The 214,627-nt window shown below is 51.9% G+C and overlaps 5 protein-coding genes across 12 annotated transcripts; 3 read left to right on the top strand and 2 right to left on the bottom strand.

Moving 5' to 3' along the window:
- The first annotated feature begins 2,062 nt into the window (after positions 1-2,062).
- Positions 2,063-100,489, top strand: RYR1 (ryanodine receptor 1). Of its 2 annotated transcripts, XM_087826694.1 has the most exons (106): positions 2,063-2,147; positions 7,057-7,176; positions 8,131-8,235; positions 9,300-9,374; positions 9,458-9,536; positions 9,880-9,992; positions 10,305-10,398; positions 11,514-11,607; positions 11,762-11,836; positions 12,310-12,466; positions 12,601-12,765; positions 14,413-14,534; positions 15,129-15,324; positions 16,676-16,811; positions 16,893-16,988; positions 17,073-17,191; positions 17,913-18,046; positions 18,508-18,749; positions 19,285-19,477; positions 20,401-20,617; positions 22,165-22,269; positions 22,478-22,581; positions 22,981-23,064; positions 23,873-24,180; positions 24,983-25,185; positions 26,119-26,293; positions 26,464-26,672; positions 27,596-27,990; positions 28,950-29,082; positions 29,901-30,061; positions 30,496-30,661; positions 31,399-31,485; positions 31,641-31,867; positions 33,050-33,662; positions 35,117-35,377; positions 35,689-35,889; positions 36,238-36,349; positions 37,408-37,554; positions 38,940-39,213; positions 39,811-39,925; positions 40,012-40,144; positions 40,357-40,451; positions 41,739-41,874; positions 42,078-42,264; positions 42,349-42,457; positions 42,816-42,936; positions 43,025-43,194; positions 44,436-44,656; positions 44,885-44,975; positions 45,877-46,017; positions 46,399-46,562; positions 46,680-46,758; positions 46,983-47,072; positions 47,527-47,667; positions 47,932-48,006; positions 48,108-48,183; positions 48,530-48,653; positions 48,923-49,038; positions 50,243-50,310; positions 50,413-50,534; positions 50,993-51,042; positions 51,412-51,472; positions 51,564-51,802; positions 53,728-53,809; positions 54,350-54,480; positions 54,719-55,051; positions 55,917-56,157; positions 57,656-57,743; positions 57,848-57,940; positions 59,445-59,615; positions 60,590-60,649; positions 60,926-61,063; positions 61,592-61,704; positions 61,858-61,954; positions 62,214-62,320; positions 63,799-63,850; positions 63,982-64,047; positions 65,219-65,318; positions 65,621-65,700; positions 65,784-65,860; positions 66,425-66,498; positions 67,137-67,154; positions 68,203-68,283; positions 71,631-71,719; positions 71,812-71,940; positions 72,028-72,134; positions 74,114-74,168; positions 74,291-74,372; positions 74,904-75,091; positions 86,353-86,694; positions 88,962-89,768; positions 90,445-90,515; positions 91,093-91,243; positions 92,211-92,297; positions 93,213-93,464; positions 94,308-94,438; positions 95,485-95,527; positions 96,671-96,801; positions 96,904-96,964; positions 97,085-97,231; positions 97,406-97,540; positions 99,194-99,350; positions 99,716-99,780; positions 99,870-99,970; positions 100,153-100,204; positions 100,359-100,489. In XM_087826694.1, the coding sequence occupies exons 1-106, from the start codon at positions 2,100-2,102 to the stop codon at positions 100,452-100,454; spliced, it is 15,150 nt and encodes a 5,049-aa protein (XP_087682820.1). In that variant the 5' UTR covers positions 2,063-2,099; the 3' UTR covers positions 100,455-100,489. The 2 variants fall into 2 exon arrangements, with proteins under 2 accessions (XP_087682820.1, XP_087682819.1); XM_087826693.1 differs by lacking the exon at positions 74,114-74,168 and having other exon boundaries at positions 72,028-72,132.
- A 290-nt stretch (positions 100,490-100,779) lies between these two features.
- On the bottom strand, positions 100,780-115,598 carry MAP4K1 (mitogen-activated protein kinase kinase kinase kinase 1). Its single transcript, XM_087826663.1, has 31 exons — positions 115,437-115,598; positions 115,210-115,267; positions 115,000-115,090; positions 113,716-113,780; positions 112,244-112,299; positions 112,108-112,155; positions 111,885-111,927; positions 111,719-111,791; positions 111,380-111,511; positions 110,904-110,966; positions 110,722-110,803; positions 110,156-110,272; positions 109,841-109,919; positions 109,315-109,373; positions 109,188-109,231; positions 109,062-109,106; positions 108,069-108,111; positions 107,481-107,643; positions 107,320-107,402; positions 106,870-106,954; positions 105,906-105,982; positions 105,753-105,813; positions 104,873-104,981; positions 104,733-104,791; positions 104,429-104,532; positions 103,784-103,958; positions 103,457-103,519; positions 103,172-103,261; positions 103,017-103,087; positions 102,316-102,371; positions 100,780-100,859 (listed from the first exon to the last, which is right to left on the bottom strand). The coding sequence occupies exons 1-31, from the start codon at positions 115,533-115,535 to the stop codon at positions 100,790-100,792; spliced, it is 2,463 nt and encodes an 820-aa protein (XP_087682789.1). The 5' UTR covers positions 115,536-115,598; the 3' UTR covers positions 100,780-100,789.
- A 1,187-nt stretch (positions 115,599-116,785) lies between these two features.
- Positions 116,786-129,157, top strand: EIF3K (eukaryotic translation initiation factor 3 subunit K). 2 transcript variants are annotated; one of them, XM_087826686.1, is made up of 8 exons: positions 116,786-116,937; positions 117,747-117,845; positions 119,452-119,572; positions 121,319-121,393; positions 123,663-123,729; positions 123,845-123,922; positions 125,957-126,082; positions 127,966-129,157. In XM_087826686.1, the coding sequence occupies exons 1-8, from the start codon at positions 116,879-116,881 to the stop codon at positions 127,986-127,988; spliced, it is 648 nt and encodes a 215-aa protein (XP_087682812.1). In that variant the 5' UTR covers positions 116,786-116,878; the 3' UTR covers positions 127,989-129,157. The 2 variants fall into 2 exon arrangements, with proteins under 2 accessions (XP_087682812.1, XP_016061980.1); XM_016206494.2 differs by lacking the exon at positions 127,966-129,157 and adding an exon at positions 127,201-127,266.
- A 2,618-nt stretch (positions 129,158-131,775) lies between these two features.
- On the top strand, positions 131,776-199,775 carry ACTN4 (actinin alpha 4). 6 transcript variants are annotated; one of them, XM_087826651.1, is made up of 22 exons: positions 131,776-131,957; positions 173,169-173,283; positions 173,491-173,610; positions 175,898-175,984; positions 176,786-176,873; positions 178,577-178,655; positions 179,839-179,920; positions 180,651-180,736; positions 185,167-185,259; positions 186,868-187,098; positions 187,644-187,791; positions 191,082-191,232; positions 193,188-193,296; positions 193,492-193,632; positions 193,706-193,888; positions 193,982-194,116; positions 195,210-195,389; positions 196,183-196,329; positions 197,181-197,261; positions 197,557-197,622; positions 198,213-198,371; positions 198,496-199,775. In XM_087826651.1, exons 1-22 carry the CDS (start codon positions 131,796-131,798, stop codon positions 198,652-198,654), a joined length of 2,802 nt encoding a protein of 933 aa, XP_087682777.1. In that variant the 5' UTR covers positions 131,776-131,795; the 3' UTR covers positions 198,655-199,775. The 6 variants fall into 6 exon arrangements, with proteins under 6 accessions (XP_087682777.1, XP_087682778.1, XP_087682776.1 ...); XM_087826652.1 differs by lacking the exon at positions 180,651-180,736 and adding an exon at positions 181,730-181,815; XM_087826650.1 differs by lacking the exon at positions 197,181-197,261.
- On the bottom strand, positions 199,548-211,234 carry CAPN12 (calpain 12). Its single transcript, XM_016206492.2, has 21 exons — positions 210,984-211,234; positions 210,368-210,437; positions 210,103-210,221; positions 209,789-209,922; positions 208,898-209,066; positions 207,954-208,028; positions 207,797-207,882; positions 207,654-207,728; positions 206,944-207,107; positions 206,634-206,863; positions 206,160-206,171; positions 205,761-205,969; positions 205,498-205,540; positions 205,355-205,414; positions 204,886-204,943; positions 204,454-204,524; positions 204,292-204,354; positions 203,314-203,392; positions 200,588-200,704; positions 200,432-200,490; positions 199,548-200,336 (listed from the first exon to the last, which is right to left on the bottom strand). Exons 1-21 carry the CDS (start codon positions 211,218-211,220, stop codon positions 200,310-200,312), a joined length of 2,157 nt encoding a protein of 718 aa, XP_016061978.2. The 5' UTR covers positions 211,221-211,234; the 3' UTR covers positions 199,548-200,309.
- Positions 211,235-214,627: the final 3,393 nt, after the last annotated feature.

Below are 214,627 nucleotides of genomic sequence, written 5' to 3' on the forward strand. Positions count from 1 at the left end.
TAGAGATGGAGGTAAACCCTCCATTAGGGATGGAAGTAACCCCCCTCCCCATCCCACTGTCCCTTTTAGGCAGGGGTTACCAGTAGCACATGTCATTGGGTTTCATCTGCACTGTTGGCTGTGTGTTTATTTGGGTACATGAACACATGCTCCTAGAAACACACTTTTCTTTTGAGTATATGTGTGTTTTTCATTTACCCAAATATGTCATGCTTGACATATTTTTTAATTGACATACAAAAAAAAAAAAAGAGCACAAATCATAAGTGTTTAGGTTGGTGAATTATGACAAAGAGCATATCCATGTGACAATCACACAAATCGAGAAACAGAAGATTCCCACCCCTACCAGCCCCCTGGAGCTCCTTCCCGGGGCTACCTCCCAAGGCTTAACCACCAGTCTGATTTCTAGCAGAGGAGTTTTGCCCGGTTTTGAGCTGTATATACATGGAGTAATTTACTGTGTCTGGCTTCTTTCATCTAGCATCACGTCTTTGTAATTCTTCCATGTTTTCCTATTTGGTTGTAATTTATTCCTTATTTTTAGTTATATCATCTTTCATTGTGTGACTGTCCTAGGAATTGTTGATTGATCTTCCTGGGATGGGTGTTTGAACTGCTCTCAGTTTGGGGCTGTTGTGAATACTGCATCTGTCTTTTGATGACCATTAAAGGGTACAATTCAGTAGGGTACATACTCAGGAGTGGAGTAAATGGGTCATAGTAATTAATATGATTGCACCAAACCTAGAGTGTTATTCAATTCAACCAGAGCTCTCTTAGAATTTGCTCCTTTCTTTTTTACACCAAATGAGGTCACCATGGGTGTTTTTTTCACACCAGAACATTTAGAGCCCATTCTCTTTAGTTTTTTCCATGACGTGACACAACATAGTTTCAGACCCTCTTTCTGCATCTCTCCGTCTTCCTGCTCTTTTCCTTTCTCTCTTCCCCGGCCTCAAGCTGTGCTCTCCATGTTGTGCTGTCTGCCTGTCTCTCAGCCCATCTCCTCGGCACCTGCATCTCACAGGTGAGGTAACGTTCCTGAGCTGAGCTTGTAGTGTGAGAGTGCAACATGCACACAAAGACCTCGGCTATGGCTATTATTCCTGCCTCATCAGTTTTTATAATAATGATGGTAGTGATAATAATAGCAACACTTGCATAACATTGACTATGCATTGGTTCTGTTTTATTATTTTCCCCCCCAAAATCCTCACCCGAGGATATTTATTGTTTCCATTGCTTTTCAGAGAGAGTGGAAGGGAGAGAGAGAGAAACATCGGTGTGAGAGAGACACTCATCCATTGGTTGCCTCCCACATGCGCCCCAAGAGGGGCCAGGGATCAAACAGGCAACGGAGGCATGTTCCCTTGGCGGGAATCGAATCAGGGACCCTTCATTTCACCGGCCGCCGCGCTAACCACTGAGCCAAACCGGCTGGGGGTGGTTCTGTTTTAGGTGCTGTGGATAAATGATCTCATTTAATCCTCGCAACAGCCCTGTGAGATAGGTACTATTAATATCCTTCTTACCAGCTGGGGAATCTGAGGCACGGAGAGGCGAAGTGACTTGTCCAAGGTCACACAAGGGAGTGGCAAGGTTGGGACTCGGATTCAGACTATGTGGCTCAGAGGTCTTGCTTTTAATCACGACGTATGCTGCGTTTTAAAGCCCGGAGACCTAGTGCACGTCCCGGCTCTGCTGTATGACATCACGCAGGGGCTTCCGGTGCAGAGCCTCGGCTCGCTCGCTCTGAGTGGGAGCCGGAGGGCCCCTTCCTCGCCGCGGAGGTGGAGACGGGCAGCTACCTCCCCGACACTCCCTCTGCGCTAAACCCTCGCCGCTTCGCAGCCTGTGGGCGGGGCTCCGGCGAGGGGGCGTGTCCGGCGTAGTCCTGGCCCAATGGGAGCCCGGGGGCGGGGATCCCCTGCCAGCTCTGTCCAGCACGCGGGGCCTCCTCGCAGTTCCATCTGCCGCGCTGGCCCTCGGGTGTCCCCGGAGGCCTCCGACCCCAGCCCGCCCCGAGCCCGCCCCCCGGCCGAGTCCCCTTCCTCCTGTCCCCCGACCTCAGCGCCGGCCCCTCCGGCCTCGGCATCATGGGTGACGGAGGAGAGGGCGAGGATGAGGTTCAGTTTCTGCGGACGGTGCGTATCTGCGTTAGGGGGTCTCCGGGGCTACTTCTCGGGTTCCTCTGAGCTGCCTGTCCCGCTCGCTGGTGGTCTCTGACACTCGGGGTCTCTTCCTCTGTCCCTCCGGGTGACTGTCACTCTGTCTTTCTCAGTTTTTGTCTCTCTTCCACCCCCACCTATTTCACTACAGAGAATTAGCAGACTTTGGGACTGCAGAATGGGGAGGGGGACCTTCGGCCTCCCTCTCTTCTGACTTTAGCGGCTTGTCCTGGAGAAGGGGACCTCTGAGGGAGCACCCTCTCTCACCACCCTGGAAGCAGGCACTCCTGGAAGGTGGTACTAATTCCTGAGCTTAATTTAGCAGTCCCCCCTTCTCTCCAACCTAGCCCTAATTCTCTTCTTGCTCCAGGCTCTGACCTATTTAAATTCTTGAGGAGGGGGCTGGGGTGAGCTGGAAGACCCAAGTCCTGTGAACCCCCACCCCTTGAGGGTCTTCTGGGGGGTCCCTCAGGTTCTGGGTCTTTCTTCCCCACTTTGGTTTTAGGGAGGAGGGTCAAATATGGCTGTTGATAATCTCCAGGCCGTGTCTTTCCCTATCCGTCTCTTTGGGTTGTCTCTGTGTCTGTCTCCCTGTCTCTGTCTTTGTCTTTGTTTCTTGGCTTCAGGTCCTCTGTGGTTCGCTGGCCTCTCTAGCTCTGTCCCCACATCTCTGATCCTCCACTGGGGGCAGGGATGGGAATTGGAACAACAGGTGTCTCTCCCAGAATAGCCACTCTTCTGGGGCTGGGCAGGGGACAGGGAGCGGATGGGGGGAGGAGCTGCCCGTCTTGGAGTCCTTCCCAATTTTCCCTCCCAGTGGATGTGGGGTGTGAGTATGGAAGGAGATGTTCTCTCTTTTGGGCCAGGTCTGCTGACCCTGCACTAGCCCCTCCCCTCCCCCTCTGGGCCCTAAGAAATGCTGACACAGCATTCCGGCCCCAGAATAGGACCCTGGTTCTACGGTCTGGTTTCCTGGGAGGGAGGAACAAACAACTGGGGCTGGTAATGAAGGGTAGGGACAGCTGAACATTTGGCCACAGGAGGGGGCCTAGCTTCACCCTAGACTCTTACCCCAGCTCAGTCCCTTAGCAGACACAATGGGTTGGGCTATCTTCTCCTCTGGGCTCTAATGAGGCCATGGCCAAGGCCATCAGCCCCTGAGTCCTTCTGAGGCATCTAATTATATCCTCGCTGCCCTATCTTCTGAGGTAGGGCCCTATCTTTATCTCTCTGGGAGATCTGAGGGAAACCAAGGTATGAGTGGAATCACTTGCTCAAGGTCAAGGCCAGGAAGTGTCATCTCTAGATGCCTCTGGGGCCCAGCCCTCCTGCTTTCACAAGAGGAAAACTAGGCTCGGACTTGCCAAGGTAGCCAGTGTTGGGTTCTAGAGGCCTGGCCCTGGCATCTCTTGGCCACAGACGGAGTGTGTTTTCCTGAACTTTATTGAGGTTGTGTGGTGGTTTTCTCTAAACTGTTATACCTCATTTCACCAGTAAGAAATATATTTTATATTGTAACCCAGTACATACACATATATTAGTTAAAAACCAACTTTGTTGAGGTATAATTGACATATAATAATTGCACCTCTTTTAGGTGTTGCAGTTCAATGAATTTTGACAAACTCTACACAGTTATGTAACAAGCATCATAATTAAGACAAAACATTTCTTTTACCCCAGAAAGGTGCTTCTTGCTCTTTGCAGTAATTCACCCTGTCCATCTGCTTTATGTCACTATAGATTCCATCAGTCATTCTAGTGTTTCGTATGCAGTTTATGCTCATTTGTCTTGCTTCTTTTGCTCAGTGTAGTATTGTAGACATTCATCCTTGTAGCATGTATCAAAAGTTCATTCCTTTTTGGTGGCGTGTAATATTTCAATTGCGTGAATATAGTAATTTGTTGATCAGTTCACCTGCTGATGGACATCAGGCTGCCTCCCATTCATGTTATTATGGACAAATAAGGTGCATTCACACACACACACACACACACACACACATGCACACACACACCTATTTTGAACTGAAACAAGTTTCATAAAATGTAGGTAGCCCTTAGAACATGACGAGCATGTTGGTATTTTTTGTTCTTACTCTACTTATTTCCTTTTCTAAGCATGATGGCTGTGGACCCCTAAACTCATTTCATTTCCCTTTGATGGGTGGCTACCTCTAGCCCCGCTCTGGCTGGGTTTCTCAAAGCTTGGCCTGGGTCAGAATCTCCTGGGGGCATGTTAATGGTCCAGATTTCCTGCTCAGGCAGAGCCAATGGATCAGGCTCTTGGTGCTGGGTGGGGGGTGGGAACTGGCGCCGCAGGGAAGCTGCATTTTAACCAGGTCACCTCCCTTCATTTGATGCCCGAGCAAATTAGAGAATCACTGGCGTAGCGATTAAGCCCCTGTCTCTGGTTCAGGCCTTGGCCTTGCCATTTGCCTGCTTCCCAACTTTGGGCAAGTAATTTTTCTTTTTCTCTCCCAGCTTTAATGTCCTAATCTGAAAAATGGGGACAGGGCTCACTTTGGCAGCAAATATACTAAAATTAACAATGGGGAGAAAAAAAATGAACCATAAGGACCCAAGGGACCGGTGCAGATACCTGTCTGAGCTCATCTCTTTCCTCTCTCCCCTGGCTCCTGCCGCTGCCACCATCTGAACCCCCTGGTTCTCCCCAACACTCTCGGCCCCTCCAGCCACAGGCCTTTGATCAGGCTGATTCTGTCTCATTATTTGGATAAGGTTTGTGGTTTGGGATAAAGTGTTAGGCTCAGCTCAAATGTCACCTCCTTGGAGAGGCGGCCACTTCATCCCCTCACTGATGTCATCCCTACCCTGGGGAATTTTTTCCATTACACTTATCACTGACATTTAAATTATGAACCTACTCACCTGCTTATTGCGTCTCCTCCACAGGATGTCAGCTCCATGAGGACAGGGTTCTGTCTGCTTTACTCGCTGCTCTACATCCAGCTTCTAGATCAACAGCAAATGCTCAATGGCTGTCTATCATATGGACATAAAGCCCTGAGCATAAGGCCTAGCAGACAGTAGTGCTTGGTAAATGCAAGCTGGATGATTCCTATGAGTGAACAGTGCCAAGATGTCGTGGTTGGGGATTACAAGACAAAAAAGTTGTGGGGCCTCCTGCCAACAGGTCCACCCTCCCTCCCTCCTCCCACGTTGGATGGACTGAGGGCTGCCTGTGTGGGTCAAAGCCCAGGACTGGAATATGTTTGTGTGATATGCTGGAAGGGCTGGAGGCTATGTGACCTCAGGCAGGACACCTAAGCTCCTTGAATGTTTCCTTAGCTAAGAGATAGAATAACCACTGCTTCCTTCAGCAGCTATGGGCTGTGGTCTCCATAATTTTTTATTGAGACCTCTGTTAGCAAAAGCAAGGAGCACTCCCCATGGACACTTGTACTAGTTATAATGGCAGATATGGGCTACCAGAGTCCTGTATTAAGAGGTGGTCTAGTGTTCCAAGAGTGTGGCATACAGAACCACAGAGTTGGGATCAAATACCAGGTATGCCATTATGTGAACCTGTGGCCTCAGTTTCCACAGGTTCACATACTAGGACTTACCTCACAGGGTTCTTGTGAGGATTCAATGAGTTAATACACGTTAACTTCTTGGAATGGGACCCAGTACATGAAAATGCTCCTATTTTACTTACAATTTTAAATTTTTCAAAAAAAATATGTCTTTATTGATTTCAGAGAAAGGAAGGGAGAGGGAGGGAGAGAGATAGAAACATTAATGATGAGAGAGTCATTGATTGGCTGTCTCCTGCATGCCGCCTACTGGGGATCGAGCATGCAACCCGGGCATGTGCCTTGACTGGGAATCAAACAGAGATTTCCTGGATCATAGGTTGATGCTCAACTGCTGAGCCACACCAGCTGGGCTAAAATTTTAATTTATAATCTTGAAAAGTTGCAAGGTCAGTTTAAAGAACTCCCATACAGCCTTCAGCCATTCTCTCCAAAGTGAGGATTTGCTATATCTGCTTCCTCTCTCTCCCCCGCGTTTCCCCCCTCCCCTTCCTCTCTCCCTCCATCTATTTTCCCCAAACTGTTTTAGGGCAAGTTGTGAAGATGATACCCTTAACCCCTAAATACTTTAGTATCTCCTAAATATCAAAGGCCATCTCTTAACAAATCACAGTACAGTTATCAAAATCAGGAAAATTGGTATTGTGATGGTACCGTTATCTAATTCACAGTCCTCATTTAACTTTGACCAGTTGCTGCAGCACTGTCTTTTTTTTTCCTTTTTTTTAAAATATTTTTTTTAGAGAGGAAGGAAGAGAGAGGAACACTGATGTGCGAGAGCAACATTGATCGGTTGCCTCCCTCAGGCACCCAAACTGGGGATAGAACCCACAACCTGGGTATGTGCCCTGATTGGGAGTCCAACCCACCACCTCTTGGTATACAGGATGGCACTCCAACCAACTGAGCTGCCTGGCCAGGGCAACGATTCTGTGTAGAGAAGGCTGGGCTTAAAAGCCATTGAACTTGAGGGGTCCATGCTTTCCACCCTTCAATGGCTCACCTTGAGGACCCCACTGGGAGGCCTCTGGAACCAGCTAGACTGGGGTTCAAATCCCAGCTCCCCCTCTTATTAGTGGTGTGGCCTTGGACAGCCATGTCCCCTCTTTGAGCCTGTTTCCCCATTTTAAAATGGGGGTGACACTGGCTCCTATTTCATGGGGGCATTAGAAGCATGTGGAGTGTTCAGCCAGGCACCTACTTGATAAATTGCAAGGGTGGGTATCCCTTTCATGGGGACAGGGTGGGATGAGTGGCATGGTATGTGGCGTCTGTGGGGTGAGGGTGGATGCCAGGGAGTCCTGACTCCTCTGTCCTGGCCCCAGGATGATGAAGTAGTCCTACAGTGCAGTGCCACCGTGCTCAAGGAGCAGCTCAAGCTCTGCCTGGCAGCCGAAGGCTTTGGCAACCGCCTCTGTTTCCTGGAGCCCACCAGCAATGCCCAGGTTAGCAGGGGAGGGGGAGCGGGGCCAGGGAAGAGAGGTCTAAAGAATCTGGGGTCCAAAGAAAAGTGGTCTGGGAGTCGGAAGAGAAGGTGCTGGTAGGAGAGAAAATGGGAGGGGCCTAAGAGGAAAAAGGGGCTGGACCTCTGAGGAGGGAGGGGCTGGGGTCTTAGGAGGCAGGTGTCTGAGATGACAGAAGGCTTTGGATCCGAGGTGACAGGGTCTGGAGGGGTCAGGAGGATGCTAGCAGGGAACTGAGTGTGTGTGTGGCGGGGAGGCTGAGAGGTGGAGGGAGCCTGGAGTCTCAGGGTGAGGTGGACTCAGGGTTTGAGAGAGGAGGTCACCTGAGGGATGCGGGGACGGCTGGGAAAGGGAGGGGGTGTGGCATCTAATGGGGGAAAGGGCCAGGGTCTGCAAGGGACAGAGAGCCTTGGGCCCAAAGGGGGAGGCTGTCTAGGAGTCTGAGGTGACAGGTGGGAGACTGAGGAGGGTGGCTAAGGGTGCCCTCCTGTGATTCTGAAGCAGTGCTCACAGTGTCCAGGGCAGGAGGCAGGGACTGGGCTGCACTGTGCCGGCGGGAGTGGGGCTCCCTCTGCAGTGGAGAGATCCGAGTTACCTGCAGGGGAATCGGAGGAGCCTCCTGGAGTTGGGCGGATGCAGTGTGTCTGAGGGTGGGGGCACGGGCTGAGGCATCCTTTGAGGTTAGGTGGGGAGTGTGGTGCCTGAGAGGAGTGTGGTGTGGAAGCTTCTGAGAGGTTCAGGTGGGGTCAGGTTTGTGGGAGCATGCAGTTTGTTCTGTGTCATTGGTGAGGATTCAGGATGTCTGAAGCTGGTGGCAGAGGGCAGGACTTCTGGGGGTTTGGGGTCGAGTCTGGGTCTCCAAGGGGTGTGAGTATCTAGAGGGGGGGCAGGTCTTTGGGCCTATAGGCCCTCTGCTCACATCTCACCCCCCTCTAGAATGTGCCCCCCGATCTGGCCATCTGTTGCTTTGTCCTGGAGCAGTCACTATCCGTCCGAGCCCTGCAGGAGATGCTGGCCAACACTGTGGAAGCTGGAGTGGAGGTGAGGCTCCCACCCCAGGCTGAGGGTGGCTGGATGGGTGGGAGGACCCGGCATCATTCACCATCTGCTCTTCCTCTCTCTGCCCTGCCCCCACAGGCCCTCAATTTGGATAAGTGGGTAGGTCTGGCCTTGGGTGTCACCTGTCCTTCCCACCTCTTCTGACCCCAGGCCTGCCTCTTGGGCTCACATCCTGCATATGAGGCTGGGGGGTCTCCCTCAACCCAGTTGTCAGGGCTGTGAAGCCCAGAACAGGCCAGGAAGGAAGGAAGGAAGGGAGGAAAGAAGGAAGGAAGGAGGGGAGGGGATGGGGGCTTGTGAGCCCCCGTCCCCACTGCCTGTTACTTCCTCCTCTTTCCCACCCTTTTTCTGACCCTGATCCCAGCTCTTCTCCGCATGGGACCTCTCCCCTCACCTCCCTTATCCCAAGTATGGGTCCCCTCCATTCCAGGAGTGGGTCCGCCATGTGATCATGTGGCCCCATCACATGGCCCCCTGAGCATGGGCATGTGAGAGCTGGGATGGAAGGCCTGTTGCCATTGAGTAGCCGGGTGTCACCCCCCAGGAGGGGCAGAGTCTCCCTGTTCTTGGGTGTATGTGGCAGCACAGGGCAGGTCTCCACAAGTGATGTTCAAATCTTTACAACTGGTAGGACTGTACCAGTGCACACCAGCTGCGGCTCAGCCGTGATGCGACAGGTTAGAGTAAAAGGAGCTGAGGACCATGGAACATGAGATGCTGGGGCTTCTCGGAGTGTCTTCGGTACCTAGAGGAGAGGGCCAGTCTCCCTGAGGGACCTGGGGCCTAGTAAACAAGGTGGAGGAGGCAGGAAGGACAGAGTGGGCTTTGGGGGATATAAAACACCCCCCACCCACAGACTTCTCAGAGACAGAGCCCCTGCTTCCAAGGGCGGGGAAACTGAGGCAGAGAATCTGTTGAGGGTCTGAACTGAGGCTTCCTTGCATCCAGGCCTGAGCATGGTATTTTATGGGGATCACATTCCCACCTGGGATAGGCCAGATGTATTGGGCATCTGTTCTCACTCTGTGCCCTTCATCCCCCCCCAGTCATCCCAGGGTGGGGGACACAGGACACTCCTGTATGGCCATGCCATCCTGCTCCGGCATGCACACAGCAGCATGGTAAGTGCATCAGCAAGGGGTCAAGGGCAGGGGCAGGGGGGCAGTGCCTGCAGGAAGAGGCTGACCCCCTTCTCTGACCTTAGTACCTGAGCTGTCTCACTACCTCCCGCTCCATGACGGACAAGCTGGCCTTTGACGTGGGACTGCAGGAAGATGCAACAGGTGGAGGAGCTGGAGGGGGCAGGATGTGACAGGGACAGGGCAGGTGGGAAGTTGGGGCACAGGTCTATAGAACTATGGGTGTGGACACGGGAATGCTCTGGGGGTAGCAATGGGGGCTTTGGGACAGAGTCTGGGGTGCAAATGGACACATTTGGATGGGGAGACTGAGAAAGCATGGGGGAACCATAGGCAGAGGGTCTGAGGACAGAAATGGGAATCTGAGGCAGAGAGTGGGTGGCAGAAGTAGGAGAATTTGGGGCAGAAGGCTGGGGGGCTCAGGACTGGGGAGGCCTTGGGGAGAGAATTCTGGGCAGCCATTGTCCTGAGAGCCCTACCTCCGCAGGAGAGGCCTGTTGGTGGACAATGCACCCTGCCTCCAAGCAGAGATCTGAAGGAGAGAAGGTCCGAGTTGGGGATGACCTCATCCTCGTTAGTGTCTCCTCTGAGCGCTATCTGGTGAGAATCCCGCCCCCTCATGGCTGCTATTGCCCTTGGGTTGGAGGCACATGGGGTCCACCCTGTCTCCTTATCACTGGTTAGCCTGGTCTCTGGCCCCAGTGTCCTGACTCCCAATTTGCAGTTTCCTGAATTTGATGCCCAATTCCTGGTTTCTGACACCCTATCTCCTGACTCTGTCCTGGTTTCCTGACCTGTGACCTCTGATGTTCTGTCTGCCGGTTTCCTGGCTCCTGTCTCTGGTTTTTGGCTTCTGCCTCTGGAACTATTGCCCCCACCACTCTCTGACCATCGTCTCCTGGTTGCCCTCAGCACCTGTCAACGGCCAGTGGGGAGCTCCAAGTTGATGCCTCCTTCATGCAGACATTGTGGAACATGAACCCCATCTCCTCTGGCTGTGAAGAGGGTAAGGGTTCCCCTAGTTCCAGCCCCTAAACTGAGACCCCCCAACATAGACTTCCCATACTGCTCCCAGACATGCCCAAACAGAACCTTGTTAGCTCAGACCCCAAACTATGACCCTCACACTGAGATCTCCAACTGGCCCCAAATCCAGATCTCAGGATCAGACTCCCCAACTCAGACCCAAAGTATTGGTCCCCAAAGCTGACATGCCAAACTCAGGTCCTGGAGGCCAGGCCCCTAAACTCGAATCCAAGCTTAGAACATCCAATATGGAGCTTATTCTCAACCCTAAGCCTCAGGTGACAAGCATAGACAGTGACCTCAGACCCCCAAATTAAAACTCCGATCCCCAATCCAAAACCTTGAATTCAGACTCCAAACCTCAGCCAACCTACCTCAGACCTCCACCTTCAACCTCATATCTCCAGAATCATCTCTCAGATCCAGACCCCCATGCTAAGACCCCAAAGCATGGCCCCAAAACATTGATTCCAACTCTCACACCTCAAACCTCAGAGCCCTAAGCCAGACCCAACCTGAGAATCAAAAGACAGATCCCAAAACGCAGGCCTGAATCTTAGACCCACCAACTTCCAGTTGTAAAGCCCAGATCTCTCCAAACTCAGACCCCAAAGCTCAAATTTCCAAACCTCAGACCCCAAACCTCAGCTACCAGTCTCAGACCTTCAAAATCACACTCAAAATTCAGATCCCAACTTCAGAGCCAACTCACCATACCTCTAAACCCAAACCCCAAGTCAAGCCCTGAAATGCAGACCCTAATATCAGGGAATATGACCCCAAACCTCTAACCCCGACCTCAAATATCCAAACTCAGACCCTCAAATCCCCCAACCTCAGCTCTGCACACCCAGACCCCCAAACTTTGATCCCCAACCTCAGACCCCAAATCTTAATGCCCCCACTTAAGGCCTCAAACTTAGCCTAAATCTCAGACTACACTTCACACTCTGAAACTCAGATCTTTAATTTTAGACCCCCAACCTAGCCCCCAGCCTTCCCTAGGGGAGAAGTAGGTTCCTGGACTCCCCTTTGGCTCCCAGACTTGTCTGGGGCTCCAGCCCCACAGTGATCATCTTCCTTGCTCTTCTCCAGGCTTTGTGACGGGAGGCCATGTCCTCCGCCTCTTTCACGGACACATGGATGAGTGCCTGACCATTTCCCCTGCTGACAGTGATGACCAGCGCAGGTCTTGGTGGGGGACAAGAGGGCTTGGGGTCTCAGGGCAGGGCAGGGGGAATGCAAAGGTCCGTTGAGGGGCTGGGGCCCTAGGTGGGATTAGGGGTCAGATTCTGGGGGACTGGAACCTGAACCCCTGACCTCACTCTTTCCTGTGTCCCCAGACTTGTCCATTATGAGGGTGGAGCTGTGTGCACCCACGCCCGCTCCCTCTGGAGACTGGAGCCTCTGAGAATCAGGTGGGGGCCTTGGGGTTGAGCTGGGGGAGGGGATAGGGGCCAGGGGGGTTGTTGGGAAGGAAGAGAGGGTCTTGAAGGAAGAACTGAGGAAGAGACTGGAGGGTTTTGAGGGAAAATCTGGGGAGCCCAAAAGAGTGATGAGGCTCTCAGGTTCCTAGAATCCTGGAGTAAAAGGAGGTCTTGGGGGATGGTAGGGGGTCCTGAGTGAAAATGTGGGGAGTGGAGGGAGATAAAGTGATGGGTCTGGGAAAACTGGGGACACCAGGGACATCTGGGGAGCCTGGGGGAAGCTGTGAGGGCCTGAGAGGGGATTAGGGCCCCTGAAGGTGGACTGGGGAGCCCTAAGAAAGATCTGAGGAAGACTTAGGGCACCCTGGAGAAGGACTTGGGGTTCAAGGAGGTTTGAACTAAGACCGTGGTGTCCATGGGACACTTGGGGGGTCCTCTGACCCCCTTGATCTCACCCTCCACAGCTGGAGTGGGAGCCACCTTCGCTGGGGTCAGCCGCTTCGCATCCGCCATGTCACCACGGGGCGGTACCTGGCACTCACCGAGGACCAGGGTCTGGTGGTGGTTGATGCCAGCAAGGCGCACACCAAGGCCACCTCCTTCTGCTTCCGCACCTCCAAGGTCGGTGGGGTGAGGGCATTCTCCCTCACCTGGAGCCCCAAATCCCACATCAGCCCCCACTCTGCAGTCTCTCAGGGGGGCTCCCCTATTAGCTGCACAGCAGAGGAGCTGACCTCTGGCCCCTGCTCCTGCAGGAGAAGCTGGATGTGGCCCCCAAGCGGGACGTGGAAGGCATGGGCCCCCCTGAGATCAAGTATGGAGAGTCACTGTGCTTTGTGCAGCATGTGGCCTCAGGCCTGTGGCTCACCTATGCAGCCCCGGACCCCAAAGCTCTGCGGCTCGGGGTGCTGAAGAAAAAGGTAGGTGCCTGGAGGGGAAGGGAGGAGACTGGGGGGTGTTGGTGCTTGAGCCTTCAGGGCTTTGAAGATGGGACTGAGAGAAAGATGCAGGCTGGGAGAAACCAAGATTGAGAAAGACAGCAAAAAAGGAAAAGAAATCCATATGTTAATATATATGGAGAAGGGAGAGAGAGAAATAGAGAGACAGGGAAAGGCAGAGACAAAAAGTTATGGAGACAGAAAAACAGAGAAAGACAGAGAGAGATGGAAAAGACAGAGAGTGACAAGCATACTGAAGATGACATGCAACAAATTAATGAGTATCCCAGTTGTTTTGGATGTGCGTGTGGGAAAACAGGCCAGCTCTGCAGACTTGTTCCCCGCCCTCCCTGTGCTCAGAAATGGTGAGTCAACTGCCTTCAACAAAGTACATAGTTTTCTACCTGAGGGGTGGGAAAACTACTTTTGACAAAGGGAAGGTCATATGCAAAGGCCCTGAGGTTGGTGTATTGCAATAACAAAAAGAATATCCAATTTGCTTGGAGCAGAGTGAGCGAGGGCGAGTAGAGGGGCGGAGATGAGACAGAGGGGGTAGGAGCAGATCGGTGGGCCTTGTGGGTCATGGGGAGGGTCCTGGCTTTTACCTTTATCGCGCATGAGATGGAGCCACAGAGTGTTCTGAGCAGGACAGGGAGGTGACCCGATTCACAGGGTTCCTTAGCTGCTTTCGGGAACCGATTGTGTGTGAGGGCCAGGGAGAGGGGGTGGTATAGAGCTGGAGTAGAAAGACCAGGGAGGAGATTGCTCGGAGGGTACAGGTGGTAGACGACAGGGGAGAGACCCAGGGTGAGGACTGTGGAGTGGGGAAACATGGTGGATTCTGCTTGAATTTTGAGAGCTGAGCCAACAGGATTTTCTGATAGATTTGATATCAGGATGAGAGAGACAGAGGTTGGGGTGATGCCATGATTTTTACCCTGAGCGACCAAAAGGATGGACGTGCCATTAACCAAGTTGGGGACAGTCAAGTGTCAGCTCAGGAGGACAGGGATCTAAAGTTTTACCCCCAACGTCTATAACAGAGTCACTCAGTAAAGACTTGCTGAGTGAATGAGTGAGAAGACTAAGGAGGCAACTGTTTGCAAAAAGAGCAAGGCTTGTAGTTGGAAACATGAGCAGAGAGGGTGATATTTACAGCCGCAGGACTAGAGGAGGTCAGCTCAGGGGAAAGCTGGCGCTGTGATGGCTTTACTCACAGAGGGTGTCAGGCATTCTGTCTGGGACATGTTAAGTTTGAGGCGCTGCTACAGCGCTCTGATGGGGGAATGTTAAGCCATTAGTAGATACAAGTGGAGAGGATGTGACCTGGAGAGAGACAAGATAAGAGAGAGACAGAGAAGGGGAGACAGGGGAAATGAAACAAAAGCGTGCAATATAGATGAGAGACATAAGGAGAGGGAGACATAAAGATGGACAGACAGGAACAAGGAGACAGAGACAGAGAGAGACAGAGATAAAGGGAAAAAGACAGAATGAAAGACAGAGTCAGATGAAGAGGGATAGAAGGGAGGGACTGGCAGAGAGATTTGGTGGAGGAAGAAGGCAGCTTTGGGGCTAGAATCTGGGGAGCATGGCCCCCTCCTGATTTCTCTATCCTTCCACTGCCAGGCCATGCTGCACCAGGAAGGCCACATGGATGACGCGCTGTCACTGACCCGCTGCCAGCAGGAGGAGTCCCAGGCTGCCCGCATGATCTACAGCACGGCTGGCCTCTATAACCAGTTCATCAAGTGAGCCACCTGCCCACTCTGCCCGGTGCCAGGCCACACCTGACCCCCATGCTCCTGGCGTTCAGGCACCTGACCCTGTTAATCTCTACCTCTGACATCCACAGCCCTGCTAACAACCACATGACCACTAACCTCTAAACTCTTGACCTTTATACTTGGCCCCTAATCTGACTTCGCATCCCTCATCACCGTCTTTCACACCCCTGACACCCACACCCTTGGCCCTGGGCCTCCCCAGACCTGCCTCCTGCCTCCAGGACACAGGCATGAGTCCTAGTTCCAGCCCTGCCCTTGGCCATGGGTGACCTCAGGCCAAAGCCCTTGCCTCTCTGCATTATCAGCCTCCCTCTCTGTTAAATGGATGTGTCTGTGGGAGCCCTGCGGGGACTGGGAGTGGGACTGGAGAGCGCCTCACCGACAATCAGCATTCACGGCCCCCTCCCCGCCCCCCCGCGCCCCCCCCCCCGCCCTCGGCGCCCCCCGCCCCCCCGCGCCCCCCCCCCCCCCCCCCCGCCCTCGGCGCCCCCCCATCCCCCCGCCCTCGGCGCCCCCTCCAGCCCCCCGCCCGCGCTGAGATGTGCGCGATTCCCACAGGGGCCTGGACAGCTTCAGCGGGAAGCCGCGGGGCTCGGGGCCGCCGGTCGGCTCAGCGCTGCCCATCGAGGGCGTCATCCTGAGCCTGCAGGACCTCATCGGCTACTTCGAGCCGCCCTCGGAGGAGCTGCAGCACGAGGAGAAGCAGAGCAAGCTGCGCAGCCTGCGCAACCGCCAGAGCCTCTTCCAGGAGGAGGTGCGGGCCGGGGCGGGGCCTGTGCCGCGGGGGCGGGGCCTGCGGGGCGGGGCCTGCGGGGGCGCGGAGGCGGAGGTCCGAGAGCCCCAGGTGCAGACCGAGGGGCTCCAGGGAGGACGCCGCCTGTGCCAGCCCCGCAGGGCGGCGGGTCGTGGGGGACACGAGAGGGGTCGGAGCTTAATAGCCATAGAACAAAATAAGCTTTTCTGGATGGGAAGAAAGAAAAACGAGAACGCTTTAACATTGCATCTTCCAATTAGAACTCTTCCCCTAAGTGTGTAAATGAAGGTGGGCGCAGAGTTCTGGATTCTTTAGCAGGGCTTCCCCAGGAGTGGCCCACGGGCCCTCGGGGGAAGAGTCGCTTTTACAGAATCCTAGCCAGAGACCCCCCTGTGCCCACAAGGCAGGGCCCGGGTCGTGGGGGACAAGAGGAGGGGCGCAGCCTCCAGGGGCAGGATGTCTGGCGGAGCCGGGGCTGGGACTGTGAGAGCGAGAGATGAGGGGGACTGGCCTTGCTCCCTCACCTGCGAGGCGGGGCCAGGTCCTTGGGGAAGGCCTGAGAAGTCAGAGGATGAACGCCCAGAGGCTGCGGAGCCGGGCGGTGTCTGGGGGGTGCGGCCTGCGGGGTGCGAGAACAGAACCAGAGTGGGGCGTGGGGGTGGGGGTGGGGGCAGGGCCAGAGGTGGGTCTTGGGAGACTGAGAGGACAGTGTAGGGAGGGACCTCAGCTGGGGTCCGGGGCTAGCAGTTTGTGTGTTAAGACAGCACGAGTGTGTATTGATTCATTGATGAAATTATCGTGCCTAGATATTTAGAGGAACTTCCTGTGTTTCCCCTGGGAGTCATGGTTCAGGATTCCCTAACTCAGTGTTCACCGGGGCTTGACAGAACCTAAATATCAGGAGTAACAATTGACTGTATATGTTTTGTGTGATTTTCTGTATGTCTGTTATAATTCACAATTAAAAAGGACAATAGATTAAATGTAAAACAACAACAAAATCTCTCTGATGGTTCGGGTGGGGAGTGAACTGGGCCAGCTGGGACCAGGAGTGGGGTACTTGGAAGGGAAAAGAATGGAAAGAAAACTGGGAAGGAGAAGCACAAATTCAGCCCTGCTGCTAATAAGGCTATATTATGTTGGGGACGGAGGCACAGAGGACAAGGACTGATGTGGGGAGCTAAGAAGGGGAGGAGGGTGATGGGAATGAAGGGGGACATGGAGCTAAGGGTGCTGGTGTAGATCTGGGAACTCAGTCACTAGTTGTTGAAATGTGAATTAGTAAATCCAAGAAAGGCAAGGAACTGGGACTGGGACTCCTGTGGTGACTCCCTTGTCTTCCTCACCTTAGGGGATGCTCTCCCTGGTCCTGAATTGCATTGACCGCCTAAATGTCTACACCACTGCTGCTCACTTTGCTGAATTTGCCGGGGAGGAGGCAGCCGAGTCTTGGAAAGAGATTGTGAACCTGCTCTATGAACTCCTGGGTAAAAGGTCTAGTTCTGATTTCCCCTAGAGCTCCACAGGTCCCCAGTACTGTTGGGTCTAACCCATCTCTTTGCCCTCAGCCTCTCTGATCCGTGGCAATCGTACCAACTGTGCCCTCTTCTCCACCAACTTGGATTGGTTGGTCAGCAAGCTGGATCGGCTGGAAGCCTCATCTGGTAGGAGAGCCCGTGGGAAGAGACAGGGACTTGGGGAAGGGAAGGGCCACAGCCACCTCACCTCTCACTCTATTAACCATGCAGGAATCCTCGAGGTGCTGTACTGTGTCCTGATTGAGAGTCCCGAGGTCCTGAACATCATCCAAGAGAACCACATCAAGTCCATCATCTCCCTCCTGGATAAGCATGGGAGGAATCACAAGGTCAGCCCCTCACCCCTGGCTTCTTACCCTCTTAGCCCTGAACCCTTACCCTGGCCCCAGAACTCAACACTCCCCTCCCTCCCGTCCCCCAGCTTATCTCTTACCTGGACTCCTCTTCCATGTGCTTTTGTTTCAAGACAAGGTCTCTAACTCATGATTCTGAAATGGATTCTGGGCCATAGATGTACTTCATTAGATCTCTGAAATATTTTTTAAAATTTCCTATAATTTTCCAATTTTATAGTCTTTGGTGGGGTGCATATACACTCTCCACTTTGCCACAGGTCCTACCAGTTCATGCTGCATTATTTCTAGCCACGTCACAGATTTGCATTATGTACCTGGCCCCTGAAGACACTAGTTTGCAACCCCTGCTGATCTCAAATACCATCCTGACCCTTATGCTCTCTCACTGATCTGGCCCTTGCACTCTTCCCCCGACATCTCACCTCTAATCTCTTACTGCAGTCCCTCATTTCTTACATTGCTGATGCTTTATCCCAACTCATATGGCCCCTACCCTCTCACCTGATCTTTCTCTTTGATCTTGACCTTTCTCTGTGATCCCTGACCTCCTACTTTCTCTACCTCCTCTTGGTCAAAGTGCCCATCTCCTGCCATGATACATCCATCATCCTTTACTTGTAGCTTCTCACCCAGGGCCTCCCATTGGGACCTGCGCTGGTGCCCTCACATACTCACTTCTGACCTTGACCTTCAGGTGCTGGACGTGTTGTGTTCCCTGTGTGTGTGTAATGGCGTGGCCGTGCGCTCCAATCAAGATCTCATAACCGAGAACTTGCTCCCTGGCCGTGAGCTTCTGCTGCAGACAAACCTCATCAACTATGTCACCAGGTCTGCCCCCTAACACCTGACCCTAGCCTGACCACACCCTGACTCGGAGACTCCACACCATGTGGCTGTCTCCTCCTCCATCTCCCACCTTGGACTTAACACCTGGTCCGCTCAGCTGTCTACTCTTGCCCAGCTCACCCAGCATCCCGCTCTTGTCCTCTCTCCCTGCTCCATTTCTGCCTCTCTGTTCCTCTCTCTGCTTCTGTCCCTGTATTTCCCCTCCACATTTCCCCCTGTCTCTCCCATCTCTCTTTCTCTGTCTTTGGTGTTTCTCTGTCTGTTTCTGTCTCTGCTTTTTCTCCCTTTGTCTCCATTTCTTATTCTTTGTCCTTATGCCTCTGCCTCTCTTTTTCCTGTGTATATATCTTTCTGTCTTTCTCTCCCTCTCCCCCAACCCCTGCAATAACCTGGCTCTCTCCACCTCGCCCTCATCTCCCTCTCTTGTTCCGTCTCTCCTGCAGCATCCGCCCCAACATCTTTGTGGGCCGAGCAGAGGGCTCCACACAGTATGGGAAATGGTACTTTGAGGTGATGGTGGATGAAGTGACTCCATTCCTGACAGCTCAGGCCACCCACCTGCGGGTGGGCTGGGCCCTCACTGAGGGCTACAGCCCCTACCCTGGGGGCGGCGAGGGCTGGGGCGGTAACGGCGTTGGCGACGACCTCTATTCCTATGGCTTTGATGGGCTGCATCTCTGGACAGGTATCTGAACCCTTCCAGGGAATGATCAACCCTGACAATTGACCCCAGGGTTTCTAAGTCTCTCACCACACATCTTAGGGTTCTTGGGATCCTGACCCCCAAAAGAGGCCAACTTTTGATCCCTCACTCCTCATTTATCAAGACCTTGCTGCTAGAGCTTCCAGAATCCTGTCCCTAACACATTTCTTCATAGCCTCCAGAACTCTGACCCCAGGGGATGTGTGACCATAGAGATCCCAGAAAACTGCCCAGATTTTTATGACCTCTGATCTTTAACTTCTGACTGCGAAGGATCCAGAATCCTAACTCCAGGAAGGCTTTCATCTCTGACCCTACAGCTTTCAGGATCCTAACCTCAGGGGAGCCTTGACCTCTGCCTGTTGCAGAGCTACAGAACCTCTGTGGGAACCCTTGACCTTAGGGTTTCCAGGATCCAAACTCCATAAGATCCTCTAATACCTGCCCCTTGTCTCTTGATATCATTGGTCCCATGGGACTTCTGACTTCTGACCCTTCCCTGGTGACCCTGCTGCAGGACACGTGGCACGCCCAGTGACTTCCCCAGGGCAGCACCTCCTGGCCGCGGAGGACGTGGTCAGCTGCTGCCTGGACCTCAGCGTTCCATCCATCTCCTTCCGCATCAATGGCTGCCCCGTGCAGGGCGTCTTCGAGGCCTTCAACCTCGATGGGCTCTTCTTCCCTGTCGTCAGCTTCTCAGCTGGTGTAAAGTAAGGACTTGCCCTTGTCTCCTTGCTAGTCCCCAGACCTGGGACTGTCCTGAGACAACTTCCCCAAGCACTGCCAGGACCCAGCAACCCACCATCAGGACTGACTGTGTGAAGGTCCCAGTGAACTCTACATGACCCCGGCCCTTTCAGTGTCCTCCCAATGACCTCAACTTCTCCCCAACTCCAGGTTCTTCTGGTGACCTCCAAGTGTCCCCCAAATTTCACAATGACCTTCTAAAAACTTCAGACTCTTAAATTACCTCAGACTGTCCCAATGACTCTGTGTTACTCCAGTGACTTCCAAATGACTCCAGAATATGACAATGATCTTCTAATGACCCCGAAACCTCCCAATAACCCCCCCAATGATGTTGGGCTTTCCTAATGACTCCATGCTCTCAAAATCTTCTCAGTGACTCCAGCATCTCTCAATGGTCTTTCAATTGCTCCATAATCTCCACTGACCCTTCAGTGACCCCAGATATTCCAAAGACCTTTCAATAACTCAGCCTTTTCCCAATGACCCCCCCAAGCTCTGAGGATGACTTTCCAGTCACCATTCAGTGGCAATTATAGTTATCTCATTGTTACACCAGATTCTCAGTGACTCCCAAGTGACCTTCTTGGTCTCCCCAAAACCTTCCAATATCCCTAAATGCTCTGTTGACCCAGCTCCTCCAAAGAACCTGTGACTTTACGTTAACTCTCCAATGACCTCATACTTTCCTTCTTTGACTTTCCAATGATTCCCATTGACCTCAGACATTCTTTTCGACCTTAAAATATCCTTTTTGACTCTTGAATAATCTTTATCCTATGACTGCCAGTGATCTCAGGTCTCCCCAGAACCTTCCACCAATCCCAGGATTGCTCCCTTACCCCACTAAGCACTTACCCCACCAGTGACCCCACTCTCCCATCAGGGTGCGGTTCCTCCTTGGTGGCCGACATGGCGAATTCAAGTTCCTCCCGCCACCTGGCTACGCCCCATGCCATGAGGCTGTGCTCCCAAGAGAGCGACTCCACCTGGAACCCATCAAGGAGTATCGGCGGGAGGGACCCCGAGGACCCCACTTGGTGGGCCCAAGCCGCTGCCTCTCACACACCGACTTTGTGCCCTGCCCCGTGGACACTGTCCAGGTAGTGCCTGCCCTGCAGGGGTTTCCTAGGGAGGCAGGCTCCCTTGGGAGCCAGGGAGGTGGGGAGCTGAGCTGGAAGTTGGGAACCTTGCTCTTTAACAGAGGGGGAAACTGAAGCCAAGAGGAGGCAAAGGGCTCTCTCGAGGCAGACTCCCAGTTTCAGGGAGTCCTCACTTTAGCCCCCAATTTACAGTTGAAGAAAACGAGGCCCAGATAAGCTGAGTAACCTGTGCAAGTCACTCTGCTGATTTGAACCAAGGTGGTGTGACTCCAAAGTTTGTGATCTTATCCACTACAATTTGTTGGGCATCTCTTCTATTCTAGGCTACTCCCAACACTCATTCCAACCCGAACCCCCCACCTTTCCTCCAAGTATGTTTCTGTAGCAGGAGATTTAATTCATGTTCAAGAGACTGACCACGCTGTGGCTCAGTGGGTTGGAACATTGTCCCATATACCAAAAGGTTGCAGATTCAGTCCCTGGTTGGGGCTTATACAAGAGGAAACCAACCAAGGTTTCTCCCTCTCTCTCTCTCGCTTTCTCTCTGTCTCTCTCTTTCAAATCAAAAAGCATGTCTGAGGGTGGAGGATTTAAAAAAGAGAGAGAGACTGACCTCAAAGGTTTGATTTTCAGTATGTCACCGTAGGCATGTGGTTTCACCTCTCTGTGCCTCAGTTTCTTCATCTGAGAACAGGGGATAACAATAGAACCTACCTCATGGCATTGCTGAGAATAGTAGATAAATTAATAATTAATATATGCAAAGAGCTGAGCACATTCCTGAGTAAATGGTAAGTACTCATATAGTTCCTGCTAGTAGCAGTAGTAGCAGTATTATTTCAGGGATGAACTTGCCACTGTCTAGCCAGGCCAGAGCCCCGGATTGGCTCTCCTTGATGTCTCCCTCCCCAGCCCCCCAGCCTGTGAGTCAGCCTCACTGGTTGTCCACTCATCCTCCTGGACATCCCTGCACCCCTCTCCTATCCTCCCCACGGCCCACCCAGGTTCAACTATTATTATCTTCTGCCTGCAGAACAATGACAATATAAACATTGATTAGGTACCTACCATGTGCTGGACATTTCAATGGACTATATAACATTTAATAGTTTATGGATGTGATTTCACTGAGTCCTTGTGAGTCAAGTATTGTTCAGATCCTCACTGTACAGAGAAAGAAAGACACGTAAACGTTCATTCAGCTAACATTTCCTGAGCATCTCCTCTGGGCCTGGCTCTGGGCTGGGCAGGCCTGGGGAAATGGCAGGGACTGAGGAAGCCCAGGTTCTGTCCTCATGGAGCTCCCAGGACATGGGAGAGACAGACCCATTCACAGATAATTCCTTTATTCTGACGATGCTGAGTCCTTATTGGCTGGTGTCAATCCTGGAGTCAGGACAAGGTGATGGGGAGCAGGGCTCAGAATAGCAGGAAAGGTCAGAAGAGGACTTTGAGGGTCTGTCCAGAGTCCGCACATGTTCTCTGGAAGAGGGGTCATGGTGTGAGCTGGAGGGAACTCAGGGGCTCACAAACGTCTTCTACCCCAGATTGTCCTGCCACCCCATCTGGAGCGTATCCGGGAGAAGCTGGCAGAGAACATCCATGAACTTTGGGCGCTGACTCGCATTGAGCAGGGCTGGACCTATGGCCCGGTGAGGGACGAAGGATGGCCTGCAGTGTCAGACTGGACTTGCTGGGGGCAGGGTCACTATCAGGAGGGGCCGGTGGCTGAGAGAAGGGCCTTTGGGGATGGGGTGGGGGTGTCCTTGGGTTTCCAGTGGCAGAACTAAGGGGGGGGTCAGGGTCAGCCTGGGAGGGTGGGGGAAGGAGAACCCGGAACTTGACTGTGGGGTCCTCCAGGTTCGGGATGACAACAAGAGGCTGCACCCGTGTCTTGTGAACTTCCACAGCCTTCCAGAGCCAGAGAGGAACTACAACCTGCAGATGTCGGGGGAGACACTCAAGTGAGGAGCTGCCGTGGGGCAGGGGCTGGGCCTGCCTGCTGGCGGGGAGGCAGGGAGAGTGAGACAGAGACTGAGAGAGAATGAGAGAGACAGAAAATGGCAAGAGAAACAGAGAGGGAGGCAGGGCTCATGAGGCAGAAACAGACATAGGGCAGAAAGAGAGAGACAGAGGGGAAAGATGAACACAGTCAAAGAGATACGGAGACAGAAATGGAGAGAGATAGGAGTCAGAGAGACAGAGACTGAGACAGAGAGAGGTGGGAACAAAGACCCCAGGAAGCTGAGGAAAGATATGGAGAGAGCTGGAGACCCAGAGACAGAGGCAACAGGGCCTGTGGGACAGGGACCAGGGCTAGGGGGCTGGGTGGGGTGACTCTGTACCTATGTCCCCCGCCGCAGGACTCTGCTGGCACTGGGCTGCCATGTGGGCATGGCAGACGAGAAGGCAGAGGACAACTTGAAGAAGACAAAACTCCCCAAGACGTGAGTGTGGGCGGCCTGGGTCCCACCTGGAGAAGAGTGGGGGGCTGGGGTGGTTGAGGGATCCTGTGGGGAGACTGGGGTCAGAGAAGAAAGGACCATGGGTTATGGTGAAGGTCATAGGCTCAGGGGTCAGGGTTCTGGAGCCAGTGGTGAGTGTCTTGGGAGGTGTTAGGATTGCGGAGTTGAGTTAGGAGTTCCAGAGGGAGACTGGGAGCATGTCAGGCCCCAGGGTCAGGCTCTGCCATAGAGGTAGGAAAATGAGAGAACAGAGGTTGTGCCTCTAATTTAGAGGCCAGGAATCAATGGAAAGAGGTGAGGAATTGTTGAATTGTAAATAAGGGATCCTAAAATTACAAGTGAGAGGTCCTGGGGATAGAGATCAGGGTTCAGAGGTCAAGGACTCCCAAGCGAGGAGTCTGGTGCAATAGGGTCTTGGGGTCAGAGTTAAGAAACCTCAAAGTTAGAAGTAAGAGGTCAGAGCATTCCAGGGTTAGAGACGAGGCTCCCCAAATCAAGATAGAAGACTAATGGAAGCCAGAGTTCCATGAAATCAAAGCTTTTGCTAGGGTGACAGGATTCTGGAGTCAAATGTCAAGTATCTCCAAGATTATTCAGAGAGTCATAGAACCCCAATGTCAAAGATCAAAGGTCAAAATAATAATTTAAAAATAAAAAGGCCAAAGGTCAGAAATTCCCAGATTCGAGGCTCCTGGGATCCTGGGGACAAGGGTCAGTTCAGTCAGGGATCCCATAGCACAGAACCCAGAGTGGAGGGGAGGTCTCCTCACCAGCACCACCCCACCTGTAGGTATATGATGAGCAACGGGTACAAGCCAGCGCCACTAGACCTGAGCCATGTGCGGCTGACTCCTGCACAGACCACATTGGTGGACCGGCTGGCGGAGAACGGGCATAATGTGTGGGCCCGAGACCGTGTGGCCCAGGGCTGGAGCTACAGTGCTGTGCAGGACATCCCTGCACGCCGAAACCCTCGCCTGGTTCCCTACCGCCTGTTGGATGAGGCTACCAAGCGCAGCAACCGGGACAGCCTCTGTCAGGCTGTGCGCACCCTGCTGGGCTATGGCTACAACATTGAGCCACCTGACCAGGAGCCCAGTGAGTGCTACCTCCAGCCCAGGCCTTGACCCCTGATCTCTGAACCAACTCAACCTCCGAGTGGGCTATATCCACTATACTGACCCCTTCTCCCAACCCTGACCTTTAGTTTGACCTCAATCCTGAACCTGATCTTAACCACTGACCTTGACCTAACTCAGGCTCTGCCTGGGTTATGGCTGCAACACTGAGCCACCAGAGCAGGAGCCCAGTGAGCACTGACCCTGACCCTAGACTCCAATCCCTGACCCTCAGCTATGACCCTAACCTCTAACCTCTGGACTATAGCTACAACATGGAGCCACCCAACCAAGGTCTCAGAGACCCCTAATTTGACCCCTGACCTATCACTGACCCCTAATAGCAACCTTGACCCCTATGGTCCCCAACCTTCAATTTCTCAACCTCTGTCCCCAACCCCAATTTCTATTTCCTCCATGACCCTGACTCTGACTTCCTCTCTTTGATCCAGTTCTCAACATTTGATTCTAAACATCAACCTTTATCTTGACCCTTAATCCCAGACCATGACCATGACTGACCTGACTTTCTCCCTCTATGTCTCTGTCAGTATCTCTTCTCTGAGAGCTCTGACTGCTAAAGACAATAAGAGAGGAGTCTCACTCAGTAGGTCCCTTCTACCTTTTCCTGGCTAGTATGAGATTCCCCAGTTCTCCTCTAACACCAAGCAATTGTCCCTCTTCCCCTAGACTAACCTTTGCTGGTCTCTCCCACCAACCTCTCGTGTCTTTGGATCCACTCCCCACCCATCCTCTTTGACTCTGGCTGGCCCTGTTTGTAGGTCTGGTGGAGAGCCAGTCCCGTTGGGATCGGGTGCGCATCTTCCGGGCAGAGAAATCCTATGTGGTGCAGAGTGGCCGCTGGTACTTCGAGTTTGAGGCAGTTACCACGGGCGAGATGCGAGTGGGCTGGGCCAGGCCTGAGCTGCGGCCTGACACAGAGTTGGGAGCTGATGAGCTGGCCTATGTCTTCAACGGGCACCGCGTGGGTACCTCCCTGGGCTCCACTCTGCTAGGCCCTGTAGTCCCTCCCACAGCTCATACACTCTAGCCCTGCCTCTATCTGTGCCCCACACTATCCACCCATTCCTGCACCTACCTTACCTCTCATCCATCCATCATCCATCCATCCACCATCTTTTACTCTTTCTCTATCCATTCACATGTCTATCCATCATCCATCTCCCTAGTCAACCATCCATTAATCTACCCACAAATCCAACTATCCATCCATCTGATCATCTGTCCAGATACCACTTAACCATCCACTTTTCCACCTATTCATTTGTTAGTTCAGCCACTCACGTCTTTAATTAATTTGCAATTCATTTATCTATCCATTCATCTATTCAATAATTTTATGTGTGAATCCATCAATTCATTTATTTATGCACCACTCATCCACCCAACCACCCATTTATCTGTATATCTGTCTAAGCTTTCTTCCTTCCCTGCATCAACCCTTGTAGACTCAACTTCATTTCATTCTTCTAGCCAGTTGTACACCCTGCTTCCCATCTGTCTCACTAGCCGTTTACCTATTCTGGGGCATATTGGGTATATGTGGGTCTGTATGGGGGACACTGATAGGTTCCTTTTCCTTTCCTTTCCTTGCTGCCACCCCCAACCCCCCACTATCACTTGGTGGTCTGTATAACCCCAGCCCCAGCCATGGACACAGTAGAGAACCCAAGCAGAAGGGAAGCAAAAGCATAAAAGCCTGTCCCTTACATTCCAGGGATCATGGATGCAAATGTGGGGAAAGATGGGGACACTGTGGGGTGATTGCTGCTCTGTCCCACATTCCCTGGACCTGACACCTTGCACGTGTATCTTTACATGTCTCTCCTTGCTTTCTTATGTCTCCATTTCTTTGTGCATCTCTCCCATGCCATGTCTCCCCCTCGCCTCCTCACAGGGCCAGCGCTGGCACTTGGGCAGTGAGCCATTTGGGCGCCCCTGGCAGTCGGGCGATGTTGTGGGCTGCATGATCGACCTCACAGAGAACACCATTATCTTCACCCTTAATGGCGAGATCCTCATGTCCGATTCAGGTTCTGAGACGGCCTTCCGGGACATTGAGATTGGCGATGGTGAGGGCCAGCCCCATGGCTCCTTTCTGGTTTTCTCCTGCCTGGCCTGACCCTACACTGCCCCCTCTAGCCTCCTGCTCTCCCATCCTCCCTTCCATGCTATCCCCTCCCCACAGACCCCTGCCCTGCCCAACTATCTCACCTCTGCTCACCCATCCCCTTCCCACCAGGCTTCCTGCCTGTCTGCAGCTTAGGACCCGGCCAGGTGGGCCACCTGAACCTGGGCCAGGATGTGAGTTCCCTGCGGTTCTTCGCCATCTGCGGTCTCCAGGAGGGCTTTGAGCCATTTGCCATCAACATGCAGCGCCCGGTCACCACCTGGTTTAGCAAAAGCCTTCCCCAATTTGAGGCCGTGCCCCTTGAGCATCCCCACTATGAGGTGAGGACCGACCTCGCTCAATACTCTCTGATTGGCCTCAGGACCTCACTTCTCCCACAATTCCCTTCCTTGAGTTTCTCCTTTCCTTCAGGCATCTGCCCCTTATTTAGGCCAGGTTGCTGCATTTTCCTTATCAGAACCCCTCATGGCCCTTGAGAGGGTAGTGACTGAACAGGCACTGAGGGGCTCGGCTGTGTCTCATTGTCCTGTGTCTCCTTCTGGGTGCTGGGCACATGGGCGTGTTCACTCTGGAAACTTGAGGTGCTATGCACTTATGATGCACGCACTTTTCTGAGTGTTATGTTTCCACTTATAGGTGTAACAACATTTTTCCTGGGGAGCCTTTACCAAACTCTGGGCTGCTGTCCCGAGGAGGTCTCCCTGAGAGACCAGGGTGGCAAGGCCTCTGTTCCGTTCACTGCTGTGTTCCCAGCACCTGAAGCAGTGCCTGATACACAGTAGTTACTCAGTAAATATCTGGGTGGATGGATAGGTGGACAGGTGGACAAGTGGACAGGCGGATGGGCAGATGGATGCACGGGCAGGTGGATGGACAAATGGATGAATGGACGGGTGGATGGACAGATGGATGGGTGGATGGATGGGTGGATGGATGGGTGGGTGGATGGATGACTTGGTCAGGAGTAAGGCCTGCGCATAGGTAGGTTGTGAAAGCTCCCCAAGTGATCCCAGTGTCTGACCAGGGCTGCCACTGTACCAGGTGCCCAGACAGATGTTCACAAAGGGCTGACCACACCCCAGGATAAGCCGTGTGCCCCATGGGGAGTTCATCCACCCAGACGAGGGGACACCTTTGGCCGATTCTCACACAGGTGCTTTAAGGCCTATTGGTATGTGACCAGGTTTAGGACCAATGGCCTAGCCCACCCATCAGGTTCAGTGTTTCCTGCCCCTTCCCCCAGGTGGCCCGTGTAGATGGCACTGTGGATACGCCCCCCTGCCTGCGCCTGACTCACCGCACATGGGGCTCCCAGAACAGTCTGGTGGAGATGCTCTTTCTTCGGCTGAGCCTTCCTGTCCAGTTCCACCAGCACTTCCGCTGCACTGCGGGGGCCACCCCTCTGGCATCCCCTGGCCTGCAGCCCCCGGCCGAGGATGAGGCCTGGGCAGCAGAGCCTGACACCGACTATGAAAACCTGCGCCGCTCAGCGGGGCGCTGGGGCGAGGCTGAGGGGGGCAAAGAGGGAACTGCCAAGGAGGGGGCACCCGGGGGCACCCTCCAGGCTGCAGCGGAGGCCCAGCCTGTCCGGGCCGAAAATGAGAAGGATGCTACCACAGAGAAAAACAAGAAGAGAGGGTGAGTCAAGGTGGGGCAGGGTGGAGCCCGGGGTCTGTCCTGGGACCCCCAGTTAGGCAACCTCAGTAACTTGAGAAACCCCATTGTATTCCAAGCTGTCCCCATATGTGCTAAGGGAGTCAGAATACCGAGGGATCCTAGCATATCTTGGGTGAGCACCATTATTTTCCTAGGAAGCTCTAATTTCCCTGAGAATGTAAAATTGGGATACCCTACTATATTTATGGAGAACTTCGCTGACTTGGGGTACCTGGTGGTCCTCAAAGCATTTCACCCAGCGGGCTTCTTAACCATGGACACTAAAGAGAAGACCTCAGTATCTTGGCAGAGTTGACCATACCCCAAGTTATCCCCATGGTCTTCTAAATCAGGGTCATTGCTGTGTCTCAAATGTACCCCCAAAACTATTTCAAGGGACACCCTCAGAAGGCATTAAACTTGAATTGAAATGAAGTCAGCTTTCCCCCTCCTATGGCAGTGGTTTTCAATGGGATATAGTCCTGTATCTTTTGGGGGTGTTTGGAAATTGTGGAAGATTTTGGTTATCACAGTTTCTGGGGTGCTGCTGCTGGGGTCTCCAGGGATTCTACTTGCTTTCAGTGTACAAGACAGTGCCACACACAAGGAATGGTCCTTTCCCCAATTACTTTAATGCCCATATGAATAAGACATGAGAAATGCTGACTTAAGGTGACCGCTGTATGCCCACAAGGGAAGCTCCGTGTTCCCAAATGCACCTCTAAATTTGGGTCAGCCAGCACCCACAAACACAGAGTGCAGCACTTGAATGGATTAGGCTGGCACAGTTGGGAATTCCTCCTTTCTGGAGCAGGGCCTTGGGTATGAGAAACAGGATGTAGTTAGGACAGGTGTGGGGGGGCATGAATGTTGTGGTCAGGAGGACTGGAGGACTGGGCTTGAGAGCTGGTTCTTACGCAGCCTCTCCTCCCCACCACCAGGTTCTTATTCAAGGCCAAGAAGGCCGCCATGATGACCCAACCACCAGCCACTCCCGCTCTGCCCCGGCTCCCTCGAGAGGTGGTGCCCGCCGATAACCGTGATGACCCTGAGATCATCCTCAACACCACCACGGTGTGTACCGAGGACCTTCAACTTCAGGAACCCCTCAGAGTTCACACAATTTTATGCTGTGGCCCCCAGTAACTGCCCATACCTCATATACACTGGAGACCTCAAAATACAGCACATACTGATTTAGTCCCTTGGACTCCTGGTTCCATAGAGCTAGGGGCCTAAAAGTTGCTGAGAAAACTATGAAGTTATAAAGCACAATGATATAACTCCCAGGGATCTAAAAATCTAAGAGATAAACCAATATAAACTTGGGACCCCAATATTTGTGTTTACCCATATAAACTCAATATATCCAAATTTAATTATTCTAGTATATTCCTGGGGACAAAAATTTACAATTATTCCAATAGTTTGGGGATTCCCCAAATCTGAAATATTTTCCGAGACAAACAGTCTAATGTGAGGATCATGGGTAACCTGGGTGCCACTTGGGTAAGTCATGTCACTGCTCTATGCCTTCTTGTCTATGGAAGCTCTATGGTTTTCCTAGCAGTAAAATGGGGATAAGAGTTAATTTGTGAGCTAATTAGTGAGCTGCTTGTTAGACATTATTTATTTATAACTTAGCTGTAACCTGAGGAGAGACCCAAATTTGGGGGTTTCACAAAATCGTCCCAAAGGATTCCTGAATTTAGAAATACATCAGTAGACACAGAAACAGAGAGACATAGACCCAGGGGGGGAATCTCAAATTTGGCGACTTCTTGTTAAATTCCCAGGAGACACTGAGAATCCAGAGAAACCCACTTAAAGTCCCAGGGAGGCCCCGTGTCACCATTTTTCTGGGCTGACTGGTCCCCCCTTTGCCTCTCCAGTACTATTACTCCGTGAGGGTCTTCGCTGGCCAGGAACCCAGCTGCGTGTGGGTGGGCTGGGTCACCCCTGACTACCATCAGCACGACATGAACTTTGACCTCAGCAAGGTCCGGGCAGTGACAGTCACCATGGGGGATGAACAAGGCAACGTCCACAGCAGGTACAGGGGAGGGGTGGGGACTGTGGGCGGCGGGAGGTCAGCGCCGGGCACCTGGTTGGGAAGCTTCCCTCCTGTTCCCTCCTCTCTCCCTGTTTCTTTTCCTCCGGGGGCTCCTGCTCTGCCTTTTCCCTTCCTCCCCTTGTTCCATTTCTTTGTTTATTCCTCTTTCATCTCCCCCTCCTCTTTCTCCCTCACCTACTTTCTCTGTTCTCTCCTCCTTGCTCCCTTCCTTCTCCTTCCAGAACAGCCCACCAGCTGCTAGCTCCAAGGGGCTGGGGTCTGGCTGAGGGGTTTCAGTGCTCAGGCTGCAGGTGGTGGAGGTTTGGGGTGAGCCCTGAGATCATGGTGTTCTAGGAGCTCGGGGAAGGGGGTGTCCAGGGTCCAGAGTGCCTTGCCTTAGGACCCCGTGCACTGACCACCCCTGTCTCCTCCAGCCTCAAGTGCAGCAACTGCTACATGGTGTGGGGCGGGGACTTCGTGAGCCCCGGGCAGCAGGGCCGGATCAGCCACACAGACCTTGTCATTGGCTGCCTGGTGGACTTGGCCACAGGCCTAATGACCTTTACAGCCAATGGCAAAGAGAGCAACACCTTTTTCCAGGTGAGCCGAGACCTCTGCAATTTAGCAATTGCACCCTGTCCCAGCATCCTGGGACAACCCTTCCAGGAGGACAACCCCTGGAGGCCAGACCTTAGAAAAACAGGACAAAAACAGCACCTAGTCTGTCCTCAAGACAGGCCAGAGCTGGGAGGTCCCTGGGAACTTGCCTAGTTGAACCATCCATTGAACTGAGGCCCAGAAAGGAGACAGAGAGTAGCCTTGACCTTAGGCTAATAGGTCCATATTCCCTTTTAGGCTGGGCACCACCAGTCGCCACCTTTTCACCAATCAGGGAACACCCTATGTGGGCCAGAATCCTAAGGTGGACTTTTCCTTTTCAACATTTTTTATGAAAAATTTCAAGCATACAGCAAAATTAAAGGATTTGTACAGTGAACACCCATATATCCACTACCAAGAATCCACCATCCATGTTTTACGGTGGCTTTATCACATATTTATTCACCAGTCTACACATTAATCCATCTAAGTGTGGTCCCTGGGTCAGCGGGGTCTGCGTCACCTGAGAGTTTGTTAGAAATGCAAACTGGCTGGATCAGAGGCTGTGCGGTCCAGAGGTGATTTCAGGGCCATTGTGGAGCCCATAGCGCCTTAGTTTGGATCTGCAGGTGCCAGCAGGATCAGGATGGGCCAATCAGCCCCAGAGTTTGGGTTCCAGAGTCAACACCACCTGCAGCTCACCGTCTTCCTCACCCTGCCCTGTTCTCCCTTGCCAGGTGGAACCCAACACGAAGCTCTTTCCTGCTGTCTTTGTCCTGCCCACCCATCAGAATGTCATCCAGTTTGAGCTGGGGAAGCAGAAGGTAAGAGTGCAGTTATGGGACAGGCTGGGGAGGGAGGTATGGGAGGCCAGGCTGGAAGAGTAGCCAAAGGGGAGGGGACAATCTGGGAGGTCTCCCTGGAAGTAGGGTGGCAGGACAGAGGGCTGAGCATCCTGACCCGTGCACCACACCCCCAGAACATCATGCCGCTGTCAGCTGCCATGTTCCTGAGTGAGCGCAAGAACCCGGCCCCGCAGTGCCCACCACGGCTTGAGGTGCAGATGCTGATGCCCATCTCGTGGAGCCGCATGCCCAACCACTTCCTGCAGGTGGACACACGACGGGCTGGCGAGCGGCTGGGCTGGGCCGTGGAGTGCCAGGAGCCACTAATCATGATGGCACTGCACATCCCCGAGGAGAACCGGTGAGGGCCAGCCCGGCTGCCTGGGGATGGCAGAGGGGGGCGGGAGGAGGGTATTGTAAGTCCCCTAGGTAGAAAGGCACAGACCTACCTTATTGTCCCCAAGTAACACCCCAGGGAGCTGAAGATTCATCTCAGTGGACCCCAGACACACCTCGGGGGACCCAGACTCAGCCCAGGCATCCCAGATGCACTCCAGGAAACTCCAGACCCACCTCAGGGGACCACAGACAACATCCCAAGGGGCCCAACCCACCTTACAGGGCTCCAAACCTATCTTAGGGAGCCCAGACCCACATCAAAGAGCCCACATACACACCAGGGGCCTGGGCATTACTTGGAGAGGCCTGGATGCACCCCAGGGTCTCTCGGGCACACCCAGGAAGACTTCGGATGTATCCCATGGAGCTCTTCTAACCCACTCCAGGGGACTCAGACACACCTGGGTGGACACGTGTTCACATGGGTGGCAGGAATGCTCTTAGGGACTCCGAACATGGCCAGGAATCCCAGACTCACCCCATGAGGCTTTCGATATGCCTCATCTTTCCTTTATTCATTCGACACATGGCTTTGAGCTCCTCCTATGTGACTGGCAGCATTCCAGGCTGGAGACCACCAAGCCCTTGTGAACAAACATTCTAGTAATGCTCATGTATAACTTATTGGGCTCACACCCATCCTGGGGCCAGACACCTCCATTTATTCAGTCAACAAATATTTATTGAACACCTGCTATGTGCTAATCCTGTTTAGGTGCTGGGAATATAGAAAGAAAAAAAGCAGGCAGAAATGTCCTTCCCTGGTGGTGCTTACATTCTAGTGGTGCTCAGATGTAACCAGGGTACTCAGACCTGCTGGGGGTGGGGGGAGGGGGATCAGGCCCAATTCTGGATCCCAGATACACCTCAGAGTCACCAAATATTCCCCGTGAAGTCTCAGATACCCCAGAGTGCCAGACATTCCCAGGGCACCCCCAGACACCTTAGGGACTTCCAGAACCATTGAGAGACTCCTAAACCCAGCTCCATAGACCTCACAGAACCTTGGCCAAGCAGAAAACTGGGATTTCTTGCTGGGGCTGCCAAAACTCACTACACACCTCTTTGCCTCTCTGTGGTCTGTGTCTCTGTCTCCCACCTCCCCTGCCTGCTCTGTCCCTCTCTGCGGCTCATTTTGCCACAGGTGCATGGACATCTTGGAGCTGTCCGAGCGCCTGAACCTGCAGCGCTTCCACTCCCACACCCTCCGCCTCTACCGTGCAGTGTGCGCCCTGGGCAACAACCGTGTGGCACATGCTCTGTGCAGCCACGTGGACCAGGCGCAACTGCTGCACGCCCTGGAAGATGCACACCTGCCCGGGCCCCTGCGTGCTGGCTACTACGACCTCCTCATAAGCATCCACCTGGAAAGTGCCTGCCGCAGCCGCCGCTCTATGCTCTCTGAGTACATCGTGCCCCTCACGGCTGAGACCCGCGCCATCACCCTCTTCCCACCTGGAAAAAGCGAGGATAATGGTCCCCGCCGGCACGGCCTGCCTGGCGTTGGCGTCACCACCTCCCTTCGGCCTCCACACCATTTCTCACCTCCCTGTTTCGTGGCTGCCCTGCCAACTGCTGGGATAGCAGAAGCCCCAGCCCGCCTCAGCCCCAGCATCCCTCTGGAGGCCCTGCGGGACAAAGCACTGAGAATGCTGGGGGAAGCAGTCCGAGATGGTGGGCAGCATGCACGTGACCCTGTTGGGGGCTCTGTGGAGTTCCAGTTTGTCCCTGTGCTCAAGCTTGTGTCCACCCTGCTGGTAATGGCTTCCTCCTGCTTTCCTCTGTCCCACTCTTCCACAGTCCAAATAATCTGTCCATCCATACACCGACTCCCCTTCCCTTTATGTACCCAACCACCCATTCATCTCTCCGTCTATGCACCCTCCACCTTTCAATTTATCCCTCCATCATCCACTCACCCTTCATTCACTTTTCCTTCCATTCATTAATCTGCCATCTATTCATATTTTCATTAAACTCTGCTTCTTTCCATTCATCCACCCACCAACTGTTATTTATCCCGCTACTTATTCTTCCATTCTCCAACCACATATCCATCCATCCATGTATCAATCTGTTTAGCCTTCAATCCAGTTTCCCATTCAGCCTTCTGTTCACTCACACATCAGTTCATCCACCATTCCATTTATTCATCTGTCTACTTACCCATTTACTTACTAATCTATCTTTTCTTTCATACATCCAACTATCACCCTGTTTCTACCTGTGCATCCATACCTCCATAGATGCCTCCATGCACCATCCACAGATCCACCCATTCTTCATCTTCCACCTACCTGTCCACCCACACATACATGTCTCTATCCAGATATATGTATTTTCCACCCATCAACCAACCTGCGAATCTATCCAACCACCTGCACTCCTTCATCCACTCACCCATCCACCGAGCCTCCATCTTCTAGTCACCCTTTATTTTATGTACCCTTTCATTCACATACCCAGCTAATGGCTCACCCATATACCTACTGCAAACCCACCCAGCTTTTCATACAAAAAATTATCCATCCATCCCACCCCATCCCATGACTACTCACCCATTCATCTGTTTACCCATACACTCATTTACTTGCTGGTGCGTCTATCAAACCACCCATTCACCTACCCACCTATCCATAGGTCATTTGTCCTGTCACCTGTTCACCTGCCATAGTCCCCCACCTTTAACTTCACCTCTCCATTCCTTATCCACCCACCCATCTTTCTCCCCTTCAACCCTTACTGTTCCGTCTATTAATTCAGCCACCCAGTTCTCCCCCCACTCATGCAGGTTTCCCTTTCTCATCTCTTCTCCCCTTTTACCTACCCACTGCCCTCCCATCTGTTAGCATCTCCATTACATTGACTGAGAACCGGCATGTGCTGGGGGCTATAAGGGCCTCCACTGGGTGTGGGGTGCGTCCAGCTCCAGAGGCACATGTGCTCCAGCTTGGGAGCGCAGACACTCACTTATGAAGGGAGAGGTGCTCACGTTTAGCTGTGTGGTCTGGGCCATGCGGGCGGGACCCTGGATCTGGATCTGGGGGAACCTTAAGGGGGATGAATGTGGGGGCAGAGGACTGCCGGTCCTGCCTGTGGGAGGAGCCGCAGAGCCAAGGCAGGAATGACGGCTATGGGCAGGGGAAGCGCGTCTGGGAGGTGATGCTGGGACTGGCTGGGGCGCAGTGAAGGACCTGGCTCTGTTCCGCAGGTGATGGGCGTCTTTGGCGATGAGGATGTGAAACAGATTCTGAAGATGATTGAGCCTGAAGTATTCACTGAGGAGGAGGAGGAGGAGGAGGAGGAAGATGAGGAGGAGAAGGAGGAGGATGAGGAGGAGGAGGCCCAGGAGAAGGAGGAGGAGGAAGAGGAGGAGGAGGAGGAGGAGGAGGAGGAGGCAGCAGAAGGCGAGAAAGAAGGCTTGGAGGAGGGGCTTCTCCAGATGAAGCTGCCTGAGTCTGTGAAGTTGCAGGTGGGCTGGCTCTTCTCACTTTCCAGCCTCTGGCCGTCTGGGGGGAAGGCACAGTGGAAGGCTCCAGTCTGGGGATCTGGGCCGGTGCAGAGAGCAGTGGAGTGCTGCTGGCCTGGAATGATCTGGCTGGGTTAAGTGGGAAATGAATTGGAGCAGTGAGATCATGGAGAAGTCTGGCTTAAGGATCCAGGCAGATGATGGTGACTGAGCCAAGTCAGAGCCACTGAGAGGGGACTGAAAGCAAGAAAAGCTTCAAGGAAGCGCTGATGGCCTTGCTGGCATCCCTCCTACTGCGTGGCTGTTCCCCACAGATGTGCCACCTGCTGGAGTATTTCTGTGACCAAGAGCTGCAGCACCGGGTGGAGTCCCTGGCAGCTTTTGCAGAGCGCTATGTGGACAAGCTCCAGTCCAACCAGCGGGACCGTTACGGCCTCCTCATGAAAGCCTTCACCATGTCTGCAGCTGAGACTGCCCGGCGTACCCGCGAGTTCCGCTCCCCACCCCAGGAGCAGGTCCTCTGACCCCTGACCCTGGTTGGCCTTACTGTCTAAGCCCCAACCTCAACCTCTCTCTACTCTGATCATGAATGGTACTCGACCTCTAAACCCGTACTTGATCTCTGACCTTAATGATATACTTATCTCTTACTTTCCTACCGATCTCTGAATTAACTTGACCTCTGAGTCATATAGATTGACCCTGACCCCTTTCAGACCTCTAGTCTCCCAGATAGCCTTCATTAACTCACACTTTGGCCCATGGCCTTAGTCAGGAACTCACAATTGAATCTGTGATCTTTGACCACAGGGTTCCTGCTCTGGGGTCTCTGACCCTCATTCTGACCTTTGACCTTTTCCTAGATCAACATGCTAGTGCACTTCAAAGATGGTCAGGAAGAGGAAGATTGTCCTCTCCCTGAAGAGATTCGACAGGATTTGCTCAAATTTCATGAAGACCTACTGGCACATTGTGGTAAGGAGAGGGGATCAGAGAACCCTTCTCCCAAACTTCCTCTTGAGACCTCTCCTGAAGTTTCCCTAAGATTTCCTGATCCTAAACATCTATGGCATTGGTGCTATGTAATGGTTGGTTGATTGGTTGAATGAATGAATGAACAGATGTATTAGTGAACAGATAGATGAGTTGAAGGTATGTTTACATGGGTATTTGGGTGGATGTGTATATAGATGGGTGGTTATAGGCAGAGGGATGAGAGTAGAGAGATGGCCGGCTGGAGGGATGGATGGATGACCTCCATTGTTCCTGATGAGAAGTCAGCTGACAGTCTTACTGAGATTTCCTTATAATGTGTTGTTTTTCTCTGGCTGGCTTTCCAATTTTTCTATTTACCTTTGCCTTTAAACAGTTTGAGTATGATGTGTCTAGGTGTGGAGCTCTTTGAATTTATCCTACTTGAAGTTTAATTTCGTGGATGTGCAGATTAATATTTTTCATCAAATTTGGGAACTTTTGGTCATATTTCTCCAAATATTTTTTCTGCCTCTTTCTCTTCTAGAACTCTCATTATGCACATATTGGTACACAATGGTGTCCTACAGGTCTCTGAGGCTCTGTTAGTTTTTCTTCATTATTTTTCTGTTTTTCAGATTAGATAATCTCTATTGTCTACCTTCAAGTTCACTGATTCTTTCTTCTACCAGCTCAAATATGTGGTCATACCTCTCTAGTGATTTTTAAAGTTGTTATTATACTTTTCCACTCCAGAATTTCTATGTGGTTATTTTTTATATTACCTACCTCATTATTAACATTCTCTATTTGATGACTCATTGTCATCATGCTTCTCTTTAATACTTCAGACATGGTTTCCTTTAGCTCTTTGAAGATATTTGCAGTAGCTGATTTAAAAGACAAATGAAAAAACATGTAGACATATAAAGAAACAAATAAAAAAACCCATGAATGCACACATGAATGAGTGAACAGATGAAGGAATGAAAAAGTGAATGATTAAGCATAGGAATAGCAAACAGATGAGTGACACTCCCTCCCTTCTTGACCACCTCCAGGAATTCAGCTGGAGGGGAAGGAGGAGGAACCAGAGGAAGAGGTCACCCTGAGCAGCCGCCTAAGGAGCCTGTTGGAGAAAGTGCGGCTGGTGAAGAAGGAGGAGGAGAAACCTGAGGAGGAGCTGCCCGCTGAGGAGAGCAAACCCAGTGAGGACCCGCCCACTAGGGGGGCTGAGGTGGGGCAGGCGCCCCTGTGCTTGGGGGGCCACTAGGCCCAAGACAGGCCATGAAGAGTAGTGCAAGGGAGGGTAAATGGTATTAGAGAGGAGGAGTGGAGGGCAAGGAGGAGTGGAGGGAGAGGAGAGAGGAGGCGTGCTGGACGTGTGGCCCAAATATGGGGCTGCACAGTGGGTGTGCTGGACCAGGGCGGCATATGGCCCTCCAGAGCAGATTTACATCATACATGGCAAGTCCTGCACCACCATGGCTTCCATGTCCTTGTGGCTTTTTGTTTTCCTTCTCTTTCTTGGTGAAATGATTACCATGCTGAGGGATTAGAAAAGCAGAGTCCCTGATGTTTTACAGGGTTTATTCCACAACATTGAGAAAACTATTACTGGGCCAACTCTGGGCTAGGCACTGTTGGCAGGGCTGGGAAATAGAGTAGGGGGAAGCATCAAAGTCCCCCCCCTCAAGGAGTTTAGGCTATTATGACAGATACAAATATACATATTGCATAATGTCAGGTGGCCAGGGGTGTTAAGAAGAAGAATAAAGTTGAGTAAGAGGGAAGAGGGACAAAGAAGGAGGAGTGGAATTGCAGGAGGGAGGTGTGCAAAGGTCTAGGGAAGGAACAGCCAGTGCAAAGGGCCTGAGGCAGAGACATGCTTGGTATGTTTAGAGGCCAATGTGGCTAGAGCGAAGTGTGCAGGTGGAGGGGGCAGGAGGTGAGGTCAGAAGTGATGGTCCAGAGTGGGGAAGGAAAGTAAGATGAACACATCACAGGTCATGGATTGACCCCATTGTTTCATGCCAGTGCCTGGAGGTTTCTTTTAACCCCGAGACACAGGAGATATGTCTTCTCTCCTAGAAATCCTGGAAAGAAAAAGGGTTGGGGGAGAAAGAGGGACAGAGAGCTAAATGGATGCTGACTGAAGGAAAGGCGAGGCCCAGGGAGATCACCAGGGAAAATAAAAAAGTTATCTGACATCATTTTCAAATAATAGTGAAGTGTTCGCAGTTTTTCTTTGTGTCTGTTGACTCTTGTGATGAAAAGTGGGCAGCACATGGAATCGAGGCTTGAGTGTTTAGAGGTGAAGGAAGAGCTTATAATAGTGCTCACGGGTTCTCTGGCGATTCAATTTTTTTCCTCTTGAAATTTGTAGGGGCCTTTTGGAAGGGGTATTAGGGTGAAGAGAACAGAGAGACTTTTAGGGCAATAGAAAAAAATCTGCCAGACTCCGTGCACTCCTGGCAGGTGGGGGAGGTGGTTAATAACTGGGAAGACACTGGAAAGTGGGGCCCCTTCTGCATGGTTTGGGTTTAAAGCCCTGGCCAGGCATAGTGTATTGAACCTTGTGTCCCCTTCCCAGAGTCACTGCAGGAGCTGGTGTCTCACACAGTGGTGCGCTGGGCCCAGGAGGACTTCGTGCAGAGCCCTGAGCTGGTCCGGGCCATGTTCAGCCTCTTGCACCGGCAGTACGACGGGCTTGGGGAGCTGCTGCGCGCCCTGCCCCGGGCGTACACCATCTCGCCGTCCTCTGTGGTGGACACCATGAACCTGCTTGAGTGCCTCGGCCAGATCCGCTCGCTGCTCATTGTGCAGATGGGTCCCCAGGAGGAGAACCTCATGATCCAGAGCATTGGGTGAGGCTCTGCCTCCTCCTTGACTGTGCAAGTCCCAGGGGAAGGGAGGGGGGACCTTCTGGGCTCCAGCTTGTCCCCTGTGTTACATCCTCTGGATAAGATAATGTCTCCTTCCTCCACCTCCTATCCTCTGGGTGATATATTTCCTCTGGTAGCTGGCTCATCTCCCTGGAGAATGTCCCTTCCCTTTACCTCTCCACGCCCCCCCCCCCCCCCAGGGTAACAGATCCTGCTCCCCTGTGACTGACTCTTGGCACAGGTTTTACCCTGTTGGAGCATCAGTTTCCTCACCTCAAATGAGGAAGAGCCACACCCACTTTGTAGAGTCTCCTTGCAGCTTCAGTGAACTCTTGCTTGTAGCAGTAGCAATAATAATAATAGTATTGAGCACTCACTTAGTGTCAAGTGCTTCAATCAGTCACTCAGCAAACATTTATTGAGCACCTACTGTGTGCCAGGCCATTTCTGGGCACTTGAGGATATAACGGGCAACATGACAAAGGTCTCCCTAGGGGAGCCCACCTGGTGATGGCTCCCCCAAGAGTCTGGGGCTCTCTCTGGACCTGGGCCCCACCCACACCCTCCATCTATCCCCAGGAACATCATGAACAACAAAGTTTTCTACCAACACCCGAACCTGATGAGGGCACTGGGCATGCACGAGACGGTCATGGAGGTCATGGTGAATGTCCTCGGCGGCGGTGAATCCAAGGTAAGGGTCCTGCACAGGCTGAGGAGCTCAGCGGCAGGGGCCATGGAGGGCAGGCACTGACCACTGGCCGACCCTGCCCACCCCAGGAGATCCGCTTCCCCAAGATGGTGACAAGCTGCTGCCGCTTCCTCTGTTACTTCTGCCGCATTAGCCGGCAGAACCAGCGCTCCATGTTTGACCACCTGAGCTACCTGCTTGAGAACAGCGGCATTGGCCTGGGTGAGTACTCCCGAGCCCAGTGCTGCCCCCCAGACAGCAACAGCCCAGAGTGGTCAAGCCTGGGATGGGGAAGCACAGGCCAGAAGAAGCACCCGACCCAGGCTGGAAAGGGGTGGTCAGGGAGGGCTTCCCAGAGGAGGTAAGATAAGCAGGAGAGAGACAGGTGGCTTTGCACCTCCAAAGCGCATTCTCACCACCTCTGTCCCCCACAGGCATGCAGGGCTCCACACCCCTGGATGTGGCAGCTGCCTCTGTCATTGACAACAATGAGCTGGCCTTGGCGTTGCAGGAGCAGGACCTGGAGAAGGTGCGGAGGGAGGAGGCCTGGACCCTGTGGGCACCTGCTGAGTCAGGACCCATTCTGCAGGGCCATTCTGGATGGTCCAGGACCAAATCAGAAAGGGAATAATTTTCAGGGAAAGAACAGGACCCAGTCACTCATTCACGGGGCTGAGGGCAAATTGACGCTCCACCCTCCCCAGCTGTGTGGCGTTGGCACATTTCTTCGCCTTCTGTGCCCCTACTTCTGGGTGTAGCGCTGAAGGGCATGGCTCTGGAGTTCAGCAACTTAGATTTAACTCTCCCCACTCCCTTGTTGCGTGGCCTTGGACAAATGACTTAAATTCTCCAGGCCTCTGTCTCCTCATTTGCAGAATGAATATAATAATTAAAACAATGTTATAGAGTTGGTCAGAGGATTAAATGAGCTGATCTGTGAAAGCATTTACAAAACAGTAAGCACTCAGTAACACTTACCCACTATTATAGTATTTGTTTAACAAATATTTATTGAGCACCTGCTATGTGCCAGGGCCTGTGCAGGGCAGTAGGGGTATGGCAGTGATCAAGACAGTCAGGAACCCTTGTCCTCAGTCTAGTTGGATAGTGTAGTTGGGAGGATGGATAATAAATGAGATGAAAAGGTAAAATATGTGGCACATTAGCTGGTGATGGGTGATAAAGAGGGAAAGAGCAAGCAGGGGAAAATATTGAGTGTTAGAAGGGCGTCCAAGTTTAGACAAGAGCGGTCAGAGAAAGCCTCCCTGAGAAAGGGACATTCAGGTAAAGCCATGAAGGGGGTGAGGGGCCTGCGGATCCCAGGGGGAAGGGTATTCCTGGCCGGGGAGCAGCTAGCCCAAGGCATGAGGCGGGAGTGGGCCTCATGATTTTGAAGAACAGTAAAGAGACCAGCATGGCTGGGGCAGAGGGAGAGAGGGGTGAGTGGTGGGAGGTGCGGGCAGAAGGTGTGGGGAAGGTTGTGTGGAGGGTCTTGTGGGCCACAGTGAGTGTTCTGGCTTTTACCGAGTGTGATGGCACTACTGGAGCATTCTGAGCAGGGGGAGGACATGACCCAATTTAGGTGTTTGCAGGGTCCCTCTGACTGTGTGTGGCACAGACTGGGAGGGAGGAGGGAGCCCAGAGTAGAGGCCCCCTGATGGCAGGTGGGAGATGAGGGTGGGCCATGAGAGTTATCGTTTGCCGAGGGTTCCAGAGATAATCGGAGTGTGGAGCATCGGGGATTGGCAGGGACCTGAGACTTGGGGAGGAAGGTAGTGTGGGTCTGGCCTCTGGCTGAGCCCTCCTCTGCCCCCAGGTGGTGTCCTACCTGGCTGGCTGTGGCCTCCAAAGTTGTCCCATGCTCCTGGCCAAAGGATACCCGGACATCGGCTGGAACCCCTGCGGTGGCGAGCGCTACCTGGACTTCCTGCGCTTCGCTGTCTTCGTCAATGGTGAGGCAGGTGGTGGCGGAGGTGGCAGCTGAGGCTGGGGTCACCGGCCAAAGCCTCCCTCGAGTGTGGCCCACATCTGGAGCTGCAGGCCTGGCCTGGGCAGGAGGTGGGGTCTGGGCATGAACCCTTGAAGTGCTGGGTCCAAGGCTGCCCGGGGAGGGACCCTGGGCTCATGAGGCCTCCTGACCCCACCGAGCCACCAGGTGAGAGCGTGGAGGAGAACGCCAACGTGGTGGTGCGGCTGCTCATCCGCAAGCCCGAGTGCTTTGGGCCGGCTCTGAGGGGTGAGGGCGGCTCGGGACTGCTGGCCGCCATCGAAGAGGCCATCCGCATCTCCGAGGACCCTGCGAGGGACGGCCCGGGTGTCCGTAGGGACCGGCGGCGTGAGCAGTGAGTCTCTTGCCCCCTCCTCAACAGAACCTGCTCTCCTCTTCCCTTTTGCTGCCTCCCCACACCACCCTCCTTCCCCTGCAGCTTTGGGGAGGAGCCCCCCGAGGAAAACCGGGTGCACCTGGGACACGCCATCATGTCCTTCTACGCTGCCTTGATTGATCTGCTTGGACGCTGTGCACCTGAGATGCATGTGAGAACCAAAGACCGAGGGTGGGGGCAAGCACAGCCAACCTTAAACCTCTTTGTTCGGTCATTCAAAATTGGTCCTGGGTTAGGCAATGCTGGGGACACAGCAGTGACCAAGGCAGCCCCAGACCCCACTCTCCCAGAGCTCCCTGTCCAGTGTGGTGGAGGACCAGGCAGTGAGAGCACAGGGTGGTCAAGGCTGCATGGGAGATGCACAGGCAGGGGCAGGGCTGTGTATCCTGGAGTTAGCCCCGTGAGAAGGAGTTCTGCTCCACCTGCCAATCAATGCATCAGGAGGGACAGAGTGGGGTAATGACCAAATGGGTTATGGCTTCCCAATAATATGCCCCTCTCCCCTCCAGCTAATCCAAGCTGGCAAGGGTGAGGCCCTGCGGATCCGTGCCATCCTGCGCTCCCTCGTGCCCCTGGACGACCTCGTGGGCATCATCAGCCTCCCACTGCAGATCCCCACCCTGGGCAAAGGTGGGATGGGATGGGACTCATCAAGGGGGTGATGCTGGGGAGAGAGTTCTGAAGGGCATCCCTGACCCCCCCATTTCCTTGCCCACAGATGGGGCTCTGGTACAGCCAAAGATGTCGGCATCCTTTGTGCCTGACCACAAGGCATCCATGGTGCTCTTCTTGGACCGTGTGTATGGCATCGAGAACCAGGACTTCCTGCTGCACGTGCTGGACGTGGGATTCTTGCCCGACATGAGGGCAGCTGCCTCGTTGGACACGGTGAGTAGCCTGGCCACCCTCCCTACTTCCAGAGTGGGAAGAGTGTGCTCTGAAATTGTGTGCACATCCTGATCCGCCCTCCCCCACCATCACATAGAAGACAGAAGACAAAACCAAGGAAAACTGAGTTCTGGGAAAGGGGGTGGTGGGATCTCCAACACCTCAGGTTGTAAGAAATTATCCTCAGTGATGGCTCACAAAGATCATGGAGACACAAAGACCTGAGCACAACAATACTAATGACAGGTGACAATGCCAAGTAAGGTGAGGACTGAGAACTGACCACTGGTTGGGCCAGATGGAGGTCACTGGTGACCTTGACAAGCAGTTTCAACAAGGCAGTGAGGCAAAAGCCCTACTGGAGAGAGTTTAAGGAGCCTGAGAGGTGAGGTGTGGGGACAGTGAGTGTTGACAGTCTTTACACAAGTTGGTGACAAAGAAGGCAGAGGGACGGAGATGTGCTGGAGGGGTGACCTTGGTCAAAAGAAGTCTCTTCTTAAGATGGGAGAAATAGTTAGCCGTTAACTGGGAAAAGGAACACAGGGGCGTGACCCTATAACCATCAGCTTATCAGAAATGCGGGAACAGAGAAACAAGCCTACTGACACCACCAGGAAGTGACCAGGAAGCCAAAATGTAGGAAATTCCTTTGGACCAATGATCCAGTTACTCCGGCAAATAAATACTATTAAAAGGGGGAGGAAAAGGGACAGTTGCAGATGAAAAGACCTAAGAGACCCATCAGCTAAACATAGTATGTTGATCCAAACAATCTCAGCTAAATGCAAAGCAACTTTTGAGACAATTGGAGAAAGCTGATCATGAATATTAAGACATTGTTAATTCTGTGAGGTGTGATAATGGCAGCATGGAAGGTTAAATAGAAGTATTTGTCTGAATGGAGATACATATTTGGGTATCTTTGGGTAAAATGGTATATGGCTGGTGTTGCATGAAAATATCACAGGAAAAAAGGTGGGGTTAGAGGAGATAAACATGCGGAAGGTGGAAACTGCAGAACAGTCTCATCGAGGTAAAGAGGGTTCACTAATTGGCTTCTCCACTTTTGTACGGGTTTGAAAATTTGCACAGTCCCAAGTAATAAGGGAGTAGAGACTAGGAGGAGCAGGTTTGGGGGACAGCCCAGAAGCCTGGGCCGTTTGCTCAGACTTGTCCAGCGCGAGCGCCCGGGCAACTCCAGGAGCCAGCGTGGGACCTGACGTCCCCCGTCTGCGCCCCAGGCCACTTTCAGCACCACGGAGATGGCGCTGGCGCTGAACCGGTACCTGTGCCTGGCGGTGCTGCCGCTCATCACCAAGTGCGCGCCGCTCTTCGCGGGAACCGAGCACCGCGCCATCATGGTGGACTCGATGCTTCACACGGTGTACCGCCTGTCCCGCGGCCGCTCGCTCACCAAGGCGCAGCGCGACGTCATCGAGGACTGCCTCATGGCGCTCTGCAGGTGGGGCGGGGCGGGGCGGGGCCGGGGGCGGGGCCGGGCGGGGCGGGACCCGGGGTGGGGCTGGGCCGGGGGCTGGGCCGGGCGGGACCTGGGGCGGGGCCGGGGCGGGGCGGGGCCGGGGGCGGGACCTGGGGCAGGGCGGGGCGGGACCCGGGGCGGGGCGGGGCGGGGCGGGGGGCTGCGGGGGGCTTCAGGGTGAGAGCCCGCGCCCGCGGGATGTCCCCGCAGGTACATCCGCCCGTCCATGCTGCAGCACCTGCTGCGGCGCCTGGTGTTCGACGTGCCCATTCTCAACGAGTTCGCCAAGATGCCCCTCAAGGTGAGCGCGGGCGCTCTGTAGCGCGCTTATTTCCGTGCCCCGCCCACCCGGTGCTCCGCCCTCGGACTGGGGGGGCTCATTTCTGTCAGCACCCCCAGGCCAGTTAAATTGCAAATGTGAAGCCATTCTGTAGCATTCTCGTTTGCCTACCGGGGTTCCCAGAATATTCGCTTTGCGTCATTGGTGCCTCTAACACTCTCTAATTAATGTTTAATTTGCTTAACAGTGAGCCAGCCGGCACATACATTAGCATATATTTGCATGGGGCACACCACTTTCCCTAAGTGGCATGCTTGTTTTCATGCCCAGACCACCAGCCTTCTACTATTCAAATGAGTACATTTATTTTAATAAACAGTACCACAGCTATTCTGAATATTTGCACACTGTCTCTCCTGTTACTTTTTTTAATTTGCAAGCTAGTTTTCCTAAAGAGATATTTCCAACTCAGATATCTTGACTATTTTGCATCTAAATCAGTCCCTATTTCAAATTTACATGTTGGATACGGAGGCCCTCTTCCCAATTACCATATATCTGTATGGAGTGCTGCTAATGTTTCTATTTGGCATGATAATTTACATAAGAGCAAACCACTGCATCCACATGTCTGTTTACTCACAACCCTACTCATAGATTGCTTGTGTAAAGCAACACCAGACAAATCCAGCTCTGGTTTAATGCCCATCCTGACTCTAAATTAGAATTGCTAAATTTGCATATTAAACTGTTCAGGACCCCTCCCCAATAAGAATACCATTCCCCTCATTAGCTTCATTTGCATAACCCACACCTCCTTTATAATGTAAAAGCACTGGCAGCCCTGGGCCTCCCATGACTTTCATTTGCCTGCCACCTGCTTTGGTCCCCTCATTTGTGTGTCCCCCTTATTCCCACCCAGCTCCTCACCAACCACTATGAGCGCTGTTGGAAGTACTACTGCCTGCCCACCGGCTGGGCCAACTTCGGCATCACCTCAGAGGAAGAGCTGCACCTCACAAGGAAACTCTTCTGGGGCATCTTTGATTCGCTGGCACACAAGGTCTGAGCACCCAGGAACCCTGAATGAAAGCTCTTTGGAGGGGGTGGGGTCCGAAGTCAAGAATCAGAATGAAATCCCTAAATGTGGGGTTCAGGGAGGAAGGCAGTTTGAATCCAAGAGAATCCATGAGTTGGACCTCTGGTTTGTGTGTCATGGAAGATGGGATGAGCCTCTCATTTGGGGACCTGGAGAAGGTAACAGGATAGTTTGAAGGTCCAGATGGGACTGAGGTTTGGGTTTCAGGAAGAGAGACTATAATTCATGTTTGTGGGTGCAGGGAGGGGGGTGGCTGATGGGAGGGGTAAATTTGAGGTCATTGGGCTCCAGGGACTGCAGGCTCAGCCAGGCCTGCAGTGACACCCCTGTCCCTGGCATCCCCAGAAATATGACCCAGAGCTGTACCGCATAGCTATGCCTTGTCTGTGCGCCATCGCAGGGGCCCTGCCCCCTGACTACGTGGATGCCTCTTACTCGTCCAAGGCTGAGAAAAAGGCCACAGTGGATGCTGAAGGCAACTTTGATCCTCGGCCTGTGGAGACCCTCAAGTAAGACCTAGAGGCAGGAGAGGGTGGGGCCTGGGGGCAGAGAGAAGTAGAATGTGACTGTCAGAGATGGAAGGAAGGGCCAGCCCCACCATCTGCTGACCCTGTGCCCCCTAATAGTGTGATCATCCCAGAGAAGCTGGACTCCTTCATAAACAAGTTCGCGGAGTACACACATGAGAAGTGGGCCTTCGACAAGGTTGGCCTCAGGGTCCTCCCCTCCCCAGGAACTCCTAGCCCTGCCTCAAAACCCTAGCTTTCCTGAGACCCTTAACTCTTCCTGAGACCCACAGCCTCCTCTGGAGCCCTCAGCCCCTCCAGGGTTCCCTCTCTGTGTTCCCCCAGCTGCTGTCTACCCCTCATCCTGCCCCCACCCTCAGCTCTGTGGTAACACTGCCTCCCCCCACCCCTTTTCACCTCCAGATCCAGAACAACTGGTCCTATGGAGAGAACGCAGATGAGGAACTGAAGACCCACCCCATGCTGAGGCCCTATAAGACCTTTTCGGAGAAGGTGACCAGGCCTTAGGGGCCAGTGGCAGGGTTCTGAAATGAAACCTCCAAATTTGGGGCTTCAGGGAGGAGTGAATCTGCTTCATGGGCTTGTATCTAGTTAGATCCCCCTCCATGGACTATGCCTTTTCCTTGAACTTGGTTGCCTCCCCCAAACCCAGGACTCCTAGTGTTCCTTCTGGAAGAGCCAGAGAGCCTGGGTTTGATTCCTTGACCATACTTAACTTCTCCGAGTCTCATGTGTAAGATGGGACATTGAAAGTTTGTTCGGGAAGCTCTGTTACAGAGCAGGGGAGAGACCTAGGTTCGAATTCTACTGGCCCACTTCCTAGCCATGTGCTGGGGGCTTCCCCCTTCTTGGGACCCTGGAAGCCAGGAAAGCTGAGCCAGGATCTCCTACCTCCACCTTCCTCTCACCTCATTCCACCAACTCCCCTTTCTCCTGTCTACCCCAGGACAAAGAGATCTACCGCTGGCCCATCAAGGAGTCCTTGAAGGCCATGATTGCCTGGGAATGGACCATAGAGAAGGCCAGGGAGGGTGAGGAGGAGAAGACGGAGAAGAAAAAAACGCGGAAGATCTCCCAAAGTGCTCAGGTGGGGGCGGGGTCATGGGGTGGGAGCGGCTGGAATAGGGCCAAGGAGGAGGTGGGATGAGGGCTGGAGGAAGGCCAGCAGCGGGGTGCCGGAGAAGGCCCAGGAAGGGAGAGGGCAGAGGAAAGAGGAGGGGTGGCTTAGAGGCAGGGCCTTAAGGAGAGGGTGCAGAGCAGGGGCCTAGGGCCAGGTGAGGGGGATAGACTGGCTCCCGGCCTGGGCTTCCTGCTAACCCATCAACCCCCCATCTCTCCCTTGCCCTCCCAGACCTATGATCCAAGAGAAGGCTACAACCCCCAACCGCCAGACCTCAGCGGAGTTACCCTGTCCCGGGAGCTGCAGGTGAGACCCCTGACCTTTTATTTGGGGGGCGTGGAGGTGTCTGTTGGGGTGGGGAGGACATCTTCTGAGTCTGGGCCTTGACTCTCCGCATCCACTCCCAGGCCATGGCCGAACAGCTGGCAGAAAATTACCACAACACATGGGGGCGAAAGAAGAAGCTGGAGCTGGAGGCCAAGGGTGAGGGTGCCCATCCCACTCCCACCCAGGTCCCCCTTCTCCGCGGCCTCCTAGTCATAGGCTCTGGAATCATAAGGGCTTACGTTACAGTTGTGTGACTTTCACCTTCCACAATTGCTTTCATCCCCTTGAACCTCTGTGTCTGCTTTGGTATGGTGGGAGTAATGGCGTTTACTACCATAGGGCTGTGGTGAGCATGGGACGAGCATCCTAAAGCAATGTTTTGGTTATTTTTAACTCTGTCTTTATTACAATAATCACATAAGCCTTCAATTGCAGGAACCACTTCAATGAGAGTGGCCTGGGTCCCTCCCAGCCCCCTGATTTCTGATCTTTGCCACCCCAGGTGGTGGGACCCACCCCCTGCTGGTCCCCTACGACACACTCACTGCCAAGGAGAAGGCACGAGATCGAGAGAAGGCCCAGGAGCTGCTGAAGTTCCTGCAGATGAACGGCTATGCGGTCACCAGGTACTTGTTCAGGGAGCTGGACCTGGGAGCAGTGGGGAAGAGGGGCAGGACTCACCAGGCAGCAGCTGGGGGAACTGAGGCCAGTGTAGGGAAGGCAGGGCCAAAGAAGGGAGGAGGCTAAGAGGGTGGGGTCTGGAGAGAAGGGGTAAAGAGGCAGGCCCACTCCAGGGAGGAGCTGGGAACTCGGGCGAACAGAGTTGGAGCTAGAGAAGGATGGGAACAGGGTGTTCTGCGTCTGGGCCAACCCTTCCCTCCACCTGTCCACGCAGGGGCCTTAAGGACATGGAGCTGGATACATCTTCCATTGAGAAACGGTTCGCCTTTGGCTTCCTGCAGCAGTTGCTGCGCTGGATGGACATTTCCCAGGAGTTTATCGCCCACCTGGGTACAGAGAAGTCCCTCCCTGCTGCCCACCCTGCCTGGGACCCCAGTCATGCATGTCTCCTTCCTCCCTCATCTAATTGCTGTGCCAGACAGTGTTCCAGGTGTTGGAAATAAGCAGAGAACAAGACAGACAAAGACCCCTGCCCTGGATTCCGACAATTAACGTCAGAAATAACTAAATCTCTGCACTTGTCGGAAGGTAGTTAGTGTTATGGGGAGAAGACTGCACTAGAGCCAGCTAAGGATTGTGGGGAGGGGAGCATTCCAGAAGACCTTGATGGACAGAGGAGGGAGCCGTGTGGACATAGGGGGAGGGTATTCCAGGCAGAGGAACAGCCAGTGCAAAGGCCCTGAGAGGTCCCTGCTACGAATACTATGCCCATTTGGCTGCAGCAGAGTGGCTGAGGGGGAGAGTGAGAGGAAATGGGGTCAGAGAGGTGACAAGGCAGCCTCTGGAGTGGTTTCTAAACCTATATAGAGCTCACATTTATTTCAAAGTTTCACGTTGGAAGTGTTCGGGGTCTTTATTTAGAAGTTTGGTGATGCTTTGGTGATGAGAAATATGCCATAGGAACTTAACTCTTGTTTCTATCAATTAGCCTACGGTCAAGTGGGTTTCCTTATACATGGTTTTGCTTGAAGTTGCAGTTTCCAGGAACCTAAGGAGGATGTTAAACGAAAACTTACTGTATACAGACCTCCAAGGTGGGAGGAGATGGTGCGAGGATGTTTCTCACGGTGCCAAAACAGAGCACACACATAATAATTAGAGTCAGCATTATTATTTTAAGAGTGTTAGTTATTACTGTCACCATCATTATTGTGTTTGAAGTTGATTTCCGTTTTAAAGTTACCAATATTGACTTCTTGTTTCATTTGGTCTATCATTCAGTAATTCCAAATTTACTCAGTGCCAGGTATGGACGTTCAGGAAGAAAAGGGCTGTGATAGGAGAGGAGGGGGACATTCCATGGCCTTGCCCCATCCCAGCTTGCCCTCTTCCCCATTCTTAGCCTCAAGAAGGGTTTGATCAAGGAGTCAGGGCAGCCGATGAAAGGTAGGAGAGAGGGGTTTATCTCAGAGCCAACAAAGTGACTTCATGTCCAGAATTTACCTCCCATCACATCCTAACTCTGCCCCATCATAACACCCTGAGTTCCCTAGCCTTGAACGCACCGTGACCCCTTTTTGCCCCCCGCCACCAGAGGCTGTGGTCAGCAGTGGACGAGTAGAAAAGTCCCCTCATGAACAGGAGATTAAATTCTTTGCCAAGGTGAGAGGTGGGCTCAGAAGCTGGAGGGGGCTGGGAACTGAATGATGGGTTCTCCTCACCCTTCACTCAGTCACACTTATCTCCTCCCCACCCCACCCCCAGATCCTGCTCCCTTTGATCAACCAGTACTTCACCAACCACTGCCTGTATTTCTTGTCCACACCAGCCAAAGTGCTGGGCAGTGGTGGCCACGCCTCCAATAAAGAGAAGGAAATGATCACCAGGTGGGCTACCCTGTGACCTCTGACCCAGTGCCCTGACCTCACAGCACTGTAACCCTGGACCTTATACTCCTATGGCGCACCTTAGGGCCTCTGGCTTGGGTGCTGGGCACTCACCACCTCTGCCTGCTGTCCTGGTGTGCCCAAGACCAAGGGCTTTCCCAGGACATAGGACTGTCATGCAAACAGGTCGCCCAGTCAGAAAGGCAGACCAGCCTCCCCACCCCACCCCCAACATGCCAGCTCTTGCCGGTCACTTTCAAGCTTACTCATCTCTCTGCCCCTCCCTACCCCTCCTGTCTCCTTTTTTTCCTTCCCCATCATCCTACCTCCTCCTGGCTCTGTCTTCTGTCCCTCTCTCCCTGTCCCTGCCTCCTCTAATTGTGTCATCACCGCCCTTGTCCCCTTGGAGTCCTTGTACCCTGCTTCCCCTGTCCTTCTATTTCTTTCTCTATCGTCAGCCTCTTCTGCAAGCTTGCCGCTCTTGTCCGTCACCGAGTCTCTCTCTTTGGTAAGTAACTTTGCTCCCTGAGCTCTTCTTTATCTCCCCCCTTTTCCCTCATCACCAACCCCACCCTGAAGAAACAAGGCCCAGGTTCATGCCTTAATTGGAACAACCTTTACTGTGTTCTTTCCCTGGACTCGACATGGACTAGGTAGACTTGGGGACAGGGCAGTGACTTGGAGAGTCCTGGGCTGTGCCCTCATGGAGCTCCCAGACCAGGGTGGGGGAAACAGACTCATCACCAGAGAGTAGGAGCCTGAGGGGTCAGGGCTTGGATGGGAAGTCTGGGTGGAAGTGGACAGAGATCATTTGGGGTGAATGTAGAGGGAGGTACTGTCCTGTAGTCCTTCATCCAAGCTCGTCTTCCTCCCTCAGGGACGGATGCCCCAGCTGTGGTCAACTGTCTTCACATCCTGGCACGCTCCCTGGATGCCAGGTAGGGCTACAGGTCATGGTGCCCATTCCTAGATTTTCCGAAATCTGAACTCTCAGATTCTAGAACTGTGGTGCCCCCACTTCACTCCTAGGACGGTGATGAAGTCAGGCCCCGAGATCGTGAAGGCTGGCCTCCGTTCCTTCTTTGAGAGTGCCTCAGAGGACATTGAGAAGATGGTAGAGAACCTGCGGCTAGGCAAGGTGTCACAGGCACGCACACAGGTGAAGGGTGTGGGCCAGAACCTCACCTACACCACCGTGGCCCTGCTGCCCGTCCTCACCACCCTCTTCCAGCACATCGCCCAGCACCAGTTTGGAGATGATGTCATCTGTAAGGACTCCTGACCCCAAGGGAAGAGGTGGGGGGGTGGGGGGTCAATTCAGCCAACACCACCCATCCCTGTGTGCCAGATAGAATCCTCAAGTGTTTAAGTGTGTATTTATTGAGTGGATTTATTGCCATAAGCAAAGTTTGCGTTCACTAAATTAGTAGGTGATAGAATGAGTTGATTAGGATATGAGTTCAGCAGCTCTAGCCAGAGTCTAAATCACCAGTTTAAGCAAGATAGAATTATATTTTTGTCTCATGTAACAGTCTATTTGTAAGTGGATCATAATGTCAGGATCCCAGGTTCCCTCCATTTTGTTGCTCTGCCATCTCTGAAATATTGCTTTTACCCACGTGGTCCAAGATAGCACACCATTATATCCTTATTCTAGCCAGTATGAGAGGAGAAAAAGCAAAGAGGAGGGCATCTCAGTTTTTTTAAAGGAACAACCTAGAAGTGGTCCTCATCACTCCTGCTTACATCTATCCCATTGGCCAGAACTTAGCATGTGGCCCATGTTGCTGCAAAGGAGGCTGGGAAAGTAGCCTTTATTCTGGGAGGTCATGTGTAGAGATAAATATTGGAGGTCTATTATTAGAAAGAAGAGAAGTACAGAAAGAAGGTAAGAGCAGGCACTGGGAGTCAATTAGCAGTGTCTGCCATGTTTATTCTACCAAATGGCACCTCACCTGGGATCTTGTGACAGAGTACACACAGTGTGTGACATACTGTCATTAAAAAGACATAGGCAAGATGAAACACCCAATGGGGTGTCAGGATATTGTGTGTTCAGGTACTCAAAAGTACCCTGTAAGATGTGGCCTGGACCATGGGGGAGCTGGAGAAGGACAGGAAGGGTTGGCAGGAGAGGTGCTCAGGAGACTGAGGGGACAGGCTGTGGAGGGGACGTGTTCAGCATGAGGTCCAAGGCCCTGATGTGCAGGCCTTGGCACAGTGGGGCCTCCATGAGACAGACTAGGGAGAGGCTGAGGTCACTTTAGGACTCAATGGTTGTGAGCAGCCTGCAGAAGCCCCAGGGGAGGCATCCAGAATGGACTGTAGGGCTTATGGGCTATGGGGACTGAGGGATAGTAGAGCCATATCCCCTCTCGCTGTTATATTTGAAATTAGAACCTAGTGATAAAAGTAAGAAAAGTAGCACTTGGATGGGGTTTTCCCCCCAGAATTGTTAAGAACTTGACCCATTTGCTTTACCTTTCACTTTATGGGTGAAAGGTTCTGCAGACTTTCCTGAACTTTTGAATGTGAGTTGCACACATAGTGACATCTTATCTCTAAATATTCAGCTCGTGTCTCCTAAGAACTTTCTCTCATGTAACCACTATATCAATATCAGCCCTAACCTGACTATATTTAAATTTCCCTATTACCCTCAAAATGCTTTTGATTTTTTTAAAAAATTCAGAATCCAGTGAAGTTTTTCTCATGGCTTTGTAGTCTCTTTTCAATCTAGAACAGTCCCCCTGCCCTTTTGCCTAGTGACATTTGTGAAGTTGATGAGGTCCTTAGCCTGACCTTCCCAGGAGAATGTGTGGCTAACCTGAAATTGTCAGGATTGCATGCTTGTTTGCATTTTTCTGGAGAGAGTTCCTGTCACTATCATCAAAGAGATCCATGACTCCTCTCCAAGGGGAGGACAACATGAGCCTTTATTGAGTGCCTGCTGTGTGCCTTGTTTTAATTACTTTCCAAGTATTAACTCATTTGATCCTCACAATAACCCCCACGAGGAAGATACTATAGTTATCCCCATTTTACAGATAGGAAAACAGACCAAGAGAGTGATATTTGATCAAGTCACAAAACTAATAAATAGCGGGCAGATCTACAGCCCCTGCTCAGGGCAGGGGGGTTGTGGGCACTGGTATGGTGGGCACATCCTTGACCCCTGTTCTCTTTCTCTCAGTGGATGATGTCCAGGTCTCATGCTACCGAACACTGTGCAGTATCTACTCTCTGGGAACGACCAGAAACTCTTATGTGGAAAAGTAAGAGGAACAACCATAGTTTTTGAGCTGGAGTGGGCACTGTGGGGGCTCAGGGAGGGGAGGATGCAAGAGAAGATGGGGGGAGTGAAAAGTAGGGGAGATGTTCAGTCTTCAACAACAGACACCTACGTTGTGGCAGCTGCAGTTCTCCAAGGTGGCCACATGAGGGCACTCAGGGGAAGGCCAACAATGGAAGCGGGGATCCCAGGCGCTGGGGGGGTACTTGCTGGCCCTGATGCCAGGTTGTTCTTCGCTGGGGAACAAGCTTGCCCTGGAAGGGGCTTGCAGAAACAAGGGTGGCACATAGCCATAGCACGCTGGGGGCACTGGGGAGAGCCCTGGCAGTGCCCATGTGGGCTCTCCTGAGCCAGGATCACGAGTGGAACAAGAGGGCCCTGAGGGAAAAGCCACGTCTATGCCCACGGTGAGCGGCAGCTCTGCTCCAAAGGGTTCTGGGGAGAGTCACTTCTGGGGAGGCCAGGGCTGGGACGCAGGTCCAGGTGGAGGAAGACATGGGAGCTAAGGAGCTCCCTCTTCCAGGCTGCGACCAGCCCTTGGGGAGTGCCTGGCCCGCCTGGCAGCGGCCATGCCTGTGGCGTTCCTGGAACCTCAGCTGAACGAGTATAATGCCTACTCAGTGTACACCACCAAGTCTCCCCGGGAGCGGGCCAGTAAGTTGTGTGGGCTAGGGCAGCTGTCAGGGTCCCATTCCACCCAGCACAGGACCCAGGGCAGAGCCCATTTTGGGGGCAGTGTGGCCCAATCTGGGCCCTGAGGGGCTGGGGATTCCCAAGCTTGGGGGTGCTCCAGATTGGGGAATCCCAGGGTTTGTGGGGACCCTAGTATATGGTATGGACTGATGTCTGAGGGTGATGGGTTGGCATGCCCTGATCCCTCCCTGCACCCCAGTCTTGGGGCTCCCCAACAGCGTGGAGGAGATGTGCCCTGACATCCCGGTGCTGGAGCGGCTCATGGCAGACATCGGGGGGCTGGCCGAGTCAGGGGCCCGCTACACAGAGATGCCACATGTCATTGAGATCACGTTGCCCATGCTGTGCAGCTACCTGCCCCGCTGGTGGGAACGTGGGCCTGAGGTGCCCCCACCCGCCCTGCCTGCTGGGATCCCCCCACCCTGTACAGCTGTCACCTCTGACCACCTCAACTCCCTGTTGGGGAATATCCTTCGAATCATCGTCAACAACCTGGGCATTGACGAGGCCTCGTGGATGAAGCGGCTTGCTGGTGGGTCTGGGGGCGTAAAGCTTTGGAGGGCTGGGGCCCCTTGATCTAATGGTCTGTTGGGGAGATCCTGGGGTTCATGGTCTCCTGGGAGTTGGGAGGAGTCAGAGTCTAGGTTTTCTCAGGATCAAAGGTCAAGGGTCATCACAAGGGGTCAGAATCTCAGGCTCAGAGAGTCTGGGCTGGATGGATGGGTCCCGGGAATCCTCCAGGCTGGATTCTAAATTTCTGTGGCCTTGGAGGGATTAGGTCAGGGTTTAGGAGCTGGGTCAGAAGCCTGAGTTCCTTATGCAAATTGTCAGAGGATGAGGTCCGTGATAAGAATGGGGTTATAGGTCAGAGGTCAAGAAATTAATCTTTAAAGGGTTGGGATTTCTGGTTTGGAAGTTCCGTGTCAAAAGTTGGGTCAAACTAGAGATGGGGGCTGGAATCGGAGGCCAGGATCAGAGCCAAAGGCTGGGGTAAGAAGCCATAAGTCAGAAATCATGTAGTGAGGAAGAGTCTGGGAAAGGACCAGGTCAGAAGTTAAAGACTAGGGTGAGAGGTTACAGGCTAGGGTAAGATATCAGCTAAAGATTCAGTTGGGGTCAGAGGTCAAAAACATGTGTTAGGCTGGGATCATAGGTTAAGGTTAGGGGTTATGGTTGGGATCAGGGTTCAGGGGCGATGTTAGAGGTCAGGGCCCAAGGTCAGGTGTGGGATTAGAGATAGATGCTGGGGTCAGAGGCCAGAGTCAGGCTAGGGTCAATGATAGCTGCTGGGTCAGAGGAATCATGGGATGGAAACAGAGGTCAGAGATGGGATCAGAGGTCAAATGCTGGAGTTAGAGGCCAGCCAGCTATGAGTGTCCCCCACTTTGCTCCTGCAGTGTTTGCCCAGCCCATCGTGAGCCGGGCTAGACCAGAGCTCCTGCACTCACACTTTATCCCGACCATTGGGCGGCTGCGCAAGCGGGCGGGTAAGGTGGTGGCCGAGGAGGAGCAGCTGCGCCTGGAGGCCAAGGCAGAAGCTGAGGAGGGTGAGCTCCTGGTGCGGGACGAGTTCTCTGTGCTCTGCCGGGACCTGTATGCCCTCTATCCTCTACTCATCCGCTACGTGGACAACAACAGGTCAGCATGTCCCCAACCATCCCCTACATGCCCTAGCCTGACCTCTGGCTTCCCGGAACCCCATCTGGCCCTTCACCTTCTGACTTGCTATAAACTTCTTGCAATTCTCACTCAACCTTCCGACTCCAACCCCATTGCCTCTGGCTCAACAAAATCCAACCCACTGGATTTGCTCCCTCCTGCCCCTCTGTACCTCCTAAACCTGAGCCCCTGTACAGTTGCAACATCAGCCATAAGGAGCCCTGCTTTACCCTCCAGCACTGGGCCTCCAGGCTTGGGTAGATGAGCTAGCTGTCTGATATTTGTGCAGTGAAGCCCAATCATCGCGCCTTCCTCTGTCATTGGGAGAAGAAAGGAAGAGTCCAGATGTTGCCAGTCTCATTTTCCCCAGAAACATAGAGCTTTAATAAAATTGCTAACATCTCCCTAAAATTAGAAACTGTTTAAAGAATTATTAACTCCTAGGTGGAGCCTAATCCAGGGATAGTAAATGAATTTCAACTCCACTACCATCCGGGTTGGAAAATCTTTTAAGGTTGCACAGGGCTTTGTGAGAAAGCCCTGTCTGTTGTGGAAGCAGAAAGGGCTGTGGTGGTGTGTGCGCTGGATACATCTTTGCACACCCATCTCTCTCCTCACCAGTGGGTATTACTACGGGGTAGATTCCTAGGAGTGGGAGTGTTGGGTCGAAGAGTTGTGTGTTGCGACTTTGTTCATTTGCATTAACATGGATAAATCTCACAAACATCAGGCTGAATAAAAAAAGCCAGGAAAATAAAAAACAGAGTACACTTCATATCACTTACTTATGTAACGTTCAAGAACAGACAAAAATAATTCATGGTCTGTAAGTCAAGATAAGGGTCATTTTTCAAGAGGAAGGAAGTAGGTGTGGCTGCGAGGGACACAAGGGTAGTTCTGGGGACTGGAAATGTTCTATTTCTTGACTTGAGTGGTGGTTACACAAGTGTGTTCACTTTGTGATAATTCATCAAGCTGACACTTTATATGTACGTTATATTTCAATAAAAAGGTTAAGAGCCCTAACCAGTTTGGCTCAGTGGCTACAACATCAGCCCATGGACTGAAGGGTTCCGGGTTCGATTCTGGCGAAGGTCACATACCTTGGTTGCAGGCTTGATCCCCAGCCCAGCTGTGGCGGGTGTGGGAGGCAACCAATAGATGTGTCTCTCTCACATCAATGTTTCTCCTTCTCTCTCTCTCCCTCTCTCCCTTCCACTCTCTCTGAAAAGCAATGTGAAAAAATATCCTCAGCTGAGGATTAAAAAAAAAAGTTAGAGAAAGAAAAAAGTTTGTAAAGCAATGGTCATTTAACAATTTTAAATTATCTGAATGGCCAGCCAGATTACCTAGAAAACTCCACCCCTTCCTTTGGAGTCTCCTGGTCCCCCTGATCCCCTCCCCTGAGATCCTCTGTGTGGAGCCCTCTCCTGGGTGTCCCACCCCACCCCTCACCTGCCCTTTCCCTGATGCCCAGGGCGCACTGGCTGACGGAGCCCAACCCCAGCGCTGAGGAGCTGTTCAGGATGGTGGGCGAGATCTTCATCTACTGGTGCAAGTCCCATGTGAGTCCCTGCTCACTCCACCCTCCCCTCATACCTGAGAAGCTGCTGCCCCGAGGTGCCCTCCCCCCACCCTGTCTGACCCCTAGTACTACCTCTGCCACCAGAACTTTAAGCGTGAGGAGCAGAACTTCGTGGTCCAGAATGAGATCAACAACATGTCTTTTCTGACTGCTGACAACAAGAGCAAAATGGCCAAGGTGGGAGCTTTGCTCTGGGAAGTGGCCTTAGCAGGGAGGGAGGGAACACCCCCCAGGCTTCCTACCGGCCCCCTCCTCATCCGGCTGGCTGCCCAGTCCTGGGTCCTGGTCACATTCCCTGCAGCCCTCACAGCTTGGTCCTCTCTCATCTTGCATTTCCTTCCTCTTATCCCCAGGATCCCGTGTCCCTCTGTCCTCTCCCCCATACTTCTCAGAACCGCCCTCTAGAGGGTTCTAAAGAACAAACAGGCCCACCCTGATGGAGGTCTGGGAGGGCCCTACTAGGGGATGCACATCGGTGGGGCAGAGGAGCTTGGGTCGGGCCAACTTGGAGTTAGGCCTGGGGTTGTCTGAGGGACTGGGGTAACCCTTCTTGTCTCTGTCTGCCACCTGATGAAGCAGGCGGGAGATGTACAGGTCAGCCTCTCGTCTGGAACCTTCTGCATGGCTCTTGGCTAATACCCTCTTCCCCACAAACCCCAATCCCTGCACCCCCTCCAGAAAACCCCTGCCCCGCCCCCATCCTTGGCCAGCCACCATCCTCTTTCTCTCCCCCCTCCTCCCTGCCCCCAACCATCTATTCTCTTCCCAACCCTCAGCTTTGAGCAATTTTTTTTTTTTTTTAACTTTTATTAAAAAAAAAAAAAAGACCACCTCTCAGCTTTACCCAAAGCATTGAAGCATTGTGGGCTGAGGTCGTGAGGAATGGGGATGGGGTGGGACAGGCACGCGCATGGTGAGTTTAAGGCTTGGGCTCTGGAATTAGACAGACTTGGGTCAGAATCCCGACTCTGGCAGTTGGCTGTGTGACCTTGGTCAACAGTCATCCTTTTGAGCCTCTGACGGCATTGGGCCAGGCTCTGCATGTACGGCCTCCACATCGTAAGCCGGTGTGGATGTGGCTCTGGCCAAAGCGTGTCACCAGGGCTTCTCATTGGCATGACTGGGGTGGTCCTGACCACGGGTCTGCACACAAGGCTGCAGAACATGGCTGTGGGACTCTGTGCCCCATGTTTCTGTTCCCAGATCTTTCTGGATCTCTCTTGCATCTTCTGTCTTCCTGTCTCCTTGTACATCTCAGTCTCTCTTTTTCTTCCAACTTCTCATCTCTTGAGACCCTGCATCTTTATTTCATTCTTGGGAACTCAGTCTTGATATGAAGTGTGGGGTTGTGCATGTTGTTTGGGGGGGGGGGGGTGTTGTTGTACTGAGAGTTCTTAGGGGATTCTTGGAGCCCTCCAGAGGTTAAGAAAGGCCTGGAATTGGGAATCTGTAAGGGTTTGGGACAGGAATTGGGAATTTGGGATAGAGGCTTGGGGCTGGGAGGGTCAGGGCTGGGCATCTGAAGTGAAAAATCAGCAAGGTCTGAGGCAGGCTCTGGGATTAGGGAGGGGCTGCCTGGTATCCAGGCTGGGGGCTAGAGTATGGACAATGGTGTTGGGGTGGGAACCGGGCACGGGCTGGGCTGGCACTCAGGCTGGTGCTGAGCCCCATGTCCTCGCAGTCAGGTGGCTCAGACCAGGAACGTACCAAGAAGAAGCGCCGGGGGGACCGGTACTCTATACAGACATCTCTGATTGTGGCCACGCTCAAGAAGATGCTGCCCATCGGCCTGAACATGTGTGCACCCACTGACCAGGACCTCATCGCGCTTGCCAAGACCCGCTATGCCTTGGTGCCTGCCAAGCCCCATTTGGGAATCTGCCAGGATCCCACTCAGCACCCCACTGAGCCCCCAAGACCCCAGGAGCCCACTGGGAGCCCTCCCTTAAGACCCTACTGAATCGTTCCCCAGGATCCTGAGGACTTACTGGGCCCCTAGGATGTCCTGAGGGATGCCTCAGGATGCTAAGAACCCCACTTGGGAAACTGCCAGAGCCCTGGGACCTAAGGACCCTACCTGGGACCCCACTGAAACCCAGAAATATCACTAAGACCCTCTCAGATCCTCCCCACACAAGCCTTCCACCAGCTGCTGGGGTGATGGGGCTAGCCTTAGAAGGACCACATTGAGCCTTCAGGGACCCTACTGAACACCCTCCCCCAGGCCCTTGCCAAACCTATTATGACCTTGAGGACCCCACCCAAGATACCATTAGTACCCTTGAGACTCCTCTGAGACCTCCTCCAGGACCACCCATAACTCTTTGGGACCCAATGATCTCCTCATGATCCCACTGAACTTCTTGGACCCCACTGAGCTCTCCAGCTCACCACCTCTTTCCCTCAAGACCCTGCTGGTCTCTCCTTCTGGACTCTACTGACACCCAACTGAGCCCCCCAAAACTCTCAGGGGCCCAGTGAGCACCCTATGACCCTAAGTAGCCCTGCAGAATCCTAATGGCCCCTTCCCTAGGTCTACACACAATCCTCTGAGGTCTCAAGAATCCATGGGATCCATTGCCCCTGCCCCTGAACCCTCTTAAGCCCTCTGGGACTCCAAGGAGGCCTCGCAAGACCCCACTTACCCCTTGTATGGAATAACACCCTCCCCCTGATCCTTTTCAGCTGCAGGAATCCTAAGAAGCCCTCTGAGGAGCCTGTCCTAAGACCCCAGCTGCTGGGGTGACGGGCCTAAAAGGGAAAGGGTTGTGGGTCAAGGAGGACGTGAGCCCTCCGGAGTGACCCAGCCTGGCCATGTTTCCCCAGAAAGACACGGATGAGGAGGTCCGGGAATTTCTGCATAACAATCTTCACCTTCAGGGAAAGGTACGCCTCCCTAATCTGCAGCGGGGCACGCCGGGATAATAGCAACGATAAGACCCAACTTTTGAGCACTTACTATGTACCAGGCATCAAAAGAAGGACCTCAACTTGTACTCACTCCCCATTGAATTATGCTTGATGGCAGTGAAAGGGGGCGGGGCACCGAGCAGCCTCGCTGAGCGCAGGGCCATGCCCCACCCCCACCGCTCCCGAAGCCCGGCCAAGGGCGTTGGGGTCAGGGTGGGGGTCCTCACGCCCGCCGACTGTTCCTCCTCTCAGGTGGAAGGCTCCCCTTCTCTGCGCTGGCAGATGGCCCTGTACCGGGGCCTCCCGGGCCGCGAGGAGGACGCGGACGACCCCGAAAAGATCGTGCGCAGAGTCCAGGAGGTGTCCGCGGTGCTCTACCACCTGGAGCAGGTGGGCGGGGCCCGCGGGGTCCAGCTGCGGCGCCGCGCGCGGACGGGCAGGGGGCGGGCCCTGAACGCGTGGGCGGGGCCTGGGGGAACCTCGGCGTTTCCCGCGGGGCAAGGGGCGGGCCTTGGGTCTGTGGGTGGGGCCTGCGTGGAGCCTTGAGTTTAAGTCGAGGCTTAGGATGGAAACTTGGATCGGCGTGCTCAGCCCTGGGCCCGAGGCAGAGCTGTCTGCCTGGTCGTGGGGCCTGACGGGGGCGACTGGACACTCTGGGGAGGGCCTGGGGTGGCCCTTGGAATGGGGCGGAGCCTGGGCAGAGGCCCTGGGCTGTGGGCGGGGCCTAGGAGAGGCGCTTGGGTCTGGAAGCTGAGACCCGATGAGAACCTTGACTCTGTCAGTGGAACCAAGGTGTTTCTTCGGTCTTTTCGTCGGGCCTGAATTTGGACCTGGGCACAGACGGGCAGTTTCACTCGGGCTGGAAGTGGGGGTCAGGCTAGGGGCGGAGTCTGGGGACGTGACATTGTCCCCCGCCAGGTGGAGCACCCGTACAAGTCCAAGAAGGCCGTGTGGCACAAGCTCTTGTCCAAGCAGCGTCGGAGGGCGGTCGTTGCCTGCTTCCGCATGACCCCCCTGTACAACCTGCCCACGTAAGACCCCCGGGCGGAGGGCGCTAACCTCGGAGAAGGGGTGGCTGAGAGGGCAGGAGGATGGAGTGCGAATGTTGGCGGAGGCACATTCGTGGGAGGTCAGGCAGCAGAGGGCAGAAGGTCCCGCTGTCACCCCACACCTTTCCCTTGCAGGCACCGGGCATGTAACATGTTCCTGGAGAGGTACAAGGCCACCTGGATCCTGACTGAAGACCACAGTTTTGAGGACCGCATGATAGATGACCTTTCAGTGAGCTGGGGCCTGCCTGGGGGTGTGGGGGCAGACCTGGATAGGGCTGGGGCTGAGGCTGCCTGTTGCACACCTCCAGGGGTCACCCTTCACATTGAGGGGTATAAGAAAGGTGGCCTCTGGCTTGGGCAGAACCGGGGGTGGGGGGCTGCAGGATGTGGGGCATGTGAGAGAAAAAAATCCAGCCCATCAGGGCTATGGGGGAGACAGGAGGGGATACTCTAGAAGTCCCTCCCCCAAGCCCCACACGTCCCCCCAGAAAGCTGGGGAGCAGGAGGAAGAAGAGGAAGAAGTGGAGGAAAAGAAGCCAGACCCCCTGCACCAACTGGTCCTGCACTTTAGCCGCACTGCCTTGACTGAAAAGAGGTGAGGACCCTTCCTAGGTCTTGGGAAATGAGCCCACCACCTCCCTGCCCCCAGCAACCTCCCTGTTCCTTGAGAGACCCTCTGTGTCCTAAGGGAGCCCCGAGGCTGATCTTTCAACGTCACTTTACTAGAACAGGCAGGGCCACCATGTACCCTTGTGCAGGCAGAGCACTTAACAAGTGCATCTCTGAAGGTTTCACATCACAGGCAATACCAATTTTGACTTTTCTAGAAGAAAGTGTCTTGCTCAAACAAAACCAGTTTATTATAGGAACAAACTAGTAAATTATGACAAATTTCCAACAGAGGGAAGTGTGGAAGGGGGCCCTTTTTCTAATTCACACAAAGGCTTCATATGGGATAATGACAGTCTTGGGAATAAATAACAGTAGTAATGGTGCTGCTGCTAACAGGTGACATTTATCAAGTGCTTATTATTTGTCAGGCACCATGCTAAGCACCTGACATCTATGTTCTCTCACTCAATCTTCATACTATGAGACAGACACTATTACCCACTCCTTTTTGGGGACAATGAAATGGTAGCACAGGGATTTATTTTTCTCACATAACATGAAGTCAGGAGGCAGTGACCCAGTGACAGTCACAGGGTCATTCAGGCTGACAGGCTTGCTCAAGCTTTCTGAGCAATTCTGAGCTTTTGTCTTGTGTCATAAGATGGATGCTGAACTTCCAGACATGACACATGCCAGGCAGAAAGAAGGGGAGAGAATTTTTTTTTTTCCCTCTAAGCAAGACCAAGATCTTTTTATGCAAGAGAAGCCCTCCTTGGTGGGCTTCTGTACATATCTCATTGTCCAGAATTCTGATATCAGGCCATCACTAGCTGCAAAGGAGGCTGGGAAGTTGAGTGTCCTGGAAAAGCAATGACTCTGGAATTAGACTATCCAGGTTTGAATCCCAGTAGTAGCTGTGTGACCTTGGCCAAAAAGGATCTTTGTGCCTCAGTTTCCTTGCTGGTAAAATGAGCCTCGTAATATACCTACCTAATAGGATTATTGTGAGAATTAATTTATATATATAACTTAGAACAGGGACTAACATAGGGTAAACATTTAATAGGTCTTGGCCATTATTATTATTATTGTGAAGCCCAAGGACAGGGTGGTTGGTTATAGTTGTCAGGGTGACAAGATGGACCCAGAAACTCCAGGCTCCCATCACACCATTTTAGCCACCCCAGTGGAAAGGGAGCAACTCTACCAATAGCTTCAGCAAAATTCCCCAAATGAGATTCACTGGACCATCTCTGACCTGCTCTTGTTGCCAAGCAGGTAGAAAGTACTGATTGGTTCAGCCTTCATCACAGGCCCACTCTGGCAATGGACAGTTTGCCCTGTGTGAACCACACAGGCTGAGCATGGGGAGGGGTGGCTTTCCAAAGGAAAACTGGAAGCTGCTATAAGATGGGGGTCCTCTCCGTTGGGTCCTGACTATCTCCCTGATTACTTCTTTAGCAAACTGGATGAAGATTACCTATACATGGCATATGCTGATATCATGGCAAAGGTGAGGCCCTGTCCCCATCCCTGGCAGGTTCCCTTCTCCTCAGTTGCAATGCCTGTCCACTGAAAGGACTGGGGGTGGGCAGAGGTATCTCCTCTGTTCCCCACCATTACTAACTGATGCCCCATCTCCAGAGCTGTCACCTGGAGGAGGGAGGGGAGAACGGCGAAGCTGAAGAAGAGGTTGAGGTTTCATTTGAGGTAGGTGGGATCAGGAGGTCTGGAGGAAAGGGATGGGAGGCCCTGACTTCAGTCATCCCCATTCATTCAGCATGCATTCATAGAGCAGTGCTCTGGGCCAGGCCCTGTGCTGGGTGATGTTGGGGACACAGCAGTGACCAAGTCAGTCCACTAGGAAGACAGAAGCATCAACCAGACAGTAACAGCACAGAGTATTCACGGTGGTGATGAGGGAAGCTCAGGCAGGGGGGTCAGGGCTTGGGAAGCCAGAGCAGCTCAGGGCACCAGGGGGAAGTTCAGGGGGCTGTGGTGGCCCAGGCAAGGTGCCTGACCCAGCCAGAGTTGAAGGGTGGCAGAGAGGGCCTCTCAGAGGAAGGGATGTCTGAGTAGGAGTATGCCAAGTGAAGAGAAGAAAGGCGTTTCAGGTAAGGAAACAGCATTTGCAAAGGCCACACAGTGAGGAAGATCTAGTAAATGTGCAATTAACCCATCCGCTCATCATTAAGGCAATCAGCAAGCATTTCCCTGAGTTTCTTAACCTTTTTTTGTGCCAGGGTTCCTTCTGTATCTGGTGAAACCTTTCTCACAATTATGTTTTTAAATGTATAAAATGAATTCATAACAGAGGAAATAAGCATATTGAAATAGTTATCAAAATTTTGTTTTTAAAATTTGTGATACAGTAATATCTGTGCTTTTTAAATCTATCCAATAAGATCTAACAGTGGGTCCAGTAGCTACTGTAAGAGATAAGTAGTGAATATAAACAATATTTTGAGATGTTTACAAAAATGTGACATCTGTGATTCTTATTGATGATACAGCCACGGGTTCTGCTAATATCGCTGATTTATGGCCTCATCTGTAATGGGAAGAAATGCTACATTTCAGTTAGAGGGTGGTAAATATAACATTTTTCTTCACTCAAGTTCACAGACCTCCTGGATTTTATCCATTGACCCCTTGGCTGTCTGTGGGCTCAGGTTAAGATTGCGCCATGCTCAGCCCTGCACTAGGTGCCAGAGACAAATGGCAGACTTCAGTCCCAAGGGATAGAGGAGGTTTAGGAGTTGAAGGAATGAACCAGTGGCTGGAGCAGGGATCACAGGGGTGAGGGACAGGGCTGTGAGGGGAAAAGGCTGGGCTGGTGAGCCTGAACTCACTCGGCACCACGGGCCTGGCTCTGCCCCAGGAGAAAGAGATGGAGAAGCAGAGGCTCCTGTACCAGCAGGCGAGGCTGCACAACCGAGGGGCTGCGGAGATGGTGCTGCAGATGATCAGTGCCTGCAAAGGTGCCCTCCACAAGCATCTGGCTCTCCTGAGCACACTCATCCTGTCTTCAGTCTCCCCAGCCCACCCATTTCCTGTGGGCCCTGTGGCACACTCCCACCCCTGCATGCCTGTGGTTTGCACACACCCCAGCCCTTGCATGTTCCAATTGTCTTGTGATTTCTCACTCATCCTTCGGGCACGATCACATTCACACGTTCCTCCAACCCCTTCTCTCACATACCCTGCAATGGCTGCTTTCTGGTGGATGGAGAACACCGATCCCAAACTGGGTAGACCATCTTTTGTCCCCTGCCCCCTCCAGGAGAGACGGGAGCCATGGTGTCCTCCACCCTGAAGCTGGGCATCTCCATCCTAAATGGGGGCAATGCTGATGTGCAGCAGGTAGTAGTCGAAGGGATTTGGGAGGAGGGCTAAGAGGGTGGGAGGTTCCTGTGTGACTAAATGGCTATGCCCTGAACCTGCAGAAAATGCTGGATTATCTGAAGGACAAGAAGGAAGTTGGCTTCTTCCAGAGTATCCAGGCGCTGATGCAGACATGCAGGTAGGCTCTAGTGCCCATCTTTTAGTGAAACTGGTATGCTGTGGCCCTACACCCGCTACCACTTCCAGTTCTAGTTCCACTCTCTTGGTTCCAGGAACAGAGACCCATTCAGACTAGCTCAGATGACAGGGAGTTTATTATAAGAATTCATGTGCAACAATAAGGAAGGCAAAATGCAGCCCTTATGGATCCAGGCAGCTGGAACTGGAAGGCTGTTGAGAACGGAAGGGGCACCCAGCAGCAGGGAATCGGGTTCTCTCTGATGACCCCTATTAATGTGACTCTATGACTGTCTGCCTTTGCCTCCCTCTCGCTGTTGACCCCTCTGAAGCTTTTGCTAACTGATGGTTTCTGTACCCCCCCGATTTCAACTTGTACATATTTCACCCTTGCCCTGCGTTACTTCACAGCTGCCACCGCATAGCTTCTGCCAGCTTAGTTCTTGCTTCCTCTCGCCCTCTCACTCGTGGTTTCCCACGGCTCTCCACCTGCCACCGTGGGGGGCCGCAGGGCTCTGGAAGGGGGCCTCAGCATATCTTCCCATCTTTCCTTGCTTCTCCTCAGCGTCCTGGATCTCAATGCATTCGAGAGACAGAACAAGGCGGAAGGCCTGGGCATGGTGAACGAGGACGGGACCGGTGAGGCCCCCACTTGGGCTCCCCTCTCCATGGGGTTTCTTCCTTCAGGATCTGCCCCTCCCCCAATACTGCCCACAGCTCCTTCCCCCAAGACACCCCTCCCCAAGAGCATCCCCAGGTCCCCCCTTCCCGTGCAATGGTTCCCAGTCCTGCCCCTCCCCCATTCCTCCAGGGTTTCCCTCCCCATGGTCCCCACCCCTGGGTGCCCTTGTGTCCTGTACTCTCTCATCCATCCACCACATGGACCCCGCCTTCCACAAGCCCCAAGTCTCCCACCCTGGTTGCTGTTCTCTCATTAATGTCCCTAATCCGGGTTAATCAAGTCTCCTCTTTGCTGTGTTGTGATGTGTTTAACCTTTCTGCCCTGATCCTTGCCTCCTGCCTCTCCACCTCTACCTGTCCCTCTCTCTTTCTCTTCCCTCTTCTTTCTTTCCCAATGCTCTTACCGTCACTTCCTACTCTCTTCCTGGCTTCCTTCTGTCTCCTTATCGCTCTTTCTGTGTGGGTTGTACCCTTCTCCACGTCTGTGTCTTCGTCCCGGACTGTGTGTCACTGTGTGTGTTTCTGTCTCTGTCTCCTTCTGTCCCTTTTTCCCTCTTTTCTCCTGCTTCCTCCTCCCATCCTGTTGGCTGCCCCAGTCATCAACCGCCAGAACGGTAATTCCCCCAGCCTATTCCCCGTGCTGTGCTACTCTGCCCCCCCCTTCTAACCCCCACCTGGGGGCTGAGGATCTGGGACATTCAGGGAGGAAGAAATTCTTTTGTGGGTCACTGTGCCCGCGGAAATCTTGAGATCAGGGTGCACAGACCAAGATTCTGGTCCCAGATTAGCCACTAAGAACACCTGGGACTATGAACCATTCGCTTACCTTCCGTTGGCCTTAGTTTCCCTGTATATAAAGTAGGAGCTAGAGCAAATGGCAAAGGTCCCTTTCCAGATGGATGTTCTCGGGTTTCCAGACCCAGATTCGCAGTCCCCGGGTGGGGTGACCCCCATTCCCACCCACCCTGCTCCCCGACCCCGCATTGGTGGGGCCCGCAGTTCCCATCCACCGAGCCGAACGGTTGCCCCCGGCTCCCAGGGGCTTGGTGTGCGCGCGCGCGCGCCTGCTCTGCGCCTGCTCTGGTTGGCCCATTCCTCTCTCTTTCCTCTCCTGTGTCCCTCCTGGATGGGCTTCGTTCAGATGCCCTTGGTGATTGGCCCCTGTTCACACACACTCCCTGCTCCTCCTGGATTGGCTGTTTTCAAGGCATCTGAGCCAATTGGCTGGCTTTCGATCCTATCCCTCCCTGCTCAGAGCCTTTGCATGAAAGTGACCCCAGCCCCCATAATCCATTAACCCCACGGTCCTGGAGGAGTGCTGAGGGAGGTGCTGTTTGAATCTTTGCTGGATCAAGCAGACACTCCCGGATGGCACAAAAGTGGTGACATCAGAGGGACACTGATGTTGTAGGAAGACACTCAAGGTCCCAACTTCATGACTCAGGGCCCCTCAGGTCTCCATCAGCTGTCCCGGATTCTGAAATTGGGACCCCCTGGTGTCATGGATGTCTGTGGCCTTTACAGTGTCTTTGAAGTGGTGGCTGCTCCTCCCCGCACCCCTATGCTTTGTGCATGTGTGTGCAGTGTGCATGGGCCGTGTGCAAGTGTGCTTTGTTCTGGCCCACCTGACCCCTTCTGGGCTCTGCCCCTTTTTCTACCCAGGAGAGAAGGTCATGGCAGATGATGAATTCACCCAAGACCTGTTCCGATTTCTGCAATTGCTCTGTGAGGGGCATAATAATGGTGAGAAGGAGAGGTGGGTGGAGAGGGAAGGAGGCTAAGGTTTGGGGACAGTCTGGAAGAGTTGCCTGAGTTCGTCTCCAGTTCCCTCCTCCCCTTATCAATGATGGCCTCACCATCCATCCTTGATCCCATTGTCCATCCTTTACTTTCAGCCAGGGTCGAACCCAATGCACCCACCTTCCTAAATCTCTCTTGAATTTCTGGAGTCTAACCATTTTGCTGTACTTTCACTTCCTCCGGCCAACCCAAGTCTCCAAAAGCAATCTACCAGAAGCCAATTTGGCCAGAAATCAATTTGCCCAAATGAGCAATTAGCCACATGCCATTTTTCCACAGGCATTTTGAAGTTGAGTAAATGTGGTGGATTTCCATACTTTGGGTCTGTAGAGGAGGAAAAAAAACCACATGGCATTTTTCAATGCATCTATAGAATCACTTACTAATTTGCTTATAAAGATACTTTGCCAGGAGGAATGACTACAGGTTCTTTCCTAACTTAAGCAAGAGTTTTCACATTTGTTCTGGTTCAGGCAATTTAACCAGATCAAGGATGACCGGCAAGTTAATTAAACTCATAGTTGGTGACAAAATATAACCCCTTGTGGCACATTCAGCTTATAACACTAAAGGAACAGCCCAAATTCTGTCCAACAAACATTCTACCCAATGCCATTTCAGTCTCAGGTTTGCGGCTGTAATGCTTAGCAGGTGATTATGAAAGCACAGACTGCCCAGAAATTAGCCTTCTTGACAAGAATGGGAGTAATTATAAATCTAACTTCTGTAGAACCTGTGCCCACTTGGCTAGTGTTCTCTAAGGTAACTGATTTATAAATATCTCTAATCTTCATTCTATTTAAAGATCTATTGCTTTACATTCTCAAAAGCTCTTATGTCCACAACTCATTACTCTTCAATGCTTAATAAATACCCTTCTGCCACATAACTAGGGTTCCCTTTCTTTAATTTCAGCCAAAGTAGAATCACTCTGGGATTTAAAATGAGTTTTATTCCCTGGGTCTGTGACTTTTTGGAAATGAGAATGTTCTTAATGGGGGGGATTTCTCTCTCCCAGCAAATTTGTGATCTGCCTAAGTTCTTGGATTCATTAACCAGCCCAATCAAATAGGTATTTGAAATATATTTCAATCTCAGATGCCTTGCATGTCTTGAGTACTCAATACAATTCACGCAAATGAATTGTACTTGCTCAAGTCTATGAGAGTATTCTCAGCTGATAGAGTTCTTTACAAGACTGGAGAGCTGTATATCTAACCATTTAGGCATATAGTCCGATTTCAATGAACACAAAGGAGTTAGCCAACAGGGTTGATGAGAAAACCTGTATATTTGCTTATAAAATTGTGAACATTTGAGTATACTTTATCTATAATGTGAAACCAGGCAAAATGGATATTTAGCCTGACACAGTGATTGTGAAGTGGCTATGGGGAAGTCGGGGAAAGTGAGACTTGTGTGTGAGGGGGTGCTTTCAAGGGCCATTAAAGCCATCCTGTGCAACATGACATTGCTATAAACATTAAAAGGGCTTCACTGAAACCCATGTTTGTTGCCTTGATAATCTGATGATTTGATCATTTGGCAAATGGGTGGTTCTCAAACTTAAGCATGACCGAGAATCACCTGGAGGCTTTGTTAAAATACAGACTCCTGGGTCTCGCCCCAGGATTTCTAATTTAGTAGCTCTGGGGTGGAGCCCAGGAGTGTGCATTTCTAACAGGGTCCCAGGAGATGCTGCTGATTTGGGGCCACACTTTGAGAATCACTGCTCCAGAGTGTAGCTCTTAACCTTGGCACTTTCTTTAAAGCCCTTTAAGAACAGCTAACATTCATTGAGCACGTATGTACCAGGTGCTGTCCTAAATCCTTTATGTATGCTAATGTATTAAAACCACAGACAGCTCTATAGAGTCTATTGTGACCACCGTGTTACCTATGAGAATCAGGCAAGTCTGTACTACACAGAGAGGTTCAATAATTTGCTCAAGGTCACACAGCTGGGAATTCATGCAGCCAACGCCTACTTATCTTTCAGGTCTCAGCTCAGAGGTCCCCTCCTCCAGCCTTCCTTGACTACCCGGCTGGGTCAGGCAGCTCCTCTGGGCCCCTGCAGTCCCTCTGAGTTTCCCCCATCACAACCCTGATCATTCTGCCCAGTATTCCCCACCAACACTCCTGCCACCAATGAACAGTGTATTATTATTATTACCACATTTAAGTAGAGAGAATGGTCTAATAAACTCCCAAGTACCCATGATCACTCTGTTTTAATAGTTATAAACTTTCTGCCATTGAACAATGTTTTTCAAATAGTGGGAACCAACTCACCAGAGGGTCATGAATCAGTTTATCATAGAGGTTCTCATCCTAATTGCACATTGGTATGCCTGGGAAGCCTTAAAAGGTACTAAAGCCCAGGTTTCACCCCCCAGATTCTAATTTAATTGGTCTAGGGTGGGGACTGAGTAGTGGGATGTTTAAAAATGCCTCCAGGTGATTCTAATGTGCAGCCAAAGTTGAGAGGTTGAAAACTACAGATTTAGTGGGTTGAGATCAGAATCCTTATAGTTAATGAGAGAAAATACCAGGCTGCATGGCACACAGTAAAGGTATGTGAAACTTCTGTGTCAAGTATATGTGGATGTAATTTCAGATTAAACACATGTACTGGGTCTCCATGTAAAATGGGTTTCCTACCATAGATTGCAGTTAGAAAAGAATGAAAATTACTACATGAGATTATGAACATCACAAGGGCAGGGATTTTGTTTTCTTTTACCGCTGTATCCCAAGGGTCTAGAACGGTGCCTGGCACATAGTAAATGCTGAATAAATTTGTCGTACCAAAGAATAAGTGGCGAATCTTCATCTCCCATTAGCATACAGTATATGATCAATAAATATATAATGAATAAATGAACAAAGAAATGACAGATGTTTATCTCCTCTGGCTTTTGGTAGGTGCTCAATAAATATTTGTTGGATAAATAAATACACAAAAAACCAATCTCCATTTACCCTGCTACACTGTAGGTGCTTCAGAACCATATTTTGGAAAGTAATCAATGAATAAGTGACTGACCCTTTACCACATCTTGCATGTAGTAGGCCCTCAATAAATATTTATTACATAAATGAATAAATGATCCTCCATCTTCCTCAATCACAGAGTAGGTACTTGATAAAGAGTTATTGCATTAATGATTATATGCCTTCCGTCATACAACAGGCACTCTATTTAAACACTTACTGCATTAATGAATAAATGACCCACTGTCCACCTCCCGTAGCACAGGGTAGCTTCTCAATGAATGTTCATTTCCTAGATTTCCAAAACTACCTACGGACACAGACAGGGAACACGACCACTATTAACATCATCATCTGTACGGTGGACTACCTCCTGCGGCTCCAGGTGAGGATGTGAGGCTGTGCAAGGTGTGACCTGGACCGGGGACTGGGGCCGTCGTTGGCCCAGCGCCCCCTCACCTCCTGTCGACCCCCCAGGAGTCCATCAGCGACTTCTACTGGTACTACTCCGGCAAGGATGTCATCGAGGAGCAGGGCAAGAGGAACTTCTCCAAGGCCATGTCGGTGGCGAAACAGGTGTTCAACAGCCTCACCGAGTACATACAGGTAGGGCCCGCCCTCTGCGGGGGGGGGGGGGGGGGGCAGCCCGCGTCCCGCGCAGGCGCTCAGGCTGCGCTCCGGCTCTGCCCGCAGGGCCCCTGCACCGGGAACCAGCAGAGCCTGGCGCACAGCCGCCTCTGGGACGCCGTGGTGGGATTCCTGCACGTGTTCGCCCACATGATGATGAAGCTAGCTCAGGTTCGGGCGCCTCAGTTTTACTCCCGGCTGCTTCAGGGCACCCGCATCCGGCCCGTCCCCAAGTCCTGCCCCTCCGCTCCCTTTCTCACCCAAGTGCTCCCGGCATGTTCCAGACCGGTCCCCTCCCCGAGGCCAAATCCATCTTCCTTCTGGATTGGCGCTCTCTGCATGACCCCGCCTCCGCCTTTGCCCACCACCAATCGGCTGGCTTCCCATCCACACTTCTATTAGTCTGGTGTTTGGGCCCGCCCCGCGGCCCGGAGCTTGTCTATGATTGGTTGGTGTTCTTTCCTCTCTGATGAGGTCATCAAATTCAAACAGCCCCATGGATAGGATGCCCGCAGGCTTCTAAGTGAGGGCCTGAGGCTGGAGTTCTCCTGGCTGTAAGGTCCGTCTCCCAACTCTAGAACCTTCGTGCTCCCCTTTTCCCACCACTCCCTCCCCTTTGCGGCCTAGTCAGTGTCTGACGAACACCACCTGCATTTGCTCTGCTTCTGTCTGAACAGGCTGCCATAAGTGAACACTGCACCAGGGCGCAGTGTGTGAAGGGGAACCACTCACATCCTAGACATCATACATACATCCGTGTATTAATTACCATAATTTTCCAGCAGATGGCAGTAAAGTGTTCTGTATATTATTTCCCAACGGGAAGAGTCTTCTAATTTACTCAAAGGTGCCACAGGGGCTGGCAGAGACCCTGTATGGTGTCATCCAACTTTTAGAAAGGAGTTAATTTAGGAATGCAATTGCTGAGTGCAATTGAAATCGAATGTTGGTGTAATCTTAAGATTCAAGAGACAGTTGGAATCATAGCATAGTTTTAGACCCCGCAGAATTTATTCATCAGCCATGGTCTAGGTTAGGTTGCAAAGGCCAGACATCCAATGCAAAGTGGTGGTTTATGGGGAAGGGGCGGGGAATGATCAGTTCACATCACAGTTTCAGGGCTTAAAGTGATGTCAGCAGAAATGTCTCTCTCCTGTCTGGCTTCATTCTCAAGCAGGCTCTCCCCAGGGGTTGGAAAAATGGTGCCCTATGCTTTCAAGCACCCCACTAACAGCTCCAGAGGGAAGAGAACCCCTTTTTCACAGGCGCTCCAGGGAAAGACCATCAGTTCTTTCTGATTGGGTTATTGGGTCACATGCCTATCCTGAGCCAATCATGGGGGCCAGGAGAAAGAAGTCTTTGATTGGCCAGACCTGGTCATATACTCACCCCTACAACCAAGAAGGTGGGTTTAGCCTCACTTGCTCTGAAAGTGGAATTAAGAGAAGCCATGGCTGGATTCTGGGCAGGCATATGCCACAGGCACCCACCCATCTCAGGGACTCCCAATCCTGGAATGTTAGAATCTTAGAGTCAGAATGCAGAGCTTTGGAATTGTGGAGATGTGTTAGGATTAGAATCAGCAGCTCCAGAACTAGCATTGGGTAGAAGGAGCCTTGAGTCCCATTTCTCTGCTATCCTTTCCCCTCCTCCGTTTTATTAGGTAGAACCATATGAAATTACTACTTTGTGGGTCAAAACGGTCGAATATTGGCAATTTTATATAGCTCAACCTAATACAAATATGGGCCAGGAGGCAGAATTTTGACCATGTTGGAAGCTTTTCTGGACCTTACATGAGGCACTGTGACAGGGGAGGCAGTATGTCCCCACATTTTCCCAAATGTCTTGCCAGAAAGGTTGTGCCTTCCATCCTTCTTCCTGAACCCAGAGTCCCACTTTTTCCATCACACATTCATTCACCAACCATGTGCCTTGCACCCATCATGGCCAGGCACAATGCTGAGCTCCTTCCCAGATCTGTGTCTCTGACCCAGCATTTGCCCGTCTGCCTCTGTCTGTCTCAGCCCCAAGCGTCTACTCTGCAAGCCCCATACTCCTCCCAGTCCTTGTCTGCCAGCCCTTGCCCCTACACATCACCTGTTGGGCCTGCTCCCCCCAAATGCAAACCCCATCCCCACACTTTTGTCTCTCTACCCCCTTCCCCTGCTTCCGAGGAACATGTCTGGACTCGGGTTCCCTCGGAGGTAAGAGGGGAGGAAAAAGAGGTCTTAGGCCCTGCTGGGTGGTGAGGAGCAGAAGCAGCTGGAGAGGGGGCAGTGTCTCTGCAGAGACCAGTCCTCACATAGCTGTGATGTGGGGTCTCTAGGACTCGAGCCAAATTGAACTGTTGAAGGAGCTGCTGGATCTACAGAAGGACATGGTGGTGATGTTGCTGTCACTACTAGAAGGTAAACACCTTCTGGGTGGGGGGAAGGGAAGGGTACAAAGGTGCAGACAAACCTGAGAATGGACCTTTGAGGCCCAGGATATCCTAACCTTCAACCCATCTCATATCATGTCAATATCAATGGGTTGATGAAGAATTCACATTAACAAACTTAGCACTTATTGAGAACTTATGTGCCAAGGCCTGACTGTGCATATATTAGTTTATTGAATCCTCAGAAAAATCTTAATAAGGTAGGTGGTATCTGTCACTTGCCATTAGCTTTTGCCATCGTTATCTTTATTAATGACTCCTTCAGCTATCCAGGAGGTGGACAAAGACAGCATCTGCCGGGTTCACGCATGATGCTGATTCAGATCAGGAAGTGACCCATGCCCTTTGAGGGGAGGCTTGGGTGCTGGCCAGGGAAGCTTCCACCAGAACAGTGGGTCCTGGGGAGCCATGGGTAGCTCTTGAGCTGGAGAGGGAGGCAAGCCATGGGACTCCAGAAAGGAGGCTCTGCTGGGCCGCACTGACCTGGGGCTGCCTACAGGGAACGTGGTGAACGGCATGATTGCCCGGCAGATGGTGGACATGCTGGTGGAATCCTCATCCAATGTGGAGATGATCCTCAAATTCTTTGACATGTTCCTGAAACTCAAGGATATCGTGGGCTCAGAGGCCTTCCAGGACTATGTCACTGATCCCCGTGGCCTCATTTCCAAGAAGGACTTCCAGAAGGTGAGTGCTGGAAGGTAGCTGGGAGTGGGTACCAAGTGCCAGTCATACACTTCCCGGCTGCCTGCCGTGGGCAAGACACTTCTCTGTGAGCCTCAGTTTCCTTATCTGTGAAATGGGATAAAACAGCCCTTGGGGTTGTTTTCAAGGTGAAATGCATTAACACAAATGAGAAACATTACTTCTATTATTATTAATAGTTATAATATTATTATTAATATTATTATAATAAATAGAGATCAGTTATTTAGTTGATAAGCATCTACTGGGTTTCTCCTCTGTACCACAGATACAGCAGTGACTGAGATAGACACAACCCTGCCTTCATGAAGGTAATAGTCTAATGACAGAGGCAGTCACCAGTGGCCATGGCAGGTCTAAATAATGAGGCTGTTAGGAGGGAAATGCAGGCACCAGCTTCATTCAGGAGCCTGCTCACCTGCCTCTGTCAATCTCTCCACCCCAGCTTTACCCTCTCTCTCCCTATGTAACCCCAGCTTGTCTGCTCTGAGCCTCAGTCTCCTCCTCTGTGAAATGGGGCCAGGATAATAACATTCACTATCTGACAGGACTGCAGGGAGGGTGGGCAGTGCCTGAAACACAGGAGCACTCAAGAGCTGTAAGCTACTATTTTTACAGGCATGCCCTGGAGATAATGCAGGTTTGGTTCCAGACCATAGCAATAAAACTAATATCGCAATAAAGCGAGTCACAAATTTTTTGGTTTCCCAGTGCATATAAAAGTTATGTTTACGCTATACTATAGTCTGTTAAGTATACAATAGCATTATGTCTAAAAAACAATGTACCTACCTTGTTTTTAAAACCCTTTGTTGCTAAAACTTGCTAACTATCATCTGAGCCTTCAGCAAGTCATAATCTTTTTGCTGGCACAGGATCTTACCTTCAACTTGTGGAAAAAACAATACCTGTCAAGCACAGTAAAGTGAGGCATACCTGTACTATTATTGCCACTGGATCATTTCCATCACCATTTTGTTTACTTTTCCTTCTGAAGTAACTTTAAGTTTATAGAGAAGTTACAAGAACAGCCCATCGGATTCCTGAATACCCTTCACCCAGATGCCCACATGTTAACATTTTACCACATCTGCTCTATGATTCCCCTTGACCTCTAAGTACTTTAGTGTGTGTCTCCTGAGAACATGTTCATTCTCTTACACAACCACAGAGCATTTATGCAAACCGGGCAGTTAACACTGACGTAACACTGCTACCTGCAGGGCTTATTCAGTTTTCATTCATCTTTTTCCCCTGTCAAGCGTCCAGTCCAGGATCAGGGACTGCACTGAGGCCTTCTGTCTCTTCAGCCCCCTTCAGTTCGGAACCCTTCCTTGCTCTTTGTCTTGCATGACCTTGACATTTTTGAAGAACAGAGGCCAGTTGTTTTACACAATGTCAGACAATGTGGTTTGTCTGAGTTTTCATCATAATTCAATTCAGGTTACACATCTTTGGCAGGAATATCATAGAAGTGATGTGTCTTTCTCTGTGCATTGTATCAGGAGGCACGTGACATTGCTTCTCCCCATTCCTGTTGGTGTCAGCTTGACTCCCTTGGTTAAGGTGGTGCTTCCCAGGGTCTCCACTGTAAAGAGACTATCATTCCTTCAATATCTTGTGAGGACCAGCTTTGAAACTATGGAAATATTGTGCTCACCTTCTGGTGTTAGAACTCATTGATAATTCTTGCCTGAAATGATTATTACTGTGGTAGTTGACATATGGTGGTTTTCCAATGTCATCATTACCTTTACCTTGATTAGGCACCATTTTACCATATGGGAGAGTTTTTTCTTTCTCACCCATTTATTTAGCCATTTATCTATTTATTTATTCATTTATATCAGCATAGACTCACTGCTTCTTTTATTCTAGGAGTTGCAATCAATACTGTTAATCAGCATCTAAATAAGCTCAGGGTGCCCTCAGAGTGGCTCAGTTTGTTGAGCGTTGTTCCGTACACTGAAAGGTCAAGGGTTCGATTCCTGGTCAGGGCATGTACCCAGGTTATAAGTTCATCCCCCATTGGGGTGCATACAGGAGGCAACCAATTGATGTTTCTCTTTCACATTGATGTTTCTCTCTCTCTCTCACTCCCTCTAAAAAAAAAAAAAATCAATTAAAAAAAAAAAAAAAAAAAAAGATGGCCAGAACTTAAATAAATAAATAGGCAAGCTCAGGGTCTCATGAGTTAAGATAAAATGCCTCATACCTCTCACTTGTCCTCGGAGTCTCCCTGCATCTCTCCCCCCATCTCAGCCATTCCTCTCAAGAGCTGTCTTCCCTGGCTCACTCCTTTCTCACCTCCCACTCCTTCCCTGATTTTGGGCTTGCTGGTGTCTTTCCCTGTCACTCCCCTCAAACTACCCTGACCAAGATCATCAGTAACCTCTTCACCTCGACTCTCTCCTCTGACTTACTATGAGGGCACTTGCCACAGTCAGCCATTTCCTGCCCCTAGCAAGGCCCACTTTTCTAGGTGTCTGTGCCACACACTCCTGGGACCTCCACCTTGCTGCCAATCCCTCACAACGCCACTGTCCCTGAGCTCTATACCTTTATTTTTTTCTAAAATATATCTTCATTGATTTCAGAGAAAAGAAGGGAGGGGGAGAGAGAGGTAGAAGCATCAATGATTAGTCATTGATCGGCTGCCCCCTGCACGCCCCCTACTGGGGATCGAGCCTGCAACCCTGTCATGTGCCCTGACCTGGAATTGAACTGCAAACTCCTGGATCCTAGGTTGATGCTCAACTGCTGATCCACACCAGTCAGCTCTGTACTTTTAGGAATTTGAAGAGCTAATATGTCTCATGTCTTCACACTGTGCCAGGTCCTAGGTGCAAATGAATTATAGATGACCCTTGCACAACACGGGTTTGAACTGCACAGGTCCACTTATATGTGGATTCTATTCAGTAAATACAAAATCAGCCCTTTCTATCCCCAGGTTTTGCATCCACAGATTTGACCAGCTGTGGCTGGGAATCTGCAGATGCAGAAGACTGGCTGTATGCATTGCTCTATGCTACTTTATACAAGGGACTTGAGCACCCATGGAGTTTGGTATCCACAGGAGGTTCTGGAAGCAATCCCCCTCGGATGCCAAGGGATGACTGAAGTTTTGGGGGAGTCAAAATTTATACATGGATTTTCAACTGTGGGGACCAGTGACCGAAACCCTGTGTTGTTCAAGGATCAACTGTAGTTCATCTAACCCATATAGCAACCTTAAGTGGGAAGGACTATTTTTATTACCATTTTGCATAAGTGGAAACTGAGGCACAGTGGGGTGAAGTAATGTTCTTAAGGTCACACAGCAAATAAGTAACAAGGCTGGGATTAGAACTCAGGAAGTCCAGCTCCAGAGAACACTGCCTCTGGATTCATTCATTAATCTAGTCCAATAAATAGTCCATGAGTGCCTATCAGGTGCCAGGGCCTGGCTGGGAGTCTTAGGCCTACTCTCAAAGCTGGCAGAGTTAAGGAGAGAGTCTCAGTGGGGGCTGCAAGAGAACCAAAAAGCACTATGCAGAAGCTAAAGTGCACATCATTCATAATTTAAAAATGATTCTGCTTAGCAAAGGAAACCATCAATAAAATGAAAAGGCAACCTATGGGTTGGGAGCAAATGTTTGCAAACAACAGATCTGTTGAAGAGTTAATATTCATACAACTCAAAAGCAATGAAACCAGTAACCCAATTTTAAAATGGCCAAAGGACCTGAATAGACATTTTCCCAAAAAGGACATATAGATGACCAACAGGTCCATTAAAAGGTGCTCACCATCACTAATCATCAGGGAAATGCAAATCAGAACCACAGTGAGATTTCACTTCACACCTGTCAGAATGGCTTCCATAGCAAGACAGATGACAAGTGTGGGCAAGAATGTAGAGAAAAGGGAACCTTTCTTCATGTTGGTGGGAATGTAAACTGGTACAGTCATTATGGAAAACAGCGTGGAGGTTCCTCAAAAAATTAAAAATAGAACTACCACATGACCCAGTAATCCCACTTCTGGGTAAATATCCAAAGGAAATGAAACCATTCTCTCTGATACTTGCACCCCCATGTTAATTGCAGCATAGTCACAATAGCCATGATAGGAAACAAGCTAAGTGTCTGTTGGTGGATAAATGGATGAAGGATCGATGTTAGTGGATATATATACCCACGCACAATGGAATATTATTCAGCCTTTTAAAAAAAGGAAATCCTGCCCGGCCGGGCGTGGCTCAGCAGTTGAGCATCGACCTAGGATCCAGGAGATTGGGGTTCGATTCCCGGTCAGGGCACAGGCCCGGGTTGCGGGCTAGGCAGCCGATCAATGACTCTCATCATTGATGTTTCTAACTCTCTCTCCCCCTCCTTTCCTCTCTCTGAAATCAATAAAGATATATTTAATAAATAAATAAAAATAAAATAAAAAAAGGAAATCCTGTCATTTGCTGCAACGTGAATGAAACTGGAGGGCATTATACTAAGTGAAAAAAGCCAGTTAGAGAGACAAATACCACATGGTATCACTTATATTTGGAATCTAAAAAAAAGTCAAACTTGTAGAAACAGAAACAGAGAGTAGCAAAATGAGTGGGGTGGGGAATAGGGAGAGTTGGTAAAGGGTACAGACTTTCAGTTATAAGATGAATTTTTTCAAAAAATGGGTAAAAATCTCTGGACTGTTCAAGGCTTCACAAATCACAAGATTTGGCTGCATATACACAACACTTTTGTAGCTCAGTATCTCTGTTTCACAAAGTTACAAACAACCTGTAACTTTAAAACTACGTTGATTTTATTTTTGAATGAGTAATACATTCACATGATTACATATGTAAAATAATGCCCTGGCCAGGTGGCTCAGTTGGTTGGAGCTTCGTCTTGTGCACCAAAAGGTTTTGGGTTCGATCCCCGATCAGGGGGTATGTGGGAAGCTACTGATCGGTGCCTCTCTCCCCCTCCCTCTCTCCTTTCCTCTCTCCTTCTCTCTCTCTCTCAAATCAATTAAAAACCATTTTTTAATGTAAAATATAACAAGGTATGAAGTGAGAAGTCTCCCTCTCCCCTCTCCCTCAACCTGCCCTTCTCCGACTCCCACTGCTGTAAGCATTAGTTTCTTCTGCACCCTTCCATCATTTTTTCCAGATATTATTTCTCTCCTTTCTCTTCCGATAGGTAATGAACTACTTACACTAGTCCATATCACTTAATATATTCTGGAGATGAGTATTTTCACAGGTCCCAGCACTGCACTTTGGTCCTGTAGGGCTCATCTGGAACCCCTTGCTTTGCTCCCACCCTACCCTCCGCAGGCAGGGCTGCCGTGGAGAGCTGTGCACCTCACAAAGGTGCGGTTTATGGCGCAGAGGCCGTGGGTGTCTAGGAGACGGAGCAGGGGTGCCGAGGAAGGCTCCCCGCGGCCCGCCCGCAGTGCTGGCTACAGCCTCGCTCGCACACGCAGCATCCTGCATGGGCCGTTATATCTAAGAACTAGCTTCCAAGAGCGGCGTTGCTGGGGTGAGGGGTAAACGCGCTTGTCACCCGGACAGATTTTGCCGTCCATTTTCCCCCTCATTAACATCATGTGAGAGTGCCTGTTTCCCCACAGCCTCACCACCAGACCGCACTGTCAAATATTTGGATTTCTGCCAATCTGATAGGTAAAAAATGGTACTGCATTGTAGTTTTAATTCACACTTCTCCTGGTATGGGAGCAGTTAAGCATCTTTCATGTTATTTCTTTCATATTAGTTGCTCAGTGAAACGGCCATGCCCTTGGCTTACTTTTCTCTTGGGATGTTGGTATTTTTATTCTCGACTCTAGGAGCTCTTTATATATTAACTGATTATAACTTTGTTAGTGATAGGAGTTGCACCTATTTTTTCAAGTTCATCATTTGTCTTTTGACTTCGCTTATGTTATTTTGTTTTGTTTTTGTCATGCAGAATACTTAATTTTTATGTAGAAAACCATTTAAAATATTTGGTTAATTTTTAATGAAACTGATAATACAGAAATACAGTCCTCTTGTAAAGAAATTCAGAACTTACAGCTATGATTGAGGTCACCTTTGTCCCCACCCCCAATCCTGTTCTCATCTCACTTCTACAAAGGCTACCACTATTATCCATTCTCCGTTTTTTTTATTTCCACATTTCCATTCATATATAAATCTGCATTAAACCCATATAGCATTGTTTTATGGTTACCCAAGTTCTTGATGGTTGACAGAGTTCTTGACAGTTTGCAAAACACATCTCCATTAATAAGTACTTTGCAGAGTCCAAACTGCTTCAGTTTGGAAAGCCATTTCTGGTGGTTGAGAACACATTAAAAGCTATTAATTTATTCTTGGTCAGTACTGTTTTGAGGCTTTATTTTTTAATCTGCAAATATTTTTGGATATACATCTAAATTAAAAGACTCCTTTTTAAAAATATCTTTGTGGGGATATAATTCACATACCATAAAATTCACCCATTTAAAATGTACAATTCAATGATTTTTTGTTTTTAGTATATTCACAGAATTGTGCAACCATCACTACAACCTAATTTTAGAACATTTTAATCACCCCCTCAAAAAAAACCCATACCCTTTGGCAGTCACTTCCCATTCCCCCCCCCCCCCCAGTCCCCGGGCACCCACTAATCTACTTTCTGTCTCTATAGATTTGCCTATTCTGGACACTTTATATAAATGGAATTGTACACTAGTTGGTCTTAAAAGGCATTCCTTTTATTTAACAAGCCACAATGTCATTATCACCCCTAACCAAAACCCAAACAAAAAATATTCACAATTCTTTACATCGTCAAATATCTAGTTGGGTGTTCAAATGTCCAAATCTCATAAATATCACATATAATTTTTTACAACTTCTTTGAACCAGGATCCAAACAAGGCCCACCCATTGCAATTGGTTGATATTTCTTTAAACCTCCTTTTATCTACTGCTTCTCTCCATCACTTTTGCTTTTCCTGGCACTTTATCTGCTGGAGACCCAGTGATTGGTCCTGTAGAGCAGCAGGCACCTGGCAGAAGTACAATGTGAGCAATATGCATAATTTAAAACTTTCTAGTACCCATGCTTTAGAAAAAGGGAAAAGAAACATGTGAAATTATTATTATTATTTTAAGCCTCACCCAAGAATATATTTTCCATTTATTTTTAGAGAGAGTGGGAGGGAGGGAGGGGGAGAGAGAGAAGAAACATGGATGTGAGAGTGACACATGGATTGGTTGCCTCCCACACCCATCCTGACAGGGACCAGGGATCGAACCTGCACTCCAGATACTTGCCCTTGACCAGAATCGAACCCGAGACCCTTCAGTCCCCAGGCCGATGCTGTAACCACTGAGCCAAACCAGCCAGCGCATGTGGAATTATTTTTAACAATATGTTTTATTTAACCTAATATATCCAAAATATAATTTCAACATATAACCAATTAGAACATCATTAAATATTTTACATTCTGCTATTCATACTAAGTCTTCAACATCCAGTATCTATTTTTTACACTTCGAACATATCTCAGTTTGCTCCAGCCACGATCCAAATGCTCAGTAGCCACGTGCGGCTGGTGCTACCGTGAAACAGTGCTGTTCTTGTCAAGTTCCACACCGTTTGGATCTGGCTGATGCAACTTTGTCGCATCACCTACTGTGTTCCTTGGTCCCCCGTTTCCTGTAAACTTGGACTTAGATCAAGGAGCTCGATCAGACTCAGGTGTGGAATTTTTGTTTCTGTTTTTGCTGTTGTTTTGCCAGCACCTCCCTTTTCGGTGCTGCATCCCTCTGCAGGAGGCATATCCTGTCCTGGTTTTGTGATGTCAGCAGCCCTCATATCAATGCCCAGACACATGAGTTCACTAGAGATTGCAGAATGGCCACCTTCTCATTTCTAAATGTTTCACCACTTACCCAGCATTATGTGGTTTTCCAAACTCTTCACAAATCTTTGTATTTTTACAATATGCTTTTCAGTTTTTTATGGTTTAAAAAACAAGTTCAGAATTTTTTTTAAGGGGATTTTTTTAAATTTCAAAAACTGTAACAGTTACAGACACTTCTCAGTTTTCAAGATGCTTAATTCATTTGACAAATATGTGTTGAGCACGGTGTGTAGTAGTGAGCAAAACAGAGATCCCACCCTCAGAGCCGATGGCCCAGTGTGGAGGGGCAGATGAAAAAAAGTAAATAAAATAATGTCAGATTATAATCTGTGGTCTGAAGGAAATGAGCGGGGTAGCTTGTGAGAGAGCATGGGCTGAGTAAACACTGTAAGCTGGGTGGTCTGGGAAGATCTTTCTAGATGAGGATATTAAAGCTCAGAGCTGAAAGTTACCAGGTGAAGGTGGCGCGGGGTGGGGAGGACAGTTGCAGTATCCCAGGTGAAGGGCACAGCAAGTGTAAAAGCTGAAAGGTGGGAACAGAGGGATGCAAAGGGGGCCGTAGGGCTGGGGAGAGCTGTTGAGGGCGAGAGAGGGAAGAAATAAAGTCTGAGAGATGAGGGGGCAGACGTGCAAGGGGGTCTAGTTGGCTGCAGGGAGGACTTGGACTTTTAACTTGAATAGATGGAGCCAAGGGAGGATTCTGAGTGGAAGTGGGGGGTGGCAGAATGTGGTCTGACTCAGATGTTTCCAGAGTCCCTTCAGCTGTGTGTAGGGGACAGACTGTGGGGACAGATGGGGAAGGGGGAGACCAGGGAGGAGGTTGCTGTGATGGTCCAATGAGAGACAATGCGGGGGGCGCGAAACCAGGGTGGGGTCCATTGAGGGGGAGAGGGTGTGGGTCCTTGATCTGTTGAGAGCAGAGCTGACAGATCTGCTGATGGATCAGGTGTGGGTGGTGAGATGTAAGAGGGGAATCAAGGATGACTCAAAGATTTTAGCTTCAGCTCCCGGGTGGGTGGTGATGCAGTTCCTGAGATGGGTAAGACTGTGGGAGGACAGCTTTTGAAATCAAGAGTTCAGTTTTAGCCATTTCCAATTTGGGGTAGGGATCTGCAAAGAGATGGCAGGTAGGGTTTCAGCTGTGTCTGGATTCTGGAGAGCAGTCAGGGCTGGGATGCAGACTTGGTCATCACTGGTGTGAGATGACATCCAGAGCCTTGGACCTTAATGATATCTCCATGGAGAGTGTATATTTAAAGAAAAAGATGCCAATTCCAGGCCTGGGGTCCCCCAACCTCTAGGGGCCTGGAAGAGAAGAACATTTTAACATAGGAAACCGACTACAGTCAGAGGAGAAGGTATTTCGAAAGCAGGGGGTGGACAAATGGCCAATGACGAAGAGAGAGCAGCGAATCACAAGAGCAGAGTCTAGGACTGAATGGGGGGGATGGATTCCCAGGCCCCCACTGGGTGTAGAGGGGACTTCTAAGGGGGACAGTGTCACACGGCATCATAAAGGGAGGAGGACATCGTTCTGTGGAGCAAGGGTAGGTGAGGAGTTCCTGTGTGATTATGTCTCCACGCTCTGCGGTTTCTAGAGCCCTTCATGATTTGCAAAGCGTGTTACTCATTTAGAAAGCATTTTGCAAAGTTCTTGGCTACAAAGCACTTTTTAGAGACAGAAAATTTCGCTTTTGTTCATTCCCCAGAGCAGCATTTCTCAAACTGCATGTTGCAACCTACCTGTGGGTCATGAAATTAGTTTAGTTAAGTCATGACCAGCATCTTTAGAAAGAAAATAGAACATTACAGAGTGAGTTGCACAGTGAAAGTCAGAACTGTGTCATGAAACCTCTTTTCTATAAAATGTATTCTTACTGTGGGTGCAGTCAAAACATTTGAAACACTGCCATAGAGAGCCTCTTACATAGGAGAACGGCACCAGAAGGTTCAATGTAAGGGTCATCATGTGCAAAGTAAAATACTGGAAACAACTTCAATAAAGAGTATTATATTTATGAAAAAGGAATACTATACTGCAGTGAAATAAATTCATTTGATCCAGATATATATCAACATGGATAGTTCTAGAAAACATACAGTTGAGTGAAAAACAAGTTTCAAATTACATGATTCTTTAAATTAAAAAAAAAAAAAACTGCACAGGATACATATTATTTATTTATTATTTTTGTGGGAAATGATGGGATATAGGTAGTTAAAGTATTGACATGTTTGGAAGGGTGCACTGACTCTGGGATAGTGGGTACCTTGGGGGTGGGGGAATGGAGCAAGAGAAGGATACTAGAGAGGGCTCCAATCATACCTGTAATGTTTTAGCTTTAAAATATGTAGTATTTGAAAATATCTCATCATGAGCATTTGTTAACTCTGGGGTGATGAACATATGACTCTCTGTTACCAGGTGAAATTCAGAGGCCTCCATGTGTCAGGTGTCAATTATTTAGTTGCTGGATATGGGGGGGACACTTGGTTGTGGCGTGTATTAGTCAGGGCCTTATCCTCGAGGGGGCTTACCTGGAGGAAAGAGTAGTTTCCTAACTTGGAGAAAGAAGGAGCTGTGTGGACAGGGCTGGAGGACTCGCCTTGGAGCCAGGGACACAGCCAGCCCAGGAAGGAGGCTAGGGGGAGAAATGCCACAGCTCCATTCTCCTCCTGCTCCCTGACCCCAACTGGTGGGACCCCACCTACAGCCAGGGGACCAAGAGAGCTGCTGGTGCAGACCGTGGGTGCCATCAAGCAAGAGAAGGGGGAGGAAGGCAGGGTGGAGAGGGGCCTGTGTGACACAGAGAGAGCTTGGGGCAGCATCTCTTACCAATTACTACACGAGGGCTTAGTTTCATCGGTTTGCATCTTACCGTCTCTGACAATGGGATGCACCTTCCAGCGGATGGTGGCTCACCTTTGTGGAAAAGCAGCATTTCGGTACTTGAATGGCTGGTACAGCCTTGCCCGGGCCAACAGGCTGAGCGTCAGCCTCGGGTGCGGGCGATATGATTCTGGACTTTTCCGTCTCCCTGAAAAGTCCACAGTTGTTTTAAGAGGAGCTTTGAGCCCAGCCCGGCGTGGCTCAGCGGTTGAGCATCGACCTAGGATCCAGGCCATCAGGGTTCGATTCCTGGTCACGGCACGTGCCCGGGTTGCGGGCTCGATCAATGACTCTCTCATCATTGATGTTTCTATCTCTCTCTCTCCCTCTCCTTTCCTCTTTCTGAAATCAATAAAGATATGTTTAAAATATATATATATAAAAGAGGAGCTGTGAGCTCCCCGGCCACCCCGCTGACCTCTTCCCCGCCCCTGCCCACACCCAGGCCATGGACAGCCAGAAGCAGTTCAGCGGCCCGGAAATCCAGTTCCTGCTGTCGTGCTCCGAGGCCGATGAAAACGAGATGATCAACTGCGAGGAGTTCGCCAACCGCTTCCAGGAGCCGGCGCGCGAGATCGGCTTCAACGTGGCCGTGCTGCTGACCGACCTGTCGGAGCACGTGCCGCACGACCCGCGGCTGCGCACCTTCCTGGAGCTGGCCGACAGCATCCTGGAGTACTTCCGCCCCTACCTGGGCCGCATCGAGATCATGGGCGCCTCGCGCCGCATCGAGCGCATCTACTTTGAGATCTCAGAGACCAACCGCACCCAGTGGGAGATGCCCCAGGTCAGGGCCGCGCGCCTGCATGCTGGCCTCCCGGGGCTTCTGGGGCGTGCTCCTCGCTCGCTGGGACCCCACTCGGGGCTGTGCATGCTTCGCATGAATGGCCTGGAGATCCTGGTGGGTCCTTGCTCTGCACGTGCAAGCCCATGCCTACCCTTCTGCACACATTTTATGGGCCCTGCAGTGCCCTTGCTCACCTTCCCAGCAGAGCCTGTTGTGCCCTCTCTTGGCCCTGGCCTATCCATGCCCACATTTTTTCACATTCGGTTTGAGGGCCCTGGGGGACCATGCCCTTGCCAGCCACTGTATGTGCCCGCAGGTCCTAGCACTAGCACACAATGCCCATCCCACCTATTCTGGACCCACATCTCGCACACTCACTCAGCGGATGCAGCCCTGGTGTGCCATATGGCTGTCCATTTAGTCATTCACCTCCTACATGCCCTCACTGTAGCCTGGCACACTCATGATCACCCATGCACTCTTGGACCACCCTTTCAAACATCCCATAGGAGTCCCCACATGTCCTTGGCAGCGAGGCCTACTTCTTGGCTCTGGCTCAGCCCCTCCTATGCCCAACCCAAGTGTTTGCATGCCTTTACACATTCACTTACCCCGATAGTACACTCATGTGGTCCTAGCACACCCCTGGCCCACCTCACACACTTAGCTTGCATGTATATCCTATCACTCACTCTCTGCCACTTGCACATGCCCCTGACACACCTCAGCCCCCAGCCATGCCCTTGTTGCCCTGGTGGCCCTCCTGCACACACACACATTGCACACCAGCCTGCATACACCTTGCATTCCCCTTAAACTCACACTTCCGTTTTGTTCCTCGTATGCCCCCAGGCACCTGCATACTCGGCCACACATTCTTGCACACCCCTTCCCACTTGTAGCCCAGGAGGCTTTGACTCCCATCACCTCCTCACCAGCTGGGCCCCTCATGTCTCCTCAGTGGACACCTAACTCATGCACAGCTGCACTCATGGCCCACACCGAGCCCTGTCCTCATGTCCTGGGCCCCTGCAGTGATCCTGGGGCCCCCTTGCACACTATGCCTGCCTCACATGCACTGACCCTATGAATTGTAGACCCCTCCCTCCACCCCCATTTTGGCCTCAGGCCCTTGCTTGCCTGCCCTGTGTGCCCATCTCCACATGCACACTGAGCCCCACATGGTCACGTATTTCCCAATCTTCCCATTTCACCACGCCCTCGCACCTGATTCCTCCCTTAGTCCTGGTGCCCTCTCAAGGCTCTTGCACATCAGCTCCTTCCCATAGCCCACAGGAATCCTCAAGAGTTTGCATGCTCAACTATGTCCCTTGGGGTACCATTGCATACTTACTACCACCCCTAATGTGGCCTAAAAGTGGTTGCACCATCCTTGCGCCCAGATGTCTGCCACATCCCTGCATCCACCAGAAGTCCAGGTTCACCCCTGGCCCTTCATACTCCTGTCCAGGCTCAGGGAGCTCTGCCTTTCCCTTTGCCAGTCTCATGCTCCCCACGTGACACTCATTCCTTTAGTGTATTCCTCTAAACACAAACTTCCACCTGCTCACCCCTTCCCGGCCCACTTTCCCCTGCTGGTTGGGAGTCCACATGTGCGGGTGTGGACCTGGAGCATTCCTGCAGCGGTATAACAGTAGCGAACACTACGTGGCACTTATGAGGTGCCAGCTGCTGTTCTAACCCAGCATCTATTAACTCACTTAACCATCACACCAACTCTATAAGGTAGGTCCTATCATTGTCCCCAACTTATGGAAGGGGAAACTGAGGCCCAGAGTTACATGGAAATCACCCAGCTACTCAGTAGCAGAATAGGGATTTGAACCCAGGCAGGCTGGCTGTTGTCTCAGGCACTATGTTGTCTCTCAAGGAAGCTAAAATCATGGATTCTGGAGCCAGCTCGTTGGGATTTCCAGTCCCACCTATGTCACCCCTCAGCGATGTCCCCAGAGCAGTGACTTTCTGGGTCTCCGTTTCCTCATCTGTAAAATGGGGTTAAGAGCCCCTAGGGGTTGTTCGTGAGGGTTGAACAGGGTACTATATGCAAGATGCCTGGTACGGGGCCTGGCCTTGTTGAAGTTCTTACAAGAGGACCTACAAGGGCTATATACGTTTACTATTAATAACGAAACACTGATTTCGCTTTAAGCGATTAAACTCTACTAAGTATAAAACAATGTCGTTAATAACGAGGCGGAGAGCCGAGGCCGCTCCGCTGACCCCGGGCCCCCGCCCCCGCGCCGCAGGTGAAGGAGTCCAAGCGCCAGTTCATCTTCGACGTGGTGAACGAGGGCGGCGAGTCGGAGAAGATGGAGCTGTTCGTCAGCTTCTGCGAGGACACCATCTTCGAGATGCAGATCGCCGCGCAGATCTCGGAGCCCGAGGGCGAGCCCGAGGAGGACGAGGACGACGGGGCGGCCGAGGCGGGCGCGGAGGGCGCGGAGGAGGGCGCGGCGGGGCCCGAGGGCGCGGCGGGGCCGGCGGCGGGCGCGGCGGCGAGCGTGGCGGCCGCGCTGTCCCGGGCGCTGCGCGGCCTCAGCTACCGCGGCCTGCGGCGGCGCGTGCGGCGGCTGCGGCGGCTCACGGCGCGGGAGGCGGCGGCGGCGGCGGGCTCGCTGCTCTGGGCGGCGGTGGCGCGCGCGGGCGCGGCGGGCGCGGGGCTGGCGGCGGGCGCGCTCTGCCTGCTCTGGGGCTCGCTGTTCGGCGGCGGGCTCGTGGAAGGGGCCAAGAAGGTGACGGTGACCGAACTGCTGGCGGGCATGCCCGACCCCACGGGCGACGAGGTGCACGGCGAGCAGCCCGCCGGGGCCGGTGGCGACGCGGACGGCGAGGGCGAGGGCGAGGAGGCCGGCGACGCGGCGGAGGGCGCGGGCGAGGAGGGGGCTGCGCGCGAGGCCGGCCCCGGGGGCGCGGACCGCGCTGTGGCCGCGGCTGACAGGGGCGGCCCCTTCCGCATCGAAGGGGCCCCGGGAGGCCTCGGGGACATGGGTGACACGACGCCGGTGGAGCCGCCCACGCCGGAGGGCTCCCCCATCCTCAAGAGGAAGCTGGGGGTGAGAGTGCGGCGGAGGGGCCGGGGCGCTTTGGGGCTGGGAGAGCTTGGGGTTAGGAGAGACATGAGGGGGAGGGAGACCCTCAGAGACAGGGATGCGCAGAGAGAGAGACAGACAGACACTCAGACACAGGAATGGGCTCAGGTGGAGACCTGGAGAGAGGCTCCCGGGGGGAAAGGTGGTGTTTCTGGGAGAGACATATCTGGGGCCACAGAGAGCGAGAGACCCCAAGACGGCATTTGAGGGGAAACAGGACCAAAAACTAAAAACAACCGAGGTGGAGTCAAGGCCACTGGGAAAGGCGCTGGGAGATACAGACGGTTGTGGGGAATAAGTCCCCCGCGTGACCAAGGACCCCCCAGCGTCCTCAGGCCCTTGGTGCTATGAGTACCCCATGAGGTAGGCTCCTCAAACGGATGGGAAACGTGGGGAGAAGAGCCCCGTTTGGAGTCAGCCTGAGCCTGCACCGTGCCTGGGCAAGGTGCTCCACCTCTCTGAGCCTCAGTCTCCCTTCTGTAAAGTGAGAGTCATAATCCCTCTTCCTTCCAGTGGGGGGGATTGTAAAACTTAGGTGGCCCCAGGGAACTGAGCAGAAGGGGGCACAGAGGTGAGCAGCGGGTCAGCTCAGAGAGGCACTCGGGTGGGGGCTCGGCTCTGACGCTTGCCCTGCCACCAGGTGGATGGAGAGGAAGAGGAGCTGCCTCCAGAGCCAGAGCCAGAACCTGAGCCCGAGCCCGAGAAAGCCGAGTGAGTGGCCTTGGGGCCCAAAGGGCACAGCCTCTATCGTTGCCTCCCTCCTGGACTGTGAGTCTCCTGAGGTCAGGGCCCGAGCCAGGAGGCTGTCCTGGTCACCCAGTGTCCTCAGCATCATCTAGCTCAGGCCCAAAGGTGGGGCTCTGTGAAAGGGAGAAGAGAAATGAGTGTTCCTCTCTTACCCCCAAGCCTTTGGGGGTACAGGACTCTGCCCAGAACACCTCCCCCTATGCTTCACCTCAGTCTTCCTCATCTTCCCCATTTTGGCTCAAGCCTACCCTGACACACACCCCCCCCCCCCTAAGTTGAAGAGGTGTCTCCTCTGGGCTCCCACAATGCTTTGAGCATCCTCACGCCAGCCCTGACCACACTGGGTTGCCAGTGCCTGGTGACAGATCTGCACTCCACTGGACTGGAGCCCATGAGGACAGGGCCTGAGGCTGTCTCATCACTACGTTCCCAGTACCATCTACACCTGGGCCAGGAATGGGGGTGGGCCCCCAGGGCACGGCTTTGAATGAATGAATGGACAAATTGCTAGGGCATCTCCTCACTCTGTTCTGCCCTGCAGTGCTGAGAATGGGGAGAAGGAAGAAGTCCCCGAGCTCCCACCAGAACCCCCCAAGAAGACAGCACCTCCTCCACCCCAGCCAAAGAAGGAGACCAGAGGTGGGGGCCTGGAATTCTGGGGAGAACTGGAAGTGCAGAGAGTCAAGTTCCTGGTGAGGACCCAGCAAGGGCATGCTGAAACTCCCTCTTCACGCCACCTCTCCCCATCCTGTTCTTGAGCGAGAGCCAGGCTGGGAAGAGGCAGAGATGGCCCCAGACGGAGCCAGGACCTGGGCACAGGGCAGCATTTTGAGGTCCCCCACTTGGCTCTTCCCTATTTCAACCTCCACACCTTTGCTCATCTGAGGCTACCTGCTTGGGCATCCCACTCCCATGCTGGAGCTAAATCCTCTGTCTGGAGCTAAACCCCTCTAAGGCCACAGCTCTGTTCCTCTTGCCATGGCCTGTTTCTTGGCTGTCAGCCTTCGGGTTGGAGCCACCCCACCAGCCCCAGCTACTCCTATTGGGGGGACCAATAGGAGAATTCATCTCATCCAGGAAGGAAGACGGGAGGGCATTTGGGAGAGGAGAGCCCAGGGCTCCATCTCCTGTCTCCTCTCCCAGGGCCAGCCGGACATGAGGGGCTAAGGGAAAGATGCTGGACAGAAGGTAGTTCCGTGAGGGTTTCTGGGGGAAATGAAGATGGAGAGAAAGGTGGAGAGGACAAAACGGGAAAGATGGAAGCAGGTGTGCTCTGTCTGAGGTAAAGCAGACAGGGTAACCTCACACAGGTAACCTCTGCAGCAGAGCAGAGGGGTTGGGAAACTGGACTCTGGAGCTTGACTGCCTGGTTTCAAACCCCAGGTCTGTCACTTCTTGGCTATGTGACCTTGAGCAAGGCATCTTGTCTCCCTGAGCCTCAGTTTCCTCATCTATAAAGTGGGCATACCAGCAGTAACCACTTCACAGAGTGGAGTGAGAAACAAGTTCATGCAAATAAAGCTCTTAGCCCAGGTCTTGATATACAGTAGGTACTCAATAAGTAGGAGGTTGTGGGACCAAATATTGAGGACCCAGGTGCTTGTATTATGGGAAGAGGGTGGCCTGCGAGCTCTCTTTCTCTTTCTCTCCTCATCATAGAACTACCTCTCCCGGAACTTCTACACCCTACGATTCCTTGCCCTCTTCTTGGCGTTTGCAATCAACTTCATCTTGCTGTTTTATAAGGTAGTGGTCATGAGGGGCCAGGAGGATCTGGGCTGTGGGGCGGGAGGCTCAGCCCCTAACAAGTTCACAGGGCCCCTGCAGTTCACCAGGGACAAGGTGTTGAGCCCGGGATTCCCAGAAGGGTTCAGGCTGGACACCTAGATCTTGGGACCCCACTGGGGTTGAGTGTGGGTGTGTGGGTTCATCTGGACAGATGCCTGAGTGCCTGTAGGAGTTAGAACAGGGAGCCAGTTCTGGGTTCCATGCTCAGCTCTACACTTGTCTGCCCTATGTCCCTGGGCGCAGGACTTCGCCTCTGCAACACTCATTGATTCAGTTAAACTTCTTGGTTTTCACATAAGCTAAAGAGAAATTTGTAGGGAGGAGGAAATGGGAAACTCATGGAATGGAAGGAAAGGGTTAAGAACCAGGCCTCCTGAAGGACAAAGGGATCTTTGGGGTCCTGTCAGGGATCTAGGTAACAGGACAGAGAAGTGTCTAGCAGAGTGATCAGAGCATGGCTCTGTGAGATTGAATCCTGGCTCCATCACTCACTGGCTGCATGACTGAGAACAGTACCTGGCATACAGAAACAGCTGTGTAAATGTCAGCTACTACTGATTTTAGTATTAGTGTAAATATTAGCAGTCAGTCTCTTTAAGGCTCCACTACTAAGATGGTCGACTCTGCGTTCAGTTCTCCTGTTACTCAGCTCAGTAGTGAGATTCCCAGGACAGAGTTTGATTTGCTCGCTAGGGTTCTGGGCCCACCCCTTGATCTTGATTGACAGTCCTTCCAAGACTATATCGAACTGGGGCCCAGTACAACTCAGAAATGGAGGCCGTTAATTTCTTTAGTGGGTTCTGCTATTGGCTGACCAGGTGCTAGTTCACCGGGGTCACCCTGCCCCCGTGACTGACCTCTGCTCCCCTTCAGGTCTCAGACTCCCCACCAGGGGAGGATGACTTGGAGGGCTCAGCAGCTGGGGACCTGGCAGGCACAGGGTCTGGCGGCGGCTCTGGCTGGGGCTCAGGGGCCGGTGAAGAAGCTGAGGATGACGAAGATGAGAACATGGTATACTACTTCCTGGAGGAGAGCACGGGCTACATGGAGCCTGCCTTGCGCTGCTTGAGCCTGCTGCATACACTGGTGGCCTTTCTCTGCATCATTGGCTACAACTGCCTCAAGGTGGGCCATGACCATGTTTCCGAGCAAGGGCTTGCATGTTGAGGGTAAGGGGACTGGCTGAGAGAGGCCCTGGGGCAGGGGCTGGGGATCTCACACAGTGGTTGGGACAGAGGGGCCCCTGATGTTGGGGTAAGGGCTGGGGGATGGGTACAGGATTGGGGTCTTTAGCAAGAATATTCAAACTGGGAACTGATGCGGGTCATAGCTGGGGATCCAGGTCCTATGACTATGTTCATTTCTGGATCAGGAGGCAGATTTTGTTATGTGGAGTATTTTCTGCATGTTGGTCAGTTGGTGAATTAAGATCTCTGGGGTTTTTGGGGTCTCTGGGGTCTCAGATATAACATGGGTTCTAATGGGGATGTGGATTCTGACATCAACTATGCCTGAGGTTTGTGATCCCCCATAAGCAGTGTTATGAGAGTTTCAATTTGGATTCCATAAGCGCTGACCATTTTAGCAAATCTTGATATTTTACAACTAGATGAACAGAGTTCTTTAGCTTAGAACTTTCCCATATGCTGTTCCCTCTGCCTGGAATGCTTTGCCCCACTTCCACCTCCTTTCACCTACCTCTGTTTTATTCATCTTTAGGATCTGAGTTCAGACCTCCCTCCCTTGGGAAGCCCAGGCTGCATCAGGCACTACTTCTGGGCTCTCCTGCTTTTCTCCCATCCTAGCCCTGACCCCTCTGCCCCTGCTTCCCCATCCCTAACCTGATCACTGGGAAGGCTCCTCTCATGTGGGGGCTCACAGGCTCCTTCAAGATATCCTGGCACCTGCTGAGGCTGTGGTCTCCTGAGGCGCCTGACGCCAGCCCGTTTGCCTCCCTGCACAATCTAGGTGCCCCTGGTGATCTTTAAGCGGGAGAAGGAGCTGGCCCGGAAGCTGGAATTTGATGGCCTCTACATCACCGAGCAGCCTGAGGACGACGATGTGAAAGGGCAGTGGGACCGTCTGGTGCTTAACACACCGTGAGTGCCCAGCCCCCAGCCTAGTGGGCGAGAGCAGAGCTGGGTTTCCACTCCAGTCCTGGCCTCCTCCAAAGACCAGGGTTTTGGTCAGGGCCAGCCCTGACTCATTCCCCCGAGCCTTGGGCTTCCTCTCTGTAATGCAGACACATTTCGTGTGCACTAAAGTACCTGCAGGGGTGTTGGACAGTTGGACACTCCTGGGCCCTGGCCTTGGAGATTCTGGTTTAGAAAGTCTGGAGTGAAGCCCAGGAACTTGCATTTTAAACCCTGCCCCCATGTGGGATTCTCACCCAGGCGCTGTGAGTGGGAAATACAAAATCATTTGTTTTTTAAACTGAGCCCAGAGAGGGAATGAGAGTGTGTGAGAGCAATGTGTGGGACTGTGGGTAAGCGCACGATGAGCCTGATTATCCTGTTGTGTCAGAGAGCAAGGACGTCCTCGCTGAAAAATGGCACCATGCCAGCTAGGAGGGGCTCCCCATGAACAAATCAGGGACAACTTGAGCATTGAGAATAGGGAGTACCATGAATTAAAACACATCAAATAGGTCTAAATCCATGGATTCATGATTATCTCCACTCCACCCCATCCCCTTGCAAAAACAAAAACAAAAAAACATTGGTTACCTTTGCAGGGTGCTAGGGCATCAACTTATCAGTCAGAAAACTGGTCAGTAAAAGGCCAGAATCATCAAGTAACATTACATAAAACTGTGTGAGAAGGCGCACCCCTCCCTCCAGAGCTGGAGCAGGACCAGGCGACTGGCTGGGAGTCCTCCGCACTTGAGTGCAGGTCTGGGTCTTTTTGTACATCTGGGCTCTGGATGCAAGCCCCCTGCCTCACCTGGGCTCCACCAAAAGACAGCAGTGGGGGTAATGGTTGGCCTGAGGCAAACTTCACTAGGCCTAGGTCTTCAGAGCTGGACCCCAGGTGAGCGTGCGGGGTCCCCTGTAAGAAAAACATTGGTATTTCAAACCACCCTGGCCTGGCTTGTAGTTCCTATTCCCTCCTGCTCTGACATCTTGTGGTCTATCTCTCTTGACAGGTCCTTCCCCAGCAACTACTGGGACAAGTTTGTCAAGCGGAAGGTGAGAGGGCATGGATGGGGAGGTGGCAGGGCCTCCTGGGCTGGTTCCCTTGCTGCCACCAGGCCATCCCAGCCCTATCAACGACTTGCTCTGTGTGCAACCTCAGTTTGTCCATCTGGGAATGGGCATACTAATCACCCCTCCCTCTCTGTAATAAGATGATGCAGGTAATGAGCATGGCATAGTGCCTGGCACAGAGTGAGTACTCCATAAATATTAGCTTTGAGGGAGGAAGTGAGGCATACTCTTATAAGCACACAGACTCAGGAGCCAGATCGCCTGCTTTTCTACTCCGAGCTGTGTCGACCATTCTGTGCCTGTTTCCTTCATATTCAGAGTGAGGTGATAATAGGGCCAACTCCATGGGGTTGTTGTAAAGATTATATGACCTACTACGTGAGCAGTATTTGGCATAAAGGAAAACACTAGATAAGTGTTGGCCATTACCATCATTTATTCACTCAACAAATGTTCATTGAGTACCTACTATATGCCAAGAACATTCTAGAGACCTGGAATCCAGCAGTAAACACAACAGTAATTCTGATACTCGAATTGGAAAGACATTTGATGAACATGTTTATAGCATTCAAGTGGTGGTAAGTGCTCTAGAAGAAAAAAGGCAGTGAAGAGGTGTGTGTTGGCCAAGAAAGGTTGCTCTTTCATGTAGGGTGGTCAGGAAAGGACATGCTAATTCATAAGGAAGTGAGGGAGTGAGCCAGGTAGAAATCTGGGGGAAGAATCCTAGGAAGCGGCAACAGCCAGTGCAAAGGCCCTGAGGCAGGAGTGTTCCTGGTGTATTTGAGGAACTGAGAAGAGGTGGGTATCTGCAGCAGAGTGAGTGAGGAGGTGAGTGGAGGAGATAAGTTTATAGATGATAAGTGACCCAATTATATATGATTCCTTGCTTACCTACCTAATAGTAAGAAATTATCCCAATTAATTTGACTAATGATTCAGCTGGACCTTTATTGTTATTGGGCTCTCTCCCTGAGGATCCAAAGAAAGCCCTGGCCCTTCTCCCTAGGAAAATGTACCCCCAATTTCTCACACAAAGTTCTTAGTGTCCCCAGAATCCCCTGTGCTGGTCATGGCCCTCCCCCACTCCAACTGTGTCTGCATGACCCAACCTCTTCTGTGCAGGTCCTAGACAAGCACGGGGACATCTATGGGCGAGAGCGGATCGCCGAACTGCTGGGCATGGATCTGGCCTCATTGGAGATTACAGTCCACCATGAGCGCAAGCCTGAACCACCGCCCGGGCTGCTTACCTGGTGAGCTGGGTCAACCCCATGCAGGCCTGGGGCAGGCAGGGAGTTGGCCAGGGTTCTGACCCTCAGGCATCTGGCCATCCCTCTTCTCCCCACCCTTCACAGGCTTATGTCCATCGACATCAAGTACCAGATCTGGAAGTTCGGGGTCATCTTCACAGACAATGTAAGGAGGGGTCAGTAGGGAGGGAGGGACCTGCTGGAAAATGGCCCTAGTAGCATTGTGGGCCCCTAGGCATCCCTGACTAGGGACTGACTCCTGACCCCTGACCCTGTGTGCCCACAGTCTTTCCTGTACCTGGGCTGGTACATGGTGATGTCCCTCCTGGGACACTACAACAACTTCTTCTTTGCTGCCCACCTCCTGGACATTGCCATGGGAGTCAAGACGCTGCGCACCATCCTCTCCTCTGTCACCCACAATGGGAAACAGGTGTGGAGGGGACCTGATGGAGGGGTGTGAGCCTGGCAGGGATCAGCTTAGCAGTCTGAGTAGGGGTGGAGGGGCGAGGGGCAAGGCTGGGCCACCCAAGTAAAGGAAAGGGAAGGCGGGGCAGGGGGGAGGGGCAAGCCAATCGCGCACTGACGTGCCCCTGCCTGTCCCCAGCTGGTGATGACCGTAGGCCTCCTAGCGGTGGTGGTTTACCTGTACACGGTGGTGGCCTTCAACTTCTTCCGCAAGTTCTACAACAAGAGCGAGGATGAAGACGAGCCTGACATGAAGTGCGATGACATGATGACAGTAAGCCCCTCCCCCTAACGCTCTTGGGCAAGTGACTTAACCATCCCTGACCCTTAGTTTTCCCTGCTGTAGAGGGGGTTAATAATAAATAGCACCTGCCTCGTAGACTTACTGTGAGCTGACGCTTGTGAGGTACTTTGAACGGTACTGGGCACATAATCAGTGCTCAGTCAATGTCAGCCCTTGGTATAGCATCATCTGAGCCTTTAAAGCTATTCTTTTTGGAAAAGCACTCAGGCAAAGTGTCCCTGCCACTCTGTCCCAAGCCATGTGATCTTGGCCAGGCTACTCAACCTTGCCATGCTCTGGGGTCCCCGCCTGTCAAGTAGATGTACAGTAACAGTATCTACAGCCTAGGGCTGCTTTTAGGCCTCAGTGATGCTCCCTGACCATCTTAGACTTAAATATCTGAGAACAGTGCCTGGAATGTATGTGTTAAGGATTGTAAATGTTAGCTACCGCCATCGTTTTCCATAATTGGAAGTTTCATGGAAGTACCAGCATGCCACACGTTTCTATTTTGTCTTCTATTACAATAATGGTGGTCATAACCTAAACTGAGTTTAACCTACTGGAGGCATGGGGCACAGTTGAAAGGATCATCTCAGGTTTTTATCTGAGAAAATGTCCTATAATCTTGGCACCATGCTCTCAGGACACAGTCCAGCTCCTCAGCCTGACATCTGAGACCCCACCAAGCCTGGTCTTGCCACTCATAGCCTTGTTTCCACCAGTCACTGGCCTTAGCTTTTCCCCAAGACATCTGGGTTTTCTCACTTCCTGGGGACACAGAAATAGCAAATGTGAATCTCTCCCAAGATCCAGATAGGTGGTGTCCCCCACTCTGCATAGAACTTTCTCGTGGCTCCCTAATGCCACGTGGATTAAACTAAATCCCCTTGCCATGGCTTACAAAGCCAGGGAAAAGCTCAAGTTGCTGAGTCTAACCACAGTCTTTCTTGCTTTTTGCTCTCTGGCTGCCTGATCCTCTTTCACTTCCCCTGAGATTATGTGTTTCCTCCTAACCCAAGCCCTTTGCTTCTGACATTCTCTCTGCCTCCCACCCTGGCCCTACATGCACACACACCCCTTCACTTGACCCCTATTTTTTCCACTTAAATGCTGCCTCCTACAGGAAACCCTCTCTGACCATTGGTTGGGCCTCATCTCTCTCCCTGCTCTTGCTCACAGGATCTCTATTTTCTAACCTCACTGAACCTCTTTCAGTTCCTCACGGGAGCAAAATATATTCTTTCCTCCCCAGTGGTGACGTAGCACATGTGGTTTTCTCTGCCTGGAACACTGTCTCCCACCTAACACCTGCTTCATGTTCCAACTCACACATGTCCCCTCTTCCAGGAAGCTGCACCTGCTCACCCTGGCTCTCAAGTTTCAAAGCTTCCTGTGCTTCCCCATCTTACCCTAATCACACTGTGCCTCCCTCATCCCAGCCCTGACCCCTCTTCCTGTGTTCTCCCCTTCATAGCCCTGATCATTTCTGGTGCCATGTTTGTGAGCCCTGTGAGGGCAGAGCCCAGGGCCATCTCTGTCATTGCTGTGTCTCCTGCCCACTAGCCCAGGGCCCCACAGAGACTCGATGAATGCCGAGTTATCGAACGTGTGACCAGTATGCTTCTCACCCTGTCCCTGCAGTGTTACTTGTTTCACATGTACGTGGGTGTCCGAGCTGGTGGGGGCATCGGGGATGAGATTGAGGACCCAGCAGGCGATGAATATGAGCTGTACAGAGTGGTCTTCGACATCACCTTCTTCTTCTTCGTCATCGTCATCCTGCTGGCCATCATCCAGGGTCAGTGCTGCTAGGGTTGTGGGAGTGGGCTCAGGGCCTGCAGGCAGGCTAGCTCCTTTGAGTGCAGGCCCAGAATCCAGCCTGATTGGATCCATATCCTGGCTCTGCCCCTCCCTACTGTAAGATTTTGGGCAAGTCACCTCTCTGGGCATCAGTTTCTCCATTTGTAAAATGGACATATTAATGACATGACCCTCATATATATGGTTGTGAGAATGAAGTCAGTTCATAGGTGGTAAGTGTCTGGCTCATAATAAGTGCTCAATAAACACTAGGGATTCGTATTTTTAGGAAGCAGGATGAAATTAGGGAGAGGAGGGTGGGTGGCTCAGAGGTGAGGCACTGACTTGCGCCCTGCCTTCCAGGTCTGATCATCGATGCTTTCGGCGAGCTCCGGGACCAGCAAGAACAAGTGAAGGAAGATATGGAGGTAGGTCATGTCTGGGGCCGACCCTGAGGGATTACGGGACCCTGGAGAGTCGAATGGGCCACCACTCCGATGTTTCTCACCATCCACAGACCAAGTGCTTCATCTGTGGCATCGGCAGCGATTACTTCGATACCACACCCCACGGGTTCGAGACCCACACTCTAGAGGAGCACAATCTGGCCAATTACATGTGAGCATGGGCCTGCTGGCCAACCAGGAGGGTGGGGGCGTGGCCACCGACAGCTAGAGGGGGGATACTGGGCCTTGGCCAGTTAGGGAAGTAGGTGTGGTGTCCGTGGGGGAGGGTTCCAAGCCAGGTAATCAGGAAAAAGTAAGGATGGGCCTGACCTGTCTACCGCGCTCCCTACCCAGGTTTTTCCTGATGTACCTGATAAACAAAGACGAGACAGAACACACGGGTCAGGTAAGGGGGTGTTACTGGGAGGACAGTGGGCAGGGACGTGGAGAGTTTTAATATAAGGACAAACAGCAGGTGGCGGTAAGAAGCTCATAGCCCTATCAAGCGTTTGAAGATGTGGCCAACCTACTTTCCCCCATCCCCCAACCCCCAACCCTAGGAGTCTTATGTGTGGAAGATGTATCAAGAGAGATGCTGGGACTTCTTCCCGGCTGGCGATTGTTTCCGCAAGCAGTACGAGGACCAGCTTAACTGAGTCCCGCCCCCAGCTGGCCCTTCACCTCAAGTGCCTTATTCTCACAGCAAGCCTCTTAGCCCCGACCCCTCCCCCCAAGGCCCTGGGGGAGGGTAACCATGTGCTGGAGAAATAAAATCTGTGCTACACCCCAACATCCTTGTGTTGGCTTGTTGACCTTTTGGTGGGAAGGACATCTAGGAAATCTGTCCTCCCACCAACCTCAGAGAAACAAGATGACAGCAGAGGCTAAAGTCATGTTTATTGGGGTAAAGGGGCATATCCTGACCACTACTGTGTGTCAGCTGGGAAGGGTGGGACAGGGAGTGGTTCCTAATCCCCCCCCCCCCAGGGACTCATTCCTGGATATAGAGGTTACTGGGAGCAGTAGGATCATCTGCTGGGCGTGTCTCCACCACCACAGGCCTGAGGAAGGAAGAGAGAAGTCAGTTCAGGCATTTCATTCATCCATTCATTCATTCATTCACAAAGGAATTAATAGAGATTGTGCCTGCATGATGCTAGGCTGTAGCCGTAAAAGAGCAGACATGGTCCCTGAACTCAATCTAGAGCAGGAGACCAACGTGAATCAGTGAATTACATAGTGCAAAGAAGCACTGGGCACACAGCAGGGACACCTAGCTCCAGGGGGGTCAGCCAAGGTGCCTCCAAAGAATGGATGGTGGAGCCTGAAAAGGCTCAGGAGGGAACTTGGTGAAAGGACAGGGGAGAGTGTTCTGGGCAGAGAGAACAGCCTGTGCAAAGGCCTTGAGGTGGGAGAGAGGCTGGGGCATGGCTGCAGAAGTCATGGTCTTGTAGGCTGTGGACAGAATTGGGTATTTATGTCGAAGCCACAGGAGAGTTTTAAACAAGGGGAGGGACAAATTCAGATTTGGAATTTAAAAGACCCCCTGGCATGTCAAAAGGTCACAGAAGATCCTTGAAGGGGCTCTTACTAGTTAAGTATGGGAGTATTTGAGCCTCAAAATAAATATAGTAATAGATTATATATAACCCATAGAATAAAATGGAAATCCATGAGACTATGTTGAAATACACACACGCACACACACACACACACACACATAAATGGTGGAGGAGGGACAGCTTTTCCCTACAGTAGAATGCCAACTAATAAATGTAGAAGGAATGCCCTGGACAGTGTGGCTCAGTTGGTTGGGTGTCATCCCATGCACCAAAAAGTTGCCAGTTAGATGCCCAGTCAAGGCACATGCCCGGTTTTGGGCTCAATTCCTGGTAGGGGGCGTGTAGGAGGCAGTGGATCCATGTATCACTCTCACATCTGTTTTTCTCTCTCTCTTCCTCTCTCTAAAAATCAGTAAAAAATATTTTAATAAATAAATGTAGAAGGAATGATAGAAATAGAAAAATCCCCATTTAGTAACCATCCTAATAATAGATTCAGGCAAAAATCATCTATAGCCCTAGAGGGGTAGCTCAGTTGGTTAGAGCGTCGTCTTGATACGCCAAGGTTTTGGGTTCAATCTCTGGTCAGGGCACATTACAAGAAGCAACCAATGAATGCATAAATAAGTGGAACAACAAGTCGATATTTCTTTCTCTGTCTCTCTCTTCCTCTCTCTCAAAAAATAGGCATCATGTCTGTAATTTACACCCACATAGTCAGGAAAAAAATATATATGAGAAAGCTAAAGCAAACAGGGTTTTTAAAAGTTAACATCTAGGGAAACGGTGTACGGGTGTGTAGTAAATGGATGATAGGGGGCAGAGATGGAAACAGGGAGACCAGGTTAGAGAATGTCCAGACCAAAGATTCAGGTGGCTGGGAACGCCTCAGGATGCCCTCTCCACATCAGAAGCTCCCCTCCCAGATCCTCTATCCCCTTTCCCAAGTCCATACCTGGGGGAGCCAAGCAGACGGAAAGTGAGGGTGGGGTCTCTCAGCTCCTGAAGCAGCTGGGGGAGAAGATGTGTGTGTCAGTATCTAGAATATTCCCCGTCTCCCTTAAAGAGAAAGGGGTGGGGGGAGTTCTCTGAACTCCCAGCCTTAGATTCATAAATAATCATTCTTGCTAATACCACTCACCAGCTGTGTGACTCAAACAAGTTACTTAACCTCTCTGTACCTCAGATGACTAACTTGTGAAATTACAGTACCTACCTGATAGGTGATCATGAAAAGTAAATAAAATACAAACATGTAAAGGCAGATCTGACACATAGTGTTCTTTGAGCTAAGCACCATTTTCACCCCATCTTCCAGATGAGGAAAGTAAGGCGCAGGAAGGCTAAGTCATTTCCCTAAGGTGACTCAGCTGGATTCCAACCCAGGCAGCCTGGTCCACGCTCTTAACCACCCATATATCTCTATAGTGACTCCTATTTTATAGTTGGGAGACTGAGGCTCAGAAGGAAGCAAAATCTTTTGCACAAGTTCACACATGGCCTGGGATGAACTCTGGACCCCAGACTCTGGAGTAGAACAGGAACCAGTCTGAACCAGTCCTCCAGGACTTCACGCCCTGTTCTCCTGGTCTCTCTCATGCGTGAGATGACCGAGGTGGGAGGGGCAGGTTGTAGGCTTGGGATGGAGGGGCTTACCTGGTCAGAGCCGAGAGCCCACACCTGCACTCCATGCTTCCAGAAGGCCTGGAGCCGCCCTCCGACCATAGCTGGGAGGAAAGCAGCGCCTGTTACCCTTGGGTATCACTTGAGCCTCCTCTCTGTACCCCGGGCCCTCCCACCCCTGCACGTACCCACAGCTTCCACAGCTTCCGTCATGGGGATCTCTGGAGTTCGAAGTCCCCTGACTGGGGCCCCCTCTGGAGTCACCAGCTTCAGGGACCCTAGAAGAGGGTAAAGAGAGGGCTCTAAGAGAGGTCTTAGAAGGTTAGTCACCGTTACCCAGGAACCGAACAGGAAATTCAGTGTGAGAAGCAAAGCAGGACGGGGGGCAAGGCCTGGAGAGACTCAGCGCTTCTGAGGCACAGGGTCTGGAGAGCGGGAACAGTGCGGGGAAAGAGAGAGAGGACCGTCCTTACCGTCCATCAACACCATCACCTTGTCTTCCTCCACCTGGGTCACCTGAACCGGTCCCTTGTGCTCTGTTGGAGGAGAAGAGGTGCCAGGGCCAATTCCGCGGCATTCCGCCTTCCCCCCGGCACCGTCCCCATTCCCGAGCAAGAGGCTAAGTCCCGCGCATCACGGCGGTCCCTCCGGGGCGCCCACCTCACCAGGCGCCTACCCGCCTTTCCCCCGCCCCGCCTCCGCGCCAAGTTCAACCCCCTTCCCAGGGCGCCCCAGGCTGGGCCCCGCCCCCAGCCCCGCCCCCAGCCCCGCCCCCGAGCCCCGCCCCCGCCCCCGCTCACTAGTGCTCATCTCGCCCAGCCAGCAGGAGAGCGCGCCGAAGCGCACGGTGTGGAAGAGCACCGACTTCGCCGGCCGCCCGGCGCTCACGCCGATGCACACGGCGGGCAGCTCGGAGCCGGGGCCGGTCAGCAGCGCGAACACCGGCAACGGCGTGGGTAGCGGGAACAGCACCTGCTGCGGGGGGGAGGCACAGGCTCGGAGGAGGCGGGGGGCGGGGGCGGGGACTCTGGGCCTCAATCTCGGGAGGTGCCAAATCTAGAAATTTCAGGGGGTTTAGGTGGTGCCTCCTTACAAATGGACAGGTGTGCCCGCAGAGTCGTCGTGGCTTCCGTTTGGGGGCGTGGTGCCCTGGTCACAGAAAGGCAGGGTCCCCCCTGGGGGCGTGGCCTCAAAGGCCGCAAAGTCTCAGGGGCCCAAAGGACCTGAATAGGGGTCTCCTTAGAGACCCCAGGTGGGGAGGGGCCGAGGGGGCCTGAGGAGTAACTAGGCCAAAGTGAGGGGCGGATTAGGAAGCTGTCAGAAGCGGGAGGCTCCCGCGCCGACGGCAGGTGAGCAGAGCCTTGGGGGAGGTTGGGAAGAGGCCTCGAGTGGAAGTGGCGTTTCGTGGAAGTCTCTACAGAAGCCAGCCTCCCCAGGCCCCCTACCCGGATCAGCAGGAACTTGTTCATGGGCTGGTACCACTGAAGCAGGACCACGGAGGTCTCCAATGCCCCGCACAGGAATGGGCCCCCGGAGCTCGCGCCCTCCGCTGTGGGGGTGGGTAAGGACATGTTAGGGTCAGTCCTCTCTCCCCTTTCCCGCTCCTCAAAAGGCCACACATCTTTCCCCGGGCTCGGGATACCGTGCCTTAACCGCAAACCCCTAAGGTGGAGGCAGCCCAAGCCCCCCTCCCCCCGCCCCCCCCCCCTCCCCGCGCCCAGTCCAGGCCTCCAGGAGTTTTTCTCTCACCCACGCAGCACGCCCGGCAGCCTTTGGTGTCCTGGATCTTGGTGGAGACCATGTTCTTTCTGCAGAAGAAGGTAGGTGGGAATGGAAGGTAGGCAGGAAAGGGGATTTCAGGGGCCTGGGGTGCCATTGGGGGCTGGTACCTTGCCAGGAGCCGGTGGGGACTAATATGAGAGATGGGGCTTCCTGCTCTGGCCTCTTTCCTCTCCAGCAGGCCCAGGATGCTATGAGAATACAGGTGGGGGGTCTTTCCTGCAGTGTGCATATACATAGGGGGAGGCAGGCAGTTATAGGACACTGGGCACTCCCACCTTTCCCCATAGCTTCACCAGGCCCCATTGCCTTGTCTGAAACTCACAAGCCTTCAAGCCTTAAGCACTTTTCATTAATTATTTTTCACTTAACATGTTTTATACACCCACTGTAGGCCAGGCACTGTGCTTGGCCCTGGTGAACAGTGGTAAGTAAAAGAAATACGTTCCTTGCCCTTTGGTGCTTGTAGGCACATAAACTATGGACCCTTCACTAGTCAGATGAAGTTATACACATTGCCAAGTTTAAGAAGAAAACTGTCTAGAAACTTTTAAATTTGTCATCACAGATATTAACTAGCTCATGAGTCCTATTTGGCTTGGAATTTCCCCATAAATTAGAAATTCTTTTACACAAAGTGTTTATAAAACAATGGCACAAAATTTTCATCTATAACTTGCTCACTCTATTTTTGTAGTGCAGGGTAAATTCTAATTGTCATCTGGACATCAAAGAAAAGTAAACACTAACTTATTGTAGAAATTCCCTCAAAACTGACTTGAAAGGTGGGCCCATTTCATAGATGGGGAAACTGATACTCAGGGAGCAGACATCTCCTGCCCCAAGTGAAAGAGTGACTGGAACTTGAACCTCAGGCTCTGTGAAGGGGGAACCTAGGCTTTTGTCAGCTATGTCCACCTACCTCCTAACCCCCTGACCCTCAACCCCTTAACTTCTGACCATATCCTTCCCATCCCCCAACAGCCAGACCTGAGAGAGACATGAGGACATTGTTGATGGAGTACACCCAGGTAGTCCGGCTAGGAAAGAGCTGCAGAGAATGTGGGAGATGGCTCCTGTAAGACCCCAGCCATCCCCAGCTCCAGCCCCCGCCCTCGGCCCATGCTGGGTACTGTCCCTCACCATTTCCAGCGTGGCCTCCTGATCATTCCGGTTCAAGATGAAAATGCCTTCCTCTGCCCCTAGGATCAGGTGCTGGTCTTGGGGAAAAGACACAAGGACAGTGGGACCTGCCTCATCCTGGAGAACCTCCCAGACCCCCATCTGTCTGATCCCAAGCACTGGTACTCTGTCCCCCAGCGCTGACCCTCAGTTCTCTAATTTTCACCCCCCACCTCAACACTCCCAGCCTGTTTCCCCAAATCTGAACTAAAACCCTGACCCAGTCCCTCTAACTGGTCTCATTCTCACCCACCTCTGACTTCTCACATTCTGGTCGTTCTTCCATCACTGACCCACAAATCCTGACCCTCTGTCCCCTCAGGGCTGACCCAAACATTAGACATGCCTCTCTGAATAGCCCTCTAAGTCCTGTCCCTCTTTTGCCCTCCCTAGCTCTGGTCCCTGAAGGCTAATCCTGTCTCAGCACTGATCCTCGAACTTGACCCCCCAAATATGGCTTTTTCTGTTCAATGTGACACTCCTCAAACCCTAAGCTTTTTAACCTCTCATTGACCTTGTCTCCATATCTTTGAGCCCCAAACCCTGTCCATTTCTGCTACATTCTAATCCCTAAATCTCCTGACCCCAAAATGCTGATCTTAGTCTCTCTACCATTAATCTCCAACTGAGGTTAATGAGGTTAATGGGGCCCAACTGTCCCCATCTCGTACTCCAAACTTTGCTCTTTCTGCTGTATCTGATACTTGCAGCCCCCAAGCCCTAATTTTCCTAGTTTTCGCTCACAAACCCATCTTCACACCACCCATCTTTGATCCCCAAACCCCACTTAGCTCCAGGCGCTGTCCCTGCCTCAGCTTTGCCACTCCCCACCCTATTAAGAGCCTCTCTGGTCCCTGCCTTTGCACCTTCCATGGAGGTCCCTCCCCATCCCCCCACACTCTCTGTGACCCTCCTGAATGCCCACCCTTGGTGGAGGGGTGTGTCCAGGCAGCCGTGCTGTGGATCCGGAGGGGGCAGCCGTTGAACAGCTTTACAAGAAGGGCACATCCCTAGGCAGGCACAGGGAGCAGGGCAGGAGATCCAGCACAGGGGAGGAGCAGACAGGAAGGGCAGTGGTTAAGGCTCTGGAGCAAGAGCGCCAGGGTTCAGATTCTGCCTCTGCCTCCTCAAAGGTTTATGACCTTGGCAGGCTACATATCCTTCTCTGCCTCCGATTCCCCCTCTGTGAAACGGGGACAATATCTACCTCTGTCTGTAAAGGTTTACACCATGTGAAGACATGAGACCAGCGTCCGGCACAGAGGAACTGCTCCGCAGATGTCACCTGTTGTCATTGTTGGTCTTCCCACCCCCACCCCACCCAGCACCCCCAGTCCCATCTAGAGGTGTGAGTCCTCAGCATCACTGGCCTCACCTTTTTCTTCATCTTTTCCTTCTTGGGGGGCAACAATGGGGGCTGGTCAGATTCCTGAGGGGCTGGGTTCCAGAGTGAGGGTTCTGAGACAGGATGGGGGGAAATCAGTCCCCAAAGTCCTCCCACCCCTGCCCTCCTCCCACCCTAGCCTGCCCCGGTACCTGAATGGGCAGTTAGATGGGGGCTTCGGGTGGCTGGGGGAGGCACAAGATGGGGGGTACGTGGGGGAGGCCCACTGGCACACCGGACCAGCACCCCCGGGCTCAGCTGCCCCTCCTCCCCAGGCCCCCCGGGACCCTCGTCCGATGGAGACCGGAACTTGGGCTTTGGAGATAGAGAAGGGGGGCGGGCAATACATTAGATGATCTCAGAGACAGGACACCCTGCCTTCCCAGCCCTGCCTCAGCTAGAACTGAAATTTGGTCATAGCCCTGACCCTCCCTACAATGTCCTATCACCACTCCGGCTTCCCCCTCTACCCTCCCCACCCCCATCAACACACTCCAGCAACTAAAGGGTTCATGGGGGGTGCACCAGCTACTGACCAGTGTCCATCAGGCTAAATATTTGGAATCACACCTGTAGGTTCAGGGATGCAACTTCCATACCCCAATGTGCTCACTGTCCCATCTCCCAGACTTCAAGGGACCCGGTGTCCCTGACTCCAGCCCTAGAATGCCCTGTATCCCAGCATCTAAGGACCCTGACCTCCTGGCCCCCAGCCCCCCAGCTCTGGCCCAGGACCTCACCTTGGGGGGCAGCGGGGGAGGTGTGTCTTCTGCAGGGGTGGGGCTGAAACACAAAGGTTAAGCAGGTGGGGGTGTGGTTTGGGGCTGGATGTCTGAGCTGGGAAAGGTCAGGGGTGACTTGGTCTGTGTTGGAGCTGAGGACTAAAGGGCTAATTAATAACCCTGATGACAATACAACAGCAACTCTTGGAGATCAAGTGCTGACAAGGCATCAAGTCTAAACCTTCATGGTGACCTAGCAACACAGATTTATCTGAACTCCTGGAGGTCAGGTTCTCATGAGTTGCCCAGTGCCCATGCGAGCCCATGACAGGCACGAAGGGAGCCCTGAGGCTGGTACTGGGCCTGTGGGCTGGGACTGCTGGGGTTGAGGTTGGGGTTCGAGACCCAGGGTCTAGCATGGGGAAAATTCCCAAGGGCCAAGGTTTGGTCTGAGGTTTCATGAGAAGATGAGGAAAGATGAGGGCCTATGGTTGAGGGTTGGGGCTACCGTTGAGGTCTGGGGGTTGGAACAACATCTAGGAGGAGCTGGGGGCTGGGATGTGGCAGAGGGTCCAGGACTGAGCCAGAGAGATGGGGAAAGAGCTCAGGTTAGAACAGAAAGAACTGGGGGCTGACAGCAATTGGGGGCTGAAGTTGGGAGTCAGGTCAAAAGTCCTGTGAAAAGATGGAAGGAAGGTGGGGACTGGAGTTGGTGTGGGGTTGGGGGTCAGGGGTCTGAAGTGAAGGAAGGTGAAGGATTGAGGTTGGGTGGGGTTAGGGAACAGGGGTTGGGGAGGAAGGAGAGTGGGAGCTGGGCTGGCGGTCAGGTCGGGGTCATAGGTTGGGGGTGAAGGAAGGTGGGGCTGCATTGAGGGTCCAGTCAGGGGTCAGGGATGCATGGTGGAAGGAGAGGAGGGGCTGAGGTTGGGGTCATGGTGGAAGCAAGGCAGGGGTTGTAGAAAGGCAGGGCCAGGTGAGGGCCTCAAGAGCTGAGGGCCCAGCCTCTCTTACATGTCCACGTCATCGTAGTCATCGTCAGACTCCGACTGGTGCCTCCTGAGGAGTGACAGGCATGAGCCTCAGGCAGTTCCCACACATATCCTAGCCCCCTCCCCTCCCGGCCTGAGGGTCCCTCACCTAGGACTGCTGCTCCTGAAGTCTTCAGGGGGCTGTAATCGAGCCTGTGGGATAGTAAAGGGTCAGCAGTGGCCTAGGGGAAGGGGAGGGTGTCTGGGGCCAGTGGGGTGGGAGAGGGGCTTCTCACAGTGTCAGCTGCAGGTCTGGACTCCATTGCTCTGAGCTTCCTGAATTCCATGTGCTGCCCTGGAAGTTGGGGAGACGGGGAGGTAACACACAGTGAGCTGGGGAGATGGATTCAGAACTAGAGTAAATTGGGGGGTTTGGGGTGGGCATCTTAGGATTAGAGCGTTTCCTTAAAGGGAGGGATCTTGGTTTACAGGGGTCTCATTTGGGGGCCAGGGTTTGGGATTAGGGAGGGGGGGGCTCAAAGTAGCGACAGAGTGTTCCATTTCAAGTTCCATTTGGGTATCAGGGGTCTGCCATATTTCTGAGGTCTCTTTGGGAGTCAGGGTGGTAATGGGAAGCCTGATGGGGTCTGTTTGCAGGTCAGAGCAGTGGGTCCTCTAGAATCACCTTATAGGTCAGGTAGTGATGAGGTTCTCTGGGGTCTCTGAGGGTTTGTTTGGAAGTGATGAGTGATGTAGGGGTGGAGGGGGTCTCTTGGATCTATTATAGGGTCAAGGGTTCCCAAGTTAGAGGACTCTACTCACGATAGCAATCTGCATCTGGAACCCCCAGGGTGCTGGCTCGGTGGGTGGATTTGATCCGCCGAGGGATGGCAGGGGGCAGCTGGGCAGAGCGGCAGCAGCATTAGGCCACTGCCCTCTAGCAGCCCCTCCACCCTGTGGGCCCAGCCCGGAGCCCTTGACCCTCCCATAACCTCTGTGCCCTCAGCCCTGTGCCAAGCCCCCCACCCTTCCTCCCATTTATCCTTGTAAGAGAAGCGGCAGGAAGGCACAGGCAGGGGGCACAGCCTGAACAAAGGCTGGGAGGTGCCAGGGCTTCTGTCAGCAGGGACGCCTCACCTCAGGCTCCTCATCTTCTATCTCACCCACAGGGGCCCCCTTCCCTGGGTTTCTCAGTTTGTCAAGAAGATCCAGGATCAGGCCTCTATTGAGCCCGGGCTGCGACACCAGTTGATGCTGAAGGAGGGGACGAGGGTATCAGCAGTCAGAGGGCTGGTGTGAGGGAGAGGCTGGGACAGGGGCTGGAGAGCCTGTCTAGGGGAGCAGAGGGAGAAGGCGGGAAACTGGGGAACTGGCAGAAGACTAGGGAATTCTGAAAAGTCTGAGGTATTAAAAGAATTCAGGGATCCCGGTGGGGGGCTTGGAGAATTCCATTCCAGAATATACCCAGGAATGGGTCTTGAGGCCCTTGGGAATTTGAGTTTTAACAACTCAAGATATCTTGGGAAAGGGTCTGGGGTACAAGCTGGAGGGTCTTGGGGCACCCTGGGGAATTCTGAAGGACTAGGGACTCTGAGAGGACTATGGGGTTCTGTGGAACTAAACCATCAAAGTTCTAGGGGTCCATGCGACCCTGGGGAATTCTGGGGTGAGCTTGAGGAGGGTTTGGGGGAGGGAAGGTTTACACTGAGCATCTTGGTGGCACTGGGTCGTTTCTTGGGGTTCTTGGTGAGGGAGACTTTGACAAAGTTGTGGAAGGCAGCCGACCTTGGGAGGAAGAAGCCAAGTTCTGGGGTGAGGGAACCAGAGACATTCCCATCAGACCATCAACCCTGGCTCTGCCCTCCCTCCCATCACCTCCTCCTACCATTTGCCTTTTTCCTTTAGCCGTGGGGGCTGGTAGCCGCTCTTGGTCATGAGGAAGAGAACCCTACAAGGGGAAGGAGAGTACATGGAGTTCAGACTCCCAGTGGGGGCTAGAGGGGCTCCCAAGAGCACTGAAGTCAGCAGAGAACCAGTGAGGGGCAGAATGAGAATGAGGCTTAGGTTTTACCCTGCACTGAACCGCCACTTCCAGGGGACACCACGTATCACATTATAGAGCTACAAGAGTCACAGAGGGAGCTCAAGGTGGGGGTCCCTGAGCTGGGGGTTCCTGGTGTGGAGGGCTAAAGAAAAGGCTTTCTGGGTTGAGGGGATCCTTGGGGGTCTCAGGTTGGGTTTTGAGGAAAGGGAGGTCTCCTGTAGGTGGATCTTGATGGGGGGAAGCAGGCTGATGGGGGTGTTTAGAGTCAGTGCTGGGTGGCGTCTCTGGGCCCAGGGCAACCAGCCACACCTGCCTACCTGAGAGGGTGCACATCAAAGAGTGGTGGCTGTAGCTCAGCTAGTTCGATGGCTGTGATGCCCAGAGACCAGATGTCACATAGCTCGTTGTATCCCCCCTTCAGGGCCACGGCCGCCACTTCTGGAGCCATCCTGAGGGAAAAGACCCTCAGAGAGCCAGGGGTAATATAAAGAGGGGAAGGGGAGACTCCATGATGTGGGGAGTGGGAGGGAGGAGAGAGACAAAGAGAGGGAGCAAGGCAGAGGCTGGGAGATGGAGCCAGAAGAGTCCCAGAGGTCGGGGTGGGGAAAACTGGTGCCCCTCACTCCACCCCCAGCTGCCTGCCAGGCATCCCTCACCAGTAGGGTGTCCCAATGAAAGAGAGGCGTCGAGCCAGCGTTGCCCCAATCTGGGCCGAGATACCAAAGTCAGCTGGAGGCAGAGGGAGAGACATAGTGACTTAGGGTCCTCTGTCCCCTCAGGCCCCTAGCCAGTCTGCCTCCCCAACCCCCCAGCCACACTCACCCAGTCTGACCTCCCCAGCGTCATTGATGAGGATATTCGCTCCCTGGGGACAAGAGGAGGGATTAGAGGCTGTCAGAGACCACCACCCCTAGCCCAACACTGCCTCTGCCCCTTGGCCCCCTACCCCTGCCCCATAGCTGCCTACCACCCTAAGCCCTCCAAATACCACTCCCATCTCCTGGGCCCCCCATCCACCAAGGCCACCTTTCTGCCCCTAGACCACCTTAATGTCCCGGTGTATCTTCTTCTGTGAGTGTAGATAGGCCAGTCCCTGGGGTGGGGGTAAATATGGGGGCTGTGAGAGCCTGGGGCTGGAGCAGGGCCCTGCCCCCACCCAGGCCCACCAGGCCTGTCCTCACCTGGAGCACTTCTCGGCAGACGTAGCTGATCTGGAGCTCTGACAGGGGGCCCGTCACTGCAAAGGTCACCCCAGCACAGTGTTGGCTGGGAACCAGGAAACCTGGTCCTAAGAGCCCCTGGTCCCCGCCCAAACTGGCTGAGAGGGTGGCATGTGGGGAGTGGGATGCAGGTACAGGATGGGACAGGTGGGAGGGGTAGTCAGTGACAGGGAGAGGTAGCAGGCAATCAGAAGGCAGACAGAGACAGATTCATTCAGCAGACATCTACTGTGTGCCAGGCACTGTGGTAGGCACTGGGGACGAAAGAGACGGATCCCTCCTCTCGTGGAGAGAACATCCTCGTGGGGAAGATCAACGATAAGCCAGATAACTAAGTAAAATACACGGTACGCAAGATGCTAATAAATATAAGAAAGAGCAAGAACGAACGACAGGAAACGCGTGGGAAGGCTATGACATTTTACACAGGCTGGTCAGCGAAGGCTACTCAGCGAAGGTGACAGGATGACAAAAGACGTGAGTAGTCCTGCTTGGAGGGGAACGAAAGCCAGCGCAGAGGCCGGGAGCTGGGAGGGTGCCTGGCAGGTGTGGAGAGCAGTGAGGGGAGGCGAGGGCAGGAGAGGGGAGACAGCAGGGGAGGTTGTGCAGCTTGGGGTGCAGTGGGGTCAGGCTCATGGGCCACGATAAGGAGCTTGGATGCCACAGGAAGGCTCTGAGCAGGGGGTCATGGGGCTTTGCAAAATGAGGAAAGGCAGAGAGACAGAGAAGAGGGAACAGATCCACACTGAGACAGAGAAAGAAAGATGGTCGGAGACCAAAAAGTGGGACGATGTACTGAGAAAGAGAGACAGAGGGTAGAGAGGAGCGACAGAGAAAGGCGGTCAGGGAACAGGTCTGAGAGTCTGGCTGTGTGAGTCACTTCCTCTCTGTGGGCCTCAGTTTCCCCACCTGAGGACTTCTTAATGAAGTCCTTTCTTTTCTAAAACTTGAGGTGTGGGCTGGAGGGGGACACAGAGAAGGTCAAAGGCAGAGGTTGGCATCAGAAATTGAGAGATGATCACACCCCACCCTCAAATTCTCCAAGACAGTGAAAAGCAGGCTGAGAGAAAGAATCAGAAATTCATTCACTCATTCACTGAAAATGTGGGCACCTACTATGAGCCAGAAATGCAGAAATACTCAAACACGAATAGACCTTGGTGAGAAAATGCAGACACAGAGGAAGCTAGGGAGGGGAATGTAAAAAGATTGGGACTGTCAGGTCCTGGAGGGGAGGGCCAAAGGCCCAGGTCCTCCATTTGGTCACCACAGTGTCCCCAGCATCATCCAGACCAAGCCCAGGCCCAGAGGAGGGGCTCACTGTGTGAAATATGGACCAGAAAAAACGGTTCCAGGAGACACAAACACAGAGAGGCAGGAGAGGTAGATTGGAGGGGTGGGGGCTGCCTGGGTCCCCTTGCCCTTCCTCTTACCTTGGTAGATGTCCTGGAGAGAACCAGCCCCACAGAATTCCATGCAGATCCAGAGCTTTTGCAGCCTACAACAGTCCAACAGTAATAATAATAATAATAGCAGTGATAAATTATTATTTATTAGACAGCCCCTTGCTCACTGTCTTGTTCCCACATTTTTGTTGTTTTTTTATCCTAACCAGAGGACATATTCACTGACTTAGAGAGAGGGGAAGAGAGAGAGACGGAGAGAGGGAAACATCAATCACACCAAACGTGCCCTGACCCCCAACCAGGGATCGAACCCACAACCCAGGCATGTGTCCTAACCAGGAATCTCACCCGAGACCTTTCAGTGCATGGGAGGATGCTCCAACCAACTGAGCTACACCAGCCAGGGCTCTGAATTTTAAATGTAAGAGCTGTCATCTCTAACTCCTCTTGCCCACAGAGTGAAATTATCCCACTTTCATTTTATAGATGGGGAAGTTGAGGCTCAAAGAGGAAATGTATGTTCAGGATCAACTGGACTCAAACCCATGTCTTTGGGCTCCTAACCCAGGGTATCCTCTGCTGTCCCATGCTAACCTAGGAGACAAGGCAGAGATCTCACAGGTTGAGGAAGTTTGGAGGGGACACAGAGGCCGAGGGTGCCAGGTCTGAGGAACAGAGTCATTGGGGCATCTGGGATGTTAATGTGGGGGTCAGGTAATTTAGGGGTTGATATTCATATTAAAAGAGCAGAGAGTGCCTGGCCAGGCATGGCTCGGCGGTTGAGCGTCACCTAGGATCCAGGAGATCTCGGTTTGATTCCTGGTCAGGGCACATGCCCGAGTTGTGAGCTCGAGCCCTACCTGGGGGTGTGAAGGAGGCAGCCGATCAATGACTCTCATCATTGATGTTTCTCTCTCTTTCTTTTCCTCTCCCTCCCTCTCTCTGAAATCAATAAAGATATATTTTTAAAAAATAAATTAAAAAAAAATAAAAGAGCAGAGAGTAAAACTGGGGTGACCAAAGGGCAGGATGATGAAAGATTAGTTTTAGGGAACTTAGTTTCGGATTTGGTTACTATGAAGAGATCAATTTTTGGGCCCCCTGGTCAGAAATGGGAGTTCTGAATTGGAGGTTAGATTATGGGGTATTCTGGTCAGAGATGTGGAACTTTGGACCTGGGATTAAATTAGGGGTGACTCAGTTAAAATGGGGTCCAGGATTGGAGGTCAGGTTAGGGGGTACCCTGGTCAGGAATGGGGGTCCTGGGGTAGGGGCTGGGCTGGGTCCCAGGGCAGATCTTAGGGTCATCACCAGAGATAACTCCCATGGTAGGCCACAATGTTGGCGTGCCGGCAAGTTTTCAAGATGAGGATTTCCTTATGAAGTGTGGAAACATCATCATCTGCAAGGAGAGGCAGGAGAGAAAAGTCCACTGCAGGGAAGTCGTATGGGGAGGGGGCGGGGATCCCAGTGTCCCCGGAGGTGGGGGGGTGGGGAAGATCTCCTGGGTCCTCTCCTCACCAGGCTCCATCTTTACCATCTTCAGTGCCACTAGGTCCCCCGTCACCTTGTCTCGAGCCTTGTAAAAGGGAAGTTGACAGTCAGACAGGCTCCGTTCCCCCCAATCCCTCTTCAGCATGCCTGAGCCAACATCAAGGACTGGGACCCTTGCTCATTCCCTTCCCTTCTTGGGCTTCACCCCAAAGGCCGCTGGTTAGAGGGTGATGGAGAAGGAGGAGGGTCCTCACCTTGAAGACTTCTCCATAGGTGCCGCCACCCAGCCGCTGCAGCAGGTCGTAGTGGTCCCGGGGGTCCTTATTAAAGATGTCGGGGTCCAGAAGGTCCATTCCTGGGAGCCGGAGCTGGGCCTCCGCCCAGGGGCCAGCAGGGCCTCAGGGCTGGAGTGCTGGCACCTCCCTCCCTCCCCACACGCCCTGCACCCGCCTTGCCTCCACCGGCTGTGGCCTCCCCCTTCCCCACTCTCGTTTCCTGCCCCAGCGCAGGGCTGTGCAGCCGGCTCCACCCCTTGTCCCCTGGGCCCTGAAAGCCTGTGAGGGACAGCTTGCCTTGGGACCCAGGGGACCCCTCTCCACCTTCAGGGCCCTGGGCTGAATGTAAATCAGATGCAAACTATCTTAAGTGTGACCTGGTGGGTACCTCAGCACCCCTTCCCCCATTCTGGGTGGTGGCTGAAAACCACAGTTGAACCTCTGCTGAGTGCTTGAGGATTTGGCCACAGCCCAGAGATGGCAGGTCTGCACAGGGATGATCATTCAGTGCACATTACTGTTCACCTTGGGCAGATATGCACTTAGTGGAACACCCCTGTTCAGTGAGCAGACCAATCGACGTGCAAATGCCTGGATAGCCATGTGCACACATGTGGGTGTATCCAGAGCCCAGAGCACATTCACCCACGTATATAACGCATGCCTGTGCATTTATGCCTGCAGTGTGCAGAATCTGTACCCATTTAACTTTTGAGGGCACATTTAACTTGTGGGGCGCTCGCCTTCACCCACAAAACTGCAGACTGGATACAATTCTGGGGATCCAGGAGCCCCTCACCCCTGCCCCTACGGGCAGACCATCACAATAGTTTTGCAGGCCCCTACCCCTGGCGTTAGGCTGAAGCGTGGGGACCAGTTTCAGGACTTGAAACCATGGAGCTCAAGATCCTGCCTCAGGGGCCCAGGCCTCGGTGAAAGTGGCCCTCGGAGCTTGGACCATGGGGCAAAGGGAAGAGTACTAGGTGTTTTCCAACAGTTTTGTGAGTTCAACGCAGCGAGCAACGCGCCGCGCGCGCGCGCCGTCAGAAATTCGCCTCCTGCCCTCGAGTTCGCGCGCACGTCCTGGGGACTAGAGCGCGACGCCCGGGAACAGCTTAGCCCCGCCTCCTCGCCTGAAGACGGCGCGCCAGCGCACTGGGCTAGACTAAGCTTTTTCTCACGCTGTTGGCCCAGTTCGGGTGGAGCGTATGCGCACGCGCCAACTGCGCTCGCTGAGAAGTCACGTGGCAGCCGGAAAGCGTGGCAGCCTCCGCGAGAGCCGTCCTCTTCAGCGCCCCCGGGACTGGAGCGAAAACAGCGACGTATTTCCGTTTCCGCCATCTCTTCCTCTTCCGGTCCTCTAGGACGCCGCACAGGCGGGTTCTTCGGCTCCATCCCCCGTGAGGGAAGCGATAGCCGTCATGGCGATGTTTGAGCAGATGAGAGCTAACGTGGGCAAGTTGCTCAAGGGTATCGACAGGTCTGAACCCGGTCGGAGGGACAGCTTCGGGCCAAGTGGGGTGGAGGAGAGGCTTTCTGGGGACGGCAAGGGGTGGTGAGGATCCTGGGCTTGCCCTAGGGTGGGATTTTCCAGTCTTCTGGAGATGTTAAAGGAAAACAGCATTGCAAGCGCCTAGAGGCAGGAGATAGACTTGTCTTAAGGCCTCTCTCAGCCCCTAAATTTTCCTCTCTCTCTCTGTTCCTCATCCTCTCAGAGCCTCTTCGTCTCTACCTTCTTTTCTTATATCATTCATTCAACACATGTTCACTAAAATCTGTCAGTACTGGCCAATGTTGGGGATCAGAGGTGACCAAGACAGCCTCGGGCCATGCTTTCGTGGAGTTTCCAGTTCAGAGGCCAGACAAAACCAACAGTAGACAGTGATACCTGAGTGCATCAGAGATGTGATGGGGGAAGCACAAACAAATTGGTCAGAACTGGAATGGGGGGAGCTAAGGAGGAGAGAATGGGGGCCGAAAAGGGAAGGAAGCGGGGGATGTTAAAGATGTCCCAGAGCCCAGATATACAGACTGCAATGGCTGATTGTCTGAGAGGTTGGGGAGGCATCCTAGGCCTTAGACCCAAGGCTCTGATGGGATTTAGAGCTTAGGCTCAGGTCTGGGATATGGACTAAGTTTTATTATTAGAGTTTACAGAGCTGAGTGCCAAATTTAAAGGGAAGAAAAGGAGGGAGGAGCATGTTTCTGTGCCCACCCCACCCCCATCCTCAAAGTCCCTCGCCTCAGCTTCTGTCTCCTCTCTGCTCATCAATCTTGATTCTTCTCTAGGTACAATCCTGAGAACCTGGCCACACTGGAGCGCTATGTGGAGACACAGGCCAAGGAGAATGCCTATGATCTGGAAGCCAACCTGGCTGTCCTGAAGCTGTGAGTGTCTGCCTCCAACCCCAGCCCCATGCCAGTGGCCAGCAGGGTACCACCCCCAACACTGGGTGGTGCAGGAGCTGAAGATAGCCTGCAGCATCTTTTGGTGTATAAGACTAGGAAGCTAAGGAAGTTAGAGCAGGAAGATGGATGGTTTTTAAAAAATTAATTACAAAACACACATACGGACTAGTACACAAAATAAATACAGTCGGCCCTCCATATCCACAGGTTCCACATCAGTGGAAAGATTGACAACATTCCCCTAAAAATGTGATGGTGCTGATGTGCACTGTGTAGTTAGGCCTACTATGGTTACATCTGTATTAAACACCTACAGACTTTTTCTTGTTATTCCTGAAATAATACAGTACAACTACTGTTTACATAGTATTTAGTTTTGTTGGGTATTGTAAGTAATCAAGATTATTTAAAGTGTACAAGAAGATGTGCACAGGTTATATATAAATACTGCAGCATTTTATGTAAGGAACTTGGGCGTCTGTGGATTTTGGTATGCACAGGGATCCTGGAACCAATCCCCCGTGGATACTGAGGGATTACATATAGTTTAACGACTAATTATAAATGTACCCATATGATCACCATCCATATTGCAAAGTTGAGTGTTGCTAGCAACTCAGACCCTTTGCCCCATATGTTTCACATGTTTTGTGCCAGCCAGTCCTGCCCCCCACCTTGGTAACTGCTCTTAGGTTCTCATGGCCTGACTCTGTGAGTTAACACCTCCTGATCACCTAACTCAGGATTGGCTGCTTTGAATGCTTTGAACTTCATATAAATATAGTCCTGCAGCACGAGCTCTTCTGCATCTGGCTACTTCCACTCAGCACTGGGTTTATGAGGTCCAGCCATTTTCTGTGTGGCTGCAGTTTGCTGTTGTCATTGCTGTATAGTGTCCCACTGTGTAACTTCGTCGTACTTACCCATTTTCCTGTTGACAGACGTTTGGGTTCCTCCCCTTCAGTACTTTATTGGCACACTAACAGCTGTGTAATTTTTACAGATTGCATAGCCTCTATTTTGATATCTGGAAAGTGGAGATAACAATGCTTGTATTTGTGGGGTTGTTGAGGTTATTGGTGATAATCGTTTCTTGGGGAGTACTTGCCATGTGGTAGTTTTTGTTCTATAAGCTTTGTGTATGTTAACTCATTTAGATGCTGTATTGCCCTTGTGAGGTAGATATAGTTGTAATTGCCCCATTTTGCAAGGGAGGAAACTGACGCACAGAATTTTAAATGAGTAGTCCACAGCCACTCAGCAGGGAAGTTTAAACCCAGGCAGTCTGGCTCCAGAGCCCTTACCCACTATTCCAGACTGCTACTATGTACTCATTTATATGTGAATCGCTTAACAGTATCTATCATACTGGGTGGTTGTGAGGATTAATAGTCCATGTCTACAAAGCAGGAAAGTAGGGTCAGGGAAGTCACACAACCAGAGAATGCTGTGGTTGGGATTGGAGCCCAGGCATGTCCAGCTCCCAGGCTCTGGGTCAAAGCAGTGTGTAGCCTTCCTCACACCTGGTGAGGCTTCCGGGACCTGAAGATGCCACCTGTTCCTGTGTCTCTTGTTCTCTTCTCAGGTACCAGTTCAACCCAGCCTTCTTTCAGACCACTGTCACTGCTCAGATCCTGCTAAAGGCCCTCACCAACCTGCCCCACACCGACTTCACACTGTGCAAGTGCATGATTGACCAGGCCCATGTATCCTTCCAGCTTTTGGGCCCAGGTGTGTGGGGGAGGAGTCGGGAAAGAGATTATTTCACAGGGAAGTGGTCTGTGAGTTTAGCCACAAACACTTGAGTGCCTACTTTGGGCTTAGCCCGGTGCTTGGTAGGGCTGGGGCCCTGTGGTGGTTAAGAAAGGCCTGTCCTCTGCCCTCACACAGCTCATAGTCCAGTGGGGGAGACAGGTCCTCTGTTAGTAACACTCTGGGGTAGTTAGGGCTTGGGGTTAGAGGGGCCAGAGGAGACACATGACCCTGTTTGGATGTTAGGGAGAGCTTCCTGGAGGAGGGACCATCTGAAAGATGAGAGTTAGGTGAAGTGGTAGGGAAGGTGATCCAGGTAGAGGAAACTATGTAGGGAGGCCTGGAAGAAAAGAAGAACTCAGGCTCTTTTATTTATTTTTATTTATTTTTAAATATGTATTAATTTCAGAGAGAGGAAGGGAGAGGGAGAGAAAGAGAGAGAGAGAGAGAACATCAATGATGAGACAGTCATTGATCGGCTGCCTCCTGCATGCCCCCTGCTGAGGGTCAAGCCCGAAACCCAGGCATGTCCCCTGACCTGGAATCAAACCACAATCTCCTGGATCCTAGGTCAGTGCTCAACTGCTGAGCCACACCAGCCAGGCGCTCATGCACTTCTAAAGGCCATAGAAGAAGCTCAGCATAACCTTGCCAGTTTTCAAAGTAGAATTCAGTCAGACTCAAAAGGGCACGAGGGAGCCATAGAAGGCTTTAAGGCTGCAGAGTGATGGGAGTAGATTTATGCTTTAGAAAGATCTTCATGAGGATTCTAGCTGAGTAAAGACCACCAGGCCAGAGGCAGGGTGGCTGGGGGCTGGGCACCAGGCAGAAGCCATGAAGCTGGATTGCCGGCTGAACTCCATTTTATGTATCCTCATTGCCTAACACAGTGCTGGCCTTCAATGAAAAAATGTTGTGTGAAAAATCAATGAACTGGATTCCCCCACACTCCATTTGATTTTTTGTGGCTGGTCTAACACTTGGCCAGGAGAGCCTCTACCTTTCCATTAATTATTTGAGAAACTTGGCAGAGTCTCCATACGTGCTGGGCCCTGTGCTCGTAGCACTCACTGTCCCAGGGCTGTCACACCTTCCTGCCCATTAGTGACTAAGCTGAGAAATGGCCGCTTACTCACTGATCCTGTTCTGCCAGGTGTGTCCATGGGAGTCCCTGCCTTTTGAGAGATTGTCTACCTTCCCCAGGGTTCTGCTTTGGTGGTTTTGAAAAAAATAGGCATACAATATATTATTAAAAGTATAAAAGTATACAGGGGGTGAAAAACAAGGCTTCTTTCCCCTGTCCCATAGCTATCCCACTCACCTCCCAGGAGGCAACAGTTGCTGCTCTTGGGGACCTTTCCCCAGATATCCTGTAGCTGGATAAGTAGAGCTATGTGTGCTTATATACACATGTGTCCCCCACCCGAATGGTTGGCTCTTATACACATTGTTGTACATCTGGCTTTTTTTCATATCACATTGTGTTTTGTCAACGTTCTATACGAGTTGGCTCAATCTCTGGACAGCCCATCATGGATGTAATTGTCCCATTGGATCATGAGATTGTCTCTCACCTTTGCCATTACCATCCATGCTGCAGTGACCAGAAGGAGGGAGGAAAGGAGAGAGGGCTGGCCCAGGACTCAGCAGCAGCTTCTTTAGGCTTCTGGACCATTTTCCCTTAACGTTTCCTCCTCCAGCAAGAAGAACAGCCCATCCGACAGATTTTGTACCTTGGAGACCTACTGGAGACGTGCCACTTCCAGGCCTTCTGGGTAACTTCCCTTGAGTCCAGGGGCGAGATGGGTGACTGGGCCACACAGAGCTGACTGCTAAAAGTAATGACCATGCCTGTGGGTTGGCTGCCTGTGTGCTCATGGGCCCTGTGCTCAGGGCTTTGCAAGCAGAATCTCATAGAATCATCATCCTCACACAGCCAGGACTCCCAGGTTGTCCCCTGTGCCCACAGGGCTCAGGCTGACACATGCATCCTTCCAGTAGAAGTCCTCCATCGCCTGCAGGCGAGCCCTTTCTTGCTCTAACCGGAACCTGATCCTCCACTTCTACAGCCTCCCAAGTGGGAGCCACTGCCCTAGACTTGTCTTCAGCAGCAATTGCCCCCTCCTCTGGCCGTGAATGTTAAACATTTCCACCCTCAGACCACTTCCTCCCAGCTTTCCAGCTCCTTGCTGTGAGGTCTCCAACCGACATTCTTGGGCTGACCTGCACTGTAATCCTCTGTTCTGCTTCCTCTTTTAGCATAAATCCTGTGCCTCCGTCCCCCCCCCCCCCCCACGCATGCACACGCACACACTTGTATCTGAAATGATGAGCGAGGCTGGAGAAAAGGCCATCCGGACCACAAGACAACCCAGGTCCACAGTTCTCTGCCCCTCCTGGCCTAGGCACTTGCTTCCCTCCCCAGTTTATTTCCTCCCCACTCTCCTGGACAGCTCTTCAGACCTCCCCCACCCCCCCAGCTTCTGCCCTTCTCACCTCGGCTTATGATCTGGCTGCTTGCTTTGCGGGAAAATAGAAGCAGCCTAAACAGAACTCTCACACGTTGCTGGCCTGGCCCTGACATCATAGCAGCTGACCGAGTACTCTGCAGTTTTAGAACGTGCGGTGTCCCTCCTCCTGTCCCAGGCCACCCCTCCCCTAGTGCACTGTCCCCTTTCCCTTGCACTCACTCGTGGCATCACAACAGCAGTTCTCCCCACTGTCTTACAACACCAAATGTGGTCTTCCTGGATTATTTGTGTCGCCACAGAACATGTCTACCCTGGAATTTATTCTAGCATAAAAAAGAAAGCTCTCCCTGACCTCCACACTCCCAACAGCCCTGCCTCCTACCCCCTTTCTCTGTGCCCCTTTACAGCCACACTCTTAGCTAGGGGACTGGCTGCCCAGTTTGCCTGGGTCTTTCCAGGAAAGACCTCAGTTTCAGGCAGGTGGGGACTGTTGGTCACCCTGCTCCTGGGACAGGTTACCTGTGGTCAGTCCCCTGCTGTCCCTGTTCACTTGAACCCACTCCAGGCTTTTGTGACCAACCCTCTGACCCTGTCCCCAACACAAACACTCCATGAACCTGCTCTTGTTGAGGGCAATAGTGACTTCCCTATTGCTAGATCCAGTAGGTAGTTCTCAGGCCCTTCGTACCTGTCCTGTTGGCCCCTCTGATGGACAGTCACCCACTGCTTCCTCAAATCCTTTCATCACATGGCTTCCAAGACAACCACTCACCTGACTTTCCTCCTACCTCGCTGGCTGTTACTCATTGCCCTTGTGGCTTCCTCATTTCCCTCAATGCTGGAGGGAGCCCTTGCTGGGAAGATGCCATTTGAGCAGAAACCTGAAGGAGGTGAGGGTGCTAGCCATGGGGGAGGGAAGTTCCAGACACAAAAACAGCCATCGCAGCCCTGGCCAGGTAACTCGGTTAGAACTACGTGGCCAAGTTTGCAGTTTCGATACCTGGTCAGGACACATACAAGAATCAACCAGTGAATGTATATGTTAAGTGGAACAACAAATTGATGTTTCTCTCTCCCTTTCCCACTCTCTCTAAAAATCAATAAATTAAATTTTTTTAAAAGCCAGTGCAAAAGGCCCTGAGGTGGGCGAGCACCTGGTGTGACAGGAGCAGTGAGGAGGCCCCTGTGGCTAGAGTGAGGGGATGAGTGGAAGGAGTCAAGGGCACAGATCCTGTGGGGCTTCATAGGACGTGGTAGGCCTTTTCTCTGAGAGACAGGAGCAAGGTGAGGTAGTTGAGTGCATTTTGCTCATCTGTATCTGCTGCCTCTCTTGGGACTGGGTTCTGTCTGCCAGGTTTAAACCCCAGGTCTAATTTGGGGCAAATCACTTAACTGTACTGAACCTTGATTTCTTTATCTCTAAAATGGGCATAAAAACAGTAATGTTACATCATAGGGTTGCACACAGAAGGATGGCTGGCATGTGGGGTGAATGCGCAAGTGTTAGCTTCAATTGTTAATATTATTAATATTAGCATTCTTGATATTATTAACACTGTTATTCTTCTCACAGCAAGCCCTGGATGAAAACATGGACCTTTTGGAAGGTATAACTGGTTTTGAAGATTCTGTCCGGAAATGTAAGTTCCTTTTTGAGACTGAGCTCCCTGGCATGGGGAAAAGGGGGTAGGGAGTGGCAGCAGGGTCCTGGGAGGGGGCATCATTCTTTACCATCTTTGTCCCTGACCTCTGCAGTTATCTGCCACGTTGTGGGTATCACTTATCAGCACATCGATCGCTGGCTGCTAGCTGAGATGCTTGGGGACCTGACAGGTAAGGTGCTTTCTCGGTTCCTAGTGCCAGTCTAGGAGGTTCGGGGTAGTCTGGGGCAGTGGGCCATAGCCAGTTTCTCCAATGGACCCATCCCTTCCTCACCCAATGGTTATTGAAGGCCCAGCTTAGGGAGGAAATAAGGTATCCGTATAAGACATCCCCTTCCTTGGGGGAGATCTGTGACATTCATTCATTTATTCTGTATAAATTATTGAATGCCTACTTTGTACCAGACACTGTTCTAGGTCCTGGGAACATGACAGTGAATAAAACAGAATGGCTCAGATTTATTCTCATGGAGATAGCATAACATAAATTAAGATGTATGTGGCCAGTGACAACTCATTCAAGACAGCTTGTAGAGCAGGGCGGGGCCAGCATTTGAACATTTGCCTCACTGGAAAGAGATGGGCAGCCTGAGGACAGAGCAAATGTGAGGATCCTCAGGCAGGAGTGCCCGGTCACATTCCCTCAGTGGCTGGAGCAGAGTGTGTGTGGGTGGGTGTGGGGGAAGTCGAGGGCAGAGAAGTGGTGGTGGGAGGTAGATCTCTGGATACAGCAGATCCTCCTAAGGACTTTGACCTTTACGGTGAGTGAGATGGAGCCACTGAGGGTTCTGAACAGGGAGGGACGTGATCAGATTTCTATTTTAAAAGAGCCGTCTTTTTCCTCTCCTGAGGATATTTTTTCCATTGCTTTTCAGAGAGAGGGAGAGAGAAACATCAATGTGAGAGAGACACACTGATTGGTTGCCTCCCACACGCACACTGACTGGGTTGGGGATCGAGCCTGCAACCGAGATACGTGCCCTTTGCTGGAATCAAACCCAGGACCTGTCAGTCCAAGGGGTGATGCTCTAACCACTGAGCCAAACCAGCTAGGGCAAAAGATTCTTCTAAAAAGAAAGAAAAAAGTGTGTATTTCCCCGTTTTTGCAAAAAGAAACACAGGAAGGCAAATAAAAGATAAAGAAAATGGGGCAGAGGCGAGGGGGTGAGAACAGGGAGGAGAGAAGGGGGGGTTGGGGTGAGATTTCTCTGAGTACCTTAGACAGTTTTGCCATTTGATCGGGTAGTTTTTTTGTGGGTTTTTTTGTTGTTGTTAGTGGTAATGTGGGTGTTTTTTTTGTTTGGTTTTTTTTGGTGTTTTATGTTTTTATTGACTTTTCAAGAGAGGAAGGGAGAGGGATAGAGAGAGAGAAACTTTGATAAGAGAGAAGCATCATCAGTCGGCTGCCTCCTGCACACCTCTGCCTAGGGATGGAGTCTGAAACCTGGCCATGTGCCCTGACCTGGAATCGAATCGTGACCGCTGGGGTTCCTGCTGCTGAACCACTGAACCACTCCCAGCTGTGCTATTGTTTTTAATGGGAGCTAACTTTTATTGCACACTTTGTGTCAGGCACTGTACTGTTTTACATCAGATAGTTGTTTGACATACTTAAAAGTGAAATTAAATCAAAAGGGGATGAAACAACCCTTAGAATTGAATATAAAAAGAAGCAGATGAATCTGTATTAAATTGATAATGGTTATACAGAAGACGATTATTTCAAGTAACAGTACACTCTGGCCCTACATCCTTAGTGGCATATTTTGGAAGGGCAAAAAAGAACTGCAAAGAAATTCTCAAACCTGATACCACAGACTTATTGTTAATGGTGATGATGACATCATGGTTTTGAAACCATTTCATGTAGGTTGTGGGAGAAAGCAGATAAGTAAATACACTGCTGCTATTAGAAACCAAGATTTGATTTGCACTGGGAGAGAAAAGAGATAAATAGAAAATAAAAGAAGCTAAGACAAAATCCCTGTGACGGTAAGGATAAGAAAGGTAAAAAAGCTCCCCCTGGTGGCCCTTTGGAGAATGAACCTTAGAAGCCCAGAGGCGCTGTTGCTGCTGTCCAGTAGAAGATGCTTTTGGCTTCTGAAGCAGTTGGGCAAGGAAAGTGCCCAGGCTTTTGGCTCCCAGGACTCCTGGTACTGCAGTCCTGGGGTGACCAAAGACCCTGTGCTACCTGTGTCACTTGCAGACAGCCAGCTAAAGGTGTGGATGAGCAAGTATGGCTGGAGCGCTGATGAGTCAGGCCAAATCTTCATCTGTAGCCAGGAAGAGAGCATTAAGCCCAAGAACATTGTGGAGAAGATCGACTTTGACAGTGAGTGGTGCCCCCAAGGCCTCAGGCTGTGGGGTTCAGGGGGTGCCCTTCCACAGAAACCGGGGCTGGTAGATATGTTCTGGTTCAGGGCTAGGAAATCTGCATCTGCCGGACTCTACTGACCTCTTTTGCCATGGGGCTTCTACCCAGGAAGGAATGGCAGGGGTACTGGCTGTCCTTCCCTGGAACTTCCAGGCCCTGTGTCTTGCCCTGCAGCACTCAGTAAGACTTCCCAGGGCAGGAGGGGCCTTGTGGGGTATCCCCACACACTTACTGGTCCCAGGGGCTCTGTCCCATTCTCTCTCCTTTATCCTTGGGGCTCCCGGGGCCTCAGCCCTGGCATCTGCTAAAACACAGCAGAAGGCCAGAGAGTGCAGACTGTGGAGTCAGGTCAGTGGGTGGGAATCTTGGCTCTGTACTTTGTGGCTGTGTGATCTTGGACAAGTGACTTTACTGCTTTGTGCCACAGTTTTCTCATCTAAAAATGTGAGGAAGACAGCACCAATAATTATCACAAACATGTTTCCTTACACTTAAGTCATTTGGTCCTCATATCATCCTATGAGGTGGGTACCATTAAAGATACATATTGGTACAACATGGCTTCTCAGTGCCAACCACTTAACTTGGTACCTAATTGAGGAGCCAGGTTGAGTGGGGCACTTGGGGACTGTGGACACTCACTCTGAGGTGCCCGTTCTGTGTGAGAGCTTAACTGGAGTAGAGGGTTCGGTGAGGAGATGCAAGTCCAGCACAGAGTGTCTTACAAATAGTACATGTTTCTATGATAGTAGCAAGCAACACTTGCTACCAGGCATTGTTCTAATGCATGTCATTTAATCCTTAATCCTACTGTCCTAGTTAGGGTAGATGCTTCCTACAGATGGGGAAGCTGATGTACCTGGTACCTGGCAGAGCTGAGATTGAACCTGGGCCTCCTAGCTCCTGAGTCCCGGCTTTTAACTATTGCCCCAAACTGCCTTTGTGATGGTGATTAGGGCCCAGAGGGGGTTGTAATCTGTTGACTCTAAAGAATTGTGGGTGCTGTGGTTGGTGACTGGCTCCTCATCTCCCATTCTTCCCACATTGACCCTGGTCCCACCTTCTTTTCTCAACAGGTGTGTCCAGTATCATGGCCTCCTCCCAGTAACTTTGCAGGCATTTAATAAAAATTTGTTGCGTTAGCCTTGGTGTCTCCTTATTGGCTTCCTACCTCTGCCCTTCACCCACCAGAGGGAGCCCAGGAGCAGGCCTCTGGTCGCCCTGTGCTGGGGCCCCCTAGCGGCAGGGCTTCCATCTTTTTTCTTCCCTTCTACTTCCTTACCTGCCCCACCCCTGCAACTGACCTTCCACCCCCACCTTCCTGATCTGTCAGGTCGCCAGGACTGGGCGGGCTGCAGTGAGTCAGCAAGGAGGGGAGAGTGAATGGGTCAGGAGCCCAGCCCTGCTGCTGGATCTAGCTCAGGCTCTTTCCTCATGAAGACCTAGCGGAGCAGGAGTGGGCCCCCAGGGGTCCTGGTGAGGGCAGGCACACCTTTGCCCTTGGGCCTCACAAATGCAGGCACTAGTGGCCCCGGGCTATGGCTAGAGAGTTGAGGGGGGAATTCTGGCTGCTGCTCAACCCTTTGTGTGTCCTTGGTCTAGTGACTCTGCCCTGTTTCCTTAGAAAGGGGGAGAATGGTGCTCCTTTGTCAAGTAATTTGGATTTTCAGCCAGGCCATGCTTCCCCATCTCCAAATCCCAGCCTGTGCCGGTCAGGAAGTATAGCTCACATCACTCAGTACTTAACTGGATTGGTTATCTTTCCCATTTTAGACATGAGATATTCCAGGCATCTGTCAGAATAACCTTGGACAGGTGTCCCCCTTTGTGCTTGTGTGCAGAAAAGAGGTGGGGACAACAGTGACTGACTTTGAGGGGAAATCGAGGAAATGAAAGGCCATGATAGATGCACAGCCCTCAGTGTGGACCTGCTGCTGCTGCCGCCTGGGGGAACAGCTCTTCATTCTCCCATGACTGGACTTTGCCTACGGAGAGTGGCAGTGCAGGAGCTGCCAACTCTCTGATCCGCTGGCACTCACACCCATCCCTGGGGCATGGATGTGAGGAGCCAGGGCCAGGCAGGATACCCTTTGCCCTGGGTTCCAGACCTGAACAGGAGCCAGGAACTAGGGCGTGTTCAAACGCTGGGCACAAAGGTTACTTCTGCAGCTCAGGACTTGGGGGCCAGCCACAGACAGGAGGTATAGCAGGACAGAAGATGGATGTTGCTACCCACCCATTTGATTGTGTGGGCATCTTCTCTGGGTGCGCACAATTCCCACTCACCCACTTGGCAGGTGCCCTTCTGTAGGATATAACCCCTACAACTGGCCACGTCCACTGCAAGGAAGGGGAAATAACCTGTATCTCCTTTGGAAGCCACGGCTTTGCCAGCTTGCTTTTGCTCTGGGAGGATCATAATCCTTGAGCAGCTAAGAAGCGTGGCTCTGAAGAAAGACCGCCTGAGTTCAAACCCCAGCCTACCGGTCTCTGGGTTTGATAACTCTGCCTCAGTCTTACAGCCGGTGAAATAGTAGTCGCGAGTTAATGCACATGAGAAGTTCAGAGCACCTTGGCACTAAGAGATCAAACTTGTAGCCTGTCTTGATCATGAGCTCACATCTGCTATTTCAGCTGCTCCCACTGTCACCTCTGGACATCCCAGTATCTTTTCCTGTTCCCACCTTGGGAGGATACAGCCCTCCTTTGTTTCCCCTAAGTAGCACTAATAATAGGACAATAGTGCTTAATAAGTTCTGACTACAGTCTTGAGAATTCCAAGAAGTGGTGCAGAAATGGTGAACCCAATGGCATACCCCTCAACTCAGTCCCTTCCGGTCTCTTTCTGCCCCCTCTGAGCCCCTGCCCTGTTGCCCCTTGACCCTCAATAGATGGTAGCTATTATTACTGCACTCTCCTTGGATGGCTGCCAGGAAGTGGCCTCAAAGCTGGCTGACAAAGGGAGCCCTTAATTTAAACATTGCCTGGGACCATCAGCTTTGTCTTTCAGCCCTAGTTCTGGGAGGTTCTCAGTGTCACCAGGAGCAGGCAGGGTAGGGCAGATGGCCCTTAACCTGAGGGCCTTTCCCTGCTGACCAGGCCCAGCACAAGAGCCATGGGCTTGTTCGCCAAGTCAGGCAGAAAGAGGCTGCCTGCCCCTGCCCAGCCCAGCCCAGCCCAGCTTTGTAAACCACCAACACTCTTGAGTCTTTGGCTAGGTCCTGGCATCGTCCCCTGGGAAAGTGGGCTGCTGCCCAGGCCTTGTTCCCTTCCTTTGCTTGCCATTGGAGGTGGGAAAAGATCCTTGCAGCTCTCATACCTGGAGGAGCCATGGCTTTTAGTCTCCATCCCCAGTAGAAAACCTGGAGCTGTCTGGAGTCTTGACTCTGCTCTTTCTTATTCCTGCCCTCCCCCAACCCCAATGAAATTCATAACAGAAAGTCCTGTCAGCTCTGTTGTCCCCAAACTTCTCACAGCTCTCTCTTCCTCCAAGCCCCTGGTCCTGTCCACCCTTACCTGGACCATTGTAGCCTCCTCACTGGGCTCCCTGTGCTCAATCCACCTTCTATAATCTGTTCCCCTCATGTGGCCAGGGGGACCCTTTGCACAGCCGAATCAGATTCCAGCCCTGCTTAAAATCCTCCCTTACTACCCATTGCATTTAGAGTAAAATTTGTTGTATGTCAATCAGATTTCAATAAAAATACTCAAATTTCTCACTGTGGTTTTTTTAAGTCCATTCATTCACCTAGGGTTTATTAAACTATCTTGGGTGAGGCGCTGCTTCAGAGACTAGGGATACAGAAGTGACCAAAACAAAAAGCCCCAATCTCATGAACAGATAAATACAATAAATCAACAAATCATATAATATGTTAAATGGTGACCAGTGCTCTGGATAAAAATTAAGCAGCAAAGGTGTGGGATGCTATTTTAAATAACTTGGTCAGGGAAGATCTCACTGAGGAGGTGATGTTGCCTCAGAGACCTGCAGGAGAGGAGCTGTGAGCCCTGGGGATTCAGTATCCAAGGGAAAGTGATCCAGGCAGTGGTAACAAGGTATCACCAAGTATAAAGGCTCTGAAGCTGGAGCAGGCCTGGTGTGTTCCAGAAACAGCAAGGAGGTCAAGGAGGATTACAACGTGGCAGGAGTTCAGAGAGCAAGGGGCAAAGTGGGAGGTGAGCTGGGAGGGGAAATGGGGACCAGGACAACCAGGACATGGAAGACCTTGTGGGTCTGGCTAATGCGACAGGTGTTTCCTTTGAAAAGCTGGACTGGGCTGGGCCAAGGCAGGGGAGACTTCTGCACCTTTGCTCCTTTCCTTAACTTTGACTTGTCCTCTGAATGCGGTGCTATGGGAGGGGGGAGGGTTCTGGGCAGAAGTGGGAGGGACTTCATCAGGGTCCCTCTGGCTTCTTGTGGGAAAGGGGTCTGGGGGAGCGGGGAGCTGGTGAGGAAGCAAAGACAAGGCTAAAGCAGATGGGACCAGAGTGGGGCCATGGGGGCTGGGGAAAGTGGTAAATTCTGTATATACTTTGAAGATGGAACTGACAGTTTCCTGAAGAACTGCATGTGGGGTGTGAGGACAAAGAGGAATCGGGGACCACTGCAAGGTTTGCTGCCTATGCAGCAGGAAGGATGGGGGCTTCATTCCCGAGAGGGGGATGACTGCTCGGTGATCAAGTTTTGGGGGGAAGATCAGGAGCTTGGCTTTAGATATTTAAATTCAAGATGCCAATTAATGTGGCAAGGTCGCTTATCTGTACGCATTTGCTTATTTATTGTTCCCCCTCCACCCCCAGCCCCCATGTTAGCCACTTGAGAAGCAACCACGCTTATCATGCTCAGCACTATATCCTCGGCATCGCCCAAGAACAGTGATTGGCAATATAGGCGCTCAGTGAAAGTTTGTTGAATGAAAGTCCAAAAAGTCCTCTACCTTCCCAGCCAGCCAGTGTCTATTCCAGTTTACCGAACTCGCCCGTCCATTTCGTGAATCCTGCAGGTCTTTGTTCCAACGGTCTCCTCCGCGAAGGCGGCTCTGACTACATTTCAGCTCGTGCTTGATTTCTCTCCATAACACGTTTCACCTTCGAATACACTACACGTCTTAAAATTTTGTTTGCTGTCTCCCTTCACTAGAAAGTAGTTCCATGAAAGCGAGGATTTTTGTCCATCTTGCGTCGTGCCAATGCGTAAAACATGGCCTGGCCCACAGTAGGCGTTTAGCAAATACTTGTGGAATTCGTGTTGCTGAGTGGGACTACCTTCCACGCCTGAGCAGGTTGAGGCCTGATGGCGAGACCCGCCTCGTGAATCATTCACGACGGGCCCCGCCCACACGCGGAGAACGCGCGCGCTCGGGCGGGAGAGGGGCCGCCGCTCGTACCCGAGCTGACGGGGCGACGGAGGAAGGGGGCTCTGCGCAGGCGCCGAGCTCCCCCAAGGACCGAGTGTCCCTGCGCTTTTCACGTTTGTAGGCGCGCGCGCCAGTGGGAGAGGGCGGCGGCGACGCCGCGGTGCGCAGGCGCGGCGGGCAGTGCGCAGGCGCGGGCGGAGGGCGGGCTGAAGCAGCTGAAGCGGCGGCGGCGTCGGCGGCAGCAGGTCGGTCGGAGGGGCGGGAGCTGAGGCGGGAGCGGACCGGCTGGTGGGCGAGCGAGAGGCGGCGGAATGGTGGACTACCACGCGGCGAACCAGTCGTACCAGTACGGCCCCAGCAGCGGGGGCAACGGCGCAGGCGGCGGGGGCAGCGTGGGCGACTACATGGCCCAGGAGGACGACTGGGACCGGGACCTGCTGCTGGACCCGGCCTGGGAGAAGCAGCAGCGCAAGGTGCGCGGCCTGCGGGCCGGACGGGCCGGCGGGGGGCTTCCCAGGGAGGCTGGGGGCGCCCGGAAGGGGGTCGGAGGTCCTGAAAGGGAATTGGAGGGTCTGTGATGGGCAATGGTGGGGGGGTTCCTGAGAAGGAATTGGCGCACCTGGAAAGGGGTCTAGAGTCCTGAAAAAGAATTGCAGAACTTGAGCAGGAATCGGGGCTCTGGAAGAGTAATTGGCGGCCCGGGAGGGAATGGGAACGTCTACGGAGGACGCCTCAGGAGCCCAGGGAAGGAATTGGGGAAACCGAGGAGGTGACTGGAGACTCTGAAATGGAATTGGGGTCTGAGGCGACATGGAAGGGTTGGGGGAGTCTGGAATTTGTGGGGGCAGGACAGAATTGGGCTTGGGGGAGAGTCTGAAGAGGAGCTGGAGGGTGGGAGGGGGTTATTGGGAGTGAAGAAAGGTCTGCAGAGCGTTGGAATTGTGGGAGCCTCGGGGTGGGGGAGTTCTAAAGGGGATGAAGATTCTGGAAGTCCGAAATGGAGGAGGGGTGGTCAGGAAGGGATTGTGGAGTCTGAAGAGGAGTGGGAGGACTAAGGCTGGGAAGACGGGAGGAGGGGTTAGGGCTAAGGAGGGGAGTGGGTGTGAAAGGACACGGGGCGTGGGGCGCCACGGAGGCCCGAGACTGCCCTGAAGGGAGACCTCAGGGACCTGTGCATAAGAAGTCCTTGAAGGGGGTGAGGTTTATTTGGGGTGCCCCCTTTTAAAGGGAAAAGGGAAGATTGGGAGACAGGAAGCATAAGGAATGGATGAGGGATGGAGAGGCTGCAGGGGATAGAGAGTATTTGGAGTTGTTTTGAGGAGGGTTTTCTGAGCTGGTGGAAGGTTGAAAGCACAGGGGAGGGTTGGAGGAGCCTGAGGGGAAGGTCTGGAAATTCCAGGTGAGATTGGTGAGAGGGAGTGTGAGCTGGAGTGGAATGGCAGATAGTGGGAGGGAGGTTGGTTTAGGGAAATGAAAGTCACTGGGAAGGGACTATGTGAGGGATAGACGGAGAAGGGAGTTTGGGGTGGGGGCTTCTGGAGGTGCAGCTCTGGGATTGGAAAGTGTGTCTGTGTTGTGCAGGGAGGAAAAGTGGGAGGAAGAGGTGAGAGTATCAGGAAAGAATTGTGTCTTGAGGGGGGCATGAAGAGCTCCTAAAGCAGGGTCTGTTTTTAGGTGGCACTTTGGGGTATGGAAGCAATTTACGGGGGATCCACAGTGGTGAAAGGGGGAACAGAAGAAGTGGGAGGCCCAGGCAAGGTGGTGTGTGTCTGGGAGGGGGGAACTCTGAGCTGCTGTGAGAGGGTTTGAGCGTGTGCTAAAGAAAGTGTGTTGTGTGTTGCACAGGCCTGTGTGGGAGGGGGTTGTTACAGGTGTGCTCCAGGAGGGTGGGAGGTCCTTGGGAGTCAGAGGCGTTGAGTGTGTCCCTGAGAGCTGAATTTTCTTCCCAGATTTGTTACTGGTCAGTTCTGTGGCCTTGGTAAGACCCTTGATCTCTCAGTGCAGTTCTCTCATCTGGTTCTACAAGGACGGACATGCATGGTGTTGGGGCTTTGGGAGCGTGGGTTTTGTGGAGCTTTTTCAGGAACATGGGGGCAGCCTCAAGGGAATTGAGCTGAGGAGACTGGAGAGAGCTACTAGAAGGAGGGTGTGAGTTGGTTCCTTGGGGCTCAGTGCAGGCAGCCCAGTCTGGAGGGGAAAGGGTGAAAGGAGCAGCTGTTCCAAGCCGTCCCTGGGGTGGGGCCTGGCATAACCTTGGGTAAATTACCAACCTCTGCTTGAATTTCCTCATCAGTGGTGGGGCTGGCGGCTTGGGGGTGGTGTCCATACCCATTGTCCCACCTATCTTAGGGTGGGCAGGCTGAGATAATATGACAAAAAGTGCTTTTTGATGGGAAAGGGAGATCTAGTCTGCCGTTGGAACAATAGTTTATTACCAGAGGCAGTGCTGGGTTGGAAAAGGTTAAGAGTTGCCAAGAGACCTGGAAAGTTGGGATGGGAACAGGGGGCCGAGGGGTTGCTGTGGAGAATGTCTGGGATCTCTCTTCTCGCAGTCCAGGTGCTTGACCTCAGGTGGTAGACCTTCCTTCTCCCTCCCTTCCTGTCTCCCGCCACTCCCTAAGTGACTCCTTTTGCTAGCTCAGTTCCACTCTCTTCTGGGAGTTAGGGTGTGTGCTCCTTTGTGGTTATAGTCTCCCTTCACACTGGGTGAGGCTGGGGCTCCATCCAGCTCTGGGCGGGGACCAGAACCCCAAGGTCTTGCTGCTGTGTGTCATTTTTCCTCTTCCCGTCCTCAATGACCAGGCAAGGTTGAGGGAAAGGGTGGCTCACAGTGTGCTCCAATACTAGTGCTTTAGATTCTCAGTAAGGGCCAGATTCCAGTATGTCCTGCTTTATACCTACTACAGCAAATATTTACACATAGCTGTTCTTTGGGGGAACATATTGCTTCATGGCTGTGCACTTTCCTATTATGAGGTAGAGATCCTTTATGAAAAGGGAAGGAGTAATGGAAAAAACTATATACACAAGTTTGTGCTGTTCTCTCCCTTCTAAGAGGAACCCTCCCACCCCCCAAAACACACACCCAAATAGGATGGCTGGGTTTTTTCATGTTGCATTGTTGCTTTAGTGAATGACAGATTGCCCTCTTACCTCTTCAAGGTTGAGCCACTGGACACAGGGAGAGTGGCATTTCTGTGTCTTGTACATACTCACTCTAAGAAGCTGTGTCCAGGACATCTGTAGTCCCTTAAAGTGTGTGGAATTGAATTCTTCTGGGAATTAAGCAGGGGTTGGCCCAAGTCAGAGGGTGTGTGTAGCTCCTGTGGTTCTCATTTTTACCTAAAGCTTTTACCTTTGCTCTGACTTCTAGGGACCTCTGTCATTAAGGCATTTCCTGATAAGTAGGTTAGCAACAGTTATGACAGGAGAGGACCCAGAGTGTTCTCCTGGGAGATGGGGGAAGGACTGGTCTGGTTTTTGAGTAAGTTCTCCAGCAATTATAGTTCTGGGCCACAGTTCCTTCTCCCAATTTCTGAAAGGGGCTTGGGTAGCCTCGTCACTTCCTCCTCTACAAGACAGGTGAGGTCTCATGACAGCTGCTCCAGAACTTCACAGCAAGAGGAAATGCCTCCTTTGCTAAGCTTGAATGTTCATTGAAACATCACTTTGCAGGGCCTCAGTGTTTAGACCCTTAGACCCTGACCTTTGGCTTCGGCTATATTAGGTGTGAGTTAATTATTTGAAAGTTCTGATAGGTTTTCTTTTTCTCCAAGTAGGTTTTTCTCCAAGTTTAGGTTGATGATGGAGGCCCCAAAGTAGCCATCTGTTATTTTGTTCCATTACTCTAATTGTTTGCCTCTTAGGATCTGGCTAAGACTAACATGTCCTTAGCAGTTTTCCAAATTGAATAACATATTTACTTTAAAAAACAAACAAACACACAACAGAACACAACCACCACCAACAACAAAATCAGTTGTCATCTAGAAATAAGACTGTGGGGCGGGTATACTCTGCTCTCTTGGGAGAGGAGTAGGGGAAGCTACTCAGCTGCTAGCACTATGTAGTTTTCCTCTCCCCTGATGTGTTTTAGAACATGGCTTTTCTGATGACTGCAGAAGTGGTGAGGTGTGGGAAGACAGCCTGGGAGCACAGCGTCCCTTGTAGCCACTCATACTCATTCATTTGAGAGCTGAAATCCTGTTGGTGCCCTGAAGTGGTGACTGCTGCTTCATCTAATCCCAGGTGGTTCAGGGTGTGGGCCCAGGATTGCCCTCCACCTTTTGAAACACCCTCCGTGGTTCCGGCTTTAGAGACCAACCAGGAGGCTACTTTACAGCAGAGAGCTGACTCACTCTCCAGTTGGAAACTGGTGCAAATGGTTTCATTTAATGGCAGCCAATTGCCTGGCCTTGAGTGGGCTGCTGTGTAGGGAAAGTTTGGTGAAAGTTTTGGAGGAAAACAACCCAGGAAATCAGGGTGGTGGCTTAATATCCAGGTGTTTGCTGGTGCTGTTAAACTCCTGAGATGCAGTCAGGGAGGTCAGTTAAAATGTAGCCTTGCACTCTCAAAATGTCCCCTTAATCAGATGTCAAAGTAGCAGGGACAAGACTGGATTCCAATCTTAAACCTCTGGATTAGGGAGTTCTGCCATTTAAACGTATACTACAATCATGGCTGACTTTGGCCAGACAGTGCCCATTTTCAGAGTTAACTGAATGAGTGGTATAAATTATCTGGCAGTGTTATTTAGCAGATGACTGCAAAGAGAATGGAGCCAAAAAAGAACTGATTTGGGAAGGCTCAAGGAATTTCTGAGACTATCGAGATGAACACTAGGTTTTTGCTGTATTGATTTATAGTGTGCTGGGACTTGTACAAGCCTTTGACCAGATCTAAGGGTTGTTCTTTAAAAAAACAATTCCCTTGCTGTTTTATTGGGGGGGGGGGGGGCTAAAATAACTAGCGAATAGCTAACTTCCAAGTTTTCTGAATAGCTAAACTGTCAACATGTTTATCTCTTCCCTGACATTTAGTATATTCTAGATCCCCCAGCTTTATCCCTGTTTCCTTCACTTAGTGATGTCCATGTTCTCATCTTCACTTTCAGTTCTCTTCCCTCAGTTTCCTTCCGCTGCCTTTATTTATGTATTTATTTTACAGAATAACAAAAGCACTCCTGTTACCTTATGTCTTCCTTCCCCCCTTTTCTTTTTCATGGAAATAGGAGGCAAGTGATAGCAAGTTGGTAATTCAATGGCAGTGGTAACTGAAACACTGACCTACTAAAAGGTAGGCGGAAGTTTCTACTTGGGCAGATACAAATCCTGTCATCCATGAGGTTTGAAAGAAGTCTTTATATCATGGGTGGTTTGAGTCTCCAGGATGAGTTTAAACTTTGAAACATCAAAGGACACATATAAGGAAAGTTAGTGTTACAGTATTGGCAGTGTAGGCTACAGAATTTGTTATAAAGTGTCTGAAAGAGGCACACGTATCACTTGCTTTTCTTGAAGGTTTATGAGTTACATTTTAGTCAGTTTCCCAGGTATCAAGTAGTGTAAGATTCAGTGAATCAAGAGAAACAGGTAATTTAAAAATTCCAGCCTCTATTTAAAGAGTTATCTTATTGAGAGGAAAAATTAACTGACTGGCTGGGAGGAGAAGGAACCCGCCTCCTCCAGAAAGTGAAATCTTTGCATACATTTAACAGGCAAGAGTGTCCTGGCATCAGTGCTTGGGAAGTTCTGTCCAAGTAGCAGTCTCCCTGGGATTATAAAAATCCCTGAGCATTTGCCTTGGTGGTGTGCCTTTTTTGGTTGTGTTGTTCTTTTATGTCCTCCCTCACCCCCTTTCCCTCATAAACAACAGATGCCTTTACTTGGAATGTCCATGGGAAGTCTTTATAAAAGCTGGTTGTATAACTTGGTTGTTTTCTCTTTAGTCTGAGCAGCAGTTACTCTGGAAGAGGCCAGTGGCTTTTTTCTTAAATGTATATTATTGATGTGTTATCTAAAAGTGAGTGGATTGAGCTTCCTTGGGATTTGCTATTTGCCACCTGCTTCTGTACTGGCTCCTGCATCCCTGGGATGAGTCCCATACCCCCAAGAGTGGGGAACCTTCCTGTTTTTAGAAGGGAGAGTGGTTGCTCAGCCAGAGCAGTTATCCCAACCCCCACCCCGGTGTGATTTTCCTAAGCCAGTCATTTGCGATTTTTCATACCCACTTTTATTTTACATCCTTTATAACTTTAAGTCAATTTGTCTTTTTTAACTTGTTTTCAAAGGAAAAGTTGTATGAGTGTGGTAAATGGAAAACCCAGCTTCTCTGGCCATAAATAGGAAATGGCAAAAATAAACAGGCTGAAAACAACAACGTTGCTAAATTCTAGCTAGGTATCATTCCTGCTGAAGGCTCTGGGCCCCAGGCCTGCTCCCTTTGTTAAAAAGAGATTGGCAGGTGTTGGTGAGGTGCTAAAGGCCCACAGGCAGAGACTTTCTCTTTGAAATAATCAGAAGGTTTACAAGAGAATCAAAGCGAATAACCTTCTCATTGTGATTCAAGGTTTAATGTAGGAAGTGGATAAGCTTAAACTCTCCCATGTGTTGGTGCCACACTTGGAAAAAACTTTATCTCATTGGACTCGGGAAACATTCCATGACTGGCAGGGCAGAGTGACGTACCCAGGAGGGCACCTCCTGTCTCGCTTGCCTAGTGTCCCACCATACTAGACTTGAACATGTCACTCATGACTGGCTGACAGGAGATTTACCTTTGCTTCTAAATGTTAGGATTTTTTAATTTTTGTTTTTTATGAAACCCAGGCCACGTGGTAAATATAAGAATTGCAGATTCATCACTTGCTCCCCACACAGCTTTTTCTTTTTAGGACTCCAGCTTTCTTACACATATACACTTAAAGTTTGGCTGTTCCCATGAATCAACTACGCTGCTGCCCCATCTGGGTATTTGGATCCTAAATTCTGAAAGGAAAGCAGTGCCCTCCTGCAGAGTTAAGAAAGGCTTATTTAAATGTTTTTCTTCCAAATATCAGAGCAGAACAGATTCTTTGTCTTCCAGTGGAACTATCCAAACAGGGCAGAAATAGTTGGAAGTGGCAGTTACTGTGCAAAACACAGTGAAGTAATCTTGGGAAAAATTGTTGATGGTGTTGAAATGATTGAATGGGATGCTAGAACACTAGCAGTACAATGGCATTTGTGTCTACGGCTTCGGGTAGAAATAAAGAAGACATTGTGGTTTGTTTTGTGCTTTTTAAAGTTTCCCCTCTAAAGGTGTGGGACTGAGTGATGTCTGTCACTGGCTTTCTAGTGGGTTTTCTTTTCATCTTTCCCCCTCCCTGACAGCTGTTGAGAGTAGGTAGAAGCCACAGTCTAGGTAGATGGGAAGGCAGGCAGTGCTCCTTACTCCTTGTTTTCCATGTGTAAAAGGAACATATTTGGTTTTTTAATCTCCGAAAAGCCCAAGGTAAAGAGTTTTCCCTATCTTACCTTCTGTGCAGTAATGACTGATCCCAGCTCTTTTTTTTTTTTAATTTATCTTTATTGTTGAAAGTATTACAGGTGTCCCATTTCCCCCCCCCAATTGACTCCCTCCACCTTGCTCCCACCCCCTCCCCAGGCCTTCACCCTGTTATTGTCTGTGTCCATGGGTTATGCATATATGCATATAACTTCTTTGGTTAATCTCTTCCCATCCTCCACCCCCCCTGATCCCAGCTCTTAAGAATGTTTTAATTAGCAGCCATCCAGAATGGGGGCATGGCTGGAAGTAAAAGACCGATCTCCCTCCCTCCCTCCCTCCCTCCCTCCCTCCCTCCCTTCCTTCCTTCCTTCCTTCCTTCCTTCCTTCCTTCCATACATGCTTCATTCTGATGGTTGAGAGGGCCAATTTGAGGTTAGTAAAAACATCACAGGAGGAAGTTTGAAAGTGATTCAACAACTTAGCCACGTTGTGGAGGTTGCTTGAGGGGGTTGTCTGTGCAAAGATGGTTTGTGCGTCTTCAGCTTGCAGCTTGCATTGTTGAAATGACAGGCATGCCTTTACCAAGTGCTGACTAAGGGCAGTCCTGGAAGTCATTGGCCTCAACACATTAGTGCTCTACTATCAACCTAAATCTGGGTGTGTGAATGAAAGGTATTTAGATGATATTACCATGGAAACTCAGTTGCTTACTGTTTTGGGGAGTGTCTTTGAACCAGAGGGAGGCAGCCCTGCATGCTTGGTGACCATGCTGAGTAGGGGGATGAGGGGCCTCTGTTCCCTGCCAGTCCATTTTGTTGACTAGGGGCATGTATTTGTGCGGGGGGGGGGGGGGGGAGTATGCTGTGAAAGCTGCAGTTGGTTTTTGTGGCTGGGACGTGTGCTTTTTCTCTAGGCGTTTAGAGTTGGAATCTCAGCTATGTGACTTCTTAATAGCAGGGCAAAATGTGCCTGCATCTTTTGCCTGCTTTCACAAACACTGACAAAAAGAACTCAAGTTTCCAGCAAATCCCAAGCACAGTTCATTCCATGATAACATTTTTTAAAATCCACTTCCTTCCTACCCCAACTCTTACAGTAAATAAACCAATTCCCCCCCTACTATACTCCCCTTCTTTAAGGAAATGAGCATCTTTGCATTAGACTCGGTGTCTGGTGAAAATATTAAATGCTTTTACCAAGTGCTTCTTTGGCTGTTGTTGGCATGACTTGTGTTTGGAAGAGTCAGTTGTTGGGTTTTTGTTTTGTTTTTTAATTTTATTAGCTTTGTATCATCCTTCAGTTTTGGCCTATGAAATAAACTCAGTTTCAGAATACAAAATGTCTGGAAGCAGCCAGCTTGCCAAGCTGGTTCAAGGGCAGTCTGATGAATCAACCCTTCTTACAGGCTGTCTGCTAACCAGTCCTGGAAGGTATCCAGACAGTAAACATCACCAGGATTGTGAGGCAGTTATTTTTTTTCTTTTTTCTTGTTTTGATCATTTGAGCTATGCTGCCAAGTCTGGTAGGATTTGATTTTCTGTAAAACAAAGGTCTGTATCAAGATGTCTTTTTCGGAGATGTCAGGCCTGTAGTCTGATCCAGTACTGTGTCTACTGATGGGGGGGAGGGGGGTGAAAGGGGATACCTAGACCAGTTGAGGGGGCCTTCTTAACCATTTCGAGAAACAAACTTTCCCTTTCCATTTGTAACTTTCATTAACTCACAACTCAGGGACAACCCACAGAAGAGAATTCAATCCATTGAGGTCTGTGAACCATTTTAGGGATAATTGGTTAATGGATCATGGCCTAAAGCTGGGGAAGGTCAGGAAGCAGCTCCTACCTGCTGCACAGAAACATCCCAGAGATTCAAAGGGAACACACGTTAACCATAAAAATAGATGGCTCACAGCACATTGAATTCTCTTAGCTACATTGGACTTGAGAAAGTTCTGGGTCTCTTTAATAAACAACCACAAAGCTTCCCTTGCCAAATACGGCCTGCTCCAGGGCCATAGGGTTAGCTTAGAAGACGACTTTCTTGCCTAAAAATAAATGCATGTTCCCATCGAGCATTCCAAGCATAGTTTAAACATGAGACTTCTGAGTAGCCATTCAGGCTCTGTGAGTTTAGTTATGTCAGAGCGTGGGCAGTTGAGGGGCTTTGGGGAGCTGCTCCCTGCTTTGGGATTGACCACTGGCTACTCAGAAAATCAGATGACCAAGTGCAAACCACCTTCCATCTCATTTCTATATGTTCTTGATCTACTCACAGGCAGGTGGGGGAGACAGAGCAAGCATGTAAATAAAACAGGATTTTCAGATAGGCTTATGTACTAGGAATTAAAGAATAGCTAGCATATTACTCCATGCTAAACACTATTCTCAGTGCTTTACATGGATTGACTTGTGTAATCCTGTGAGGTAGGTGGTTGCCTTTATAGGACAGGTGCAGAAATGAATCCATGGAAGTTTAAGCCACTTGCCCAAGTGACATAGTTGGGATTTGAACCTGGAAGGTTTGGCTTTCGAGCCTTTGCTCTTATTTCTACACCACACTACAGTCAGGTGATTGAGAATGGCCTAGGGAGAGGCCATTGAGGAGAGGAAGATCTATGAAGGCATGGCATTTTAGCTGGTTCCTAAGGGGGGGTGAGGAAGAGGGAGCCAAGAGTACACTAGGCGAAGGCTGTTCCAAGCTGAAGGAACAAGAGTGGAGGCACTGAGGAACAGAAAGAAGGCCAAAGTGGTTCAGGGCAGGGCATATAGAAAAGATGGGCAGAGCCAGATCTTTTAGAGCTTTGTTGTTGGAAATGGTGTTGAGGCCTAAATTCTGCAAATTTAGTCCCTCTTAGACTCCAGTAGGCCAGGAACCTCATGCTTCCAAAACTCTGTCACTGCAATCCTTTCCTCTCAGGCCTCCTGGACAAGCCAAACCAGAACTGACTTCTAAAGTGGGAACCCCAGAACTGTAGAACATTAAACCAAACAAAAGCTTCAATTATCTCTGTGATCACTGCTGCAGGAGACACCTGTGTTTGATTAAAGCCTTGGTAACTTTTAAATCTGGAGTTTTACGGCACTGTGTACTCTTATGGCTTTGTAGTGTCTCTTAGAGAGCTTAACTTTTACCCCATGAACAAATTCCAGCCCTCTTCTGTCCCATCAAGAGGCTGCTTGATTTACAAAGCATCTCTGGTAAAGTGTTGTGTTTCCCTCTTTGAAGTGGGAAGCCAGGAAGCCTGAATTTTTAAACTGGCTCTTCTCCTGGGTCCTCCCTTTCTCTGTAAATCCCTCTTCCATTTACTCAGTATCTCCCCCTTGTTTTCTTTGGTCCGAGAGAGCTGTAGCCAGGGTGGTTGTAGTTTAGAGAGACAGACATGCAGGCCGATTCACTCTGAGGCATTTAGCTTTCCGCACCCCAACTGAAAAAGCCAATCCAGGAACATGTAAATTTCATTTGGCCCATGGCTCCCCATTTGAATGCACACCTTGTCAAACTAGTTATGTGGCTTTTACTCAGAGAGGGAAGAACAGAGAGAGCTTGGGGCCATCAGTAGACACTCCTGACTGTACACACAGCACTCAGCAAGAAGCTAAGTTCATGGATCATAGAGTGTCCATTGTGAACATGAGCTGGGATTCTCTCTGCCCTGCCCTTAATGCGATTTGGCAGCAAAAATCATCCCTGTCGACACAAATATAAAGGAGGGAGTGAATATGAAGGTGTCTTGTAATGAATGGCGTGGCCAGCCTAGCTGCTTCAGCTGGAAAGAATATGGTGAGGTTTCCATTCTCCTGGCAGCATACCCATGTGAACTTGTTAAATCTTTTAAGTAGTTGTATAGGAGGGGAGATAAGTGTGTGTGTGTGTGTGTGTGTGTGTGTGTATCCTTATTCCCTTAAATACAAAAAAATAAAAACTTCCCCTTTATGGAAGAAAGTGTATGGTAAATGGAAAATGTGTCTGATTATACAGTCCTACCCCGCGTTTGGGATACAGCTGTAAGTTTCCATGGTGGGTGGCTTAGGCATTTGTGCTGAGCTGAACCCGCTCCAAGCTGTTCCTGCACTTAGGAAAGTCTTTCTTTGGGGGAAGCTGTCTCTTTCTTTCTCACTGTAAAAACTGGAAAGTTCTTTGAAAGACATCAACAGTCACTTGGGTAGCAGAATTAGGGGCCGCTGACCGAAGTGGGTCTGCGTTTTATAACCAACCAGCATCTTGTGTAACATGAGTTGGGGCTTCATGGGCTTTGGAGTCCAGCACTCAGGTAGAAACATGACCGCCAGGGCCAGACGACAGCCCTCGCTGGGCCCCTCTGCAGAGCAAAGCTCTGCATCGAGCCTTTGGGGGTATGAGAGAAACCGGAGACCCGGCCCATGCTCTCAAGGAACGCACGGTGTAGTTGGGGAGAGAGCAAAGCCACATGAGACCTCAGAAGGACACTAAGCTGCACACCGACAAGCCCACAGCACTCTGTGTCCTGGGAGAGGAGAGGGGTGAATAAGGGCAGGTGGGGTCAGTCATGGAAACTTTCATAAAGGAGGTGAGTGTGCAGGAGGGGTGGGTCTCCCCCCCCCCACGGGCATGTTTCTGGGGGCAAGTGTTAGGGGGTCCTGTGTGTGCAATTGAATAGCTTTCTTTAGCTGCTTCTTATGGGCAGTCCTACCAGTTCCTTCCCCTGATGAGCATTGTCTTTGGGGAGTTTTGCATTTGAGGCACTATGCTGGGTATTAGCCGTGCCTTGGGAGCTCTGAATAGCAAGACCCCAGGTTCTGAATCCGAATCCGAATCCATTCACAGGTCCTGTTGCTTTCAAGGCTATAGTGGGCAGGTCAGATACCTTCCTAGGTGGGAGTCTGCTTTGACTGATACTTAAGGCATTTGCTTTCAGCCTGCTGATGGTCCCTTCAGAATAAGCATAGGTTTTAGAAAAAAAGTGAGACTCCCTTTTTATGTTCAAGGGTCTCTCCAAGTTTTGTGCCTTACGACCCCTCTGGTGTGTGAAGCTGCCACTGCCCCCTAGTCCACCCAAAGCTGGAACTGGTAGTTCTGTATTGAGATCATGGAAATGAATGGGGTTGACTCCTGGCAGGCTGGCTGGTTTGGTGTGCCACAGTTAACATGCTGTCCTTGGAATAAGGGTGGCCTAAAAGTGTTCTGCCTTGAGAGTTTATTCTTGCCTGCCAAGCTCAGCTCCCAGGTGCTATTATTTTTCTAAATAAATGCCTTAGAGCTGGCTTGTGGAACTTAGAGTTCCCATCCCAGGAAATACTCCAATGTGTTAAAAAAAAAAAAATTTCATTCAGATGCTCATGGCCAAATGTGTGACTCAAATACTGCAATGCCCTTGATATGCTTTCCCAAAATTGACATACTTGAGTTGCACTCAAGCCCTACTGCTAGATAAGGTTAGAGTGCTGGCCCATGCCTTTTTCTTCGTGTAGTTCCAGGTTTTTTTTTCTCCCATAGATGATGCTTGAGAGCCATGACATAGCTCAGCTCGTGCAAGTAAAGTAGTGGCTGAAAGCATTCAGGAGAACCTGGCCTCCATCGTTTAGGCTGCCTGAGACCAGTAGGTTTGCTGTGGGAGGATTTGGTGGGGATGGAGAGAATGGTAGGTGTCTCCTGGAATGAACCAGTCTCTGTAGCTTGGGCACTGGAGCCCTGCCTGTGCGTTAGGGAGAGAGCTGCAGGATATCAGCACAGCCCATTTGTGTTTCCTTTTGCAATTTGTTGCACCTTCCAGACGGGGGTTTGTCTGATGATCCTGGAGAGTTGCCTCTTTCTGCCCTTTGAAAGGTAGAGGAGTTAGGAAGGTAGACATTCTTCCAGGAGAGAACCTCGGGCTCATTAGTTGTAATTCGGGAATGCATTGCTCTACCCACGTTTTGAGAGAGGTTTCTGGGGGAGATGTTGCAGAATATTCCAGGTCAGAAAGTTTCTTGCATGAACCCAGGTGCTGGGAGGACACACCTGCTCCGCCAGTGGGTTAGCCGATAGCACCCAGCCTACCCACCAGACGACAGAAGGCGGCTCAGATGTCCCTGGGATTCAGGCTGTCTCTTGGCCCAAGCAGCTGCAACCTGGGAGGGGGTGTTGAGAGCTCTAAAGCTCCTGTGGGAAGATGCTTCTGGTGACAGAACCAGGAGGTGGTGAAAGGTATGGTGTGGGAAGAGGGCTGGAGTCAGAGCACAGGCTTTAGAGGGAGACAGGCCTGGGCTCCATACTCATCTCTTCCACCTACTGGACTTAAGCCTCAGTGTCCCTTGAAAAGGGCCATTATCCTACCTCACAGGATGATTCTGGGATTAAATGAGATAAATAGTGTGTGTAAAGCACTTGTACAGTGGCTGGCACATTGTCAGTGCTCAATAAATGTTGTTTCTGAAAATGTTTTCAGCAGCTCACCAACCTGTGTCCAGGTGGGATCTGCTGCTTGAGCTTCCTCCTTAAAAGAGTTGAAGGGGTCCGCTGAAATGTGCAGCTCAGTGGAAAGCCAAACCACATACCTCCTTTCCTGAAGTCCTCCCCCAGGGAGCTCTGAGCTCCACATCCAGCCAGCAACTTCAAAGAAGCAGCCTCTGTCAAGTGGCAGCTGGCACTTGAGCTGCAAGTGACATAACATAGCCCTCTCCCCAGCCTCTGGGTCCATCTGGGCCTTATTACCTGGGGGGTGGCTTCTTGTTTCAGAATTGCAAGCCCTAAACAGTTTTGTGTCTGGATGAGCCATAGACAGTGTGGGCAAGGCTCTTTCATGAGTAACTCAGCTTGTTATTAAATTTGGGATCAGCCAAGGGGCTCTTTCCCTGTTCCCCTTCTTTCCCTTTCCCCCAAAGCAAGAACACAAACAAAAACTTACTAACTCAAGTTAGAGACAACCTACGGCCTCAAGGCAGGCCATCTTCTCTCAGCTGATAATGATGTGGGAACAGGAAGCCTTCCCACTGATAACCCCAAAAATAACTGTTCCAAAATGTGTGATGCGGAGCTTTGAGGTGTGCAGGAGCCTGTGCCCTGCGGCTGATCTGGAAAGAGGAACCTTCTAGAGGGGTTAGCAGAGCCATGCCCCTTCCAGGCCTCCTTCCCAGTGCTTCTCATGCCTGCTGCTTCAGCCTCTTCCACCTTCCTCCTGCCCCTCCTCTTCCCGAGGTCACTTCCTGATGCCATTCCTCATCTTAGCCTCTATTCCCCCCCAAAAGCAATCAAATCCACAACCTAATAAGGCAAAAGAATGAGGAGAATGTCCGCCTCCCAGCCTCTCCCCTAACACGGCAGGCCTGAAGCAAATTTGGAAAATGTTACTAGGGAGCACCAACTGACTGGTGTTGGGGGGTGGGGGCACCCATTTTCAGGAGCTGCACATTGTTGGCAGCAGGCGGGACCCTGTAGGAGGGCCACCTGGTTGTGGTGGTTGACACCCCTCTCACACAGAAAAGTGCATGGGAAAGGAAAGTAACAGCCCAAGTCAGCTGCACCTCCAGTTGGGATTCTGCAAACCAGGAGTACTCAGCACAGACATTGAGTCCGCCTGCGAATCTGCTTGGAGAGATTTTCCTTCATTGCAACTGGGATTCGGCAAATCCAAATACTTTCTGCCTCTGAGATGAGCCATTTTCCTCCCCTTGATTGTACCAGGGTTAAATTAGCCTGGGCATTAATTAAAACGTGTCAACACTTAAAGTGGGGCCCCTGAAACCTGTCACATCTGCATCATTTTCCTGTGCACTTCAGCCCTCTCCCATACGCAGTTTCCATTCTCTACTTGGGAAAAGGAGGAACAAGCCCCTCTCAGCTGGGGCCCCTGGGGGAGGGGTGCTGACTGGTCAGACCTGCTAGTTTGGGAAGGTCAAGTTTAGTAATTAACCTGAACACTCAGGGAGTAGGTGAAGGAACCCTGGGGAGGGGGCTGAAGGAGAAGGAACCGTCTAAGGTTGGGCCAGGTCTTTCAAATTGCTAATTATCAGCAGGCATGAGGTCACCCGTAAATATATCTAATCCTATAGCTGTAATTAAGTTGCTTGTTAGAAATGCAGGGAAGTTTTATATTTTTAAAAGGAAAACACAAAAAGTCTTTGTTTCGACTTGACAGGATGGCTCAGAACAGGCGGAGGACTCAAAGCACAAGACTAGTTTCCTGCCTTAAGAGCCTTACAGGAAATTCACTGCGAACAATATTGGTGACCCTGCCAAAGAGGCAAACCTGGGATGATGTCATTGTTCAAAGCTGTCACCGCCAAGTATGGCCTTGGGAGCGGAGGGTTAGTGGGATTAAAAAAAGAGTGTGAATATGTGTGTTTAGTTGTTTCTAGAAAAAGCAAGTCCATTGGAAAGCTGGGAGGAAGAGAAATCACAAGTGTTGGGTCTTTGGCATATTCTTAGCTAGGTCCAACTTCCCTTGTTTTTCCAAGTTTAAAACAATTCTCTATTTTTGCTCCTCAAAATGCTGCTGCTTTTTCAGAGATGGCCTTTTCTGAGCCATTTCCTATTTAGTGCTTTCTTGGGTAACTGGCTGTTACAGTCTGGGATTTATGACCCACAAGGCAGGGTGCTAAGTTAGGCATGAGGTAAATGCCTGCTGCTGCTCTGAGGATGAGAGACTCCATTGTTAAGAAGTGTGGAAACTGAGGCACGACTAGTTTAATGTATCTGTTTCTTTCACAAAAACCGTTTGGTAAACTACCAATGCCAATGAGTTGGTATCTCTGAGTTGTTAATCTTTTTCATGTGCCTCCAGGAACCGTCTGGAGCATCTTTGAAAAAAGGACAAACTTTGCATCTTGTCATCTGGCTGGAAGTCTAACAGAGAAGCATAAACACAGTCTTAAAATGAAAGCAACAAAAATAAACTCGAACCAGCCCTGCATGAAGACATTAATGCAAAATATGCAAGCTGGCTTACTATTTATATGGCAAAAGGCAGTCATAAGAAGATCCAGGCCTGGTTAAGGAGCATTATGTCTTTTGAGGTGCCCGTTCCTTAGAATTCCAAATAAACCATGGGTAATTTACTCAGATGGGGTATAATGCAGTGTCTCGTTTCATGCTTTACACAGTCCGGTTTCTTGATGAAATGCTAATGCAGGATCAAGTACAGTTAAGAGTGTCCCCTGCACCTCCCTCTCCGTAAAAACATCCTAATAGTTTCAGAAGGAAGTTTGAGGATTAAATAGGAGAGCCATCTAAGTTTCCTGTGGTGCACATCCTGTGATGTGTTAGTACCTCCCCATCCCCCACCCCATTCAACTGACATTTACCCAGACACTGTTAGGCTTAGAGATACAATAAGAAAGAAAACCAGTGTAGCTCTTGTCCTCATAGCAGTTACATTCTGGAGATGCAGATTGGCAATGAATGGAATGGTGGAAGTGAACCATATATTTAGGGTGACATGTAGATGTGACTGTGGTCTTTGATTTACTGCTTACAATTTAACTGAAACAGGCCCATTGGCATTGCTTTCCTGGGTTTGGAAAGGATCTTTCCAATATGCTGTATGTGTCTAGGAGCTTAGATGTTCAGGGCTACCTCTCTTATAAATTGACTTGTAGATGAATCCTGGGTTTCATAAGCTCCCCAGAGCTATAGAGTCACCTTGAGATCCAGCTTTTCCTGAAACTGCCGTGGCTTGGGGCATGTTACTGGAAAGAGATGACAGATCTAGGCAAGAAGGATGCATCTCCTGGCCCAGGACACAGACTTCACGGGTATCCCCCATCAATGGCACCTAGAATTTCTATGTGGGAAAAGCTTAGATGGCTCAGTCTGGTCTCAAGAGGACGGGCAGAGGACTAGTCTAGAAGCTGCAAGCATGCTTTTTACTTAGATTGAGTAATCTGAGACACCTGGGGAGGAGCTGGTGGAGAGCATCATGGTGGGGTGGTGGCAAAAGCTGCAGCCATTGCCTGAAAAAATGGTTGGTTGCCCTTGGATTGCTTGAGCTGTTGTTTGATTAAGGAGCTGCTTTGTACACTTGGAGCCATGTTTTTGTGGTAACTGCCAGGAAGTTGAGCCCATGTGGCCTCAGGAGGTTGGTGAAGTTAGCACCACTTTTTGATTGGCTGATAACCTCATGGTCTGTCCCTGGGATTTTGATTTTGGGGACACTGGAAATTGTTCTTGGAATGCTGGCTTACTTGCTCATTAGGTAGCTTGAAGCAAGAGTTGAGAGAAGAAGGGAGAGGCAGTTGCAGCCCAGCCAAAAATCTCCAGGCTCAGTCTTCAATGTATGGAAACTTTAGTGCTTTTCTGATCTTTAGTGGAAATAGCTGTTCACTCTTAGCACCAAATTGGAAAGTGTTGGCAGCTGAAGGGGGTCATTCTTCCAGAGGCCTGCAGAACCAGTATATCTGGTGTTTCTAATATTTTCCTTTGACCTTGGATATTTGCATGATTTTGACCCTGTCTCTGCCTCTCCATGCCTTTCTCCTCCATTTGCCCTATCTGAGCCTCCCAGCCGTACCATTTGGATAGGGTGCCTGGAAAGAATGCCTCCTAGGTCCCCCAGGAGATTTGGTGTTTCCACTTAAGGAAGTTGGGGACCATGTAACATCCTCCATTCCCACCTGGGATTTCAGGCTGCATGTGGGAACATAGGATCATGGTGGGATGCAGGTCAAAAGAGGTTGGAAGCTGAGCTATCTTTCAGGAATAGTGAGGACAGGTGGCTCCATGGGTGGTTCTGTCATCCATGCCATTGTGAAGGGAATGGATGTGAGTGCTCCTGGTTTCCTTCTGGAGCTCTGAGGGACTATTGTCCTGGATTATTATTGTAGGGCAGGTGACAAAAACCAGTGAAATAGCCTGGGTGGGGATAGGGAAGCCACTACTCAGCTTCAGTTGATTGTGACAAGGTGACGACTTCATTTTCCTAGAATTTGGAAACCCAGAATTTTATGGGGCAATTAACTCAACCTAAAACACGCGCATGCGCGCGCGCGCACACACACACACACAACCTGCAAGCCATACAAAACGGGGCCTATTTGGCTCCAGAGTTACCCACTTGTGACCTTTGACCTTGGATATTTGCATGATTTTGACCCTGTCTCTGCCTCTCCTTTTTAGTTCCTTCTTCCCTCTTAACTGGGTTGCTACTGCTTATCCTTTTACTGGGAAGGAGAAAATCCATATTCTTTTGCTCCTTGGTGACAGCTCTGATAAAAGGTGGTTGAAGTGAATGGCAGTAAAAAAAAAAAAAAAAAAGGGTTGTCATATCTGTGGTTTCCCATTTCTGGACTTTTCGCTTTTTACATTACCATAACTAATTGAGTTGGCTCCTCAGAATTCCTCTCACCATATACATATTTTTAGGGTCTGGCAAAAATAGTGGAAAGGTTTTTTTGTTTGTTTGTTTTAGAAGCCTCCAAAGAACACTTTCATACAAAGGCAGCTATTCTGCACACACAGCAATCTGGTGAACAGTGCCAACCTTCAAAATTAACTGCCACTTCAAAAGTTGCCCCCAAGTGGCAGAGGTACAGAAGTACTCATATAGGGTTGACCACTTCAGTTTCACTTCTGGGAGGTATCGGCAATCCAGGTTTTGTGAAAGAGATCAAGTCTAAGATCTGTTAGATAGAAAAGTGAGAACACAGCACTAATTATGGAGGAAAGAGTTGATGGGTTTCAGAAAAGTGGGATATACTAAGTGTGCAATAAAGTTGTTGACTTTTGAAAAAAATTGACACTTATCCTGAAAAATTCATGCAGTTTTTTTTCTAAGCTCTAACTGAGTCCCCTTTTAATGGGATTAATGAACTCACAGCAAAGACTACTTATCAAACTGCATTTGGAGCTGTCTGTCTGGGAAAAGTCAGGAAACTCTCCGTAAAGACATTGCCCTCAACTTTAACTTTTTTGGACTCTGTTGCCTCTGCACTGGTTTGAGTATTTCCTGGCCCGATTGTTTTCTCAAGCTGGCCTTGAGTCCTTAGATGTTATTTGTGCCTAGAAATAGCTGGGGGGAAAATGGTTGTAATGCTTTGCATTGCTCACTGCCTCTCCATGGATGGAAATTCTGCAAGGGAAAAGGCTTTTCACTCAGAAAAACAGCTGGGCAGTGCAGACTTTACCACCAGCCTAGCCTGTGCCATTATGCCCCAGGGCTGTCACTTTACCACAGTGATTAAGATGAGAAAGTTTCTGGCTCTCCACAGATTGGCAGCCCACGGTTCATTAGGGTAGACACCAGAGCAGTAGGAGTTCTCATAAGTGGGAACTGCCAGCTATATGGGCAACACAGAGGTGTTTGTTATATGAGGTTCTATTTTTTGATCTGTGTTCCTTTTGGTGGATTTGGAAAGAATGGAGGAGGAAGGAAATGAATTAGGGAGGGGAAGGGAGAGGTAGAGCAACAGTTTGATAAGGATGAGAATCCCTCTCACCATTATTTAATAATTGATCCCAGCATGATTAACAGAGAAGGTGGAATCATCTATCCATTCAGCATTTATTGAGCAATTACCCAGTATGTGACATAAAGGTACCAGATAGAGATGTGAACAAAAACAGTTTTTCCTATCCTTGTGGAGCTTACAGCCCAGTGAGGAAGAGAGGCATTAAACCAGCAACAACAAAAATCCCAAGTATATAGTGTTCCAAATTATGAAGGAAAAGAGCAGAGCCCTTTAAGAGGGTGGAGTGGGGAACTTGCTGTAGACTGGGCAAGAGCCATTATGGGAGCCCTTTTTGAGATGGTGACAGTGAAATGGGACTGGAGTATAAGCAGGAGCCAACCTTGGAGAGGAGCATCCCAGGCAGGAGTCCTTAGGAGCATGGGAGGAGAACTGGATGTTGGGGGAGAGGGAAGTGTGGTGTGAGATGAGGTCAAAAAGGTGACAGCAGCCAGAATATGCCTCCAGTGAGGACTGTGGATTTTATTCTAAATGAACAAGAAAGCATGGATTCTACAAATATTTATTTCATTCCTGTCACTGTTTTAGGCACTGGGTATACAGCTCTCATTGCACTCCCAGTCAAGTAAAAAACCATGGAAGTGTGTCCTTTTTTGATGCTGGGACAGATCCTGTGATAGTTTATAAAAGTGAATAGCGCTTTTTCTTCTATTCAGTTTATCCTCACATCAGCCTTGTGTTTTTATCCACAACTTACAGATGAGGAAACAGATTGAAAGAGGTTATATGACTTGCCCAAGGTCATTCAGCCAATAAATGACAGAACCAAGAATCAACCCTACTCTTCTCCTTTTAAGTTATTTCTCCCACGTCAGGGCTGAGCTATTGGTTCTCTTCCCTCTTGCTTCCCACCCGTAGTAGTAAGCTTCAGGGCTTTCAGTGATCCTCAGACTTCAGGGCTGAGAGCACATCAAAGCGCCTACAGTTTGGGTCCTGTAGGATGGGCTATGGAGAGGGGACAGCCTAGTCATGCCAGTTGATGGGCGTTTCACCTTCCTCTCAGTGATTGAGTGACACCTTTGGGGAGAACCTGTCTAAATGATGTTGTGAAGTTGGGGTGTTGACTTGGCTCTCTGACGAAGTCTTCTGGGTTCATTCTGCCTATATATGGCTTCATCTCAAAGAACAGGTGATGGCAGTGGGAGTTATTTTCTGTGTTGCTGGTGGGAGGTGCCCAGCTGCATTCCTTTGTAGACAAGCACAAACTGGATATTTTTGAAATTGAAGGTCTGAAACTAGCCAAGGAGTGAGTTCAGGTCTGAAAAACATATGGTGAGAGTACGGCCAACCTGGCTTGGGTGTTGCCTTCTCGACTCTTGTTGCTTTTTAGTAAGCCGAGAAATATCTCTCAAGAGGGAGGATTTTTATGAAAGTCTCAAGCACGTTCTTTGTGACTGACAACAGAGGCCTCCAGCTATCAGAAGGACTCAAGTCCATCTATCATATGCACTTTGGCTGATGAGGTGCTGGGCATAGGTTTCAGCCACTATCGGGGTTTCCTGATGAAAGGTCAGCTGGATGGACCCAGCTCTTCATCGCCCAGCTGAAAGGCCTCATAGTGGGAGAGAGCAGGGCCTGGACACCCGAGGTGCATAACCTGGCCAAGCAGGGGCTGCAGCTGGACCCGCCTGTGTTCTCAGACTTTCTCCTGCGTTGGAGGCTATGGACCAGCTTCTCATGAACACAGGTCATGAAGCCAGAGAGGTTCAGCGGCTGATCCTGGCCCGGTACTTACTGCCTGAGGGACCTTGGGCAAGGAAGCCTCAGTTTCCTCATCTACGAAACGGTCAATAATGTATCTATACCAGGACTCAGTGCAGTGATGTGTCTGGCACTTTGTAGAAATCAGTAAATGGTGGCTGTTTTAATTATTACTCTGTCTACTGAGGGCAGGGTTTTGGGATGAAGTCTTATGAGGTCTCATCCTGTGGTGTCTGGAGTCCCAGTAGGAGTGATTGGTTGGGGGAGTGAGGGTTGGGACTTTCTTCAACCAGGAAACTGCAGCCCAAGAACTAAGGCATTAGAGCTGTCTTACGATGTCTAAATTTGAAACCAGCTGCTCTTCGAATATTGACCCCTAGTTCTAGCAACTTGAACTGCTAGGTATGTACGCGTTAAGCATTTAAGGGGTCTAGGAAGCAAGACTCTTAGAAAGAGGCAGCAATCTCTTACTCATCCTGATTATCTCAGACACAGGGTGGTGGATGGAGCCCGTGAGGTTTAGGGGCACACTCTGGGCATTCTTGGGCAAGAAAATTAAGCCAGAGGCCAAGTGCCTTGTTCAGTAGTGTCCTGCAAGTGAGCTGGAGACTTTGCTGAGGGAGGCCAGTGGGCCCCATAGTGCCTCTGATAAGGCTAGAGGAGGTATTTTGTGTCCTGTAGAACACCATATATGCCCTTCCCTCTGGGAAGCCTTCCACCTACGCAGGGCCTCTGGGGCCGGATGTGGAAGGTAAACAGGCAGCCCTTCTGTTCTTTACCACAGACAGGCCCGGAAAGGCCCGTGTTTTAGCTTTTCATCTCAGGAAGCCCTGAGGTCCCCCAGCTCTCCTGAAGCAGCCTCATTGTGTCTTTGCAGGAGCATAACCAGTGCTCTAGTTCCTGGAGAACCACTGTGGCCCAGGTGCCGATGCTGAAGTTTGAGCAACAACTCCTGACCCTCTCCAACCCATTCTCCACACAGGCGCCAGATAATGTCCTGCTTGAAATCTCGATCAGGATCCTTTGCCCTCGGGATCAAATCTGGAGGTCTGCTGGGCCCTGCAAGATCTGTTCTCTCCAGCCTCCTCTCTCCCCGCTCCATTGTATCACTGCACACCAGCTGCCTGGGTTCCATGCTCTTTCCTATCTGTGGAGCCCCCTCTCCTCTCCAGATCCCCACTTTAGATCTGAGTTTATGTTCCTGTTTGTAGGGAAGTTGGGCCTGACCCCTCTGGCCTAGGTTCTGCCCCTCTCTCGGTGGCATGCCTATTACCCCCACTTCTCTTTTTACCTCTAACCGTCTTTTGCTCTCTCTACCTACCCCCACCCCCCTCCCCATTAGACTGTGAAGGCTATGAGAGCAGAGACTGAATCTGTTTCTTCCATTGCTCTGTCCATAGCATGCAGGACAGTGTCTGACAAATATAGGTGCTCAATAAATATTTATTGAATGAGTGGATCAGTAGCTAGCCAGTCAGGCTGATAGAATGGACCTGCCACCCATCTGTCCATCCATTTATTTGAGGACCTCACATGGGACAGTACTTCTGCTTGGTGTTAGGGGCAGAGATTGATCTCCCACAATCCCTCTTCTAAGGAAGAGGTTGCTGTCACTTTCCAGGCCCAGGTTACCTCTGCAGGCCAGTTGAGTACCATCTAAAAGCTGGACCTATGCTAAGCTGTTTGCTCTGGAAGATCACAAGAATTCCTCCCCTGGACACTTCGAGGCAGCCAGCTGTCCTTGAAGAGTTCTGTATCAGTGCCTGCCAGTTATGAGACACACATAGGATGCTTTTCGAGTGGGGAAAGAAGGGGAGATAATAATCACTGTTGCCTGGGGAGGTGAGAGAGTCATTGTTAGGACAGAACTCATCCTATTTTATGCAAATATTTACCAAGCTAGATGTCCGTGTGTCATGTACCAGGCACGGATCTAGGCAGCAGGGACGCAGGGGTGATCAAGACAAGAGAAGGCCTCTGCCCTCAAAGTGATACATGTGGCTAGACCTTTTTTTTCCTTTTTTAACTCTTCCCTTTTATAAAGAAATTGCTACCTATAGGTCAAATTAACTTATATAGTAAGAGACAATAAAGAGGTTTGTTTTTAGGGATAGCTAAAAACATAAAAACATAGCCCTGTGGTTTAGCTGGCTGGCTACCTTCCTGAAGCCCAGTTTACTGTTGTACTGAGCTCTGGGGCAACCCACTCATCTCCCTGTCCTGAGCTGAGCCTGGAGACGCTCAATACCAGGAAAGGAAGCGCAGTCTGGGCTATCTTTGGTGGCCATTGTTATTTATGGGGCATTGGCAGAGAAGTCAGTACCATGGAAACTCTAGAGAAAGATAGAGGGTGCTCGGTGTGGTTGAGCAGAATTCGATAGCTCCTCAGCGCTCTCCAGGCCATGGGACCCAGAACAACACGGCCGCCCTGTCTCTGCTGTTGGGCTTGTCCTTGAGCTTTGTCTGCCATGTCCCTCCACACCTTCTTCACTGTCGGCATGAGCGATGCTAGGGAATCAGCCACTCTGTGTTCTGACTCCCTGCCCCTGGGACCTTCTCTCTGTTTGGGAGACAAAACCTGAGACTGTTTCTCCTTTTAAATGCAACTTTGTTCTTCAGGAGAGGAGGAAAGTGAGAAAGAGATGGCTTGTTCATTTGACGATAGTAAGGTGTGCTCCAGTATGCCTTTGAAAAGGGCCGTTTGCCTCAGCAGCCTTTACTGGATAATGAAAGGAAGGGAATACAGGGAACTTAATGGGAATCTGAAGCCAGAGGAGGGGTGGGAGCAGTTGAATCTGTCTCTTGTAGGAAAATTGAATGTGGCTGGATGGCCCACAAGTTGGGATTTTATCTACCCTGGGAAAAAGAAACGTGCTTGGATATTGGCCTGGTGCTCATTGATTCTATTTCCTCACTTCCCACATAGTTCTCAGCCCCACAGCTCCTGAGTCTGCTCTTTCAAGATCTCTAGAGACTTCCATCCCTGAGGGGGGGGTGTGCAGCACCACCTATTCAGGATGTATTTGGCACCTTCTATGTGCCAGATACTGTGTTAGGTGCTGGAAATACCAGTGGTGGTTCCTACCCTCTCTTCTCAACTTCTCTGTAATGCATGATCCTTTCAAAAAACCACACACACACACACACGTGCAAAAGTAGAGAGAATCCTTATGTACCCATCGCCTAGCGTCAGTGATTATCAGCATTTTGCCAGACTTGTTTCATCAGTTTCTCCCAACACACTCCCCCCTCAGAGTATTTTAAAGACAACCCCAGACTTCACCTATAAATGCTTCAGTGTGTTTCTCTAATAGGTATAGATGTACATGTTTTTGATATAATTACAGTTATGCTTGATGCTTCTGACCATTTTCTTCAGACTTGTAGTCAAAATGCCTTCCTTGACATGACCTTCTTGCTGTTTCTCTGACTCTTCCTTCTCATTCCCTGTCTCCGAATTCTTTTTCTCTCCCCGCCTCTTAAATGTGGACATTCCACAATGTCCTTTCCCTGGAGGGTTTTATCAGCCCACCCTACCCCGGCCGTAAGCCACACTCCTCCATGGATAACTCCCATTCCTCTAGCCTTGATGCACTTACCACTCTCCAGAGCAATTGTTTACTGACATGTCTCTTTCCTCTCTTAGACTGGGAGGTCTTTCATGGAGGAGCCTTGTCTTATTTCTCCCTATATTCTCAGCACCAGCACTATACCCGATCATATAAGCTCAGGAAATGTTTCCATGAGTGGCTGAATGAGACGTGTGGACAAACGACCTTCTTGCTGAGTTTAGGCTTCAGTTTCTGAACGCTGGCTGGTTGTGCAGTGCATTCTTCATTTTCAGCATGTCCCCAACGAAACACCTTTTCCAGTCCCCCTCTGGGTTCTGCATACCCAGGTTTGACATTGCCCTATCCATAAGTCATCCAAGTCCGAAACCTTGGAATCATCTTTTGTCCTCACCCTGTCTGTAATGGGAGCCAAGTTTTACATATTTTTCTGCGTTCTCTCTCAGAATCCTAACCTTTCTCCTTTCTTTTGTTACTACTGTTATCCTAAATCAGGACCACATGTGGGTGCTTAAAAGTGCAGATTGTAAAGTCAGACAGCCTGGGTGTAAACTACAATGTAGCCACTGGCTACCTTGAGCTGTGTGACTTGGGGGAAATGCCTTAAGCATTCTATGGGGATACCATCTGCCTCCGGAGGCTGTGGTGAGACTTGAGTGTGTTACTACTTGTGTGCCCTTTGTACCATGCCTGGCACACAGGAAGTGTGCTACTGTTGGCTCCCACCACCACCACCACCACCATCATCATCATCATCATCCCTGCATTCAGGTCTCCTAAAGCAGCCTCCTAACTGGCTTCACTCCAGTCTCCTAATTCACCTCAGTGTCTCCATGAACATTATCTCTTCAAGACTCATATCTAACCAGGTCACTCTGAGAAACCTTCCCGTCCCCCCACTATCCAGAGAACAAATCTTAGTTCTTTGGCCCCTCTACCTTCTGACCCCAACTGACACCATCTCCTGCCGCCTCCCTTTAGGGGTCCCCAAACATCTCCATGTTTGTGTTTTTCGCTCTTGATGTTCCCACTACGTGGAGAAACCTTCCCGGGTCACCACCTATCGGAATAGCTCTCCTCTTTCATGGCCTGGATCAGGTGTCATCTGACCTCTGCTGTCCTCAGATCACACTGCCCAGCAGGGACTGGCTCACCAGTGTCCCTCTCCAACTGGACCATGCACTCCTCCAGAGGAGGACTGGCAGGTTCTGTGGATCTCCCCAAACTCTTGGTTGTGACTCCCTGTACTTGTCCTGAAACTCAGCTCCCCCAGGAGATGGGAAGCTAGCTACACGAAGGTCAGTTTCACCTTTGTAGATGTTTAAACAAACTCAGACTTCCCCATTCTCTCTGCCTTTAGTTCTTCCCTTTTTTCTCCCCCCCCCCCCGCCCCCCCCAGGACAGGATGCTGTGGAAGTTAGAAACTCATGGTAAAGGTTTGCTCCCGCTGGGCAGAATAGCCGCCTGCTTTGGGCAGCTCTGCCATGAATTCAGGTCGCCTTTCTCTGGTTCTCCCCATCAGGTTCCATCTGTAGGCAGCAGGCCAGAACTTTAGGATAACAGGCCTTCTTATCTTCCCTTTGTTGCTCCACCTTCCAGAAGGGAGCAGGCCTCAGCCATCTCAGACCGGAACAGCAGCACATGTGGTGTCTGCCTTCCTCCAGCCGCCTGCCACCCACAGAGCAGAGAGGATCAAAGGCTTTAGCCAGGAAGAGAGGGACCAGAAACTCCTCTTTCCCCTTCCCTGGCTTGGCCTAACAGAGCCCTGTCCTCCCTTGATCTGGTGGGTTGTAGGGGCTACTGTGAAAGGGGCCACAACCATTTGGAATTGATTTTGCATGAAGGATTGAAGATTTAAAGCAGAGCTATTTTTTCAACAGCACAACTGTTTTTTAAGTTGAGTCTCATGTGGATCTGCCATATAATAAAATAGATTTAAAAAGAGCTACTGAGGTTAAATTTTAGTAGGGGCACCTACTCTTACCCCTGGCAACCCTCAAGGCAGAGCTCTTTTGGGAATGCTGTTTGAAAATCACTCCTTGGTATAACTTCCACTTCTCCGCTGAAAGAAGTGGTCCACTGTTGTTGCCCTTGAAGTGTCCTGTGAAGTGTGTTGTTGTTTACCTTTAGGCCCATGTGTTTCTGAAGAAGATGGGTTGGGGTCCTGGATGCATCTTTGTGCTGTGGGGCCTTCTGGTTCTGTTTTCGTGCGTGTGTTTATGTGTGTGTGTATGTGGAGGGGGTTGTTGCTTTGACAAAGTACAGCAAGTCCTAGCAGCTCTGCCCTCAGAGTTCTCTCAGTCTTCACTGCTGTAGCCCTGCCATCCACATGGCCTCCGGGGATATGTTCCCACACCATAAATCCGGTCATATTACTCCCCCTATGGTCACTGCCCCCCACGGCCTATAAGGTACAATGTGAACCAGCCCCTACTACTCTTCCTCTAGGTCCCCTGGAATGATCTTCTTCCTACTTGTCAATTGGTTGGCTTTTTCTGTTTGTTCAGGCTCAGATGTCACCTCCATAAAGAAGTCTTCCTTTACTGGCTAAACTTGATTCCCTACCCAGCTGTCCCCCCTCCTGTAGTTACTCTTTGCTACCTTACCCTGTGTTACTGCACCATCACTGTCTAATACCTTCTTTTCCTATGCATTGTCTCCTCCACTAGTACATAAGCTTCATGAGGGCAGGAAAGTTTGTCCATTTAATTCCAGTGCTCAGAATAGTAGGTGGCATGTGGTAGCTCAATACATTTTAAAATTGGAATGAATGAATGGAGTTTGGGAGAGGCTCAGAGCAGTGAGTCTTGCCCTTTGTGGGGGGACACTGGGCTGCCTGGGAGAGGGTGTCTGTTGCCAGCATTTTGGGCCCATGCTCGGATGACCCTGGAATCCTATGAGTGCAGTCTCTGAACCCCGACAGGACTTGCTTTTCTGCTGCAGCCTGAAATTGATTTCCTTTAGGCCTTGCCTTGAACCTGGCTCTGTGAACAGAAGGAGGTGTCTAAGCTAGGTCTCCCCTGACATGCGTGGGAAGGAGAGTGAATATAGCCACTTGGCCTGAGAGCCACTAACTTTCCCCCACCTCTTCTCTGAAGGCACACAAAGGCAGTTGGGCTGCACCTTTGTTTTATGAGTCACCAGTGATTAGCCGTCATAAATTGTTGTTTCCTATACTTTCAGAGCACCTTTATCTTCTATGCAATCCTGAACGGATTTGATGCAGGATCAGTTAACATGTGGTGGTGTCGAAATCTGTCATTGTGCCCATATAAGGCAAACTCCTCAGGTTACTTTTTACCTTGGCAGAATCACAGGAATGTCAAGGTAACCAGGACACCTCAGCATAGCTCTGATTCTCACTGGGTCACCTGACTTGTCCTCCCTCTCCCATGACTCACCCTGCAGCCCAGCACTAGGCCTGCTGAGCTTGTGGTGGATGGAATTGGCCAAGGGCCTTGTGGACGCCACTTGGTTTTACGTCTTCCATAGAGTGGATCAAATGAGAAAAACTATGTGAGTTGCCTCACATACCTCACATGGGGCCCGACAGGGAGAGAAACAGAAATGAAAGCAACCTTGGCTAGACTTGAGGTTAGTTAGGAGATGAGGTGGGTCCCAGCTCTGACACTTACCAGCTCAGTGACCATGGGCAGATCACTTCAGCATTTGGAGCCTTATCTATAAAATGTAGAGCACTCAGAACAAATCCTGGTACACAGAAAGTGCTCAATAAATGAGTCACTTGTACAATTATATTAGGATAAGGCATACACCCCACCCAGTCAGCCCCTTAGTAGCTTTAATGGGGCATATTGAGCCAGCACATTAAGTTCTCCCCTGGAAAACAACCCACACCTTCATGATGGCACCCCATTACAGCCCACCCTCCCATACACAGAGCTAGACACTCCTTTGTTGTTACAGAGCCCGGAGTCAGATCTTTCTTTGAAAGTGGTGGGGGCCCCTTTCTCCTCTGACATCACACTGTTCTTGGAGACAGCCGCCCCTTATGACTGCTCTGTGGTTTGGCGGGACCTTAGTACCAGCCCCAGGAAAGCCTTGTAGGTAGGGCGAGCCAGGGTGAGAGTCTATAGCCTTGTCAGTCTGCCAGGGCAAATGGTTTCACCATTTTTAATGGAGCAATTATGAGTCAGAGGTTTCAGTCTCTCTTTACTGGTTCCTCCCAATCCTGTAATTACTCTTTGGCTATAGAACCTTATTTTGGTGTGTTTTTTGGTGGTTTTTTTATGACTCTCCCAAGATACTATTAATATTGTCCATCTTATGTGTCCAAGGGGTCTAAGATGGAGTGAATATGACAGAAAAAAAGAGACCCCAAATCCAGAATGATTTCTTAAGCCACAAAAACTGTGTCCCCAACACCATCCTAGTACCATCCCAGGAAGTAGAGCCAGCACCTGCTTACACAAGGCCAAGGGTGAGTGGATAATTCTGAACAGTACCAGTTACTTGTTGGCATACTCCAGACTCCAAGCCAGGAATTTCTGGTCTGAGGCACCTCCCAGATTGACTGATGGGTTCATTCATTCCCTCATCCAGTATTCACTGAGTCCCTGCTTGCTGCCAGCCCCAAAGAGAAGATGTGTTGAGCCTCAGCAAAGGGCAGGCTGGCTGACAAGTACCCAGCATCTCTGTGGGCCCCCTGCCAGTGCTGGTCCACTCAGAGATGCAAGGAATCGATCATGCAGATAAATGCCCTATATTCTCTCAGTCTCCAAACTCACCCTGCTTCTCAAAAGGATCATCTTACAGGCTCTGAGAGTGGGAAGCCAGTGGGCCAGAGTGAAACAAGGGCATGTCTGTGAGCACTGCCTCAGTCTCCAGTTTCCCCCAGTGTGTCAAGAGCACAGATTTCCAGACCAGCCCCCTTCACCCTTGCCCGTGTGCCCACCCGCAGAAACCCCTCCTTGCTTTCACTGGAGCAGGAGAAGGCTTCTAACCAGATAGGCAGACCGGTGAATCAGAATGTCCCAAAATGGGAAAAAGATCAGCGAGGAGGAGCTTCAGTTGTCAAAGGTGAAACCCATACCACTGTTAGAGCTCACTCCTCGGCTTGGCATGATTGCTCTTCCACCAGCAAGAACCAATTTATGGGTCTTGTAAATTCCAGCAGAAAAATAGCTGTCTGCTAGAAGGTCAACAGAGGGAGCAATGGCAGTATTTGCCCTGCCCCCATATGCCCCCAGCCTGCAGCATTCTTTGCACCTCTCACTTTTATTGGGAAGTTCACAAGGTGGCCCCAGTAGCTCAGGGCAGAAGTAGCTCTTGCATGAAGAATCCCATCATTGCCCCTTCTGACTTTTTTCTCCTCAAATGCCAAACTCTTGTTACTGTATCAGCAAGCCTGTGGGTAGATTTGTCCAGGCTAGACTGTTAATTCTAAAGACTGGACCCTCTTAGGCACTTGTTATGATTCCAAGCTACACAGTCTCAAGGCCAGAATTGGCTCGCTTGGGTATCTTTTTGAAGGATCAGAGTTTAAACCAGACGATCTTTAATCTCCCCTCCCACCCCGAAACCTGAGCTCAGCTGTAAGCCATTGAAAGTAAATGGGGTTTTTGTAGCTCAGGCTCCCTGTTCTCCAGGTGAAGGGCCTCTGTGCCCGATCATTTCACAGCAAAATGCCAGATGGGGCCAGAGGAAGCGGAGGGCAGGTCCCCAGCCTCTGCTGCTGCCCTAATTTAAAAATTTCTTTTTGGGAGTGGAAGTTTTCTCTTTTAAAAGTAGCTATTTCAGGTAGGCCTCACCCATCTCCTTCCTGCTGAAAAGTACTCTTTTGAGAGCTGAGCACTGCCTCTTACCTCTACCCTGTGGGTCCTACCTGCCTTTAGTTCAGATGCTTATCTCTCTGTGGATGGGGGGGGGGGGGGGCAGGCTCTTCCCCCTTTGGCAGGATGCAGCTCTGTGGCATGTAATCTCAGTGGCTTTCGGTTGGATGGTTGGTTGGTTGGTTGAGACAGGCTCAGACTGGGACACCTCTCTATCTTGGGCTCCCCATCTCTTGCTTCTCTGGGGTGTCTTTTAGCATTAAGAGATCAGTGCAGCCTAACAAATCCAGTGGCAAGGGCTCCCTGGTTCTACCTGGGCCCCAGATCCCTCATTTGTAGAATGAGGGGGTTAGATTAGAGTGGTGGTTTTCAACCCAGCCACATGTTAGACTCACTTGGTAAATTTTGTAAAATATCATTGTTTAGGACCCACCTTCAGGAAATCTGATTCATTTGGCCTGGGGTGAAGTTCAGGCAATTTTAAGAAGCCCCCAGGTCCCACACACTTACTGTCAGTTGATTTTCAGTAAATAGTGCTGAGAGAACCAGATATCCACATGCAAAGGATGGAGTTGGACCCCTAGTTCACAACATATACAAAAACTCCAGCTGGATCAAAGACCTAAATGTAAGAACTAAAACCATAACATTTAGAAGAAAACATAGGCATAAGTCTCATAACCTTAGGAATTAGGCAATGGCTTGTTCGATATGACACCAAAAGCATAAGCTACCAAAGAAAAATAGTTAAAATTAAAAACATTTTTGCTTCAAAGGACAGTATATCTCTCTCTCTATATATATATAGATATATATATCTACATATATATATATCTATATATATATTTTAAATGTATCTTGATTTCAGAGAAAGGAAAGGAGAGGGAGGGAAAGAGAGAGAAACACCAATGATGAGAGAGTCATTGATCGAGCCCACAACCCCGGGCATGTGCCCTGACCAGGATTGAACCCCGATTGCCTGGATCCTAGGTCGACGCTCAACTGCTGAGCCACGCCCAGCCAGGCAAAGGACACTGTCAAAAAAATGAAAAGACAGCCCTCAGAATTGGAGAAAATATGTGCAAATCATATAGCTGATAGTGGTCTAGTGTCCAGAATATATAAAGAACTCCTGCAATGCAACATGAAAAGATAACCCAGGTTTTATTTAAAAAAAAAAAAAAAAGGACAAAGGACTAGAATTTTCCAAAAAAGATAAACAAAAGGTCAATAAGCATATGAAAAGATGCTCAGTGAGATACCATTTCATACCTACTAGGATGACTATAATCAAAAAGTCAGATAATGAAAAGTGTTGGTAAGGATTTGGAGAAAGTGGAGCCCTCATACATCGCTGGTAGGAATGTAAAATGGTGTGGCCTCTGGCAAACAATCTGGTAGTTCCTCAGATAATTAAAACAGAGTTACCATGTGATCCAGCAGTTCCACTCCTAGGCATTGACCCAAGAGAACTGGAAACATGTCTACACAAAAACTTGTACATGGATGTTTGTAGCAGCATCCTTCTAACAGCAGGGGTGTATAATAGCAAAGGTAGACTAATCCAAATGCCCATCAACTCATGAATGGCTAAAATGTGGTACATCCATACAATGGAATAGTATTCAGACAAAAAGGAATGAAGTACTAACACGTGCTACAGTGTGGATGAACCTTGGACATGTGCTGAGTGAAAGAAGCCAGTCACAAAGGCCATATACTATATGATTCCATTTATATGAGATGTCCAGAATAGGCAAATCCATAGAGACAAAGTAGATTAGTGGTGGTCAGGGGTTGGGAGGGAGGGAAATGGGAAACGGCTGCTAACAGTTTTGGAGTGATAAAAATGGTTGGGAACTCGATAGTGGGATAGTTGTATAACCTCATGATTATACTAAAACTCGGTGATTTTTATACTGCTTTAAAGGGTTGAATTTTATGGTATATGAATTATAAGTCTTTAAAAAATATTGACTTTCTGGATTGGAAGGATCTCTGAAAGCAAGAAAAACTAGGTCTGATAATGATATTCCTTTAGTTGGGTGGTTAGGCTGAGGGAGAGGAGGTTTGAGAGGTCACTTTGTGTTAGCCACCAGGGTGCAACCAGCAACATGTGGAATCCTAGAGGGGTCTGGCTTCACAGCTATAGTGCTAGTGCTGAGGCACCTTCCTGACCAGGAGCAATGCAGTAATGAATACAGCATCTACTGATACCTCTGCTGGGCTGTGTGGTAGTACAGTGCTTTCTCTCCATTAGCCTATTGCGTGTTCACATGGTGTCTGTTATCCTCATTTCACAAAGGAGGAAGCTGAAGCTTAGAGAGGTGAAATTTGTTTTCTGAGGCCACACACAATAAGCAGCGAAGCGAGGCTTTGAACTGGCATTTGTTAAGATCCAAGAGCCTGTGCTCTGGAGCTCTATGTCACGTTAGTCCCTCCTCAGCCTGCCTTCTTCCAGCCCTTGAACCGTGTACACCAGTACAAAATGGGATGAAAAACCACGAGGACATAAATGAGTGGACATGAGAAGTCCCAATACCATTCCATTTATTCTAGGATTTACTGAGCACCTACTGTGTGCAAGTCAGTGGGGTCCTACAGCAAAAAAGATCCCACTCTTGGGGAGCTTATGTTACACTTGGGAGAGAGACTGGTTATGGACAAAGAACATCATTTCTGATAGTAATAAATACAGTGCATAAGACAAAACAGAGTAAAGTGATTGCATAGTGGAGATAGTAAGGTCAGGGAAACCCTCCTGGATGATGACCTCTGAGGGAAGTGCTGAGTGATGAGCGAGCAAGAGCCAGCCCTGTAAGGAGCTAGAAGAAAGCCTTAGGCCAGTTTCCTAAGGAAGGGGCTGCACTCTAAAATTGTCCGTTACAGCAACACATGCATGCTTTCTGGCACCTCTTGGGGTTGGCTGAGGCAGGAACATTGGCTACCGGATAGGGCCGGGGCTGGTTTTTTGGATGGACACGCAGGGCCTTTGGAATGCTTACTACTCCACTCCTCAGTATTTATACCTCTCCTCCAACTGGGAAGTCAGAGATTTTTTATGTAGGCCAAGAAATCTCCGAATAAGGCAACGTGAGGCCGGCACAAAAGAAGCATTCCATATTCCCTGTAATTGCTTTCAAATTAGCTTATGTCGTCATGGGACAGGCACACACAGCATGCCCACTCTGCCCCTGGCTAGATATGTGGAGTTTGGTCCTGGATGGGCAGCCCGTTGTGTCCCTACACCACAGTACCCATGCTGACTGGGCTGGCTGAGTCGCCTATTGCTGCACCCACCTCAGTTGTGGCCATGTCATTGTGACTAGTTCATTTTCTATCTCTCAACCTGGTTTCTGGTTTCTTCAAATTAAGTAAACTCAGTGGGTCTTCAAACAAGTGCTCACATGTACCCTCTCAAGACTGTTCCTGGACATATCCATGCAGGTATTGCCAGGGCAATTGCCTTTTTGCCTGGGCCCCTGGTAACCCAGATTCCAGAAGGTTTAGCCTTCAGGCCCTGAAAGCGCTTTTACAACTGGCGATGAAGCCCAAGGCCAGGGGAGCAGTCTCCGCTTTCAGGAACTGAAAAGGTGCTCCACTGGGGCCAGGCCTTGCCTGAGGCCTGGCATAGCAGGGCAGATGGGCGATAAGAGGGGTGGATGCCTACCCTAGGAATAAATAGCTCTCCCTCCCCTGTGTCCAAGCCCCGGACACCATTTCTGAGGACCCATGGAAGCAAGAACTATGGGCAGCGTCAGAGGCCACAGCAGGCAAGGTGGGAGTTCAGGAGGTGGGACGGCGCCCTCCCCCTCAAAGCAGCCGGTGTCCCAGCGGAGCTGCAGACCCTACACGGTATTGCAGAGATGAGGTTTGAAAACTAGCACCCTAGGAGCCCTGTCTTGCCTTCGTGTACCCTGGGGAGTGTGCTGTGTCCAGTTCTAGTCAGCCTGGGCCTGGGGTAAAAACATGCAGCTGGTCCTGGGACAGCAAGTGACCTACAACCTCCTGCTAAAGAGGTTCATGGTGTACACAGCGGAAGGCAGGTTGTGCAGCATGAGGCAGCTAACAGGTTTTTCCTAAAATCTTGTCATGTGTGGAGTCAGTGGAATCCACATGTGAGCCTCTGCCGGGTGCACAGGAATAGTGCAGCCTTTGACACTGGTCCAGGAGCTCTACTCTGCTAATAATCAAAGTCAGCACTCAGCCTAGGGACTGGGGGGGTGTCCTGTTTCTAGGCATTGCAAGAGACTCCATTCTGGGCTTAGTGGAATTTCAGCTTCCACCAAACATTTCCCTCCACACCACCCCCTTCAGTCCTAAGAACATGTTGTATAGCAGGAATTCATGGGGAAGAAAAGGGAAGAAAAGCTTGTTAGCTGGGTCAGCTGCATTCCACCAGGATCCTTCTTGCACTTTTCATCCCTCTGTCTACTGGAACACCACTGGGTTGCCAGTGTCTTTCAAATGTTTGTTTCTTACTCAGTGACCACCCCAGCATAGAGAGAGTTTACCTCTTTGGGTTGGGAGAGGGAGTCATCGATGAATGGCTCATTAAAGCCCACTGCCACATTCCTGGCTGCTTAGGTCACCTCCCGAACAATATCCATCATTCATTTACCCAGCCACCCCACATCCTGGCAGCTGGGAGGGGTCCCTGTGACACAGGAAGGACTTTATGACCAGCCATGCCAGGCCTCCTCCCTCCCCCTACATACAGAGTGACAAGGCAGAAACAGCTCTGGGGCCCTTCTGAAGCTTGCTTTCCTGGGTGCACCACAGGGCCTCAGCACAGGGAGTGGTGACAGTGGATCCCAGTGGAACCAACAAGCTCTTCTTTCTTCTTCTACCCCTCCCTCTTCCCCACTCATACCCGGCGCTATTTTAGCAACCAGAGAAGAATCTCTAACAGGCTGCCAGTATGCAGAGGCAAGTTTGGGAGGCTCTTTGTGGTTTTGTTCACATGTGTTCTCAAAGACAGACGAGTCCACATCCTTCCTTCCTCCCTAGATAGGTCAAGGGCTGGGTGCAAGCTCCCTTCACAGGATGACAGGAACAGACTTGGAGCAGCAGGGCCACCATTGGCATTGTGCCTGTCTCACACACTGGGCCCCTGCCACCCTCTAAGAAGCAGGCCAGCTTTTGGAGGCACAGTCCTGCCTGCCTGCCTGCCTGCCTGCCTGCCTGCCTGCCTGCCTGCCTTTGTGAGCTCACCTCCAGCTTAGGGAACTGAGGTGGGGCTGGAGCCCTTGCTGACTTGTCTCTGCTGGCTCTGCTTTGCCCATCTGGTACCTGATATTCTACTCAGAACATTGTAGAATGAGTGACTGCCCCGTGTTTGTGCTGATTAGCCGTGTGGCCCTAGACAAGTCACTTAACCTCTCCATCTCAGTTTCCTCATCTTAAAATGGAGATATCTCACATGATCATGTTGAAGGTTTTAAAGAGTTACTGTATAAATAGGAAGAACTAGCAATTAGCAGTTATTGCATAGTTACCTTTAGCATGCCCTCTTCCCCATCAGAATGTAAACTCTGTGTCTGTTTTGCTTCCTCCCATGGCAAGTACCTAATAGGGGTTCCAAGTCAGAGATGAGGCGCTGGGGACACAGCCACGTCTCAGTCAGTACTGCACCTGGGAAATGACCCTTGACAATAAAACACAGATGAGCTCGATGCTTTTGCCTCTCCCTCCTCCCAACAGAGGCCAGTACCTTTGGGCCCTCCCAAATGAAATCAACACCTTGAGCTGGCATTTTCAATATGGCTCCTTTGCCTTCCTCCTCCTACCAAATTTCTCTCGGAGCTCTCTACCCTCTTTCCTGGTCATCCCACACTGACCTTTGTCCCTTTCAGCTCAATCCCTATGCAGCGGCAGCCAGCGTGACCTTTTGAAGGCCCCATGAAGTTGGCCTGCCCTCCTCCCGGCACATCTCACTCCTTCTCTAACCTGCTGTTTGCACATGTTGTTACCATTATCTGGAAAGTCTCCCTTATTTTTGTATTAACTCAGTCTTAGTCTGATCAGAGTTGGAGAATCACCTCCTTAGGGAAACTTCCCCGTGTCTACCCCTTCCACTAGGTCAGGAGTTGTACCCTAGCACACGGAACCCTCTCTTCAGCTCCCTTTCTGGGAGAAGGAGGGAGGAGGACAGGTGCAGCATAATACCTGAGAGCATGGCCTCTGGAGCTTAGTACCTGGCATTAAATCCAGCTCTGGAACTTTCCAGGTATGCGACTACCTGTGGGCAAGTCACATCACCTCTCAGACCCTCGGTTTCCTCATTTTTAAAATGGGACAATAATAACACTGACCTCAGAAGATAGCTCTGAGGATGAGAGAAATTAATACATGATAAAGTGTCTAGAACAGTGCCTGGCACATGGTTAGCTGTATAGAAGGGTCTGCTATGGTTATTATTGTCATCACTTTTCCTTCTGTAGCTGAGTATTTGCTTGATAAATAAGATCCTCTCCCTCATCAGACTGGGAGCTCCATAAAGTACAGTCTGTCTGCTTTGGCTCACTATGTACTCCGTCCAGGGCCTGGCCCTGGGTTGACACTCAGCAAATACTTGTCAAGGGAATGGATATGTACCAACCCCATGGTCGCCTGAGGCATTGGGAACAGGTGGAACCTGTCATCAGTCAGACTGAGAATTTTGCATAGCTGAGGGGGGGTTGTGCAGTTTGCCACATGAGGCCTCCATCTATAGAAACCACCCCTTGGCACTATCCACCCCACACATCTTAGTCTAAGCCGGGTAGGGAAAGGAGTGTATAAGCAGAATGTTATTTTTGTAACCAACTAGAAAAAGCTGTGAATTTTTAATGTCCTATTTGAATTCCGGCTCCTATTCACCAGTCATGCTGCGTGGAAAAGTGGCCTCTGCATTTCCCTGAGGATGGCCTCACAAGGTCATGCTTTCCTTGCCCAGAACTCAGGGATCCAAGAGCCTCCAGTGTCAGTAGACAACCCCTCAGCTTTCAGGAGAGAAAACAGGGCCAATCAGCATGGATTGAGGGTGGGAGGCCTGCCGGTAAAGTTCCGTTTGTGTCTGTCAAGTTCAGGAGGGAGTTCCTCCTCACCACCTAGGCCCGGTGAGGGGATCTTCTCCCCAAACACGTGCTCAGTGTTCTACTTGGGACTCTGCATGCTTCTAGCCAGGGAAACAGAGTACATCGCAGAGTTATCACTTATTTAAAAACAGATCTTTTTTAACATATGTATAGTGCTGAGTACTTAATTTGTGCCACGCACAGTCCTAAGTGGTTTACTTGCTTTACTTTGTCTAATCTTCATTTAAGTGAAGAGATTCTTTATTTCATCAGCAAGGAAGCCAAGGCTCATTGCTTGCCCAAGGTTGCCTTAATGGCAGAGGCATGATTTGAACCCAGGTCTTTGTGAACCCCAAGCCAGAGCTCTTGTTCACTGCCCAGAGAAGATGAGCAAAGGACAGAGATGGGGCATGTGTTTGGATGGTGGATAGCACAGTGACTTGTAAGGAAGGATGGTGTGAACTCAAAAAGGCTAGGTTTGTTCAGAGCCTCCACAGGTTGGAGTGGGGACTGTCTTGAGAGGATCTCCTGCAGTCTTGTTTCCATTCCAAACCATGGGGGTGGGGTAAGGGCCTTTGCAGAGAGGGAGGCGGCAGTGTGGATGTGTGTACGTACACACACAGTTCATCTGACACTTTATTATTATTATTATTTTATTATTATTATTTTTTAATCCTCACCCAAGGACATTCTCAGAGAAAGGAAGAGAGAGACAGAGACATCAATGTGAGAAAGAAGCATCGATTGGTTGCCTTCTGTATGTGCCCCAACCGAGTATCGAACCCGCAACCCAGATATGTGCCCTGACTGCGAATCAAACCAGCAACCTTTCCATGCACTGGACAGTGCTCCAACCAGCTGAGCCACACTGGCTGGGCTCATCTGGCACTTTATGCCGGCCCTGTGTCAGAGGCTTTAAAGCACCCTACCCCACATTTAATCCTTACAGCAGCTACAGGAGGTAGATTCTTTTAAGTTTATCCTATAGAGAAGGAAACTCAGGTATAATAAATAGGTCAAGTCACTTGATTGGAAACAGAACAAGTAAGCTGAGAAGCTGGCATTCAAACCCAGACCTGTGCCCCTTCAGAGCGTGCAGGCATAACCCAGACAGGCTGTGGCTGTGGGGTGCCTTTAGACACATGCTTGCAGACCGGGTGCCTAGATCTTGGCCGCAGCAGCAGCAGAACACCAACGGAGCTTGCCCTCTGCGAACTACCCTCCTGCATCCTCAGCCATGAGATGTGATTGGCCACTTTGCTGCCAACAGCATCTTTCAGGCACGTGCAAGAGCAGAGGCTCAGCATCCCCTGCACTTCCTGCCCCGGCCCTGCCTGCTGCTGCCCTTGGCTTTACAGGGAAGCTTGAGTTCTGCACATACTCACTGCTCACCACTGAGACCAGCTGTGCTTTGGGCATTATAAAGATATGTAAGATGTGAGAGGTAAATCCTACCCTGTGAGAGTGTGCACATGTGCATGGAATCTAGGTAATATCCAGATGAATGGAGGAGGCTGTCAGAGAGGTGCTGAGGGCTGTGTGCCGATGAGGGCTGGCAGGACACAGAGAAGGCACTCTGTGGAGGAAGCGGGCAGGATTTTAGGAGAGGAGGAGATTCTGAGAGGCACAGGGATGTCTTGGGAACTGCTCATTATTGAGCACCTGCTGTATACTCTGCAGGCATTGTCAACTTGCATCCTCACCCTGGCCGTGACCCCGGTACCATCTTTATCAGCATGTTATAGATGAGGAAGCAGATGTTAGGATGGGTAACTTGCTCACATGAGTGGTGTAAACAGCATCCTAGCCCTGGTTTGTCTGAATTCAGAGTTGTATAGAGGGAGTGTGGGAAATGAGGTAGGGAAGGTGAATTCATATCTTCCTTAATGGTAACCTGCTTGGTGGCCAGAGCTTGAAGTAGCTTACTGTTGTGGGAGGCAGGAGACAATGCATAATTGAGAAACCATACAGGAGATCTGCACAGAGGGGGTACGTCCAGGTCCGAATCAGGTCAGAGCAAGCAAGCTAGTGCAGGTGCTGCAGAGGAGCCACCCTTTGGGCTGATTTGAGGGAAGGGCAATTGCTGGCTAATGTGAGGCAGGAACAAGGCAGTAAGAGCTTCATGCAGGAAGGGGTGTCTCCTAGGCTGAAGAACCCTTCATGTTGTTGAGAGGCAAGTGAGGGAGCCCTGGGCCACTGACAGTCCCATCCTGTCCCCTACCCCCCCACTGGAGTTTGGAAGGAAACCTCTTGTGGTCCCCACTATAGTACAATGTATTAATTAGGCAGCTTCTTTGTCTGAAAGGACCCTGTGTTGATTCTCTGAATGAGCAGAACTGGTGACACTAATCAAAACACATGGTGTTTGGCCAGAGGCTCCTTGGAAGCCCCTCACTCCCCACATGGCCTTTGCCTATGCCTGGGCATGGAGTGTGCTCTTGCACCTTCCTGGCTGGCTGCCCACTCACGTGCACACTGACCCCTGCAGAATGAGCGGGATAGGGGCTCCTACAAGAAACAGATGCGGGCTTTTTCCAGACCCTGCTGCAGGCAGCTGAATGGGCCGGTTTCCCCAGAAGTAGTCTGAGCATGTCCACCTTAACTGGTATGACGTGCTTCCCTGACGCTGACATCTGATAACATGCCCCAGCCAGCAAGGAGCTGAGTGCTAGTCACCACCAGGAGGCCAAGTGCCTTGTACTTGGGTGTTCTGTGTTCAGGTTTGAGATTTGGGCTTCTTATTCACTGCCCTCTCTACCTGAAAACTCCCTTTCACCTTCCAGTGTCCTCAGGCCCAGTGATCCTCAAACTTCCTCCTCGGAAACGGTTGCCTGATGGGGGCGGGGGAGCTGCCTCCCACTTGGTTTGCAGCTCTCTCTAAGATACATTGATCTTAAGATTTGGAAGGGTGGGGTGTGGAATGTTCCTCAGGGAACAGAGGATGTGTGGCCTATAGGGAAATAAACTTTGGAGACATGCACAGGGGAGGTGCTTGCTGTTGGGCCACCCAAAGCTCCCAAGGGAGACTGACTTGAGGAAATTTTGAATTTATAGGAGGCTTTACTTTTCTAACTGCTTTTCTGTCCCAGGTCATCTCTGTGCCAGAGATGGGGAAATGGCTGCCCAAGCTTCTACGTGAGGGGAGGGTGGGTAGAGGCAGTGCCAGCTGAGACTTGTGATCTCGTTCAGTCTGCTGGGTGAATGAGGGTTGGCTGTGTCTGTCCAAGAATGCATAAGCCCTATCCCCTGCCTCTTGTTTTCACACTTGGGCCTGGTGCTCAGTCAGGTAGGTTTGTGTGACTGAATGAGCAGACCACAGGCTGTGGCACCGCTCTCTGCTATGTGTGCTGAACTCAGGGTGTCTCAGAGAGGGCACTTGCTCCAGGGGTGGGAGACTTAGGTTCCAATCTGTGCTCTGCCATTTTCATCTAGGTGGTTGTGCAGTGGGTCTTTTAACTACCCTGAGCCTCAGTTTCCTCAGATTGACCTCCCTGGGTCATTGTAAAGATTAGAAACAGTATATATACATATATATATAAAGGGTGAAGCCCAGGGCTGGACCCCGTGGTGGCCATGTTGTCCTGGGGTCAGAGCTAAGGCCCAGAGAAGCCCCAACAGCCACTCTGACCCTCCCAGTCACTCTCTGTTCTGCTTCCCTAGACCTTCACAGCCTGGTGCAACTCCCACCTGCGGAAGGCCGGTACACAGATCGAGAACATCGATGAGGACTTTCGAGATGGGCTCAAGCTCATGCTTCTCCTGGAGGTCATCTCAGGTGAGGCTCCTCTCCCACAAAGTGCCACCCACACCTGGAAGGGGTGCCCTGTCACAGCAGGCCCCCGGGACATGGCCCACCCCATCTGTCCCGTTGCTGTTGGGAGGAGTGAGGCCTATTCAGCAGCAGCAGCAGCAGCAATGTGTCTGAGCATGGGTCTGTTGGGGTGGGGACCCTACAGCTTTTCTTTGTTCTCTTCTTTCTTAGGAGAGCGGTTACCTAAGCCAGAGCGGGGCAAGATGAGAGTGCACAAAATTAACAATGTGAACAAAGCGCTGGACTTTATCGCCAGCAAAGGAGTCAAGTTGGTCTCCATCGGGGCAGAAGGTGAGCCTGGGTGGGGCAGCTCAGTTTCTGACCTGCAGGCTCTGAGGCCGAACCTCTGCCTTCTAAACAGAAGTTGTGTTGGTGGCAGAGCACTGGGGGTGCTTAACGCCCTGATATACCCTCAGCAGTGACCACAGTGATTGTCTCAGTGTGACATTGGGCCTACAAGTTCCCCTCCCCTCCATCCGCAGAATAATCCAGTCCAAGACTGGGGAATCCAGTGCCCCTGATCACGTGGGGCAGGCATCTTCTGCAGGGGGAGGAATGGCTTTGACTTGGACCCTGGACACCCGCATTTGCCCTCCTTGTCCTGAGCCTGAGAGACACCAACGGACACGTGACATAGCGTCTCTCTCTGCCAGAAGCTCATTTGCCCTTATGTCCTGCCTGGTATCTGTAGGCAGGAGAGGATGCAGAGGGAAAAAGGGCACTCGAGGCCCAGTGTCAGGGCTCTGGGCAGGGAGGGCAAGTCCAAAGGTCAGTGACCAGACTTTGCTGGCTACACAGCCTGGGAGAGTTTGGCCTCTGACTAGATACCCAGGATCCTTCTGTGCCCCTCCGAGCCCTCCTGCTAGAGCAACAGTGTGCTATCTGTCCAACAGAGGGTTCTTGTCTTGTGGTCACAGGCACTTTTAGAGACTAGGTGAGGCCTGATGGAGTTCAGCCGCTCCCCATCAGCCTGGACTCACAGCTCTGCTCATTAGTCAGAGCAGTTTTCCTATGCCGACATCCATGTTGTCCCAGCTTTTAGAAAAACAAAGAAAACTAATTGCCATTAATGACAGTACTCTGAGAGTTTGGCTAAGACTCTAGGCCAGAATGCCTGTAGAGAGTTCCAAGACTTACCCCCGCCCCTGCTGCCCCAGGACCTCTCCAGAGAGGGATGCCAAGCCTTGAATGCCACAGTCGAGGTAGTTGGTGTTTGTTTAAAAAAATCACAGCTCCAAAATTCAATCAGGCATGGATCTTTCCTCCTGGCTGCACTCCAGCTTTCTGCTTCTCACAGCTGCATTTATTTTGCTCAAATGCTAGTCTGTAAATACAGAAGGGGTTAGAGGGGAGACCAACCCGTAGCAGTCATCAGTTTTCATTTGGAGAAAAACTCAGGCTAAAAATGTTCTCTGTTCTTGCCCAAATTGGTTCGCTCCCAATCCTGTGACCATCGGGCCTTGGGACAAAGCTGGAGGGCAGCCTACTATAGAGACATTCCGAGGGCTTGGAATACCTGAACACCCCAGCCCCCACCCTGCCCCATCTCCGTATCCCTCTACAAGATCTACGCAGTTGTAGGAACATTGCTTCCTTATGGGGGTTATGAGAAGGGGCCGAGTTGGAGGCACAGCTGCAGGTCCGAGAAGCAGCTGGTGGATGTGTAATGAGAGAAGCTGTCTTCTTCCCCTCCCAGGAACTCTCTAAGCCCTCCATGACCAACTTCTCCATATAACCAGCTGAGGGTGGGAGCTGTGACCTCCTCTCCAGATTGCCCGTCCCCACCTCTGGGAGGGGGAGCAAAGCATAGTTTTCCTGAATGAATTGCTGCCTTCATCCCACATTGGGAATCCTCTACCTGGTTTCCGGGTCGAGTTCTTGGCCCTGGAGAAGGGCTGCACACATTCTTCTTCCTCTGCCTCCACTGCAGCAGGCTGCGCATATTTTCTTATCCTAAAACTAAAGCCAAGAGCTGCCCTCAGCCATCAGCCCATGGCTTCAGTTGGGGAGTTCCTACACCATTACTAATAGAGCCCCCCGCCCTTTTCTCTTGAGTGTGTCCTTGGGGAAGGTTGGGCCCATCCTCTGGGTGACACTACACCCCCTTTTCAAATCAATCCCTCCCTAGAGTTTTCTGTTCTTAAGGATCTGTGAGCAGGGTCTCTTGACATGTCCTTCCATCCTCCCTACCCTTTCTCCCTGCATCTTGTGTGCTGAGGTGTGTGGGGGCAGAGGACATTTAGAGGACTGCTACAGGCACATCTGCTGGACGGACTCCTGGATGAGGCACTTGTCAACAGAGGGCTGGGAGCAAGCCTCTGGGAGGAGCAGTCTTTTAAGCTGGGTCAAGAGAATGAGCTGGGGGGGGTGGGAAGAGGCTTGCATGGCCAAGGACATGTGTTTAGACGCTTTTGGGACAGTGCTTCCCAGAGTGTTCAGGTGACTTCTCCAGTGAGGGAGGTGGAAGATAGGCCTGGGCAGCTTATCAAACGATCAGAGCTAACTTTAGACATGGTAGGAAGGCTGCCTGGAAGGGAGGGGGCAACCTTCTCACCCTTTGTCCCCTCCCTGCATGCAGAGATTGTGGATGGCAATGCGAAGATGACGCTGGGGATGATCTGGACCATCATCCTCAGGTTCGCCATCCAGGACATCTCGGTGGAAGGTAAGAGCCAAGAGTCCCGCTGACAGTCAAGAACCACTTTTTCTCCCCACCCCGGTTCTACCTGAGTTAAGGAGAGTTAGATTAGGATTTCAGGCATTTTGTCTTCATGCTTCAAGCTCGTCTGTTTCCCAGTGTCCCTCACAGGGCCTGGCCCTGCACAGGAGTGGTTAGTGGAGATGCTGGCCCAGGCTGCAGAAGAAGGGGTCCCCCTCAAAGCCACCCAGTTCTGGTATCCACCCAGAGCACTTTGCTCTCACAGCCTCTGTCTCGGTGGACCCTTACTTCACCCTTGTGAAGGCGGCATGATCAGCCCCATTTTACAGTCAAGGAATCTGAGTCACAGAGACATTAGTGAGAGTCAGGTTCTCCCGAGCATCAGTGCCTGCCTGTTCCCACCCTCTGGCCTTTTCCTCTATGGACCTGGGATCAGTCCAGGCCACCACCGACACTTTACTTTGTTCAAGGAGACGCCGGGGCTAGCATCAAAGGCTTCTTTGATGATGTGTCCTGGCAGTAAAAGGTACAGGCCTTGTGGTCTGAAACATGGCACAGGTTCAGACCTTGACGTTATTCTGTCACTGCTACTTCCTGAGGTGACCCTGGGTAAGTTACTTCTTGGGGCCATGTGCGCAGATCGGCGGTTAGAATCGGCAGAGGCCTGCCCATGTCTGGAATGGGAGGAGCTGTTACTACTGTCACTGCTACTGCTGTTCTGTCTGGTGGCCTGTCCCCCTGGTTCTGCTTGACCCAGAAGAATGGTTTCCTCTGAGCCAGTGCTCAGTGTCATTATGTGTTTTGCAGAAACCTCTGCCAAGGAAGGGCTCCTTCTCTGGTGCCAGAGGAAGACCGCTCCCTATAAGAATGTCAACGTGCAGAACTTCCACATCAGGTGAGCACAAGCCAAAGCCCAACGCATTCCTTGCCTCTTCCTGGGACTGGAGGCACTATCCTCCCACCTCCCTTCATTTCTTGGGCTTTCGTCATGTCTGAGTTGCCAGCCCTCAGGGAGTCCCTCCCTGACACTAGTTCCTGTGAGCTCGTTGTAAGGTCCCTGCATCCTCTCCGAGGAGAGGGAAGAGGTGGCGGCGGCAGTGGCAGTTGCCTCACTGTCCTGGACTGACGGCTTTAAAGGCCCGTTCTGTGGCCGGCCTTACAGCCTCTTCTTCCTCCCCAAGCACAGTGATTCTCAGAAGCAACAACAAAGCTCTTTTTATTTTTTTCATTTTGACCACTCAAGAGGGACCCGTCCTTAGAGCTGCTAGTGGATTGAGTGTGGGGAAAATGTACTTTGTCCACTCCAATGAACAAAACTCTGCCCTGTGGTGAGCCTGCTGTCCCTTGGGTGAGAGGGAGAGGAGACAAGTCCTCCGTTGACAGAACACAGGCAACCATGGTCAGCACCACTAGAGATCCAGGCTGGTAGGAGGCAGTGTGGCCTGGGGGTGGTCCTGAGGTCAGGTCCACTTGGCTCTGTGATTTCACCCCTCTGAGCCTCTGGTGTCCTCTTAGGGTGGTTGGACCAAGGAGGGAGCACACATAGGAATAAAGTTCTTCTGTGTCCCCAGGCTCTCCAGGGCCCCAGCACTGGATGTTGGGGACCTTTCCATTGTGCTCTGCCAATAATAGCGCATGGTCCCTCCCTCGAGCTCCTCTGTGTCTCTCTCTTTTCCTGCCATCAACTGGCTGGTCCTCTCCGTACTTGTTCATTTATTTATTCAACTGGTAAATATCTATGCAGTGCCTAGTATGTGCCTAGAGTGGGGACACAGTAGCACCAAAATGAGTCCCCACCCTCGGAAAGTTACACTGCAGCAGAGGGGACCAATAGCTGAAAAGGTGCAAATAAACCAACAACATAACTTCAGGTGGTGAGAAGTGCTATATATACTAAGACCACAAAATAGAGTGAGGTGATAGAAAGTAATAGGGAGAGTACCTTGGTCAGGAGTGGCCTTCCTGATGAGGTGTCATTAAGCTTGACCCCAGAAGGAACCAGCCCTTAGAGGATATCAGGGAGAAAAATGTGACCAGTCTAGCTTGTGACCAGTTATTTTGCCTCACAGAGACCCTCATGCCAGCCACATCCTGGCATTTAGCCAGTCTGTGGGTCATGTCAGCCAGGATGCAGAGGTCATGCGACACAGGCACCGGCCTTCCGCCGTGGGCCATCTGCCCTCAGTGGGCCTGTCCAGTTCACTGGAGCCTTGCATGTACACTTGTCATGTGTCAGGCCCTGGAGTAAATGTTTCCATATTTACTTATTTAATCCTCATGACAATCCTCATGAAGTAGACACTGTTATTACCCCCATTTTATAGACGTGAAAACTGAGGTAGCAATTGGGCTTGCTCACGGTCACACTGACAGTAAGTGGAAGAGCTGGGATTTGACCCCAGACCTCTCAGCTCCAGCAGTCAAGGTCGCAGCCACCCTGCCATACCGTCTCCCTGCAGTGCCTGGCATACACACTAAACCACCTCAATAAATAGGAATCGATCATTGTTGTGGGTGCCCAGAGCCTTTCCGCAGCACTCCCATTACAATGTGTGGGCCTCCTCCTCCACCTCCTGACGTTGGCCTTTCCACCCCCAGCTGGAAGGACGGTCTTGCCTTCAATGCCCTGATCCACCGGCACAGGCCTGAGCTCATCGAGTATGACAAGCTGAGAAAGGTATGCATCTTGTGTTCCCCTCAACAGCCCATAGGTACCCTGAGTCTGACCCTAACTCTGGGTCATGTTCCCCATTACTGGTGTCCAAAACTGGATTTTGTGATCAGATGGGCAGGCTAGGAGAGCCTTGTGCCAACTGTCACCAGACCTCTGGCTCAGTTCTTACTCCCTTGCTCCCGTCAGAGACTGTCCCTTTCTCATTCCATGGGCGTTGCAACCACCAGGGGTTATTTTAGGGCCTAACCAGCCATGACTTCTAGCTCCCCTTCCTTAACTTCTGGATTCTGGAAGCATTCCCTCTCTGTCCATGGAAAAGAGGGGTAAGGAATTCTGAACCATCACTGCTGGCAGACATTTCCCAGGCAGGGTCCTGTTCTAATTTGCCTGTGCAAAGCTTGTGACCCTGTTAGCCCCAAGCCCTGCCCTCTAGGAGCTCCCAGCCTTATGGGGAAGGCAAGACAATGTATCCTGAGTAAGCCAGCCGCCTGAGGCCATGCACCGGTGCTCAGGCTGAATGGGGTAGGGAGGGAATAGGGCCTAACAGTATGTAGGGGAAGGATGGCACACCTGGACTGGCATGATCGGGAAGGGCCTGTGGAGGGGGTGGCAGCCCAGAGCCAGAGAGAGGGCATTCCAGGTAAGAGAAGCACGGGCCTCAGCCCGTTCAAGCCACAGTGAGTAATGGAATTGGGCTGTAGCTGGAAAATGGTAAAGGCACATGAGGGAGGTTCCAAGTGGAGTGGGCTTTAATCCCATAAGCAGTGGGAGACAGAGTGAAGGGATGGTTCAGGGAGGTTGGAATGGAGAGACTCTTGGTTTGCTCTCCCCCAGCCCCCAATCCAGTGCTGTCTCAGGTCTGGCCAACTTTCAGGGGTTCAGGACAGGGGGCTTAATCTGGGGTCTGTGGATAATTGGAAATTATAAGAAAAGAGCACTTTTTCTGGAGAAAAGTTCTCTAGTTTGTCCACCAAGATTTCCAGAGACGTTCCTTTGCGTCAGAATTGACTTTATCCAGGTGGTCTCCTCTCCCTGCAGCAACACAGGTGGCTGAGAACTGCCTAAAATGGACCCTTTCCAGTCCTACCCCTTCCCCAGATCTCTTCCAGGCCACTCTGGGTCCCTTTTGCCTCTGCATCCTGCCCCTACCTGAGTTCTTCCTCCTTCCCTCACTTCCATCCCCCAGGATGACCCGGTCACAAACCTGAACAATGCCTTTGAGGTGGCAGAGAAATACCTGGACATCCCCAAAATGCTAGATGCTGAGGGTAAGTACATCCCTTTTGTTCAGTCAACACCTCTTTCATATACATCTTACGGTAACTTCAAAAAACTGGCAGAGCCAGTGAGAATGGCTGAGTGAATCTGGGTAAACCTGGGAAATGTGTCGCCAGGGAACCAGAGCAGGAGCAGCCTACACAGGCCAGACATGCTCGGGGATGGAGCAGGGTGAGGAGTGGGGGAAGGGGAACTTGAAGAGGATCGACTCTGGGAGCTGCCAGAGCCCTGCCTGACCCAGTCCCACACCTGGGGGAAGGCAGAGAGCGAGGCGAGGTGGCCAGGGAGGGGTGGCTCCTCTGAATAAGCAAGGCCTCTGCCTACCGTGCCTGCTGCAGGTTTGGAGTTCAGAGCCCACCAAATTGCAGTATTTTTTTTTCTTTTCTGGCTTTGCTCCATTTCCCAGCCATGCACCACCCCCAGCCACTGGAGGCCCTTGGGATTGACTGTCCAGAAGCCCCTTGAGGCCATTCTCAGAGAGAGGAAGTGGCCTCATTTTAATCCAGTTCCCACAGCTGTGGCCTTTCTAGAGACCACAGGGATGGAGGGGCTGAGGGTGTGGCTGAGCCTACCAGAGTCACCAGGGGTTACTGAATCAGCTCTAAGGGTCCTTCTCCCGGGATGGCTGTGGCCTTGGGGAGCCTTTGGATCCTGGTGAGTGACCATTCCTTCCCCCCCCCACCCCTACTTGGGCAGTTTAACCTTGTCGTTCACTTGCAGACATCGTGAACACGGCCCGGCCCGACGAGAAGGCCATAATGACCTATGTGTCCAGCTTCTACCATGCCTTTTCAGGAGCGCAGAAGGTACCGGGCAGGGCCAGGCAGGCCCACCTCGCTGCCACTGCCCAATGCCACTGCTGCCTCTCGCCTCCCATGCTCACCTCATTTCTCTTGCAGACGGCAGTGGCCTCTCTCCGACTGGAAGCCACACCCCAGCTCCTTGGCATTGCCACTGCCCATTTAGTCTCTTCACACACTGTCTATTGAGTGCCCAACCTGTGCCAGGCTCTGTACTAGGCACTGAGAGTACAGTGGTGACTGAGTCAGGCAGGATCTCCTCTCATGGAGGTTCCATTCTAGTGGGTGAGGCAGACAACAGGCATATCCATAGATCAAGTCATTTCATGTGATGATAAGCACAGTAGAGAACATGGGACAGGATTGTGGGACACAGATACTTGAGGGCTGCGTTAGCTGGGGCCATCAGGGGAAGCCTCTGCGGGGTGACATGAACAGGCACTTGGAGTGATGAGCAGGAGCTGCCATGTGAAAATCTGTAGGAAAAGCATTCCAGGCAGAGGGTAGAATTAGTGCAAAAGCCATGAGGCAGAAATAAGCTTGGCTTATTCAAGGAATGGCTGGAGAGGAATAAGTAAGGAGAGGAGGATTGAAAATGAGGTCGGAGAAGGTGACAGAGCCAGGCAATGGACTATTATAGTCTGAGATCAATTATTTGGGTTTTATTCTAGGGCCCCAGGAGACTGTTAGGTGGTTTCTGCTGAGGTGGCAGAAATTCTCTTATGTTTTCAGAAAGATAAGTTAGGGTTTAACCCCTCCAGCCCTGATGGCTAGTATCACAAGCCCAGGCCTGGCTAGGAGAGGAATCCACCTATTTGGACACGCCCTTCCCCTCGCCAAAACCTTAGCTAGATGGGCCCGCAAAGCTAGAGCCAGGGTTTGGCTTCCAGTCCAGAGCAAGCGCTATTCTTCCCGCATGAGCCTAGGGCCTGGTCCCAGCCACCCTCCCTGCATCTTTCACTCTCTCCTGCCTCTCTCTCTCTTTCTCTCTCTGTGCAGATATTGTAGGCACTCTGAGGCCAGATGAGAAAGCCATCATGACTTACGTGTCCTGCTTCTACCACGCTTTCTCGGGGGCTCAAAAGGTGAGCTGGGGTGGGAGCACACCTGGCTGCTGTGGCTGGACGCTTGCCCTTGCCGTCCTCCTTATGTCCTCACCATCCATCTGTGGTTGGGGTTCCTGGCCAGGCCAAGGGCCACCATGGCCTGAATACTGACCCGGTCAGGCAGGTTTATTGCTACCATGGGCTTCAGTGTCACCAGTGAACCAGAGCTGGTCTAGTGCTGACACACCACAGATATTCTCTCTGTGAATACAGGAGATTGGTTGTGATGTCTCAGTTACTCAGGGCAGTTGAGTCCCAAATTCACATTAAATTTAGCAGAGCGGCAATTTGGACCTGTGCTCCTGAGCACTCAGTTGCCCCCACCCCTCTCTGTCCGTGATCCATGCTGGGCCACCTACTTCGTGCACTGGCTGTGCCCTTTCACCGGGAGTAGTGGCTTTTCTACTCCTCTCTGCAGCCCCTTCCCCTACCAAACGGCCCGGAAAGGCTCAGCCTGAGCAGGTTAGACTGTTCTCTGAGACTGTTCTCTGGGCTCCTGTCCCCAGCAGCTGCACTGATACAGGCAGAGTGTTCACAAGTGTGCCTGTTCCCAGTGGCAGCTCTCCCTAAGCCTGGCAGACCTCATGCTGCACCTCTCGGGCCCTCTACTTCCATGGGAGGATACCCAGTTGCCTCTGAGGAGAGAGTCCACATGGAGACCTGGGCACCTCTGTCCCTTTCGCATGCCTCCTGGTCTCTGGTTGTAGGCAGCAGTGTACTCCCAGTGACCTGAGTTTGTGTCACTGGTTGGCAATAGGGCAGTGAGGAGAAAAAGAAACTAGTTCTCATTTATTGAGCATTTACTGCATGCTAGGCACAGACTCTTAGTTCCTTATACATCCCTTACATGGCAGGGGGATTGCTGTTATCCTCAATTAAAAGAGGAGGAAATTTAAGTTCAGAGTGGGTAGGTAGCCATCCTTAAAGTCATAGGACGGGGACTGTGTCTGCTGCCTCTGTGGACCGCCTTCTTCAGAGCCCCACGTCCAGCATGTGCCACCCTGTGGAAGCCTGCCCTGCCCGACTCTGCCACCTCTTAGCAGTGTGACCTTGGATAGGTCACTTCACCTAGCTCAGTTTCCTCATCTATAAAATGGGGATTTTACTAGTACCCGTCCCACAGGATTGTTCTGAGGATGAAAGGAGCACATGCAGGCAGAGAGCTTAGGACTGTGACTGGTACATGGTCGGGTAGTCAGAGCAGCCTTGGCCTTGCCCTCCGTGGTTTTTCCCAGCCCTGGGCCAGAGAGTGTTCATAGCCTCCTTCCATTTACCCAGCATGTGGTTAGAGCTTGTGTTTGGAGTGTTCTGCTGGAGGGTATAGGCACGGAGAGTGGAGGGGGCCCCCACCTTACTGAGAAGGCAGGGTGGGATGGGGGTGGGCAGCGATGGAAGATTCCCTGCCACAAATCCCAGCTAACAGCACACATGCCATTGGACTCCCCACTGTGGGGTCCATGCCAGCCCCCACATTGCTCTTATGAGAGTGCTTTCTCTTTTATAACAGCTACCCTCCTCTGCTTAGAGCTGAACTCTGTGTAGTGAGGGGACAGGAGGCCTGGAGGTATATGTGGGAATGGACACTGGCAGGAAGGCCCAGGTCAGAGCACTTCGGCGTTTTGAGGCAGCCGGGCCCCTATTGTAAGGGAGGAAATAAAGTCCTGGCCCATGGGAGCTGCCGTTCACCAAGGCAATGCAGGATCCCGGCTTCTCTAGCCCAAGTTCGGCTTCCCCCAACCTGTGCCTATGTCTCAGGCCAGCCCTAGAATGCTTTTTATTATTGCTGCTGTCTTTTCCCCATCGACTCAAGCCCATCTCTCTCTTTTTTAAATTTTAATTGAATTTATTGGGGTGACATCGGTTAATAAGATTATATAGGCTTCAGGTGTACAGTTCTATAGTACATCATCTGTAGATAGTATTGTGCTCACCATGCCCGTCTCTTGGAAGAGTGCTGTGTGGAGTTTGTTGTATTTTGTAAATGCAAGCAGAACCCCAGCCTCCACAAGTTAATCCCATTCTCCCGAGAGTTTATTTCTAGTCACTGAGGCATTTGTTCCCTATTCACTCATTCATTCGTCAGTTCAGCTACCTAAAACACAGTGAGCCCCAGGCTGGGTGCCAGGAATCACGCAGTGAAACAAAACACCTGTGACCAACAGCTCCCACCTTTGTGGGTCTGCACAACAGAGCAGGTGTCAGCTTGGGGTACCATTCTGTCTTCCAAGTGAGGGGTCAGGGTCTAACCTCCATGGCTGCCCTGAACGCTGCGACCTTGGCTCTGCTTCTTGCACTCCCTTTGGGCCGGGTGTTCACTAGCCAAGCCCTTGTGAACCTCACTTCTGAGGAGCACTGCCTGGAGCCATTGGCAAGTGTCCTGCAGCATGATGTGGGGTGCGTGTGTTTGTATGTGTGTATGTGTTTGCACACTAACCTTGGCTGGTCCCCAGCTCACCTGCCTGCTTGTCCCAGAAGCAGAGTGTGGATGGGAGAGGCCGGCATCAGTGCCTGTAACTAGCCGGTCTGGAGCCATCCCCAAGCCTCTCTGTTTTCCTTCCCCACCACTCTGTAGACCCTCCTCACTATTTCTGTTCCTGTTCTGTTGCCGTTTCAACTCTTCCTCTTGGACCCTTTCTGTGCTTCCTGAAAGGTACCTGGTCTCTCCTTTCCCCGTGTGGAACCCCTCACTCTCCTCCACTCCTCACATTCCCCCTCAGCAGGCCAACCCAGGACAGTGTTGTATAGTTCTGGGCAGAGATTAGTCACTGTCTCCACCACTCCCTGCTCTCTGAATCCCCTGTTTCCTTCTGCTCTGTGGATGGTGACTTTGGCCGAAGGAGCCTAGCGTGCTCTGCCTGTTCACTGATCACTAGGCTTCTCTGGGGGACACCAGCATCCCCACCCACTGCCCTCTGCAGCCTGCCTTCCCACCCAAGGAGAGACTTCACTCAGGGCTTGGCCTAGTGGAGGACCCCACCCGGCCTCACCCAGCCCTCCTCTTTGTGGCCACTGAGAGTCTCTTAGTCCATTTCCTCCACTGTGGGAGGGCTTCCCAGTCCCTCTCAGCATCCCCAAGGTCTAGGCTAAGAAAGCCGGGGGGCCTGGCTATCTGGGCAGGGGCCTGAGCAGTAAGCAGTGCAGACACAGACAAGGGCTGTCAGGAAACAGGCACTCAAGGTGCCATCTTGCTGAAGCTGCACTTCCTTCCTTCCCTCCTTGGGAAGTTCTGTGTAGACCATGGATGAGCCAGCTTTCAAGGGACATGCTTGTCAGGAGGGAGGGTCACCATCCCCCATGCAGCCCTGACTGTGTGTACTTCCTCCACCCCAGGCTGAGACAGCAGCCAACCGGATCTGCAAGGTGCTAGCTGTCAATCAGGAGAATGAACACCTGATGGAAGATTACGAGAGGCTGGCCAGCGATGTAAGTGCTGCTTTCCCCACCCCCAGTGATATCAGTAGAACTGAAAGATTGGGTCACCTTTGTTACCCTTGGCCAGAGGTCATGTGACATTTGCAGAGTGGAGAGCAGGTATCGCAGTGAGAGTTTCTAGAAAAGGTGGTGAGGTTACAGACTGGCATTCACCCAAGCCAGTATGTGATGTGGCTCTCGGGTTGGTTTCACATGGTTAAGGGTCTAACTGGTCTGTCACCATGCCAGCTGGCTCCTGGGGTCTGGAGCTTGGGTTCCAACGCAGATACTCAAGGACAGAGTTTTCTGAACACTGTATTGCTTTAGAATCATCTGGGAGCTTTTTAAGCATTGATATTCCTACACCCTCCCCATAGAGAGGGCAACTCAGTAGGATAGAGAGAGACCAAAAGCTGATGCAGTGCTGGCCAGAACCATGGTTGTCATGGCAGGTCCTGGGCAACAAGCACTACAGGCACAGGATCTGCCCTCTCATATCATCCCCTTTCCCAAGTGAGGAGACTGAGGCCCAGGGAGGGTCAGGCGCACGTCCACTATCACACGGCCAGCAGGACAGAGAGCTGGCATTCAGACCCAGGTGGCTCCATTTCAGAGCCCGCCCTGGAACATCAATTGGGAACGTGGGTGTTCAGTAAATTTCTCCTGGATTCTGTCCTTTGCTTTTAAAATTTCCATATAAAAAAGTTAAAACAGTTAAGTTCCCCAAGGGCGGTAATGACTGCTCTTCTAGACCAATGAGTGGTTCCCAGACACTGAGATACTGTGGACCAGGAAAATTCTGAAAAGTATTTGACAGCCAACCTATGGTGGCCAACTTTTTATTTTGCCAAGTTAAGGGGATATTTTAAAAAGAAAAGGCTGCCATTTGTTACCACCATTATTTCTAACACCAGGAAAAGGTTAAAAGCTTTATATCTTAGAATCCCAGCCCTTCCCAAGAAAGGGCATTTGGCATCATGCGTGAAGACGTAAACACACAAGAATGCCCTTGTCCATCCTTTTCTCATTTTGCCAGAACTTCTCATTAGGAGCCACTTCTCTGAGCAAATCTAAGATGCATAATAACCGATTTTACTGTCCTGAGATTGTTCTAGAACATAGTTTGTTTGCTTGTTTGTGCCCTGTCCTCCATCAAAGATATGAGTGGCTCATAAAATACATGTCACCTTTTTCAATTCTATATTCTAATTTTTTTACATCCCAGGCCTTGTGCATGGCTCTGGCTGCCCCCAAGAGAGCCAGGCATGCTGCAGATTCTGCCTTTGAGCCCTGACAGTCAATGAACAGGGAGGCAATGAGACCCTCAGATAGTTCTGAGCTCAGTGGCAGTGGCCAAGACACATAGGGGGGTGTGATGGGGGAGACCACCGAGCAGGGGCCCTGATTAGATCTGAGGAAGAGGAAGACCAAGGGCAAAGGCATGAACAGGAAGTAACCAGCGAACAGCACAGTGGTTATGAGGGGCCACATGTTCCCAGAATTCTCTGCCATGGGATCCCATCAGGTTTCATGGAGAAGTCAGGCTGGAGAGCAGGGGTGGCCCTGCCAGTGCTCAGAGGGCCCCATGCAAAGGCCACATGGCTTCTCATGGGCCCACAGCTTCTGGAGTGGATCCGGCGCACCATCCCCTGGCTGGAGGACCGTGTGCCCCAAAAGACCATCCAGGAGATGCAGCAGAAGTTGGAGGACTTCCGTGATTACCGGCGTGTCCACAAGCCCCCCAAGGTACAGGAAAAGTGCCAGTTGGAAATCAACTTCAACACTCTGCAGACCAAGCTGCGCCTCAGCAACCGACCTGCCTTCATGCCCTCCGAGGGCAGGATGGTCTCGGTGAGTGCAGGGCTTGGGGGCAGAGGGAGCCAGGGCCCAGAAGTGCAGATTCACCAGACAGCCCCCAGTCTTACTGTTTGGCCAGTATAGTCTTTCTTAACTAGAGTGCACAGCCTTTTGGGTGCAGAGGTGGGATGGGGGTACATTGACACTTGACCACCACCACAACACCCCTCTCCCCATCACTCTCTAGATTTTTACACCCATCCTCAAACCACACACCACAGTGTGGAATTGTTTAAATTTGTAACCCCAGTCAGCCATGACTCTAGGACCACCACCAAGTGCTTGAGACCCCTTCTCAGTGTGAGACAATATTCCCTAAACAGTCACTTGCTGGTTTTCATTGCCCCATCCATAGCATTCATTCATTTTCTTTTGTTCATTTAATGCAAAAGAACTGATTGTTGGGCCCTGTCAGGGTACACAGATACAGCAAAGCAGAAGGTAGACATGACCCAGCCCATTGCAGCATCCCTCAGGGAAGCATCGCCCTTCTCGGTGCCCCAGCCCCTATGATAGTTCTGCCCTCTCCTGCCCTGCAGGATATCAACAACTGCTGGCAGCACCTGGAGCAGGCCGAGAAGGGCTACGAAGAGTGGCTGTTGAATGAGATACGCAGGCTGGAGCGGCTTGACCACCTTGCAGAGAAGTTCCGGCAGAAGGCCTCCATACATGAGGCCTGGACTGATGGTATGGTCCTCCCAGCTCCCTTGCTCCATTCCTGTCTTTCAGACATACACGCACACACACTCCCTCCCTCCCTCCCTTTCCTGCTGCTTGGGGGCATGCATGTCAGAAATGCTGCTTTGGGTTTATCCAGCCCCAGACAGCAAGAAACAGTTTGGAATCTGGTCCTTTTGCCCATATGCTCTGGTCTCAGAGATTACTTACAGGTGGGCCCCGTCCTGGGTCATCGGAGGGCTGTCACCCAGGAATGCAGCTGAGCCCCATATGTAGGGAAGTGACCCTGTCCCTGTCCACTCTGCCATGTCTTCTGGGGCAGGGGTAGGGGACAGGTTCACCTATCCCTGGCAGCCTGTGTGCAGAGTCTGCCTTCCCTCTCCACACCGTTTGTGACCGAGGACCTCACACTGGATGTATCTGTGTTCCCAAGCATGGTCCTTAAAGGCAAGGCCTAGAGCCACTTCCTGACCCACAAAGAGTGCTCACCTACTGCCAGCCACCCAGAGCCTCCTTCCAAGGGGCCTGGGCCACTGCAAGATGGCTTCTCCCAAAAAGGCAGCGAGGCCTCCTATTTCTCGGCAGCTCCACCACAGCTGCCTGTCCCCTTGGCCCAGGATGTAGAATTCCGTCATGCCCCTGGCCCTCAGTCAGGACCCACACCATGCTTGAGATTCCAGATACCAGGGACCTAAAAGCCTTCAGGAAACAGCCAGTTCCTGGGAAAGCCAAGAGCCATCCACAGGACTCCCACACTCCCACTTCCTTCCCAAGTGTCTCTGCTCTCCGGCTATTACCAAACTCGGGGGTGGGGGGTCACCCACTACCACCACTCTGCCGAGCTGATCTCACACTTTTTTTGCATAGTTCATGGTGGTTTTTCATCCCTACCATCCCCACAGTTCACCATGAGATCCTCACTGAACTTCAGGGGAGCTCTTCCAGTCCCTCTCCCAGCTGTTTGTCAGGCAGCCCCAACACTGACCAGATGCTCAGACCTACCCAGAGGCCCCTTCCCTGCCAGCATGCAAATGCACAACTGCATGATCTGCAGACCTGGCCACACGTCACTGTGTCCCTGGCTACAGCCCAACTAATGCCCTCCTCACATTAGCTCAGGCCAACTGTTCTCCAGCTGCTGCTGCCAGATCAGAGCAATAACCTAACCCTCCTCTGCCAGGGAAAGAATGCAAAAGGAGATGCCAGAAGGTGAGGCAAGCAAGAGGCCTGGGCCTGGGATGCAGGCACCTCCCTCACGCCTCAAAGAAATAGCACCCATGGTTCTACCCCCCCGACCCTGGAGGAGGGGATGTGGGCATTTACTTCATTAATTCATTCATCCCACAAATAGCCTCTTGAGCCCCTTCCCCATGCTCAGTAGTTCCTCAGGTAGGTGAGGTCCCTGCCTGGGAAACTCACAGGCCAGCAGATTTTGGTATTTCTTACATCAGAGGGCTTTGTGCACACAAGTGGATTTTTACAGCACCCGCATCCCACATTTGGACTGAGCTGTTTTCTCCTGTCATTATCCATGTTTTGCATGTCATTCCACAAGCTCTGGGCATCATCCTTCTGGATTTCCCTTCTAGGGCCTCTTGGCCCATGTTACCAGCTCTTTAGTCCCTTACCTGGGGCTCCAGGAAACCCTGGGAAGATGGTCTCCTGATGCCCAGGGGTGTGGGTCTGATGACCTACCTACCAGCATTCTTTCCCTGGGAGTGACGCAGGGGCTGGCCTTCATGTGAAGGAGTTTAGGGAAAGTTGGCATAATCTTGTGCCAGGGTGGATCGACTCGCTCAGTGGTCTCCACACACCCCCGCCCAACTCCTGCCTCCCCACAGGCAGGTGCACAGGCACTTTGGCATCTGGCCTTGTGTCATGAGTCAGCCCGGAGCCCCCAGGCAGGCCTGCCCACTCTCATTCCCAAGACCTGGAGTCCGAAGCCTCTGTACCACCCACGTATGCAAAACAAAAGGACAGACCAGCCTCCTGACCCTTCTCAACATCCCTCACAACCTATAGGGGTGAGCCTCCATGTAGATGCTTCACAGAAGGCCTTTGGGTTATCTGGGGAAAGAAACAAAAATGAACTCCAATTCCCTTTCGTGGCTGCCCCTTGGCCTGCATCCAAGGTGGCCATGGCTGTGGCCCACTCCTCCCAGTCGTCCAGTGCATCCCTTGCCAGCCCTTGCTAAAACTCTGCTGAGGCAGAGAAGTGGTAACCTACTATTTTGGGTTCCCACCCTTGGGAAAAAGCAATTTGGGGAAGGGAATTGCAAGCTTGCCTTTGTGGTTAAGCGTCCTACCCCAGGGCTGGGGCGGCAGGGCCAGTGGAGTCAGTCTCCCAGGCTGCTGCCTACCGCCTGCCAATGCCAGGCTCTGTCCTCGGGGTGACTGAGATTGCCATGGTCCTGGCTCTGTGCCTGCCCTTCTCAAACACCACCTCACTGAGACTTTAGGCACTGGTGTTGGCCCCATTTCACAGATGAGGGAATAGCTGGAAAGACTGCCTGCCATTCCACTACTCTGGTGCCAAGCTGGGGTGGGGGGGGCGTCTCTGAGCTGCCACTCTAGGGGCAGCCCAGGGCAGCCTACCTGAAGCAGTACTCCTTCCCAGGCTGGCATTTTCCACCAGTTCTGCAGTACCTGACTGTGCTTACAGGGCTCACTTAGGCTTCTGTCCTGGGGCATATAATTAGCTAGGCTCCAGGTCTAATAACAGTGTTCCTCCCTTCCTTCAAAGGGCCTGATGACAGGCCCCACCTCACTGCACATGGAAAGTCCTTCAGACAGTGTGTGGCCTGTAGATGTGTGATAAGACACACACACACACCCTGCCAAGGGAACCAGCCTCCAAGTGCCAGGGAGCAAGCAGAGGAGTGGTGGGCTCCAGGAAGAACCCTGACTGTCACACTTCCCCTTCCTCTGCCCTGCCGAGGCATGGGCTGCACCCAGCCTCTTCTCCAGATCACAGCCCTCCACAGATGGTAAAACAGCCCAGTATTACAATCTCCTACCACTCATGGACACTGAGTTTAGAACACGCGTGTTGAATTGGGATATCTGGCTCAGGCCCACCAATACCACAGTGTCTTCCAGCTCCATCCAGGATGTAGTTGGCCTTAGAGATCCCTAGAAAGGTCAAGGAAAAAGGTTCCGAAAGTTTCTAGTTTTCATGGCACCATTCTTAGCTGGATGGGTTGTGGGTCTGCCCATTTCCTCCCCCTGGTTGGACAGGCCTCTGGTGGACTCCTGGTACCCTGTTGTCTAAGTGTGTCTTGCCTTCTGCCCACCCCCAGGGAAGGAAGCCATGCTGAAGCACCGGGACTACGAGACAGCCACCCTCTCAGACATCAAAGCCCTCATCCGCAAGCACGAGGCCTTCGAGAGTGACCTGGCTGCACATCAGGACCGTGTGGAGCAGATCGCAGCTATTGCTCAAGAGCTCAAGTGAGTGCGGGCTCATGGGCCCATCACCTGCTTCCCCTCCAGCACACCTTGCCCAGAGAAGTGGTGGGCTGCAACCGAGGTTCCGCTGCCCCATGCCTGGAGCGGGGGCTCCCAGCCCTCTCCACCCTCGCCCCTCCTTCAGATGCCAGGGCCTTATGGGGTGATGCCTTTGCCCATCTCTCGTCTTAGGAGAAACTTAGTGGAACCTAGATGCTCTGACCCTTGTCTTGATTCTTCAGGCTCTAGAGGTCCCTGGGCTCCTCTTCCCTGCCTGCCACACCAAGGAGATCCCTGGCCTCTGATAGGGTGGGCAGCCCAGCCCCCCACCTCCATCCCTGCTCCCTCCCCAAGGGACTTGGCTGCGCTGAGTGCACAGAGAGCCCATTGTTCTGCACAACTCCTTCCCTCTCCTCCTCAGAATACACTATTGTAAGGCCTTCCAGGCAGCCGGGTTCTTTGCCCTCCCTTCCCTGCCCCAGTCAGATAAACTTGTGCACACAATTAGTACACTGAACCTCCAGAGCCAGTGAATGGGGGCCTTATTCCACCGGTGCAACAGCCAACAGCAGGGAGGACCCAGGGAGCAGGAGGCCCAGGCCATTACTTCATGGAAAATCCATAGGCCCTGGAGGGGCAGTGGGGCTCCCAAAATAACTATCTGTTCAAAAATAGGATCCTTGGCTAGAACTGCCTTTCTACAGACACCCCTACCCTGCCACAGTCATCCCAGAGTTCTGCTTGTTCCTTCTTGGCTGGGGCCAATCATGATGCCCTATGGAACTCCATGCCAGGGAGGGCCAGTTTTTACTCCCTGACTCATTCCCTCCACATTGCCCCGTTTGCTCACCCAGAGGCAGAGGTACCATGGGGCCTTCCTATACTGGAACACAGGGTCCCTGTTGGGGGCACCCCTTGGGGTCCTGCAAGACTCTCTTGGGATAAAACCCCTGCATCTGGCACACCAGGCTGAAGAGCAAGACCACAGACAACAGATTTCCACAGGGATCATGTGGGGTGGGACGTGAGCAGGTTCCTTAGTTGACGGGTGAGCTGCTAAGAAACAGACTTAGAGTAAATCCTAGGCCAACCTACTTCTCCAGCACTGGGAATAGCCATGTGAAACCCATTACCCTGAGCCAGGGAAAGGGGGTCCCTGAAGCAGCTTTCTGGAAAGTAGCCCTGGAGGAGAGAAAGGGAAGGGCTGTTTAGGGTGCTGTTGGTTCCCCCAAAGATGAGTCAGAGGACCAGGAACCGGCCATAGTGAGCCCTGATGGAGAGCCTGGCTGAGTGTTGATTAATGGTGGTGATGGAAACTCCAAGGGCACTCAGTGCTCTACCTGTACCAGTTTACTTTGTCCCCCAGCCTGGCTGACTGATAGCCTTAAATGTTGATGTCTTCTGACACCCGTGCTACAGGGGGAACTGAGGCACAGAGAGGCGAAGGGCCTTGCCCAAGGTCACACAGCCAGAAAGTGGTCAAGGCAAGAAGGGAGCCCAGGCCACCTGGCCCTTGAGCACAGCCTTGCCCCCACTCCCTCTCATGGCCTTGCCTGCTCCCCCCAGCCCCTGTATCTAGGCAGGTGGCACAACCATCCGGTCCCCATGTCCTGTTCCTTTCCAAAGTTGTTCCCTGCTCTCCACCCCTCACCAAGGTTTTGCCTGTACACACTGATTCCCTAGTGCCCTGCTACTAAGAGTATCGAAGTGTCTGGACCAGAGTAGATGGGAATCCTGGGGCTAATGGGGGGGAGTGGATGGCTGAGGGCCAGGAAGGATCATCAACCCAGGGTTTCCCAAACCTAAGCCATTTGATTAGTAATACCTATACCCTAATCAGCTCACTTTTTTCTTAATTATCACTTGCTTAAAATGGGCCTGGGGCATCTGGGGCAGGTGGGTCTGGGCACACCTTTACTGGCCCCTGCGGGTCTCACCACACTCTCACCCACCTGCAGTGAGCTGGATTACTACGACTCCCACAACGTCAACACCCGGTGCCAGAAGATTTGCGACCAGTGGGACGCCCTTGGCTCTCTGACCCACAGTCGCAGGGAAGCCTTAGAGGTGAGGGGGGACAGTGTTACCCTGGAGCCTGATTACCCCACTGGTCTCAATGCCCAGACCCTTGAGCTTCCCCTGACTCACCCAGAGGGGACATTCTCTGACCCCTCAGGGCCCCCATACCCCTCCTCACCATTCACCCCCCTTCTGCTTGCTGACTGACCTCCCTCTTCTGTCCTTGCCCCTCCCCACAACCAGAAAACAGAGAAGCAGCTGGAGACTATTGACCAGCTGCACCTGGAATACGCCAAGCGTGCAGCCCCCTTCAACAACTGGATGGAAAGTGCCATGGAGGACCTCCAGGACATGTTCATCGTCCACACCATTGAGGAGATCGAGGTCTGCCACTACCCATTCTTCTCCTGGAACCTCCAAGAGGCTAGGCAGCCCCTCACCCCTTCTTCTTTCCCAGGGTCTGATCTCAGCCCACGACCAGTTCAAGTCAACACTACCAGATGCTGACAGGGAGCGGGAGGCCATCCTGGCCATCCACAAGGAGGCCCAGAGGATCGCCGAGAGCAATCACATCAAACTGTCAGGCAGCAACCCCTACACCACTGTCACCCCCCAGATCATCAACTCGAAGTGGGAGAAGGTGGGCAGAGCTCTTCAGGGCCAGGGCAGGGGCAGGGCTGGCCAGGTGAGGGGGCCACCACCCTGACTGCTCCTGCTCCATGCCCTTCCCCAGGTGCAGCAGCTGGTGCCCAAGCGGGACCATGCCCTCCTGGAAGAGCAGAGCAAACAGCAGTCCAACGAGCATCTCCGCCGCCAGTTTGCCAGCCAGGCCAACATCGTGGGACCCTGGATCCAAACTAAGATGGAGGTGAGCAGCCATCACCCTAACCCTGCTGAGCTCAAGGCAGAGTTGGAAAAGAGCCCCCGGTAGGCAGGAGGCCAGTGAACAGAAAAGGTTGCCTGCCCCTGGTGGGACATCTCCTGTGCTCCCAGGGCCAGTGGACGTGGAGGCCTAGTGGGTGTGGGTCCCAGCTTTCACCAGCTGGGGGTCCCTGACCTTTGTGGGATTAGGAGAGTAGAGTAGATCAACAATATGAATGGAAATGCAGTGCCACCCAGAGGTCTGCTTGGCTGAGGAGTCAGATAGAGGTAGGTTCGAGTCTTGCCTCTACCTTTGACATGATTGTGAGCTCAGGCACAATTTAACCTTGCTCCTCAGTTTTCCCTAAAATGGGGATGAAGAGTTATTTCATTCGCTGCACAAATGCTGCCATGCACTGCTCAGTGCCAGCCCTACTGCAGGCACTGTGTTATAGCTGTGATCAAGGTGTTCCCAGCTCGGACCCTGGAGGCGTGCTTACAGTGACCCTCGTGGCCTAGCCACGGGAGGGTTGTAATGATGCCAGTTGCCACTTCTGGCCACCTCTTACTAAGTGCTCCCTACCTACCAGGCACACGCTGACCAGTGTGGCCTCAATGAAACTCACTACAGCCTGGGAGGGGTATAGGATGGTCAGCCCCAGTTCAGTGCCAGCTACACAGTGTGGCCACCAAGGGAGCCAAGGCATTGCAGGTGCCTGTGCTCAGGAGCCACAGGCTCTAAAGTCAGCTAGGCCTGGTTCAGATCCTGACTCTGCCTCACAGAGAAGTTGCTCTGTTTGGGCCTTAGTTTTCACATCTGTAGATAGGGCCTGTCATAGGGAGTCCAGGGTGCATTGAGGTTAGGCATGTGTAGCACTTAACACAGAAACTCTCAGTGCAGCTGATTTTACACTGGATGGGGGACTGGAAGGGACCATCATCAAGTCACAGGCCTTCCAGGTCTCTGGACCCTGGGCAAAAGCCCCAGGCTGGAGGCACCGTGGCAGGGAGGCAACCAGCGACAGAGATCTTCTCTGGGGGGCTAGTTGTGGCTGAGGGTCCACCAGCCCCACCCCCAGTGGCACCTGCCTTGTGTGCAGGAAATCGGGCGTATCTCCATTGAGATGAACGGGACCCTGGAGGACCAGCTGAGCCACCTGAAGCAGTATGAGCGCAGCATTGTGGACTACAAGCCGAACCTGGACCTGCTTGAGCAGCAGCACCAGCTCATCCAGGAGGCCCTCATCTTCGACAACAAGCACACCAACTACACCATGGAGGTATGCTGTACCGTCAGGTGCCCCACACCCTGCTTTCCCTGTCCCCAGCACGGGAGAGCCTTGTGCAGTCCAGTAGGAAAGGCGTCTGCTGCTTCCTCTGTCTCCTCTTTTACTCTGAAAAGACTAGATCAAAATATTTACACATTTTAGAAAATCACTGTTTCTCTAACATTGTGCTCCCATCACCATGACGACACATCTCAGGACAAGCTGAGAGAGCTGGGAGGGCAGCACCTACCCCTCTGTAACCCCAGCACTGGGTCCTCGCTTGAGGACACAGATCCACCCAGTGTGTGCCAGTCTGTGCCAGTCCGCAGCCAGGTTACACTGTCAGGGCTGGTTGTCATCACATTGGTAGCTTGAAATCATCCATGATGACAGCATTTACAGCATGCACGTGACAGATGCCACAAAATGGGGGATATTTCTCCCCAGAAAGCCAGTTACATATTGCCCACCATACTTCTGTAAAGTTTTCACATGGACCCTGCCCCTGTATTGGGCCCTGGCCCTTTGCTACATCTGTCACCAGATATATACTAAGGTGACATGAACTTTGCTGGTGGGCAGAGGCAGCAGGTAGGTGCCATGCCTCTGCCCCTGTGTGCAGATGAGGTGCACAAGAGAGTGTGGGCCTGCACTGGCATTTGGGAGAGTTAGAGTGAGCCTCACTCTATGCCACACACACCCCATGTTGGGAGGACCCAGTTCTGAGCCCCCCTCAGCTGCAGCTATGGTGGTCCTAGTACTCCCACCAGCCAGGCCTGCAGTCATGCCCTCCCTACTCCCCCAGCACATCCGAGTGGGCTGGGAGCAGCTGCTCACCACTATCGCCCGCACCATCAATGAGGTTGAGAACCAGATCCTCACCCGAGATGCCAAGGGCATCAGCCAGGAGCAGATGCAGGAGTTCCGGGCATCCTTCAACCACTTTGACAAGGTAAGCAACTCCTTCTGCCCCTTGGCATCTTCCCTCCCTGCTGTCACCATTGTCACTGTCCCATCTTGCCCCCTTCATCTTTGCATCTGTCAGTTCATTCACATCATAGTTGCTCCATACCAGCCACTGCTCACAGGGCTTGACAGGGCCTCAGCAACGGAAGGTGGTGCCCACACACATCACCTCGACCACATCATGAGCACTTCCCTTGGGAATAGAAGGGGGTCCTGAGCCCTGCTTCAGGCTGTGCTTCCTTGCCAACCTGCCCACGAGACCCTGGGACAAAGTTCCAGCACACCCAAGAGTTGAGAACTGGCCATGAATCTAGTTCACACATACACACAGATTTTGTCTGGCAGCCCCTTTGGAAGGGCCTGAGTGCCAGAGTTTGCCCCAGTCCCCACTCATTGCTGGGCCTGATGTGTCATCATCGCCCGTCTTCCACCTGTGGGTAGGAGTGTGCAACCTCCGCCCTGCACCGTCAAGCAGGGACCCTGATGTCTCACACAGGATGGGGTGCAATCCCTTTTCTGCCACCCCAGACCCTGGAGGCAAGGTGTGCTCTCCCCTCCCTCTGAGTCCTGGTACTCGATTCTCAATTCTTTACCACTCAACTCCCCACCCTGCTCTGGCCCCAAGGACGTGGGAGGAGCCTCTGACTGCCCTCCAGGCCACTCACACCCCTCCATCTGCCCCAGCGTCCTTGTCCACATCACCTCTAATTCTGTGTTTCCCTCCTCCATGTGTTCTCCTCCCCCTGCCCTCTGCATGTAACCCTGGCCCCTCTCCCCACCTCTGTGCGGCCTGGTTTCCACACCACCCCTTGCACACCTGCCTTCGGACACCGGCAGGACCACGGCGGGGCGCTGGGGCCAGAGGAATTCAAGGCCTGCCTCATCAGCCTGGGCTACGACGTGGAGAATGACCGGCAGGTACGCGCACCCTGGGCCCCAGCGGACCATGGCATTAACTGCTCTTCTTTCTCTCTCCTTCTGTCTCCCCGCCCTTGCCATTTCACTCCTCTCCGTTGTGTTTGCCATCTTACCGGCTCTCTTGCCTCCTTCCTACCTGTGTCCTTCTGGACCTCTTCCCTTTACCTGGTCTCTTGGGGCCGCCTCGGTCTCCCCTGCTCCTGCCACTGTCCTGTTTCCTTGCTGTGCACATGGGGCTGCCCCTCTTGCCTACTGTGGGCCTGGCCTCTTCTGCTGTCCCTGCGTCCTCGAGCAGAAACAGACAGGCAGCATGGACTCCGATGACTTCAGGGCTCTGCTTATCTCCACAGGATACAGCCTGGTATGCAGCCTCTGCCTCCCTCGCTGCTGTGCCACTCCTCCTCCTCCTCCCCCCCCCTCCTCCTCCTGCTCCCTTCTTCCCCCCTCCTACACCTCCTCTCCCTCCCCCCTCTTCCTCCTTTTCGTGCCACCCCCATCCAGTTTCAAGGTCCTCGGGGACACCCCTCCACCAGATCAGTGCAGCCTCCCTTCTCTCCTCCTCCTGCTGTACCTGCTGGGCTGGGGTCCCTCCGATGACTCCCTGAGCCCCCCACCCCCTTTCTCAGAAGTCTGCAGAGAGCAACTCAGGCCTCCGCTCTCTCCCCTTTTCTTTCTGTTTTCTCTCTTTCTCCCGCCCCTCCTCCAGAGCTAACTTGTGAGCCTAGGGCTGAGGAGCAGCAGACCTGTTTGATCTACACCCCACTCACTCCCCACTTCCCAAAAATGTGGGAGGGGAAGAGGAGAAGGCACTGGTCCCTTGGAGGCAGGCTGACAACCTGGCGTGTGCCCTGGGTTCGGGCCCTGCCCTCCTAGCTGGGTTCTGCTGCTCCAGCCCCGCCATCCTGCCCCACTCTAATGTTGCCTTTCCCCTGCCCCACTCCTGCCTAACAGGGCGATGCTGAGTTCAACCGCATCATGAGTGTGGTTGACCCCAACCACAGCGGCCTTGTGACTTTCCAAGCCTTCATCGACTTCATGTCCAGGGAGACCACCGACACAGACACAGCTGACCAGGTGATCGCCTCCTTCAAGGTCCTGGCTGGGGACAAGGTAAGCCAGACTCCTCTGAGCACCTGGGGCCAACAGGAAGAGGCTCTGCAGGCAGGACTGGGCATGAGGGGCTGGGGGCCACTGTGGGTGCAGGTGGCCCAAAGTCCCGCCTTGCTGTCCCCAGAACTTCATCACAGCTGAGGAACTTCGGAGAGAGCTGCCCCCTGACCAGGCCGAGTACTGCATTGCCCGCATGGCACCATACCAGGGCCCTGATGCAATGCCTGGTGCCCTTGACTACAAGTCCTTCTCTACAGCCCTGTATGGCGAGAGTGACCTGTGAGGCCCCCATGGAGAGCCCTGACCAAACACCCCCTCCTCACAGCCTCCAGGAGGGGCTGGGGGAGCCCCTTTCCCTACTGTGGGGCCTCCCTGGTCCTGCTCCTCTGACTCTGTATCTATGCAAAGCACTCTGTCAGTCCTTTCTGGGGGGTGGGGGGGTGGGCAGGGAGGGGCTGGGGCAGGCTCTCTCCTCTCTCTTTGTCAGTTGGCCAGGAGGTTCTCTTCCCCCTCCCCCTGGATAGGGGTATGGGAGACTTTTTGGGGTCAGCACTTCTGGTCTGGTAAATATATATGATGTGTTGGTTGTTGTTTTTGTTTTTTTTAACTATGTGGAGGGGACAGGGGATCCCCACAGCAAAACAGGTCCCCTCCAGGCCCAAGGAATGCCCTCCACAACCTGCCCCTTCCTTCCTTTGCTCCCGAGGTCCCTTCAAGGCCTCCCACATCCAGGCCAAAGCCCTATGTGCCTTGTCCAGGAACTGCTCACGCCTGTGATGAGCCCAGCAGAGGGCACCACAGCCCAATAGGAAAGAGGACCCCACCCTGCCCCCTTCACCCCTCCTCCCCTCCTTTGCGATTGCCAGGAAATGAGGGGTACAACTCAGTGCCCCCCCCTTTCTGCAACAGAGGAGTGGGATTGGGCAGCCCAGCCTTTTACCCCTGACCCCAACCAGCTCCCACCTTGCTTTGTCTGGACTTGCGTCTCGATTTTCTAAGGACCAAAACCAAAAAAAAAAAAAAAAAAAAAAAATCACAAAAAAACTATAAAAAAAATTAAAACTTTGAGAGAATTACTATTTACTTTATTAACTTACGGATTTATTATATAAATATATATTCACCTAGCAACATATCTTCGCCGCCTCTTGCTCTCATAATGAAGACATAGCTGATTTGCTCCCCTCCCTCAGCCCCTTATTGATTTTTCTGTTGTCTGTCGTCGGGCATGGGTCTCTGGGGACCCTCCTGAGGTGGAGGGTGGGCTGCTGGCCTGGCTGCCTGTTAGTTGATGGTTTTGTTCCTTTCTCCCACTCCTTTTGTTTTATTCTGATTTTTTTCTTGGTTTCTGGATAAACCACCCTTCTGGGGACAGGATAATAAAACATGTAATATTTTTAAGAAGGCGTCTACTGTATCTTCTCTTTTTCTAGCTCTCCTCTCCACTTTTCAGCAGGGCAGTGATGCAGTACCTCTCCTCAGAGCGAGGCGGGATCTGGGGGTGCCACAATCCCTGTTCCCCATGAGTGTGTAAAATAAGAGTGCTGCTGGGGGCCCAGTCAAGGCCAGGCACTGTTCTGAGCACCCAGCACTGACTCATGTAGCCTGCCCAAGAAGAGCGCTGCCGTCCTCCCTGTTTATAGGCGAGGAGAGCAGAGCACAAAAGGGCAGTGACCTGCCCAGTGTCACCCAGCTGGTGAGTGGTAGGGCCAGAAATCAACTCCAGGCAGGCCGGCTCCCAAGGCCATGCTCTGAACCGTTGCCTGATGTCAGAGCATCATCCCCCATAATGCCAGGCAGGGAGGTGGAGGGGCCGGGGGAGGCTGGTTTGGCTCAGGACCCCCTTGCTGTGGCATAAACCCTGGTCCAAGCTGACAGAAAGGCAGGGCTCCCAGCAGCTCTCCCACCTCCAGCTACAGGTGCTCCTGTGCCGAGATTCTAGGAGAAGTTGGCCACCTCCATCCACTGGGTGAGAAAAGGCAGTGGGCTTGAGGCAGGGGTCTCCTGGGACGCCTGCCTTAGCCGCCCTGGGCTGCCCCCTCTCTCCAGCCTGCACTCACCTGTCTGCGGGTCAGGCAGATGACACCCTCGCCCCCGTCCAGGTACTGGCTGCAGTGGCCTGTGCAGAGAGGGGTGGGTGAGTGCCCACTATCCCAGTCCCCCTGCCCTGGGAGAAAACCTCCCTGTGCCCCGCCCATGCCAGGGGTGGCACTCACGGAAGATGCAGGTTAGCTGGGCCACACAGGACACAAAGCGCTCAAAGTCCACACGCAGACGGCTGTCCCGGTAACGGCTAGTAAGTGCCTGGGTCAGCTGGTTGTTGAGGTGGAAGCCTAGGGAGAGGCTGCCTCTGAGCCTGGCCTGCCATGAAGCCTCCCTAAGCATGGCACCATGGGGGCCTGTTCCCACCTCTCAAATCCCAGCTCTGCCTCTACCCAACTGGGTCACTATGGGTCTCAGTTTCCTCATCTGTCAAATGGTAACTATGACAGCCCCGACTCCATGAAGTGTGAAGATGTTCTGTGTAGAGAGCTTAGGACAGTGTCTGGCACATACCAATTGTGCCAGTGTTTCTACTACTATAAATGGCAGCATTTCTGCTAGTGGGCCCTGGGATATTTTTCTGTGTAGCAAAACATTCTATCAGTTCCATATGGAGCCAGTTTCTTTATACTCCATATTGGGATTTCTAAAGTTTAGGAAACATCTCTGATGAGGAATCTAAACAGGCTTCTCAAAGCTGCAAACACTGGTTCTCCCAGGTCACAGATAACGCTTCAGGACTCAAGGTTGCAGCGTGACTGCTCCTCCGTGTCCCCAGGTCTAAATAAATAGTTCGAGGATAATTTCACTGGCTTCTGCTGCCTCCTAAAGCCCACCCCCCCACACTCTGTGTGTTCATTTAACAAATACTCATCAAGTGCCATCACGTTGTGCCTTGTTCTGGGTGCCCTGGAAAGTCGGGGGTGGGCAGGGCCGCCCCTCATCCTGATGGTGTGACCGCTGGCCTGTGTCTGCCCTCAGGGTGGAGCTTCTGTGCCCAGAGTAATGGGAAACCCCAGGCAGAGGAGGTGGAAGGGGCAAGAGCCCTTCAGTTGCCCCCTCTAGATGGAATTCCTGCTGTCCTTTCATGGAAATTCAGCTTCCTCTGACCACTCTCGTGGGCTCTGTCCTGTGGTGCCTCATGTGGGGTCCTGCCCAGGGTCCCCTGGTACTTGTGAAGTCCCTCACCTACTTTACCCAAGGCTCACTGCTAATGACCATGACCTCTTGGTTACCCCTCCCCAGGGCCCCATTGTCCCGAGCACATGGTGGCCCTCACAGACCGAACCTTGCCTCCCACTCTCCTCCCCTCCTCCACTTGGACCTTGGGCTTCTTGCCTCCTCTGTACATGCTGTCCCCTCTGCCCAGAACACCTCTTCCCCTCTTGGCCTGAGGCACTCCTCCTCATCTCACACTTCTTCAGGAAGCCCCTCAGATACTCCCAGCACACAGCATCGTGCATCTCCTCTGGGCCTCCCCCATCCCCACCCTGACCACTCTGGGCTTTCCCTGGACTGGAAGCCATGGGGGTCAGGAAAGGGTTTCTGGTCACCAACATAAGCTGGCCCAGGGCCTCAAGCAGAGCAGGTGTTCAGGGACTATTCGTGGAGCAAAGACTATGACGGAATCGGATCAGGTTTTCTGCCAATGCCCCCATCCTGAGACTGCCCACCTGTTCCTGGGTCTCAGAGTTTGCTTCCTGCTGGCCCCCTCTCTGGCATTCCCTCCTCCAGACACTGCTGTCGCTCCAGCCCCGTGCACCCTGACCCTAGACCTACCTCTCCCTCTTCCCTCTTATACATAACTTAAAATTTTTAAAGAGCCAAAGTCCTCACGATGCCTCATGGGGCTCTCCTGTCTCCCCCGCACCACCACCAATCTTTCCTTTGACCTCCCCTGCCCCACTTGGCTTCAGCCACACTGGCTGCTTGTCATCTCCACACCAGCCTCCTTGGGGTACAGGCCCACACCTCAGGGCTTTTGCACTAGTTGTTTTCTGCCTAGAACAATTGCCCAAGTGTCCCCAAGGCACACTCCTTTGGGTCTGCTGAAACCTCAGCGAAGCCTCCTCTGCCCGCCCTGCCTCACCCCTCCCACCTCCTGCACCCTGAGCTGCTTGCTTCTTTGGCCCCAGCACTTCCCACCATCTGACCTAGGTGCTCTGTTGGCTGTACCACAGAGCGCCAGCCCCTCCAGAGTATATGATCAGTTTTCTTCTACCAGGCGCTCGGTGATACTAACAAACAGTACAAACTTACACCTTTCCCTCATCCTCTCTCGCCCCTGCTGTCTGTCTGGGACTCCATTTCTCACTGTCCCTTCTCTCTGATTCCATCCCTCCCCCTCTGTCTTGGGCTCCTTTCTTTCCTTGCCTGTCCCTGGATCTTTGACCTCCCCTTGTCTTACCCTTCACTTCGCTGTGCAGTAGGTGCGGATCTGGGAGTTCCTGTTTGATTTCCCTCCCCAGCCCCCTCCACACAAGGGAGAAGGTCGCACTCTCGCAGCCACCCTGTGTTGGAGCCACTTTACAGAGGGAAGTAGAGGCTCAAGGAGGTGGGCACATGTGCCCAGGGCAGGGCCCCAAAGAGTAAGTCCAGTTAGGATTCCGACCCAAGCTCGGGAATACAGGACATTCTGCCTCCATGCCCTGGGGACCAGGGCCTCTCAGACACCAGTGCCTGGGCCATCCCCTTCTCACAGGGTCCTTTCCCCACACGCACAGGATTATCCCTCTTGGCTTCTCAGGGTCACACAGTCCCTGCCAAGAGCTGACAACAAGCTAAGGTGTCAGTTTTGTGGATGTTGGCAGCTGAGTGGGCTGCCGGGCCTCTAAGGATAAGGGGCAGGAGGGGGAGCGGATCCTGTCCCCATGACTCACCCCAGGGCCTCTGTCCATACCTGCAGCATTCAGCGCCAGCCTCAGCTCGTGGGAGTTCATGGTCCCAGACACATCCTGGTCAAACTTGTCGAATATGGCCTGGGTGGGATGGGGAACAATGGGTCAGGCCCACCCTCCAGGCCCCTGAGCTCCCTGAAGAGGGCTGGAAGGGAGTCTCGGAGGCCAGACAGCCTGGGTTCCCACCCCAGCTCCCTTCCTTCCTGGCTTCGTGCCCTGGGGAAGCAGCTTCACCCCTTTGGGCCCCTGTTTCCCAGTATGTAAAATGGGATCAACAGTAAGAGCAATGCCCGGCTGGTGTGGCTCAGTGGTTCAGCATTGACCTAGGATCTAGGAGATCACTGAGACCGAAGTTTGATTCCCAGTCAGGGCACATGCCCGGGTTGCAAGCTCAATCCCCAGTAGGGGGCGTGCAGGAGGCAGCCAATCAATGACTCTCTCATGATTAATGTTTCTCTCCCTTCCTCTCTCTGAAATCAATAAAGATGTATTTTTTTAAAAACAGAACAGTAACAAGGTTGTTGAGGACATGCTAAGACTACCCACAAGGGGCCTAGTGAGGGCTCAGTAAATGGTGGCTTATCACCATTATTAGTATAGACAGGCCTTAGACCATTTGCTTCTCTCGTGGTTTTGGCGGGTAGGGTTGGGGGGGATCTCCACCTCCCATTGCTAGACAAGCAAAGTTGCCTCCAAGGGGAGGTTACTGGCCTGAGATCACACAGCCAGAAAGGGGCTGAGCTGAGAGCTGAAATGCCAACCCGGGACCAGAGCCAGTGCTCGTTCTTGATGCCTGAGCTGGTCATTGCCCCGAGAGGGACCACAGAGGGTGATGGGGCAGGGACATCCCAGCCAGATCTCTCCAAGCTGGCATGGTATGGGCCAGTCCCCCTGCTCTGCCAGCCCACAGAGCATCTGTGTCCCTGTTAGTAAAGTGTGTCTCCTTCCCAGAGATGGCACCACCCAAGGCCCCACTTTACCTGCCACTCCCGGAGGTGGCCCCAGAGCTGCTGGAAGTGGTGAAAGGCCAGGCGTCGCCCATGCTGGAGATGGCACATCTGGTTAAAGTCAGTCCCCAGAAGGGGAGCAGAGGCCCCCAACATCCCCATCCTCCCTACCCAGGCACGGCTCCCATCATATACCCCAAAACACTGCAGCAGTTGCTCACAGGTCCTGAGTCCAATCTCTCTGAGGGTCCAGGTGTGGGTTCTGGCTACAGAAAACAAAAACCCTGAACTCCTATGGGCCGGCCATCATTGTGAGTGATAGGGATTACTGCACCCCCATTTTACAGAAACAGGCACACAGAGTCAAAGGATTTCTGGTAACTAACCGAGCTGGGATTTTTTAAGGGGGTTCTGAGTGCTAGTAGCAGCCACACTCCCTGCCTCTCCCTTAAAGGAAAAGGGCTTATGAGTGGCTGTTGCCTTGCCACAGGACCCATGTATGAGGAAACGCCATCAGGCTGAGCCCAGGGTTCCTGAGGCCTGACTCCCAGCAGCAGCATAGATTCACACACATAGGGCGCCCGTGAGGATTGCTCCCCGTGAGGACCACTCTGATCCCCAGCTCACCAGGCTCCAGGGCGATGCTTAATAAGGTCTGGAGCTGAGTGGCACTGAGTTCTTCCTCCTGGTCAAGGAGAGAGCCAGTTATGAGGCCATTCACTCAGGAAGCCATTCAACAAGGCGCTGGGGACAGAGCAGATGGCCCAGGCCTGCCCTCTCCAGAGCTCACAGTCCAGGGAGGGTGGTCAGGGCTGCAATGGGGAAGCCCTGGGCTGTGGGATCCCATAGAGGGCATGTGACTGACCAGCCTGGGGAGGGTTAGGAGAGCTTTAAGCCAAGGGCAGGAAAGAGGAAGGAGTAGCCTGGGCAGGGGTGGGTGAAGGGAGAGAGCTCTCAGACGGAGCAAAGGCCCTGAGGCAGGGGAGAGCTGTGAGCATTTTGAGAGGTCATGCAATTTAAGAACAGAGGGGGGAAATTAGGCATTCAGGGTAAGGGAAGGGGTGGGACCCCCTTAGCCCTGTCCCCACCTCCTCACCTCTCCTGCCAGCTCCTGAAACAGCTGCTCCAACCCCAGCTCTAGGGGAATGTTGGGGGCCTGTGGGGTGGGGAGAGTTTAGTTGTAGCCAAGAGGGTCCCCACCCCCACCCCGTCGTGCCCCCTCCTGGGGCAGCCCCTCACCGCCAGAGCGTGCAGATCGGCGCTGATCACGTCATCGATCTCCCTGCAAATTACAGACCGGAAGTGGGGGAGGGGCTGCTCACCCCGCTCCTGGGGACTGGGGCGAACGGGGTCTCAGCTGAGGGATGGGTGGGGTCTAGGCAGGATCCTGGGGCCCTGTACTGATCCACTGGGGCCACGGATTCCGGAGATGAGTCAGGGGTCCCCTCCCCCAGGCTAGCAGGGCCAGAGATCCCGAGGGCGGATCTGGGGCCTGGGCTCACACGGCCGTGTGGCGGCGCTCGGAGAAGATGCGCAGTGTGAAGTCGGCCTCGTCGCCCTCGCGGGCGGCGCTGGGCACCACCAGGTAGTGGCCGGGGCACAGGCGGCAGCGGCGGCTCACGTCGCGACGGGCGCTTAGGGGCGAGCGGTCGGCGCGCAGCAGGCCCCGCAGGAGCGCGCGACTCTGCGAGGAGTCCCACAGGCCCAGCAGCTGCGGGCCGGGCGGCGTGAGCAGGACGGGCCAAGCCCCCGCCGGGCCCTCCCGAACGCCCCGAGAAAACCCGCTCGTCCACCCGGCACGCCAAGCGCCCAGGCCACCCTGGTCCCACTGCAGGTTGTCTGAGGCTTCAGGGCTAGTTTGGGGATAGAGTTTGGGATCTGGGGTCCCATCGGAAACCCACCTCCTCTGGGATCTGTAAGAAGAGCAAGGGGAGTCAGGCTGCGGGTGGGGGGGACCCTCAAAATTCCCTCCCTGCCTCCTCCATACCCCTCCCTCTCTTTTCTTCCCATTCCACTCTCATTAAGCCCCTGGCCCTCAGTCCCTGTCCAAGGCTCTCTCTGACCCCTCCTGGATCCCTCCCTCTTATCTGCCTTCTCTGCTCCTTGCCCCTCCCTGATCCTCAGCCCCCCCCCTTCTCTGACTCCCTCCTGACCCTTCTGACCCCCACCCTCTCTCTGCCCTCCTAGCCCCTCCGTCTCTCCCTGACTCCCCTCTGATTCTCTGATTGCCTTAGCATGCGCTAGAGCCCAATCTCTCTCTCTGCCCCTGCCCTTAGCCTCCCCGGCCCCTCTTGGCCTTCTCCGATCCTCCCTTGGCCCCCGCCCCTCCATGTCTCCCTGCTCCCTGCCACCTCTCTGCAGCCCAGGGGTCCCACCTGGAACACGTGGAAGCACACAGTGAGGTACGTGAGGCCCTGGGCCCTGAGGCTCCGCCGGTTGCGCTGGATGAGTGACAGGAGGACAGTGCACTTGGGGACTCGGCGCCCTCGGGCAGGGCGTCGAGCCCCTGCAGCCCTGCAGCCCCCCCAGGGCCAGTCTTCATCTTCATCCTCCTCGTCGGGCTCCAGCAGCGTCAGCCGGAACTGGGGGTTGGTCCAGAAGGTTTCTAGAAGCGGAGAAAGAAATGGGGTTACCGGCCTGCTACAGCCCCCGTGATTGCCTCTCAGGGTCCCCTCCAGACCTCACCGGCAGCAGGCTGGCTCCCGCCGGAGTTGAAGCCTCGCACCCAGCGGCCTTGGAAGATATGGGTGTGCCAGCCCCCTCCGGCCGGGCTGGGGCCCAGCACCTCGGGGCTCAGTGAGCAGATCTGGACTGTGGTGAAGTGTCGGAGGAAGTCCTGCAGCTCCATCCTGGACAGTGGACCGCAGTCAGACCCGGCCCAGCCCCCAATCACAAGGACGCCAAATTCCTCAACTATTGTCAAGTTCCCTTCTGTCCACCAAATAATATGTTTCCAGAGTGACCCCCAAATCCCTGAGCCCTCCAGGTCCCCCAGATTTCTCTACATCCTCAGGAATGCCCCACAAATAGCCAAGATCCTCAAACTCCCCTCAAACATTGTCAATTACCAACAAATGTCCTTCAGCCCTTCAATATTGCCAAATCTCAAGAAATGCCCCGTGTCACCAAGCCCCTCAATTGCCCTAAATATTATCCATCCCCCTTCAACCTCCCAGAGATTACTATGTTCCCAGTCCCCCTAAAATTACTACTAATTCTTCAACTCCCTCAGATAGAAGCCCACCACAAATTAGTGCTCATGTGGACAGTTTCTCCCCATTAGGACCCATCCCCATGAACTTCTGCCTTTTCCCTTCAAGCAGGACTTGCCCCCTCCCTGAGCCCCAGCAGGTGGCACCCCTCCCTGGGGCAGGGTGGGGGCCTCTCCTACTCACCAAAACTCACCGTCCTCCTTCCTCACCAGCAGGGCATCTCGCCACTCAGTGGGGAGCGCGTCCCAGCGCGGGCAACTGGGGAGACCGGGGTGTGAAGGCTGGGCAGGTGGGACGAAGCCCCTCCCCCCCCAGATCCATCCCACCTGTCGCTCCAGGCCCCGGTCCACTCCACGCGGCCCCATGGGTTCCGCAGCCGCAGCAGCTGCACCTTGGTGAAGCCCAGTGACACCTGAGGGTAGCGTCATCAGTGGGAGTTAGGGCCTGGACACCCCCTGCCAGCCCACCCAGGGGGTTGCTCACCTTGTGCGTCCCCGTGACTGAATAGGCATGTCCCTTCACCAGCCCATCTTCTGTACGGTACTCGCCCCGATCACTCTGGGCAGAGGACAGGATGGTGAGGCCACGTTGAGGGACAGGACCCCTCCCTCTGATCTGTGCCTTCTCTGCTCCTTGTTCCCTCTGGAGGTCCCATGTGACTGGGGTCTGCTGGCTGGGACTTGGAGTTGCAGGCAGGGGGAGGGGTTTGGGTGGCTGCTCCTCTCAATCCCACGACCTCCTGCCACCAAAGCAAAGTCAACCAGGGCACCCAACTGAATGACACAGGGCTCCGAGAGGGGATGGGAGTTGGTGAATGAAGGCGAGAGAGGGAGATGGAGACAAGAGACAGAAATAGATGGAAAGAGGAGAGGGACAGAGACCTAGAGACAAAGATACAGAACAGGCAGGGGCAGGAGGCCAAGAAACACAAAAGACAAAGTGAGTGAGTGAGTAAGTGAGTGCGTGCAGGGTTAAGTACATGGATGAGTGAATGTTAGACTGACTCAGTGAGTGAGTGACTGTGTAATTGGGTCACAGATGAACATAGGACCCAAGCTGAGCCCATTAAAATCAATCCTGGGCTTTTTCCTGGCATTCTCAGAAAGAGGTACTTTTCTTTTTACCCCTGGGGTGGTGGGAGGTAACTGTGGGGGCCTCTTTTGTGCCCATGAAGGGAAAGCCTGCCTGAGAGTGAAGCTAACCCGGAACCAGGAGTAGAAAAACATTCACAAGTTCTGCTAAACACCTTGATCCAGCTGTGCCTGAAGCTCATTAGTTATGAGAGCAAATAAATATCCTTTTAACTTGCTCGTGTTTGATTTGTGAGAAAGGCTAAGCCAACAGTAAAAGGCAGGAGGACACAGGATGCTTCCTCCTCCCTGTACACTGGTCCTGGGGGGTTCTCCATGGGAATCCGACTCTCTCACCAGGGCAGTGGCACCCACGAGGGACTCCTTGGCCAGGGCGTGGCGCAGGGCGGAGAAGAGGCCTGGGACGTCTTGCCTCAGGTAGAGCACCTCCCCCACACCGCCTGTGAAGTCCACGAAAGCCTCATTCATGTGGCCACCTCGCATCGCCTCATAGGAACCGTGGAGCCTGTGGGAGCAGGTCTGAGATAGGGGTGTCCGTGGCATGTACAAGCATTTCAGGATCTGGGGACCTCTGTTCCAGGGTGTGCAGTCCCGGGGGCTATTCCTGAAATTTGCAGACTCTTGAGGTGGGGGACTGTGGCACACTCTGGAAGCCTTTGGTTCCTGGGCCACCAGGACTTCGTGATTTGGGGGTCTCCAGAGAGCTCTGTCAGAATTCTGGGCACCCTGAGGGCTGTGTCTGGAACTTGGAGTCTCTGGGAGGTTGAGGTCCTCATGGGGCTTGTCGAGGATTTCAGATCCACAGGATGGGGAAAAGCAAAGATTTGAGGGTCCCAGGTCTTACACCCAATATTTTGGGGAGTGCTTTGGGTTTCTCAGTGGATCAGGAGAGATTGTCTGAGAGTACAGGTCCCCCAAGGGGATAAGTCTTAGACTTGGTGACTCCAGGACCTGATAAGAGACTTCAGGCTCTTTAAGAATTCTGGTGCTTGCTGGGTCTCTAAGAATGTTTTGTGTGACCTGTTGGTGGAGGAAGGTGTTTACAATTTGGAGGGCCTCAGGGGATGGTATGACATTAGGGTACCAGGGGCTGTGACTTGGTTTGGGATCCTTAGCTAGGTGTCTAGAAGATCCCAGAAGTTGAGGGGATCCAGGGGGTCCCATGTGGTTGGGCTCTGCTGGCTGGGACTTGGGGTTGAAGCTGGGGCGAGGGGTTGGGGTCCTTACTTAGCATAGGCCTTTTCCAGAAGGGGGGCCCAGAACTCGTTCCGTTGCTCTGAGCGCACAAACATCAGCTTCCCCTCACGCACAGGCAGCCTGTCATCCACCACGACGTCCACCCAGCAGCCAAACTGCCAGAGCTGGCGGGGAAAGGGCAGGCCCCCGCTCAGCTTCCAACCTCCAACCCCTCCTGGGCCCAACCTCTGACCCCTGACCTTGCTGTACCTGTGCAAAATTCCAGCCCCAAGGGAACAATGGCAACTATGAACTCCATGTCCCCTGGGGGAAACTGAGGCATAGACAGAGAAAACGAGCTTTACCTGGAAGTGGAAGATGCCTGCATAGCCATCTCGGAAACCCTGTCCAGGGGGCACCACTCTGCACAGGAGTCGGGGGTGCAGAGTGAGGGAGGCAGCAGCAGCAAGAAACCAACAGTTACCTTGGAGGAAAGAAGGCTAAGGCCCAGGGAGAGGAGAGACTGAGGGGGAGCGGGGGGGGGGGGGGGGGAGATCGAGGGCAGAGGTGTCAGGGTCCCAACTGTAACTTGCAGGATTTGGGGACTCTGGTTGGGTTCAGTGGTCTCACCCAGACTCCCCTGACACACATCTGTCCGGCTCATGTCCTCACAGATGAACTGGGGCTCAGCACAAAACTCCTGGGGGTGATGGAGATTCCAAGCCTCAGCCAGGAAAGGGAGAAAAGGAGCAACTGGGACATTAGTTGCCTGAGTCCCCTCCAACCCTCACTGCTCCAGAGTAATGAACACCTCCAACCCCACTGGAGGATTGTAAAGCCTCCTGGCAGGCGTAGGCTTCCCTCGACTTTCCGGGACCCAGGGTGGCTGAGCCTGCTCTGGGCTGGTCCCACAGTCCAGGCCCCCAGCCCACCTCCCTCAGACCCAGGAGTCCAGGACCCCAGTCCTTCCTGCCTCAGACCCAGACCCAGGAGTCCAGGCACCCAGCCCCTCCTCCCTCAGACCAGACCCAGGATTCCAGACCCCCAGCCCCTCCTCCCTCAGACCCAGGAGCCCAGGCCCCCAGCCCCTCCTCCCTCAGACCCAGGAGCCCAGGCCCCCAGCCCCTCCTCCCTCAGACCCAGACCCAGGAGTCCAGGCCCCAGCCCCTCCTCCCTCAGACCCAGGAGTCCAGGCCCCAGCCCCTCCTCCCTCAGACCCAGAGCCAAACCCCGAGCCACACTTTACATGGGGCCTCATCCATTTTACTCCTTTGGCCTTCTCTGAGTCCGGCCCCAGCTGGTCATAGCCAAGAGCATCTGGGCCAGCAGGGAAGTAGGGATCTCGGAACAGGATCCCCTCATCCAGGCAGGCTGCTTGGATTGCCTCATAGCTCTGGCCTCTAAAAGGCTTCGGGTCCCGGGCTCCAGGTCCTTCCTCCTCGTCCACCAGCTGGATGGTGACCTTCCCGCTGCCACACGCCATCTGGATACTCCAGGCTCACAGGCTCGCCCCAGGCCCTTTAACGTCCTGAGTCACGGGGGGTGGGGCCTCCCTCCCTCTGAGCCCGGATGGGGGTCTTTAGGCAGCGAGAAGCCTTCCCTCGTTAATACTAATTGATGGTTTGGGGTGCAGGGGAGCATGGACGCCTCTTCAGTGGTTTCCTCCCCGGGGCGTGGGGCCTTCAGTTGTGGCCAGGATAGCAGCTTAATGGGCTTGGCCAGCAGCAAGAGAGGAGGGCAGAGCTGAGGGAGGACCGACTGCCACTGTGGGGGTTCCTAGAAGGAGGTCAGTGTGAGGGGTATGTTTCTGCAAGCGTGTCCCAGCGTGTCTCCCTCTGTGGGGCTGGGGCAGCATGTCTACTGCTGTACCCATCGCCTCCCTCTCGCCACCTGACATTTTCTCTGCCTGCCTTTGTATCTCCACCTCGGCTTCATTCTCTGTCCACCACCCTCATCGCCTGTCTCCCTCTGGTTTTGTCTGTCTCTGTCCGTATTTCCCTTGTCCCTCGCCCTCTTTGTCTCTTTCTCAGTGTGCCTGCCTCGCTGCCTGTCCTTCTCGGCCCTTCTCTCTACCCTGTAACTCCTCAGTGAGCCGCAGCGAGGCCAGAGCCATCAGGACGCCCGGCTCCCTCCTCCCCGACAAAGCAGGTCTCAGCTTGGCTGCCTCAGGCAGGGCTGCTCTGGGCTGGGAGCCCGGCCCCCTGGTGACCATGACACCCTGCATTGCCTGCAATGACTCAGGGCCTGGTGGAGCAGTGTTTCTGCAAAAGGATGCTGGGGCCATTGGAGGAAATGGGCAAACTAGGCTCTGAGAGGCCAGAAATTCACCAGTTTTTGTCCCAGCAGACCTTCCACCCTCAGTGCAGGTCTCCTGCCCTGGCAGAACCTTGTCACCTCTGTGGCACCCAGATGTCCCTCAGCTTTCTGGCATCTTTCCCTCTAAGTGGACCAATAGATACTATTTGAGCCCCTCAGCTATATGGCCACCAAAAGAGGGTTATAAAACAGGTTTTCTTCCTGCAGAATTGTCAAGACCACCCCCACCTGCGTGAGGCAGGTGACAGTGGTTAGGAGCCAGAGAGCCTGCATTTGAATCCCTACTCTACAACTTGGATAAGTTGCTTAACATTTCTGTGCCTCAGTTTCCTCATCTCTATAATGGGGGTAATAATAGGGCCTACCTCAGACGATTGTTGTGTGAGAAGCAAATGAGTTAATATATGGGACACGTTCAGAGCAGTAAGTGCTCAATAAACATCAGATGTGATGACTACATACTGAGGATCCATCTGTGAGCACCTATCACCTCTAGCCCCTGCTTCTTTTTTCTTTTTCTTTTTTAATCTTCACCCAAGGATATTTCCATTGCTTTCAGAGAGAGTGGAAGGGGGAGAGAGAGAGAGACAGAAACATTGATGTGAGAGAGACAAATGAATTGGTTGCCTCCCGCTCGAGCACCGACCGGGGCCAGGGATCGAGCCTGCAATGGAGGTACATGCCCTTGGCCGGAATCGAACCCAGAACCCTTCAGTCCACAGGACCACACTCTAACCACTAAGCCACACCAGCTAGGGCTCTAGCCCGTTTCTGCCGCTTCCAGAGTCACTTCCTCCATCCCGCTATCTGTTCACCGTCCCACCCTAGGAGGTCACAGCCCTCTCCCGTTTTATTTGCCCCAAAGTACCACTAACAGTAGGAGGAAGCTTTTAGTAAACCTGACTGACATCTTGCAGTAACCAGGAAACAGCTACTTGTGAAAACTACCTGTTAGATCACCAGACTTTTGTCGGTGGCCTTCTCGAGCCTTCCTGCCCCCACCCCACCTCCATCTGCAGGCCCCTCCTGGCCTCTGCTCCTCCGAGCTGCCTGCTGGCTGCCGAGTTACAGGGCTCTGGTCACATCTCACAAACAAATGTTCTCTTGGCCCTCACTCCGCATTAGCACCCCTTACATCCAGGTGCAACAATGGAAAATTATTACCCACCCACTATTCTTTTGACATTGTTTCTATAAATGCTGACTTTAATGTGTGTAGCTTGTAGATAAACAGGATGTTTGTTTAAGAATCCTAGAACCACCTGGCCCGGGAGGCTCAGCAGTTGAGCATCGACTAAGATTCAGGAGATCAGGGTTCGATTCCCAGTAGGGGGCGTGCAGGAGGCAGCCGATTAATGAGGACCCTCTCATCATTGATGTTTCTCTCTCTCTCTCTTCCTTCTTCTATCTGAAATCAATAAAGATATATATATATTTAAAAAAGAATCCTAGGGGGAGGAGAAACAAGATGGCGGCGTAGGTAGCAGCGGCACCCGCCGCCTCCCGCAACCGCATCAAAATTACAACTAAAATCCAGAACCACCCTCACTCGGAGCCTCCTGGAATCTGGCTGCACAGAAGCCCCACAACCAGGGAGCTGAAGAAGCATCGAGAGCAGTAGGAGGGGCGCAGACTCGGGCGGATTGGGGCTGAATTGTGGCTGAATTGCGGAGACGCGGCCACGGGCCCACACCTGGTGCCGTGGTTGAAACCCGGAAGGGAATCTCGGCGGCGGAGGTTTCCCGGAGGAGCGAGGGCTCCCAGCCCCACAGCAGGCCCTCAGCCCAGGGCTCCAGGGCCGGGAAGAGACGTCCCCACAACTTCGGGCCGTGAAACTAGTGGGGACTGTCCCTGAGGGTCGCGGAGGCTGCGGGAGCCCCAGGCTTTCCTCTTAAAGGCCTGAGCACAGACTCACTCAGACGCTCCCTCTGAGCCCAGCAGCCTGAAAGGACCTGGGACACTCGGGGAGGAACTAACCTGCCTGGAATTGGGGCGAGAGGTGGAGGGCGGCTTCCTCCCAGGCAGAGGGGCTGGTGGAGGCCATTGAGCCTGTGGCGAACCCTCCCCGAACACAGCTGGCAGGCAGGCGCCATCTTTGAATCGCCAGCACCTGACTCTCACCTTTGGCCCCGCCCCATGATTCCCGGAGGCCCCGCCCCTCCCACCTGCAGCTCATCCAGGCCATTTCCAGGGGCTTTTCTGTGCAAGTGGCCTCTCTAGCCTCATGCTTAGGACTTTCCTAAAATCTCTCAAACAAGCAGCAGCGTGCCCCATACAGCTTGATAAGTGGCCCCAGGCCTGGCACTAGCGGCAGCTGCATTGGCTCATAGCTTGGCCTCTCCTGGACACCTCCAAGCCCAGCACAAGTAGCAGCCAACTACGGTTTGCTGTGTAGCTCATGCTGGGTGGCCCTGGGCAAGGCACTGGCACAGGCTGACTTTGCTCCTCCCGGGAGCCCCAGAGACAGTGCACCTGGTGGTCAGACTCGACCATGCTGCATTACAACCCTACCACATCCACTAGTGACACTCCAGGGGCGCACTTGGTGAACACCAAAGCTCCACTGAAGTAAAT

The sequence above is a fragment of the Miniopterus natalensis genome, chromosome 18, assembly GCF_054644295.1.
Source record: "Miniopterus natalensis isolate mMinNat1 chromosome 18, mMinNat1.hap1, whole genome shotgun sequence".
Lineage (NCBI taxonomy): Eukaryota > Metazoa > Chordata > Mammalia > Chiroptera > Miniopteridae > Miniopterus > Miniopterus natalensis.

Coding starts and splice junctions, on each gene's coding strand:
- EIF3K (XM_016206494.2), top strand. CDS start 116,879: ATGGCGATGTTTGAGCAGATGAGAGCTAACGTGGGCAAGTTGCTCAAG. Junction 119,573..121,318: donor GCATGATTGACCAGGCCCAT/GTATCCTTCCAG, acceptor TTCCTCCTCCAG/CAAGAAGAACAGCCCATCCG. Junction 123,730..123,844: donor TGAAGATTCTGTCCGGAAAT/GTAAGTTCCTTT, acceptor TGACCTCTGCAG/TTATCTGCCACGTTGTGGGT.
- RYR1 (XM_087826694.1), top strand. CDS start 2,100: ATGGGTGACGGAGGAGAGGGCGAGGATGAGGTTCAGTTTCTGCGGACG. Junction 10,399..11,513: donor CTCCTCTGGCTGTGAAGAGG/GTAAGGGTTCCC, acceptor GCTCTTCTCCAG/GCTTTGTGACGGGAGGCCAT. Junction 18,047..18,507: donor CTCATCAACTATGTCACCAG/GTCTGCCCCCTA, acceptor TCTCTCCTGCAG/CATCCGCCCCAACATCTTTG.
- CAPN12 (XM_016206492.2), bottom strand. CDS start 211,220: ATGGCGTGTGGCAGCGGGAAGGTCACCATCCAGCTGGTGGACGAGGAG. Junction 207,883..207,953: donor CAGTCACGGGGACGCACAAG/GTGAGCAACCCC, acceptor CGCTACCCTCAG/GTGTCACTGGGCTTCACCAA. Junction 205,415..205,497: donor CCGATCTGCACGCTCTGGCG/GTGAGGGGCTGC, acceptor CCCACCCCACAG/GCCCCCAACATTCCCCTAGA.
- ACTN4 (XM_087826651.1), top strand. CDS start 131,796: ATGGTGGACTACCACGCGGCGAACCAGTCGTACCAGTACGGCCCCAGC. Junction 173,611..175,897: donor GGTCTCCATCGGGGCAGAAG/GTGAGCCTGGGT, acceptor CCCTGCATGCAG/AGATTGTGGATGGCAATGCG. Junction 197,623..198,212: donor TCTCCACAGGATACAGCCTG/GTATGCAGCCTC, acceptor CCTGCCTAACAG/GGCGATGCTGAGTTCAACCG.
- MAP4K1 (XM_087826663.1), bottom strand. CDS start 115,535: ATGGACCTTCTGGACCCCGACATCTTTAATAAGGACCCCCGGGACCAC. Junction 111,928..112,107: donor AGATACACCGGGACATTAAG/GTGGTCTAGGGG, acceptor TCTTGTCCCCAG/GGAGCGAATATCCTCATCAA. Junction 106,955..107,319: donor AGGAAAAGATGAAGAAAAAG/GTGAGGCCAGTG, acceptor GTGCCTGCCTAG/GGATGTGCCCTTCTTGTAAA.